At 39.8% G+C, this 281,602-nt stretch overlaps 2 protein-coding genes across 5 annotated transcripts; both read right to left on the bottom strand.

Moving 5' to 3' along the window:
- Window positions 1–7,224: 7,224 nt before the first annotated feature.
- Window positions 7,225–28,725, bottom strand: RAB32 (RAB32, member RAS oncogene family). The gene is made up of 3 exons (XM_074818700.1): window positions 28,295–28,725; window positions 11,237–11,514; window positions 7,225–8,809 (listed from the first exon to the last, which is right to left on the bottom strand). Exons 1-3 carry the CDS (start codon window positions 28,521–28,523, stop codon window positions 8,660–8,662), a joined length of 657 nt encoding a protein of 218 aa, XP_074674801.1. The 5' UTR covers window positions 28,524–28,725; the 3' UTR covers window positions 7,225–8,659.
- A 36,613-nt stretch (window positions 28,726–65,338) lies between these two features.
- On the bottom strand, window positions 65,339–263,749 carry GRM1 (glutamate metabotropic receptor 1). Of its 4 annotated transcripts, none has more exons than XM_074818698.1 (10): window positions 263,022–263,749; window positions 260,496–261,393; window positions 224,812–225,061; window positions 137,103–137,338; window positions 111,689–111,935; window positions 105,554–105,722; window positions 103,560–103,686; window positions 97,156–98,086; window positions 79,788–79,872; window positions 68,991–69,117 (listed from the first exon to the last, which is right to left on the bottom strand). In XM_074818698.1, exons 2-9 carry the CDS (start codon window positions 261,256–261,258, stop codon window positions 79,812–79,814), a joined length of 2,784 nt encoding a protein of 927 aa, XP_074674799.1. In that variant the 5' UTR covers window positions 261,259–261,393; window positions 263,022–263,749; the 3' UTR covers window positions 68,991–69,117; window positions 79,788–79,811. The 4 variants fall into 4 exon arrangements, with proteins under 4 accessions (XP_074674797.1, XP_074674798.1, XP_074674799.1 ...); XM_074818699.1 differs by lacking the exon at window positions 68,991–69,117 and adding an exon at window positions 79,264–79,455; XM_074818696.1 differs by lacking the exon at window positions 79,788–79,872 and having other exon boundaries at window positions 65,339–69,117.
- Window positions 263,750–281,602: the final 17,853 nt, after the last annotated feature.

The following is a 281,602-nucleotide window of genomic DNA, read 5'->3' as shown; positions in this document are numbered from 1 at the left end:
AAACTTCCTTCCTGATCCCACTGCAGATGACCAGTGAGGTTTTCAACTTCCCAGCAAATATAATTCTTGTAATACAAATTAGGTGAAAACAGAAAAGGAACTGAAATTTCAGGGCATCTGTCTGTAAACGTTTTTGGGTGGTGAAGGAGGAAGGACAGAAATAGAAGAGAAGGTATGTAAGCTACAGAGCCCTTCATTCTTTGCTCTGTTAAACGATAGCTGCTACATATGAAGTTCAAAATGCAACTTTTACCATAAAATTCTACAATACATTTGTGATGGCATTCAAAGCATGTATCTAGGTGCTTTGTGAAGAAAAAAAGGATCTCAAGCTTTTGCATCCATCAAGCTACATCTTTTTATTTATCCAATACCTTAATTTAGAATTCCATAACCTAACAGCAATGACAAGGGCAGCTTGTTTGGAAATAGAAGTTAATCTGAATTTTAAAAAAGCTAGTTTTCTAACTGGCAAGGAATCTGCAAGGTCAAATCAGCTGTTTCACTGGCCTAGTGTCTCCATCCATGAAGTACATATGACAGATACTCCCTGAAGGAAAAAGTTGTTTGGGTAGAAGCAGACTTACAGCTGGAAAATGTGAAATAAATATACGAGACAGTAACACAATAACAGTGTATGTTAGGGACCCACTGAGATGTAGCTAAACAAAAACTAAGATAACAGGTACTGGATAACGATGGATGGGTGGCATTCTGGTCACCATTCTTCTAAGGCACCATTCGAAAAAACTGCCTTTGTTTTTCCCTTAAACCATCACATTATCAACTGCTATAGCACACACAAGTCGCTATCAGGAAAACAGCCTTTTAGTCCTAAATATTTTGCACTTTTCTGTAGCTACAAAAACTAGTTGGAGAGAGGGAAAAAAAAGAATAACTATGAACAGGAACACTACCAAAGCCCCTCTCAGGGGTCTTGGAGCTCAGACCACTGAGACTTAACTCTCTCCTCTGATTTTCAACAAGGCACAAGGATTCCAAAACAAGACAGAAGAAAGCTTTTGCCTTAAGAGAAGGCCTGGGCATGAGGCAGGGGGCCAAATCTTAATGTGTAGAAATACCTCATGGGGAGACTAAAGACCCTCAAATTCTCAGAGGCGCCCAGTGATAGGATTGCAGACAATGTAAAATTTTGAATACAGGAAATTCCTCTTAAAAATAAGATATTTAATTTTATTTTTAATTGCAATGAGGGTGGTCAAACATGAGAACAGATTTTCCAGTGAGACTGTGGAGTCTGCATCAAACTGGACATGGCCATGAGCAACCTACTTAAGCTCTGAGCAAGGGTGTAACACTACATGGTCTCCCAAGGCCACTTCCAACCTTACCCATTCTGTGGTTCTGGGAAGTTTTCCATGAAAAAAGGGTTAAAGTTAGACAATGGGTTAAAGTTACTAAAGGATAGAAAAATTTAGGTTCTGAAATTAATTCATTTAGCAAATCAGAAAAAAAAAAAAAAAAGAGTACTCTGACTTCCACTACTCTCTTCTGCTTATTTACTAAGTGAAAGAGTAGGTGGGAGTGAGATAAGGAAGCTACAGGTCAGTGGGAAATTGTGAACGAGGGAGGACAGCGGTGGGTTGGCATTTCAGGAACAGCAGGCAGTGAAAGATCAGAGAAAGAGTGAACAGTGATCAGAAAAAGGGAGATTGTGAGTGGACATTGGCAACATCTGAGAAAAAGGAAACCCTGCAGTATGTGATAAGAGCTTGGGAGGAGCAGTCTGTGCAGAGTCAGGAATAGTCAGCTGCCAAGGTGTCATAGGGCAGGGAACTGAACTTGAGCAAAACCATCCTCGAACAGACAGACTGAAACTATTCACAAGCAGCTGTATTCTGTTAACTCTTAAGTCAGCCTGAGGCTAGGGAGCCAAGGGGGGAAATGGATTATATGAGTATCTTGGGTAAACTGATGGAGTAAAACAAGACAGGGGAAGAAAATTGCAACCAGCTGCGTAACAGAAAAAAGTCTTCTAAGCACAGGACCTTCTGCCCACTGCCATTTCAAAAATATCTTACGGTACTGTGTCTCATCTGATCTTGTCAGGGACATGCTTTTTTCTAGCACTCTAGCCTCCCCTGAATTTGACATGGTGCTAGAAAGGATTCTGATTAACCCAGCTGTGTTACTATTTCCATTTATCTTTTTGTTAAGTTGTCTATTTGCTAGAGCACCTCTTGATCACATTGTCATGTTATATAGTCTGTTTTGGGGGGAAGACAGCTCCAAAATAATCAGTAAAATATTCAGCAGCTGTCCAAGCCCAATTTAAATATAACAGTACCAACAGAGCACATGCCTAACTTCAAGTCAAAGTGTCTTCATGAACTGGGGAGCACCACAACTTTGATCCTCTCTCCACTCCTCTTTCCAGTTAAATATTGGGGGAACAGAGTGTAGGCAGCCAGAGCAGGCAGCAGAGGAAAATTAGTCATTCAGAGAACAGGGTAGTGCCATTGCTTTTCTTTTGTAAACTTACATCTGATGATTCATAACAAGGGTATCTTTCTATGTCAAAATGAAAGACTTCCTGGTACTGATACTGTGTGAAAACCCCTATCTGAAGTTTGGAGCTGAGGGCAACTGTGGTACTCTAGCTATTGCAATTGTTAAGAAATGGGGATACTGACAGAGGAAGTAGTATTACCTCTTAAAAAAAAAAAACCTGAATCTTTGGCTAAAAGATATGATGAATTTTGATGATAGCCAAAGGGATGGAGGGATATTTCTGTTTTTAAAATGAGAATACACAATGTTAATGCAGTGTTAACTACTGAACTGTAGAGGCTAATAATCTCTTAGTACACCATTTTACTTTAGTATTTTGTTATTTACAATTAAGGTTGTAACTTTTCTCCAGGAGATTAAAAAAGTTAGGTCTTGTTCTAAGTTAAGGCATGCTGCAGATCATAGCAAATCCTTTTTTATAGTGATTAACTTCAGTGCAGTTTTAAGTTGCAGTTGTGTATACAGGCTAAAAGCAAAAAGTTATACTATTTTAAAAATGCAAAATATAAGACTGCTAGATAAATATTTTGTAATATAAATGTGATTAACATTCTTCAAAGTGAGGAACAAGACCATAAATAGGTATACCTGTAAGATGTCTTCAAACTTGTTCTTCCAATCTACCCAGTAAAAATAAATCTTCTCTAAATAAAAAAAAAATACCACAACACAGTTTACATTCTCTAACTTCTGAAACATGTAAAAATGACATAAGTCATTATGACACTTGTGCCATCATACATATGACATATGGCACAAGTGCCATCATAACCATTTGAACTATAGTAAGTCTCATCTAATTGTGCTTAAAACAATAATCCAGTGAAAACAAATAGCATTCTGATAGACAATCTGACTGAAAGCCCCTGCTCCTTAAACTACTAAATACTAGAAGGCAGTGATTTTGGGTACCTTGAGGCAAAGCACAATTGAAATCATCAATTCTTTAAGTTTCAAGCAAAGTAGTTTGCCTGCATGGTAGGTTGACCCAGGCTGGCCTCCAGGTGCCCACCAGCTGCTCTATCACTCCCCTCCTCAGCTGGACAGGGGAGAGAAAATATAACGAAAGGCTCATGAGTTGAGATAAGGACAGGGAGAGATCACTCACCAGTTACCGTCATGGGCAAAACAGACTTTGACTTGGGAAAATAATTTATTACAAATCAAATCAAAGTAGGATAATGAGAAATAAACCCAAATCTTAGAAACACCTTACCTCCAACCGAGTTCAGCTTTGCTCTGGCTTTCTCTACCTCCTCCCCCACAGTGGCGCAGGGGGATGGGGAATGAGGGTTGCAGTCAGTTCATCACATGCTGTCTCTGCCACTCCTTCCTCCTCCAGTGGAGGACTCCTCACACTCTTCCCATGCTTCAGTGTGGGGTCTTTCCCACAGGAGACAGTCCTCTACAAAAATCTCCAATGTGAGTCTGTCCCACAGGCTGCAGTTCTTCACAAACTGCTCCAGTGTGGGTCCCTCTCACAGGCTGCAGTCCTTCAGGAACAGACTGCTCCAGCATGGGTCCCCTGCAGGGTCACAAGTTCTGCCAGCAAACCTGCTCCAGCGTGGGCTCCTCTCTTCCCATGGGTCCCAAGTCCTGCCAGGAACCTACTCCATTGTGAGCTTCCTATGGGGTCACAGCCTCCTTTGGAGGTATCCACCTGCTCCAGCATGGGGTCCTCCACAGGTGGGTATCTGCTCCACCGTTAACCTCCACGGGCTGCAGGGGCACAGCCTGCCTCACCATGGGCTTCACCACAGGCTGCACAGGAATCTCTGCTCTGGCACCTGGAGCACCTCCTCCCCCTCCTTCAGTGGCCTTGGTGTCTGCAGAGTTGTTTCACATATTCTCACTCCTCTCTCTGGCTGAAGTTGCTGTTCTTTGGTTTTGTTTCCCCTTCTTAAATGTTATGACAGAGACGCTACCACCATCGCTGATGGGCCAGCAGTGGGTCTGTCTTGGCGCTGGCTGGCATTAGCTCCATCAGACACAGGGGAAGCTTCTAGCAGCTTCTCACAGAAGCCACCTTTGTAGGCCCCTGCTACCAAAACCTTGCCATGCAAACCCAATACAGCCTGTACATATATCCATAGAAGCATTTGCACTTCAACCAGCCTGGTGCTGTCCAGGGAGAAAAGACTAGAAGTAATCTTTGTGCACAATACAACTACTTCAGTGTTGTACTGTACTGAATAAATACTGACCGAGGATAAAATCATGTCTGAGGCATAGTAACTGCAAGTTAATACTGAATGTATCTTGATGAGGCAGATGTTTTGCTACATCAATGCTGGGATAATACTGTCAATTAATATTCACTCATTATAACCAAAGATGCTTAGACATAATATGAACAATGAAAATGGACAATGCAGCCCAAGTGTTATATTACTTCAACACCACAGTCTACAGAACACTTTTGAAGTACAGAAGTTAAAAAACAAACCCATCTGAACATGTCTTGGACTAGATGATCTTCCAGGTCCTTTCCAGCCTAGATGATTCTGTGATTTCTCGTGGTTTAACCCCGGCTGGCAACTAAGCACCATGCAGCCCCTTGCTCACTCTTCCCCCCAGCCCCAGTGGGATGGGGAGGAGAATCAAAACCAAGATAAGAGATATGAGATAAGAACGGTTTAATAATTGAAATAAAATATAGTAATTGTAATGAAAAAGAAGATAACAAAAAGAGAGAGAAATAAAACCCAAGAAACACAAGTAATGCACAATGCAATTGCTCACCACCACCTGAACAATGCTCAGCCAGTCCCCGAGCAGTGATCCACACCTCCCAGCCAACTCCCCCCAGTTCATATACTGAACATGACATTATATGGAATGGGATATTTCTTTGGCCAGTTTGGGTCAGCTGCCCTGGCTGTGTCCCCTCCCAACTTCTTGTACACAGACTAAAACGATAAAATAACCATCTAGTAGAATTTATTCATTCAAGTACATAAGCCACTTACAATGTCTAAGTTAGAAATTTTCACTGAATGAACTGAACTATATTAGGTAGCGATAAGAGGCCATAATCATGTGTTTAAAAATACACTGAGTACTTTTATCTTTCCCCTGTTCAGACACAGATTGAAACAGAATTGAGCTTACAGACAGAGCTTTATGATGGTCATGTACAATACAGGCACACTTTCTTACAAGTTTTCTTCACTACATCATCAGATCTGAATCTAGTATATTCCTTATTTTCAATATTAGTCTGCTGCAGGACAAAGAACTCTGAAGTGACCTCTCACATACTGTCAAGTGAATGCTGTATTTCAATTCAGAATCATTTATCTCACTGGCATTTTGTTAATATATTTTTTACTCCTGGAAGTATACTGCTACGCTCATTTCTTAAATTCTTTAGCAACTCATTATATGAAGGACAAAGGCATACATGCACTTAAGAGAACCGTGTTTCTGTACCAAACAGGGTGTTTTGTAAAGGGAGAAAGAGGTAGTCAGTTCTCTGTTTTGGAACCAAGGTTTCTAGCAAGATGTTAAGACTAGAAAGATAAGGGAGCAACAGTTTAAGAGCAAAATGTTTCACCATTCAATACCATGGTTTTACTGCACATACTTCTTTTATAACTCTTTCCTCATATCACTATATACCAAATGGTTACTCCGGTACTGAGTCTGCAAGAATGACTCAAACTATTACCCAGGGATTAATCACTACAGATGAACAAGGATTTGTTCAATTTAAGGAGACTGAATGCTATTACAACTCAATGGGTCTGACAAAGTTTAAACAAACAAAACTCTGGAGCTTGGAATAGCTCATTTTTCTACCACTGCAGTTAAGATACACCTAGAAAATCCCATACTGAAAGATCACTAATTGCTCTAACTCCTTGTTTTCTCAGCAATTGTAATGCCTCATTAAGCTTTTTAAATGAGTAGAGGTTGACTTATGCATTAGCTTCACAGACGTACTGCACAACTACAAACCAGGAAGACTATATCCCATTTACAAAAATCAGTTGATGGAAACATGCCAGGAAAGACATTTTACTGAGGCACTGATTCAGATTTTTACTCAAGTTTTTAATCTCAAAACTGTCCCTTAAATATAGGGACTAGGAAGTCAGGTACTTGCTCATTTAAGATTGACATATTTCAGATTTCAAGACATAATGAAATAAAATAGCATGGGGCCTCTGTTCTGGTAACTGAGATGAATTATCACTTTACTATATATCCTGTATATATAAAACAAATGATGTTTGACACTTTTTACTCACTTATTAGCCTGAAGTTAAATTGGGTCTGTTTAAACTTCCACATATCTTTCCAAATCAAAGTTCTTGGGTTAATTAGGACAGGGCTCCATGACTAGTTTAATTGACCTAAAGACTTCTCCAGAAACTAGTCTCATTCTCATCTACCAGGGACATGCTCCCATTCCCCTCCTCAGGCTAAAATGCCAGTCTTGTAGTTTTCATCCTCTGGCTGGATCAGATTTCCTGACCAGCCCACCAGTCTCAAACACAGCAATGCTCCCTCCAAGGAACAGGAATGAAGTTTGTAGCACAAAGGAAGGCTAGCCATCTATTAAAGCTCTAACATAGCAGCTACCAGAAGATAAAGCTGTTTTCAAATGTCAGTGAGAGCATTTGTGTATAGAGTGGAACACATGATATGAAGATTCATTTGCTCAAAAGCATACACCAACAACATACATAAGATGCCCAAATACATTTATTTGCCTTTTAAAAAGTACATTACTCTTCAGAAAAAAAAGACAGCCTAGGAAATCTCAATACAGATTAAAGTATATCCAATCTGGCACATACTTCATATACTGATGTTTAAGTAGACATCAGCACCATCAAACCAAGCAAGATAAGACTTCTGAAGTCAGTAGCAATGAGGTACCAGGACAGAAGAAACCCTTAAAATAAAGAGGAGCTTCAAAGCCTTTCAGCCAAGCAGAGCCAGAGTTCCAGAACATATTCAAGAACCATGAAATCTCTAATCCTTTTGCTCTTCATTTGCTGCCAAAAATACATACAAGTTATAACAAGGAAACATAGGCATCTCAGCAAACAGAGTTACAAACTGGTAAACCAGTTCACCAGCTCCAAGTAATCAGAAGAGTGCAGCACTGTTCTAAAATTGAAGATAGAGCTGAGGAGGTGGGGGTGAGGGGGTGGGGTGTTTGATAGGCTAGCAAGAACCAGTTAAGCTATTTCCTTCAAGACCTCTCTCCTTCTTCATGGTATTCAGAACCATCTCAAGACAGAAGGAAAAAAACAGCAAGTTCATTATCACAGGACTAAGATATTTACTTTGCACTCTTGGTAAAGTTTTTAGTGTTAGTGCCTGAAGAAGTTACTAGATGTTTATTTCTGGATGTGCATATGGGTGAGGTTACCATAACTATGTGCCAGCAGTACAACTCTATTCATTAATGTGTTTCATATGTAAAGTATAAGCTGAAAATATTCTGCCTTAAGTGGCTAGAGGTGCATTTTTGTTAGTATTTCTATAACCATGTTAAGTACCATTTACCCATCTTGTTCTTACTCAGTGGTAAAAGCCATCTACTTCACCCAGTCCTAGTGAACATACTAAGAAAGATACCTCCCATCTGTCATTGACCCCTTCAAGATTTCTGGGATGTCTTGATCCAGGAGAACTAGCAATGAGACAGATCCTTATGGTGGGGGATAATAAATAGGGACAAAAATGTAGGTGAGAAGGCTGAAGTGGGACATTACTGGTGACAAAGGAAAAGTTTAAAGGTGCAAGTGTCTGTTCAGCTAAAACCATGATGACTGAGTCCTATTTGGAATATAGCATATGTCCTAGAAGCAAACTAGACACTGAATGTTATCTTTGTTCCTTTTTAGGAGTGTAAACACTACCTCCTTATGTTCTCAAGTAAGAAGACACTAATCAGACTTAGGTGTAGTCACTCAGGCAAGTGGAGCGGTAACTTACAAGATACTCAGTTTCATGCTAAACAAGAATATGTAAACACCCACAAGAATCACCTATTCAGATAATACCAGACACCCCATATGGATTGTCACAACGCAGCACCATAGCAGCAGTTTGATTTAAGGAACAGTCTTGCTGCTCATCCCATCACATTTACTGAACAGCGATAGCATTAGCAGCATTGTGATTTACTCTCTGCTTTCAATGGGTCTAGGTCCAGTTTTGGTTTCCCCACATCATTCTCTTCATTAGGAAAGGTTTTGTAGTTGGCAAGGATGTTTTCCACCAAGAATCGAGCAGCTTCATCTATGTTGATGTTGTCCTAAAAATGTTGAAAGCAAGGAAGTCAGTGATTTTGAAACAGTCACACATTCCTATTAGAAGCTGGCCAAATACAAAACTCTTCTACAGTCTCATCAGCCTGACACAAACAGCTTAGATGCATCAGGTCATTGCTCATACACTTGCTTTTTTCAAAAGTTACCAGAAAGGTTTGAGACAAATTTATTCACCCATATTACAAATAGCATACTTTGACTTCAATCTTGTAGGCAGTTGGTGTAAAAGTGTCACCTGCGTTTGGAATACTCAACAAAAGCCAAAATGCATTTCTGCATCAGGAAAGATAATAGGCAATTACAGTGTTCATAGTAGTGTTCTACCTTTTGGGGCCTTTTTCTGCTTCTGATGCACTTATGTAAAAGGACCTTTTCCATCAGCCTCAAAACCCCAGCTAAATCCAGGTGCCTCATCTAGCCACTCTACATTTGCTTGTGCATGCTTTGAAAAGTACCTCCACATACATACTTAAGGTGGTGTGTATGCAGGATACCCTGATGAAATACATCTCTAGGTATCTCAGCTACTGATAGGCCAAGCTGGCCAGTGCCAAGGGGCCTTTGGCCACAGCTTTGACCTGGTTGGTCCACCTATTGACTCACCACAGGGCTGCCACATTTGGAATTGCTCATCCTTGGTTCCAAAGGAAATACCACCCCAGAACGCTCTGCCTCTGTAACTGTAGATCTAAACTCTACACAAGAAAGGTTAGATCATGAGATCATTCGACCCATCACTACTGGATTTTACAAGCTTGTGACTGTTAGCCACAAACTGCTTTTGGCAGTTTGCAGATAGGAACTTTTCACTGCCCAGAGTGAAGGAGGATTCTCCTCATTTTAGTGTAAGGATGTTCATAAGATATTTCTATGAGTATTTATACTCTCTGCAGTTTTTGCCTTTAATATTCCCCCTAATCCACAGGGAGTGGGACCTATACTACTGATGAGTAGACTGAAGATTCAAGTATCAGTTCCAGCAGAAAAGCAAAACCAGATTATCAGGATATATAAGTGAGCAGGATTTAAAACCATAAACTGATTTGTTATGCTTAGAAAACAAAAAAGCTGTCCTGAATTTTTGCTAAGCTATTTTAACTACACCTCTTCAGAGTCCTGAACAAGTCAATAACTGAACTAGGACTAATACTGTCTGGACTTTTCTGCACCAAGAACCTTGTTTTACGTTGTCATGTCTTAAATGCCACCTAAAATGTAAGTCACTACACTTCCACGTTAGGTCATATTCCAGTGTTGCTTGCATTTATTTTTAACCCACATTGAAATTTATACATAACAGTGTTACAGGCAGGTAAAACTTCAGGGAAGACATAACCCAAAGCAGAATCTTGGCAGTTTTTGAGTATAGAGAGTCTTAAAATGTGAAGGGTTCAGTAACAGAAGGGTGGGTTTGGGAATTATTTGTTCAAATACAAATAATTAGCTAATGTAACTGATTCCTGTCTGTGTACCCTTCTTCCTTACTTTAAAGTGATCAGGCAGAAGCTTGTTACTTTATTTCTTACATTCCTCTTACAGACTTTTTTCTTTAAATGGTTGTTTTGTGCCAGTTCATCAGCAGCAGTTAAAGGAAGTAGACAAGCCAAGGGAAAAGAGGGACCTTGAGGTTTAGCTTACCGTATAAAGTAGTTGAGCCAGACCGGTAATTTGGTCTGTCAACCACATTGTCTTCATCTAGAGGAACCTTTCATTTTAAGAATCAATTGAGTTTTAAGGAACTGCTGAATTTCACTTCACTAAGCTACTACAAGCTTATCTGTACATTGACCAAGTCTGTAGACTAAAAGTACAACATACGAAGTTACTTAAAGTTATCTGTTTGAATAAAGCATCTGTCTGTCTTATCTTGTTACTATACAGAACAATTTGTTTTTCTTCAGTCTTGACACTGCCTGATAAAATAGAAAAGTGCTTTAGTGACATTATCATCTGGGCAGGTAGTAACAAGTAGGCAAATAGCTTGTTCACTTTTAGAGTCTTACCACGTCCTAGTTGCAACAGTGAAGACAGAAGGTGCAATTTAAAAACCTGCACCTAAAGATTACTTGTATCTTTTGGATAGTTTGATCAGCGTTTAGGAGTATTAACACCTAAAGAATGACTCTGATCCTGATGCATGCAAGATGAAAAAATACTTAAACTCAGTTAATCAAGGTTTCCAGTTAGTTTCAAGGTTCTCCAAATTTAAGCTGCAGTTCTAATCTAAACCAACTATGCTGCAAGTCTCATGGGAGTGAGCTAGCCTGCACCCCACTTCCCACTTTTGCTGTACACTGGAGACTTGACTATCATTTTCTCTACTTGATAATTTTATTCCCCACATGACTATATTCATCCATTCTTATGCCAATACTTAGAAGAGTTAAAACATGTTTTTTCTTTATGCTCACCTTGGCAGATGTTTCAAACCAGCCAACAAAGCCACCTTCTCTGCAGAACTGGTCCATTTGAGAGGGATTCTGGCTGCCATCTTTCTTTTGGTCACACTTGTTTGCAAGAAGAACAGCAGGGATGGGGCTGCCATTGGGAAGTAGTACTTTACTGTCCAAATCATGCTTCCATTTTGAAACAGCCTCAAAAGTGGAGCCTCTTGTGACATCGAAGACCACAAAAGCACCAACTGCCTCTTTGTAGTATACTCTGGTCATATTTCCAAAGCGCTCCTGGCCTGAAAGAGAGGACAGTGACAGAGTATATTATTTTAGTAGGCAATGTAAATGGACTTCTGTACCAGGTTAGTACATACGAGTTTGGCATTCAGGTCTAGTCACCTAGGTCATATGACATTGCCTCTTCTATCCTATATGGAAGTTCACTGTAACAGCCATTGTGTATATTATACATGACAATTAGGATGTTAAAAGCAGTTTACAATCCCAATTACCACTGATTTTTTTTTTTTTTACTTATTTGTTGAATAGTGTTCTTTGAGAAGTAATGCCTAAAAACACCACCAGCACAGCTATACACAAATCATTCTTTCATCAAAAGAGATTCTGCAAGATTTAGATATAAATCTAGTTACTTGAGCTAGAGACTTAAGCAAACTCAGCTTTTTTCTGAAGGGTGAGCAACAAGGGTTTCTACAAGCTCCAAGGCCAAGAGCCTTCAAAGCATCTGTCCTTGTTTCAGCTGGGATAGAGTTAATTTTCTTCCTAGTAGCTGGTACAGTGCTGTGTTTTGGATTTGAGAATAATGTTGATAACACAGTGATGTTTCAGTTGTCACTAAGCAGTGTTTACACTAGGTCAAGGACTTTTCAGCTTCTCACCCCACCAGTGAGTAGGCTGGGGGGGGGAGGGGTGGGCAGGCACAAGAAGCTGGGAGGAGGCACAGCCAGGACAGCTGACTGCAGCTGGCCAAAGGGATATTCCATACCATATGACATCATGCTTAGTATATAAACTAGTCGATGCTTAGCATATAAAATAGGAGGAAAGCTGGCTGGAGGCTGCTGCTCAGGAACTGGCTGGGCATCAGTCAGCAGGTGGTGAGCAATTGCATTGTGTATCACTTGTTTTTCATAATCTAATTCTTTTATCATTATTCATATTTCCCCTTCCTTCTCTGTCCTATTAAAGAGTCTTTATCTCAACTCATGAATTTTACTTTTTTTAAATTCTCTCCCCTGTCCCACTGCAGGGGCATGAGTGAGCGGTGTTTAGCTGCCTGCCAAGTTAAACCATGACAGCATCTTCTGAAGAAGTCTCCTGTATTACTGATTTTTCCTTAGGGACAAGCTCAAAAGGAGCTAGTTTAACACTTTGAGCTAAACCTGTTATGTTTGACTTTATCTTCTAGGGCTAAGACCTTCTCTGCAATAATTTCCAACTATAGGAATTCTACAGCAATCCCAGGATTTGAAACAAAATTATCAGAATAGTTAAAGTACAATTATTCACAACAAAATTCCCGGAGAAAAACCAATGGTCAGCAAGCATAGTAAACTAAAAAAGCCTTTTTTATTAAGCAGCTATTCTAGTCTGTATACTTGAAATGTAGAAGTGCCAGTTCAGCTCTTCTGTTTGGAAGGTCAGACCATCATGCTGTGTTTGTACTCAAGTGCACATACCAGTGTCATGTTGCTTGCTACTAAAATAGCTTTCTGCTTTGTTCAGAAGGCTTCACTGGGAAAAGTAGGCCTTGCACTTTATAGTTTAGTTTTACAGTGTGTCATCACTTCAGCTCTTAACATTTAATGCATATGCAGTTTTAGAATAGAGAAAGTAAGAATTTTAATTGGAAACAGTTGTCCTCTGTTTATAAACATTCAAGTCCACCTTGGATTAGCAAGGACAAACATTTACAAGTAGAACTGGGTATTATCTTCTCAAGAAGAGCCAGAAAGTCGTTAGGTAAAGGAACTTGACAGGGATCCTGTTCAACAGCATGCTTTTCTAGCTCAATTGCTTCATTTTAATGTCAGTACTTCAGTGTACCGATTAACTGATTCCCTATAGACATTTTCAGAAAAGCAGCTGTTAGAATTGCCCAAAAGCAGCAGCAGCTACAGTGAAGTTCCAGAGAACTATAAAGCTGACTTGATTTCTGGCTGTTCAACTTTAAAGTATGATGCTGCATAAAACAGCATCACTAGCCAGCATATTCTGAGAGGTGGAAATTAGACATTAATTTCTTCACTACCAGCTCATTATCCCCTGTGTGAGAACAATGACCATGCAAGAGAGAAGCTCTTCCCTCCATATTCAAAGCTCAAGTTTTGAAGCAGCATTTATGCCAGGGACTTTAAGGCCAACAAGGCAGGCACCAAGCCTGCATCTCAGTGACTACAAATTGTTGTACCACATGTCCACTGTCTTCATGAATCAAATACCATTAGGAAAAAGTTTGGCCAGAAGTCTTTTACTACTTCTATAGATCAATTGTGTCACATCTAAAGAAGGTTTATCTTTAGATTGTGAGGATTTGGGGGTTTTGTGGGGGTTTTTTGTTTGAGTTTTTGTTGTTTGGGTTTTTTGTGGGTTTTTTTTTAATTTAAAAATGGAGCTCCACAGGGTCAAATTCAGTTATATTACACCACCACACAAGCTGTAAGGAGCTTCTCAGCTTTGCCATTTGTTTAGCCAGTCTCGCCATCGATTCCTCTTACACAGAAATGCCTCTGACTGTGCTAAAGCACCAAGTCTTATCTCCAATTCAGGCAGTATACCCCTTCACATAGGGACAGACCCACAAACCAGTGTAATCTCAAGGTCTACAGTGCTCTGTACCAACCTCAGTCTTCTACAGAAAGATTTCTTCATCTTGGCCCCAAAACAGTCTAGAAGTAAATGCTACTTGCTGTTATTTACATGAGACTGCAAGTGATTCTGAAGTAGTGAGGGGAACAGTCCCATTAGTCCTCTCTATTCAATTGCTGGAGATCTGTGGGGATTTCAGTATTTTTTTAATTAAGGCTATAAGTTTTTTCCAAATACCCGATGGACATTTACATAATAAAATTAAGTTGTATTGATTAGTTGCAGAAAGGGTTGCTAGACTGTTACCAGCAAGGAGTAGAGACAACATAATCACTACATATGAAAACTAAGTTATTTGGGAATTGCAGAAAAGGTTATCAGGCAGTTATCATTTCTCAGATAGCTGTGCATGCTCTAGGTAAACATGGCTGTGATCAGTTACCACAGTGAAGGACATGACCATTGACTGAATTCCTTCCTGTCTACTGCCCTCCCACCCAAAAAGCTTTAAAGAATAGTTAGCAAGAAGGCCATACTAGCCTCCTATAGCAATAACCCTAGCTGAAACCTGTATAACACAGTGCATTTAAGGTGTACAAAAGAGACTGAATTAGTACAGCATCATATATAGCTTCTAAAGAAAATAAAGTTACAAAATATATATCATAACCAAACTTGAAGAGTTCTAACCACAATCAAATGCTTTTTCTTATAGAAATAACATGGGGCCTAGCCTTGGCCAGAAAGTCTGATCACTCAGATAAGTTTGTCAACTCCATTTCCAAGAGAATTCCCATCATCTTACTGTAGTCAGTCTTCTCTATCAACCTAGGCCCATGTCTTATATATAATGAGCTGGAGAGCTGCATTGACTGGTAATCAACCAAGATTGCCTGGCAGTTGGTTTCTTGACATTGGTGACTTCTCATGCCCCAATATCCCCCAGCCTACGTGAAGCTTCATACCATGCAGGCTCTTGCCAAATATACTATACCAGAAAGGCAACAATGGTCTTGTAGTGGAACAACAGACTAGCTGAATCCCCTCATGGGGTCCTGGCTAGGGGAGAAGCCACTGCAAGTGGGGTTGTGCTAACTGGAAGATTCAGGACCTCTGGAATAATGCAGAAGCCAATGTTAGCTTTGTACAGTAGCTTTTTTTGTGTGAGAAGACAGCAGTTCTGGTAGGAATGTAAGCCTGCACTGAACTGTACTTTACTTTGTACTCTATAGCAGTCACTTAGAAAGCATGGGCTTCAGCTGCCAGGAACAATCATTCAAGTATTTTTAGCTGGCTTTATTGATAGAAGTTGAAGTTTTTGCTCTTACAGTACAAATTTTAGATTAAAAAAACATTAATACATACTCTTTTTGTGATTTAAATTTGGGCAAAAGTAGACAAACCGATGCATATATCAACATAGAAGTTTCTATCTTATTAGATTTAAGCTTTACATTAGGAGGATTTGATACCCCTTACCCCTAAACACACACAAGCTCAACACCACTATAGTATTAGAGATTAATGCCTTTTCATAGGTCAAATACAGTCCAGTATGAGTGCTGCCCTTCTCTAAAGTAGCCCAAACTCCAAAACAGTTTGTTACACAGAGCTGCTTTTACCTCTAGAATTCATATATACTAACAATAAACCTGACCCGTGTATTAGCTTACAGCTGCTCTTCTGTCCTGTCTGGAGGCCTAACGAGAATGGTTATATCATTTTTATTCTATAGAAAGAAGACAGAAGCAACAACACATGGCCTGCCTAAGAGGTAAGAATTTTGTTGGGGTAAAAGGTATATGGCATGAGGCAGGAAGACAATTCAGTATAAACCGAGTAGACTTTCTTTATAATCCTGTTATTACTGACAATGCACATACTGAGCTTCTTGTAGGGAATTCAGAGCATTCTAGACAGCCTTTTGAAAATTTAACAGGACTTTCAGGCAAAGCTTTTTGCAAGTGCTTTTTCTGTTTGCAAAAAAACCTCACAGAAAAAGCAAACTGTAGAATATACTAGTCCTCCAAAGTCTGGAGTCTGAACATCATTCTCCATGTTATTAAAACTAAATTACTCAATTTTTGCCATGCTCAGTTCAGCCAGGGATTTGTCATTCCCTTTCCTAAGTCCAGCAGAATTTTTGCTGTAGTCATTTCACCATGTGCAAGACTAGTGTTGAGCAGTGCAGAAAGTGAATCATAACCCCAGAGGGGAAGAAGGCTAAAAGTGATCAGATGAAACTAGACTTAAAATCTCCAGTGTGTATAACCATGGAAGGAAGGGGACATGAAGATAAATACTTGCTTACTACAGCAGTAAGGAAAGGACATCATAGGATTAATTATTCTGATAGGTCTAGTGCCTTGACATAAACCTGATGGTACCACAAAGGTATACTTTCTCTGTGTTTTAGGGGTTCAGGTGTAGATGAGGAGCTAAGCTACAGGGCAGTCATGGGGATCAGAGGTTTTTGTTTGGGGATATGGAAGTGGCTGCATGCAATGCAAAGTTCTTGCATTCTCTAACCACAAAGTTTTCACATCTAAATGACTCAGTACACATTGGCACCATATTTTCCAGTAATTGCAACAACATTAAGTGAAATACTTGCATAATGTCATGCATCAGGAACTAATACAGTTGCCAACAGCAGCATCACAGTAATTAAGTTTAGGTTAAAACTGAATCAGGGCTTGGGAGCTACTCTTGCTTCCCAACCTACATTGTAATAGGGATAAACTGTAAGCTAAAAACTACATGAAAAAAGTTATAGCCCCGTCTGACATTAGAAGCTTTATCTTTGTCCTTCACTGCAAAAGATGTTATCATAAGCTGCAGACAGTGCCAACCTTGCCTTGAAGTACATTTTAAAGAGTTTCTACAGCAATCTTTACCAGTGTAAGGAATAAACAAGTGTCCTGCTTATCACAGCAGTGTGACTCATCATTGTGGCAGTTCTTGCTTTTATTTAGCGGTAGATACTCTACACTCCTACCATTATTTCTGCTCTTAACACCTATGTGATTGGAATTGAGGCTAGAAAAAATCAAACTAAATGTACAAATGACTGCTGGATATGCATGATACTGAGTTTGTCAGGGTTCCTTCTCCCAGACTACTTATCATACCTAGAAGTCTTAATATGTAGTTTGTATGAACTAACAACAACTTATTCAAGGAGAGTGAAATGGCCTATCCAGAAGAAGCAAAAAAGCATAGCTGAGGAAGGTATGAGGGCAAGTTTTGGTTTACTTCTGTCAATACCAACAAGTTCCCTTACCTTGTAAAAATCTAAGCTGAGTCTTACCTGAAGCCATACAACTCAGAAACCAGAGTTGTCTTAGTTTCATTTAAGCTCTTAACATCTCATCAGGAGTGCTGATGGACAACTGGGCAAAGTTCTTCAAAGTTCTTCTCTTTCAGATGAGACTAACAGTTCTGTCATCCTCCAAAAATTGCATCATTAATGAGGAAGAGAAAGATGACCAAGGGTTATAAAAGCCTGACAACTGGAAGAATGATGGAACAAATAGCTTCTTTCATTGAAGTAATGTGAGTTCAAGTCATCTTTGGCAGGCTAATCAGCTTAATGGGTGGCCAGAGCTCAAAGTTTGATTTTAACAAGTTTGGCAGTTCCACATCAAATAATCTTAAACTATACATATATAGTCTAGACTACAGTCACCCCAAAGTCAAAGCACAACTAGCTGAAGAGTTTTATTCCAAAGTTGTTTGCTTTTAACTGGAAGACCATTTCAATGAAGTTTTGCAGTTTTTTCCTGGACCCAATAATACAGAGTTGTCAAGAGTCTGAAAACCAGCAAATACTCCTCAGTATATGAATAAAGCCAAGCAGCTCTTGCCAACATTGTCCTTCAGAATACTGAAACTCAGAGTTCAGTTAGTTTAAAAGGCAGTTTAAGTTCAACAGAAGGAAGGAATATACCACACAGGAAAGTTTAATCTATAAAACCAAGCCAAAAAAAAGCTATCCAGCAATACTGCAGTAGTGAAGAAAATGATCAAGAGACCTAGTGTATCAAATTGAGTGGGTTCAAAATGCACAGAAGTAGCATCCTGCTAGTGTTTGAGTTCTTCCTCTACCAACAGGTACTAGACACTGCAGCGAACTCAGGCATCACATGATTTTTATTAAGCTATAGTGAATGGTTGTAATAAATCAGTTGTAGTCTGGGAATACTTAAACATTCCCCTTCAGTTGTGAAAAGTTCTCAGATCAACTATTTACCATGACCACTAATAGTCAATTAGTCATGCCAAAATTCAAGAAGGGTCATTAGTGACAGTCAGACTATCTCTAATTTGACTGCCAACACCATAGTTCTTAGGTCCTTGCTATCAACTACTCTGACTTTATTGGCCACAGCGAGCAAGCACAGTGCCACTATTTAGGCTTCAATGCCAAACTCTACAAGTTAATCATTTCAGACAATTTCCAGGACCATGAGACATTTGTGCTTTTATTCAACCTCGATGGAAAAAAACCACAATTCAAGAGTAAGTGAAAACCCTTTTTTCAGTCTTCCTTCTGCCAAGGGAAGGCCTAACCTAAAAGCACTCTCCTCTGTTCCAGTTGTGCTGCTTTACAAAAGATTTTTCCCCAACTCCCTGAATTTCTAGGGTCAAGCTTTCACATACTAACATCAAGGATCATCTGAGTAGCAGCTCCTTATTTGCCATTCCAACTCCTAGTAAAGTTCACATCATTCAGTACAGTAGATTTAAGCTAAAGCACCATCCAAAACAGCTGGGCATGCAGTCCAATCCTCTCACTGAGTTAGAACCACTGTCACTTTTGAAACTCACCTAAGCCCTTTAGGAGCTGCAGACAAGAAGAGACTACACTCTGAATGCCTGTTGGTCCTACAGCTGGATGTTTGGCACAATACAGCAAATATCCAGAACTGCCCTGAGGATGCATCTCCCAGTTCTCCAGATATCTAGTGTACCTTTTATCACTACCAGGCTCAGGGGTGACTTGACTGAGGTTCCCTTTTAGTCAGATATATCAATATGTTACTGGCAAGCTACCACTGCTGACAGCATTCCCCCCTCTCCCCAAACCAGTGCAGCTTGTCCCAGAACTGTCTTACCCAATTAGATTGAATCTATTATTCAACAAGAAGTAGGTTAACCAAGTCACTATCAACATTACAGGACATGCTCAAGTGTGTCTACCTGCCTTTTCACAGGGGTAACAGTAGATTGAGAGCAGACAGACTCTGAGATTGTCAGTACTAGATGGCTCTCCACTCCCCAGTTACCCATTTAAGCTATTAAAAGCAAAAGTTACCACATGTTTAAACCACAGAGGTGTAGAACTATACTAGCAGCTTTAGCAAATATTAGAAACCTGTAAGAGTTGCATAAAGGCACATTTAGCCTGACTTACTTTCTACCATTGTGGAAGTAATATTTGGTATTTGTGGTTCTGGTGACAAACACCAAGAAGTTAAAAAGCAAGAACTACAAGACTATTATATCTTCCTGTATTAGGCAGTACTAGGAACAGTTTCACTATCTGCAGTTCTTACAGTTTCTAACAGACAAAAGCAGCCTCAGATGGTTTTAAGTGAATTGCCAGTGTCCTACCTTACTAAGGGTGGTATGGGAAGGTTAACTGACCACTGGACAGACCTCTTCCTAACAGTTACTGTCCCAAGCCCTCCAGAAGAACCGCCTTCAGGGGAAAAGGTAATCAGCCAGTTAATCCCTGTTCAACTGACTCCCACTTTACCATAAGAGATAACCTTTGATCCTCTGGTTATGTCTACATTAGAAAGTTGCAGGGTGCAGTTGAATCAGTTCTGTTGAATGAAACAGTGTCAGAGACCTGACATTCATGATATATACAATATGTATTAGAAACTCTGTAGTCATTGAAAAGTCACTGAAGAATATCAGTTCAGGTGGAGGAGTATTTTGATTGTTTAGATCATAACGAAGTGTTTCCACATGTTCTTAGAAGTCACTATTCCATTCTGAAATATTAGGAAGTAGCTTGCTCTAAAGTTTCATTGCACAAAGCCAGTTTCTAACCTAATAATTTGTTGGCTACTTTCAAAATCAGCAACTTGTCCTTCCATTCTGTTTGCTATTGTTATACTTTATTCTGAAGCAGGACAATCCAGTTCACCACCAGTGAAACAGCAAGAGCACTGAGGTACAACTGCTCAAAGTTAGACATCCGATTTCCATCAGGAATGCTGACCACATCTACCATCCTAATAGATGGGAAAAGCACACCATTCTCTTTCACAAAGACAGAAAGCCTTCCTCAAACATTGCACAGCTCTCACAGGGAATTTTACAGCAAGACTGATACACTTTATCACTGCCCATAGCCTTGGGCTAATCTAGTGATTTATGATTGACGAAACTTACTTTACCAGTTTACTATCTTGTCTTTAAGAAGTTTAGAGGTAATATCTTACACTTACAGTTCAACAGGCTTTGTCCAGCATCAAATGTATTGTATGTAAAAGTATGACAGTCATGTTTGTCTAAGAAAGTTTAACCTGTTTTTCTTGCATCTTTGCTAAACAGAAAATTAACAAGAGAGGAAGCCCATGACTAAGCACTAGATTTCCATGCCCAGAAAAGTAGACTTCAACCAAGCTAAATGATTTATAACTAGCTGTCAAATGCAGTATGTATGGAAAAACTTCTTGCATTACTATTCAGAAAATATTGACATAGTCCAATAAGTGCCAGCAACAGCATGAACTGTTACTTCCTACCTTGCTTTAAACTAGATTTACCCAAACAAGTAATCTGTCAGAGCTAAGCTATTTCATGCCTGACACCCTCTAATCCACCTCTTTTGGAGTGCTGCCATGCAGCCAGAGCCATACAGTGTACTTAACAGTGATGCTGCATGGCACTACAGCATTTCACAGCACACAGAAGAACAAGTCTAAAGTCAGTTTGTCTCAAGAACAACTTTATCACGAGACTGAAAAAATGTTAATCTCCAAAATGGTCAATGTGTCATGGCACATGTGTGTCATTGGAATTTTGTATCAAATAGCTGCCACTTTGCTCTACCCAGCACTCCAGCCTGGAAGCATTTAAAGAACAAGTTCCCTTAAGCTGTTTGCAGTAACTCAGAGGCTTTTTCATCTATTATGTGAAAAGCTGCTAAAATCAATACAATAAGGAATACTGGTTTTCATTTGCTGCTAATCTAGAAGCCACTGCTACTGAAAGTTTACTATGCTTTCCCTAGACAGAGTCAAGGTACTTATCTCTCAGTAAACTCTATAAACCCCTGAAATACCATCATTTTTCAAAGTATAGTCTTACTACCCCATCTACCTTTGTTCTGTGTCTCCATAGCCAGAGGAGAACCTTGAGCATCTAATGTTCTACCACAGGTAACTTGAGAAGCATGCTATGCTTTGTAGTCACTGCTTACTGCTGGTCATGCTAGCTTTAACACTTGCAAGAATTTCACTAGAGTTATTCCTATGCTTTCATGTGAAAATATAAATAGAAATTCCCTTACTGCAAATCATTTCTTTCTGACATGGCATATCACACTTCAAAACTTCTGAAGTGAGTATTTGGAGGAAACAGACTGCAAAAGCAAGGCATTGGTTACCACTGGAGTTCAAGGGAGGTATTTCCAACAGCTGTGAGGCTGAATCCCAGTGGCCTTGCTCACTACTGAAGGGAAGAATCTTATTTTATACATCATGCTGAAGCCTTTTTTGGCACCAGGCAGCTAAGATTACCCATCTTATGAAACGCAGGAAAGAAAATAATCAGTTGAGAACAACCCCTTTACAGCACTTGCCAACTCAAATTGTATTTGTGTACGTGCACTTCAGTGACACCCTGTCCTAATGTTCATGTAAAGAAAACCAAACTGGTAAGAGGCAAAGTGGAGATGTAAATAAGGTGAAGACACCAAGACTAAAGCTGAAACACTGATGCAAGGAGAGTTGATAAAGGTCAATTTACATTCACGTACAGTCCATACATTAAGAGAAAAGTGTGTATTTAATATTGTTTACATGAGGTTGTCTCTGAAGGGTAATGCACTTGTCAAACCAGCTTAATTTCTGACTACTTGAGTCAGTATTACATGAAGGGCAAGAATTTAGCCAATACTTGCCTCAAAAAAATCTTATGATCAATGCAAGTTGATAATTTCTGCAGAGATTTCTAGTTTGTTTTATAAACTGATGCAAAAATTAGTTATGTTGTACAAGATATACTATTTTTTCCTCCTGTCCGCTGTACTGAACATAACTTAGGTATTGTTTCCCTTTAAGGTAGCTTCCCCCCTGTCCATCTGATGAACACTCACCCATCCACCCTTTATTATCTATATCAGAGTGCTAGGGGAACATTTTCCTTGTAAACTTGTAGAAAGCATAAAGCTCCTGAGCAACTGCTGTGTGATATGAACCTTACCAATTTGAAAATAAGGCCGAAGCACCATATTGTGGAACACCATTCCATAGTGATTAAAAACTCAAGCACTAAGTGCTTTTCCATTGTTGACAGAAGTTAAGAGTACCTGCAAGATCAATACAGCAAGCTTTCTTTAAAGCCTGTACTAGATCAGGTGGTCTTCCAAGAGCACATCTTTAACCCCACTTCTTGTAGAACACCTAGAAATGCCTATGGAGAAACTCTAAGCTTATTTCCAAGACACTCAAAGAACATCTGCTTCAATTCTACCATTTAACTGAAAATTAACTGAACAGTCCTGTCTTGCATAATCAAAATTAACCATACTAAACTGCCTTACAACACCAGCTTCAAGACAGTATTTCCAATATGCTTATGGAATTCCATCAGCACACAGGCTTTAAGTTTAATTCAAGATAACATATATAGTACTTCAAGTTGCTATATAATATAGTCCTAAGCACAAGAACCTTCACCAATATGAATGATTCAGTACTGATAGGGCAAAAGAATTGCTTCGTCAGTAAGACCGATAACCATACCTTACTTGATAGCATTTCATAAAAAATTAAACAGGAGAATTCCAAAAAAGAATGCATGTTGAAATCCAGAGTCTATTCAGAGATGTCTGAAGGCTGGAGACACACCAAAAAGAAACAAGTTTAACACATTCAGTACTTATTTGGATACTTTGCTGTAAAGCTCCAAGCACAGCAAATCATTCTCAACTGAAAGCTCATAACTCTAATTCAGCTGTTCCGAAAGAGTCACAAGAAAGGACACCCACGCAAGATTTCCCACAGAGGGATAGTTTCTAGAAGGAAATACAGTACACCTTCAGTTCTGTTTCCTGCCTCTACTGCTTCTAAGATAGTGTTCAAAACCTCTCAACATGAGCAGGCTTTCTACTTTCTCCTCCTCAAACTTTATTAGCCAGTCTTGCATGTTTCCAGCCAACATCATCCTTAAGTAATTTTTCCTCACATGAGATTTATACTTAAATGTGTGTGAGCAGGAAGCATTCAGAAATCAGTCACAGGTCTTCCAAATCTTTTTGATCAGTCTGGAGACAATCACATAAAAGATTCTCCAACCCTGACTAGAAGTTCTCTGACCTGCCTCAGCTTCCACCTCTACATGAAGACAGCTGCTGCTGGAACCTCCATCACCACATGAACTAGGAAATAGCCTCAGATAACTTACCAGTTTCTGAAAAAGCTCTGAGCTCCAGGTTCTGCATCCATTTCTGATGCAGTTATTTATGTGCATGTTTTTCACTCATTAAGTATCTTTATAACACTGAGGGGAAAAAAAAAAAATCACAGGGGGACAGGTTATGCCTAGATTGTCTTGCCACCACCCTATGCTCACATGCACTAGGCACACAGCTAAGCAGGTTTTTTTTCATGGTTTCTTTGCAGGAGTTGCTGTTTTAATCCCTACAATGAGCTTCAAGATGTGTTGTGGGTAAGGACAAGTTGTTACAAGACCTTGACTACTTTTAGAGACTACTACCTCCAAGCTCTCCACACTTAGAAGAAACTCCTCTGAAAAGCAATTGAAGTACGTTCCTCCATGGCACAGAGCTATGTATGTATAGGAAATGGAGGAATTTTTCTGGTTGGCCCTATAGACTTTCAGGGATGCATGAACATCGCTTAAGGCTTAGTTAAGACTTTATTTAAAAAGAATAAAATCAGTCCATAATGCAAGAAACAAGTTAATGACCTGGTACACAGATGCAACTTGACGGTCTTCTGACATGTCAGTAGCACAAATGCTGACTGAGGAAAAACTGAAACATACTGCTGCTTGACACTATAAGGTTTTTCACATGGAAGTATACCATCTCACACACCAAAACAGCCTGAATGCCTTTGAAACTCAGCCACCAAAATACACAACAGTAGACAGTTATGTTCCACATACATAAAAATTCTAACATACAAAGAAATTCTAACACAGTCCTGAAAGAAGGGTGCTATTACACCAAAGTTAATTCAGAATCACTCAGTCAAAGCTTTAAAACCAAATTTGTCTATCATTTGTCATTAGTGACATTCTTCAGGAGAAGCCAAGCTCAAGTGGTCATCTATGACTTTTACCACCCCTGCCCTTCAGGAAGTTGCATGTTCATACAGGCTGATGTGAGTGATAATCAATATGATCATAAAGCAGCAGCTAACACTACTCAGTTGCTGGTCGTATGAGATCAGATCAAAAGTTTTTATGATACAGAAAATCCTTGAAGTGTTCTTTCAATTATATTTGACTGAGTTTCATCAATATGCTATATTCATCTCCTACACTACGTTGTGGTCAGTGCAGTATACTCACTAAAACAGCATGCTTGTCAAGTAGGAATCTCTAGCATATTGAAATAGACTTTAGAAGCATTTCCATATCATTAAGATTCCTTTGTTTTGTATCTCTTTAAAAGAGTGACTCACACCTTTCTCCTATTTATTTTGCCAATTATTTATGTCCTTTGATCAAGGGGGTTAACCTGGGTCTAACACTTTCAGAATTTATCCAGAAAGAGGTATTTATCATAACTCCACATGTCAAGATAAAAAACAAGAGTAATGCCTAAGGGCAGCTAAGGTTTAGAAGTTTTGCTCCTGTATGAACATGCATGTAATCCATTCAGCTTCTTTCAGAATACTTCATGCTGCAACTGACATAATTTGACAGTGACTGATCAGTTTTACTACCAAGGTTTTTCCATTTCCATTATTCAAGAAGCTACAACCTGTGCCTAAAAACTAAAATGCCTGAGTATTTCTGGAATACACAAGTTTAGGCACAATAGTACCCTTCTTCCTTCCCCTTTGATTCTGCTGCAGGAATTTAATTACTTTGTACCTTATAACATGAATGTTATTTTCACCAGGAAAAAAAGTATAGGCAGTGTAATACTGTCATGCTCTATTCAATAGAATTATCTAGTCACTAAAAAAAACCCTCAACGAGTACAAGAAATTGAAGTTACTCAGGAACCTACTACATTGCAATACACAGCACAACATTCATCATTTTGGCTGCATCACACCAGAAGTCAGCACAGTATCTGCATCTTTAGCTGATGACTGAACTACATGATTAGTTCTTATGACTGACTCAGGTACAGAATCTTAGACTGCAGCACCCAGATCTTTGAGGAAAGCTTTTTATGATGAAGTGTTAAGTACAAGCTTTGATCTAGTGAAAAATAACACGCCTTACTATGCTTAAGGGTTAGACTTCAATTCAGAAGCCTTTTTAAATGCATCATAATCAATTCAGAATACCAGCAGGGAAGTCACATGTAACATTACTTTACCATAAGATTTAGAACTCTCCAAGAGATCTAAAGCTGTTTGTCTGCATACACCAGCAGACAAAATTATCTACATGAGCTGTTGAAAGCCAGAAGACAGTTGGGCTGATGAGTTAAAAGGGAATGACTATCACATGCTCAGATACTTTGTTACACACTTCAGTAAAATGCTTTAGGGAATATGTGCTATGATTATATAGAAGCCAGCTTCAACCTGGTTCTCTAATAGTCTCTACATAAACCTGTTAAGATCCTCAGGTATTTAGAAATATTTGTGAATATAGGCATAGACAGCTGCAGAACACATTCCCAGGTCAAGGACTTCAGCAGTTTTAAGACCATGACACCCTTATGGATACTAAAATCCCCTTTATTTTAATGATTAACGCTTAACTGAGATGTTAAGTTCTATAGCAGTCTGAACTGCTACTCCCACACTGGCTAAGCACAGCTCAATCAAAAAATCCCTCAGAATCAGATTACTTCTCTTCTTGGTGTTTTTTTCTATTGGGGAAGGACCCCCAGCCCCTTGGAAACAATATAGCCTAAACTACTGGATTAGACATTAGAGTTTGGAGTGCAAATTGCAAAACAGTTTATCTTCCTTTTTCATTTTTGCTAGGGAAAGGTTAGTCAGGAGTTTCATATGGAAGTACACCACATTGTAAAATAGGAAAAATATTTCAGTGACAGGAAAAATTTTAATTCTTCAATCTATCAGCAATATTAGCACAAGCCTCTAGGGATTTATCAGCAGCTCTTAATGCAGTCTTCGCCTAGCAGTGTCCTAGAAACTGTAAGAGTAATAATCAAGACTGAAAGATATTGTCTTCTAGATCTTGAAATTAATGCATTGGTATATTGCTAGGACTTCCCATAATGTAAATTGGTTCTGTCCAAACTTTGTTACTAGTTAAGTTCCTGCCTAGCCTCTCGAAACAGATTGCTTTGTCAAAGCACACAGCCTCAGAAACCAAGGGCTGAGGAGAAGTTAAACGCAAGCGTGGCAGCCTGCCAAACCCCATGATAACTGACAGTCTCCCCTCTTCAATCTTTGGAACCCCACGCTTGCTAAAATATATCCAGAGTATTGCAGCAGCTTGTACCAATACTGTTAATTGATTTACAGAACGTTAAAACTGATTCATAAAAGCAACACAACAGAAGAAAAACTTGCCAACTTTGCTTGCTTTCCAGAACAGAAATTAGAAAAAATTTTAGTTTGCCCTGCAGGCCAGCAGCAGAAAGATCTATAGTGTGTTTCAGCATATGGCAGTAAGAAGCAGGCTTTTTAGTTTGAGGAATCATATTTGTAGGGTTTAAGATAACCTTTAGAGCAGAAAGGCCAGAAGCTGATGTACAGCTGGTCTGTCACTGGGTTACAGCAGCCACATGTTATGCTTCCTCTTTCCTGAGCTTCTACTTGATAGAGTTCATGGAAACAGTAACTACCAGTTGTTACCCTGTTTCTTCCAGTAGCATAAGTTTAAACACCAGCATTTGAGATAATTCTTTTTCATAGCCAAGGAGACATTCTGAATGTGGTAGGGAGCTGCACGTTAATACCTGGGCTGCACACAAAACTAGAAATGCAATACCAACTTCAGTTGATTAAGGAGTTGATGGGACAGACTTCTTATGAGACCACAACAAACCAGAGTTTGTTCTGTGGCATTTAACACTGCAGCATAAGCATAGTCAGCCATGATAGGTATACAGTTGGGGTCTTTAAAACAGTTAAAGAACAGTTTTGAATAATATATAGGAAAGTGACATGCAGTTTGCACAAGTGAACTGGGCTTTTCTTCTGTGTGCTCAAAGTACCTTTTTGATACACAAACCCATGATTTGTGTATAGAACTAAGCATAACACAAGTCCCACTCCCTCACTCCACATTTCAGGGACACAAATTACTTTAAAATTAAGTAGGTGACTCCAAACAAGCAAAGCTTGAGCAGACTCCCTTTGAGGACTATTTTAGCTATCTGAGCTACCTTTAAGCTGTAACATGTGCTTACTAAACATAACCTACTTGGAAAATATATTTATTTCCTCTAGTAGTGTTACAGAGCCATAACCACGAATGAATTTACGCAGCAGTCAGAACCAAGGCCACAAGTGCCTGGGCAGGCGGGTCAGGAGCAGTACGAGCAGGAGCCTCCGGGAGCCGGCAAGAAGAGCAAAGCAGCTTTGGGGACCGCTGTAAAACCTGGGCCAAGCCAAAAGCCCCACAACATCAGCTAACAGGAGCACACACAGCCTGTAAAAAGTCAAAAACTTCACCCCCACATTGAGACCTCCCTCTACTTACGCCTCAAACGCGGACAAGAGGGGCTGCAGGTAACAGGGGCAAGGAGAAAAACCAAAAGACGGACTTCTCGGTGGAAATACGCTTCCTCCGCAGAGGCCGGAGAGCCGAGTTCACAGGCCTCTGCCCACTCGGGGCTCACCCTGCAGAGAGACGCCCGCCCCCGGCCCGTACCTGCAATATCCCAGAGCTGCAGCCGCACCAGGGTCTTGCTGTCCCAGTTGATGACTTTGAGCGCAAAATCCACCCCGATGGTGGCCCGGTAGTGCTGGGAGAAAAGCTGGTGCACGTACCGCTTGATAATGCTGGTTTTCCCCACGCCCAGCTCCCCGATCACCAGCACCTTGAAGAGATGCTCCCGGCACTCAGGCGGGCCAGAGCCCGCTCCTCCCCCGCCGGCCATCCTCGGCCCTCCCGCGGAGCGGAGCGCAGCGCTGCGGGACCCGGCGGGACGCCGCGGGGAGGCCGGACTGCCGCGGCTCTCCCGCCTCTAAACTTTCCTCCCAGCCGACAACTTTCCTCCAACTTTCCCCAGACGGTTCCCCGCTGGGCCGGCCCACGCCGGGCGGGGAAGGAAAAGGGAGCGGGATAGAGGGAGGGAGGCGGGGGGGGGGGGGGGAAACCCCGCAACCACCTGACTGCAGTCACAGGACGCGGAAACTCCGCGGCCTTATAAAAGCCCGGGGGAGGGCGGCGGGGAGGGGCAGGGGGAGGGACCCGGCCCGCCCCGCCGCTGCGGGATACCGGGAGCAGGAGGGGTGGGGGGGTGGCGGCGGCGGCGGGATGGGGTCCCTGGGTACCCCCGCAGCTCCCTCGGCTCCTCGCCCGGCCGGGATGGGCTGTTGTGGGGCAGCCGGCGGCGGCGGGAGGCCGGCGCCCCGTCCCGCTCCCCGTCCCGCTCCCCCCGGGCGTGACGGCCGTGCCCCGGGGAGCGCCCGGGGGGGAGCGGGACGGGGCGCCGGCCGTAGCGGGAGCTGAGCGTTAAAAGGGGGCTCCCGCGGGGAAGTGTCAGCTCCCTGCCGGTGGCATCCTCCGCCCCCTTTTACTGGTAGCGGCAGCAAAGTTTTCTCTCGGTAAAAGTCTCGGGAGCGCCCCTGCCCTGAAAACACTCAGGTTTTCTTCCCTGCTCGGCAAAGCCAAGAGGTTCGTGGGGCAAAGGGGGCTTTATCGGGGTGTCTGCTGGTAGGAGCGCTCCAGTAACCTGCACTCGCACCCCCAGTCACCTCTCCATTACTGGGCTTGCTGTCTTGCCCAACTGGAGCCAGTTTAGGGCCCTGGGAGAGCAGGGTATTTGCGCCCAGGGCCACCTCCCTGTACTTGCACACCCTGCAATAAGGCCTGGAACCACACACCAGGGAAAGGGGGTGCTGGGCTCCAGGGAAGGGTGGTGCTGAGCTCACCTGTGCAAACAGGCCGAGGGCGGAGGCAGCAGCAGTGACGTGGCACAGGCCGTCATGCATAAAAGGCTCAGGTAACAGAGGATGAAATCACCGCCTCATCTGCAGGATTCCCGTCAAACACTGACAACCACATTTGGTTCCCTTCTGTTCTTAAATTAATCCAGTAAAATGTTTTTTATCACTCTGTGGTTGTTTCGAAAAATTCATTGGACGAAGCAGTAAATGAACAGACACATTGTTAGAACCCAACATAAAATAAGTTTCCTGTCCCTAGGACCATATAGTACCATGTGTGCAGATTGTAAGTGTTGGGGAAGAAACTGTCCTTGCTAACACACTCTCCAAATCACTCAACCCCAGGCATCAGTCCTTGCAATGAGAGGATGGAGTTGTGCAGCTGAGTGGTACTGTCTTGGTGCTGTATTGTTGAGCTATCATGTAAATTCCTTAATGGAGCTGTTTTGTACTGGAGAGCAATGAGGAACGATCAGAAAGGGAAATGTTACCTGACTGTCTACAGAGCATGAGTGCACACAAGTTAGGAGCCCAAGTGATGATGTGTGAAGGGATGCCTCCAACGGGAAACAAAGTAACAGTTAAAACATCTGGTAACTGACCTGCAAACAACCATCAATTGCTCCTCATTTTATAATGGTTTATTATATATACTAATTCCTTTGCTATGCTTTTAATTAGTGACTTGAGTAAAACAATCCAGACTCTCTTGGTTGTCATGCTTACTTCCACGTCACACAAAGCTGATGCATGCAATGTAAATGGACGTGGGTGAAGAAAATAGCTGTTTGGCAAAACGAGGCAAAAAAGCTAGGCTTCTTGGAGAAAAATCATATTTAGCAATTTTGGGTTAAATTTATTAATTTAAGCTGTCATGCTATATTAACTTCAATGCAATTGTTCTAATTAGTATTTACTTTTCAGCAGAAGTAATAACATCAGAATACAAACTAAGAGAAAACTGTTACTCAAAAATTAGATTTTTTTTTTTTTTGATGGAGGGTGTCACAGGTTCTCTGTCAAGAGATGCGATAGATAAGAAACATTGTCATTATTTGGGAGGTTGAAGATGATTTCAAGTACATGTACTTTAAGCACTATGGATTCTGGTAAACCTCTTTAGCTGTGTATAGACTGATAGTCTACCTGCATGCACAGCTATGGTCTGTTCAGATTGGGGATTTGGCTGGCATGCACTGAAGATCTCTCCTCACATAGGTGCCCAAGTTTCTCTCCTTCCCCTTGGGATGAAAATGCTCACATAAAGGTGTGACTGGGCTCTAATATGGATGCAGAAGCCTAGTTCCTTGGGCTTAGATGTACTCTTTGTGTCTTCATTCCTTACCTGTCAGATGGCAATTATAGTACCTTCCTACCTTACAGGAGTGTTATGTTACTTGATTACCAGGCACATTCTGTCATTATGTGACAGAGTGTGGAATACTTGCTTGTTCTAATTGCAGGCTTCTCATAACATTAGATAAATTGTTTTTCCTTGCATAGTTGGGGTGGAAAGGCCTGCCTACTACCCTTTTTGTCTTACATGTCATAGAAATTTGTTACTCCCTTTCTTCATTCTTCCTCATTTTGTAGGGGAACATAGATCATATCAGACAACTAAGTGAGCAACTATACTATTGTTAGTAAACTGAATACGAGTACCTCAATATACTTGAAGTTTTGTAACAACAGTACAAAAGAAGCCTGTAGGTTAATTTTTTTCCTCACATACTGATTTTGAGCAATTAGAACTAACATGAAAAACAAAGAAGTCTGTAAAAGTCATGGTCTATTCACAGAAGTCACTAAGAGAAACAAGGGCAAAATGTGACTGATAATTTTCCACAATTAATAGTTTGATCAGTACTAGTTACATTACATCATGCCAAACATATAGCAGTGAGTCTTGCTTGAACTATTAATTTGCTTTAATTTCATTATTATTCATTTTATTCAAGTTGGCTGATATCTGTGTGGAACAGCTTGGCAAAATTCAGTCATCTGCAGTCCTGTTATTACTGTTCTGTCTCTCTGTGGTGCAGTATAATCAACCATGCATGAGGTTACAGAACAAAGTATAATCACCATCCTCCTAGTTCAGGGCTGATAATCTTTATACTGTGAACTAAATTTTAGTGTCACTTGGTCTTTTGCATGTAATTCTACTTTTTAACAGACTCCCCTTTATCACTGGAATGTCAGCAAAAATCTTCTATTGAACAAGGGTTGTTTGCATCATGGTACAGTAATTGGGATTATATGATTATATTTTACCTTCAGTTGCCTACACTGGGAGACCAGGAAAGGGTTATTATTGTGCCATTTTAACTAGCTTAACTGGTTGGTTGCCTTTAAAAAGATGCCTGCTTCATATTTCAAATAGCAGTTTTAAAAACTATTTGGTTTTTTCTTTCCCTGTGCTGGAAATATCAGGAATGAGGAAGAGAAAATGTAAATCTTACAGAACAGGCTTTTGATAGCCTCTCAACCTGAATGCTGGAGGCTGGTCTGAATTAAAACTAGCTATTATTTTACAGTTGCTGTTTGCTGGTGTTAGCCTTCCCATCCACAGGGGTCCTTTGCTGAACTATCAGTTTATCCACATGTTAGAATACTGGCTTCCTACAGCAGCTGGGTTCGGGGAACTGGCAGCTCACTGGAAATGTTTCAGAACTTTTAATAGCCTATTAATTAATAGATCATTACATGTTGAATATCAAAGGTCTGGTGAAATAACTTTGCTTGTAAGATGACATTGTCGCTTCGTTTTTTTTCTGATCCTTAATGTCTTTTTGTATCTCTTCCTTCAACACTGCTGCTTCTAATCTTTCCTATGTTAGTCTCTCCTCCACTTCCTCTACAACACCATTTTGCCTTATCTCCCTTCTATTGTCATATACCAACTGTAACTCTTTAATATCCTCCCTTTTTGTCTTTTGTTTTCTGTTTTTATTTCCTTTTCCCTTGAATGTTCTTCTTCACCTGACTTCAGTTTAGGCCTTTAGTTTTTAATTTATTTTTTTTTTATGATTTCTCCCTTTCATACTCACCTTCCCATTCTTCTGAGCTTTTCCTCTCTGAAGTGAATGAGGTATTCTTCATGTTTCTTCTTGTCAGCCTGCAGTGTGGAAGGGACAGCAGAAGGTTCAGTTGGTTAGTCAGGCCAGGAAAGCTAAAGCAGAGGGATGCATTTTGTTTACTCTCCCCTGTGCATTAGAATTGAAATTCATAGCTGAAGGAGCGGTGTGAGTAGCTGGAAACGTGGAAGAAGGACAGCACATGAAAGTTTCCTCTGTATCCGGGTGAGGAAGAACAGCTGCTTGGACGCTATGACTGGCAGATTTGCATACCATATTATCTATCTCCATGCACTTCTCTGATCAGGTAGAGGATTGACAGAACACTTCCGCTGCTCTGTGTAGCATTTCCCAACAGTCAAAGGGAAAAAAAAAATCTGCATTGTAAAACAGTATTGTTATAACAGACAGATTGTACTGCCTGGAGCAGTGTAGGTGACTGAATGCTTTCTTTTAACATTGGTTTTCTAGGGAAATGTTCCAAAGTACTGCTTTTAGTGATAGTAACAGAGAAACAGTAGAGATCAAGGCAAGCATGCAAGGCTGGGGGTCTGTTGGAAAAATACTGTAGTGGCCAAGTAAAACACTGGACAACAAAGCACACATACAAGAGGATTGAATTAAAGTTACATGAAACGTATATATGAATTTATGGTCTGCAAATGCATGCTTAGTTTTTACCCACTGAAAATATTCTCCTTCAGTTGTGTGGGAGCACCCATGAACGGAAAGCCTCTATTAGCCTGTCTGGGGCTTTACTTCCTACAAGGCAGTATGATATACTGTTGTCTCCTGACCACAAACTTAACTGTATTATGTGGACTAGAACCTGTAATATACACACAGCCTACATATAGGACAATTCTACTTATACTTGAAAGATATGGTTGCAGAAACACAGATACTGTCTTTGTGTCGGTTGTAAAATGTATCTTGGATGCCTGCAAGCAAAACTATTATTAAACAACCCTAAATATATATTGGAAAACTAGAAAAAGAAATATTAAGTTTTTATTAAAACCCATAAAATAACAGTCTATACGATGGAGTAATAGATGAATGCTTTTTTCTGGAAGAGGAAGAGAAACCAGCCATGAGGAATTCACGTCAAACAGTGACATCTGCCAGTCTTTGGCAAACATCTGGAGAGAGCTCTGATGATCACAGAGGCCTCTTTCATGAGGCCTGATGGTCTTGCACAGAGGATAGGATATTCTTTCTCAGACTAACTCATCTGTAATCTATGCAAACAAATGGTGCTGAGCTTGGAGTGACACCTTTACATGGCAATCAGGCTTACTTGTTCCTCATTTACAGGCTTCCTCTTAACAAAATTCTGGGCTATGTTTGTTTTATTGTTAATTCTTTTCTTTTGAAAAGTCCTTTATACCTTTGAGGTAGTCAGGAAGTGAATGGGTACAAGACTGCTGGGGCTGGAAGAGAGACTGAAAGACTGTCTTGTCCTCTGGCTGTGACTGCAACACAGGATGTGGGGGCAGGCGATAGTGAAAGTGCTAAAGATCTGCTGAACTCCTTGCCTTTTGGTAAATCTACCTCTAGGCAGACAACAGACTGAGAGAGACAGCTTTTGAATTCTCTCGACCACAAATATTTATTTTTTGCCTCTTTGCATTTGAGAATGGTAAAGTCTTTGCCTTCATTATCAGCACTCTGAAGAAGATAAGAGTTCAATACTCTAGTGTTGAACCAGTGCAGTGCTCCTGAGGAGTGCCGTTGGCAGGCAGATGTGTGGCAAAATGAGAGTACTTGTAGAGCACCATTGCAGATCTAGACTGAGGGCCAGGAGAAGGGACAGCAGTTGACTGGGGCTCAGGGAAGCAAGACAGAAGAGTCTGTGAAATACTGAGGGAAATATTACCATAAACTCTTTTTTCCCTTGTTAGCTGCTCACTCCAGTTTGTTAGGGGACCTTATTTCTCCAAATTCCCACAACACTTTTTCCAACATTCACTAAACATCCCCCCATTGTCCTCAGTACTCCCAAGCCATGTGCTAGGAAGGGAACAGAAGTTCTTCCATGCAAGGCCCTTACTTTCCATCCACAGTGCCTCCACCTGATCTCTTCCCCAAAGTCAGGGTCATTTTGATATCTCATCAACACAGACTAGGCAATGGCCTACCTGATGGTGATTAACTAATGGCACCTACAGCAAAATATTGAGGCAGAGAGCAGCTGAAGGTAGGAGTGAGGTGAGAGGATTTACTCTAGCAGCAACTGGTAGCATCTCCAGCTGGGCAGACGCTGCAGTAGGCACCAACCAGACAGCAGCCACCCTAGAAAAACACTTTTCATTTGTTTTAAAACAGTTCCAAAATGGAAGTACTGGAAAGCACTAGAAATTCCCGATTATGTTTGTGTTGATGAGTCAACATAATGTTTTGTGTCATTCTTATCTAAAATTCTTATCATTCTTCGCTTATCTTGGTTAACAAGTGTACTTTTCCTGTACCACGCTGCACAATATCTGCAGCTACAGAAGTATGACTAAAATAAAATGTGACTTGGAAACACAGATACCAAATTACGTAGATACTTAGAGTGACAAGAGTGAAAACCAGACACTACTGTAAAGAAATCCATGTTGATCAACATATTTCATTTTAATAAGTTAAAATTTATTTCATTTGTAACAACCCTTTAAAGCAGCAGCATTTGTTGTATCTTACACATGGAGCAAAGTAGAAAAATCGAAACAAAAAATGTTCTGTCACTTTCTTTAAAGTATGTAATACTAAGTCCCCATTCTGCTTACACATCTAAGCAAGTGTGGAACTTCAGCCACTGTGAGTCATCCCACCCACCGCACTTTCTAGAGGTTATTCACGTGCATGAGCTTTGTCACATGCAGGTAGTTTCTTAGTTTTTGTGGTGGGACAAAGAGTGAAAAAGATCAATATTACACCAGACCTGAAAATACAGCTAATATGCATGTAAACAGAAATATACATCGTACTTATTCACTCATCACAGGTTCAGCTGAAAATGTAGATGCTTTCCACTGCATTCTTTGCTGCAGACTTTCACAGCTGTGACAGGAGAGATGAAGATGCTCTTTCCCTTTTTTATTCCCATTCAAAAGTGCAAGCTTCTCTGACAAAGATTTTGAATGAAACTAACCATACTTACTGTATTTTGTGTTGGCCTCAGTGCTATTCTGTGCTTTAAACAGACTATGAGCTCATGCAATGGAGCAGGTCATATTATGACCAAATAATAGTTTCAGTGTGATTTGTGTGAAGATTATGATGGAATTTAGGCTGTAGCTATATGGCTTTCTTACAGCTGATTTTAATTTCCAGATCCTGAAATTAGTGTTTGAACTGAGGTGTCTAAGAGGCCCCTGACCAATTTTAAGAGTGTTTTACGGATATGTAAAGTTTGATATGTGCTACCCCTGTGTCAGTTTCCAAGGTCCTGCTGCCGAGCATGGAAGTTCAAACCTTTCCAGCCAAAAGAAAGCTTTTTTCCCTGACTTGGGACAATAATTTTTTCCCTCTAATTTATTACTGAGAAATAGCTGAACAGGTCGTGCTGACAAGTTTTAGAGGTTTTCAGCCTGAGGCAGACACCTGGCATGGATAAAGTTTGCTTAAATTTCAAGCAGGCTAAAGAAAAATAATGGAGATTCCCAGCCTTCATTACTGAGAAAGCAAGTATCTCCCACTGCAATAGTATATCATCTTATCACCACTGCTCCTGAGGTCTGTAGGTATTTGAATCATGGTTCTATAGGTGTAGCACCACTCCTCACCATAAAAAAAAGAAAAGAAGAAAATAATGTCCTGTCTGTTTCCATAGTGGTGTATTCTCTCCATCTAAATGTTCTATCTGGTAGTCATTCTTCTTTAAAGACCTTCAGGCTCAATGTATCTACACAAGCAAAATGTATTTTGCTAATCATATTAGCATTTTTTTTCAATTAGCATTTTTTAACGTAGTGTGTGACTACTGTGACTGTGTGAGAATGAAGCTGTTAATTCACCAATTCCTTTACCTGTATTTGCATATAAAAGAGTCTTCAGGTTCATCATTCACTGAGAAAAACTTTTTTTTTTTTTTTTTCTGTGTGTGTGCAGGATTAGGTGTCCTTTAAGCCATTTTCTTTCTTGAGTGTGTCCTCCATCATGGTGCTCCAGTTCTTGACCTGACCCTGGCTGTATGTACCTTGTTTGCCAGATCCTTCCTGAGGAGAAGCACCACTCTGTCCGTGGAGAGCTGGCAGCTGGGGAACGGGGGCTGAGTGCTTTTGCCAGCTGGCTGATCAGCTGAGGGACAAAGACAATAGCTTATCTATGCTCGCTCTGGTCGGCTCCCAAGACATTCTTGTCGTTCAGACTGGCATGGCTGCTCAGTGCCAATTTTCATCACTGTACCGCTGATCTATGTACATTTTTCTCCTTTTCGCTATAGATATTTATAATTTTTCCATAATTTTACTTTTATTTGTGGTGATCATCTAAAACACTGCTGCCTATTTTCTGCATTGTTAGCAACAGACAGTCAAACATAAGCTACTGTCAGTTTGGTCTACCTAAGCTGCATCATTATTCCCTCAACCTCTATTTATTCTATGGAGACCTCATCGCCTACACATCTCTAAACTGTCTGAACATAAAAGACAATAAAGAGCTCATTCTAGGCAGAAGTCCTGGCAACTGAATATCTGTGTTTAATGTTTATGATATACTGTTCTAAAAGGTAGCTGCAGGGTTTTTTTCAAAAAATAATTACACACTTATCCATACCTAATGTTTCAAAAGCTCAGGTTCATTGTTTTTGGGTTGTTTTTTTAATTCATTAAGTTCCATAGCTAGTGAGAGAGGTGAACTAATTAAACAAATCAATGAGCCCAACCCATATCAGATCAGGATCTTTGGAAATTTTTTGTAAGCTGAATAACAATCAAGCTGAACATTAGGACATAAATGTTGCTAATTCCATGAGCAGCAATGAGCAAGGAAAAGGGCATCTGGTTTATAGTCTGCTATCAAGTTTTACTAGAGATTATTAATGACTGATTATTATTTGCTAGTTTTCAAACTACTGCCAAGAGAGTATGTAAAACTGCCACTGGGTAACACATTTAGGTCTTAGGACTGTTCTTCCAACTGGGTGACTTGGAAAGCAACTATAATCTTTATCTTGCTTTCCATCTCACCACAGTAACATGAGTTATATAGCAAATCTCTCTACTTCCAAATATTTTGTTTTGTGAGCGCAGTCTGTTTATGTCAGAGATAACATTCTCAGGCTTTGCACTTTACATAATTCACCAGCAATTAATTCAGCACAGACATCTCACAGTCCAATCATGATGGTTCCCTGGCAGCCTATGAACAAGTTTTGATTTGCTATAGGATTTCCAACAGGCATTTGTCTCTAAGCTTACTAGAGGCGACTAATCACTCAATTAGGGGGCAGCAATTGCCTTCTAGCCTAGGAATCTGGAAGATGGCAAGTGTTTTCCTAGGATTCTTTGAATGAGGGAAGAAGCTTTCATCCCAGTGTACTTCAGCTCTGCATAATTTATTTCCCTAGGGCAGTTTAGAGATGGCAGTGAAATTTAAAAAGATGGCAAATATGGTGAATTCCTAAAATTGGACCAAGCAATACTGCAAGGAAATCTAGAAGAAACGGGATATATCTGATTACTGCCAGTTTTCAAGAAATTAAAGAGAAGACAGACAAAAGAAGAAGAAAGATAGAGAAAACAATGTGCACATTTGTGCCTAATTTCAGAACACTCAGTTTCCGAAAGTCATCATGTTGTGAAGAGAGGCCCAAAACACACAAATCTGACTAGCCAATACCACAAAAGAGACACTGACAATTGTAGCAGATTCACAAAGAAAGTAGGAAGGCAATGAGAATTTTCTGTCACTCAGTGGACTTCATCACACATTCCTGAAAAAAACTCACCATAATGTTTGCCTGGCTCTCAGACCTAAGTCAAGCCTCATTTCTAGGAAGGCACCATGGTGTGAAATGTCAAACCAACATCCCAGAATCTCAGTTTGTGTTTTATTTTCAGTTGCTACTAACATGCCACATAATGCTAGAAAAGTCATTTGGTCTTCCTGGTGAGGTTCCCCATCTACAAAATACAAATAATTATATTAACTTTGGAAGAAGTGAGATGAAAACCTATCAATTAAAAATACTTTTGTAATTATTTATCTGATGCATGGCTGATGACCTAGAGTCCTTGGGTTCACATCTCATTTTAATAAAAGACAAAAACAGTGTTGTAGCCTAAAATGAAGTATTTCTACTGATTTTCTATCAGTACCTACTTATCTTTCTTCAATTCCTCTTTTTATTCTTTTCTCTTATTTTCTCTTGGTGAGATATTCTACTAAAGAAATTTAACTCCTCTAAATATCTTTTTAAGATACTCTTTTAATTTTACAAATCAAGCACTATTAGTTAGTCTTTTCATTTAATTTGTAGGATCAAAAAGTTCCTGAGTACTTCAGAAATGCTTCAGTCTGTGGTTTGTTCCCTTATTTTTTTTAATCTAATCCTCTAACTACTGGTATCAATCTCAACAATTGTAAAGGTGTCTAACCACTTTTGTCATAGAGATAGTTCTTAAATGTTAACCTGGTCTCAAACATCGAGACAGCAAATTCAGTGGGATAAACTATTGCGGACCACAAAGCGCGAACACTCCTTTCCATGCTGTTGCAGCTCTGTGTCTGTGATTTGTCTGTGATGGAGATACTAAGTTATTCACACATAGCTTCCAGAGGATGGATATTTTCTTCTTAAGAACAATCTGTCTGGTTGTAGAGCTCTGGTATCAGCTCTTCTGAGCTAATTTTACAGTTTCTTTCTGTAATAGATGCAAACCACCAAAGAATCCAGTTCTTGGCAGAAGGAAGCTCACTTAAAGAACAGAGGGAGTTACAGATTGCATGTATAGAAGGTCCATTCAGAACTAAAGGTGTTTATTTAAAATGTCCCAAAGCTACAGCCAACATTACTTCCGTTTGCTGGACCTAGCAAACACTTTCTTTCTTACATGTGCTTGCATGTGTGCTGCAGATCAGAGAGCTTTTCTTACAAAATCGGTTCTTAGATGTGTATGAAGTTCTAACAACCATAAACAGTCTTTTCAAATAGCAGCTTGTCACATGACATGTCATAGATACTAACCAAGGTTTTTTTTCTTTTTCTTCTTTTTCTCCTAAATGAAAACATTTCTTCTGGCAGCCTCTTATAAACTACTTCAAAGAATTCAAGTCCTTTTTTTTTCCAGTTGACCTACTATTCTGATGCTTCCCTCCAGAAAATTGCCCGAGATGTTTGTAATTTAAGTAGTTTGACCTAATAGCAATTTTGATTTTTGAAAATAATAATGTATTTCAAGACTCCTGATTTTAGTTTCAATGATTCTTTAGTTTATATCTCTCAACTACAGCAAAGATCTATTTATAAAGGGGTGAGGGCTGAAGCAAATTTAGTAGTTTTTGAAAACTACAATACTGACAAAAAAACAGTCTCAGTCCAACACAGTACTTAGGATATGCTTAGTGTCAAACATATGAGTTGGTGTAGGAAAGCTGAGGTAGTACTTGAGACTCATGCCTCAAAGCTAATGTGCTTTATTAAATGACTGCTGAGAGAGCAAAGTCTACAGGTTACCTACACAGGTTGGCCCCCTGCAGCAATGGGACTTTCTCCCATGCCACTCATCTGCTGGATTGAAGAACCCATCATCCAGTGATCTCTTAACCTCTTTGTTTAATGTGCCACCAACTGCTGCCCATTCTACACAGTGCGAATTCTAACCACGTGGGTCACTATGGTGGATATTTTTCAGCGGACTTTTCTTGCACAGTACAGGTGACTGAAACTACATTTTTACTTAATTAAGAAATAATGTTCCACTTAAAAAGCCAAGCATTCAAAGTTATGAAATACCAGAAATTAGGCTGTCCATCCAACTTTAATTGACACCATATATGTGTGCCAGTCCTTAATAACACAACCATATTCTTCCCCCTTCCCAGTTTCATTCACTTTAGTGGAGTATGCTTAGAGAATCCAACATCTGTTCACTATTTTTATCCTTGTTACTTAACCAGTGGTTATGCTATGGAATAAATGCAGAATTATTCCTTTGCTGTGATCCTTTCTAGAGCATTCCTCACAACAGTGCCCAAATGAATCATAAACTTTAATGATTATATCCCTGCTATGAGATGAAATGTATCTTTTTACCTCCATTTACTGTCCATGGAAGTGGAACAAAATCTGTCTCTGGAGACCGTGCAGGGAATTGATGGCAGAACTGGAACTGGAATTTGGGGCCCAATCCAGTGCTCATTTTCCGGGATCAAACAACTTTCCTCTGAGAACTGCTGAGCAGCCTCGGCTCTCATTGACTGTGCAGTTTTGAGCATTCACAGTTCCTGTTCACACTCACAGCACTGTTAATCTTAAAAAGCTCAACCAGAAAATAAAAGCCCAAACAGGCACAAAAGTTCTGCCCCTGAAGCAACAAAACCAAACACCTAAATGAAACAAGCTGTTGAATGAAATGATGAAACAGAATGAAGTTGCATATTTTCATTGTCCTAATGCTTCCCCCTTCTCACTTCAAAAACTGCATTTCTTCCTTGTGACTCCTACGGCGTACCCACTAGGGAAGGCACCACTTGTGCTAGGGATGGCAGAGAGCTACGCTCGGGCCGACTGTTAGGCCAGAGCTGGTGTCACCACTGATGGACTGGCACACTGCTGCCCAACTGAATGTGTAATGGACAAAATTTCATCCGCTTTCCTGTGGTGGGATGTGGGCACATATCATAAATCCAGTTCCTGACTTTTTTGAAACTTGTCAGGACTTAAGCCTGTAAGCCTCTCTACGTATGACTGAAATGAACCAGCTTGTTCAACACCTAGTATGGGAGAGACTGATGGGCAAATGAACATGCAGACCATGTAAACACATAGGCCATCTTTCCTTGGCAAACCAGGAGCAATACCCATTTCCTACAAAAATTCCTTAACAAGAGAAGGGTTTCTAGCTCTAAGAGGGCAAAAATACCTGCAGTTATATAAAGAGGTTTTGCTCTTTCAGCCACCTTTACATGAAAGCTGCTCAGATACTTGCAGAAATAATGGATTTCAGACACACACAAAAAAAGTACATAAATTGTTTTTTAAAAAAAATCTAGAAACTAAAAGCTCTGCACTTTATTACCAGTGCCTGGTGTCATGTAGTTTCTTTAGATTTTCTGATAAAATATGCCTGTTCGTTAATATAATTTAGTTTAACTTGTTAAAGAATAAAAGTAGAATATCCTATAATAATCTCAGTATGATAAATGCATGGTGGTCATTCATTTTTTGCCAAAATGCCTTCCTCAGCATGTCCGGAGTGCGTATGTTTCAAAGCAATTTCAGAAAATGGACCCATTTCCTGGACTTGTCTAGAATGTACATGTTCATGGCATAACAGCTCAGACAGATAATTAGCAAACCCTTCATCTTTTTGGAAGTAGATAATTGGGTTTGATGTGGTATACGCCCCAGAGATTTTTCAGATGAGACTTTAAAACTTAACATTAGATCATACGAGCTTTGATTTGCAGGCATTTTGGATAACTATAATGATTGCACATGAGGAAACTCTAGCCTTTAGTGGAGATTGGCAACACACTAGAACGAGTCTGTGTGAAAAACATAACAAGCAGTGAAGACACCTGGACCTTCTCCCAGTTCATCATTGACTAGCAGGTCCATTTGCTGTCTATCTCGTGCTATGCTCACTGTTCTTCCAAACAGTTCACAATGATCAAAACATGCCACTGAATTATCATAGAATTTGGTCCTGAATTTAAGTGCTTCTTGTGCCATTAGATATTGCTCAGAGTTTGGATGCGAACTCCCCATCTCTGCCTGCCTTAAGCTAACACTATATTACACCTGTCTTTTCCATTTTGCATCCTCGCTCTGTGAGAACTTTGAACAGTTGTGAGAACAATCGTTTGGGGCTTCTGGTATTTGCTACAGTATTTTAAACATCCCCCAAATGAAATACTTAAATTATTGGGGTTTAAGTTCATGCAGCCTGTGTATAAAGACTGGAACTAGAGACTGTAGCATATATGTGGCATATAAATAAACCTCTTTAATGACACCCACAGAGCACTCAGTGGAGAAGCACCTCACAGCAGTGGAAATATTTGCAATTACAGGGGGAAATTACTGCCATTGTAACTGCCGAGAACTTCCAGCCTAGTTGCACATAGAGAAGACACCAAGAAGGGCACTTCTATGCTATGAACAATGCTAACAGGGCCAATGGATAAATTGAGCAGAATTATACAATGATTCTAACATAAAGAACATTGTTTATTAATCTATTTTGCTTTGTTTTTCATTTCACAAGTGAATAAAACCTCACTCCTTTAAACGAATTGGGCTCATGGATATAAGATTAAAAAGGGAGTTCTAAAGAGGAAATGTTCCCAAAGAATTTAAGGAGCATATTATTTGGAGAGAGATCGTACAATGTGCATGGAAGCATTTAAAAACATTTCTACACAGCATGACATGTTGCTAGGTTGTTAGTCTGTAACAGCTCTCCCTATTTGCAGTGAAACAAATCCATTCTACAACTAATGAACAAGGGGTGGTTGTCCTTTCTTTTCTCTTCTCCTTTCTGCTAGGAAGGACTAGCAGGACTAGGAATGACTTCTCCTGTTGAATTATGGACCTTGCTTGATTTATTCTTACTTACTTGACAATGAATTTCTTGAATTGTAGGGTTGCTGTGAAATGTAATGAGCAGACTGTGCAGATAGGAAACTTCATGCCAGAGGATGTAATTTCTTTACATAATCATTCATTTCTGCTCTGCAAGCTTTTGCTTGTACACCATGTTTTTCAGCTTTGTCACCCTTAAATTAAAACCAAGCCTGCAGGGACCTATTTCTATTTAATAATGATCTGAGTAAGATGAAACTCATAAGCTGTAAGAAGTCTATAGAGAGTGTAAGTCTTTCTCACATTCCAGTTCTTCTCTGTAAACTAATCACATTTCTTTATTTCACTTGTAAAAAGATGTAGTTATTTGAATGAATCAGTTACTTCCTCAGTTCTAAAGAACGATAATCCTTGTTCTTAATTTAAAACTGCTTACACTACAATTTCCACCAAACAGTGTGGAACAGTAAGCATATAATGTCTAATTGCAGAAGCACAAATCATTACTTACATGGCTCAAGGTCCCTGTTCTCAAAAGATTTTTTTCACCCTTTTTGAAGTTCACTGCAAGACCATGTTATGACAATTTTTAATTCACAGTATCTCAGTTTTTTCCAGTAATCTGACATCTTCTCACTATGACCTGACTTACAGAAGACTGAAGCGCCAATGGCATAACTAATTATCATGTAATATACCACATTGTCATTTAATTACCTGTGTTCAAAGTTTATGTGCATACATCCAACTGTTGAGTTGTAGTCAAGAGCCAGGGGAGAAGAGCCATAATATTGTTAATTATTTTCCATATTAGAACTGTCAGGCAATGATAATTTTTCAAATATCTAAAACAGGTGAAAGCAAGCTTGTGTCTAAGCATTATGAATGTAGGAAATTAGAACGTATTTTCATTCTCACAAGACTTATATACCTGTTTCTGTGATCTTTTTTCCCTAAAACCAAAACAGTGTACATGCAAAAAGCAATTGTAATAGTAATGACTCACCAGCTTTCTCCCATCTTTCCCATCTTTTCTCCTGAAAGTATTATGACATTTTTTATCTTTTTTAGACTATTTTACACAAAGGGGTATCCCCGCCCACATAAAAAACGGACACAAGATCTCCACATAGGAGAAAGGTTCTGCGAATATGATCAGCTGTAGCAAAACCAACACATTAGCAAAACCAACACATTTATAACTTCCTATTGTATATGTCAGACAAAAAGTGTTCCTTGTCCTTTGGTTTTTCACCATCACTTTTATGACTTTATTTGCATAGCGGTATATTGTTTTTGGAGAAAGGGAGGATCCCAGCGTTTCTGTTTGATTAATAATCTTTTCTCAACAATTATTCTGCCTCCCTGACCTTCCTACATTCCTTGTTATTGGGTAAAATGGGACAGGATCTTCTGCTGGTGCAAGGTCAGCCATTGCTCTGCTAAACAGCTCTCGATGTAGACATATTTGAACAGAGCATTTGAACAAAACATTTGACTTCTTAATGGGATAAGTTCTAGTTTCACAGCAGTCAGGTCAAATAACTTGAAAATTATTCTGAGAATGATGAATCAATTATGGTTGCTGGTTTTATAGGATGACTTAACTCTTTTACTGTGAACTACCAAGGTTAAAAATGGATCTGAATCCTGTGGATGTGTCCAGACTGTACGCTGTTCCTTTGGAGGGTAGGTCTAGCATGAGCTGCCCAGGGTAGCAGTGTCAGCTGGTGCTGCAAAGAGTTATGCCACCTTACTGGATGACAATATGCAGCCAAGCCCCCTTGGCAGATGTAACTGTGCAGAAGGAAGACAACTTTTGTCAGCTCCACTTATGTTGTCTGTGTAGCTGATGTAACCAGACCAGCAGGGAAGCTATTCATATACGCTGATTTTCCACTCAGGGGCTTTGCAGAAAAAGACTTGTTCACAATTCAAATTTTTTGGTATTGCTTCTCCCATCAAAATCTGGGTGGGTGAAACAATAAGGACTGTCATGTCTAATCACATATTCACAAAGTATTGTTTGTATATATCAAGCCATCTGTTCTGATAAGCTTTTTCCGCCTATATGTCAATTCAGAGCAAGACAAGGTTATGATTACCGTTATTTATAATATTACCCCAGTTCTCCCTAACATGCTGACATCCACTTGTTGTGATATGACTTCCCACAATGTAAATTAGTTTCAGCAGTAGAATCTCTGTAGAGCAAGCATGAGATTCTTGCTACACCACTCCCAAGTGATAAGGGGTGTGCAAGACCAGCTCAGCTGCCTCTGCCCTGCACATCTGGAGGGGAGCTTTGAGGAGCCAAGGCAGTAGCCCCTAGGTAGCCTGGGGGAATGAGACAGGAGCTGGACTCAGTGTAGTGAGGAACTCTGAGCCTCAGGAAGGCATTTCTCAAGTGGATCTGAGCCACACAAAGATGAGAATCAGTGATCTAGATCAGGTCATTGCCTTTGTTCTTGGCTTTATTATTACTGAAACTTTGTAATAAAATTGCATACTGCTTACTGTGACAATAAATATTTGAACTTTTTTATTTTTAAATGTCTCCTGGACTCAGGGAATACAACAGAAATATTCTGTGAAGAGAATAGGGAGACAACATGCCACAGGTACTTCAAAGCAAAAGGGGGAGCTAAGACACGACAAGAAACAAGTACCAGATAAATGAACCTGAGATTGTCTGAAAGAGAGGAGTGGTTAAAAAGATTCAATGGAGATGCAGAGTATAATCTAAAACCGATGTAGTCAGTCTTTACACCGAGCACTGAGCTAAATAAGCTTTGGATCATGCCCAGAGAGACAAATTGTGTACCAAGTCACCCTCATCAAAAGTTTTTACACAGGCATTTTGACCCACTTAGTGAATAAGGTCACCCAGCAACATCCTTTTCATTTCTGGAGTTTATGTTGCAACATACTGTGCATATCTTACTGAGAATTCACAAAATCCATTTTAGTGTACAGATGCTCAGGAAATTGCAATGGACACCTTGAAGAACTGGATCTCAGATACAGTCAAAAAAGCACTTCATAACCTAGATGTTATCAGTCTTACCCTTTCACATATGGATAGATTAGTGTTCAAAAAGCTATAGTGATGTAGCAAAGATTGCAGAGCAGGTCCAAGGAAAATTTAGGACCTGGACACAGTCCTGTACTGTAACCAGTGGATGATCACAAGAGTATTCCAAGCCAGGCAGCACTCATGTATCTTTAGGTGAGTATCATGTGTATATGCCTTCTGGTGCTTTTTAATATTGCTGCTCTTATTTTTGTAAGATGTCTACAGTTAAAGCTTGTAGGCATGAAGAAACTGGATTTCTTGTCACTGGAGAGAATCTTAAAATTATTAAATAATAAAATATTACTCTGAGCACAAAGAATGCAGTTTAACATGGAAATATTCACATGTCATTTTGATTCCTGTATCTCTTAACCTAAGGGAATCACAGTTTGATAAATTGAAGACTCCATACAGTTTAATGAAAACCAGTATGACAAAATCTTAACTGCATTATGAAAATAAGGTCAATATAAAGTAGTTGTAATCTGGAATGGTTGCCTCACAAGAGTAAAATGACTCACTTTTAAACATACTGAGAACCTCTCTGAAAATACTTGATCTGGGGATCAAGTTTTAGGTTCTCATCATTCATGTAATTATTAGACAAGAGAAAGGCTGTTTGGTTCCACTTCAGTGATATTAAATTTATTACTATATTAAGTCCAACAGCACTTGGAAGATGGGCATTCATTCTGCTGTGCCAAATGTGAGGGGAAGTCTCTCCACCAAAGAGACAAAGAGAGAAAAAGGATTACAAAGGGTTGTTGGTCTCATCTGAGAGAAGATAAACTAAACACCAGATGATGTCACTTGCAGAAAGTCAGCTATCAACAGAACAAACAGTGGTAAACTGGATTTTCAAATCACTTGCAGGTTGGACCATTGAAAAATGTTTTCCAGAAAAATAACAATATAAAGAAGGTTTAAAAACCCATGTTGAGTATTCTGAACATTTAGAAAAATGAGTAGAAGAAAATTTATGTGAAAGATCTCTACATCAGAAAGTCAAACCATTTAACTATCAGAATGTTAAGAAAAGTACTAACACTTGCAGAATTAAGACTTTCTTGAAAAAGATTATATAAAGTGCTTTGAGTTTGTGTTTTTTTCTAATTATTTCCACTTGTTTTTTTTTTTTTTTTTCTTGGAACAAATAGCAAAATAGTTAAACCTGTATATGTTTATAACATGGATATGTACCCAAATCAAATATTTTTGAAGAAAAGACATGTTTATTTGTGACCAGAAGGTGAGCTTCAGAGCTAGGAGATGAATGTGGCACCAGTGCCATACTGACCCTGGAGTCCAAGAGTCTTACAATCCTGGTCTTTCAGCAGATTCTAAGGCTTATATATGTATTATTTGGTACTTGATAATATTAATTTTTAGATGGCACTGACTGAGAAGGTATTTAAGAAAAGAATTATTTCACTGGAAACTAATCAGTTGAAACTGTAAGAAATCAATGAAATATGTCAGTTTTGATAAAACATTGATGAGAAAATAGTTAAGCCTACGTAGTTTTTCTGTTCAGAATCAGGATAATATCACTGATGTATAATTGCCAGGGAATGAGTATAGGCAATATAATAGAACGGAGAACCTCTTGATTTAGAACAGGGTCTTGAATGAAGGCTTCTTGCATTGTTTCTTATCGCAAGGTGAGTCATGGCCGAGGACTCATATGGAAACTGATACATTTTGTATAAAAAAAAAATCAAATATTCAGTTGCTAAGTGACTAAAGACAGGAAAGATGGAGGTTTCTCTTCCCATTGGTATTGGTCTTATATGTCTTGAATTTGTCCTGTACCAAGTCATATAGCCCATTGCATGATATGGCTCAGAAGAAAGCAAATGGCATACATTATGCAATGAATTTCAGTATGCTACTCCTGTATGCTGAGTTTCTCATCCAAATATCTTGTGGAGTTCACTTAACATGAGAAATATCCCTGCAGATACTTTTTATGAGCAGCTCCTAACACCCATTCAAGGTGAGAGTCTTGAACACACTACAGCATCTGTGTGTCTTTGGCCTCTACCTCTTGAAAAAGCAGGAGAAGCTAGAACTATGCTCTAAAAACTAAAAATACCACTGGCACTGCTCCTTCTAGCTGAAAATTCCCACCTACTTATGCAGAAGGGTATAAAAGGCTCCATGTCTTCCCTCTGGCCTTGCCTGCTCGTGTGCTCATGTGAAGAGGAGAGGGTGCAGATGCCTGTACTCCCCAGGAGGATAAAGCACAGCCCAGTCTGGCCACTTGTAAATAATGCCACTGTGTACCTGTCTCCAAGGGCAATCATATTTACTGGCTTAAATTCACACCTGGCACAGAATCTCACTGATTTAGTGTTCGGGTTGAAAATTACAACATGCTGAAAAGAACCATGCTGAGCTAAAAGGTAGGTTAAAAACAGATAAAGAGGAATCATTTTCTGCAAAATCTCTGATGAGGACTGTGGTGAGTGTTTCATCCAAGCACAATGGAAAGCAGGAGGATCTGAGACCCGTTTTTACTCAACAGCATGTTGATGTAGGCTGGCAACTGCAGTCACGCCAGGCCCATGCGTAGCCCATCCACTGGTGCTGGATGTTGCTGCTCTGTTAGCTGTGCCATCTCCTGTCCCTGCCACATGTTGATGGATAATCTGTCATGCCAGGCTTTGTTTCCTGCACCTGTCTTCCTCTTTTATCTACAATATCTCCCGAGTCCAGGAGCTTTGTATCAAGCTGGCCACAATTTTTTTCCAGGACTTCAACCTCTTGGCAAACGTTGGAATCCTGTAGTGTCAATAAAAATAAATTAAGGTAATAGTCTTCATAAATTAAAAGATCTATAGACTTTTAGGACAGTAGAGGGTATCTGGTCCGGTCCCTATATAGCATAGGTCATAGCACCCATTCAGTACTGAGTCCAGTAACCAATTTGACTGATTCAGAAAGTAAGCTGCTTTGCTCCTGATCTCAGCTGATTCAGAAGTGTAGAAGAGCACTGAAGTATATGCTAAGAAGAGAAGAAAGTTTTAAACCAGAGAGGACTGGAAAACTCAGATCTTGAGTAAATATAATCTATAACACTTCCATCTGTCTGTCTGTCTTTTTTCTCCAGATGTCTGCTACTATCTAGGTCATTCTGGCACCCTTGAGCTTGAAAATGTTGTGAAATTTAAAGACTATTATTCTGAATGAAAATGATGCAAATGAGACAAGGCATAGATAGTGCCTGAAACTAGGACCAGAGCCTGAAAAGAGCAGGCACTAAGCAAACCACCATCTGCACAGCCTGAAGAATAATAACACTGAAATGCTAATCTATGGATTGGTGTTGCTATCTGCTGTGGCTTCCAGCAAGCTTTCATTGAATTTTTCACTGCAGCTGATACCTATTGTCATATATCCTCTAAAAAAGGCCAATGACTGAGCAGAATTACATTTCAGTTTTGTGCATGGCACTAAAATATACAGCAAACTCGAGAGCATCATGTTCCCACCACCATACAGTCCTGTCCCCAGTCTAACATAGAAATCTTTGCATTTCTTTAGTTTGCCAATCTCAAACCAGCCATTTTAAAGGAATAAGGAACTCCATCAGCTGGTCTGGTCAGATTTTTTCTTATGAAAAAGAAATTAAGCAAGATGCCATTTCAAAAATGTCTAATATGAGAAATTTTGGGGATTTTATGAAAATAACATTTTTCAAACACTGGACCCTGTAAATGAAATATTTTCATTTATGTAAATGTGAAATATTTTCACATTGTTTTTCATTATCTTTTCAATATTTCATAAATTGAATATTTTCATTTATGTAAATGAAATATTTTCATATTGCTTTTCTTCTTTTCCTCTGCAAAGCAGTTTTCAGCCAGCTCAAAATTTTTGTTGTGTAGGACCTGGCAAAGATACAGTTTGTTCATTCTACTATGAGAGTTTTTGAAAGTAATCTGCAATGTATTTTACTCTGCACTTACCTTTAAATACTAATTGCTGTGTCTTGTGTGGCATTTTTAAAACAGAGTGACAACATTGTATGTCTGGAATTACTTTCTGAGATTACAGAGCAGCAGACCATCCTTCAGTAACTTTTTTGGTTTTAGCAGGACATTGATTTCAATAGGATGTGACTGTGGCTGAGTTTGTGCATCTTGTTAAGCTTCCTTCAGTGCTGCCTGTGCAGAGAGGCCTTAAGGAGAAAAACTGGTGAGACCCTCCTGCATAAGGGGAAAGGGAAGAGGGGGGCTAGAAAGTGAAAAGTTGGGAGCTCCCCAGATCAGAGCAGGTGAGGGAGCACCAGGTTGTGGCATATGAATGAGACCATCTGGGATGGCAGAGATCATGCTGCCCTCGTTCACTGCTTGAGCATGGATGATCTGCCCTAGAAAACTAAGCAGAGCTAATACAGCTAGTACCATTAACTGTTTGCACAGTCCTTTCTTGGCATGTTTTTTGATGCATGCCTATGAGGAGTCTCCCAAGCAATTCCTGGGTGTTGAGCAAGGGCCAGCATGGGCCAGGAGCCATCCCCAAAGGCAATCCAAGTATGACTACTCTGTCTTGGAGAGTAAGGGATTTTAGCTGTAGGGATTCAAGCTGTGCCATGCCAGTATGCTTCAGGGCCAGAGATGAGGTCTCATTTATTTTGTTTAGCTTCCTGTAGCCACTGGGGCTACAGCAAACAGCAGCAAACGTGGAGCTGGCATGTGCAGAAGCCTGCACCCCTTCCTGCTGTGCAGAAAGCGCTCATGAGCTGCATGCTGCTGCCTGACATTTGGGCCTAACAACTGCGCTTGTCATATATGCTGCCTGTTGCAGACAGTCTGACTGCAGCCACCATGCTCTGAACACTGCTGACCTGCTCCACACGATGGCTGTAGTGAATATGGACTGAATTTGAAAGGTCATATGGTACCGCATACTCTGAAAGCAAATTCCCTGGAACCGGTCAACCTTGTGCAATTGGGAAGAAGCAAGATCTAACCCACATCATCTCCTCAGCCTTCTCATTGGAGAGGCTTGTGAGTGAGGAGAGCTCCATAATGCTGAGCCGCCTTGTCACGTGCAACAGGCTTTATCCTCACCCAAACTCTGGTGCAAGTCTGAAAACTCAGCTTCCAAACTCAAGAATAAATTGTCCTTTAGGGTAATAGGTGAAGAAACATGATTAAGAACATCAGCATGGGCAAACTTAGACCGTGTTAGGCTTATGAAAGCAGTTTGTGTGCAAAAGCTAATGGCCTTTTTCTACAGAAATTTTTTTTGTGTTTTACCACTCTGTGCTCTTTAAATCATATTTTAAATTATTTCTGTGCCTATGTTTGGAATCAGCTTTCAAAGAATACTGATAACATTAATAAAAATGTTAGTTCAAATGTCACTGTTAATTGTGTACTTTGGTCTGTGACATTTGCATATTAATATTGCAATCTGTTGAACTGACACCAGAAGGACAAAAGCTTTTGACAGTTGATTTTGTTCAGCTTATATTCAAATGATACTGTGTTTTATTAACAATCCAATGAGATCTGTGTCTTTTTCAATCATCCTGTGAAATTAATTGTATTTTAGCTAACAGAAGCTGATTTCTGACTTCTTCCTTTTTTTCTTTTTTTTTTTTTTTACTATCTGAACACCAAAATGGAGTGGCTGAATTAAAAATTGAATGCTTGAATTGGTGTCCAACTTACAGCACACAACTAAATCATACTCACCTTTAGCGAGTTTAGCATTAAAATATAGAATGGTAATGATTTTTTTCTTTCACTATATGAGTTTTTTAATTATCTAATCTAAATGATATCAACGTTTTGAAAGTTCAATTTTTAGACTAAAAAGAGAACGTAAAATGTATTTCTTTCTATCATTATGCAGTCTGTAGACAGGTCATGTAATATAGGCCTCAGTATCTCACCATCAGGATCATGTGGCAATTTGGAAATACAACAAACAGTAGCTGGGGATTCCAGCAGTTCTAAGCTAATCTCTGAAAGCAGTAAGATCATCCATCATTTCTGTAATAGCCTCATGTCTAGTCTAGACTGCCCATTTATCTTATTCTCAACAGGTGTTCTAGCTAATACACTGTCAATTGTGTCATTATAAATCCCAATTTCCAAGTGTTTACACAAAGATCATAAACATCTTCCAGTTTCTTACGTCTCATAGATTTTATCTGAATTTTACCTTCTGCTAAATCCATACAGCCTCCCCGACCTTAGCACCAGTGGTGCAATAATGTATATTCCAGCCTGGGCTGCCATAAAATAGTGTACTGCTGCTGCAGATGGTGAAAGAGAGACCTCAGATGTCTCCTTTACTCTACAGAAAACATGGAGAATGGAAATCATGACGTAGCAGGAAGATGGAGGTTTAGCTATGAGGCTTTGCCTGCAGAGGGTAAACTCAAAGCATTCAAACTACAGCTTTCGTCGGGCAGAGACAGATGCAGATTAGTAGCTAAGCCACTTTAAACTGACACACTCCCATAGTTTCTTCATGGAAGGTGATGATAGCTCCTCAGTACTGAGGTATATTCCATGTGGGCAATTTTAATTGTGCTGAAAATTCATTTTATTCAAATTAATCAAGAATCACAGTTCTGAGCAGCTCTACTCAGAGATATACTCCCCTATGCACATTCAAATTCTGGATAAATTTATGAAGTTTTACAATTAAATATTTTAATGGAGCAGACAGTGGTCTACTTGGCCTGGAGGCATGGAGTATTCTCTGGCTTACTTATCCTCTTATTTAATTTTTTAAGTTATGAGGTGTCCTATGATCTAACAAAGTGGTAAGTATCATGGTAGTATTGCCAAGACTTATCATTTCACAAACTGCTCTTAAGCTTCCCTTGAATGTGTTCTTTCACCACTCTGAAGTTACAAAATCATCAAACCAGGAGGCTCCATTTTCTGTTTGTATATATTTAAATGACAGATCTTTATCCAACCTTCACCAAAAGAAACCCTGAGCTGTACTAAGCTCACATTTCATTTTTTGACTTCAGTCACTTGTCCAACCCTGACAGAATTCCTCCAATAATCTTCCTATTATGCTTCACATAGAAAATCTACACCACTTAAGCATTTGGAATAATTTTGAGTACTGGAAAAAATGCAGTTTAAAATCCCTAGAAGATCACCTCTTTCCTTCTATGTCATTCCACAAGCAGCTGTGGAATTGTCCATTGTGTTCTGACAAAATATGCCTGTCAATGCAATGATCTAGCTGGGCTAGTTTTACCAGCGACCTCTTTCACATTAGTGACTGTGCTTAACTGAATGCTGAATCGAGTATTTGTTGAATAGTCACTGGATAACCAGAATGTTGTTGGCTAATAATAAAGTTCACCTGCAGGAAGAATTATTCTTATATTAATCTTAAATAGCACGTGCTGAAATTAAACTCTCTTATTTCTTCTAGGTCATTCCATGCACAATATTTAGCTAGATAGCATGGACTTCCTCCCTGTCTCATCACAACTTACAAGTGACTGAATGGCATGAAGCTTTTAATGAAATATTTAATCAGGAGTAAAAGATATTGCCTTGTCAGTTCCAGGTCCCTCACTCCTTCATTAAACCCATGTTCTCTCTCCTAGGTGTAGAAGACAGACATTCAATAAATAGTAAGGTGGTGTGAAGTTAATGGGCATGACCACCTGGCCATTTGCCAAGCTACATGTTCTGGCCAAAGGCTGATTTTGATTAGTTACCACAATTACACTTACATTTGCTATTTAGCTCCATGTTTACCAAGAGAAGAACCATCTGTGCCTTTAGACAGTATCCCTTTGCCAGATATTTACAGTATTCATCCCCTTTTTGGGAAAACAGGATTTTCCAGGGGTGTCATAGTAAAATGGCACTGGAAGCTGGGTAGTGGCAAAAGCAACACTTGACTTCAGAACAAACTTAGCAAATAAATATCAATTAATAAATAAACTCAGAGCAAGTTTCCAGAATTATTAAAAACTAATAGTTGAAAAATAGCCTTACCTGTGTTTGCAGTCTCCCTATTAGTGTGGGAGATAAGGTGTTGCAGGGTACATGGTACCCTGACTCTGGAAAGCAGCTCTAAGTCTTGCTGGAGGAGATGCCTCCTGTGCTGTGACAGTAAGGCAGGAGATGTGTTTGAGCTTGGATTTTTACAGAGTCTCACTCTGGCAAAGTTTCTGTGGACTTCAGAAACAAGGGCAAAGCAACAGGTATTGAGGGATTGCCATCTTGTCTGTAGCCTTCATGGTTGTGCCAGTTTGAATCATTTAATATTATTTGAATAGATTTTTAGACATATATTGAATGTGTTTGTGTTTGTGTGTGTGTGTATACACAGATATTTTTATCTTACTGGAGACTTAATCCTTTGGCAGTCAACTCTGAAGTGCTTTGGAGTGCAGCCAAGACATGACTTTCTGAAATCTTTTTGAAGTTCTTTTTTGAACTGTGAAAATACTTCATTTTTTTCATCTCAGAGTATCTTTTCTTTTTTTTTTTTTGTTAAAAAAAAAAAAAAGGATACTGCCAGCTTTGTCAGCCTTGCATTATATATCACCAAGCATGCTTTGTGATATATAGTCACAACCCCAGATGGAAAGAGGTCTGGCATTCAACTGCACATGTGCATTGGCATCCTATGGAGAGAACATGCTCAAGGACTCCTTATGGATGACTGGGGTGTCTGTGCATCACTGTGGGATAATAAAAGACTAGCTACTTAGTGATGTTATGAGACCACAGCATCTGATGAATGACCTTTTTATGAAGACTACTGAATGTGCGTGATTTACCTGTATCTCCCACTGACCCTGTAGATCCAACGGTGATTAGACGCCCCAGTCGAAATGGATTCATACAAGAGACTGTTTTCTTTCTATCTTCCAATAACAGAAAGCTCACTTACTTATGCAGAAATAGTAAGTTCTATATTAATGGAATCCAAAAAAGTGCCAGGTGCCCTGTCTATAGGATAAAAATTTGTATTTCAGGGAGAAGAAAAGAAAGGAAGAAGCATCTAAGCAAAAGATACAAACATGCGTTCAGCTTCTTCGTGATTACCCCCAGTACTGCTTGATGTGCTCTTGCTAATTACATAAAATGCCCTTTTTTCTTCTTTTTTTTTGCTATTTATTTCTTTCCTATTTGTTGATATATACATTTTTTAAAAGTTCAGATTTGTAAAACAGGGGAGAATTGGAATATTTCTAAGCTGATGAAAAGTTTAATTAAAATATTTAAAAATCCTCACATTTTTGTCCCTTATTTCAAATAGTTTGCTAAAGCTATAAGGAAATGGCCTAAGATAACCAGATTTTACAGCATTTTCTCTTTTTTCTCCCTGTTTTGCTACAGTGAGATGCTTGGCTGTCTTTACAAACATGGGATATCTTTTATCGTATTTTTGAACCATAAGAATATTTGAATTTTCTTTCTTTTCAGATTGCAGATAGCAAGGGTGTTTGCTTGCCATGGAGAAGCTCACTGAATTTTATTTTGGATGTGAGAGAAGAACAAGTTGGCAATACCAATTATTTGTCATATGTAAATGAGTTGTAGGGACTATTATGTTACATCTATCTGCATTAGGTAAGTAGTACCTCCTCACAAATAATGTGAATTATGAGTTAAAATATTAGAGATTTCTGGTGTCCTCATAAATTTGTCCTTCATTTCACACAAACAGGGACACCAGAGCTCTGACAGCCCCTCTTGTGGCTTCTGACCCCCACCACCCACAGCAGCTTATGCTCCCTTCCACAGAAAGTGGCTTATGAAACACCGAGGCCCCACTGCACATGCACGTAGTTTAAACCAAAAAGTACAGGACATGCTGTCAGGTGGAGCAGGGCTGGAGGTGTGTGGCTGCCAGTGCGTGTATATGTAAGGAGCTATGACAAAGAAGGAACTTTCTCTGTCTTTGGTGCACAGTTTGCGTCCTTTGTTTTCTGTCTGGCATATTTTATCTGAGCATGTGACACTATTAAAAGCTACTGCAGAATCCTCTTTGCTAAATTGATGAAAACTGGCCTTATAATGGAACAGAGTATCAAAATTAGCACTGCCTAGCAAAGGAAGTTGCCAGATTTCTTAGATGAACTATAGCATTAGCAAAAAAATGTGATTGCCTCTCATTTGATTAATTGTAGTGGCAACAAAAGCCCAGAATAACACCATTTATATTGTCAAGTGATTCCCAGATGAATAACTTTTCTTTCATCTAAATAGCACACAGTCACAATAAATGTCAGGTGATAATGGATGCATCTAGATTTTCAACCAGACAGGCTGCTCAACAGTGGTTTAAAACTGCAAGACATATTCTACTGAACAGGAATAAGAACAGCAAAAATGCTTTCCTGTACTTCTGAATTTGGCTGACGGTCTACCCCAACATGTGTCACTAAGGACTGCTACCCTGGCATTGTTTTAAAGCTTTACAGCATCTCCTGCTGTAAGACTTTACTTGCAGCTGCTTGAAATTTTGTTAAATTGTTTGGGCTGTGATTTTCCAACAGTTCAACCAATCTCAAATTTTGAAAGGTAAAATAAAATATTTCCTTTTGTCAGTTAAAAAAATAAAAATCCAACAGCTTCTTTAACAAGCACTGAAATTCAGTCTGAATTTACTATGGGGATCAGGCTTGCAATGTGTCTGCCAAGGGGGTACAAGGTACTGGGCATCGAGACTGGGACCCTCTTCTCTGAGCAGGGAAGTTGTAGGAGGTCAGTGGAGAAGCAGCCACACCTGACACAGAGATCACTCCTCCCAGAGTGAGCCAGTGGCCCCAACACATGCTGTAAACTCACTGGCAAAGCATCCCACCACCCTGTAGCACCGGGCTATTGGGGGGCTGGTGCCCTCTCATTGCCACTCAGTTACAGCAAGGACTGTGCAATGACTCAACACAGCCCAAGACACAAGCAGCTGCCACAGTTCTGCTGCTGGCTGCAAACCCCAGGTTGTGTTGCAGCTTGAAAAAGATGGTAAATTCTGCCCCCAGGAACAGTATTAACATGCACCATTCGCAAACTTAAACTCTTAAAAAGCATAACTTTGTTTTGTTCCCTTTGTATAGACATGTGAAGACAGTTTTCAAAGACAGGAGTAAACACCATTTTCCCATTGGCTACTTTTCTATTCAATAACAGGATAAACTTGTTTTAGGAATGAATCAGGTTCATGTGGTAAATGAAAATCATGTAGTAAATGAAGACAAGATTTTGAGGGAAGGCAGCTTAAAATATTAGGCTTGATTTCCAGCTTTGGGCAGTCATATGTGGTACTGAAGTAACGAAGCTGTGATTTTATGTGTGACTTCTATATAATATTATACTGTTGTGTAAACTGAAGTAGCTTGGCCAAACTGAGGACCCACAGTTAATGGTTTGACCCTTCTCTCTGTCTCAGTTTTGCATATAGCTTTGTGGGACTAACAGTGTCCTCATGTCTCATAGGAGAGTTATAAAATAAAATTAATTAGATTAATTTGAATGATGCTTAGTAAAGAAAGCTTGCTCACCTTCTCATCAGTGAAGAACAACAAAATATTGAGAACCTACTCACTATCTGAGCACAGTCCATTCCCTGCACTGAAAAACAGGGAAACATCCTGTAAAAGGCAGATGGTTACGTGGTGACATAATTAAAGGCTATGTCCTAAGGAATGTCTAAAAAGAAATCAGAACTGCAGATGAATAAGCAGTCTTATGTTGGCCATGTCCTATTTCAGAATGCTAGATTTGGGGCTAGATGGTACCAAGCGTCATTAGTGTAGCTTTTAATGTTCAAGATGAGTATCGATAAATAATCCCTGTTCTTTCTGCTCAGTGCCACAGATACCCACTCATGCTACAAGATCTTCCCCTTGGAGCAATTGTTTGAAAAATTTCTTCAGAAAGGCACTTAAATCTGTTAGAAGATCAACAACTCAAATTTCATATATATGCTTAATATCTTTTTCTGCCATTAACTTCAGGAGAAGATGAGAACTGAAATAGGCTTCTTTTTTTTTTTTTTCTTTTCTTTAAATGTCAAAATAAGAACTTAGTGCTTAGCTTTAGGAAAATATTTGCAAATGTTGGTGTTAGTATACGATGTGTCAGCCTCCTCACCTGCCAAATGGGGAGGACAGTGCTACATCCCACACAAACATGCTGCATTACAGACAGACTGAATCCATGACTATTTATGCTCTGTAAAGATCTAGGAGAGGAGTGTTCATAGCCTTCCAGAAGCCAGCCTTTGAAGAGTCCAAGTGTCTTGTACCAGGCTGAATAATGACACAAATCTCAGAGGCAGAAAGGACTTGGGACTAAGCTGTTTAAGTGTGAACACAGTATTTTGTAAGATGGCATGTCATCATGCCATCTTACAGTTTAAAAAATCTTGGAGGTACTTGTGAGAGAGAATGCAGATATTCGTGATGCTTAAATCTGTCTTGAGTAACTTCAGTATTTCGGGAGGCATGAGAAGGTTAGTTTGTTTCTCCCTCTTATATTTTCCAATAATAAAGCTGCTTACTGACAATTAAAAGGTGGACTCATGTCTCTTAATTATTGGATTAAGACCGTGAACTACTTTTCCTGGATAGCTTGAGGTGTCTGTCAATGATGAAAACTGAACCACACAATCATTAGCTGCAGGATACTGTCCTAGAAATATCAGGCTTTCTGTCCAAGTGCAAAATCTCTCTTTTCCCCCAAGGAACCAACTTTACACCATTTATTTATTTAGGGCAAGCATGTTTCCATTTTTTATTGACAAACAGGCAACATATTTCTAGGAAAATATGCAGTAGAAAGTGTAACTGCTGTATGGGTTTATGTAGGGCTTTCCTCTCAAAATAAAGGAAATAGATTAACTCCAATTTTCTGTTAAGAATATTTTCCTTCATCTGAACCTGTTTAAATGCATATAAGCCACTCATGACACTTATGAGTTGCCCGTAAGAGAGCTACCTTTTGAAAAAGTTAGTAAAACTGGCGTGACTGGATGATTAGCATCAGGCATTAGCTCACTACATCAGTTATTCAGCCTTAGCCAGGCAACACAGAAAGCCTGCATACTGCATCTTTAAATGCAGCTGCTTTAGTACAGAAGGAAACATGACTAAGAGCCTTAGGAAAAATGCTCATAATTGGAGAATCCTTTCCCTTTTCTTCTTTAGGTCAAGTAGTACATAACATGTGCCCAACAGCTGATATGAGAGCTGTGATACAATTTATATATATACCTGATGGTCTGAAGGAGGCTCTTTTTTTGCGATAATAATAAATAAAACTAAAATACTAAATAATAAATATTTCAATACTTGAGTGGGCCTTTCCTTCTAGGGAGTGATACAAGTTTCTTTGGAAGTATTTTACAGATGCAGTGATACTTTCAAATCTGGGTTAAAGAAGAAAAATACTTTTTACCACTATATCCTATAACTTTTATATTAGAAGCTGGGCCCTGATTCCTCTGTCCTGGTCACTTCACATTAACCAACCTTGTGAAATTTGGGTCTTTGGACACCACTTAAAAATTCTTAAAAAGAGTTCATATTTCCTTGAAAAAGCAGAAGATGGAGAAATCCTTGGCACAGGATTGGCACACTACAAGGCTTCTTATCTCTTGATATCCTGCTAAGCATTACTCTCACCCTTTGGCTGGACTGAGCCTAAAGCATTAGGAGGAGAATCTTGACATAACCTGTAACATCTTGGCTATTAAGTTTGGTAGCAGATACATCTTTTAAGAATTAGCTCTTGTTGAGAGATGCCCTTGTTGCTTGATGTAGCTTCTCTTCTGTTTTGCTTCTGTTGTCTTTTTCAATGTGATCCACTGTGTCAGTGGAAACAAACTCAAAGAAAATCCTCAGCTGACAGGAACATCTGAGCTTGGCCCATGAGGGACCAAATGGAGGGAAAGACAGGCTGAGTTTTCAAAGGTGTCTAAAGGATTTTCGTGCCCGGTTTTTACTTGTGTTAACTGTAGAATGGCATCCAGCTCTCTTATGCAGCTTTGAAATACCCCTGGGTAGATGAATGTTCCAAAGTCATTAAATGAAACAGCTGAACTGGCGACAGAGCTTGGGGCCAGGCTGTGAGGCATTGGGTTCATCCCCAACAGTGTGACTCCTGCCAGACTGCCCTGTATGAGCACTGGATCCATGGGTCTGTGCAAATCCTGCTGCCAGGGACAACAGGAGGGCAAAACTTTCTTATGTTGTGTTTTTTAAAGTGAACAACCATATTGCCCAAGGGCAAAGAGCAGGATGGAGGGCAGGACAGGCAGCATAGCCACCTCTCAAAAAGAAAAATAGAGCTCAGAAGGACAATCTCTCAGCACTGCTGGGGAATTACAGCCTGACAGGCACTTCTACCCTGCAGTTGTCAAAGGGTGGTGCAAAGGCACTGCACAAAATGATAAGAATAGCAAGCAGCGACAGCAAAACCAGGGATATGCCCAAGATCCTCACAACTGCAAAATGGAGCTTGTGGTGGGAAAGTAATCTTTAGGAAGCTCAAAAGTTAATAGCACAGGTACTGGACCAGCTTCTTGAGGAAAATGACATAATTCAGGACTTAATGCTGATTCATACACATTGAGGATCTCAGCACTTTAAAGGCTTCAGTTTCTAAATTAGCATTGTACAGATGCACATGAAAATCCTGGCACAGTTAATAATATTGCTAGGTGTTCCAGGCATTATTTTTAAGCAGGATAAAGCACCTCAAAGCAAACCCCAAACCAAAAAAAAAAACCCCAAAATTGCCAAAGTACCTGCAAAATTGAAATACAGTTTAATTGTTTTGCTTAAGTGTTCAAGTAACATGTATATAATACATCCCAGGAAAACACATCAGTTCTTGCCTTCTTCCCCAAACAAAGACATCTATTTGACAGTGCATTTTTAAGTCTAAAAGGCACATTAAAATCTCCTATACTGTAAGTTTCTGAAAACATTGTTCAGATTTAGCTCCCATGAGAGACATCACTCCCAGAGGTGGTATTTAAGCATTTTGTTTTGACAATTTTGCAGTCTGTCTATGTTAGTGTTAACTAACAAGAGTAGCTAAGGAACTAAGGGCCAAATCTTCAGGTCTGTCCAAATGCAAGTCACAGGAGCTGATGGGGCTTTGTCAGAAGAGAGGCTCCAGCTGAAGTCTTTAGGGACACACTGCTGGCTCTGCAGAACAGTCCTGCCTGCTTTTCTTGTAAGAGAGATAAAAGCAAGTTGTTCTCTCTCTTTTGCTCTTTCTCTTTCCCTGTGTCATTAAGGACAGTGAAGACTACAGCAAACCCCCTCTGTGCCGCTCAGACCTCCCAGCGCTGGCAGCTCAGGGAGCAGCAGGTGAGATGTTTCCACCGAGCACATGTGCAGGGGCTGTGCTCACACCACAGACATTTGGCAGCATGTGCTGCTGGTCATTCAGGAAATCAGTGGTTCATCACCCTGCAGATTTGGGCCATAGGGTTGACAGGTCTGCTTAGCTGCAGTGGGGGAAACTGGTCTCACGTCAGCCTTCATGCAGTCTGTTGGAGGGGAGCTGGGGAAAAAGCTCTTGTTAAAAGATTTACTTCTTTCAAGGCCCTCCACAGCACTGAAATCTCACATCTCTAGGCAGTGCCTGCAAGGAGAATAAACTCCCAGTGCCTTGGAAAGACACCCTGTGTAAGGAAAACAGGGAGTCAGAGGGAGCTAACCAGAGACCCATCTACCCTCAGCCAGTCCCCCAGGCACACCACCCTTCCAGCGAGGAGGTCTCGCAGATCCCTCTTCCTGATACAGACTCAGAGTACAGAGAGGTAGGAGTCCCATACACCATACCGTGGTGTGGGTGGGGGGATGGATCTCATGCCACCTACATATTGCACGGTGTGCAATAAATAAGTGGGTGGATTGAATGTCATAGATACATACCACTCCTAAACTCTTATCTGTCTGCACTCGTATCTGTGCCAGCTGCTTCTCCACCTACCTAGAGGCCTTTTGGTTATGGAAACCCACAACTCACAATGATATTTTACTTCTGTAGACATATAGTGCTTACTCCCACCTTTGAATCGATGACAGATGCTCTTTCTTGGTACCAAACAGTGACCTGCTCTCTCAGGTAGGGAGCAGTCCTCTTTTGTGTGATTTATTGAGAACTGGAAGTTGAATTAGCAAAGGCAAAGGATACTCTGCTTGTTTTTTGAGTTGGATAGGTTTTACCTGTAGCACTGGAAATAGTAACCAGGCACTCCTGCTCTCATCTACCATCTCTGTTTGGGAGCTTGGAGTGTTCGCCAAAATGTGGGCCCAGGTCCAGATGTAGGGCCTGTGGTAGTACCATGTGCTTGGCTGCATGACATTCCTTATCTCTCTTTTTGCTAATATCCCTGCTGGAAATCATACACAGATAAAAATAGGCCTTGATATTTGCTACAGAGTCTGCTTCTCCTTCCCAGTGATTTGCAGATAGGTACTTGCCAAGTGTCTAGTGACTCATTTATTTGGGAAAAAAACCCACCACAACAATACAATCTGCAAAACCACACTTTTCCCACTCCCATGTGAGAAACATTTTTAACAGCCGCTCAGACCCTGTGTAGAACAGCTATTAGCAACCTGCTTCTCTGTTCTTCCCTGAAGAGTGATGAATACAACTCCAGAGGCCCAATTTCCATTGTGTTTTGCTTCTGGTAGCCACTTATTCCATACAAAGTGGATGTGACACGGTAGCCTGGGTCCAGAGACCCAGCTTACTGAGCAGAGCTCGGACGGATAGGCATGGACTGGGCTGGTGGAGTTGCCAACGCTCTGTCCTTGGCAGGAGGCTGAAGACTAAAGCTGAAGTATGCTAAGCTGCTTTGCTGCTCTGTGGTCCTGGACTAGTCATCCATTTACTCAATGTAAAGCTATTTTACATGGGCCTTTTTGGCAGTTTGTGAATATTATGATCATTTAATTTGACCCCCTCCATAGCAGAAGCATAACAATTCTATCCTGTGAATTCTTCACTGGTTTGAAGACTTAAAGAAAATTTGCTTATATCTCCCAACCATCTGCTACAGTACTCATGACAATTCAGATTTGCTTATTTCTAATTTAGAGCTTTCATACTTGTCTCTCAGCAGCCTTGGATTTTGTTATGCTTTTTCTTAGGTTAGATTAAGAGAAATGAAGATGAAGGCTTATAAGTTTGTTCCCTTTCCACCTGTCACATTATCTGCCCTTGACGCTGGGGCCAAAGGACTCTAAAAAGACTCTACAGCACCAGAGTAGTCTTTTCCTTTGTCACACTAAAGCACATTAAGAACTGCTCTGGAAATCTAGAGACTAATAAAGCAGCTTTAACAGGCTGGAGCATCTGGCCTTCTACATATTTTCCTTTAGCACTTCCACCAACTGTTGTTTGCTCATATCTACTGGAGTCTGTTTATATAGATTTTGCCCAATCTGCTCTTTCTGGTAATGTTCATATTGTTGTATGTTTATGTGGAGAAATTAAAAAAAAAAAAAAAGAAAAATATGAACTGAAATATTTATGTTGTCTAGAATGACTTAAACTGAAATGATCCTCATCCATGCTGGAAGCTTGCAGCACAGCAAAACAAAAATTGAAACTGCATCAAAAAGAAAGTAAGACTTGCTGGGCTTGTTATGCTAGTCAGACTGTTTGGAAATTCATGCATAAAACAATTAGTACTAACCTCCTATGCGAATACTGCAGTTTGAAAATTAATTCATTTGCACAACATATGCGTAGCTTGTTAGAGACCAGATAACAATTGCTATAATATTTTTTAGATGATTCTCAGATGTTACCATCATACTTATTCCCATGTTCATTCCACAGTGTATCCTGAAATGTCACATGTGACTCCTGGGATGTGCAGTGGGCTCAGGCTAAGATGCTGTGGGTGGGTCCCACAAACAGTAACTGGTTACAAGAATGGTGCTGGCAACAATGCTGCACTGGATGCTCTGGAGGGGAGTAACTGCTGTGTTACCCTGGGGATGCTTTTATAACTGAGTCCACTTGATCAGCAGAACCTTTACTAAGACATAGATTGCCTAGACTTTAACTAAAAAATAAAAAGAGAAGGAAAAAAAAAAAACCAAAACCAAAAACCTCTACAAGTAAAGACACTAAACTTTTGGCACTTACCACTGAATGAAGTGTCATTCTCTGTACCCCAGCAGTGCTGTAGTTGTAGGTGGACTGACTCCTCAGATGTGGGCTCTTGCAAGGTCAGATCCAAACCAAGGAGCCACTAGAAACAAGCCTATTCACAAGTGTAAAGAGAAAAAGAGCTAGATTTTCTATGTTTAGTGCCTTTTGGGTCTGAAAATCTCAGCAGTGCTCCAGAAAAAGCATTTATACTCCCATCTCACTGAGCCCCAAGCTAAGGCATGCAGCAGTTCCAAAAAGCCACAGTGTGTGTGAATTCCAGAGCAGGTGTCAAGAGCCCCAGTACTTTGCCCTCCACAGAGGCAGTAAAGGAAGAAGGCACAAGATGTCTGGAATGGATCAATGCCTATTGCTTATAGCTGTCAAGAAAACATATTTGAGCTTCCTTGATCCTTCACAAACACATGGAATACTTCCAGTGAAGGGCTGGTGTTTCCCCATGTCTTTGGGGACAAAAATTTCCTGTCATTTCCTATTGAATTCTCCTCTAGAAGATGTCAGCCCAAATGCATACTTATGATGCTCCTGATTTTTATTAGGAAGCCAAAAAGCTGTTCTTTGTTTTCTAAACAAAAATCTTCAGACCCTCCACTATCTCACCCACATGCCACAATCTAATCAATACCTACCTCCATTTGAGCATCCTACCATCTCTCTCACAGGACGCTGAAAAGCTCTGGAACAATTAATTACTAGACATGGCTATTTTTTACTTAGGAAGTAAAAATTAAAAATCTTGGCATTCTATTTTTAAATAATAAATAGAAAATATTTATTTTACAGCATTTTCAAGATCATTTTGACAAAAAGGCAGTTTTCATCAAGCATTTGACAGACCAAAGGAAAGAACTTTTACAGGAAGCTTCATAGCTCATACAACTACATACACAAGGTGAGATCTTGCTCTTTAGATATATTTACGTATGTGTATGTTTCCAGTTTTAACAATTACAAACTAAAAGCTAATATACTGAATTTCAAGAAAACTTCTACTCATGATATAATTACATTGCAGTAATAAAATCAGTGCTTAATATGTTCAAAACAGACAGATATGAAAACAATACAGTACCTTGCCACATTGCCATCTCCCCATCTATACAAATCTGTTATGCTTCTTTTTCTTATCTATCTCATTCCTTCAAAGTCCAGCTTCCCAGTACTAGCTCTGTGTTACTGACAACATATGTTTTTGGAAACAGCACAACAAATCTTATACTAAGATTATAAGAAGACATAATTCATTGCCAGTGCGGTGGTCAGTAAAGAAAATATGGCATTTTTCTCATTGCTTTAATGAGTAATCAACATTAAAAAAAAGAAACAACAACAAAAAATATCCCCCTAAAAGCCCCAAGCAGACAAAAATCAACCAACTGACCCTCAGGTGTCTTTAGTTTGTTTTAGACATCAATCTGCTGACAAAGATATAACCATGTCTTTGGGCAAAGTCATTTCATGCTTTTCACATCGGGACAATGATAGCAATTGGCCACTAGTCATATTGAAAGGAGAAAACGCTGTGAAAAGAGGATGAGGAAAAAAGGCTCTATCAGGTTTTGAGCACCAGCCAAACTTTCCAATACCACTACTGTATAATTAGAGTAAAACAATGAGATTTGGATCTTCAGAGAAGAATTGGTGACTGGCAGAAGGACTTCTTAAAATTCAAGTGAAAAGAAAGAAAAATAGTAGAAATATGCTGAAATCAGAAAAACCCTAATAGAATGTTCACAACAAACATGGTTAAAATCAGGTTTTGCAACTGTATTAACATGAAGAGATCTCTTAAAAATACCTTTGGAAATAAAGTGTAGAACTGTGGGACAGATCCTCAACTAAATTCAACAGCACAATAGAAGTTCATAACAGCTAAAATCCTGTTCTGTATATGTATAATACGCACATTTATAAATAGGGTGATAATAAGTATAATTAAGTTCAAGCCACAGCAATTAGACCTGGACTTTGAACATGCCAGCCATTAGGGAGCTTTGGATTAGGCCCATCTCTAGGAAACTGTTGAAGGATAAAGGAGGAGAAATGAATGACAGAACTACAGCTGCCTAGAAGATACAATATTTTATATTAAATAGAAGTGAAAGCGCATGAAAAGAACACACAACGAAACATCATAAAGAGATTAAAAGAACTGTTTGTAACAAACCCTGGGATTTTATGCACACATTAAGCACTGATGAAATTTCCTGTCTGGACATGATTTTATTTTAAATTATCTGAAGCAAAAAGGTAGTTTAATTACCTTTCCTGTCTCTCCTTTATACTGGCATGTGCAAGACTTCTAAACCAGACTTTTTTCTTTTTGCATTTTCTTTTTTTTTTGTTAACCACACTTGCTGCGAACATGTAAAATAACAAGTTTTCAATGCACTGGTTTATTAATATCATATGTCTACTTCATAAAATATCTGCAAAATAAAGCACCCTATTATAAGGGTAACAATTGTCTCAGCTTGTATATGAAAAAAATGTGTTAGCACAGCATACAAACCTCCAAAGATCTATTGAATATTTGTAACAATGTGATATAAAACATGATTTAAACATAAAAATATTCATAGTATATACGACAATCTTCCGGCGGTAGTTACTGGACATTACACTTCACACGTACCATACACACGCATACAGAAACACAAACGTACGCTCACGCTCTTAGTTCAAGACTGACTCTATAACCTGCAGTATGGAACTGCCTTTCTTTCAGAGTAATAGTTGTTGCTCTAAGTATACAGCTATTTTCCAATGTATTTGATTCCAAAGTAACACAAAGGAATGATGTAATCACATGGCAAATATGTTGTATTATGAAAAGTTAGTCAATAAATATTGTTCTGCTACAGGAAATGTTGTGTAACAGTTTAGCCACATGGTTTGCAATCTTATACAAAAGGGCAGTTTTTCTCAGTCCTTATCATATTACAAGTACTACAGCAAGGGCTTTCTTCAGAAACCTCTTGAGTCTTAACTTGATCATATTTCTTGCTCTGTTCACAATCAGTGTTAAAAAAAGCTCAGATCCCCCCAAAAAAGCAGCCTAGTATGAAGAACAAATTGTTCAGACAAAAGTCAGTAAGAGACATGTGCTTTCAGATTATCTCAGCTCCTCTCCCCCAAACACATTACGCAGTTATACCACCTATAGAAACCAGGAAAAAATATGTCTCATATACAAGTAGCTTCATTCCTCCTCACCACACTCCGCTCTTCCAACTCCTGGGTGTGTTGCTTCTGTAGCAGACAGACAGCAGTCATGAGATGTGTTAATGACTTCTCCAGGTCGCGCTTCCCAGAGTCCTTTTCAAGCATTGCCAAGAGAGGGTGTGACTAAGTGTGGTTATTATTTTTTTGTCCTGTGTGTTTATTCATTTTTTTGCTATAGAAGTTGTCTCTTGGGTTTGTGCTTTGTTATGGTTTCCTATCATTTTCTCAAAGTACGGTATTTTTATTTTTAACAGCTAGAGAATTTTAAGCCCTCAGAATGGATTTTTTTTTCTTTTTCTTTCCTTTTATTTACTGAAGTGCAGGATGAAGTTTTTGCCCTGTCATATGTGACTTTGTTCTCTGCTCTCTCTCCCTCCGGGCCTGGGAGACTTGTCTCCCCAGGACATCCCAGAAGGCAGCTGCCAAAGTCCTTCTCGTCTTGTCTCTTGCAGCCTCTACAGTGTGGACGAGCTTTGTTTATAATCCCTCAGGATGACAGAGGCATAGGTCACATCTGGGGGGGTGCAGAGCACCGACTCTGAGACAGGGGAGCTGGGCACTGAGCTGCCCGAAGCCACCGAATCCCGGAAAGGGGATGGGGGCGTCAGCGCCGGAGAGTCTTCCAGAGTCAGTTTGCTGGTCGCTGGCTCCTCATCCTCCTCCTCCTCTGGGTTCTTCTCGTAGACATATCCCTGAATGAGCTTCAGCTTCTCACTCTCCACTTCCTCGGCTGGGGGAGACACGGGCTCCTCGCTGAAGGCAGCCACCTGGAGAGGTGGCAGGGGCGGTTGCTCTGGCGGGGGGGGCTGGTAAGGGGGGCGCACACCGTTCCCCAAGCCGGGAGCAGGGAGGACAGCGTTGAAATCGGGGATGCCGGTGGAAAACTTGTTGACCACTCCTTGCAGCTGGTCCATGAGAGACCGCGGCTGCAGGGGCAGGGTCTTGGGGGGCTGCTCAGGCAAGAAGAGGTGAGTGTCCTCTGCTGTGGCCTGCAGTGGAGGGGTCGTCGTCACCCGCCTGTGCACCACCATGGAGGGGCTGCCAGGCTGGTTGAGGCGAATGGGCTCTCTATCTTCTTCCTCCACCACATTGTACAGAGTCTTACTGCTGATGTCAGTAAAAGTCAGGCTCTTGCTTTGGCCATGGTAGCTTTTAGTGAGGGGTTTGATCACCGCTGTCTGATTGCACCCTGTCTCCTGGCTCTTCACATGCACTGAGAGTCTGTGCCACATGTGTTCCCCCTTGGGAGCTTGTCTTCCACCTGGTTCAGACCATGACACAGACTTTCCATTAGAACTATGAATAAAATAAAGATGGGTTTATTTGCATTTACATTACACAGACATGGGCAGTATAACAAACAAGCCTACAAAAATACTGATTGCTTTTGCCTCATTAATAAGCCTCCCCCTTCCAGTTCTTCATGTCCTCCCAGAAATACTACAGAAGGAAACAACAGTGTCTTTTAACAGCAGCAATTACTGTGATTTCCATCCAAAGGCAATTACTCCCTGCTGGTTACCCACCCTACAGCCAGCCTGGAAAGCCTAGCCCGTGGGAAGGGCTCTGGGAGGGGTGGTTGTGTTTGGAGTACTCTAGCTATGTCATTTTGTATATAGGTTTGCTCACCCCACCTTGCAGGGGGGAAGAAAAAAAAGGGGGGAAAAAAGTCACAGGAAGAGCTGTAATTAAACCTGATTTGCAGTTTATAGAAAATATTTCCAAACCGCTGGAAGAAAAACAACTCACAGCCTTAACCTTTAGCACTCTGGGTAAAGAGAGAAATTGTTACTAATCTCTTCTTTCCTTTTTATTCCCTGCCTCCCCTTTGCATTTAGGAACAGATTAGCTATTACAGAAATGAAGGACTCCCAGGGCCTGCATCAGGTAGGAGGCAAACATACTTCTTCTCAGGTGACTATTATTTACAAACCAGGATAAAATGCTGGGAATGAAAACGGTTTGTGCAGGTGGAGGAACAAGTAGTGACATGATCATGGGGACTTGAACCCTCCAATTCTGCATGCAGGCTGGATCCCATCAAAACGCTGGGCTGTTTTGCTGGGTGAGGACCTGAGGGTCAGGTCTGTCCCTGAGGAACTGTAGGTTTTTTTGCATTTCCCTGTACCTTTGCAGGGAGCAGCACTCAAAGCAGAGTGGTATCTTATTAGCGGCTCATGGGACAGGGAGCTGAGCGGTACTTAAGAGGACCAAGCAACTGTTTAATTGCAGGTCAGGCAGTAGAGATCATTCACAAATTATAATATATATCACCTGGGTGGAAACCCGAGACGGAGAGAAATTCTGAGATGATTTATGCGAAGCAGCCTTATCTCAGGGTTTCATCCCTCAGGGGGCAGAAGTAAACAAAGGATTGAATTTCAGCCCCTGTGATTGCAGTGCAGGTGGGAGGCAATCTGGGTGGGAGGCTGGCACAGCAGTGTTGCCTCCTGCTACTGCACACACCGGGGGAGATCTCTTCCCTTACATACAGCCTGCAATATTGTTCTAAGCATTTTGCTTTTCCTTGCTCAGACTCATGTGCTTCTCTTTTTCGGGGAGTAAATAATTACCAGTTGAATTTTGTAAAAAAATATTGACTGTCACAGCTGGAAGAAACTGGTACAACACAGATAATGTTGTAAATCTGGCAAAGCGAAAAAGAAATGTACATGACAATGTGGCACTTTTCTGCTGAGCAGCAAACATTCCTGGAGAAAAAAAGAATTTGAGATGGATCCAAGCTAGGAAGTTCATCTCCAACTCCAGACTCCAAATGCTGGACCTGTGACTCACCACCTCGTGGGAACTGGCTCACAAGCAAGGGCCAATCTAAAAAATTCATAACTCCCTGGAGCATGTAGTTGGTAGGACCTGGAGCTGTTTGGATTTAGAGCTTTAACCTAGAGGGGAAAAAAGCCAAGTTCCCAGCTGAAGAATGAAACCTCTATATTATAGTGATCAATGAAAAGATAAGAATGGTTTAGAAGCATTCCTGTTTTGATCAAAATGAGCTGTGATACGACTTTTTTTTTGAAGTGCTATAGAGATAAGCAAATGAATGTAACTGTTGGGCGTGAAAGATTTTTAAAGTAATGTTTTAACATACCAACATCTACAAACTCTTCATACAGAAACACATTTTATCTGCTTTAACTTCAAAACAAGTCTCTTCTTGTAGAGAGGAAAACAAGTCAAGTGCTCTCTTTTGCTGATGGTATAGCTTACAAATACTGCAAAGGGCTTTTCTGAAAAAACCTGTGATGATTATCTGCTGTCTCTTATGCTAAGTCCACTTCTGCATCATTTACTTCTTCATATCTAGCTCTGGTGCATCATCTCACTTTTGAATCCCTCCTCATACCATCTGTTTAGTCTCTTATCTCATTTTGTTCTCAAGATTTTGTATTTTACATCAAAGGCAAGCACTGCTATTTTAAGGAACTCACTACCTCTGTCTTCAGATCTTCCTCCTATTCAGTTCATTTTCCTCCCCCTCACTCTCAAATTCTGCTCTTCTGACTTCTTTCTTCTGTAGCACTCTCCATAACGTACTTAATTGAGCCCAAAGTCAACAGACATACTTAAATCAAACTGTGCTGGGACTGCAATAGCCAAACGGAAACGAACCACTTAATCAGGATTTGTCTGTTACTGACTTGCTCTACAGGGAAAGCTGGTGGTGCCGAAGGGCCTTGCCTCTGCTTGCCAGACCTCACTGCTCACCGCTCCTATGGCCTTGTGACAAACAGCTTTAGAGCCACAGCAGGTCTCCGTGGGGTCAATCTATTGATTTCCACTGAGAATTCTCTCTGTTCTGTTACTGTTCTCCTCAGTCTCTTGTTCCAATTCTTTCCCTCAACTTGCTCTCCTTGCTGTGTCTGTGCATCATTAGCTTGTTAATGTCATGTGAATGATGGAGTCACAAGACTGTCATAGAAATACCTGGGCTCTGTCTTGCTGGACAGCTGGTAGGGAGTCACACCAAGATTGACACATTCAGGCAGAATTAACAATTAACATGCAAGAAAAATGCTTGTTATCCTGGAACAAAGACCAGCCATCTTGAATGGCATTTATCGAAATTTAGACAAAAAGTGGAGATGGGGCTGGAAAAGATCAGACCTGAACTGGGTCTCGGCGAGATAGGAGTCAACTCACTTGTGCAAAGCATTGATGACAATCCTGACTGCATGTGGTGACCATCCTGATGCATGGTCACCATTCACTAAGTGATTGTCACCTTCTTGTTTGAAGGAAGCATCCATGGGAGAAGGTGAAGATCAAAATAATCTGCCTGGTATAATGGGAGAAAGGATAATTTTTCCACACAAAGGCAGGAGAGGGCATCAAGCCAGATTACAGCTGGGGTATTGAAAACGTGATATTCAATTGCACAGTGACGAGGTGGGACTAACGGGTGTTTTCTTGCTTTTATCAATATGATGGTTAACCATTTAATGTCCATCATGTATTTGGCTTTTCTAACTTTCTCCTTTGTACAATTTCCCATAGGATTTAGACTTCACATTTACTGCCTACAAGTAAACTCCTTGAAGTCTCAAGGGATCTTAAGGGATCTTTGTAGTTGTGTGTACCCGCTGTAACAGTCCATGTACTATTTCTTCAAATCCTTGTATCTAGCCTGAATGTTCAGACAGGTTCTTGCATATCCCAACACATAAGATGGGTTTGGTTTTGCTTTATAGGCAAGAACATACATTGAATTTAGCTGTTCTTTCTCAATTTTCACCACAGCTTTGTCTAGGGTTTTTGTATTTTGGGGGAATAGACAAAAGTGTATTTCTTGTGTGAATTTTTATTACTTCCATGAACAGGTTTGTCACTATTTTTGGTAATTCAAAGTGTTGTTTTTAATACATACACTGATCCTTACAATGTACTCTCTGCATGACTCTGGGACAGTCATTTTCAGATACTTTCAGCTGATGATTATAGACACTAAAGAAGCCAGAAAACAACTTCAGACCTTAATAGTTACTTGTAGAAAGTCTTTAAAAGAATTGATATACCCAAATCTGAAACTGTGGTCCAAAATACCCCCGTCCAGCTGTAGGACATACCTACACCTTGTTATCTGGCTCACTGTTCATTGTGAAGTATCTCCACCTGCCCAAAATCCCACTCCTGCTTGTGACTAGGAGTGCCCCAGACTCAAGTCCAGCCACAGGCCAAGAAGAGAGTCCTGCTCTGCCAGCACCTGGAGTATCTGACCTTGTTGGCTTTCTTGAAGCAATGTCGAGTCTGAGGACCCCACAGCAGGTGTTCTTCCCCACACTGCAGGGTCCTGAAGATGTGTTGCTTTAGGCATTGGATTGCAAAGATTTCTTTACATCTTGGAGGCTGAATGCTCGTGAGGTGGAAGATGATTGCCCCGGTGGTCTAAGGTAAGCTAGTCTGTGCAACTCTCTGATCCTCTCACCAGTGAAGTTATAGCCTGAGATCCAGAGCCTGTCTTTTTTTGCTTTGAACATGAAAAGGTTAAACAGAGTGATATGTGCTCTGATGAGGTTAACTTTAGGAACACACTTGTTGGGAAATGGCTCCTCATCTGATGTAGTTCATGTCACTGCCAGAGTGAAACAGCTGGCGATGCAGTCAGGCAAAGTACGTAAGAGCCCTTCCAGTTAAAAAGGAAGGGACATTCCTTGATCTGTTAGAATTCGTCCAATTTCATCCCTTTAGGATGCCAGAGTTGTGGTCTGTTATCTTCTCCAAGTGGCCATGAGCTGAGGGAGCATCTTAAGCTTGCTGAGATGAGGAATACAGTCATTTGGGCCAGTCCTGGTGGTGTTTGTTAGACAAGATTTGGAGCACAGATTTATGATATAAGGCTGTTGTTTGTTTTGCGGGTTTTTTTGGGGTTTTTTTTGTTTGTTTGTTTATTTGTTTGTTTTAAGCAGTAATGACAATTAACCAGTGGAAGAGGTTATAGGAGAAGTGATATATGTTGTCTTTCTTTCATTGTCACACTGATGCTTTGGCCAAACCTACCTTCTTGTAGTCACTGTAGTAACTGAAATGCTACAGCTAGTAGGAGGCATTGGGAAAACCTAGCGGTCCCTTCTACAAAGATAAAATCTTAGGAATGATCACTAAATGCAACCTGAGAAGGGCCTATCAACTTTGTCAGCAAAAAATAGGTCCAAACCAAACACTGAACTATCTTATTAGCAACCAGATGAGGTCAGTGGTGGGTACAGTCAACAAATGATGTTTCCACCTTCACAGAGCAGGGCAGTGTTACTGGATGGCTGACAACTGTGGTCCAGAAAGCAGCAGGCACCGGGCCATGCCTGTGCCCTTACACAGAGATGGCCAGCCTTCAGAGACAGTGGGGAAGCAGAGCAAAGGAAAAGCCCCATCCAAAAGCTGTCTCAGCCCAAACAGCAGTTTCTGATGGATGTCCTTCTAGGGAAGCCAGCAGAGGAATTTCTGCCCTGCCCACAGAGAAACAGTTAACCATCCACAAGTTTTCTCCAACCCTGCAGTCACGTAAGAAGCAGTAATGAGCCTGAGCAAAGCTCTGTCCCGCTACGGCTTCACCATTCCCTGGACCCAAGCTAACAAGCTTAAAATTTAAGGCTAATACCTGCACTGCAGCACATTGCAGGTGCTTTGCTGGTATCCCCAAGGTCTCTTCCATTATTGTCTCCATTTCAGTAAGGCCACTGGGGCATGAAATTTGATTAGGGGAGTGAGCTGGTTTTAATCCAGGGTAGTGATATCTCCCTGTGCTAACCAGGACCTCCTCTTGGAGCTGCAGCAGTCAGCTCTGCCACTCATTAGCAGAGCAAGTCATGCTTGTTCCTGCAAGCCTAATTTTTGGAGCACTGCTTCTAGGGACTCATCTCTTTTACTAACCCAGGTTTAACTTCTCTATGGTTCACCCAAGAGTGAGGGAGCCATCATCGAACACAGTCCCTATCTGGAGTATGCTCAGGTTTTTTGCCTGATATTATCACCCAAAGGAAAAAAAAAATAAATCACAAACTAATTTCAGCCCTAGTCCATTTACAGTGTAATCTCTATTTTGGTGATAAGAGGATCTTACAACAGTTCTCACAGTGTGACTCCAGTGGTTTCTGTGGTGCTGTATAATTAAAGCAAAGTTTAACCTCCCACTTGTGTTTCTGAAAATTTAAATTACTGAACTAACTTTTCCTTGTTGCTCCCCTCCCTTTTTTTTTAGGACAAAATTGCCTTAGGCATGGGACACAATGTTCTATGTAAATTAGAGAGCTACTTTAAATGTATGATGGAAACTGCTACACAAAATACAGGAAAATATAATGTTGTCAGGCTGTCTCACAGGGGCAGAACCTGATGAGACCTGAAGTTGTTGTGAGTGAGCACAAGCCCAGAGTCACCTTTTCAACCCTCCATCTTGCCACTGGCTTATGTCAAGCAAATCCAACCTATTAATTTTCTTCATTAGTTACTCTGCTGCAAAAGTTAAATATTACTTGATCTGAGCTACACGTAGTCTTTCTAATGTACATTGACCCTACTGATAACTGTTTTGGTTTTTTTTTTTTAAATTGAAATGTTAATATTATACAGTCTGTAATGTGGATCCAGTAGCTATGTTTAGCCTGAGTACTCTGTGACGTGATCCTGTTTTCCACCCAGAGGGTCACCAGGTTGGGGTCAGACCCTCAGGGCAGGATCAGAGGGTGCCAGCCCCTACTCCCACCTCTATGCCCTCATCACCCAGGCAGGGAAAGCAGGAGCCAGGAGTGGGGTCACACGCTTTACGCTTGTGCCACTGTGGAACTGGGTTGCTGCTAGGCTCGCACCTGGTCCGAGAGGCAGGGAAATACTCCCAAATCCAACAGGTCAGATATATCCAAACATCCATAAATAAATAGATTTATTCACTTTACGACTGAATAATTATGTATATGTACATAGGCACTTTTATATAATTATAAATTGAAGGGGGACAAGCGAGATGCTCACTTCAGTGTTTCAATGCAGTTGAAGTCCTACGACTTTAGCATGTATCACAGATCTTACTTACCTAGCTCAATAAAGGTGAGAGAATATTACACTGATAAAGTGTATGAAGGGCTGACTACTAATTATAATTACTACTATAAATTTTTAGTCTCATCTGAGATATAGAAGCCATGTTGCATTTCAGCCATCCATCTAATCATTAGTGAAGAAACTTTGGTTCACCAGTGTGTTCATTAAGTATTTTGAAAAAGGTATCAAATAGATACTAATGTGTTGCTTGGAGAAAACAACTTATTCTAATAGAAAATATGAAGTGCAGGATAATAAAGAGTTTGTCGCAAATAGCAAGCAAATTCTCACAGTGTTCAGGAAATGAAGATCAGAAACCTGCAAATCAAAGTGAAATTAAAAAGTGCTCTTGCTAGTGAATAATTTTTGAATATGTTTATTTTGTTGTTATTAATAAGTAAACCCTACCAAATATTCAGAATGAATACATCCTACTGGATCACCTTAGTAATTTTTTTAAAGGATTTTAAAATTAGTGTACGGAAAAAGTATGGTGTACATCATCATAGATCCTCTGTTATCAATGGAGAAGTACATTTGTGTTATCTGAAGATGCGTCTTGTGCTCCACATTCTAATACATGTATATGACAATGCAGCCAATGACAATACTTGAACTGAAGCATTTATTCAGACAGGCTTGAAAAGGAGCACAACTAATAGAACCTGAAAACTGAAAATTATGATGTTTTGAGCAAAGGGACCTGGAAAGCTTAGGAACATGGAAAGAAAATGATAGAATGAGATTACTTTAGGAAAAGTGTACGTGGGTGCAACTAATACAAAATAGTCTGTAGGACTGGAAGGCTGTGAAGATCAACAACCTTTAAAAAACACTGCATCAAAGAAAATACCATGGAAAAAGATCAAGAGCTGCTGTTGAATAAGAAACACTAATTAATGAACTCTGAATATAATAAAATGACAAAAATAGCCCATGAATTCTGTGTTACCCACTCAAAAGCACCATACCATGGTACAGAGAGGTCTCTCCTGTGAATGCAGGTTAATAGTAATTAAGACATTTGGAGGTTTTTCCTTGCTTTCTGTAATCCTTTGTGGTTCTGATGGAAATGATTTGGGGCACCACATTTTTTACCAGAAAGATATTGACAAGCTGGAAGTTGTATACAGAACAGAAAAAAAAGCCCATCGGGGACAGAGAAGAGATTGTGTGAGAGAAAGCTAAAATAGCTGAATATGGTCTGTTTGATTTCAGACATCTGAAAGGCATTAACACCAAGGCTGGAAGGTATTTCACATAGCACGTAGCACAACCAAGAGCCCTAAAGGAAATTACAAAAGGGACAAATTATACTGAAAATCCAGAATATTTCCTAGCCAATAGCTGTATCAGAGCAGGAATGTATTCCTAATGAACTCATTAAAAGCCCACTGCTCTAGATACTTGCTGCCAAAAAGTGTGCAGCCCTTGCAGAGGTAGTTGTCAATGAGGTCTTTCTCTCACTGTAACTTGTCAGATTCTCTGGTATACTTGAGAATAAAATAAACTCCAAGCAGTTGAAACAGTTCTTGAAGAGCCATCAGACTTGGCTTAGCATGCCCGCATTTTGAATGCAAACTTAACCCAGCTGCCACAGGAAGCTTAGTCATGAGGTGCCTCATATGTAAAATACAGCTCTCCCTAATATGCTGCAGTAGATAAAGAAGCTAGTAAAGCCTGTGGGTTTTCTGGGTGTATCTGAAAGTTTCCATGGTAACGAATGTACAGCTTCAGAAGAAAAGAACCCTGAAACTCAAAGCTGATGTTTCTGATTTTTTTAATAGGACAATAAATTTTTATGATTCTATATTTTCATAATTCTGCATTTCTGACCATCTCCAGGGTCATACGGAGAACGGAGATCAACATCACCACAACAACTGATGCTAAGTATTGTGTACATCAAAACACAAGACAGTTTCAAGTCCCTACATGTAACCGCTTGTAACTGGAAGGTGAGGAAAACCATAGCACCCATGGTGATTTCTAGCATGTTGGGGTAGTGAAGCAAGGCTTCCTCAGGAAAATCCAGACTCACAAACCACTGCAGTTCTGGTGACTGACACTCAGGCATGAGGACAGGCAGTGGTGATGGGCATCCAGTGGTATGGCCTACTGCTCAGCCCGGGCTGCATGGCCACAGGGAGCTCAGACAGTCAGTTGCTGATGGAGAATGTGCCCTTCCCCTGGCCACAGTGAAGCACTGTGGGCCTCTGAAAGCATCAGTCCTGGCTGGAGGGAGAGGGAAACCTGAGGGGCAGGGACAGGCGGGTAAGCCAAAATAGCAAGCTTCATGCTCAGCAGGTCTGAAAAGCTCCGCTGTTTTTTAAAGCCTTTCTTATCAGTGCAGCTGCCATAAGCAGTTGAAGTCCTATTGACTGGTTGGAGTCCCAACAGAGATGTTTCTCAGGAGCTCATGTGGATGAGGATTTTTTTTTCCAAAATGAAAAAAAAAATCCCAAGCATTGTCATGCAAAAAGCAGTAGGTTCAGCCTTCTCTGTGCTCAGGAGTTTTACAGCCTGCTCCCATGCCTTTTGAATATAATCTGTTGTTGTGTTCGTGTTTGCCTCTTAATGGTACGCCTGTGTTGGGCTCCTATTTCATCGTCAGTCTTTCCAGACAGACAATTGGTGATCTGTGCCCTGGGAATCTGCAGCACTTGTTCCAGATCAGAAAAGAAGGGCATATTGTTGTAGGACTGGAAGCTAATAACAAAATGCTTGTACTGCTCTTTACGCTGGCTTTGTAAAGTTTGCTTTTCGGGGTGGCAAATCTGGTTGCTGCACAGGCCCTGTAAAACCATCACAACTGCTCCAAATGTATGACATATTTGATGTATTTCTTCTGATCTGCAAATCAGAGGGGCAGATCTGATTAATATCATTGTTACGTGTCCGCAACTAGCACAGACTGTCGGAGACTGTACAGAACTAGAATGCTTTGTCGCTGATTAGCAGAGCTGAACAGCACCTCTGGCTGTAGCAAGACGGTGCCGCTCAAAATGCTGTGTCAGTGGATCACAGGCAGCTTTTCACCTAGTCACTGCACAACCTTCCCTGGGGCAGGGAGCAGGACTGTTTCACATCTGTAGTTTATCAGATGGAAACGAGTATAAATCTGTCCTGGAAGAAATGAGGCGAGGCCTTTCTGTTTCTGCAACAGCTAGCATGTTTTCTCCAGCAGCTTTGTGTTTGCTCAGAGGGCAGTATTTGCACTTCTTGTTTCTGAAGAGCTGAACTTTGCTATTGTTCACTGAACAGAGAACATGCAGAATCTGAACATCATTCAGAAATTCTAACAGGAAAAATTTCTCTGCTATTGTTCAAAGACACTTTAGGGCGACTGTTTGTTCCTGGGCCAGATTCTGGTGGTTTTATACACATGTGCCTGTTCATGATTTCCCTGTTCTGCAAATCCCACCAAACCAGTGTTTTCTGTCTTCCCTCTGCTGGCTCTGCAGCAGCAGTTCACTAACAAGCACAGCTGGCAGGAGCTGTGCACAGCAAAGGTTTCTTGCCATGAGACAGCTACTAGATTGTTGTTTAAAGCACGCAGGATAATGTCATCTCCATGCAAAACTGTAAAAAAGAAAAAAAAGTTGGCTAAATGGAAAAAGAAGATAAAATTAGTACAAAAAAAAAAAAAAGGATGTATTTGCAAAGTTGTAGGCATTTACAAATAAAATCGAAGGCTTTGAAAAAAATACTAAAAGCTGCAAAAAAAAATTATTCAGTGTCCTCGTCATCACATCTGGACAATCAGATTAAGGCATTGTGTGAAACAGGGGACATAAGCAAATTTCCCATCTTTAATGGCATGCACCACATTTGTCCCATCATTAGACATGATAAACCAATGAGAAAGAGAAAGCAAGGGGTAAAACCACTCTTTGTCATGCAGCTTCTCTTACACATTCACTGCAGTGTGGGATTTTTCAAAGCTGCACGTGTGCCGACGGACACTGGCTGGTGGGCGAGAACTCTGGCTGCCTCTTCCTGAAGATTGAAAAGAAAAAGACACCCAGTGAGTGGTTATACACATGTGCACACATGGTGGCTATACCACTCAATAGGGTGCCTGTCCCTGACCTATGCCTAAGGGTCACTGTGGGCTTTCCCATCTTTTCTCCTCTTGTCACCTCGACTTCCACATGGATTTTTCCTTGGCTCCAGCATGGTACTGTTTAAAATAGGTTCTCACGGTGTTCATTCCTGCTTCTTCTGCTGAGCCCTGATGCGCTTTACATAGCAGATAGCAAGGGCTGCTGTGCATCTAGCTGTCAGAGGGAGTTCTCTCCTGGTATTCTCAACGCAGGGTGAAATGATGAAAAGGGAGCATCTGCCTTTCACATCTTATTTACAAAAGCATCACCAAAGGTTTTTGTTGATGGAGTTTTTAATATATTCTCAGCTCCTGCTTTTTCCTGTGTCTCTTATTCCCCTAATCTGCTTTTCTAAACATTTCTTTTCTTTTACTTTTGAGGTGTAGCTGAATAGTCACTAGCTTTCATTATATGTGATTTCACTGTATGTACTTCTATTTTTCAAGGAAATGTTGGCCTTATTGAGGTAGACACAAAATGAACGGTCTCCTAGATGCTCTATCTGCAATGGTAATTCAAAAAGGGATTGCAGATTGCAGTTTTGGCCATTAATATAAGACAATTTCCACTTCATTTTTCTCTTCTTCCTTACCCTACCAAGCGGATGTAAACTCTCATTTGTCTTCCCCAGTATCAATAAAAATATATATACACACACGCGTGCTTTGACAAAAATCTCAGGTATTTTTGCACATGGAATGTATCAATGAATTTCTGCAAAAAAAAAAAATTGTCATTGTATTGCAAATAAAATGCAAATCAAAATTCAGCAATTATCCCCATCAAACAATCATAGTGCATGCTTGCCAGACTTCTATTTACCTCAAAACAACAGATTCATGGATGGTATGTGCATGTACTACATACTCAGTACAGCTGCTCATGAGCTAAACAAGCCATTCTTCTCACCACATACTAAAGCACAGGAGCACAGCGTGATGTACACAGAATACATGCATACCCATTTTGGAGAGGTAGATGCCTTGAGATGACTTCTGAACTATTATGAATAAAACACAAATAAGACATACTGCTGAGCAATTTTGTAAACCTACTCACTTTGAAGTCTCTAGAATAATTAAATTCCTTACCAGGTGTAATGAGATCTCTGAGATTTGACAGTTTAAAGGCAATCATAATTAGGAACTTAGCTATCATGTTCTCTCCTACACCCTATTAAAGTTACAGAGATTATTAAGCTTCTGATTAAACAGAATATCCAACATTTCTACAGAACTCCAGTTTTCTTCATCTATTGGCAGAATAAGAGCTTTCGACTTTCTGTGCTTGCTTTGTTCAAACTCAGAAATTAGTAGTTTATTCAGTCACAGGAGCTAATTTTACAAAAGAAGTAGCAACATGCAGTTGATTATCTGAGAGAAAAATCCAGTTCTAAATGTATTTCACACACGTGCAGTGGTGTATGCACATAGATGGAACACAGACATGGAGAGCCTTGCTCAGGGACCTTGGAAAAGGTGGAAGATTTTTGTTTCAGAGCACTGCTTGGGACCTGCGTCTTTCTGAGTCAACAGGCTTTGTCAGTCACTGTCCCTCAGCTACTGCAGTTTGCAGTCACTTCTGGCTTACTTAGTTGCACCCCTTGCTCCCCCCAGATATATCCCTGGAGTGAGTTCAGAACATTTTGCTCTCCAAACTTTGGGCATCTGTAGGTCTTGTTATGAAATCCTGTTATGTGAAAGGAAGAAAGAAGCCTTCTTCCTCAAGCAGTCCAAAATGCTTCCTATCATATTCAAAATATAATGACCTATTTCCTTACTGTGGCTGCAGTTGTGCTCCTCAGCCAAGACCAAACACAGATATTACATGTAATAGAGTATGCAACCCCCAAATGCCTCACCAGGTTTGCATTCTGTGGGAGGCTGTTGTTAAAATGCTGCCAAGCTACATGAAAGCAGTGATCTGCCTTTTGGTCAAGGTCAAGGGGGATCCCCATATGCTGATACACAGCATATACATTACAGAAATCATCTCTAAATCTCAAGGTTCATGCTTCAATAGGATTTGAACTTGGAAATTTAGATTTATAGTGTTATGGGAAATGTAGTGCATATGTTGATTATACTTCAGTGAATTATTTTGCAATTATCAAATCATTGTCAACTGCATAAATAACAATAAATTGTTTTGAAGCATTCAATCTGAAGTATCCTTGTAGGCCTGCTTTGTCTTAGTAGTAGCATGTGCTAATACTGCAGATCCCTGATTCAGAATAACTTTCCAGATCTCTGTACCTCTCTTTTTCCCTTCTGTTTTTAATTATGATAGTGTATCCCCTCTTCTTCCTCCTAGCCTTGGAGTCAGTGATGGTACTTCACGTACATTTCTGTGATTACCAAAAAATTAGGTAGCCTGCCCATCTTTACAAGATGAGGATTAATGGGTCATTTTTGGGGCAGTCTTCTTATGGGTAATTCCTGCTGAGTGGTTATTTGTATCCTGAGCCCAGAGGCAGGATGGATCTTCTGTGCATTTGAACAAGAAGTTGGCATACTATCATGAAAATGTCTGAACTGCTTTCTAATGAACCCCTGGGTGCAGTAACAGGGAGTCTGGCAGAGGAAGCAGGGTGGAAGTGCAGAGGATTCCTGAAAGAAGTGCATTAATTTCTTTATGTTCTTTGAAGCAGAAAAATGTTTCTAGCCAGACATTCAGAACAGGGTAGGTAACAGTCCTGTTGAAATCGGCAGTGAGGAATATAGAGGATCTGAGGCAAGAGTCACTCTTGCCACTATTTTTTCTCTTAAGTGTAAATGAATCATCCCACAAGGCAAACAGCTGTGTCAGGATTGTAGGAAAGTGTAAATTGCTATCTGTAATGTTTTATATCTGAACAGCTATGGAACTAGAAACATTCAACTTCTGCTCTGGAATTATTCTCTCTACTCAACCAGACTCTCCAAACAGATGCAAATTGAATGAATCTGTCGGGTGTCAAAGACAACTGAAGCACAGGACACTGTGTTACCTATCATCTGAAGCCACAGTCAGAGATCCTCCACCCTAGGTGTTGTCCCAGCTGTAAGAAAAGCTTTCACATTCCTCACGGTCAAAAACATGCAGAAAAGCACAGCCCCAAATTTTATACAATCTAATCTGAAACAACTGACCATCAATAACATTAGGAAGAAAGCAAGGTGGGGAGGAAATTCAAGAGAAGTGATGATGGCGTCATCCTGAAACTTACAGTGATAGCCCTGAATCATCCCCTAGATTTTATGTGTAACCCCTAGCTTTAATACAGGAAAGGAGAAACCTTGTGCCATGTGCCCTGTGGTACACTGCCATCACATCCTAGAGTAGTTCCTGCTCCAGCATTCAGACTGACTGCCCTCCCCACTCCTAAGGGACAACTCAGCAACACCAGAAACATTCTAGCCTGCGTTTCACCTCCTCAACCCTCTAAGTCTGCAAGGTGACTGGGGAAGTAAGCACACTTCATATTTAGAACTGGATCAGTAAAGTGCTCAACTAAACTCATCCCAAATCCTCTTGTCTCTCTAAATCTAGCATCTTCCTAGGCAGAAGAATGTCCATCTTCTGACGTTTGTGTCCTTGAAAGGTCAGGTTTTGTATATGGTTGTCTTGGCTGGATCAAGATATAGCTACATAAAAAGAAGCAAGGCCATGTCGTTTTCCTGTAGGAAGAGGAGCTGCATTTTCAATGCCTTTTGTTTAAGCTGGGATCTGATAGAAGATTTCTGCCATATATTACATTAACCCAATAGATGAAGTTGGGAAGATGGTCAGGTTTTCAGTACAAATTCATTTTTAAAACATGAGTCCTGAATTCCAATCTAAGTGATGGTTGGCAATAATTTCTCTGAGTTTTAACTTAATTATGCTAATCAATGGTGCAGTGGCAGTTTTTGGAGAGAAAGAAATCATTAAGAATTGTGGAGCAAAAAGCACTGCAAGTAGGAGGGAGGTTATAGGGTCATTCACCCTTGCTAGGCAGAGTGAGACATACAGATAAATATCACCCATGCAGGACTGAGGAGCAGGGCGGATTTCACAGCACATCCCCTCTCTGTCAAGGTGTGCGCATCTGCCAAAGAGGACAGAACAGTCACAGTCACCAAGGAGAACATAGTCCCAGTAGGATGCCCAGAAAGACCCAGCGCTGAGCTGCACGGTGGAGACAGAACTAAGGCTGCACTTCAGGCCACCCGGGGCCAGCAGGAGCCAGCTGTGCGCCCAGGGGAGCACCCTGGCCCTCCCCGGCTGCTCCCTCCTGCTGCTCCACATGCCCCTCTGCCCCAGCACAATCCTTGGTGCAATTGCTCAATCAACTGACAGGGAATGACAGGGACACCTAATCTGGGTCACAGCTAAACCAGAAAAAGAAAGGAGAAAGAGATATTATCTGTTCCTTGCTCCAGTTCTCGACACGGCCATCCAGGCCCTCATCCCTACATAAGTGAGGGGACAGCATGGGGTAAAAGAAGGCTTCAGGTGTAATTTCTGGTTTAGGGCAGCTTGAAGCATATGTGGATTTACAGGCTCTCATAGCCCAAAGTAGCCACAGGCAAATCTCTTGGCTGTCCAGAATGGTGGCAGGAGAGATTTTTGAGATAACCTATATAACTCTAAGGACTAAGAAATGTATATAGCCTTATGTTTCAGAAGATATGAGAAAGTAAAGGAGGAAGGACTGCTCACTGACTGGAGAGCACAGAGATGCCTAGGGCCATACTTTGTACCCCACAGGAACCTGTACTGCTCAGACACACAAGCTCCTACTGCCCACACACACGAGCCCCTGCTACACCCCCATGTGAGCTCCCACTACACCCCCATGAGCCCACGCTATGCACACGTGAGCTCCCGAGGACCCCCAGGGAGCCGCTGGGGTGTCCCTGCATGCTCAGGGCATTAACCTGCTAGCTGAGGGACAGAGCCAGCGGCAGTGCTCGGTGGGGTTAATGCCACCCACATGCTTCGTCTGCTCACTGGGCGTTTTTTGCAGTCGTTTGTGCTGCTGTGGCTATGCTTTCAAGCATAGCCCCTTGTCAGTCCTTGTTGGTCTGCTCAAGGTAGATAATCCCTCCATGGGGGCTTACACAGACTCCTGGATTTGCTTGTTTTTTGTTTGTGTGGTTGTTTCTTGGGTATTTTGCTGCTGGCTGTCTGGTTGGTTGGCTGGTTTGGGGAGCTTTGGGGTGCAAAAAAATGAGTGCATGAAATAAGTCCCAATTTCCAGACAATCCTTGATCTGGGAATGCAAGACTTGCAAGCCAGACAAAACAGGTGGGACTGAACCATCTGAAATGATCTAGCTTGTGCCGTGAAAAGAAATGACCAGAAGAGAACGTAGAACGGAAGTAGATGGGAAGTCTAACAAGAGCTTTAAGTAAGAAAGCAACAAGAGCAGACATTCCTGGCTTTATCACACTAAGGTTGAGGAAAGATTAATAGCACTGGGTAAAGAGAAGGTGGATATACTAGCTAGAAGGTGGCTTGCAGATGGGCACTTAAACTGAGCCTGTGATTCTCTGGGGGTAGCTGGGACTGCTCAGACTGAAACTGCAAACACCAGCAAACCATCTACTGGTGAGGAGCTGCTAGAATCAGGTCAGGGGGCACTTGTTTTGCTAGAGTTTAAGATCAGCTTTGACATCTCTGGCTGTGGTCCTGCAACGCAGCTGAGCTAATCTAATGATTTGCTGCTGAAAGGGACAACTCTCGCCCTGTTCCCCAAACCGGGGGCAGCAGGGACACCTTCTCTGGTGCTGACATTAATGTTTATCTGACCTTTTGAGATCTAGCTCAAGGACAATCCAGCAGACAAAAATTCAGTTTTTTTCTTTTTTTTTCTCTCTGTAAGGTTAATTTTACAGTGTGGAAGAAAACCACATCCTGCATGTCACAAAAGAAGAACCACTGAGCAGAGAAGGGGAAACAGCTTAAGAGATAAGTGAAGCAGTAAACTAGAGATGGTAAATTGTTCATAATGTAGTAATAAGAAACCTGGGGCTTTTAGTTTTCAAGTGGGCTTTAAAGTGACAAATTGTGTGATTCCTTCTAGCCTGCACAACTGTTTGCTGTTTACAGTGATAATGCCTTTTAACCCATGCTTGTTAGGTATGGGAGGCTGAATGCCAGAGCACATACATGCTCGGAAGAATTAGCTGACTTGTTATTTCAAAATTAAATAGTCTGTAACAACTTTCATGTGGAGGCAGATGTTCTATTGATACAATATACTTTCCTTTTCAACCCACACTTAAAGTGGCTTCTTAGAGTCCTTTGGCATAGCCGAGAACATAACTTCTGTTGCTGGTCATGATTATTAGTGGCTCTTTGACAGTGGATGTCTCCTGTGTGGATATTAAATCAGTAACAGTCTGTTCTGCAGAATTCTGGACCTGGCAATGCTGATTTTGCCATTCAGAGTCCTTGTGGCACAGAGCTAAGAACTGGGAGAACAGAGGAGAATGTGGTCAGATCTCTGCTCTGGATGTGAGTGGTTCTCAGTGCATTTGGGACAGATGGAAAACAGTATCAGAAGACAGGTGAAAAAAGCATCAAACCATACTAGCTAAAAGAAAATCAAAGTCAAGCAGGAAGCAAAGATGGAGACTTTTAAATTCCTCTCTTCCCTTTACAAACTCTTAAATCACCATAGACTGACATAAAGAGAAGAAAGAAAGTTGCTCCATTACAAACATCAGTGGGACAGGCATTTAGCAAAAACTACATCCAGATTTTGGACTGAGTAGTGCAGCAGAAGTTAGCCTCTGCTTTGCCACACATTGTATCCAGCACTAGTCTCTGCATCTTCTCTGTGTTCTATGAAAGTGATGTGAAGAATGGAAAAATCAGGATGGCATTAAATGTTGTATGAGGTAGAACAGGTGTTTGTAAATTAATGCATCTGAATTTTGGATTATTTTAAGAAAAATAGTCTTCTGCAGGTGCCTGGCTAGTGTGCTGTGTCCTGTCCCTGTAATAACTGTAACTCAGCTCCTGATGATAGTAAGGCACAAAGGTGTGCAGGCTGTGGTCTCACAAAGGCTAGTGTGATCAGCAGTGGTTCATGCCGTTGAGGCATATGTAAGCTGAAACTGCTTGACTTTTGTTTCCAAAGCTTAGTAAAATTCCCATTGTCAAAAATACTCCCAGCTCTGGAAGCACAAATAGTGTGGGGGAGCTAACCTGAGCTACTGCTGGTGAGAATTTTTTTCAAATCCTTTCTCAGGATAGGGCAGAAGTGGGGAGAGCTTTCCCAAATTACAGTGTTGATGTAAGTCACCATAGTCAGGTGTTTGTGCCTAGGTGACAGCAGACATCATCCTGACAAATTTGTTTTGAAACACATTACTGATCAACTGACAGAGCAATGTGCAGACCTCTTCCCACAGCAAACAAAACGTATGTGCTAGTGACATCCACCAAGGACTTCAAAGATATTTCTCTAATGAAACAGAGCAGTACTGGACTGAGACTAACACTGTATAATCAGGATAACCCCTGCTCAGACAATTTAATTTCTAACAGGGTGGAAAACTGTACACGCCTACAGTCCCTTAACAGAGATGGACCGTCTTCTCTCTCTGGGGGTGTGATTTGCCTATGAATTAGAGTCTTGCTAAAAATCAGGTGCTCTGTTAGCACGTGTTTGCTGCATCTGTAGTTTGTCTTGCAGTGTTTTGTTTTGTGGGGCATCCCCAGGCAAAGAAATAAGCTCATTGCAGGCAGGGATAAACTCGGTGGACAAGCCAGAATGCGAGATGCCTTTCACGTCAGTGAAAGAGGTGACATCCAACAGTGCTGTCCTCTTCTTGGGCTCTTATGTACTTGTGTTCCCTAAGCATGAAAAAGGATTAAATAAATTAGCAGTACTTCTGCATTTCATGTTCGTAACTTTGCACTGAATTGCTGGGATGAATTAAGAATATTTTACAGACTACATCTTAATTTGAGGAACAAACCAAACCCGTGTATTAACTGTATATAGATGTGTATAGTGCTTGTGCTGTTTTATAGCCTTATCCTTATATAGAGCATATTGAAGATCCACATGATATCCTTCAGTACCCAAATTTTTGTTCACCTCTAAATTAGCTCAAAGATGTATGAAACCACAAGGTGGCTCAGAGATCCCTGCAGAATAAACACTTGCAGAATATCCTGTGTGTTTATTCTAGCAAGTATTTGTACATGAATTATCATGTGTTCATGAAATGTCACAGCTCTGTTTGCTTCTACTGAGGGGAGGTGAATACTGAGGCACAGGGCTGAAACATCACACCTTTGAGGATAAGAAGGAGGTAAAATGCATTCCTGACTTTAAAAATCTTAAAGTAGCCTCTAGGAGATTTGTATTTTAGTTCTTTTTTCAATTCCATGTTAAAATGCTGAATTAAATAAATAAATGGTTGTTATGCACTTTAGAATTATATTTCAGGTCACCCCCCCAAACATGGGTTGATGTTTTGGTTTTTTTCCTCAGTATGTGCTTATGAGAGTTGGAGTCTGACTTCTGTAATGTAATACAGGGAAATATCCAGGTTTTTAGGTGCTTATCTGGATGTAACCTTCAACATTTATTTATTTACTTGACACTCTTAAAAAGAGAACATTTCTTCCTCATTTTTCTCACATAGAGAATTTTCACCAAAAGCAATGTGAGATTATGGTGATAAGCAGATAAACATCACTTGCTTATATTTATGTTTGAGTCACTCACTGTTGAGTTGGTGTATTTTTGTAGCATCCCAACTGGATTGTTATGACTACATTTCAGAATAAAAATACAATAAATAATATATACAAATACAAAAATACAAGGAAATGTAATAAGTGATCCAGTCAAGCAAGAAATTAAATTACAAGTGGTGTCCTTATTCCCATGTTTTATGCCAAGAAAGATACTAGCCTTCCCTGGGATTTCTGTAGTACTGCCTTTGCTTCCCTTCAGTCAGGAAGGAGACATTGTGGTACATAACCGTAAAGCTCCCCTCTGATGTGATTGTGTATCTATGCGTCATTGTGTTGAAGTATTGAGATTCATTATACAAAGCTGCCTGGTGCTACAGCAGTGCCCGTAAGTAAAACAACATTTTGTGATTCAGCATCCTGAGAGCAACAAAATAAGAGAAGGAGCTGTAAAGTGAAGTTCTCTGGGAGTCCTTTGGTAAGAGCCAGGCTGCACTCAGAGACCATTCCTTGGAGTTATGCCCTGTCAGATCCCCTGGGAGAACATAGTTGTGAATATCCATGGAAGGAAAGAGGCAAAACTGTCCTGGACTGGGAACTTCTGAGAAAGGGAGGAAATTACATCAAACCTTACACAACAACCCTTTCATCTAAAAGGACCATCCAAATAAAATGTGGCTCTGACTGGTGACAAAGAAGCAGAAGTCTGGATGGGAGCGCAAGGGGCAGGTCCTGTGCCCTGTAAACTAATCAAATATAACCTGGGATTTGTGTGAGAGGGGGTTTACCCCCACTGGGATAAACTGGGAGGCCACTGCAGAACCTCATTGCTTTTCTAATTTATTTCCCTTAAATGTAGTCTTGAGCAGCCCCTGCTTGGTCACCGAAGGAAACCCAGAGGAATAAGCCTAAACTGACAGACCTCTTGGCTTGTACTTGATGACAACCATGACAATCATATTGTAGATCTGTCCCTGCTCCTGAACTTGCCTTCGGAGTGACATGTGATTGGTTATGCATGTGCTGGGACTCCCTTTAGCTGGGATATTTGCAAGGAAAACTTAGAGTGACTTATGCAGCCTTATGCAGCCTTGCCCCTTATTTCTCATTAAAAGGAAAAAATAAATTCTCTATCCCCAGACTAATTATCTTGCACATATATATACACAGACACACAATTTTGTATACACATTTGCCATGCCTGGTTTTTAAATAAATATGTTTTAGTATTCATTTAAATAACTATAAAGAATGTAAGTGTGAAAGTGACATCTCAGAGTTACTTATCACATATTCTGTGCTTTTTTGGTGCATGGGACAGAATTACATCATATCTATTAAAGCAAATGCAAACTCAAGGCTACAGAGAACAATATTACATATAATTACATAGCTCGAATTTAATGGACAACCCTGCAGCAGCCGTAGAAGAGATTGTTATCGGATTATTAAGTCTTAGTCTCCCTTATTTTGTGTTTCTTTCCAATTCTTTAACATCAATTGTAAGAGTCCCTTTGGAAACATGTAACTGTCTTCTGGGAGTTTTAAATATTCACTTAAATCAATATACTGACAAGGACTGAACAGCTTGACTGAGTTTGCTGAATTTTCTTATTTGAAATTCACATCACATACATGAGAGAACTGGGTAAGAGTCGTTACCTGCCACAGTGCTATGTGTTCAGAAAATCATTAATGGTTTAAATCCAGTAAATAGCCCAGCAAAACCAGCAAATGTACCAACTGCTGAGAGAGATGCTTGGCATTAAAACTTCCAACTATCCCTGTGAGCACACAAGCTGCTTTCCCCAAAATGCACTGCAACCTCAGAAAAGGGTGAAGGACTACACTGAATACAGAAGCTAGGCAAATGCCAGGGCGGGCTGTGATAGGGAGATGAGTCGAGCCAGACCAGGGTGCCACCTGCCTTCCCTGTGACAGCTGTGGCACCAGGGAGCCACGCCAGAGCTGCCACATCTTCATCTGCATTGTGAAGTAAGCAGAATCCTCCATGATAAGCCCTGGGTGGGATGCAAGGGTGAACAGAATGCCCCATGGTTGTGGAGCCCCGTGCCCTGACAGGGAGCCAGGAGCTGCACAGTCACAGACTGTGCCTTGCACCCCGTGGTCCTACTGCTCTACAGAGTCAGCACTGAAAACAGGGCCTGGATGTCAACATTTTATTGCTAGGTTAATGGAGAGATCAGATATAAAATGGCAAAGAAATGATTTAAATAAAAACCTAACCTGTACTGTATCATTTTTCCCACTATCTTTTGTTTTGTTTTTAATCCTTGTATTATTTTCCACTTGCAGGATCTTACAACCTTTCTGCTGTTCCAAAACTCTCTTCTGTAATATGCCTTTCCCCTTTGGGGTAAGCCTCAGCAGGATGGCTGTGCAGGCCCAGCAGGTTTAAGTGAAACTGCCTTGGATCTTGGTATTTTCCAAGGTCTGTAACGGTAAAAATAAAGGTCTGTCTTATTGTGTATGCAATACTACTACAGGACATGAGAAGTTTACCCACTGCATCAGTTTTCTAAATTACAAAGCAAGCTAGCCTACCATTTCCTATTAGATTCATCAATTGTCTCTATACTGTTTTGGTAATGCTGTAAGAAGATAAAACTACACTAGAGAGTAATCGGTACAACAAGCATTTAAAGATAATTCTTACATGCTGAAGGCAAGGTGACAAAATTTAAGACCAAAGAAAATACTTAAATATATTGTAGACTTCTCAGATTGGGCTCGTGTCCTGAAGCGCAGGAGTTTAACAATATATTCTCTTTTATAGGAGAAGGTACAATAGTGACGAGTTACTATTAATCCTCCTTACACTTTCCACTAAATCTTCTTGTTTCAGATCTTTTAATGCATTTCAACAAGAGCGAAATATTCCCTGGGAGGCTGTGCCAAGTTGAGATTGGTTTTGTTCAATTTCACACACTTTAGCCTGCAGAAGTCAGGACAAAAGCCATTGTTTTACTTACAGTAAAAGAGTTTTCATGTCCTGCTCACACTTCTCCCCCCTCCCCACTTGTCTCCATAACCCCCTGCTTAATGATAGCATATTGACTGCATGGAGTAGGAACCTGAGAGCGAGAAGAGGAAATACTCCTGAGCATCTCTTCCTATGACAAGGCACTCAGGTTGGATCAAGTGAGAGGCTACAAAAGATCTGCATTTGTATGACTGCAACTGAACATGCTGAACATTTACTCTCTGTTTCTGGAAGCTCCAACTCTTGACATGCTGCATTGTGCATTTGCCTCCTCCCACTACCACAAAAACACAGGGAAATTAAATGTCCTGCCTTCTGGACGTACTTATGCTAAGATTCCCCTCACTGTCTGTGGGAGGCTTTGAAAATGAAGGAGCTGAGGAGCCCAAAAACCTTTGTGGACTGTGAGTCTCCAAGAGAAATGAGTCCCAGAAAAATGCAGCATGTCAGCACAGCTTGCTCAAGATGAAATGGCAACTCAGCAAGTCAGTTTAAAGAGAAAGAGTAACTTAAGAATACTGAGAGATAATTTTATAACTGGCAAGACAAAAAAGCAGATGGTTCCCTAAGCCTTGGTAAGGGAACAGACATGTGTTACTAGGTGTAATTGAGAAACCTGATTGCCAGTTAAAAAACTGTATGTAGGGACCCAATACAGGGTTGAGAGGACAAAAAACAGGAGCAGGCTCCTGTAAAAGAAGCAAGGAGAAGGTACTAGGGGATGTTGGGTTGCCTGACGTTTTTTACTGGAATAAAATAAAGTCATTTTGAGAGATCCTTGGGCCAGGTGACTGCCTGGACACTGCTTAGAGTGGATGCCTGTGAGAGCAGCCTAGAGGCATGGACTGCCAAAACATGTTAAAAACATAAATAAAAATACATGTTTGGAAATATTTAAAATCAGCCATTCATTTCTGAGGGCAGACAGCTGGAGGAAAAATAACTGAATGCAAATATATTAAAATTACAAGCAGGGAAGCAGGTGGCTTATGCATTAATGTGGAGTTCTGGCCACTCAGTGAGTCTTTCTGGTTGGCCTTCCTGTCAACTCAGATTTTGCTACACAATTTATGTTGACAACTAAATCCTTATTTATTCTGATTCAAAATGCACTAAAATGGTGTCCAGACCTGAGGTCTCAACCATAAATTTAAAATCATTTATATGTGAAGACCAAGGCCAAACCTGAAGCTAATTACCCAAAGATGCCCAAAAAACTTATCCCCTGTGGTCCCCTCTGCCACACCGATCCTTCTCATGCCACTGCAGCCCACGAGAAGCATGGGTGAAGAGGTGAGCCTTACTGTGTGGCTCAAACTCTATTTGAAGTGTGTCTGTGGACTATAGAAAAGCAACACAAAAGACTTGCAGGCTGCAGGCCTGGCTTCAACCTCCTGCACACAGAGTGTGCCTCCTGCACATTTGAAGCAGTGACTGGAGAAGGTGTTTCCTGAACCCTCCTCAAGAGCAGTATCTTCAATGTCACTGGTTATTTTTTCTGCAAGTAGTACAGAAAGGAGCATTGCTTCCTCAGGGAAGCAATCGTACAGGCACTGTACAGGAGTGCTACTCTTCAAGCTGATTGACCCTCATAGGCCAAAGTAACATTTGTGGTCAAGAACAAGGCTAATGATCACAGCAAGATCTATATCTGAAAGTTACAATCTCACAGCTGGGGAAAAAAAAGAAAAGATTAAAAATCCTCTCCTAAAAAACACTCCTATGTCATCATCCTGTAACAGACAGGATCTCATAATGTCATCAAGCTGAAAACTCTAACAATAAATGTCCCCACAAGACTTCAATAAAAGCAGCAGATATCACTGTCTCTCTATCTCTCCTGATGGAATGATTACATTTTTTATACATATTTAAATATTCATTTGACAAGAGAGAGAGACTGACAATAGCTTGGTACTGAAGACACTTGCAAGGGATCTCTCAGACCCAAATTCAAGGTTTCTCACAAAATAATACAAAGTATTTTTCTAGGGTTTGCATCAGGATTTTTTCCTCTGTTCCAGGACACATTACTGGTCAAGAACAGAGAGAAAGGAGGAGACTTACCCTGGGACAGTGCATAGTCTGGTTATAGGGTGTTCACCTGGGAAGTTAAGGAGACACTCTTAACCTAAGTGAGTGCCTTAACTCATGTCTGTTGGGCTAAAGTTCCCTCACACTTTCCAAATGCCTTCATCTCTCCATGAGAAAAAACAACACGGAAAGGATCCCTACCATCAAAGCCTAATTCTATGAAACATTTTGAGAAGCCAGAGTTTTCTGATGAGAAAACATATTCCATTGGCAATTTCCCAGCCAGCTCTATTTAAAAGAGTGCTGGCTGTAATTGCTTATAGTTTAATTCAACCAAGTAAGATAGAGTGCAAACCCTCATGAGCGCAGATGGCATCTTTAGAGTGCAACAGATCAGTAAAAGCAGCGTGCTTTGTTATTTAAGTGAATACCAGTGTTACTAAACAAGTCATTTTCATTGAAACTCTGTGGGTAATGCAGCTGGGACAGACATTTTTCGAGAGGACTTTCTGACCTATGTATCAGCACCAGATGTAGCTGAAGGTTTTGAATTGACTAATAGATCCTGTGTTAATAGACTTCCCTGGTTAATTCTTTAGCTCTGCTTTAGGAAGGAGGAAGGAAGAGCGGCTTGGCTTTCTCTAGTCCCCAAGCTATATAGTTAAACTAACAGCGCAATGTTGTATGTGAATGTTTTATCAAGACTTATATAAGTCTGACTTGCCCTTGTAAATGTAAACTAGTTTCCATTTTTAAAACTCAATTTAACTCTGTGTCTGCACAGCAATTTAATTTAGATGAGTGCCACTTTTCTGTTTAGGAATTGGAGTTCACTGGATTAGCAGAGGAGAGGTTTGATAGAGGCAGGAAAAGAGATGAAAATTAAAAAAGTAGAAAAAAATACAAGCTAGGAAGAAAGAGAAAAGACAACAAGAAAATGGATGGAAAGTTGTGTAAGAAAGCTGGAAATCTTTTGAGTGAAGCACTGCTGGCCACTTACAGACAGAAAAGTGTGACCATAGGGACAATTACAGAATCAAGCAGCAGAGAAACATACTTAGGGATCTGAATTACTGAAAAACTGACAAATAAATCCCAGATTTTAATAGGAAATGAAAAAAACATTGAAAATCAGCCTGGAGGCCATTCCTGTGGGCATTAAGCATGTTCCAGTAGTTTCAAGCCCTGTTTCAGGACCTGACTACACATTAGAGTTATTTAGGTGCTTCAAAGGCTCCAGTAAAGTCTACTTTTTCCTTCTTGGTTTCCTCAGTGACTTACGCTTCTTTATCTGTGTCAGCACAATGTCCTCACAAGCTTTGCAATGGATTCTCCTAGGAGCTAAAATACCCTCCAAGTAATGAATTTTTGTGCTTTTGTGACTTTATTTCCAAAGCTGTATGTTTGAATACTATACTGCTTTCAGTTCTTCATGTCCATGTGCAGAGGTATGCTGTCCTTCTCCATCAGCAAGCCTAGCATGCCTCCTCATCTGTGCTGGTTTAGGTGAAGAACATAGCAGTAACTGCACAAGAGGTTTAGGTCAGAGGTTGGGATTTTGCTGTGCAAAAGATCTGGAGGCTTGACATGGGACAAAAAGGCATATTAACCAGGTGTTGAGCTTTTAGTTTAGAAGAGCATCTTAAAACTCTCTAGGGCTTTTTTGCTTCATACCACTCACAGGCTCAACAGAGAGGTCAAGAAAATCTTGCTAGAATTATGCAACAAACAAATTGCTAAAAAGCTCAGGTAAGCCCTGTTGGTTTTTTTTAATGACAGTGCTGAGGGAAAAGCTCGTTTTTTGAACAGGGTGAAATATTTTCTCATAGTATGAACTGTATTCTAAATATAATGCATTTGGATCTTTTAAAGTACAGGATTTTTAGTGAAAGTGGAAGAACAGTAAGCACAACATAGAATTAGTTACTAAGTTTCTCATGATCTAAAATACTTAATAGCCCTATTTTTGTCAGAGATCATCTTAAAGATACCAACAGCCTTAGCCAGAGACTACACTGCAGAGACACCACACTAGTTTCTTACAGACATGCAAGACCGCATCCAACTTCCATAGAGTCAGAGGAAGGTGGATCAGGCTCCATCTTTCTATTTGCATGGAATTCAAGCTCTTGAGCTACAGAGATTTTTGGCCATCTCCCTGCAAGTGGGGGCTCTCAGGGCTGCCTGCCACTCCCAGCTCCCTCTCTGTCTAGCTCAGGAGCTGGCAGTCTTATCACAGCCTCTGTGGCACACTGAGCTGTGTATTTGGGTTACTTATGTCTCCATTCCCATCTCTTCTGATCCCCTGTCTGGCAACAAAATAAAAAGTACTGAAGTAGCATAAAGGCGAAATTGATCACAGCATGGGTTTTCTACAGTATTACCTCCATCCTTATCCCTTCCATCTCCAGGACATACAAAAATGGTTCTTGTGCAAACTGAATCAAAACCAACTTGAGTGACTCAGAGAAACCTACAGATCCCAAAGAGCTGGAAATTAACTGAATTTTAATTCTATCAGGAAGCTCAGAAATTTAGACCTCACTGGTTCTTGATTATTTTGATAGTTTTTTCTAATTGGGGCAAAAATAATCTAAGCTCATATCTAGCCCTGTGGTGCTTCTTTAAAGTTTAAAAAGCAATAAGGTAATAAAGAATGCAAATGTTCAGACAGCTGCTCACAGGGAGATGCTGTTTGAAGTAACATTTCTCTCTCCCCCTCTCCTGCAGCTGGTTTGCCTTTAATTATGAGCAAGGAAAATAACAGGTTCAATAGATGTGGATGCAAGTTCATTTTCACCATCAGTTGACTTCTGCAACTTTCACACCAACACTGGGTTAGAGAACATGGACAAGTTTACACTAATGATGATTAAGAGTATGACTCATAATTCTGAATATTAAACAAAGCAGAGGGATAGTATGAAGGGTGCTTTTGGATCACAATCATGAGGACTGTCACAATACACTACCTTAAAAACTAATGTTCAGTCCCAAGCTTTCACACACGCATCCCAGAGGCCTTAGACAAGTACATGTGATATACAACCACACAGACATAGATTTCTGGTCCCTTTCCCAAAAAGCAACAATAGCACCTCAGTTTGAACATAATGCAGAGGAACTGCACATAGGGGTGTGAGATCCCCATCACATGCACAGAGAGATGGGCGAAGCTGCAGATGGAGCTTGGTTACTCTACCACTGCCTGCTCTGTCCCAGAGGTAGAGGGAGTTTTGTACAAGGCTGCCTTTAGAGCAGGAGAGGAAAATAAGAAGGAACATGTCAATAGCTATCTGAGGCTTAGATCTAAAGGATCATTTTTACCTTTTCTGCTGCACATGAGATGAAAAACTGTTACATACCTTACTATTCAGCAGACTACGGTCAACCAAGAGAGGATGGCAAAGAGAGGGACATATACAGATAGACGTGTACCTGCAGTCAATCACTTACTTTGGATTTCCAGCCCCTGGCTTCTTTCTCCGGAATATGTTGAGGAAAGTGTTGGACTTGCAAGGTGCCTTGCCGTCCCCGACATGCATACGCACCACATCTGAGGTGGTGAAGGCACTGCGGACGTTCCTCTCGGGCTTGGCTATGATGATGTACATCTTAGGAGTGAACATGCACCCCAGGGCCACTGTCACGCTCAGGCTCACTGCAAAACAGGTGGTGATGATCTTGTAGTTGCTCCCGAAATAGATAGGTACAAAGGCCAGCCAGATGATACAAGTGGTGTACATGGTGAATGCAATGTACTTGGCCTCATTGAAATTGGCAGGCACATTGCGAGTCTTGAAGGCATAGTATGTGCAGCTCATGATGAGGAGTCCATTGTAGCCCACAGGAGCCACGACACCTAGGTTGCTGGTGTTGCAGATAAGGTAAACTTCCTTAATGCTGGGGTAGGAGAGGATGGGCATCGGGGGCTCCAGGATGATCAGTGTGATCACCAGTGTCAGCTGCACACTGATCAAAATGGAGGCAATGACCACTTGGGCCCATGCGCTCATGAAACGTGGCTTGCGGGTACAGATCTTCTTTTTGCTGCCTGCCAGGATGCGTGCAATGCGGTTGGTTTTGGTGACAAGGGCAGAATAGCACATGGCAGAGGAGAGACCCACCAGAAGGCGCTGGAGGTAGCAGGATGTCGTGGTGGGTTTAGCTATAAGGGTGAAAGGGCAGACGTAACCCAGAAAGATGCCAGCAAGGATAATGTAGCAGAGCTCCCGGCTGGAGGATTTGACAACAGGGGTGTCCCTGTAGAGCACAAAGATAAGGGTGACAAACATGGTGACCAGGATCCCCAGGCAGGAAAAGACCACAGCCACAATAGACTCTATATTGCTCCACTGGAGATACTTTACAGGGATGGGTTCACAGCCTGCAGTGTACAGAAAAGAAAGAGAGTGTTAGAAAGGTAGTTGCTTGAAAAAAGAACTTTTTTTTTCTGGCTCCCAATATAATCCAAACATTAGCTTATGCCTGTGTGCCATGGATTATTAAAACCATTTTACAAAGGAATGAACTGCAGCATGGAAAAGTTTGGATGGAATATGTTAAAAAAAAAAAACAACAAACAGTCATCAGTTTTGTGTGTCCCAAACATTTGCTTGGTATGCTACAAAGGGAAATGAGATTTCGAAATTTTTTCATAATTTTTCTTGAGATATCTGCTGACAAGCCCAACATATCAAAGGCAGAGCTGGGAACAGAACCTAGACAAACTCAGCACCATCCTGAAACTTCATTTCAGCAGGGAAAGGGTTGTTACAAATCAGAACGGGTAGCTTTTTGACCTCCTCAGACTAATTTTAATCTTTATCAAAATCACTATAATTTGACCCACTATATTTTTGTGAGGGTGATTTTATAAATAATAGAAATTAATTTCAGATCTATGGGCAGGAAAGCAGCAGTAAATCCAAAGTTGTAATGGAACTACACCATAGATACTGTACCTTCTTAGTATATTTTTGCTTTTTTTTCTCTTAACATTACTTTAGTCTCATTTTGTCAAACCCTCTGCTCATTGTTTTTCCACTAAATAATGTAAGTTAATTCTTATGGAAAAGTCAAACCCACAAAATAGGTAAGCCTTCAAAAAATAACTCTAAAGGCTCTTCTTTACGACAGATGTGCCAAAATAGGTATCAGTTAAGATGGTACTTAGCTGCTCTCTCCCACACTCAAGTTAGAATGTCTGGCTAGATTCCTCACTGTGCTGAAGATATAATGCCAGCAATAAACATTACAGAGAAAATAAAATCTTCTGTGTTAATAGGATGTTATGGTTGTGAAGCTGAGTTACTGAAAACCTTCATTCTGGCATTTCCTAATTTCTCTTCTTGACTTAATAATGCCAAAATGCTTTTAACATGTTTCTATATCCCAAGGAAATTATCCATGGCCTCTTTTACTTCTTGTTTCTGTTCTCCTCCAGTTTCCTTTGGATCCAGCTCACCTTTTTCTCCTTTCCCCCACCTCTCAAGTATCTTTCCGCCCAGTCCCTCATTGTCTCTGTCTCAGTTTCCCTTCCAGTTCAGTGCTTTCCTAACCTCTCCACTCAGATGTCTCCATTACAAACACTGCTGGTCCAGCTTTTCACATCCTGGACCAGCTGTTCATCACCTCTGCCTGTCTGGGTTGTTGGATGCGGCTGAGAAGTGCAGGGAAAGGTGATAGTGTCAACAAGCTTGTGAGAGGCATTTTCTACCTCTCAATTTTGCTGCTAAATCTTAGAAAGGGCCCTGATACTGTGATGAGCAAAAGTCATGCTCAGCCCCTTCCTCCTCAGTATGGAGTACATCTGCAGAAACCGATGTCTATGAACTAAAAGATTATGAAGCCCACAGTTTTGCTCAATTTATATGCATCTTCCATAAGGTGACAAAATTACCAACTGATACCTCTACCAAAATGTAAAGTTCTTCCTTCCAAATATAGGAGAAGGAAGCAGAGGTATGGATCAGGGTTGAACAGTTTAACCTCATTTTGAGAAACAGAAGAAGAAAATATTTTTTTTGTTGAAATTAAAAAAAAATCAGCCTGGGGCACAGTCCTGACATGGAAAATTTCTGCTCGAACTTTTAATGTCTGCTAATGTCATATGAACTGAAAGAATGTCTTATTATTCTCTACTCTTCGTCTCTAAGAGTACCAGGCTGACTTAACTACAGGTAATGAGGTCTACTTAACTGTAGGTAATGATGTTACAGGTACCTGTAACATCAAAAACAATAGAAACGATAGTATGTGCAACGGAGGTCTCGTTTTATAAAGAAAAGGAATTCTGTTTTGCTCAAAGTGGTCTGTTCAAAACTCAGATAGGTGAGGAAACCTGTTCTTCCAACCAGCATATTTGTGGTGAAATATGAAGGAAAAACTTTTTATTAGAAGTGGGAACTTCTGGCCATTGGCCACAGCAGCCCTGAGTGGAAGTTGGCTCCTTTGATTTAATAAAAGACTAAGAATCAGAAGCTCCTGCTCGTTGGTTAATACATGCAAAGCTCTTCTTAAACAAGAAGCCAGTCTGTGGTTGCTGGAAGGGTTAAGTTTCAATGTGGGAGCCTTAGCCCTGATTCATCATGGTAGTTAAGCTTATCGACTGCTTTAAGCTTATCCTGTGTAAGATCTTAGAAATCTGTTTCATTAAATCAGTGTAATTCCTGTGCACCAGCAAGTCCCAAGAGCCACATATGCTACAGACATTGCCAAAAGCTGCCTGCACTGCTTATATCAGCAAACAGTCGTTAGTTGTCAGCACCTGTGAAGGTGGGTCATTTCCCAGTTAGGAGAAAGTGGTCTAGGGAACCTTGTTAAGACTGGGGGAGGATACTCAGGAAATGGTGTACTTACAGGTTGAAAAAAAAAACCACAACACAAAAATCCTGAAAATAACCCACAACTAACCCAAACCTCAAAGAGAATTAGTGGCAAAAGTTTCACAGTTAAAAGTTTCTAGTAAAAAGCTGCTTGGCAGCTTTCATCTGCTATTTTCCTTGCACTTTAACCATGGATCATTTCCTAGAGCAGAAGGTTAATTGATTTTTTAATTATTTTTTTTAAATTATGTTCATACTGTAAGGCCAGTAAGACAATCCAGGATGTTTTCTGAGGTCATTAACACATCCCAGGTAACCGATGGGCACAAGCCTTTATGATTCATTTCATAATAACTCTATAAAACTTCCTGTCCTATCTTGTTTTATTGCTTATTTAAGATGATTTATATAAACTAGGTTTACTAGCTTGACATTCATTTTTCTTATATTAGATTCTGATACTATAAAAGATATCTCTTCTTCTTGGCACAAGGCCTTAAGATACTGGTTTTAGTGACTATTTGTCAGGTCAGGTTTTTATCATCTGTGATGAGAAATCCTTTGTGCCTGCTGACTCCACTTCACTGAAAACACATTTAGGGGAAGCAATGTAAAAAAAATTTGTACATTTAAAAATAAAATTAAAATGTCAGGAAAGGATTGCTGAGCAACAGAGACTGATTTCAAATGAAGAGAATAAGCACCCTGAAAAGCATGTCCTAGGAATTGGGTTAGTATGTGCTTCACGCTTCTTAAAGGGACTAAGGATTTTAGAGCCTCTGTCTGTGATGGAAAATTGGACTAAAACTGCATACATGTTTAGCATTTAAGATTTAAGGTGAAGGGAAAAACAATCTGATGCTATGGTGACTGGCAGGGTATGAATACAACACACAAAAAGCAAGCTATAAAAACACATCTGATGGGAGAAATCCTGGCAAGAAAAGAGAATTCCAAATTAAATGGTACAAGTAGTGACTCCCACAAAGTACAAGCACCAGAGTTTATCTAGCTCAATCTCCCTTTTCTAAGGTTAGGATGACATCAGCTTCTCTTCACAACTTTGCACTTTGTACTGCGATTCAAGTAAATGGATTGCAGGGGTTAAAAAAAGTTTTTTCCTCAATAAGACAGAATGAAGAAGCTGTGCAGGAGCAGACTGCCATTTTGATGTTCTCTAGGAAATCAGTCAATGACTATGCTGTCATTTGGCTGATGCTACTGTGATTTCAGAACAGCAGCAGTCCAGTCTCCTTGCTGAGAAGAAACACAAATCAGCAGGTCATCTACTGATTTCATTAAAAGTTAATAGATTGCAACATGCCCCTGAGATTTTTTCCAGCACTGATGCTTTCCTCAACTCTTTTCAGCAGTGCCTGTCATTTTGACATGCCCCCTTTTAAGCTATTTTGGGCAGCTGGTAGCACTGAACCATATTCGCTCAAGTGCACATTGATCTCTCACTATGTTCTTGTTCTGCCTTATTGATTAAAGAGAAGTCCCACTTTTCTTCCCTGAACAGTAGATACAAACAATTCTGCGAACCTCCAAAACTAACAGAACCTCTTTGTCTATGGATATCTGCTTTAAAATTAGCAGACACTGGTGTCCTAGGAGGTGGGAGTTGAATAGGAGCTTTTCCAATGGTCAGGACATTTATGAAGGGTGCTGTGGATTTTCTGGTGTCTAGTAATACAAAACATTTTTCCACAGCTGGGGCCCTTACAGAAGGTATTTTTCAAGAACTCCTCTTCCTACAACCCACTTACATGAAACTTGAAGAACGGAATGATCACTGAGATTTCTGTATCATGACAAATCTGTTTGAAGTAGGTTCAGTTGCACACCAGAGAGAGAGAGAGAGAAGAGGGGTGGGTGGTGAGAAGTATGGGATATAGACAGATACACAGACATCTGGGGCATGACCATAGCTTATTTTCCATAGAAAACCAATATAGACAATGGATCAAATTTCCCAGTTTATTGCGAATGATAATATATTTTTAGGTGGAGTAGTGGCCAGCTTTCCCTCTCAAAATAAATCCTCTGAAAGCTCCTTGGCTTCAGTGGCTAGCTTAACCATTATCTCTCAGAACTATTTAATCAAGGTTTGAGTACTTTGTCTATATGTTAAATGCTGCAGCAACATCTAGTTGCCAACCAGTCATATTAAAGGACAAAGATGTGTTAAGTTGCACATTTGATCTTCAGCTAGGTAGTAAGATTGTTTTTCTAACTAGGAATTATGCCCTGCTGAATACTGGCAGCCAAGATTTGCAGATGCAGCATGGGGCAGAAGCGCCAGTAGTCTTTTACAGTGATACAAAGCAAACTCCAAGGTCAAGGTGGTGCTTCTCAGAGCATTAAATCTATTTTCTTGGGGTAATGGTTACTGCAAAGCCCAGAGCAGGTGTGGAGGTCGACCCTGATAAGTACAAAATAACAGAAAGATGCCATAGCATACAACTCATTCAAAGTATATACATAGGGGAGGGCAATTCTAGATGTTTCCCTTTCTTCTGTCAGACTTTCTTAAGATTTTGTTGACATTCCTCTTGCTGGCAGGTGCAGTGAAAATGATCTTTATGCCAAACAAATGTCTGGTAGTCAGTTACTGAATGGCCTGAAATCCCAGATAAAGTATTACTAATTGCATGGTAGAACGATCAGAAAGAGTATCAAGTCAATCTGACAAGGATGCAGTGAGCTCTTGTGATAATCACTGCTAAAATTGCAGCAAATGCTGCTAAGTTCATTAGTAGTCTTAAGAGGTTTATCAATGCTTATGCTAACTGAAGGGGAGGAACAGAGACTATGTCATTTCTTCTTGATATACATTTTCCTGTCTTTATTGTCACTGCTGTTGAACTGAGCCAAAAGATATAGCACTTTTCACTCACCCTAAACTGCATTGGGATGTGTGTTTAAGTATGTACTTTTAATATGTCTGCATGTTGCCACCTTACTTTCCACCACACACCATTCTCCTTGTGCCCTGTAAAATGGGAATGCATTTGGAGGACACATCCCTACCTGTCAGGTCAGAATTCGGCCACCAGCCAAGCTCACAGGCTTTACATGTGAATTCATCCTGAACAAATTCATTCTCCTTGCAAGCAGTGCAAATCCAGCAGCAACTCACTTCTCCTTTCCTGATCACCTGTAATGCAAAATGCATCCTCAGCTATGATCCTCTATAAGATAACACAGAAGACCCCCCAGCAAACAGGTACCACCTGCACTGTTTAAAATATGACAGAATTCCTGTGTATGGCACATTTCAAGCAACTAGAAAACATGAATCCTGATTCTGTATCTCCCCCTGTGTATTAAAATTTGTGCTTAGGAGTTCAAGGATAATATCTGGGGACAATTGTATTTTGTTTTGTGGCAAGCGGTTCTGAGTTGAAAGTACAAAACCATTTTCCCTCTGGTACAGAGGCATAGTGAGTGTTATATTTGCAATCAAACTTGAGAAGAGGCTTAATCTGGGAGATGGTTCAGGTCAGGACAAGTAGCTCAGCCCACACTTAATATCTATTGCATAGTAAAAAGCAGTAAACAAAGTCAAAGGGTAGAACAAAGAGTGATTCATGCATATACATAGATATAAACACACAAGCACATGCACACAGATATAAATTCCAATTTACATAGAAGTCTCTTTGGGGCTCATTACACTAGTGTAAATAGAAATTCAAATAAGAGCAAATTAAAAAACGTACTGCTAAAAGGATGTAATGGGTCCTAGTAGAAAATAAAACCAATACGCGGTGACCAAGAGCATGCTTCGGAACAGCTCTTTTGGAGACAAATGTCCCTGAAAGCTGTATCTTTCTCTGCTGTGAAGGCTGCTAAGTGTAATGATCCAGTGTTGAAAAGATGGTTTCCTTGTCTTGACTCCTAGTTCCATTATGCTGAGGCTGAAAGAAAGACTAAGGATATCTCCAGCTCATGGGGCTCCAACAAAGACTCTGGCTCTGTTTGCCAGAAAGGAGGAATCCAGACTTCTCTCCAGGATCTTCCTATGCATCTATATGCAGAGCTAAGTGCAGTAGTGAAATACGAAATGTTTGTTTTATTGAGTGCTGGCTTTGTGGGCTTTTTTTTGTTAACATTTCCTCCTGCAGTCTGTGGAGAGAGTCCAATAAACTTCAATGGGAGATGAAGCTGGCATTTTGTATGCATGGTGTTTACATATACACATATACACAAACTGCACAATCTCAAAAACAGGGAAAAGATGTTTTGGAGGGTAGTAAATACTGATAATGTTTCCCCTCCAAGACTGTTGCAGTATGTCACTATGCCTTTGCCAAATCATCAATCACTTACTGGTTAGAGTAGCAATATAGAATTAAAAAGCTGCAAATGTGCTTATTAAATGCAATTAGAAAGGAAGGTCTGCTCTAAGGTGATTTTCCTGAATGGGCTTCTTGCCATGTTAAACTTACTGCATCCATACCATTTTGATAGTGGTGGAACATGTCTTTATGTCATCCAGACATGGCAGGTGGCAAATTATTTCTAGCTTGATACAAGTGCTACTGTTTAGTAAACACAGAGTGATTTCATTTGTGTTTCCATACCTCCTGTTGTGAACATGAGACAAATAGGCTTTTTTTGTTTTTTCCCCTTTTTCTTGCAGGTGTTATTGCTGGAACAAAATACTGGATTCCCATGGGTCACATTATTTTCAGGATCAGCCCCTAAGTGAATCACAGCCACTGAATGCTGTAGGCAATGACTAAGTGAAAATCCTGCTCTTTCTCGCATAAGGTGAAATTCAAATCCTGTCACACTTGAAGATTCTGCATCACTACGACGGGTAATTTTAGAAAACATGGGCCTGTATAAGGGATTGTAAAAGTAAGATGTTAACCTTAGGAGTCTTTCTATATTTTTGGCTTTTCTGAAGAAAAGGGTGTCCTATCCCTTGGCTTGAAAGAAGCTTGCTTGTGTTTAGGGAAAAAACACTGACTGGTTATTCACATTTCTATATCAAAAAGTAAGTGTCTGAGGCACACCTTAATCTGGCCCTTCAGGCAAGGCTCGCTGCACACTGATCGGACCATTCCACTCTTATTCATCTGAATCCTGTAGTCGTCGATGTTCAGCACGCCCTCATGCCAAGTCCCAATGAGGACGTAGTCATAGCGGTTGGGCTCTATGTACTGCAAGTTCATGATGTCATACCTACAAGTGAAAAAAGAGAAAGTGAGTCACTGTCCTGCAACACGAAGGATAAAAATTTACCTTGCCCTTCTCCTTCTCTCTCTGTAAATATTCATGTCATCCCTTAACACCAGGGACTAGAGTTTCGCAGGAACACCAAATACTATAGGATTTGCAGCAGAATCATGGGAAATGACAGCTCTGATTGCCATGCAGTTACTGATTGCCTGCCCTGCTTACATAAAACTGTGGATAAAAAGTTGTGTGTCCAGGAAGAACTGCACACCAAAGACAGAAAGCTCTGCTAAAGATGCACATGTAGGCACTGTCTAGATGGTGTGTTTTTCAGCCATTTTTTAAGATGTCTTTAACATTCGCTTGGTGCCCACATACAGGTTGGTTGCAGTATAGCTGCTGCTGGGAGCTCTAGAGTAATCAATAGAAATGCTCAGATTAACTGAACTGGTATGCCGTAAGTTAACTGCAAGCACTAGTTCAGCTGTTTATATTACCTAGCCCAGTGAGACTGTCAGGAAAAGTTAGCAGCTCAGGCCCAAAATTTACTTCCTTGCCCTAGGCAAGCAGGAGAGAACTTCCCAAACCTCATGCAAAGGAAACATAAACCACTGCTACAATAAACATTCAGCTTCCCTGACTCAATCATTGCCTTACGTATGTTGGACCTGGTGTGTGCACATCCCTTACTGTTAATTATTCTGTTCCTTCTTTAACCCACAGAATGTGGCTTGTGCAAAGTAGTGATTAACTGTGGTGATTTCTTAGTAGGATATAAGCAAGAATGGGAGAATGAATATTGGAGAGTGCACACAGAGGAAGAACCACAAAAGAAGCTGGACCTACAGCCTGGCTTCTTAAGATGAGAAGAGGGAGGGCTTTGTTTAAAAGAGGACAAGAGAAAGAGGGCTGAGAACCAGAAATCAGCACTGCAGCTGAAAATCACAAAGCATCTTGTGTTTTCCAAGCCTGGGAGTTACTGCCTTGTTTTTCTCTACTGGATTGTCTCAGTCTCTGGGAAAAAAAAATCTTTTATTTCTAATGAGTTGCTAGCTTGTATGTGCTTTAGGAATGAAAGGTAAGCAAATTATGAGCCATAAATAAAACTGGGATGCTTGGTTGTGGGCAAAGAGAGAGACATATCCATTTTTTCTTTTCCCTTTTGAGGTTCAAACATGCAAAATTTCAACTCTCCCTGCACTTCACAGAGGAAAGAGGTGCTAGAATTACTCTCTAGGTGTCTGTTTTTCTTAATGGAGTCTTTGGAATCTCTCTAGTTAGAGGTGATTTAAAGAAGTGCATATTTACAGCTGTATTTAGACTGTATCAGTCTTGTAAATATGCATGCTCAACAGTGTCAGTGCCACTGCAGAGCTTCACTGAATCACATGGGGAAATGGACTCTTGCCACAGAGTTCAATGGAGCTCCAGGTAGGAAGTAGCTTCATTGGTTGGCAATCAGCTACTAATTGAGGAGTTGCTTTGAAAAGGGGTAAATTTCAAACTCACCAGGAAACAGTTCTTTCTCATATCCCAGTTCTTGCAAAGGAAGAACATAAAAAAAAATGGAATGCTGTTTCCAGGATTGTGAAGAATCAGTATAGCAAGAAGCAATAAGAGCCGGGGACTTTATAATGTATACTCAACAGACAGGAGTAAAATTGAGCAGGCATGTACATGCCTCTTCCTAGCAAGAAGAACCTGCTTGGATTTTAATGTGACCTTCTATGAGACTGACACAAAATCAGTTACTCTGGGCTTGAAAATGAATTCAGGAAGGGGAATAAAAGATTACTAAAACCTCCCATTCCCTTAATGGAATTTTTGAGCCTGCACAGATTGTTTTCATTTTTGCAAAAATATATTACAAGGCACAGAGTGGCATTAATGCAATATCAATCAAGAGTTGGCAATTTCAAGAATATGATTTTAGGCTGAAAGCCATTCTTATGTTTTCTTATAACACTGTTCCCTTTTCTATCAGTTATCTGTCAAAAAATAAAGTATGCAGATAAAAGCTCTTACGCAGTCTTGCATATGACAAGTAGTAGTACAGTGCTTGCAGCTTTTATATGCAGCTTGAGTTTTAAGTGGAAAAATGTGGTCTAAGAAATACACTTGGTACATGAAGATGTGCTTAAGTTCTTTATCCTTTCCTTCTTTCCCTTAATGAAAAATTTCTGCTTTGAGTAAGGACAAGTTCAGTGCTGGAATACCTACCCCATCCCCTTGCTCACATATGTACAACTTTAACAGTTTTGGGCTGTGTCCAAGCTAAAAATTATTATCCCAAAAGAAGTGGGTTTTGCAAGAGCTGTGAGGACCATGGAGGCAACTGGATTTCACACACATATGGCAGCATTTACAGAAGCCATGAAAACATTCTGCAGGTAAGAAAATGAACCCTTCTTTTAATATAAGAGCAAGCTCTCTGGTATACTGGGAAATGATGTGACCAAATAGGTGGTGTTATATGAGCAAGTTACTTGTGAGGTGAGCCAGACCATTTAGCCAGTTGGTCACTGGCACGCTCTTACTCAGGTTAGTCCGAGATAGATGAAGTTACCTTTTTCCATAGCCATAATACCAGACCGGCAGTGAGGTTTGCTATCCTGGAAGGCAGAATGGAAAATAGCAATGCTGAGCAATGCTGGGATGTAACTGGCCAAAACAACCACCCATGAAGCCAAACTCCAAAATAACCACGTATATTTGACAAAAAATTCCTTTATATACAAATTTGAAGTCTTTGCATTATGCATTTGATAATTTGCTCAAAGCATTGGAGTTGATAGAGTTGCCATGTCTGGAGCCAGAACAGGTACTGGAAATTTGGAACTAGATAGACTTATATGGGTCTATGTCCAAGTCTAGTTAAGGTTAAATGAAGGCTTGTGAACCTCAGCATTTCTCTACACATCAGAGGTCCATTGTAAGGGCTGAAAGTTCTCCTGCCTGTTATCACATAATGTTTTATAGTCAAAAGGCCTACGCAAATTTTCCTAGAGAGGCAAGTTTCTTCATACCAGTCATAAGCTAAAAGTAGGCAGTTACCCTAGAATAGGCAAGAGCTCGAAATGGATCTGTCCCCTGCCCCTTGCACAGGCCCAGAGAAGGATGTGGTGTTGACTACTGCATCCCTCACACCTTGTCCAGATATTTCTGGGAATTTGAATGATATGATTAATATTGAGAAAGGAAATGGAGGTACTCAATGAAAGTAAAAAGTTCAGCAATTTTACCAGCATGTTCTTAATGATAGTATAGCAAGCACATATTGTTGATTTTCCAGAGCTACATCCACATAATTTTTCCAGAGGCAGTGCAGTCAGTTAAGTGACTGCATTTGTGCCCTTCTGATAAAGGTCTGCTTCACATTTCTGCATAAAAGCTCTTCAAAGAAAAGATTCTGCACAGAGAAATAAACCTTTGAAAAAGTGCTTCATGTTTCCTAATCTCGTTTTGATAAAAGCTTGAAATCGTGAATTGAGCCTGAGATAGAAAAAAGAGTTATATCTGAACAAATGGTTAAGGTCTGATGAAGCTGTAACAGGTTCAAAACAGGAAATTGTGTGTCAGACAAACATAACTACAGGTATCTCTATCTGCTCTACCCATGATGATTGTCACTAGGAGCTTGTGAGAGTCAATTGTTCAAAGAACCTCACAGATTTTTTGAAAATAAAGTATGAGGAAGTTTGCTGCTTTCTAAGAAGGAGTATTGACTTATACCATCTTGTGAAGTAGATTTGTTCACATGATACGGTAACATAATATCAAAAAACTTTTGTGTGACATTCTTGCGCTGGCATAGGAAAGCTAAAAAAACTACGAAATTTCAGATCTGGTTGTCTTTGCTGTATTTAGGTGTTGTATGTGGTGTTTATCTTTTCATTTTGCTAAGGTACAAAAGCTCTTTTGGTATTGATATAGTGGTATGGTCCATTCACTCATCCACAAAGCTTTTTGATGTGGAACTATGGAACGAAATACAATTCTGCATGGGCATAAACTACCACTGGTATACAAAGATCTGACAGACTGTACAGATCACATTTAATATACACATCACCATTCTCTGATATGATATTGCCCATATCTGATCCAAGGACTACAGCATAAAAAACAAAAAGGTTAACTGAATTTTCTCGGCCAAACTTGCTAATTCCAGCTGTGAATATATAAATGAGGAATGGCAGAAAAAAACCCTACCTAAAATAACCCCTCATATTCTAAATAGGCCAGGGAATCAAGAGAAATGAACTTGCTATAGACCAAAATGATGGATGGAAAAAATTCCATCTTTCTCACCTACTAAGAGAAATATCATAATATAAATTCTCCTATATTTTCAATTCAGGAATTCTTCATTCTAATTCTATGCTTGGTACTGATATTTGTGGAAATGCTCTCAGATGACAAGATATTAAATAAGATTTGGGCAAAAATTGGAAAATTACACCTAAACATCAAACTACAGGCAGACAATGCAGCATATGCGAAGCTGGATTAATGCTTTTACAGAGATAAATAGTGTGTAATAAACTTAAAGCTACACTAAGCAGTAATTTTTCTTTGTTATCTCAATTATATGTGCAAAGACTTGATTTATGCATTTGTGTTAATAAGTATGTGTCTGACTGCAAGGGAATTGCTTGCCTCTATTTACAAAGTCTGACCTAACTCCTCTATATCTTTGACTAAAAAAATCTCAAGTATACAACGCTCAACAAGAAGACCAAACTGGCCAGCTTTTTTATTACTATTTAATTGTAACAAACTGTTTAAATTTATATACTGTTTAAATATAACAAGCAAGGCAAATAGCAAATGGAAAAAAGGGTGGTCAGTTTTGCTAATAAAGGCTAGTAATAGACATAAGAGTTGCTTTAAGGCCACTGTGTCTTACAAATACGCTTTGAAGGCATATGCCAGACTGCAAACTCCTGTGTGTTTCAGAGCACGCTGTGCAGTGTTGGCACTCAGATGCATTTATGCAGTAAGCCCAAAGATGGAGTGAGAGAGTCTTTTATAACACTTTAATAGCTCAGCAGGAAAACTAACTTCAGTGAAGTAACCCCTGAGTTGGTTTAAGTTAATAATGGATTGTGTACTTCAGCAGCTCAATTAAACTTATTTATAAAAAAAACCCAAAACTCAAAAATAAATTCATCTGGGAGGTGTCACATATAAAGTAGTTGGACAGAGTCCACAGAACTAAATGAAGAGGAAAAGATTTCTGTCAGCTGGCTCCTGTAAGAGAAACAAAGGTGACGTACAAGTCCACAAAGTTGCTGTCTCACCCATTGCTTGGGTACATACTGGGTCTGCTCGGGAGGGCTAGACAGTAGCAGCTACCACAGCTGGAATTTACCAGACCCCAAATGAGTAAAACACAGTACCTTCTGTAAAAAAAAAAAATTATTTGTCCTGCTCTACTCAGACCTATGTGTAAACTCTGGAACAGTCGATCTCAGTTGGAGTGAAACAAGTTAAGGCAAGCACACAGGAGTTCACCAAGCAGACCTAAATAGTCTTTGGCAAGGAGGCAGCAGAGCTCCAGTTGGAAAAGAAAGAGGTCTACAGCCTTACCTTCAAAACCTTAGCAAGCAATTGCTTCATTAAATTTCAATCACGTCTATTAGGCTTTATACATATTAAAACCCTGGTGCTGAACCCCAGTGGTACCTCAGACAACAAAAGTTTGTGAGCTACAAGGTCTGTCCTCTCCTGAAACACTAGAAATTTTACAGGCTGTACTGTAGTTCCTGTACCAATACAATCGACATATCATGTGTTACCAGTGTTATTCCTGGCTATTGGTAAAACTAATCCAGATAACGCCATTTATATCTCAGTATGCATGCTGTATGCTTCAGTGAAACATCCAAAGAAATCTCCATCACCAAACCCAGCAACATTCCCCCTTCCCAACATCTGGTTTAATTAGTTGAGATGAAACATCTCTTTACCTTCCAGGGGCATCTCCCTTTTCATCAAACCAAACTTCTTCTCCAGAAATACCGATGAACGAGGATTTAAGAAGGAAGTCCAAGAGCTTGCTGCCATCAATCGGCTTCATAGCATCACACAGCCCAACGTGTCCAGGGCAAAGGGAATGATGCATATTTTGTAGCCCATGAGCCATAGCATATATAGCATTGATGACAAATCCCATTTTACTGTCCTGCACATAATTTTCTTCTAGGCTCTCGTTGCCTACAATAGTAAGAGAAAAGTGTTATTATAAAAATGATGAAATAATATGAAAATATGAAAAAGCAATGAGATATAAAAAGGGATTTTCTTATTCCTCTTGTAAAGCTTTAGAAGCATAAACAAGGTGCCAGCCAGGGACTGTAATTAAATTAAAAAACCCAAACCAATTTGTTTTTCCCCAGAAATTTTTAATTCACTGAGAGTGAAATGCCTCATGAGAAAGCACCAGTTTAACCAAATTGCAAACTTTAATTTCTCCTTTTTTGGATTTTTTCCTCGTCACTCCACAAAGTTATTTATGCTAAGAAGGGTTAAACAGCCCAGCATCAGAATGATACATTCACAGAATTACAGAATCATCTAGGTTGGAAAAGACCTTGAAGATCATCCAGTCCAACCATCAACCCAACATTAACAGTTCCCAACTATACCATATCCCTCAGCGCTATGTCAACCCTACTCTTAAACACCTCCAGGGATGGGGACTCCACCACCTCCCTAGGCAGCCCATTCCAACTCCTAACAACCCATTCTGTAAAGAAATGCTTCTTAATATCCAGTCTAAACCTTCCCTGGCGCAACTTGAGGCCATTACCTCTTGTCCTATCGCTTGTTACTTGGTTCAAGAGACTCATGCCCAGCTCTCTGCAACCTCCTTTCAGGTAGTTGTAGAGGGTGATGAGGTCTCCCCTCAGCCTCCTCTTCTCCAGACTAAACAACCCCAGTTCCCTCAGCCGCTCCTCGTACGACATGTGCTCCAGACCCTTCACCAGCTTCGTTGCCCTTCTCTGGACACGCTCGAGTAATTCAATGTCCTTTTTGTAGTGAGGGGCCCAAAACTGGACACAGGAATAGAGGTGCGGCCTCACCAGTGCCGAGTACAGGGGTAAGATCACTTCCCTGTCCCTGCTGGTCACACTATTTCTGATACAAGCCAGGATGCCATTGGCCTTCTTGGCCACCTGGGCACACTGCTGGCTCATGTTCAGCCGGCTGTCAATCAACACCCCCAGGTCCCTCTCTGACTGGCAGCTCTCCAGCCACTCCTCCCCAAGCCTGTAGCGCTGCTGGGGGTTGTTGTGGCCCAAGTGCAGCACCCGGCATTTGGCCTTATTGAAGCTCATACAGTTGGCCTTAGCCCATCGCTCCAGCCTGTCCAGATCATTTTCGAACATTTCAGCTAGAATAATTTTTGAAAGCAATTTGCTTGTAAATTTGATTTTTTTGTCACATTTAAAGATTTTTTTTTTTAAATATCATGTTTTTGAGGGCCATGATATCAATATACCTTCAGTGTTAATAAGCAAACAACCTAAATCAGCATCACTTCTCATGTTATCAGAATAATCATTTTAGCTAAGTGTAGTAGTAGGTATGCCAGTTTGGGATTGCCACAAAATGTCAGACGAAGTTCAAAACACTAAAAGACTTTTTATGTGACTGCAGCATGAGCAGACACTGAATTCTCTGTCTGTTGATCAGAAAAAATGTGGCAGTGAGGGTTTTCCCCAAACATAGGTTTTAGCTCTGATCGGCTGATGTGCAGGCACTGTCAGAGGGTGCCATTTGTGGTTGTGTTTCACATCAGCTCCCCCTGAGTCCTGGGCTGTTCCTCTGCTTCCTGTCATGAGCTGCTGAACACTGTCAGTGCTGACCCCGAGTCATGGTGGACCTGTGCTGCAGGGGTCCCAAGGGAAGTAAGAAACCTCCCTGTTTTGTTTCCTTCCCCTGAGTCATTCTACCACAATATGCTCCAAACTGCAAGATGCTTTTATCTGTAGACCTCCCACGTTACTCGGTGTTTAACAGGCATTTGCAATCCAGTCTCCATTACTTTGTCTATGTAACACCTTGTCTACACTAGGGAAGTAGGATGTGTGAGAGACTAGGTGTTAACTGACACTTCTCAAATCCAGGTTGGAGAAGATGTCATTTTAATATGAAGACAAGAGGAAAATCTACAAGTTCACTGAAACTTTCAAGTTAAAATATAGTTCCTTCCCCCAATGTAGATATGATATGGCTTTCAAATAAAATCATGAAGACCAGCCTTACATTTATCCTTGGAAGTGGCTCTGGTTTGGTAGGTCTGCTCAGCTCATTTGCCCTACAACTCAGAAATGTCAACTGGGGATTCATTTAGATAACAGATATCCCAAAGCAGAAATTTCTAGCTTGCTTTCTCTGGGTCTCCTTCATACAGGACATTCATTGCAACTAGGCAAGAAAATCTTGCTTCAGTAACTATTTTCCAGATGAGCTGAACATAGCAAACAATTGTGATGGTGAATTCAAAGAGCCTTGTGAAAATAGCATAATTTGACTGAATGAGTTCATGTGCTCTTCTCACTGCCATACATTCACCGCCAGCACCACCAAGCAAGGAGCAGCTGGAGAAATACTTCCCAGAGGCAACATATCTGTCATTTTCTTTGCAGGAGAAGGTTCATAGCTCCCATTCAAATTGCATGAAACCAACACCATTCAGATCCATGTTCAGAAACACAGAAAAACTAGAAACCTTATATGTAAGCTGACAGAATATTTACCCAGGGAAGCAGCGAGTATGCCAGTGCATCTACCCTCACTTATGTACTGCATATAGTATGTACAGCATAGTCTAGACATCTGTTGCCTGAATATGTTAATGTGCAGTCTGAATATACTATTTCTAGGTATGTTTTATTTGCTGATCAGTCCTTTGGGATTAACACATTGTGAATTTATCACTGACTCTGCTTTCTTGTAGTGTGTTTTCCATCCCTATGTGAAAGGAGGTGGAAAGCCCCTGAGCTCAGTATGGCAGTCCTCTCCTTCTTGTGAAGTTTCTAGGCAGCAAGTCACAGAAGAGATCACAAAATGACTGATAATGCACAGCACTCGGTATCAACTGTTTTCTACCTGAAAGTTATCTCAGATACCTCTTTAATTTCTCAGTTAGTTAAAAAAAAGGAATATAAACATCAATGACACTTTCGGGATATAATGATAGCATCCATATGTGTTTCCTGAGGCAAGCATTCATGTGGCTGCTGGAGGCAGAAAACTAAATGTAACAGAACTTGCCAGTGTTTAAAAAGAGGCCATTTCCCTCAAGTATGTATTAACTCAGCAAAGCATGCATTTGGTTTCTCATATTTCAACACAATATGCATACCTCCAAAGAGAATAAATATTTGATGGTGGGAAGATTTGCTTTTGACTAATTAGGACTGAACATCCAGTTTACATTAAGGTTCCAAGCATACGGTCCACACTGCAGAGGTGACTGCCTTAACATCACCTATAGAAGTAGTTGTACTGCAGTAGAAAGCAATGTGTGAAACATCATATAGTAATGAATTATCTACAGGTCAGTAATATAAACATCCCTATGTGTAAATAAGATATTTTCCAGTAAAACCAGTGTGAGAAGCCATGCTTTACCTAAACTTAACTTCCTGCAGTCAAAATCCATTTTATTTAATTTTCATCATTGTAAGTTATTGATATACTTATGCATTGGAGCTTGTAAAAATTCACTTATAACAATCAGTAAGAAATGTGTGGATTTTTTAAAACAATGAAATCATGTAGTTATGTTCAGCCAGAGAAAAAACAAAGGCAATCAGTGTTCAATTGAGTTTTCACAGGACAGCTTTTCAATAAATGCAAGAACTATATTATGTTTGCTATGGGGCTTCTCTGTAAAGTTGTATTTTTCCTCAGTAGGTGTTTGAAATGTAATGAAGGGTGAAGCAGAACTCTGGACTGTGAAGCTTTTATTTTTCATTCCTCTCTCATCCTTTGGAAAAATTACCATTGATCTACAAAGGCTAATTTGAACACTAGGGTATTAAAAATAGAAAAGTATTATGTTAGCTTTGTTTTGTTTTGTTTTGTTTTAATTTTAGGGACCGTAGCTTTCACTAAGCAAAGAAATATTGTAAGACACGTGAGTACTGAATTAATTGAAGTCACTCAAATTAGGCCATCACTTTTTTGAATGACCTTGAAGAATTCAGGTGTCCTAAATTTCATACTTACTTATTTTTATATTGGATGCAATGCAAATCTTCCTTTAATAATTTCATTTTAACAGCTCCTCAATAGTCTGGGTAATTTTTTCTTATCACAGTTTTGATTTTAGTCTTTGTTTCTGTCAATCAATCTTAAAGCTGAAAAAGGAGGAGGGTAATAGACACATACACTACAAAAACAAAAAAAACCCCAAGCAACAAAAACCCCAAACACCACACCCTGGCTGCACACAACTGAAAAATGCTCCCAACACTGCTAAAGGCAGTATTTAAGTCGAGTGGGAAGGTAGAGAGGACAGACCAAAATTTCACGAGTTTTTCCTTTTACCATAACGTGCTTCATATCTAACTATTATTAGCTTCAGCTAGGTACTTAGAAGGACCTGAAGGTAAAGTAACCATGAATGTAGTCTAATGCCTTTGCCGTGAAGTCAGAGTGGGGCTAACAGTGTTCTCAAGAGTAGAGTGGGTACTTCTGCAAATCCCACTAGACAAACTGAAATTAAGAAAAACTATACTATCAGAATTATGGCTAGAAATGAGTTAACATTCATGTATACAGTAAGATAGGAAAAGTCTATGTTAATATTCAATAAGAAATAAAGCATAAAAATAATCCTTTGGATTACTCATTTGCAGTCCTCAGAAAGGCTAAGGCAGGAAGGAATTTGGGATAGAAAGAAATGTAAAAACATTTTGGTTGGAGAATCTGATCAATACTTAGCCAGTTGGTAAATTTTGAACAAACACACACATTTGGTAAAGAGCACAGTCTGTTCACAGATGACTCTTGATTAGAATAAAAAGCCAAAATCTGTTGAATAAAATTGTTATAAACGATAATGTTTCATCTGGAATAGGCGAATAGTTTTATGATTTGTTACTAACGGTCATCTGCTGAATATTCAAGATCACATAAAAAAGATTTTGTTGTCTTGGTCCAGTTAGCAACTATTATGAGAGCTATCATATTTTCTGATAGTCCTGACAGAGGCCTGAAGGTCTTAGGAACTGTATATACTGCCTTCTTGATTTGTAGTGGTCCTTCCCAAGATTAATATGTTTTGTAGGTAGGCCATATGAGGTTTTAGCTTTGTTGCAAGTTACAATATGGTGATGTTTACATTTAATATGAGTACTCATTTAAGCCAAAAACAAAAAAAAAATCTTCTGGAAGCACAATTGGGGCTAAATTTCACTGGGAAGGTGAAATAAAAGAAATTTCCCATACTTGGCCTGTGTGTGTGTCAACTTGACACAAAGCCATGCCAAAAAGAGGGCTCCCCCGACAAAATGCCAGGTGGCCGAGCAGGGGTTACACCATGAACTGGTAGAGCAGTAATCAGGCTCGCAGCAAATGTCCGTATGCTTTGGAGAAATCATGGGGGCAGATTTCTTATGCTCTCCCTCAGTCCCAACATATCCTGCCTTAACCAAAGGGTGGTCAAACACTGGAACAGGCTTCCTAGAGAGGTGGTTGATGCCCCAAGCCTGTCAGTGTTTAAGAGACATTTGGACAATGACCTTAATAACATGCTTTAACTTTTGGTCAGCCTTAAAGTGGCCAGGCAGTTGCACTAGATGGTCATTGTATGTCCCTTCCAACTGAAGTGAATTAAAAAAAAACAAAACACAACAAAACAAAAGACCCCCCAAATGACTGAGCAAACGTGCCCATCTGGCTCTGTATGAGTTTGTGTAGAGATGCGCTAGTGACATAGCATGTCCTTGGAAAACAATGGAAGTCACATATCTTGCAGTGTCTCATGTTAGAGAAGACCTGACAAACTTTGACTGCAACAAATTTGTGTCACAGGATCTTGCTAGGAGCAGGGCAGAAGGCCAACATGCTGAACTGATCAGTCATTTCAAATCTGGGTCCCTAAAGGTTACAGCTAAAGATTATTTTGGCAACTAAATGACACATGAAAGGTGATGAACAGTCTTAGCTTACTGTGATTTTAGTAAAATTTTAGTATACTTGGCTTCTTAGAAAAATTAGAGCATTTTTATTTGGATGTTTAACTAATTATACTTTTGTCTTTGGACACATGGGAGAGAAAATGCAATCAATTCTACATTTCTGTTTTGTCACCAATTCCTTGAAATAATTTTTTTTTCATTTTGTTTAGTAATGGCTAATCCTCTGAATAACTATGCCAAATTAAGATTCTATGAACTAATTTTTGCAAAGAGCTTCATTTGCTTAAACTCATTTGCCATTATGGGTTCAGATATTTTACAAATATTACCAGTTCACTCCCTCTTATATTCTGTTTATAACATCTTTTATATTATATAACAACAAAGATAACAAAATTATTTAACAAATTTCACTTTAAGGCACTGCAAAATGAGTAACAGATTATACTGTCTCTAAATGTAATTAGTATAACAATGGTGTGTTCAAACCCTGTGTACTAACTGGCTTTTTCTCTTCATATCACCTTTGATATTTGAAAACATCCAAACACCCATCTCTTTCAGCCCGCAATCAAATATACAGCTACAAGAATTTCTGAAGTTGTGTTTTCAGAAGCGCGTGCCTTTTTTCCAGGCAATTCCAGCTGTTGCTGACTGAAAGGCCAGGGAATACTACCTGATGACCAGAACAAGCAATTGTGGATAAGGGCTGCTGGCTTCACTTGCCATGGGCTGTCTCAGTGACCTTGCTTTCTCTATGTGCAAGCTAATGTGACCGCAAAAAAATTTGTGGAAAAATGATTTCATTTTTATGTGTTTTCTCAAGCCAAAAGAGGGTCAGAAAAATGAGGTTTTGTTTCAATCTCAGTTAAAAAAACGATTTGTAATTTTCATGAGACAGAATGATAGGCTGAATAATTTGTCACAGACCATAATAAATGCTTCAATCAACCTACAACAAATAATCCCATCATGGTAAACTATCGTTTCTTGTATGGCTTCTCCTCCCAGGAAACCAGTTATTATACTGTTTTCAAACAAAAGCAGACCATATATGTAATGATTACCCCTTCACTTCCTACTTAGATGTCTGCCTCTTTGCAGCAGGGAGGCAAGGTAAATACAGTGAAAGAGAGGAGAGATAGGACACACAGGGAGGATAGTAGAAGAGCTATCAAAAAGACACAAGATAAAACAGGTAACTCAATTCCCATTGTATGTGAATTATGTTTGAACAGATGAAGCTCCGCTACTTGTCAGGTAAGGGTGAGAAAGGATGTATTATTTAAGAAAAGGGATCTTTCCTTAACTGCCTCCTGAGCATCATGTCACCCGTCTATAAAAAATAATGCAACACTCTATAGAATTTCAAGTTGCTCTGGCCTTTGGCAAGAAGAGAGGAAGCAGAACATTTACTGGGACAGCTAAAAGGAAGAAATATCTTACAATATGTGGGTTCTACACCGGATTTCAAAACATGCTGATAAACATTTGACATCTTACAGTACTCATGAAGCAATAGATGGAGTTCACAGGGTTGTAGACTTCATTTTCAGGATGTCATTAAATCAGAAAGGTTTCGCTTCCATTCTCCAAATGGTTTTTATTTCCCCAAGCAAAGAGATTCAATTCCTGCAATTATATTTGATGTATTTTTCCCTGAAAAGCTAGGATACAATTACAGTTGCCAGTTGAGATACCCTGCTATTTTCTTTCTGAGCACAGAGAAATCTATGGGTCTCCCATATGCTACTGCTTTGTTACATCTGGTGGATGTTGCTTTTTAATCGGGATAAGTGTACTTCTATTCTTCTATAAAACTACAGAAAGAAGTGAAAGCCATTCAAAAGCTGGGCATTCAGCAAAAGCTCCTCAAAAATTTGCATTAGAATTCTCTAAGTCATTAACAGCAAGCTGATTGCAGCAATATTTGTATGCAATGGGTTATTTTTTTCACTAGCAAAGTTCGTCAAATAACTAATGAACCTTCTTCTCCTGGAATAAAGTTGGTATTGAATTTAAAAGTGTTTGGGGTTTTTTTACTTACTTTTATGAATATATCTTTCACAGAAGTCAACTCAATGGCTAAAAGAAACCAAAACACAAATTCAGCCATCAAGGCATGGGTTCTCCTTCATTTCAGATGTCTAACACCTAAACTTCAGAAGATTAGTCCCCTTTTTAGATATACTATACACTACCAGTCTATTCAATTTCCTTGTCTGTTTTGTGAGGATGCCACATTACTCTTCAGTATTCAAAAAGAAGTGTCTTCCTTTGTTTTTCCCTGTGTGTCAGAAGCAATGGGGGAAGATTTTAATTAAATTTACTTTCTTGGTTCTCCATATCATGTTATGTAAGCACATTAGGGCTTTAAGAGCTTAGTGTCAAAGCCTCTGGAATGAGGTTGGCATACACAAAATACAACAGTGCCACAGCAAACCTGAAATATTATGAGAAAAAATGACTGCACAAGCTGCTGACTCACTCATTAATCAGATGCAGGGGGAGTCTCAGAGTTGTTCAGCACTGGGCAGGAGAAAGGGGAGTGAGCAGTGCTGCCAGCCCTACGTAAAGTCTGAACTTGCACGTTCAGCCCATCCACCATGCAACTTGGGAGTGAGACAAAAGGAAACCAATCTCTAACTGCTCCTGTATTTCCCAGTCTGCAAACTTTGCTGAGCAGACACAAGAGTCTGAAGCTCTCTTCCCCTCCCTGCCTTTCTGCCCCTCCCCATGGACATTCAGACTCTCACACCAGAAAAGGCAGATTTAAGATGTAAATACCAAGTGACAATGCACATAACTCATGCTCACGCTGTGGGAGATGACAAAGCTGTGTTCGAATGTGCCTGTGACCAAGATTGCAGAGAGAGCTTTCCTCTTACGTCTCCTCTCTAGTGACCCAAAGGAGCTAAGCAGGGGATGAGAAGGCTGTCATTTTCCAAAGGCTGGCTGCAACTTCAAGTGAATACAAAGATTGGGCATGCCTGATGTCTGTACATGACAGTGCTGGGGCAAGCAGGCAGAGCACGTCTGGGTGAGATATTATATATTCACAAACACTCTCAGCTGATATGCAGTGCTGCAGGCCCTGTCTGCCTTTGGAAGAAGCTAGAGGGAAGCTGGAGACCTTTGCAGCAGCTGGCAGCATGGCTTTGCCAGCACCACATCACTGGGAGGCAGGTGAGTGCAAAACAGGCCTGTGGTGGAGAAAAAGTTCCTCTTCCCCTTCTCCATAAATCTGCATTGCCTGCTCTGTCCCTCGTGTTGGCTAGCAGTAAAAGAAAGGACTCAAAGGGAAATATAATGCACCACCTAAAGGCCATGCTAACTGCACAGCTCTTTGCATGCCAGCCACCCCAGGAGAGGGCTGTCTCTTCCTTCACTAGGCTGCCCCTGGCAAGGTGTAGCTCTGTACCATCACAGGTTGGCAACCTAAACATATTGTCCCCACGCATTCCTATCAGTGAGAGCTGAAGGAAACTGATCACAGAGTTGAAAGCTGCAAGAACAGGTGTCCACAGAAAGTATTTATAGCAACAGGAAAAAAGAACAGGAAACTGGATAATAAGCAGAGAACTTCCTCTACAAGTTAATGTATATGGCACATGCTGTCAAATGCAGGTCTGGAGAGATACACTTATAGCAGATGGCTTGACAGAAGCTCACCAGCCTAATAAAGCTTCTGTAGGGGATGATATTATGGCCTGAAGCCTCTGTGTTTCTTCCCACTGGGTTAAAATTCTTCATAAGGAATTTTACTTAAGAAAAAAACTAGGGTTTATGGCCCTATGAGGATGATTTGCTGAGATTCTTTCTCCTCTAAACAGACCTGCAAGCTGGTATTTGAAATCTCTTCTGTATATATCCACTGCTATAAGCTGTTAAAGTCTTGGCAGGAAATTTTAGCATCGCTTCTTTGTTCCTCACTTTTAGTGGAATGATCATGATGAAATAGCTCTGCAGCGAAGACTGTTTTTTAATGAAATAGAAACTGAAGAATATACAGAGTATATCCCAGTGCAGGGTAAAAAGATGGGCCCCCTTCATAACAGAAAGAAAGATCCACACCCATGATATTTGTATATGTTCTTTCAATGCAATCAGCTTGAGAAATACAATTCACAAAATCATAGAATCATAAAATGGTTTGGGTTGGAAGGGACCTTAAAGATCATCTAGTCCCAACCCCCCCTGCCATGGGCAGAGACATCTTCCACTAGACCAGGTTGCTCAAAGCCCCGTCCAGCCTGGCCTTGAACACTTCCAGGGAGGGGGCAGCCACAGCTTCTCTGGGCAACCTGTTCCAGTGTCTCACCACCCTCACAGTAAAGAATTTCTTCTATATATCTAATCTAAATCTACCCTCTTTCAGTTTAAAACCATTCCGCCTCATCCTATCACTACATTCCCTGATAAAGAGCCCCTCCTCAGCTTTCCTTTAGGTACTGGAAGGCTGCTATAAGGTCTCCCCAGAGCCTTCTCCAGGCTGAACAACCCCAAGTCTCTCAGCCTGTCCTCACGGGGGAGGTTCTCCAGCCTCTTGATCATATTCACTGCCCTCCTCTGGACCTGCTTGAGCAGGTCCATGTCCTTCTTATGTTGGGGCCCCCAGAACTGGACACAGGAGTCCAGGTGGAGTCTCACAAGAGCAGAGTGGAGGGGGAGAATCACCTCCCCCAACCTGCTGGTCACAGTCCTCTTGATGCAGCCCAGAATACGGTTGACTTTCTGGGTTATGAGCGCACATTACTGGCTCATAGTCAGTTTTCCATCCACTACTACCCCCAAGTCCTTCTCTGCAGGGCTGCTCTCAATCCACTCATCACCCAGCCTGTATTTGTGTTTGGGATTGCCCCAACCCATGTGCAGGACCTTGCACTTAGCCTTCTTGAACTTCATGAGGTTTGCATGGGCCCACCTCTCAAAACTGTCAAGGTCCCTCTGTATGGCATCCTGTCCCTTCAGTGTGTTGACCGCATCACACAGCTTGGTGTCATCGGTGAACTTGCTGAGGGCGCACTCAGTCCAATAGTGAAGTAACATAACAAAAATTGTCAGGAACGTTAAGTTTTAAGGTTATTGATTACCTCCTTTTGGCTATTATCTTAATTCCCGTCCTTTGGAATTAATAGACTGGAAAACAACAGAGGAAGATAACTGTCCCTATCTGAGATAAATCAATTTCTGTATCTTGGACTCCCAGGCAAACACAGTTCAGTATCAGTTCAAATGGTTTGAAAAGAAACATGACTTTGTATTTATGTGCCATCCTTTTCATGGTTGCATTCATGCACCAAACTGGGACTAACAACTGCCATAATGCATGAAATGATGAACATTCATTATTATGCACATTCTAATGAAGATGTTTGGAATTAACTCTGTCATGAAGTGAGTAAGCTGTAAAGATATTTAACCTACTTGAGGATCATTAAAAAAAAAATCAATATTTGGCTTTTCTAGCTTATGGAAATTCATCCCCGAATACAATACTGTGATCACTGATTGGAAGACTCATGGAACTGAGCAGGAATCTGGCACAGAATAACAAAGGCTTATTAGTACCTATGGTCAAATACCCAAATGTAATATTCAAGGCTTAAAACTAGAAACCAGTAAAATTCTGCTTATGATTCTGAACTAGAGGATTCCATCAAGACGGAAGCAGTTTAGGCTTAAAAAAAATCTACTCTAGTTTAGGTAGTTAGGACGTAACATTAAATGACACGTTCATTCTAAAAACAGGCAACATAGAAGATAATCTGAAGTGCTTCCAGTGCGCTTCTTAGACACAGAGAGTAATTATTATGAAAGCTTGACAAATAATTATTATGATTAATTTGTTTTTCTTAAAAGCTGGACTGTGTACAAACTGCTTGCAAAATGACCACAACATGTTCTATTATTTATCTGAAATTATTATTTAACTTCTGCAGCAAGACATTATTTTTCAGGTCCTATTTTAATTAGAAATGAATATTTCATCTTATAAACAGGAATAAAATATGCCAGCTGATTTATTTTTTTTGTTCCTTGATTGAATGGTTTGTACATGTAATCAGCAAAGACACTGATTTCAAATCCAGATACAGCATTTGAAATCCATCTTATTATTTCATTAGCTGAAATTTAATGCTGACAAAGGCATTTGAATGGTCAAGCTCAGGCTTTGCATTTAAAGGACATAGGCAATAACACAGTTATTTTAATGGAATATTCACAAACAGGGTCAACGGAAAGGAGGGTTTTGCCCTGTCTGATCCTGGTCAGAGGCCATACTCTGATCTGGCATCACAATCCCCCAATCCCAATTTATTCTTTGACTTTGATTCTTTCTTTTAAAAATTATTTTCTCTTCTTTTCTTCTGTCCCCTTGGGAATATGACAACAGGGAATTCAATTTGTTACTCTTACCATGTGTCCTATAGCTTCTTCTGTCACTCCCAATCCAACAATAAACTATCTTTGAGACTCTCTCTCGGACTCTACAGGGTCCCACAAGTGCCTACGCTCCCAAAGCCTCAGCCACTGTTTAAATGCAATTGGTTATTATTGCAGAGACCTTGGATGTGACTGATTCTCTTGCTTTCTTTACAGCCTTCCTCCTGGATCCTGACCCAGTCTCTCTAAGGACAGGACTCCACAGAGCCCATTTTTTACATGACCTGAACTCCTGTGGAGAAATGATTAAAAAGAAAAACTCAGCCTTCAGTCTTCCCCTCTCCCTCAGGTAACTATGTAACCTTGCTGCCTTATTCACACACTTCATTAAAGACATATTTAGAACTACTATTCTTAACATATCTGTTATTTGGAACAAGTCTAGCAGATAATGAATTGCTGCTACTCTTACCTGAGACAGGAACAAACACACTTAAAATCATATTCATTCACAAATTTAAAGAAATATTTGCAGATTTTTATGTTATTTGGCTAGCTTCAATCATGCTTTTCACTCTTAAAAAAAAAAAAAAAAAAAAAAGTTGAGTTAGATACCCTTACAAATATCCTATTATAACACACAATGATGGAAAAATTAAAAGCACAGGAAACAAGACTGATTAAATTTCAAGTGTCATGTTTTTCATATGAAGCCTGAGACTTTATCTGAAAGAAAGAGACAGAACTCAGTAATTGTGCTGCAGCTTTCAGAACATTAACCACCTTAGATACTTAAATTAGGAACCTGAATACATATTCAGGCACCTAATTAATTGACTTGATTAATACCTGAACTTCTCTAGCTGCTGTTGTCTTTCATGGGAATTATGGGAGATCAGTACCCTTAAAAATCAGGCCAATTTATCTAGGTCTCAGAGCATGCACTTCAGGAGCCTAATTTTCAGCATCTTCATCAGAAAATGCTGGTTCAGAGTTGAAAATTAGCAACCTTCATACTAACCATAGAATGTATTACCACTGAATGGGGCAAAGAAGTTAATAGAAATCTAGTCTTAGTATATGTTAAATATTCGGCACCAGAATAGCACCCAAAACTACTAGTCAGGGTCTTTATATCAGAGCGGAAAAATATGATAAAAATAATAAAATACACACATTCATTAACCTATCCTCTCTGGAGGTGTATGCTCCTATCTGGCATGGAGACAACAAATGGAACAAATCGCGTAATCTCTTTTCTGTCCATTGATCTAGACCTGTAAACATCTAAGTACTAGCTCATGGTTGTCAGTGTATGGGCATGACATCCTGAGGACTTCAAAGATATGAGTCAATAACTCACGTTAACATCAGACCAAATACTCCCCTCATGGTAGGATACCAGCCTGTGGCTGGCAGGCACAGACCAGCTGGCCTAACTGATCTTTTTCTATTTTAAATTCCAGTGGTTCTGTTTGAGTCTGAAGAATAGTCAGGAAAGATATCTAATATTTATCATGCTTTAAAACAGTATTGATTTAAGATAGGTTTCAAAATTCTTACATGACAGTGTACCACCCATCAGTCAGTACTATTGGTTTTCTTTTTCTTTTATTATTATTCTGAAATAATAAACCACTTCTTCCTCACTTCTCTTCTTAATGTTAAGGTGGTATTAAGAACACCAGCATTAGCTGCTCAGGTATAAATCAATATGAACACCAATGTGTCTCACTTCTGCAGAAATATAGCTCACTCCAAATTTCTCCTTTGCCAAGTTTACTGTTGGTTTTGCGTTGTTTGGTTGTTGGTTTTTTTTACATAGACCATATCTTCACACAAGAAACCTTCTGTCTGAAGGGCTAGCTCCTGCAACCACATGGCTGCATGCCGATGGGGTGGATTTCAGACGTGCCATGTGAGTAATTGCTGTGTGCCCAGACTAGGCAGCAGCCCTGCAGCCGTGCAGTTGCTCCCAGAGACTCCCCTTGCTCCCTGGGATCAAGGGCAGCTGCTGCAGCTGCTATGGAGCTGAGGAGCAAAGTGGCCACCCTAACTAGTGCCTAGTTGGACCATGTTATAATTTAACAGAGCACACTCTCAGTTTTTGGTTTAAATTAAGTGTAGTCATCAAATGATTGTTAGGAGGATCCAAATATTCCCTTGTAACCCTTTCAATATGCAATATGTTAATTGCAAATACACAGATCACAAAGATTCACTCTATTTTCCCCTTAACTGGGCATATGCCCAGAGCTGTGTCCAAGTACAGTATCACAGAAAAGATTCATTTTAAAGCTTAGCTAAGATTAGAAGCTTCTGAATGACATATGCATGAGGACAATGTATCACTGATTAGCAGCGAACTAGAGCTAAGCAAATCAGAAGATAAAATAACTGGCCCTAATCTTTATTCACACATTAAATCCAACAGAAAAACAGAAACAGGATTCTTTCAGATCTGAAAGAATTTTAAAAGCATTAATTTCAGCATACCTTCTTTTTTCCTGGGTGTAGCCAAATGTGACAATGCAGAAAAAAAGGGCTACCCAGTCCAGACAAACACAAATTACTGAAGTATTTGAGAACTCACAAGAAAATGAGCACTTGTGAATTTTTAGACAAAACAAACCTGGAAAAACAGGCAGAGTAAACTGGCCTTTGCAGAAAGCAAACAGTACGTTGCATAGCATGATGTGTAGAGTGCTATCGCTTTGAAGAGAACAGCCTTTATCTTCTATCCCTACAGAGCTGAGCCTGAATCCAGAGCTAAATTAAAGGTTTGAACTTGCAGGTTCCTCCAAAGCTGCTCTCTATTATATGAATCTAAAAAATATAAGCTGAAGGAAACCTTTGGAAACCATCTTGTCTCGCACCTTGCTGTGCTGCAGTGGCCCTCTCTGGCTCAGCCAGCAGCCCAGTTTAGCTGCAGTAGCTGCTTTCATTATTTTTCCCTAGTTTCCTCCACACTAGAAGATTTCCACGCTCCCCCAGACCTCCCAGTGTGAGTGGAAAAACAGAAGTTTATTCTGGCAGCACTACTCTTTGGGGCACATGCCTTCCATCAGACTATGCTCCCTATGAGTATCAATACAGCTTATTCTGACTAGGAAAGCTTGTGGTTTGTATGGTTTGAGTTTTACTACTCAGGCTCATCATCTATTGTTGTTTACACCACTGCTTGCCCAACATATATTAAGAGGAACCCATTTATTTTAAGAACCCTATTAGCTACTTTTCAGAAAATATGCTTGTGCACACAGGGTATCTCTGGGCTGCAGCTAGACATGTGTGTGTGTGGGTTTGCGCCTACACACATTGGCCTCTACTGTATCTCCTTTGCACCTGTATTTATGGGGTAATGCTGCCAGTAATGACAACCTGTAAAATTGTAAGCTGAGTTTAAAAACATTCCACCTACAGGGAAATGAGGAAAGGGACCAGGAAGGCTGACAGAAGGCAGTTGGCCTTGTTTTCAGATCAGTTACCTGTGTTATTTCATCTGGCTTACTTACTAATTCAGTGAAATACTTAGATCTAGGCTTGACCCAATTAGTTCTGATGCTTGACCTGCACAAACAATTGATTTCTAGGAACAAGTCGATTAATTTTAACTGTGTGCTTTTGTCTTCACCACACTTCTGACAGAAGTTCAAAGCACCTGTGACAGTCTGAGCAGTCAGGAGTGCCCCCGTTGCTCTCCAGGCACAGGAGACAGGAGCCCCAAAGAGGCACAAGGGAGCATGATTCATGTGTCCTGCTCCTTTGCAGCGCCATTAGTTTATTTGTGTAATGGAGAAGGCTGAATGTCAGAAGCCTGCCCAAGGATTGTTTTAATCCCAGAAGCAGAAACTTTGACTGTTAAAACCCACAATGGAAAATGTAGATGTAAATATTACATTCGGAAAACTTTTGTCATATCCTGCTGTAATATGTGTATGTTCTGCAAAGTGTCTTCTATGCGGTGTATAAAGGTATACGTATACTGCTTCTTTCCTTTATTTGACAATGCTCTAATTTTTTCATGGATCCCAAAAGAAGAAAAATATTTATTGTTATTGAATTTTGGTTGACAGCCTGGTTTAGAAGTATTTTTGGAAATACAAAATATTAGATAAAAGCAGCTGCTTTCTCTCAAACACAAAAATAAGAAGCTAGAAGCAAATGAACAAAAACCTGGCCATAGATAATGTCTTCTCTGAATAATTCATATGATTTGTCACAGATAAGCACATTATTAATCTTCCTCTTCTTTAAGCCTTAAAAGCTGTCTGTAACCTCGTCTGCAAAATAAAATGAGACTACAGCTCTCCTGTCTTACCTGCTGTTAAAAAGCCTTGACTAAAGAGTATAGCAACTAGAGTTCTTTCAGACAAGTTTTCCCTAACAGGCTTCATTCTAGGTGCCCATGAAATTGAGATCAGTTTTGATCACTAGTGTGGGATGAATCCTAGGATCTCCTGCCTCATACTGAGGACAAAGAGACTGACACAGGACTCAGCTCTTTCTCTACCACAGGGTTCTAAGTATATAATGGGAATCCAAACAGGGATTAGGGAGGGCGAGTCACAGGATACATAAGGCACAATACATCTCGAGGAAGCCATGACATGTCAATTGCTTGATTCCTTCTTCAAAACTTATGAATGTGTCTCCTATATACTGCACAGGTGATTTACAAGCAGTGACTGATCTGGTAGAGTGTGCGCTCAGGTTATTGTCTTATAATTAACTTTTCTGGTGTATTGTAGTGAAAGGAGGTCCTACTGTAGGTGCTTCTGCTGATGCAAAGCCTCATGGGACAGGTGCTCCATGGGGAAGCCTTGCAGATGTTGAGATTGAAGGAATGGTCTCAGAGAAGCACCTACGAGCACCTCTGACACAGCAGAATGAGCCCTAATAATGTCTGCTGGATCTAATTTGTCTAACTCACAATACAATCTGAAACACTCTGAAAACCACTGAGATCAGCTCTCACTAGAAATGCATTCACCCTTTCACTAAAGTGTAGAAAAAGACAAGTACACATCCTGGAGTGCTTTGTCCACTGACACGAGAAAATTAAGGCCCCGTGTTATCTCACATAAATTCATTAAATCTCAGATGGGTCTTTAGAAAAAAATCCTTCATTAAGAGAAGCTCTGAACTACATTACTGGTGGACCGGATGTAATCTGAAAGATTCATTAGCCAAGTACAAAACTGTCTAAGGATGGGAATAGGTCAGCCATCAGTCTTCTAGCTTCCTATCTGGTGCTGTAAGTGGTGCAATCAATGAGAACTTCACAGACAAATACAGGAAAACAAACATCACAACAGGCGTGAGTAGAGGCTCTGTAGATCTTCTAAAATGACATTATTATCCTATGTCAGAAAAAGCCCAACCTCACTAAAACTATATGGACTCTGTCTATATCTGGATGAGATAAAACCAGTTACATTTTAATGAGTGGGTGATAATGGTGGCGAACACTTAAGGGTGTTTTTCAGAGAAATCTTAACTAGAGGCAAAAAAGTCAAGCTGGCTCCAGAAGCACTTATTGAAATGATTTGATTTAGTAGCTTGGGTATAATGTCCAAAAGACATAACTACACTACTCCTGTACTTAAACTGATATGTTCATGTAACACTGCCCTGCTCTTTGTATGTGTTGTTGTGTGGGTCTCTGACATCTAAGACACCTCTGCACCACGCTCCACATCTCTTTCAAATTATGGCTATACCAAGCCAACTGAATGATTCAGGGTCTTTACAGTGAGAAAACAATCAATATTCACTGCAATTTTTGTCTCAAGAAGTATGACTCTGCATTATTCATACCGAAGCATAAAAGCCTTCTCTGGAATATTAGTCTTCCTCACAAGTTCTTTTCTGCTATCATTATATGTTTTGCCCATGATTTGACATGCTGTGAAGATTTATGTGGACATCCAGAGCTACTCAGGTGTGATGAAAGCTTATGTCCTCTTTCTGAGTGAGTCTGCTGATACAGAAAGAAGATGGGAAAAGATACAACTTATTAGGACCAAATTCGACACAAGAATATGGTGGCTGTACAGATCCTTGGCAGGAATGAAGGCAAGCAGTATCCTGGGTTGTATTGATAGCACAGCCAGTGACTGCAGCACGTGATTACCTCCCCACTACAACCACCCTTTACTTTGCACTCAGCAGGGTGCATCTAGAATACTGCATACAGTTTGTGAACCCCTAATACAGAAAGACATTGATAACCTGGAGCTCATTCAGCAGAGGGCCAACAAGGTGATCTGGAGCTGCAGTCCTTGCCCTTTGAGGACAGGCTGAAGGACTTGGGTTGTTCAGCCTGGAGAAGAAATGGCTGCAGGGGAACCTTACAACAGCCCCTCATATCTACGGGGTGGTTATTTAGAAGAGAGAGACAAGTTCTTCATGGGAGGATAAGCGACAATGGGCACAACTTGAAAGAAGAGAGGTTTAGACTGGATATGAGGCAAAACTTTCTCACATTCAAGCAGTGGAACAGGTTACCCAGAGATGCTGTGCCACCTTCATCCTTGGAGGTTTTCAAGGCCCCAGTGAATAAAGCCCTGAGCAACCTGGTCTGAACTCATAGCCTACACTGCTTTGAGCAGGAGTTGGAATACAGTCTCCCTGACCTACCTTCCAGACTGAGTGATTCTGTGATTCTGTGACTCTGGCTGCACTCAGACTGATTGTTTATAGTTCTCTTGGACCAAGACAGGAATTAGCAGATAAAGCAATCCTTATGGCATAACCAAGGTATGAGTAAGCATCCTACAAGTAACTTGGACTGTGACCTCCTTTGGAACAAAAAATCTACATTTCTTGTTCTTGTCCACCACAAATACGTTCACTGACAAATAATGCTTATCCTCAAAGATCAATTGAATCAATGAATGAATCACGAATTGCCCACTTTGTTCGACTTCACTCAGTTGAAAAATGTCTGTGCTGATTGCCTGCCAATGTATTTTGTTGTCCCAGCAGATGAACTGCTGTGAGCATAATATGATGTTTACATCAGTTCCATAATCAATTTTGTAACTGTCTCTTGTGGTGCAGAGGAGTACTCATCCCACCCGGTTTACATAAACTACAGCCGTTGTATTATTTGCCAGGAGGTGAATAAGACATTCTGTTAAAGAGCAGTTAGACCTCCGTACAAGTGTTTGCACTTCACTGAGTTCTACACCATTTCTGTGTGAGTGTGACTTGCATTTAATTCTGGCCTATGTGGGTTAACCAAGTTCAACAGAGAAATATTCGTAACTGTAGTTTTGTTGGGAGAAAAACACTTCCATTTGGGCTATTTCTATCAGATCAGAGAAGAGAAAAAATCCTACAGAACTGTTGGAAGGGTATATGAACTCTGTTGCCTGATATACACAGTCTATTACCTAATCTTGCTGTCAGCGTACAACCTCCGTACAATCTCCAAAAAGTGGAAAAGGCTTAGCTGTCTGATGAACTGAGACAAGTTGTGACTGTTGCTTGGGGCAGTGTCTGAGGTTGTGAGCTAAGGGAACTTAGTGTCAGGTCCATCCTGAGTTAGGTAGCTTCTTAGTATCTCAAATTCAGAAACAGCTTTTTTTCTGTTAGTGTTAAAACAGTCTGCTCTGTTCTGACTTTTCAGTTGAAGGGCATGAAGAATGGTGTGAAGTTCTGAACCACATGATGAGTCAGGGTCCATGCAGAGTTGCAGAACATGCTTTGTTTCCTAAAGGATGTGGCTACTATGTAGAAAACACTGAAAGTACCTTAGTGGCATAAACAGTGGTACAACTCTGTACTAGAAGTGGTTCTGGCCTGCTAGGTATCGAGAAAAAATACAGAAGAATGAACATAGACAAATATTTCTTTTCTATTGTGGTGAGTTGACCTTGGCTGGCTGGCAGGTGCCCACCAAGCCACTCTCTCATACCTCCTCCTCAGCAGGACAGGGGAGAGAAATTAAAATTAAAAACTCATGGGTCAAGATAAAGGCAGCTTAATAAAGAAAAGCAAAGGCCATGCATGGAAGTAAAGGATAAAAAAAAGATTTATTCTCTACCTCCATCAACAGGCGATGTCCAGCCACTTCTTGGGAAGTAGGGCCTCAGTATGTAGGAGCTGCTTTGGAAGACAAATGTCTTAAAAATGAATGCCCCCCCCCCCCCCCCCCCCCCCCCCGCCCCTTCTCAGCTTTTATTGCTGAGCATGACATCATATGGTAGGGAAACTTTGGTCGGTTTGGGTCAGCTGTCCTGGTTGTCTCCCCTCCCAGCCTCTTGCCCACTCCCAGAATACTGGCCTTTGAAGTGGGGGTTGGGAGGGGTAGAGAGACATACTCAGTGCTGTGCAAGCACCGCTCAGCACTGGCCAGAACACTGGTGTGTTATCAACACCTTTCTAGCTACAAATACAAAGCACAGCACTATGAGGGCTGCTATGGGGAAAGTTAAATCCATCCCAGCCAGATCAAATACATCCACGTATAAGAAAATTTCTAGACTTGAATCCTATTGTGTTGAAGAAGAATATCTCCTATAGCAGAGAGACAGAAAGAGGGAGACAAAGGAGGGGAGGGGGAGAAAGGTATTTCCTTATAAGAGGCATTTGGCTACAACATTAGCAAGGAATGAGTCAAAAATAGTTCCCACTCATTTGGCTGCCACTGAAGTGGGAAAAGTTGTTTCATTTTTGCAAGAAGGGATGATCTGAAAGAGCAGTCACTGCAAAATTCTCGATGATTGTCTTCTCTTCCCGAGAATATCTGCTACTTCCATATAGTCCTACTACATCCAGATAAGCTATTCTGAAAATATAGCCAGTTGTTAGGCATCCCACAGAGTAGAACGCACTTGGACTTGCTTTCTTCCAGCAGTACTTAGACCAGATAGACCTTTTGCCAAAAAACATGCATGTACATTCAGATCCCAGTGTAACATGAGAATTCCTGAAGGACATCAATCTTCTCAGGGACTGCTTAGTTTGAGGAGGAGAAGGCTAAGGGGAGACCTCATCACTCTCTACAACTACCTGAAAGGACACTGTAGAGAGGTTGGTGCTGGTCTGTTCTCACAAGTAATTAACAATAGAACAAGAGGGAATGGCTTTAAACTGCAACAGGGGAGGTTTAGACTGGACATTAGGAAAAAATTTTCCACAGAAAGAGTGGTCAGACAGTGGAATAGGCTGCCCAGGGAGGTGGTGGAGTCACCATCCCTGGATATGTTTAAGGGTCGTTTAGATGAGATGTTGGGGGATATGGTGTAGGGGAGAACTTTGTAGAGTAGGGCTGATGGTTGGACTCGATGATCCCAAGGGTCTTTTCCAACCTGAATGATTCTGTGATTCTGTGATTCTGTGACTGAATGAGGGAATTCAAGCAGCAATTTCTGTCATCAGAGAAGGGGGATTTCTAGGAACTGGCTTTCCCTTACTTCGTAGAGAGCCTGCAATCCCAAGATAGTGCTGACTCAACAGGGTGTGAGAAACTGCAAACGCAGCAGCTGTAATTGCTTGAGGAGAAGTCCTTGCGTATCCATGAATGCTAAAAATTGAACTTCACATTCCAGTGGCAATTCTGAATAAATCACTCAATAAAGTGTTTAGATTCTATATGAGCAAATTATACTGGGCAAACAGTAATTGAAGATTCTCAAGTACAAACTTTGTAATTAATCTCCTTTTCAAAATGGATAGGTCCAAGTATTCTGAATCTTTTTTAATAAGGTAGTCAAAGAACAACACTGCCTTTTCTTTTTTCGTTTCTGACTGCTCCTAGGCAACCCACTGCTGGGTAAATACAAATACACTATGCTCCCCTAAATATCACAAGTATTTTTGTCCTTGGTTTTCTTTTTCATTAGATAGCTTCCTGAGATGTTAATCCTCCAGACAAGGAAGATGAACTTGAGCAGTCTACTGCATTTGAATCAATTCTGTCTGTGAAAAAGTGTAGGTGTGCTTTGCTCTCAGTAAGTACTACTAGTGCACTTCTGAAATACAGAACAGATCAGGACCCAGAGATGGTCATAATACATGCTAATAATGTGCATGGATACCTGGGACCACAGAGGACTCAGCTTTTTCCATAATGCAGGACACTATGTACCTTGTTACAGGATTATTGATGGAATACTGTGAGGTAAGAGTGAAAGCTCTTAGATATAATGGAGTTAAGGCGTTTGATACCAGTATTGAATACTGATAATTTTCCTGGGGTGATGCAGTAGTAGCAGCAGTACTTGAATTTGTAGTACCACAAAGAAGTCAGAACTTCATCTAGTGGCACTTTTAATGGATTTCAAATATTAGCACTTATTATTTATTAAGCAGCATGGATTCTCTCCTTCAAATTTGTGCTTGAATATACTTTGTGAGGGAGGGAAGAGGCAATTCAGACTCCTTTTTCTACAGAGAGTTTGTGAAAAGACCTGTGTCCAAATCTGTGAGAGAAGTAAAGAAAGTTGGCACTGTCATACTAGATCTCCTTGGAGAGAAAGGCTCCATCAGCAAGCTTTGAAGCTGTTAGTGTTTGAAGTGACATTCTTAACCCTGCAGAAAGGTCAGATAAAGATATGTGTGCAGAAAACTCTGTTGATGCCAGACAATTACCAGTCAGATTTGTGAAGTTAAAGGAAAATAAATATGATATTTTACTGCCCCCAGACTCACTGGGGACATGTAGGTCTCTTGATTCTGTAGGTATGCCTTCATCAGGAATAGATACCTTGTGGTGCTTCCCTTTGGTGATTTATGAACTTCTTAGTTGTGTGTGATAAGCCTGAGGGTTATCAGTGGTTCACCACCAAATTTAAGAGCTGATTGCTTTTCAGCAAAGCCTGAAAAGTATCACACATTTTGAGACTTCATGCAAAAACTTAGAGATTTTTAGAGGAGGGAAAGGTGTTTGAGTGCCTGAATTGTGACTATTAACTGTCACACTCTACCAATGTAGACAAATGCTTTTGTGTTTCACTAGTATTGTCAGAACATAGCAGTTCCTGTCTCTGATACCTGACACCTTGAGAGGCACAAAAAACCAGGGTAGGCATGTAATGGTACCTCTGCAGCACCCTCTTCAATGTCCAGTGGCTTCAACCCTGGGATGTCCTGAGCCAGTTTGGGGTGGGGTTTTTTTTCCACAAAACAGCCCTTATTGGTTTTCTTCCATTAATTTGTTTAACTGCTTTTTGGGTCAAGTACAATTTCAGAATCTACAGCAGCTTCTGTCTGAAAACTCATCTACACATTCTGTGTAGACGTACCCATCTTGGCCCTTTTGAACTTGTCACCTGGTATTTTTGCCTTTGATGAAGCAGATGAAGACTGACTATACTGGTTCAGACTGAAGTTTTTAATTTCATAACCCAACAATGGCTGGATAACAAACTACCTGTGTTTACAACAGCTGCTGAGATTCCTCAGAAGCGAGACCTTTTTATAGAGTATCATCATGAAATTTATTTATGTGAATGGAATGAACAAAAAAAAAGCAATTTTAAGCTTCTTTTCTTAAGAAAAAAGTCGATGCATTTGCAGTGTGCATCCATCATTCAACCTCTCCTTTGTAATTTCTGCCCTTGTTGGCCTATATTAACTCCTTTGTCTGAGCTGAAGCAGTCTCAAAACCAATTAAATATATATACACCATAAATCAACGTTTTGGTAGAGTACAAAGTTAATGACTACTTTGAGGAAAAATATCAGTATAACCTCAACATTTATTTAGCCTGTCTGGTCTGCCATTAGCCCCTGAGCACCCAGACGGGCTAGTCTGTCTGCCAGTCAGCACATCAGGCCAATTTTGAGTCAGTGACAGTATTTCATGATATGTCTCAGCTGCTAATAAAAGAATTGGGGGAAACAAAAGGTAATGTGGAAGGTGCTGTTAAAAATTATTAGTGGTGGAGAAGGGAAGAACTAGGAACACTATGGGAATTCAGCTCAGGGAGCACATGAAGACCAACTGAGGTTACTGCTATGGGATAGAAGAGGTGGAGATGTAAAGAATAGGACAAAAATCCATGGGAAACCAGGCTTCATTAGTTTTGTTTCTAATGGAGGAACTTCCTTACTATCAGAGTATACTTTTTTGACTAGAAATTAAATATTTACAAACTACAAAGGAAATATTTGCAAAAATTATTCAACAAGTACTTTACAGAAAAGTGATAACCTCTCACTCCATTTACTAATAACTTTAATCTCACTGCAACATTTTAGTTTATTTTCTCAGATTATGCCATGGAAGAGAAAACTCTCTGTGCACAGATACACTTCTCTTGCTATGAGGTGAGAGTTACTTCTATCTGTAGGACAGCGTGTTTTTTATATGAGTGCTACATAATGGAAACAAACTATAAATGTTTTAATGGTTGAAGAAAAAAAAGAGTGAAGCAGATGAATGGCCAATTTTAAGACTCATCAATTTTCCTTAAAATTTGTTTTCTGCCATAATATTTTCTGCAAATTTCCTGATTCTTCAGCTGATCATAAAAGCTGACTTTGAGAAAAAAGGTTTAAATTTGTTCCTATTTTTGTTAAATTTAATGTTTACTTATTTTTTGCAAGCCATATTATAAATTTGGACACTCCTGTCAGCCTCAGTATAGCCCTAAAACTTGAAAAGGGAACAAGTCACTGTATAACAGAGCAGAATTAAATTGAGAGGAGGCTGTGCAACCAGCACCAGACATATATATATGTACAGATTTATATATATATACAGTTCGGGGTTGGCACTTTTTTCTGGTGATCTATACATTTTTTTAAAAAAAAAGAACAAAAAACCCAAAGACAAATTTTTGCCAGAGCACAGATTCAAACAGGAAAATAGTTGATAGGTTACCAGTGCAGTTCTTCTGGAAGTTGGGATTCTCTAGCGGGTGCCCTGGGATGCGGCATTGAAATCTGTGCTGCCAGAACTCAGGAAACCAGGGATTGCGGGTGTTGGTGTCCAGACGCAGCTTCAGATAGTAGTCATCAAATGACAAGACCTCTGGAGACTGCAGTTTGATAGTGATGCCTCCATTTGCTTCAGGTTCGTAACCTTCAATGACTTCATCTCTGTCTGCCCAACCATCACTGAAAAGAGGCAAAAACCCACTTATTACACAAAGACAGGAAGCTTGTTTTCAAAAAACAACCAGCCAAAGTCAGGCCAGCACCCTCAGAAGCAAGTGATTAAGGCAGGATATAAAGGTACGTCTAAAATTCGGGCAGAGAGGGAAAACAGAAAGCACAATGATGGAGCAGTCTGACTCATTTCATGCAGAATCCTCATTAACTCATCTGGAATTATGAGGATGTATTCTTGTTCCTCTGGAAAGGGTTTTTGGGCATAGCTTCTGGTGTGATGTCTTTATGACTGAAGAGATTTTGCCTTATTTAGGCTGTCCTGTAAGGGTTGGAAACTGAAAGAATTAGTATCTATGGAAAGGAAACTGAGCGAGGATCCTGGGTGTTTTGTGGAAGAGATCTCAGCATGCATGGATCTTACAGCTAGAAGAGTAACTAAAATCAAACATAAAATGAGAAATGCATTGTCTTGGAAGAGAATGGAATAAGAATACTTGATAAAGTAGACCAGACTAAAAAGAAAACCACATGCTATTCTTGCACCGCATGTGATTTGTGATAACATGCTTTATTTTCCTCATTATTTTTTTTTTTAACAAACAATGGCTTTCTATTTTACTTCTCTGTTTATTCATGTAAGGGATACTTTTAAGAACCTGAAGATAAAACTCTTTCTTGACATCATTCATGGAGAGTCTATTTTAACAGGTTTGAACAAAGTCCATTGGGCTTAACATCTAAATTTTAGTTTAGTTCTTTTAACAAGAAGTCCATTGATTTAGTGTCATTCTCCAGTTCTTATTAGGATTCCCCAAGAACAGTGCTATTACAGTCTAATTTAAGTGCAAATATAAGTGAGCCATTGCTCAATTTTAATATGCTGGGCATGTCATGAGAGAAATAGATTATTCTGACCTCTCAGATCTTGCTCTATCCACTCAGAATCAAATCAGTGGCACTGCTGCTGTGAAAAGCAGACAGATGAAGGAAAAAGGTGATTGACCACTGTAAGAGAAGTCTCTGTTTCACCCAGAAGAGGCTTGCATCCTGAACTCCAGACAGACTGAAAGAAGGTCCTGTTAGGAGCCTCTTACACACAGCCTTGAGAAGACCATTGAGGTGCAGCCCATACAAGCTGAGGGCACTTATGAGACACTCAGCATAGATGTACCTGGGACTCCACAATGGGAAATAGACAAGATTTGAAGTGGCAAGCTCTGTCATAGTCCTAGTCAAACAGTTGTAAAGTGACTATGCATTGGGCATGTGTGAGTCTTTGGTCCCCAGGCACCAGACTGAACAGCTGCATGGTTTAGCTGACATTCACATTAACTGCTGCATCTGTGATGTAGGCACCTGGAAAAAAAATGGCAGGTCTCCATGGAAATACAGGAAAACCCATGTACTGAAGGCTTTTCATACAGGACACACGACCTAAACCTCTATTACTGGAAGCTATTTAAGACATGGGATATCTGGCAGCCCCCTGACTGAGTGACAAACAGATTGCTTTCAACCTGGGCCCAGGGACTCACAAAGATATATTTTAAGATGACACTACATGGCACCTCCAAGCCAGGATTTCTTCATTTCCCCCTTTGCCAAGGCCTTGCAGTAGAACTGTCTAAAATTTCTGAGCTTACAAACCACCGACCAATATCTTCGTATAGCCAAGCAGCATGAGATACACATATATGCATGTTGCATCTCACATGTGACATAAGAGTGGAGAGCAGGGGAATGTGCAGGGAGCAGGTCACAGGAGGGAGACAGTGATGGCTGAAGAGTCCCGCTGTGGAGCATGGGTAGGCATGATGTGGTATTCCACAGTGACTCTCTCTGACAGGCTGAACCCGGCAGCATCTGCTGGGTCACTTCTTCCCACGGCCAGCCATGCAGGTTACCCAACTCCTGTCCTTGTGCCAATATATCCCAAATGATAACCACATGGCACAGCCTTGGCCTGACAGCTGCACTTGAATTGCCACAGGAGTGCACAGACTTCAAAAGCCTCAATAAGTCCCTGCCCCACCAGACAGCCTTGAGTTTTGGAGCGGGAAAGAAGCCACAGCTCATCCCCGCTGCATTCCCCAGTCCTTGCTTGTCCATATGCTGGGGGCAACTAGTAAAATGTACCATGCACCTGGACTGCCTCGCAACAGACCACGGTTTAGATAACCCTACAAAGTTAAAACCATGAGAACAAACTTTCTGGATTCCACATAATTCAAGCTGCAAATTAGCACCAGAGGAGAGAAACAGATAAAATATTTACTTCTTCTTATGTGGTGGAAAAAAAAAGGCAAGAGGTCACTCGTAAGCTTAAGTACTCGAGTCCTTAATTGCGTGATTACTTCATTATTTGTTACAATGTTTATGGCTTGCAAACTGTAGACTCAAGCAGAAACATTAGTGAGATGAAAAGATTAAGTAAAAGAGGCCTTTTTTTACAAGACTTTCTAGAAAGGAGGTAGTTTCTCTACTGCTTGGATTCCTACCAGGCAAACATTAGAGTGATTTATTTCCCCTCCCCTGTAAGTTTGGCTTGGAAAATTGTCACATTCACTCTGAAGGCAGAGCAATTCTGCAAAGGTAAGAGAAAGTGTATTTCAAGTTCTCTGAGGGCAGCTGATGGAAAAGTTTCCCTAAATTGGAACATAGATTGTCATCTAAAGTTTCTTTGTCTCTTTCTGGCCCCAAATGTTTTTTCTTCTCTCTTCAACTTCCTGAAATTGTTAGATCTGTCTCAAGTTTTGTGTGTGTAGTGAAATGTGAAGAAAAGGCGCTGGAATCAGAGAAAAAAGTTTATACGTGTTGAAGTTCATACGGGAGCTTTGCTCTACTTTCAGTGAAGTCAATGAAGCAAAGAGTCCTCTGGTCTCCTAGGGGACACCTGCCATCCTGGCAGCTGCAGGCTGGATGTGCTGAAGGTGCCCTAAGGGGGCCATGCAGCCCTATCAGCAGCAGTGGAAGGATTATCAGAAACCTAAAATCTGTTGTAATCTCTGCCTATATTCCTTTTTACTGTTTATATTAAAAAAAAAAAAAAAAAAGGAAAAGAAAAAAGAAAAAATAAAAGAAAAAAGGATTATCTGTGAACTGTGCATCCTTAGAGCCATATGAATAAATGGATAGTGTTCCAGAAGACAGTTAAAAGAATGGACATTTCTAATGCTGGGCAACAGCATGATACCAAAGTCCAGATGACAGTGTGCATATCAGTGACAGAATCACAAGACCAATAGCTGGTTCAACGGAAAAATGAAATCTCATTTTAAAAAGGCAGCATGTACTATTCTTTTGTTGTCAGAATCGAGTACTTTCCACCTACTTTCCTTCTTTTATCCTGCTGAGTAGCAAGTAGCACCACACATAGCACTTGTTGCAAAACCATCTTTCTGTGTGCCTCTACTGCAGATTTCAGGAGGTGGCCGAATATCCATCACCCAAAATGCCTTCCCTGATGACTGTCCATTGTAGGTTTTGTGTGACAGTCTGCCCTTGAAACATGCCAGGTATCTTGTGCAACGATTGATCTGAAGCTCTGAGAGGAGGTTTAAAGTGTGAAGACAGAAACAATGAGGGAGGGACAAGCATGTGGGTGTCAAACTAGCAACCACCCTGCTCTTAGGAGAGAAAGAACTGCTTTTGTTACGGTTTTGTGGTGTTTATCATAATCAAAATGGTCACTGATATTCTGCAAGCTACTCTTGGTCCAAGTCCCAGTCTGGTGACTGGCATTCATGATGCCAAATCCAAATTTCAGCATTCAGTCACAAACGAAAATCAGGAAGAAAGGGAAAAAGGCCAGAGCTACCCCATCTAGCTTCAGAAGTCCTATTTCCCATTATCACAGACTGAGTTTGAAGAAACAAAGCTATTTTTTTTCTTAACCAGTTTACTACTCTGTTAATGTGTGACAGTGAGCATCTCTGAATTGTGGCTTAAGTATCTTAGCCTCCCTATATTTTCTGAACTGCAGTCACATATATTCTTGTGACTGAAACACCAGGAGAAATGTAATGGATTTCCAATTTCCCCTCTTCTTCCAAACATGAACACTGTCAGCTGCTTTTCACAAGGGCTGATGAGACAACCAGCAATCAGGCTTTCTATTTTCATCTCCTCAGGACTTAACTCTTAAACTATGTAGCAGCAGCTCTGCTCTGCTTCCCAGCACAGCACTCAGAGAATTACTATTCCAGATGCTTTTTCCAAATAGTCAAAAACACACTAAAAGTAAACATGCTATTTTTTATGAGGACTACTTGCCCTGTGATTATTGTGGGAGGTAGCATCTTTTCACAGGTAAAGAAAATTAAACACATTTGTCAGTCATGGTAACTGACTGGCAGTTTGATCTCAGCACCCTTATAAGATTTGATCTGATGGACCAAAGCTGTAGAGGGCAACTGATTTAGACTCCTCTGTCTGGAGGGCTGCATCATTGGCAGCTTTGTCAACTCCCTTTGCATTAGCAAAGGTAATGTTTTCTTAAGAAGTTTGCATTCATGATAAGATATTTTTTTCTGCTGTATTGGCCAAGTCATAAAATATATAAAAGAAATTAAGAGCAAAAAGCCCTTTATAAATGCTAAATGAATTATTTTTGCAATAATCCTTCTGCCTACAGCAGATATTCTTGTCATTGTAAAACCAAATAAATCAATCATATTGAAATAATTTCCATCTTTTTTTTTTAGACAGGTTCTGTTCCTGTGCTAGCAGATATTTTTATCCACTTTGAAAACAATCTTACATGTAGCTATACCTATGTAAATTGGAAACATTAGTTCCAAAATTTCAACCTTCGCAGAGGTTCCCTGCAGTTGCTCCACTCAGGTAGCGTAGCAGGGCACCAGGTGACCATAACTGTCACACAAAAGGATCAGAGTCTATATTCTTGCCTTTCTCTCCTTTCCATAAAACTAAAGCCCATGTCAATATACCTTCCCTGTCACGTCGATATACATCCCCGCGGAGCATAGTTCTGAATGCCTTCTTACCATTGCTTTCAAGGCTGCCAGCTGGCCTGCTGTTATGTTAAACTTCTAATAGATTTAAATATGAGGACAGCACCACTCAAAGAATTCAACATTCAGTAAAGTGTCATGCCATTTTTTTATATATGGCAATATCTTTATTTTTAAGGACAATTATTATATGTTGGATCATATAAATAAATGGCTCGACATTTTATTTGGAAAGTGCTTTTTGCAAAACCATCTTTCTGTGTGGTGGGCAGACACTGCTTATTTAGAGCCTCAGACACTGCTTATTTAGAGGCATTTCAAAATTCTACAAACCCCTAAATAGTGATAACTGGAGTTTAAATAATTTGTTATTTGATTCTGGTAAATGCCAGTAATCTGGATTTCCAGAGATGGTCAGACCTGGAAGCCTGCAAATTTCATTTTCTTTTTATAAAAGTCTTTTCTGACAACATACCACTGGAAAATCCAGCATGGTTTCTCCTGCCTGAGTGCAGGAGCTGTACGACTGTGACGGCCTCCTGCCTGCCCTTCTGACGGAATGGACGGAAACTCAGAGCTCATCATAAAGCCAACCCAGAAAGTACCAGTGTGGCAGGTGGAATAATTTCATAGGCAGCTCCACCAAAAAAAAAAAGTGTTGCTACTTGATAGGAGAAAAGGTGGCAGAATCAGGCCCAGAGTAATTTGCACAGTACTGTAGCTGGCTGCTTAGCTGCCCTCTTCTGGGAGTAGACTTTTTAAAAAATCTCTACTTCGCCAGCCTGATGTACTGGAAAGAAACAACACAATTATCATATTGTGAAGGAGGATTGACCTATTCTCTGGCAATAGGGAACTCTACCAAAGATATTCAGTGTCTGTGTAATACATGCCTCAAGCAGAAGATGCCATGTAAAGAAAATTGAGACTGTCCCATATTCACAAGTCAGCAACTGGCAAAGTGACTTTCCTCCTTAGGTTTATGCATTATCAGTCAATGTCAGTAGTCACCAATGTCAGCTGAAAGGTGCTGATCATTATTGTTATTGAGCATTATTGAACATGAGAAACAAAAGGCCATTTTTGCATTTATTCATTCAGCTAATTCAACGGTACAGCATACTTGCATTGAAAGGTGGGAGAGCTTTCCTCAGTTGCCAAACCATAAATTCTTAAAAAGCATAGTTTTTACTCTTACACATGGGAAAATCCTGGCAATTTTAGGAGATTAGGAAATTAGTCCCGGGGCCACAGATAAGCCTGTATCTCACTGCTGGCAAGATCAAGCTGAAAGGCTGTATAACATCATGCTATAACCTGAGGCTTGCTGAGCACTGACCGACCTTAAAACCAGAAGAATCAAATTCACTAAATCTTGTCAGCTGAAAGAAAAGAAAAAGGAGTGATATAGGCCGGTAGTTCTGCTCCTGCAGGCATAGATGGAGGTAGGCAGGAGTCATCAGCTTCCCAAGCTGCCTTGTGCAGCAGGCATCACAAGGTACTGTGGGATTTGTACCTGTTCCCTTCCCCCACAAACTGTGCTGGGCTCAGATGTACCTTGAATTCCAGCCTTTAGATTTCTCCTAGTTGTTGACCTTCATAGGCCAGTCCTGACTCAAATCAGCTGAAAGCATCATGGAAATATCAGCTCTGCACACTGGAAGCAGGAGGAGAAAACCACTGAAGCTCCTTCTGGGAGGGAAACGGAAAGTAAAAGGGAGACAGAAGATTGCTGCTTTGACAATTTCACACACACACAAGAGAAGGTACAAGAGGAGCATCTGGTGCCAGACTGTGCAGTTACTGATTTTAAACTCGTAACTCACACAGCACTACTATGCCACTGTGGGTTGTAATTCTGCCATGGACTGTAAATTGAAGAGCATGTCAAACCTGGTCCGGACTTGGGCTGCACATCTCTAGAGAGCACTAGCATGACTCAGGAAGAGACCGGTATGATTTATCAGTTAACTCTGTTCCTTTTGAGACAGCTGCATGTACCCAACACAGTTTGAACTCTAATGCCCTACAGGAGGTGCTATTTTCTGAGATAAATTGAAAGATGAAGTTTAAAAATAATTCCCAAGGCCACTTTCTGCATGCTCTTTGTCATATTTCTTAACAAATTTTCTGTTCTTGCCCAGTTCTGATTCATAACATTTCATACACAATTTTTCATTTCCCATCCATGATTACTGAAGGCACGCAGTCGCAGTAGCACATTAGTTCTTACATTTTACACAAGTACAAATCGTTGGTATGGGCTTCCAATTTTTATTTAGTGAATCAGTGGATTTTTTTGAATGAGCGACACTCTGTGAAGAACCTAAGTTGATAAATTATAGGTCATTATGTTTCAAATTATTATCATTCACTTTTGTGTGAATTTTCGGAGTTTTTGTACCGTTCATTTAAAAAATGTAGATTATAACCTCATGGACCATGATGGATTGTATTTTGCAAATATGTATTTAGGAAGGTTTTAATTACCGTATGTGGTGCATATATTTGCATGCCATTTACATAATGTAATCTAACTGCCTATCATGCAGGAGTTATCTTGGGGAGTCTTTACTGTGAAGATTCTTGACACGTTTGGCATGTGCAGCTTTTTGTAAATGTAGTTGCTGTTTTTATGCAGGAAAGGTTTTACCATTCTCAAGGGTGCACAATGGTGCATATCTTGGAAAATCAGCAACCATACATATATTCTCTAAGGCAATAGCTGATTTTTCAAAAGGTGTACAAATGCTTTCACCCCAGACTGACAAGTAGATTGAATTCTTGCTCTGCATATTTGAAATTCACAACGTCAGGCATCGTGAAAGTGCAGTATCTTTTCCAAATGAAAGCACGTGTGTAGGGAGGAGTAGTATCCAATTTTAAACAAACACACACAAATAGGAAGCCTTAATCTTAGCATTGTGCCTCATATAAGGTGCTCCCAGGCTCCAATACATGCAGCCAAATCCAAGATTTTTAACATCTTCTTACTACACCTAAATCTGAAAGTAGAGGGGTTTATCTTTGCTTCTCTGTACCAATTCCTGGATATTTTTTTTATCCCCTTGCTGCTGCTGTGCTGCAAATTATGTTTAAGAAGACTCCACTGAAGAATGAATATGGATAGTAAGAGGTAGTTCCTGCCATGGAGAGCTCAACTGTAGTCCATTTTCAGGGAGGATAGTTAGAAAGAAATATTCTTGTTAAGATTTCCATCCTGTCTGAAAGTCTTAGAGACTGAAGTCTTTTCTGTGCAACCATGCAAAGGCATAAAGGGGAATAGAGTGCTTCCTAACCCTTCTCCAGCCAACTACAAACTACTCAAGTCTCGTGGCCAGATGTAAAGGACTGTAAAGAGAGATACCATATGGAGGGGACACAGGCTGGAAATACATGGAAAAGTACAGGTATACATACAGGAAAGAGAACAGGGCCTCTCTGCTCCATGCCACTCCAGCAGAGCTTGCTGGATGCTTGGATGTGAATTTATTGTGTCTCCTGAAAGATTAATTCACAGATGTCTTTCTTAACCACAAGCAGAAAAAGGAGCAGCACATTTCCTTTCTTCTCTCCTTGCTTTGGTTGTTGAGGTGCTGAGCAACAGGAAAATAGAGAAACATCTTAAAAACAATTTCCATCTCCATTTTCACACAAACTGTTCTGAGTTGAAAAATACCTTGAATTCCAGACTTTAGATTTCTCCAAGATGTTGACTTTCATAGGATAGTCCAGAATGTTCCTTCAGTGTTTTATATTCTTATGTGATTCCCTCTAGTCATCCCTTACAGTAACCATCTCGTGTGATAATGCTTAAGAGAAATATACACAGAGTTTATAGGCCTTTTTCCAACGGAAATCAAATTTCAAATATGCAGACCTAAAGAGGACATCCTACATCTTGCTATTACTGATTTGCATATATCCTATTTCTATACCTGTACAAGTTTTCTGGAATGCTGTTTCCACACTCATGCTTGAAAACTGACCCTTTACACACATATTTGTGCAGGAACTGCTTATTGCTTTGATAGCCCTTCAATGAAACCATGTCTGCAGAGGAACTGGTAGCCATAGATAAGAGTCCACAATCCATTCCATACCAAAGCATACTAACATGGGCTTCAAAACATCAGATCAAATAAAATGCAAAACAAAAGGTGAAATATGATTAAACCCATGATAAAATCACAAAATTTGTGAAGCTATTAGTCAAAGTTAACATATATTAGAAGAATATTTCCATAAACAGCTGGTTCTGTTGCTACCAAAGCTATTTTAAATTTGGCCATATCTGCCATTCTTTCTTTTTCACTTTCTGTGCATACTTGAACATTCAGATTACTATGAATGTTTATGAATAAGATAATTTCCACTCAAATATTCATAACTTGTTCATTTGAAATTATATATTGATATGGAAAATACCCAATTCATACCATGCTAGTGAGTTGCGTAAGCACCTAAACCTTTTCAGTGAGAGAATCAAGTAATACTTTAACACTTTCATAGAGTAAATCAGTGGTTCTCAACCTGTGGTCCACGGACCCCTGGGGGGCCACAATGTCGTCACAGGGGGCCTGCAAAGGCTTAAAGCAGGCGTGGGGAACGTCCAGCTCAGAAACATCTGGTCTGTCCCGCAGCAAGCACTGCACCTCCTTTTCCCACAGCCCCCTCCCCTCAATGCTCATCTCATACTCAAGCCCCTCCGCCCCACCCCATGCCTGCTGTGACACACTAGTATATTTGGTCCTAGTATGGTTGGTGGGACCCACTTTAACTAGGCGCTTTTTCTCTTAAAGATATTTTCTCGACCCAGCAGCCCTCTTTAGGGCCACAATGGGGTTGAAGTCTGTTCCTCCAAGTGGTGGCCCTGGACAAGTCAACAAAATATATGGTGACTGAACACAGACAAACAAGGGGGGAGGTGAGAAGAATTGTAAAAACTTTTCATCAAATTTTAATGTAATCAGCATCAAATTCAGACCATAAAATGGGCCATTTGAGTAAGAAGAGTGTTGATGCTATTGTTTTAAATTCATATGGAATCATTGCAATGAAGATATTATAAGTGTATGCATTAACAGATTAATTTATTTCCCCTTCTCTCCAAATTTGAAGACCCTTCATGACAAAATTGAAATAAATATTTGATACAGTCTAGTGCTTTAAATCTTGAATTAAGTCTTGGTGGTCTGCAGCCTCAAAAGGTATTTAAAGGGGGTCCATGATGAAAGAAAGCTTGAGAACCCCTGGAATAAATAAAGTAAAATCATTAGATTTCAGTAACCTGCTAACACAGCATTGCATTGTGTATGCAATGAACAGTTTGTGAACCACTTGCAAACCAAGAAACCGATGAATAATTTGAATAATTAATTCACCTAACATTAAGCAATCTTTTCACAAACAGTTACTGAACTTTAGGTCTAATGCCTTGAATATTTTTTTAATAATCCACTTTGTTCAGGCAATACTATTATATAGTATTATATTGACCCAAACCAACAGTGATAGAGCATTTTAAAAATATATAAAAGTATTATTGATTTACTCTTCTGCCCTTATTGCTGTATTAAAGTCATAAATGTTTATTCATGTAGCTACACAGATATGGAAAAGAAATCTAAGTACAATCATCCACCTGTCTAAACCAAACTTAGTTCAACATCACTTAGATAACCTCTATGCCTTAAGAGCATCTGCCTTGTCAAGCAGAGCTACAGTAGAACAGTAGCAGCCTTTTAGGCATTATTGTCTGGTATCCAATCCATATTAAATCAAAATATGTTCAAAATACAACTGGAAATGATCAGGTATCTTGCTCAGAGGAACCACTGCAATGTGCCATCTTGTTTAAATGTTACTTATTAAAGACTAGTTTATAAATTTTTCATTCAGATTGTTCAAGTGTTACCCCCTCTAGGTATCACGGTGGCATCACCGAGAGAGCTAGGATGGCAGATACTGATGTAAGGAAAATGTCCACACAGGCTCCTGCTAGCGTGCAGCAGCTGAATGGTATTACACTGCATCCCACAGTAACCTCATTTTGTGGCATCTGGGGTATGGAATAGCCATAGAGACATGCATACTTAAATACAGAGTTTGTATGCAGCAATACCTGTCTACCAGCCTGACTATCTAGGAATTATAAAAAGCACCCATTGAATCTTTTTTTGCCATTAAAAAATTGATTAATATTCAGACTTATCCAAGTGTCTGGAAGAACAATGTAGGTGAATATTTTCTAAAAGCAATAGGCTTCATTGTAAGTTATGCCAATCAGAAAGGTATATTGAAGATAGTACAAAAAAAGGATAAAACTCACTGATCTGTCATAAACAATAAAAAAAATTGTGAACAGATGTACATTTAGAAAAAGAGTGCTTTGCCAAAATCTTGTTCAGAGTACATGTGTTCTTACAGATACTTGAAACATGATTAAAATTGCAGGAGTAAAATAGTTCCATATACTTTTTACATGGTCAAGCCAACCTATGTTGTCAGCCTGACACTGAATAAACTACTGACATTTCATTAGACTAAATAAGAATATAAAAATCAGCAAAGTCACCACTGAGAAGGCCTCCATTCTAAAAAGTGTCTAAATTACAAAATCACCAAATTAATGCACAATATAATCAGATTAACTTCAAAATAGATGAAACAAACTTTGTTAATTCTGTACTGGAGATTGAAGGAGCAGCTGTTTTTCTTCTAGATCCCAAGCTGTACTTGAAACAGAAGACTTCTTCCAGGCAATAGGTATGGGTCTGATATACATTTTCCTGATGGAAACTTCTCTTAATGCTCATCTTTCCCAAGAAAGTATAGAGGCTTTGCTTCTGATGTAGAGGTTATGCTTTTGACCCTTAGTTATGCAGTCATAGAACAATTTAGGTTGGAAGGGACTCCTGGAGACCTTATAGCTCAGCAAGGTATATGGTCCATGCAATCTCCCTTCAAGTAATTGGGCTCATTCCTGTCATTATCTCTGGGTCATTAGAGAAAATACAAGTTGTGTAACTAAGGAGACAACAAATCTGCTACTATAAGATAAGCTTTACGCTTTTATTTAGGAAGCCAAAACTTCTTTTATATTTTATTAATCTATTGACCCCAGAACAATCAGAGTGTTCATAGGATCAAATTTTATTAATTAGTGAAGATGTCACAACTTACTAAAGGAAAAATGAAGTAAGCTTTTTAAAAACTGAACCTGATTTTGTCCAGCTTTTACACAAGGGCACAATCATGAGTAAGCTGCTTCTCCTCTTACACGACACAGTGAGAAAGAAATATTTTTCCTTTTCCATTCATGAATCCAGCCAGAGAAGAGGAACGGGTATGGACTCACATAAAATAGATAATTGTCACTTTGCTTCATGCACTCGTGGGAGATATGCAAAGAAAATCTGAAAAGTACTGTGCAGAAACTTCCCTTGAGTAAAACTGCTGTGTTTATGGGCAAGGAAAGGCAGAAGAGTAAAAGCCAAATACCATCAACTAAAGCCTGCTGTCAGGGTGCTGCATGGGTCAGCTGCTCCCTGAGGGCTGGGGAGCTGGGAGCTGAGGGGGGCCCCAGGGCAGGGCAGGACAGGACAGAACCTTGCCAGCCAGGGCTCTAGTATGACTTTGCCCAGAACAGATGAGCCGGGGAGACCCAGAGGTCATGGCCAGGTTCAGCCAAGAGCTGACATCACTGGGCAGAGCATCTGATGGCATTAATCAAAGAGCCGACTGATGCCACAGCAGAAGCATCCCTTCTGTTTTCAGCTTTTTTGAGTGATTTTTAAAATCTCTTAAATAGAGACAGGAATCATTGCTTTCTTAATGTTTCTGTTCTACAAATACAATCGCTATAGTCACCACAAACATGTAACACATGCAGACAGAAGAGAGAATGACTATCATGACAACAAATGGGACCGACTGCCATTTCCTGATGATCAGAAAGAAAAGGAAATTCAAAGCCATGGAGAAGTTGACAAGTCCCCAGTGTTGTTACTTCCTTTTACTCTATGGCTGAATGATATGTGAAAGGTTAAGAACCCATCTCAAAGAAACTAAAACTAGTCTACCTCTAGTAACAAAATCTGAAAGCAAAATTTTAAATCTATGTTTATACATGAGAACGATAAAAACCAGTTATTTCTGGAGAAGCATTCAAAATAAAAAATACTTTCTTGTATTTATCCATTGAAATACCAACAAAACCTACAGACCTCAAGGTAAGTCACATGCACATTTAAAAAACAAAAAAACCCAAACACCAAACAAAACAGAACAGTGGAAAAAGTAAAGGAAAACAGCTTTTCAATAAAAATACTGTTGTGAGACAAATGTAAGAACATCAGTCTGAATTTTTGAATAGCTTGGATCCAAGGACTGTTGCTCACAATAAGATAGAAGAGATGAAGGAAGAAAAATTGGTGGAGAGGACAGAGCTAGGTGAAGAGATCTGTAGATTTTGTGTATTACAACCTGTGAGCTGTAAGTAAAGGAAGACTGCACAGTTGGTACTACCTCAGGAGAAACCTGGGATGTGATTAAAAGCCAAACAGGCGCAGCATTTTCAGCTGCTTCCTGCTGTCTTAGAAAGGAAAATTGTTTGAGTTTTCCAGGGTGCCTTTTACCTTCCTCTGATGGCTACCTGTGCCTAGTCCTCTACTTTCCCCTCTACTTGATTTCTGGTGCATTAAAACTCCTTATTTCCCACCTCACTGAGAACTAAAGCATGGGTAGGCTTAATGTACCCAAGCAAAAGGAGTGGACACAGAGGACAGTCTTAGAGTAGCCTGAGCCTTGAGGAACCAGCTATTCTACATGGAGCAAATGACTTACCCTTAGTGAATACCATGGGATTCATTCTGAATCCTCTAAGTGTGGTCTAGTACCACTTACTTATCTGAGGGATACAACAGAAAATGAGATTGCTCAGCATTAGTAAATATTCATCAGTTAGAGAAAGGAAAGAATATAAGGGTAATATCAAGGTCACTTTCATTATGGGTCATCACCATTTTGGAAGGTCCATGGCAGGCAGAGCACACGATTGTTGAGAAAGAATGTGGATGTGAAGATATGAGAGTTTTTAAGTAAGAAGAGTATATAAATATATAAATACAGATATATAAATACATTGTCAATACCATAATTTTCCAAATGACATTGTAACTAATGGAGAAGGGGGATAAAGGAGGGAAAGTAGCAAATTACTACAGGACAGTAAATGCTGTTTGAAATATAAATAGTTCATAATCTATACAATAGGTATTAATCCTATTTCCAGTTGTAAAAAAGGAGAATTATTTAACCCAATGCCCTATCTGACAACACTGAGGAAACAATGTTGATGGAAAGAGGGAAAAAAAGTGGGTTTTTTACAGTATCTTTATGAAATGCAGCATTATGTTTTTACTTAAAATGGAATAAAAATATAGCTCTTCAGCAAATTAACCCTTATTTAAAATCAGACTTTGTTTACTAATTAATTGGAAATAGTCATTATCGGGGGGAGAGGGAGGAGATGGGAGAGCTGTGCAGACATGAAACTCATGTATCATCTAATGCAGTAACCACAGATATAAGTCAAAGGGGAATTCACATGAATGGGGATGAATTCTATTTGTCAATCAGTTTTCATCCTGTGACACTTGCCCACAAAGTCTCCCATGCTGTGCTATAGAGCCACTTAATGTCTCCTGTACACTGACTCTTGCTACAGCCAAGCAATCTCTTGTCACTCCATGCTTTTACTTTTCCCATCTGCTTCTCTGTTACCTTCCCAGTTATTCTTCCTTTCTACCCTGCATGACCTCCACCCTTTCACACTGTCTAGCTAACAGGACTTAATTTGATGAAATCCTCTAGATATTGCCATGATTTAAATGACAGAGAAAGATAAAACTCCTCACCAACTACATGAAGAAAAGGACATCTTTTATTAGCTACTATTCTTTCTGTGACAGACAGTTTCTCCATATGCACAGCCAGCAACTGCACACTGGAAACTACATTTTAATCCCTACTGAAATACAATAAAGTAGAAGGATGCCACATCAGTTAAAAAGAATTAGCTGTGAAAGACTGGCATTGTATTAATGGGAACTACATAGTTTTGGCGGAGGAAGAACAGAACTGTCCCTGGAAGACTGACCCAGTACAAAGAATGAGATCACTACAACAATGTTATTTATTTCCTTTGCTGCGTTAACATACAGTTTAACTGTGCTACAAGAAATGTGAACTCCAGCAAACATATTAATTTTACAATTCCCTATTGCTACTACTGGTCTTATAATAAATGCATGTTTGTGCTCTGAATAATAATTTTTTTAAAAGTAAATACATCTGTTTAATAAATTTGAACTTGATCCAGTAATGGTCAAGGAGATGCTTGAACTGTCTAAAATGTAACTGCTAGAATATCATAACATAATAACACTTTCACCGGGACTCAGTTAACTTTGAAACTATATTTTTGCAAAGAGAATAGAAGGGAAACTGGATGTCATCATGATGGAACTAAAATATCATTCCCAAAAAAGACAGCCTTCTGTCATATTGTAGTCATGTATAGATATTATATATGTGTGCCATGTAATTCTGCCAGCCAAGAAAACAGAAAGGTAAGAAAGCGCTTTGGGTAAAAAAAAACCTAAAAGAATTAGCAGACAATTAAAGTAATATTTGCTAGCTCAGTTTTTATTACCTTGATGAGGACATCTCTACCTCAGGACTCAAAATCCACAGGCATCAATGAATTCCAGTTTAGGACTATGTTTTCTAATAGCCAAAGAGAGGAGAGTCATGTCTTTGTTATGTGCCTGTCTAAATAATGGCCAGAAATAGCATGGATTATTTTGCAGGAATGGTTTGACAGGGAAGGATCTAATGGGAATTGGTTTAATAAGATAACCTTTTAAAATGGTATATTCAAGAAATCCTTAGAGAAGCACATACCAGTGTTAATTTGACAGCCTTCTCTGTAGAAATATTTTTTTTCTTAAAAGAAAATAAAAATAAAAATAATGAAGCTCAATAAGGACAGATTTGCTTTTCTTTTTTTTTTTCTTTATAAAATCCCAGAGTCTAATTAACCAGGCCTGGGTTTTTTGTTGTATTGAAATGTAAGCTCATTTAAAGACAATGAGCCCATTCAACAATAATGGAGATACTGCTGCTTCTTCTTTCTCCTCTCTGACACTACCTTTACCACTCACCATCTCATCAATATAAACCAACTGACATTAGCCCACATTGGTCATTAGCTGCTTTGAAAAGACCTTACTATTTTATCATTTATTAAAAGCAAAAACAAAATCAGGAAAAATTAGTCCTTTCCTCACTGAGGTGAGGAAATCTACCTATCATACAACAGTAACTTCTTCCATGTCTATGTTAATGCATAGTACTGAAAGACATGATGCTTCATCCTTAGAAGTGTTGAAGTGTTTATTGTTGGCTCTTCACACCTTATCTAAGTAGTTTGTCCCTGTGATTTTACGTTACCAATAACCCAAATATTTGATGAGCACAGACTATAAAATTGCAAGACATGTTTACAAACTAAGAAATTTTATAACACATAGTATTTTCAGAGACTTTTCAGAGTCTTCATGGCTTACATATTTCATTCTTTGAAATCATAAGAGTTAAACAATTATTTTATGTTAAATGCAAATGAAGATTCTTATACAGCTGCATGCCTTCAGGAACAAGAACTGAATAGAAATACAAAATAATCCACAAATCACTAAAAAAAAAAGGCTTCTCTGCTCCTCCCACCAATGACAGAGAAGCATACCTAATAAGCTAAGTACAGACACAACACTAGAGCTAGAGGAAACCATAGTGTTTCATACCACAGTTTGTTCAAGTTAATTTCCCAGAAAATCTATTCACAAATAGCAGAAACATTCATGAAAGATATACCTGCTGCTCTGTACTGCACTGACAATATAAAGTAATTTGAAATTGATCTTATCTTTCCATCTTCATAGTACAAAGTGGCTTAAATTCTTAGACTGGTCCTACAGACTCATCACAGTTTTGCAGACCAGAAAGACAGGACAGCAGCTTCCCTTCAATGTGTTACTAAAGTCCTAATTATTCAACTTTTTAATGGAAACTCCTTTGGGGCATGCATCTGAAGCAGCCACAGGTGTCCTGGCATCACAGAAAGACAACAGCTTCCAATACCCCAAGAATGTCTGGGGTAAAATGTAACCTTATTTATTTTCCCAAGTTGAAAAGAAAAAAAATATTTTCTTTTTCTTTGTTCAAAAAAATGTCTGGAACCAAGAGTGCATCTGAGATCTGGCATCTAAAAATTATGGAGAAAAATAAAAGGAGATGGAAATACTATTAGTGATTGTTTTTGTTCTTCAACACACTAGGACTCTCTCACTGCTGCATGATGAAAAATTTATGCTGAAAAATTGTTGTTAATTTCAAACCTCTCAACATTTACATAGAAATTCTTCTCATCCCCTCTTCTTTACATGGACTTATGATCTCCCTCAGTATATTTTTATATTGTAATTTATTTACATGCAAAACATAAACTTGAATCTTTCTTTTTCTGAGTAACAGTTTACATCCTTGACATTTTTTCCTTGTTCATTTCTATATTTGTTTCTTTCTCTTATATCAGCAGCTATATTTGCAATGTCCTTCAATACTTTTTAGATGCCTGCATACCTCACCTTCATTTCTCTTGAGACAGATTTAAGCAGCAGCTAGTTTAGTAATTTTAAACTCATTTTTCTCCATCTTTATTCATTAGTTTACTTACTTCCTGCTATTTTTTTTTCATTGTAATTGTAATTGTATAACCTTCTCCGATTTCTCTTAACACATCAGCTATCTCCTTCTATATGTGTTGTAATTTCCTTTCTTCACACATTGTTCTTGTTTGGCTTACTGTCATATCCTTCCTCTTGGCAGAAAACAAGAATGTTCAAATAGCCAGGCTGAACAAATCATATTCCTCATTATGCACAGCACCTTATTGATATGCATTTCTTATATACATTTTGAAATAATAGCTCTTGTAATTTATACTGCAACTTCCTAGGAGGAAAAATCCTCTCTTTGGAATTTCAGTATTTAATTTGAAATAATGCAAATCAGAAGCAGTGCTTCTAATACATATTTGATTTAATCTTCAGGCATATGTATATGACTTAGTACTTGAGAGAGTGGGAATCCTGAGCATACAACAGCTGTAGGAGCATTGCAAGCTTTAAGCAAATAATTTTGTAAACACATGAGAGGACCTTCAAATGAGAGGACCTAGTGATTTTTGTATTGATATTTCTGTATATGTTTTTTTATGTCTTTGAATATATATTTCTATGCACCTGTACTTAAAAAAAAATGAAAACTGGTTACCTACTTACTGTAGTACTTTCTTTCAGAATAGCCCCTACATTCCCCAGCTACACAGACAACTCACCACTCAGCTCAGCTCTGTTCCTGTTAGCCTTGGACTTGGCAGGAGAAGTCACCAAGCCTCAGTGAGTGCCAGCACATGTGCTGCCATGCTTCCCCTGTGTTCAAAAGGATTTGCTCTTGCATGGGAGATGGAAAGAAGAACTACAGGACATTACTTTTGGCAGCGTATCTCCAACACACAACATGCCCCAACCAAAGCTGCAGACTTTAACCCTGCTCCGTTCTCCTCCCTGTCAACTCAAAATGTACATTAAACTCTTACCATGCATGCAGAGAGGTCTGGTTTCATGGGGAAAGGGGTAGGGGAAGATGAAGAAGATCTGGAATGAACTTTCCTATTTGGCACTTTTGCATCCCTGGTTGAAGAGGTACAGCACATGGGAACTGGGAAATCACTGACTTCAATACTTGGGTTTTGTGATTCCAGCTCTTTGTTAGTGTTAAATGGCCTCGAAAAAATGAAGTGTCTGACTTTGAATATTTCGTTTTCAGAACTTTGGTCACAGAGCTGAAAAACAATCCATTAGGACAGTGCTGTGCTCAGGAGGAAGCCCAGGCCCTCTCAGTCACAGTCCATTTCTCTTTTCTGAGAAAGATAGAAAGCAAACTGTGGGGTTTTGTGGGGTTGTAGATTACCTGGCCTCTCTACAGCATTTAGGCAGTGAAATTCAGAGATGAAGAGAAAGGGAGGGAAGGTCAGTGGATAGTGGCAGGGGAGATAGTCTTGGGCGAAGGGATTACCCAAATAAAGTCCGTTCCTCTTTACCTTATCTCTAGCTAAGAGTTTGTGCCCTTGTGCATGTATGGCTGTGGACAGCACAGTTCCTTTATAAACAACAACAAAACCCGAGTACATCTGGCTGTTCTGCCCTCTGTTGTGAGGCTGGCAAGGCATGTTAGACCCAAGTAAGCAGCAGCCATGTCAGCTACTGAAACATTATTAGGATATGCAAGAGCAGGGCACTGGTTACATCAGCAGCCTGTGACTGACCAGTGACATCTCCAGCTCTGATGAGGTTGGCTGCTAGGCAGATGTGTGTGTTGCAGGAGGCTTAATCATTCGAACTCCAATATCACAGAATCACAGAATTGTCTAGATTGGAAAAGACCTTGAAGATCATCGAGTCCAACCATCAACCCAACATTAACAGTTCCCATCTATACCATATCCCTCAGCGCTAAGTCGACCCTACTCTTAAACACCTCCAGGGATGGGGACCCCACCACCTCCCTGGGCAGCCCATTCCAACGCCTAACAACCCGTTCTGTAAAGAAATGCTTCCTAATATCTAGTCTAAACCTTCCCTGGCGCAACTTGAGTCCATTCCCTCTTGATATATTATGGGCTTGGTCTACAGTGCATCTTTTGGCACATATGCCGGTTATCTGGTATGGCTTTTGTCTGGGTTATTCTTAAGTGTGTGTTCCCAACAATTCCCTGTGATATTCTCAGTCCTACTCCATCTCAAATTTGCACTTGCTCCCGAAGTAAGTAACCTTGAAGGTACTTGCAGGTCTTTGTAACAAGACAGCGTCTATGGGCCAGTTTGTAACAGCAGAACATAAAGGGGGCTCCAAACATCTGAATCAGAAACCAAAATACATAGTGGAAAGTCCAATAGAATTGAGAGCTTATGGTGGGAAGTTAAAGTAAGGGACTGTGTGGTCTTGAATTAAAAGTAAAAATAAAACTGATTCAATTATTAAAATCAGTGGGAACAAATATTTTGGCCCAAACTCAGTTTTTAATTTAAAACATGCTGTAGCCAGCTTGAGATGAACAGGCCATGAAAGACCCCAGAACAGGTGATGTAGAAGACCAGCTATATCTATGGTATGTGTACACTGGCCATAGATCTTGTTCATTTAGAAATCTCTAAGCCAGAAATAGAGTTAGAAACTCCAAGAGAAACTCAACCATTTAGTTAACATGCATTGAGACAGATTAGAAAAGGCCATTGAATATGTACTACTAACATTGAAAGAAATCTGCATTAGTGTTTGTGTTTAGATCTAAGAGAACTAAATAGATTGTGGGTTTTTTTCCATGAATTGACATGTTAATCTTTTAACTAATTTAAACGTATCATCTGTCTTGCTCTTACAAATCTCCCCAGATAAGAGGAGTTCAAGGCAAGCCACTTTCAATGCACTATGCAGGATGTAGTACTTTCACAGGCTTCCTTTGGCTTAAAATACATTCCTGAGAATTTTCACTAAGTGTTACATATTACTTGAAGGAACTGAATCTATTGAAATGTATATTGATGATCTGACTTGTGAGAAAACAGTGGCAGAAGATCACAAAAGACTAAAAAGTGCATTTTACAGGGCTATGAAACAGGATGCAAATTATACAACAAATGTGGAGCTTCAGGCTCCAGAAAATGTTTGAAAGAAAGGCTAAAGAAGATGATACAAAGAAGGCAGTAAACTCCAAGTTATTCCAGACTTCAAAGATCAAAAGGAGTGTGCAAAGTGGGAGGGATGGTACAATCTGTGGGAAAATTCATGTCAAACTTGACAGTCTTTATTAGTAGTTGTCAAGCACTTATAAAGAAGAGCACACAATATTACTCAAGCTTGGACAGAGAGTTTCAAATCTTACAGGGTTAGTAAAGTTCCTGTCTTCAAGTATTTTGATACCAGTACACAGACCTAAGCATTTTCAGATGTTTAGGAAAATAGCTGAAGTATGGGATACAGGATAGGCACTTATCAAATCAGAATGTCCCTGTGCACTAGCAGAGAGGAAGAGGGTAGGTAAAAAAACTTTTACATATTAACTTACAGAAAATTGGCAATAGCAGGAACTAGTCACATAACATTTGTGCTCACAGCAAAGGTGGCACTGGTTAAATATAACTGCCAAACAGGGCAAGTGTTTTTCAGTTGCAATTACAGTATTTGAAAATATAGCATGAACCAGGAAACGTACTGATAGAGGCACTCTCAAGATGACTTCTCAAAAATAATGGAGTATTATTGCACATAGAAATAGTAACAAAAAGTCCATCTCAGAAACTATACTGTTGAATTATTATTTGATTCTGAATGCAAAATAATACAGACATAATATGACAGGAGTTCTAGGGTATTAAAATTTTGGAAGCCTGGAGATGCAGACTGTATGCATAATGGCATTTGTGGATGCAAAGGGGCACTGACTCAGGAAACTACTTTGTTCATCTTATACAAACTTTTCATCTTATACAAACTTGGGAACGTACTTTTACAGGAAGCTTGGAATCATTACAGTGTTTTTCTAGGAAAAAAAAAAAAAAAAAAAGGTGTGGGGGAGAGGAGACAAACTGTTTTTCCCTGAAAGAAAACTGGAAGCAGGATAGTACGCAGAGCTGCTAGAGGATTGCAGAGTGGTGAAAAATGGGTAAAAGTCTAAAGTGCTCTTAGAAGACCAACAAGAACATGTAGAGCACTACTAAAATAGTTTAATGTTTTTCTTATGACCCCTGTAAAAAAAAATTTAGGGTGAGATCAGTTTTTGTCTCAAAAAAGAAAAAGGAAACATGAGGAATTTATGTAAAGTCCCTTTGAGAGTAAAATAACAAGGAACAAAGTGTATGACTTGAGACCATTGAATTGAAACAGTGAATTCTGAGCAGAAAGCGTGTTAGAGTCAGAAGAGAACAAATCTGGATCCCCTCTATTTATACTGTGGATAGTGAAATTTCACAGGCAAGAGTAACTCTGATAATGGAGAGATGACAGAGACAAGTTTCATCAATCATCAGCTGGCTTTTAGTTGCCAACTGCCAGGTGAGTGTGATTTGACCCTGTAAGTGCTTCTTTTCTTCTCTGGTCCAGCACAAAGAGACAGTTTAAACACTCCCATATGACTTTTCTTTGGGATGAAGCAGATGAGCTGTGTTCACACAACATTGAAAACAGGAGAGATGGTTTAAGAAACCGTTTCTTGCTGCTTCCCAGTGATTAGTCATTCCTTGCCTGCTAAGTAGTGTACTTGGCTTCTGTCTTATGAATATAGCACATCCAAACGACAACAGTCAAGATGCTTACCAGCATGGGCCAAATACGTAATATAATTTTGCATACAGCTCTAGCTGCAAAGCCACTTGGACCTTGGTTGCAAGCAGATGCCTTGCTCCCCAGCAGCTAGAAAATTGAATTGACATCAGTAATCTCTCCAACACCAGTGTACAGCAAAGATTCACTGGGTACTTCAACCAAGCTACACTGATGTGACATTATTGGCAGGGATCAGGCAGCTGTGGAAATGTAAAACTGGTTGGATTCAAACAATTCTGCAATAATTATATAGTTGGTCCTCATTCAAAAATGGTGGGAGATGAAAAATTCCCATGAACTGTGCAACCATTTTGACTGCATATCCAACATGCAAACTGAATTCTCACCTTGCCGAGACTAAAGTCACTGAGGAGCAGCTGAAACTAATGAAGTTACAGAACAATGTAGTAAAAGAAATTGTATCAAGACTTACATCTCCCTACAAAATTGGTTTTGTTTTAACTTTAGACTTCAAAAGCTCCCTGAGATGAAGGTGAAACAATATACCAGGATGGTATTAGTCCCCAGCATTCAGCTGCACTTGGAATTAACCTCCTGTCTAGTCTGTCTCTGCTCGGGACAGCCCAGAACCAAGGGATAGCACAATGCAGCAAATTGTATTCAAAGACACTAAACAGATGCAGGGCCGGATTATGATGGCTGCTGCTAGTGTGTTCTTTGGGCTTGATCAGGCATTTAAAACTCCTTTCTTTCCCATAAGCATGACATTTCCTTTGTGGAGAATATATGCTTAGGTTATCTAGGGGATAATGTGTTAATACAAATACATGTAGAAGAGCAGAGGTAGAATCATGCTATCTTGAGAAAATACCTATCCCCATGCTGAAGAACTACGTCAGCTCTTGAAACAGAAAAGAGAAATATTGAGATGATAAAACCAGCAAGACCTCAGAATATGGAAGTGTGTGTAATCTTAAAAAGCCAAGAGAAGAATCCAGGCTAGTGTCACTTGTGGCATCATGAAACATAGCAACCAGGCATACAAAAAGGGAGAGAGGGAGAAAAAGCTTTACTGGGCAGTGTCAGGATGATTAAATGTCAAAAAAACAACCGAGTCTTCATAAAAGATCAGTGATAAAAATACCATCTCATGAAGGTTGAAAATAGCAGAATAACCTTACAGGAATAAGTGTCCCACTTTTCTGAATGTGACCTGTAGGATGAATTACTAAAATCTTAGCATGGGAAGCTGAAGATTAGAAAGACAACATGTAACTATAAGTGAGTATGTACTGGACAAAGGATCATAAAATATATGACTGAGGAAAGTCACAGAATAAATCATAATTCATTTAATAAGCTTTAGATGTGAAAGGACAGCAGCAACAGGTAGAATATCTATAATGTGATGCTATATTTAAAGATAGATGACATATACAGCAAATTAAGAGAAAGTAACTCTCTTCCAGCATTTTTGTTCCCTTATGAAACAGAATTCAAAGATAGTTTGGCCAACTTTAAAAGTTCCAGTAAAGGTTGTAGCAGCATATAAAAGGGAGCATATAAAAGGGAGCAAATAAAAAAAGACAAGTCTAGTAGTGGATTAAAACCAAGTTGATTTAATTTCATGATTTCATAGAGTCATTCCATAGCCATAGTTCCAGATCTTTCATAGATATGAATATTTCTTCCACTCCTAGTTTTTTGTTTTCCTCTAGAGTGAGACAGCCTAGTCAGCTAATACTCAGTGCCATTCCCTCCTTCACCTGGATCTTCCAAAGCCTGTGCAGTTTGTACCCAAAAGAGTTTGCCTAATCCACTTCTGCTGCTTTTCAAGGGACAGTGCTGACTTCGCTGTCTCAGAGGTGTCTATGTTCCTATAAGAAAATCAAAACTGTTTCCTGGAGGCTGGCAGGAGTTTGAAAAGCCTCACTAAATTCCTAATTATTGTGTTAAGGAAGCAGAGCCTCGCACTTTTAACCTGAAGAAGACCACAGGTTATAACCAACTGATGACTAAATCTGGAATTAAGGAATTTAAACCACAGTTACATTATGTCTTCTCAGCAGAAATTCTAGGGGAAGGAAGATAAAGCACATCCTCTGAGAGGAGAGAAAATTATAATGGGTAATGATATACTGTGACCTGCCCAGTCCTAGGAAGCATTACATTAGGTTATGAAGTACTGCATATGTACTTGATCTAGGCACTGAAATGTGAAATTGAATAGAAAGCATGCTTGAGAAGAAGATCTTCCTGACAGAAACATTAAAACAGTCTGGAGTAAGTACTGAATGTGTGCATGTTACCAGTTATATATGTTTAGCTAAATGAATTTAAAACACATAGAACACCCACACAATTTTTTCCAAGATGCTGGGGCACCATATGATTATTCATTTATTCATCTTTAAATGGAACTAAATTCCCAGAAAGCAAATGTGTGAGATCGTGCTAGAGACAGATTTAATGTTCCTTCTACTCCCTCCATTTATACCAGGATACACTCTCACACCAGACCCTTTTCTGAAAAGCTGTAGTAACCATTTTGTTCAGTGAGGAAGGGAATCACTGAGTTTCAATGCTGCACTAATTTATAGTCAAGGATAAAGCTCTGTCTGACAGTCCCAAGGACCAAGCAGAACATAACTGATATACACAGCAGTTCACTAAAATCTCTGGTAGCTATACAATAAAAAACAACCACTGTGAAAGATAATAACAGCAGAGTTTAAAGGTTCAGTTATACAAGTATTTCCTTGGATTAAAGTCTACCAAAATAATGCAAACCTTGTAATCCATGTCTCAAAATCTTACGTGAGGAAACTGAGCTTTCCAGAACCTATTCCTTTACATTTGATTGCAAATATAGCAAAATGAGGCCTCTTTTCTGACATGTTCAGATTATAAGCAAAATTGCAGAAACATGCAAGCATCAATTAAATTTACTAACCATTTCCAACTTGAGAAGGACAAAGATGTGTAACATATTTAAACTGAACTACTTTATCAACACCTACTCAAAAAACAATAGCAAATTTGTCTTCTAAATCACTTTTTTAGAAAAAAATTCTTCAGATCTAAGATGCTAACACAGCACAGCTGAGAAACAGTTATTTCTGCAAAAAACAACATAGAGCAAGCATCCGCAGATCTAAGGTGATAAAATCCAGTCAGCTATTTGGAGCACTACTACTAGAGGCCTGTTTCTAGTATTAGTAAGCTTTTAAGGTCACTATGAGGTTTCATATAAAGCCAAGGTAAAGATTTTAAAACAGTGCTAATGTGTTAAGACAGTCAAGTGCCACTAAGATTTTCAGATACTGTCACTTTGTATAAACAGGGTTTTGTAAACAACATGAATCACAAAGACCCCTTAAAGACAAAATTGCCTGGATCTGACCTTTATAAAAACAGAGGTGTTAACTGACTCACAGTGTTATTTTTAACCACCAGAGATCTCGCTTTGCAACTCTTCATATCATAGAGAATAGTAAAACAGACCTGGTAGATTCAAGGTTAGCAAAACATGATTAGACTAGTAACATCTGAAGAAGAAATCATGCATAGAGAGAAATGCTACAGGAAAAGCCTCGCATGTATTTAGAGATGAGTAACATTATTTCTGTTTTAATGTTATAAAACTATGGGACACTCATAGCTTAACATAATGAAAGCTCACCATCCAAATCCATCATAATAAAACCTTGATGTGGCCCAGCTAGAGAAATTGTGACATTAATGATATTTTTAATGCTGCATAGCTGAATCTGATAGCATCATACAGAAGCAAAGGAGAAGGGCATGCCAAAGTACAAACTTCTTGGCAAGTTGCAAAGTAGAGCAAGGATCTCAGAACCTGAGATGCATCCAACCTATATCAAGCCCATGAAACACACAGGATGCAAGTAAATCATAATAACACTGGATTATAAAAATAATGGTCTACAGCCATATAAAAAAAATGCCACCTACAAGCATTGGAAAACAAGTACTTTTCCATCACATTGAGTACTGAGGGAAAGAAGAATCCAAAGAAAATCAATCTCATCATTTTTGTACCATAATGATGTATTTTCAAATTACAGAACAAAAATTCCACATCTTTTATACTTCAGTTCATTTGATTCTATTTTGTCTTTGGTCATTTCTATAATGGTTTATGAAAAAAGTCTTCCCTGTTCAGTATGCTTCCCTGGGCATGTGTACCGGGGGACTTTATGCAATGTGGTGTGTGTATAGATACGCACTAGCCAGTATGTATGAAGATAGCTAACAAGTGGAATATGAAAGTGTAACATTTGCTGAATTTATCAAGATGTAATCACAGCAAAGTTCTTGTGATTACACACTTGAAAGGGCTTCCTGTCTGCACCTCCTAACAGTTTCACCAGATCACATGTGCATCAGTATTAAGATTAGGAACAAATCTTTATTTAACTCTTTGCTCTCATTTCTGACACTTCTCTCCTGAAGGTCAAGTTCATTTTCTCTCTGAATCAGTCACAGGTAATCTTCCCCAGTCAACAAGGTCTCATTTTGAGCAGACTTCAACGAAAAATCGGGCAAACTGTCCAGATAAGAAAATTGAATAAAAATTAGTAAATAAACCAACCAACACATCCAGACTTAACATGAGAAAACCCTCCTAATTTGGTCACCATTGAAAAATACAGATTGCTTGAATTATCTCACACTTTTTAATCCCACTGGTAATAGCTTCCACCAAATCCTTTTCTCCAGCTAGCACATCCCAGACACTTACTAAAACTTGGGCTGATATCTCTGTTTATTACTAAAATTGCCCGTTACTTCTTAGAATAAGATTTTGTTTACAGTAATTTGTAACTTGGAAAAATACCTGTGTGAATGGAAATTCTCTTTGTCTGCTGTTTACCTCAGGGTTTCTTATTTATTTATTTATCTTTAAATGTCATTCAGAACAATTCTGTAATTTCTACTATAATGGCTTCAGAAAAAGATAGTTTCGCCTTTGCAAAAATTCTCTGATAACCTTCTTCTGAAAAGCTTTTGCAAACTCCACCTTGAAATTTGTGAGGGCGTACAACATTTTTGTTAGACAGTTGTCTCAAAATCCTTCTGCAGCTGATGCTCATAAAGTCTCTCAAGTGGGCAGAGGCCAGGGGAGGGGCCAGAACAGGGTCAGCTCTGAGGTCAGACCAGGCTGTGGCCCACACTAAGAAGTGCTGGAATCAGGGGCAGAGCGGGGAGTTCAAACAGGACACTTCTGTGGTAGCTCAAAATGCTCCTCAGTCCAAACAGTCACCTCCAAAAGTGTCACTGTTATTTATGTAGGTGGTATCTGCTTCTAGGGTTTGCTGGTATAGACACCTAAGAATTACATTCCCTTCTCCCAGAAAAAGAATTTGTAAAAGAACAGCAAAATCAGGGCATCAATTCGGTAATGAGTTACAAGTTCTTGAACACATCACTGCCCCTTTCAGGATGCACTACTAAATCCCACTCTGAAGACAGAATGGGGACTTTTCCAATGGTTAGGCGTAGGCAACAAAATGCATTTTTCAGTTGTGTCTAAATCTTAAAAAGAGATCATCCCCTGCTCCCAGTTCTCAGATTTTACAGGATACCAAAAAGACAGAAATTCTTATGTGATGTCAACTTAAAATGCTTTTCAAATCAAAATGTTTTGTTTCAGTTTTAGGTTAACATTTTTATTAATCATTTTTCCTTCTAGGATCAATTTTAAAACACTAATTCCTCTCAGATACAAAAGACAGAAGTTTAATTTAGAAGAATCTTGAATTAAAATAATTCAGTATTTCATAGAGAAAACATTTCAGTTAGAAAAGTCAAAAATATTTACTTTTATGTCTTCAAAGCAAACATTACCTAATGGTGTTCAACAAACCTTCAGAAATTTCTATATATTTTTGGTTCCCCCAAAATACCAGCTTCAGTATTAAAAATTTAAAAAAAACCCTTCCAACATTACTCATGCATTTTTCTCATTTGCATAGCTACAGGGTATGAAGAATTTCTTAACAGTGAATTTACCTTCACAACGCCCTTGGAAGATGAGGGGCATTTAGTTGTTTCTTCTTAATAGAAGCTGAACTGATACATAAGAGAGAATAAGACAGTAAATACAGATTAATTTAGATGTCCAATAGAGACACCTAGGACCCAATCTTTCAGACTACATAGAATTTTAAAAATTTTTTTTAATATGCTCTGTATGTGTTTTGCATTGATTTTTATTACAACGTAATGCATTCAGCATTTTTGCAAATCACAAGGCTTCAAAGCCTGGCCACCTGCTAAAATCTTATTCTGAATGACTTGGTCAGCATCACACAGAAATGTGATGGAAGTGTGATGTTGTGGCAGAGACAGAGATTTTTTAAAAAAACTTTATTATAAATGGTGGCATTGAACTGTCTTAAGCAACTGACTCTCCCTCCTTGTCCTATCGTCCTCTGTTTTGTTTACTATACCCATGTTATTTCAGTATTCCCCGTGGCAGAGTTATTCCAAACAGCAGTAGCCTTCTGACACAGCCTGGCCTGTACCCAGAGGAGGTCTGGAGCATGTACTGAGTAAGGCAGTGTCTTATGGAGAAAGAACCTTGTGGTTAAGTAATTAAATAGTGCTTGTTTGCATTCTTAACTTCCAAGTGATTTACTTCATAACTTAAGAAATAAATGTTTGAAGGAGTTCTCTGTGCGTGCATCTCTGTGTGTGTGAACCTGCGCATCATGGATATCCTCTTCTGCCATTCTTTTTAAGAAAATATTTCCCAGCGACCCCCTGTAATAGAATACAATAAGCTGTATGCTTTCTCCTCTTGTGAAACCATATCAGGCAAGAAATAAATTAAGGATTTGAACACAGCTTTGATGATTCATGCATCTTTCTATTCCTGCACAGTTACGTTCCAGATCCTTTTCGTGCTTTCATTATTTTTACACTGATAAGTAAGGATCCTCATAACAAGAAATCAGGCCAAGTATATGCAGGCCAGCATAAATAAGTATATGACATTGAATATGTAGATTTTGTCCCATATTCCATGGGGAATCCATTTGATCTGTAAATATAATCATTTGGTGAACAACATGAGTTTTGACAGTTCATAAAATTAAAATGGAAAGCCCATTTACTATGAAAACATCTATCAGGATAAAAAAATAATCTCTTATCTTTGCTCAAGTTTTTGCATGAATGAAATGTCTCCCAGGGTGCTGACAGGTAGTGATATGCTTGGGGGAAGGTGTAGGTGGTAGTTGATCCCTACCTTGATGGATAGCAACTGCCCACTGACCAGCAAGGAGCAGGTGTTGGGGTTGGGTTTGCTTTGGTTTTATTGTTCACTGGGCAGACAGATTGTTCCATGCTAGCATTATTAACTAAGTATTCTTATGTATAAGTGCATTAATTTGGTCTTATGTAACATGTTGTCATATGTTGTTTCCTAAGGATTCTTTCCAGCCTTGAATACACTGCCTGCCTACAGTTGTATGTTCCCTATAGGAAGACAAGTCCTACATAAACGCAGGTTCTCTTGGTGTTAGTAGTGCCCTCTATGCTTCACATCATTGAAATAAAGTCCCTTATCTGCCATTATGAGGTGATTGCTTATTGCTCCATGTTATCTAAGGGCATCTACTATTCTCAGATCTAATCATCTTTTTATTTCTTTGCTTGTACCATGAGACACCTTCAAAACTCACAACACTATAGTGTGGAAGAAAAGTTCAGTGCTGACTGCCATGGATGACAAGGATGAGCAAGCTTGGAAAATGTAAGTGAAATGAAATGGGAAAACCGTGCTATGCAGAAGTAAAATGCAGGTCTTAAGCTCAGGAGATTTAGTTTCATGTTCTGAGTTAGACATCAAAATTCTAAAGGAAGCATAATTTTTTTTTTCCCTGAAAATCTACTCAGTTTAGGAAAACGTTGTTTCTAATTATCCATGTGAGAAATACAGAGAAAATAAAGTATTGCTTAGGGTATAGCAATTAGGAAAAGGACGGTGTTGGGTTTTATTTGTTTTCTTCTTTTGAATTCCTTTTCATTGTTGAATTTTGATTCTCATTAAAAAATTAAACAACCATTTTCTTCAAAGTGCAGTAAGGGAGAAAAAAACCCCAGCATTTCAATCTTTTATGTAGGTTACAGTCTTTTTTATCAACTTAGAGTTGATAATGCGATAAGGCCCTATCTCATTCAGATCAAATCCGACTACCACAGATGGTAATGAGCAGATTCTTCTTTTTAATAGGACATATGCATTGGAACAGTCCATGACATTAGGAAGTTCACTTCAGATTTTTCTCTACAGCATCTACTGATGCCTTACTACCATTTTCTGCTGCTTTGTCTGTCCTTAATGAGTAAATTTTTTATATGAATGAGTAAAATGCTTGCTTTAGTAAATGACAGCAAAATAGATATTATGCTTAGGCTAATAAAGTTGCATGATAATTTCACAAACTCATACCAACTAATTAATAAATAGCAACGTCCAGAAATATTTTTCCATTTCCATTTTCCATATTGACTGCTACAGGCTGTTTGCATGACTTTGTTGCTATGTACTTCCACCTCCTCAGCACAAATTTAAAGCTGCTGGTCTTGACTCATACTAATATTGTGAGAAGAAAATCAAATTCCAGCTGCTTTCATCAATACAGGGATATTTAAGGAAGGGACTCAACAGGAAATTACAGCTGATAAATAAACACCTTTGACATATGGCTTATGGCTATGTTAAAGAAATTGATTCTCAGGTGAAATGTGTAAGTGAAATCGTTAAAAACTGCAAAATTTATTTATTTTTTCTGTTTGTTATTATTAACCAAAGTTAAAAAAAATCCAAGCACTTTCTGCATGCTAAATGGTGACTGTGTCAGCTTCCAGGCATGGTAATCAGCTTCAGAATGTGTTTAACTTTTTCCTAAGCAAAAATATTGACACTATCTGACAGTGCATATAATACCTAACAGTGACAATATGCATATTTTTTTTTTATTTTAGGAAACATTTGAAGCGGATACAAGTCAGGAAAGGATATGATTATCAGGCTGAAATGCTTATACACCACTCAGAAAAGAGTTTAAGATTTTTTTTCTCACACTGACCTTTTCTTTTTCTTACTACAAAGCAACTCTTGCTAACAAGAATAACAAAATCCAGCGATTTGAATAGCCTATTGTCTAGCAAATAGGGTTCTTCCTATGTTTATCATTCAGTTGTGGGGATGGATTTTCAAAATAACACATGGACAATAAAGAGAAATTAAGCTATTGTACTTATATTAAAATCAGCAGGAGTGAAAGATCTAATACCTTGGGCACTGCTTTGAAAATGTTGGGGTGAGAATCAATTGCCTGGGCAGTACTGGCATAGGATCTGGATTTCAAGGTTACTGAGACAGCATGAGTTCTCACAACACTAAATTACAGTGGGTAAAATCAAAGATCATCCAGTGCAACAGTCATCCCTCAAAATTAGCTTTTAGGACAATCCCCTGTGTATGAGCTCTTTTCTCTGTGAACTGCCTCGCCACTTGGCAATCAAATGGCTAAAATATGTAGCACCGTTATAGTGTCTGCAGTGGTCTTTGTGAGCCACAATCAATTTATCAAATGGAATAAGTGTACAGAATAGTTGATGAGAATGATTTCTGGATAATACCAGTACAGAGAGATATTTATTGCTAGCTGTTCCTTTCTTTATCCGGGGAAAGAACAAATTGAAAATGAAGTCCCAGGAAATATTACAGAGTGATTTCCAAGGAGGACTTACCCTTGCGAACTTTTGTTACATGAAAAACTGGAAATTGCTTTTTGTACGTGAGAGAGAAGCCTGCAGCATCTGCTTCTGGTTGAATTCGGACATGTTGAAAGCTGAGATGGTCCTATAGTTGTAAGGAGATTGCTTGTCCCTTGGAATGCTCTCATTGTACATGCTGGCAAACAATATAATGCATGAGGAATATACAGAAGTGAGCAATAATGAAGCTCTAGAGCACCTACAAACTATACCTTGTGCAAGGTTTGAAAGTGCCATATATCAATAAATAAATAATGCAGCTGGGTGAAGTTCTGCAATATAAGGAGAATAATTATGCCTGGTCTGCCTGTCTTACAAAGAAGTAAGGGAGAAGTAAGACTTTCTATTAGCTGTTTTAACACATTAATCATAGAAATGCTGGAATCTATGAAATCTGTGGCTTAAATAGACATTTTCTAGACTTTCCTCATAGAGAGAAAATTAGATATCTCTCTTGGACAGATGTTCTTCCCTAATTTATACAAGTAATGAATTTTTAAAACTGACTAGCAACAACCCATATTTGAGGCAATCTTAACTGGAAAGTAGCACCTAATCAGGAGAAAATACCTGCTTGACAGGATCGCTTGGGAGACGGTCCTGAAGGGTATAGGGGTCCAGGAAGGCTGAGCACTCTTTAAGAAGAAAGTCTTAATGGCACAGGAGCAGGCTGTCCCCAGGTGCTATAAGAGAAGCTGGTGACAGAGAAAACCACCCTGGCTGAAAAGGGAGCTTTGGTTGAAACACAGGGAGAAAAGGAGAGTTTACGGCTTTTGGAAGAGGGGGCTAGCCACTCACAGTGATTACAAAGAGACTGTGAGGCTGTACAGGGTGGAAATCAGGAGGTCTAAAGCCCAGCTGGAAATTACCCTGGCTTCAGCAATCAAGGACAACAAGAAATGTTTTTATTAAGTATGTGAGCCGCAAAAGAAAGACCAGAGAGAGCCTCCATCCCTTGCTAGATGCGGGAGGAAACATGGTAACAAGTGATGAGGAAAAGGCTGAGGTGCTTAATGCCTTCTTTGCCTCAGTCTTTAATAGCAAGACTAGTTGTACTGAGGGAATCCAGCCTCCTCAGCCAGAAGACAGAGACTGGGAGAACAACCCACCTGCATTCCAGGAGGAGATAGTCAGTGACCTACTGCATCACATAGACATACACAAGTCTATAGGACTGGATGGGATATGCCCAAGGGTGCTGAAGGAGCTGGCTGGGGTGCTCGCCAAGCCGCTTTCCATCATTTACCAGCAGTCCTGGCTGACCGGGGAGGTCCCAACAGATTGGAAATTGGCCAATGTGACGCCCATCTATAAGAAGGGTCGGAAGGATGATCCAGGAAATTACAGGCCTGTCAGCTTGACTTCGGTGCCTCGGAAGCTGATGGAGCAGCTCATCGTGAGTACCATCACACAACACATGTGGGACAACCAGATGATCAGGCCCAGTCAGCAAGGGTTTATGAAAGGCAGGTCCTGCTTGACAAACCTGATCTCCTTCTACGACAGGGCGACCTGCTTATTGGATGAGGGAAAGGCTGTGGATGTTGTTTACCTTGTCTTTAGTAAGGCCTTTGACACTGTTTCCCACAGCATTCTCCTGGCAAAACTGGCTGCTCGAGGCTTAGATGTTCGCACGCTTTGCTGGGTAAAAAACTGGCTGGATGGCCGGGCCCAAAGAGTTGTGGTGAACGGAGTTAAATCCGGTTGGTGGCCGGTCACGAGTGGTGTCCCCCAGGGCTCGGTTTTGGGGCCACTCCTGTTTAACATCTTTATTGATGATCTAGATGAGGGGATCGAGTGCACCCTCAGTAAGTTTGCAGATGACACCAAGTTGGGTGGGAGTGTTGATCTGCTCGAGGGTAGGGAGGCTCTGCAGAGAGATCTGGACAGGCTGGAGCGATGGGCTAAGGCCAACTGTAGGAGTTTCAATAAGGCCAAATGCCGGGTGCTGCACTTGGGCCACAACAACCCCCAGCAGCGCTACAGGCTTGGGGAGGAGTGGCTGGACACCTGCCAGTCAGAGAGGGACCTGGGGGTGTTGATTGACAGCCCGCTGAACATGAGCCAGCAGTGTGCCCAGGTGGCCAAGAAGGCCAATGGCATCCTGGCCTGTATCAGAAATAGCGTGGCCAGCAGGGACAGGGAAGTGATCTTACCCCTGTACTCGGCACTGGTGAGGCCGCACCTCGATTACTGTGTTCAGTTTTGGGCCCCTCACTACAAAAACGACATTGAATTACTCGAGCGTGTCCAGAGAAGGGCAACGAAGCTGGTGAAGGGTCTGGAGCACATGTCGTACGAGGAGCGGCTGAGGGAACTGGGGTTGTTTAGTCTGGAGAAGAGGAGGCTGAGGGGAGACCTCATCACCTTCTACAGCTGTCTGACAGGAGGTTGCAGAGAGCTGGGGACGAGTCTCTTTAACCAAGTAATAAGCGATAGAACAAGAGGTGATGGCCTCAAGTTGTGCCAGGGAACATTTAGACTGGATATTAGGAAGCATTTCTTTACAGAACGGGTTGTTAGGCATTGGAATGGGCTGCCCAGGGAGGTGGTGGAGTCCCCATCCCTGGAGGTGTTTAAGAGTGGGGTCGACATAGAGCTTAGGGACATGGTGTAGTTGGGAACTGTCAGTGTTAGGTTAATGGTTGGACTAGATGATCTTCAAGGTCTTTTCCAACCTAGACAATTCTGTGATTCTGTGAGTATGAAGATATGGGACTGGATTCAAAGCCCATGTGAGTTTTCCTATTGATTTGAGAGAGGTCTGGATCAGCCTGAGAAAGCAGAAACTACCTAGGACTAATGAATAGAAAGTGACATTCAGATTACACAGCTGCTGGTAAAGTGCATGGAATGAAGTAATAGAAATCAATACCAAGGAAAGTTGGAAAGGAAGGTAAAAAAATCATAATCTAAAAATTTTAAACTATAGTTATTATAGTTTAAAAAATAGATGTATTTATATCACATTCCTCTTTTAACAACTGTTGATTGTAAAAATAAAAGCTGGATACTAAACCCAAAAAGAGACCTCTGCTGAATCATGGAACGCCACAGCTGCAACTGGTATCCTACCCTACACCAAAAAATTTAAGAGTTGGAAAATATTAGCATATGTGTATAATTTTAAGGAATTCTGTTGCAGAATTTGCTCCAAGTATAGTTTTTTATTACTACAGGAAATTTTAAACACATTTCCAACTATGAATATTAAGACATCTTTGCATGTAATTGAGGAGTTTTGAAGATGAATACTTGTTACTTCTGATATTGGTCTAATTCTGCAAAAAACCTCCACATGGACAGACCTTTATGGCCTTGCAGAGACTCGCTGATTTCAGTGGTTTCTCTACAGGCATATTCAATAGATCACTATTACATTACAAGTTCAGGTCTGTGCTCAGCAGAATATATAAGAGCACACTTAAATCCATACTTACTCATCAGAGCACTCAACTCTAGGCATGTACTCAAGCCCCTCCAGAATCAATATGAGTTAAATGCTTTACTGACTATGGGTAGATATTTCAGTTGGGACATTGGCTGTATATGCCAGTACATCACATTTCTCTTCTGTAGCTAGGAATATGGAATATTCATTGTGACTCATACTACTGCTAAATTGTTGGATTTGGTTAAAAATTGTCAGATTATATTTGACCTAATACATTTATATTTTTACCTTCCAAAAAGTTTGTTGGAAACATAAGTCTAAAACAGCATTTCTGTGGCATTTTTCACAGGACTTCAGTATGACAAAGTTTGCTATTGCATTGCTGTTTCAGACAAATTTGCTAGAAACAAATGAAAAGATGACCCAGGATGACCCATCTATTTTCACTGTCCACTTTAAAAGAAACACCAGTTCTCAAAATTTATTCAGACAAATGTACATGGAAATAATTTAAAAATGGAATAAATTTGAAACAGGATATTTTAAGCTGATTCAATAGTGACTTACTCTGTCTTAGTAACTGTTCTGAGAACAATGGAATACCTGGGGCTGCAAATAGAGTACAATTAGAACTGTTAATTTGAAAGCCTTTCCAGGACTAGCTAAATACTGAATAAAAAAAGGTGAAATCTCTCATTTTAATTTTTCATATGAGCACTTTGGAAAAGGTTGCTATAAAAAAGTTACCCACAGAATGTCTTTAAAATAAGATATAGACATCATTATTTCTATTGGTAAGGGAAGTGGAAGATACACAAAATACCACAAAATTTATTTTGTGGTTTATATATTTTTAATGCAATTGGTTTGCAGCCAGAGGATAAGGATGCTGTATCAGTCTGCAAAATAGAAAGACCTTTGGGAAGACAGAGCAAAAAATACAAGAACTTGTCAAAACAAATAATCCACAAACTACTAAAAATGAAGGAGTCTTTGAGTTTAATATGACCATTACAAATTGAATAAAACTGCAGTGCAAAGTGAAACAACTGTCCTTTGTTCAAAATAAACGTCAAAAGCAGTTATGCTCCTTTATGTAATCAGCTGAAGTCTCTACAAAAATCAGTTGCATCAATCACAGCACAAATCAAAGGCCAGTTTCATCTCATCATACTAAAAATTTTCCAGTGAAATAGTTGCCAGACTCATAAAATCTGTCAGCATTTCAATGTCTCTTTTTAATTCTGTAACACTTCATTTAGAATTGTTAGCATTTTGATTGTTTTGATGGTATGTCAGTTGCAGTGGTAGTCGCAGTAGTAAATAATACACAGAACTACAAGTGCCTGGTACTGCTACAACACCCTAACATAGTATTTGGAACAGTTGAAATAGCTGGAAAAAAATAATTTTAAAACCGCTAAGGCCCATAACTAGTTAAAGCATCTTGAAGGTTCTCATCTTCTCATGTCTCCTGCTTGTGGTGTAACAAACTGGCATGATAGTTGCATCTGAGCAAGATACAAGGGGTCTGTACAATAAGCACTTACAAGCAGCCAGAAGGAAACCCCACCAGCATCTCATCATACATTGCTGTGTGGGTATCTGCAACTGCTGTTTCCCCTTCCACAGAACAGATATGTTAGTAGATTGCACTTATACATTAGGACAGTACACTTCAGTGTTTGCAAAACAATGAACAGTATGCAGACTTTGCAAAGAACACAGCCCTATGATTACCTTTTCACCCCTGCAAGCTTGAACAGAGTTAATTATCAGCTTTGCAGTCTGCAGGTACAGCTGAAATGTCATTAAGAGACCAGATTTTCTAGCCAATGTTATACTCACAGCAGAGGATAAACCCTTAGTTTATCTTAAATAATGTTAATAGCAAAAGCGAAGCAGTTCAAAGTTCAGGCTCTGTTCTCCAAAGCAGTATCTAGGTGTTTACAAGCACCACTGAGGACAACAGGATTCCTCCAGTGCTTATGGCAGCCTTACCAGAACTGAAGAAACCTAACTGAGATAAAAGTAGTCTCAGTGGCTGAAAAACTAGATAGTAACATTTGATTTAACCCTCAGAAGACAGACAAAGTTCCATATCCACTGATCATTTTTAACATAAAACTGGCATAAAAGTCTTTCAAAAAACCCCAAAACACTACTTAATTTATTTTGAGGTTTCTGTGAATGCATCATTATAGAATACTTAGTGTTACAGACACAGAAGAAATATGGTTTTTAAAAAGTAATAGTAAATGATCTGTCTTAACTATGTGACTTCCCAGAAGACCTTGGGGTTTTTTTGATTTTTTTGTAAGTGTTGTTATAACATATAGGAAGAAACCAAACAATTGATAGAAGAAATTCTAAGAGGCTGTCCATACTTCCAAACCTTTACATTAGCAAGACTGTGTAGTTGTTAAAAGTGCCATTCAACAGTTTTTAACAAATTCATCACTGAGTTGTCTCTTCAGCTGTGCTATATAAGTTTGAGCTGTGCTATATAAGTTTGACCGAGCACTGGCACAGGTTGCGCAGGGATGTTCTGGAGTCTCCATCCTTGGAGATACTCAAAAGTTGTCTGGATGCAGTCCTGGGCAACCTGTTCTTAGGTGGCCCTGCTTGAGCAGGAGCTTTGGACCAGATGATCTTCAGAGGTCCCTTCCAACCTCATCAACTCTGTGATTCTGTACTAACTCTGAATTTGACTTTCTTATTCCCCTCTTTAACTATTACTATTCCACTAGCCTTTTCTGAAATGTTCTTGGACAAAAACCTATTGATGCAATACAAATTCAGTCTTTGGTTACTATTTTATGACCTCCTCTGTCCACTGAGCAGAAAGCAGACTAAGCCTACAGATACCATGAGAATGTGGGACCCTGTCTCTTAAACTGCTTTTGCACTGCTGACACCAGGAGGCACACTAGCACAGCGCTTTCTGGGTGCTCCGAATTGCCATGTGAGCTCAAATATTTTATCAGGCTCACATCTAGATCCATCCCCATTGTTATTTGTCATGTGTAGAAATCATTTGGAGAAGGCATCAATGACAGGCTTGAGGGCTTTGTGCAAAATGTAGTTTACCTTGAAGTGACTGCAAAAACAACAGTCTTCATGCCCCTTGACAGAACCACAAGGAGGTAACATGACAGCGATGTGCTTCTGCTTCTTGTATTTTACAGACAAAAACCTGCCTCAAAAGAAAGAAAGGCAATGAGCTATGTCTATCTGGTCCCCCTGGCCTAAGGATTTGTTAGTCTTAAAATATGTCAAATAGAGGCCATGAGCCCCTCGGCTTCAATGTTGGCAAAAGCAATCCAACGAAGAACTAAAATCTGTGCAGTTTTGTGTGCCTTCCTCTTGTGGAAAAGAGAGCAGGGGGAACTGATAATAAAATGAAATTAAGAAAGGATATGTTCAACAAAGAACACTACTGACATCAATAGAGAGCACTCGGCAGCCAAAGGAAACAAGACCCTTTTAGTCTTCTACGATCTTTATATTTCATTGTCTTCTTTCTGGTAGTCTGAAGACTCAAGGCCTTGAAAACAATCATCTTTGAATAGCTCACTGCTTAGTCAGTCCAGAATGGCTAAGAACCTGCCAGGAACTGTAATAAACTCCCTCCTAACTGAAATGTACTTCTAGGATACAACAGACAGTTTTAGTCGTACACAGAAGGACTATACAGTAGTTTAAAAGAGAAAACAAAGGGAAATTACACTCCATGACAACATTTCAAAGGTATATGATATAGTTACACAAAACGTTGCAATTCATGTAGAGGGTTCAAAGGAGACTCTATGGACTCTGTACAGGCTTATATTACTCTGCAGAGAAATGGTAGATAAGAGTATAAATCTGGGACACTTATATCTCCACCTGAACTCCAAGATCCTGGAGTGCCTTCAAGCTCCAGAGCTCAGGTGAATGTTCTGCTTGTGTCCAGCTCTGTAGTGGGGACAAGGCCTAGGATGGACCTTAACAGCTATCTTTAGTCCTTCTGCTCTGCCCTTTGGAAAAGCAAAATGATGTATACTAACATTTGTTGCTCATATTCTGATGTCTCCGCGATGCACAGAGGTAAATCACCACAATTACACGACTGAATACAGGAATTTTGTGTGTACATGCACATCTACCTCAACAATTTCTGTGTTGGTTCTCTTGGCACTGCCATAGTCGGACACTTTTCTCACATTATTCACTTCTCATCTATTCATATTTCCATCTAGAGCTCTGCTAAAAGAATTCACATGCCAAAAAACATGCGAAAGAGTGGGAGAAGCAGTTCCCTATCCCAGGTGGCTCCCAGCCAGCACCCTCGTAGCGCCCTAGAGTGTGCAAGGTGCTCAGATTGGCTGTTGGGGAAAAATGTGTGACCCAGAGATACAGGCTGAAATGCTGAGAGCTGCTTGGAGTCTACAAGTACTTACACCTCCCAGGAGGAGTCGTGATTCACAGCGTTTCTTGGGGATTGGTATGCAATTTTTATCTTCTGTGTGTTTGACTGGCAAAATATCAACAGTTTTGCTGATTCCACTCTCAAACTTGTGGTAAACAAGTGAATTTAGGATGAAAAAATAACCCTCCTTCATTGACCTGAACGTGTTGTTCCACAACATTAACAGGTTGCTCCACTGCAAATATCACTGTAAAAGAGACACTCTGTGGTACCAAAAATGTGTTGAGCCCTAGAATGGCTGGTCTTCTGTATCTCTGTTATTTCAACTTTATTTTATTTGGGGGCTGGAAGGGGAGGGTTCATTGCTGTTCAGAGCTTAGTGCACATGCAGCAGCCCACCAAAACTGTAAACGTAGGTTGCTTGGCAACTGCTTTTAAAGAGTGTTATTTGCTCTCAAAGAGACAAGCTGTTATTTCTTTCCTTTTAAAACAAAAACATAAAAGAAGAAAAAAATGAGACAAAAAAAAAAAAGGAAAAACGTAATTACTTCACCAGCTAATAGTGTAAATGGCTCCATTATATGCACACAGCGGTGATGTGCAAGGTCTTCCTTGTTACCACCATATGATTTCCAACAGAGAACCTGCAGCAAAGAAGTTGTTTTCTACAAGAAGTGCAGTCAAGTGGAACTGACATCTCATACCAACTCAGAAAAATAAATTACATGCAAGACAATGTATCTCACAGGAAAAAAAAAAAGATCTGTTAGAGAGCAAGGTTAAACCAGCTCAAAATTTTCTTTTTTAACAGTGCTTGACAGCAGCTGCTGCAGGAAAAGCTGTAACTCTCCCCGTGTACCCCCACTCAGTTATTTAATCCCCAGTTTAGAAGAGACTGTGAAGAGGTGGCTCAGCACCACTCGAATGCCCAGCCTGCAGAGCTCACAGTGCAGCCTCAGAGCAGAATTAGCCCATCCCAATCCCAAATGCCCCCCCAGCCCCCCATGTGGCATTTGCAGCCCCAGCACGGGTGCTCTCTACAGCAGCATTACAAGTGACCGGATCACTGGGCTCCCTGAGGAGGACACCCCAATCTGGAAAGTTTTCACACCTTCTCAGACATTCTTTGTATCCACTCCTTATTTACACATCTGTTTCTACACAGTAAAAATATTCCAAGTGTAAGCAGAGTATAAAGCAGTTTTTCTCCTTCCCTCCTCCAAGCATTGCTGTGGAGATGGTCCCAACCCTGCCACAGCAGACACAAACAGTATGCAGGTAATGCATTTAAAGGAGCAGCAGCTACCAGTTGTATATCAAATCCCGGTATCCACCAATGTTGTCGGCCTCAAGCCAAAGTAGCAGTTCCTGGCTTCATTTAAAGTGTAGTAGATGGATAACTGTTTCCTGGCTTCTCGTTAAAATAACTCAAAGACTGTACTTGAGGTTTGGCACATGTGGTATTGTAGAAATAAAGGAAAGCTACTAAAATGTAAGCATACTTTAAAATGTTTCTATTAAAATGCTCTTTCATCTTTATTAATTTTTAGTCATCTTTGGCCCTTTCCTTGGAGGTCACGTAGCTTCTTACTTTAGTGAGGAATAACTGACAAGGATGTGTCCTAATTGTACTCAACATCAAGAAGAAAAATTTTAAAGCAGAAAAAGAAACTTTTCAGGAATATCATAAAACTTTAAATGATATTTTTGAGTGAAACATTACTTGGTTTTGGATCTTCTTACTAAACGCAAAATGTTGGATGCAGAAGAGGACTTATGTAACATTACAAAGATGCCTGTATATGATAACGGCACTTACTTGCCATAGGAAGACATATTCGGAACCTCACCCCTCCCAATTCAGAGCAGGAATCTGAAGTGGCGATTAGGATGCTGCCATGTACAGAAAGAAATTTAATTACTGTGCTAGTTTTTTTCTTTTTTTAACTCACACTGTTTATAATATGCAGCTAAACATTAAAAGTAAATGTTCACTGAGTAAATGAGATTTGCTTTAAAGCATGGTAATCATGACTGCACATCAGGCTCCGTACTAATGATTTTTTTAGGTGTTTATACAAAGTGAAACAATCTCAGCAGAAGATGATAGGCTGGGCCATTCCATTGCCTGTAGGACACAACATCCAGATTTTTACACTGACGAATTTCATCTCCAACAGGAGCAAAATGCCCCAGTACAAGAAGAGTGGAGAACTTCAGTTCACATCCTTCCTCTAACTCTAATGTGTGTAGAAGCAGTCTGGTTAACCCTAGATGAGTGATCTGATGTCTGGGTTATAAGCAGTCTTATCAGTTCATCCTAGCTAGCTTTGTGAATGATATCTAAGTCCCCAAACACTTTATTCAACCTGAAATTATCAATGAAATTTAGCTCACCAAACTTAAATCAAACCTAAATTAATTTTGGGTTGACTGAAACTGCTCTTTCCTGTGCATTATTCACTGCTTATAATTTGCTGAACACTAAAGGAGACTGGTAATGGCACATCTTTAACATTTATGGTTTGCACCAGGCCTAATACCATCACTATTTGGACAGCTGAAAAATGAATTATAAGTCACTGGTGTCAGTGTTGCTAGCACTAGTTTTGTAACTACACCTTTCTGACCATTTAGTAGGAATCCCAATGATTGTTTGTTTTATGGAGATTGAACGTCCTCCTTTGTGGCAGAAACCATTGTGGCACATTACTGGATTGGAAAAGACCCTGCTATTGCATCATACTTTCATCACTGCTGTGTTGCTGCTGGAGAATTTGTGAAACCTGAATCTTTGTCCTATTCCTTGTGTTCAGATTATGCCCAACAAAATATCACCTGAACTGAAGCCCAGAAAAATGAACTAGCAATGACTACTGAAGACAAAGATGTCCATAGGTTCCACCACTTCCGTCTGCCTCCCTCTTCCTCCTTAGCAAGTAAATGACATCTTAAAACTGCCTTAGCTGAATTCTGCATGGTTTAGTTTTGCTCAATGAGCATTCTATTGCATCATAGCAGCACTAATATTGGCTATTATTTTGCTGTGCAAAAAGAGAGATAGCTTGCAGAAAACAGGCATGCTGAAGGGACCATAAAGTGATTTAAATAACATATTTGAAGCTTTACATATATGTGCAGTTTGGGTTGCAACTTGGCATGACAGAATCTGCAGTTTATAAAACAAACAGCCTTATTTCTCTTGGAGGAAAATCTATGCAGAGCAAAGGTCCAATTCAGACTACAGAGGCTAATATTTCAAAAGAAAGCACCTAAGGTACACACATGTCTTCAACTGGCCTTCAACTCAAGGGTATATATGTATATATATTTTGTCTGCTCTGAGCAGGTAAGCGTCAGCTGAGTGTCTCTGCAGAACAAATAGAAAGGAGGAGAATTGCTAATAAAAATTAATTTGTATGTTTGAGTAAATACATTTAAAATTGCAGGCTACAGCTCTTAAATATATGAGAAGGAATATGCAGCAGCTTAATATTCTTCTAATACTAACAAATGACTATAGGTTAATAGTAATCATGTTTCTGTCAAGAATACCCTGCAGACAGTGAAAGTTCCCAAGTCAAAACACAATGACTAGCTCAGCTAGTCTTCTGAAAGATTAAGTTGCTTGAAACCACGGTACGGCTAGAGTTAGCAGATTTCATTTAATCTGCCTGGAAAGCTTTGTACACAGTGAATTTTAATAACTGCTATCTAGGAAAAAAAAAAAGTAATAGTGGTGACATAGGTATAAGTCAATATAGAGGCCTGTCTGAATACTTTGCTTCATCAAGTATACCAATTGAGTTGCACCATAGAAAATCTGTATTCAAATGATGGACGTCTATCTCTTTCAAGTCCAAAGCTGAGCCACTGCAGCACAGGTCACTTTGACTGCATGTGGATTTATGGTGGGGTTTTTTTAATTAATTTTCCTATGTAAGAATGCAATTCTAACTATAATGCCTTAAACATTTTGCAGTTTCTTTGATGGTCAACAAAACAGAGCTTGATTCCCACATATTCTCAAACCACATTGTGAGATGACATTTTAGGATAAAATTTTCTTCTGCAGAAGGGAACTAAGATGCACTCACCTCAGAAAATGGATTATGTGAAATGTCTTTTCTGATCTGGTTCCAACAGTAAAAGAAGAAACGTATTTTCTGATATACATTAAAAACAGTTCTTAAATGAATAGACCTAGAGATTTTTCTTCACATTTTATAAAAACTGTAAATGATAAAGATATTATATAAAGAATGCACAACAGCACTACCAAAGACAAAGTCATGTAAAACATGTAATTTTATTCCAGAAAGGTGGGGTTTTTTTTTTTTTTTTTTTTTGCTTGTCATTCAGAAATTATTTTCTATAACTCTCTCTACAGAAAAATGTTTCATGGGACTATGAGAGATAACACCAAATGTAGATGCGTGGAGTTATACAGCTGTGTTCCTATACAGTTTTGTCATTGCCCTGTCAGCGAGAGCCAGCAGTAGTATCACTAGAAAAGCTTTTTATAGCCACTGTTAATAGTGTAGAAACAGTAATCATTACAGCCAACTCTTAATTTGTTGGGGTGTTTTGTAAGAACTTAATGACTGTACAGACATTAGGAAAATTTAGTGGTGCATATGCATCAGATGGGCAACTGAGCAGCTGGCTGGCTGCCAGACCTCTAAACACAGCAGTAGTAAAGTTGCAAGGACATTTCAATTCAATTTTGTCTCAATCTAAAGCAATATGCAAGGGAGGTGCACGAGGGACTGTGGTGAGAAGTAATGAACTGCTTTTCCTTCTGTGCAAGTCATAACTGACTCCAATAAAGCCAGCAATGTTTCATCAGGTGGTCCTAGTGTCAGTCAATCAGGTATCAGGCACCTTAGTCTCCAACATGTTTTTTCTCCATAAAACTGTCAGTAACATTAAGAAAAGTGTAATATGTGCAGCAGCTACTTTTTCAGAAAGCAATTTATATTCCAGACTTCAATTATTGCCAGAATCAGCTTGAACAAGTTAGAGCTCTTTCCCAGAGCTGGAATTAGAGTAAATATGCATCTCTTTAGACTGCTCAGCCCTTTATAGCACATGTGTGTTATAATAAGGGCCAAATTCAGAGCACTGATAGTGGTCATTCAAATTCTGTACTGCAGAGGAAAAGAAGAAAGGAAAGAAAACATCATTAGAGTGGTTCTGAGTTCTGAAGTTTGTCTCTGTATGTAGTCAAGAGAGGTGTAAACATCTCCGCTGGGCAGTTGATGGCTCCTCAGTGCATCCTGAGTCAACCTGGTCTTCTCAGAGGATACCTGCTTCAGGCCTCTCTAGGCAGGCAGGAGGCACTTGGACAGCAGAATCTGATTAAGCAGGGGCATCATCCACCTTTGCACACTAACCTACTGGTAAAGCTGTTCATGCAGGCAGTGACAGAAGCATGGGTTCATGTTCTTTCTCAGTCTAAGAGATTTGAAAGGCCCACATTCCTTCTCAGATGTGTCTCAAGCCATGGGTGAAGCCAGTGGGCACTCTCAATTTTAGTAGCCTCCGCTAGACAGAAGTGTGGAAAAGAAAGTAAAAAGGAGAGCATGCAGTGGAGTCCATTTCTGTAGCCTGGAATCAGGCTACAAGGTGAGGGAAAAGACTTCTAGCTTTCACTCATTGTTTCCTGGATTGCTTATGCATTTTACATGACCTTTTTCTTTTTTTTTTTTTTTTTAAACAAAGAATGAAACAAGCCAGGAAATTCTTAATTGAAACTATTCAGCACTGAACTTTCCAGTTGCATATTCACTAAAGCAGAGCAAGAAAATCAGAAAAATTATGGAACTCTCTATACCATGAGATTTCAGGCACATTTTTAGAAGGTGGAAAATGTGTCTGGATGTAAGATTTTTTTCTAGTCTCAGAACAGATTAAATAAAAACATTACAAAGTGGTAGTCACTTGAGCTTCCATAAACTTTTTTTCATTCTCATTGGGCAGTGTTTTATGTCTGCTTAAAAACTCAATTACCTCTCAAGTGACATCATCAATCAACATTTGGGGCTTCCATAGTTCTAAGGATTGCAGCTAAGCTATAGCAGTAAAATTATAAAATACCATCTTTGACATTAAAATATGACCTCAATTTGTACTACATATCAGCTCCAAAACATTAATATTTATAAAAAATTATTAATTACCTCTGGCTAACTTAACCTTCCTACAATCGGAGGCATATCTATTAGCAAACACATTCTGTACTACTTCAGCAATTCTATCTGAGGCTTAAATAAAGAACTTGTGTTTTGATACTGTTTTGACTTTTGGATAATATTTGGACTTTAAATTAGAGATCTTTTAGTGATGTACCATCCCTGACTGTAAGCTGACAGTTGAATTTGTTATTTTTCCAGTAACAGACTATTCTGATTCATACTCCAGTTTAAGTAAAAGGTAGTAACTAGCATTATCTGTTGATAATGGAAAAACACATGTAAGGAAAAAAGATGCTTGAGTCAACACCATGCATGAGTTATGATCTAAAGTAAGTATGGTTTCAAAATACTGACAATCAGAGTTTCCCTCGCTGTCTCTTTTGTGGGTGCCTGTTCTTTTCTGCAGTCCTCCTTTCCAGATCAGAAATTTTCACTGGTTTTCTAGCATGAAACAAGCTATAGAAACTTTCTCCAGTATTCCCATTGTAAAGTAGACAACAGTATGATTGAGTGAAAGCACCTAGATTAGGAAAATATCTTTAAAGGAGTTTAAATCAAAATTAAATACTTCTCAAAGCACAGGCCTTTGATCAACATGAAGTAAAACAAAAAACAGTTGCTGCTCATTTTCTATTCCTGCCTGGAATAAAGGGTTACTGAAGTGCTCAGAGAAACAGAATTTCTCCTCTTTCAGATCCCCATTGTAAAGCTAATTGCTGGAAATGCTGTTAGGTGATACAGCAAAAGGACCCTACTAGCTTTTCTTAACTGTGTCTGTTGCCTTTTCAGGATGAGCCATTCAAGAGCATCCTGCTTCTGCTTCTCTTTTCAATGATTTCTCCTGTTGACAAGAGCATTTACATGAGAATATAGAACTGGCACTGACTGGCACTGTGTTGAGGCTCATATAACTATCAAATTATATTAGATTAGAATAAATGTCATTGACATACAGGAACTTAACACACTCACTAAAGCTTCTGCACTAACAAGTTTGGATATTTACAGAAAACTATTAAAAGATAGTATAACAGTCTGTTCAAAATTAGGGATTTTGTTTTGTTTTGTTTGTATATTCTAGAGAAAGGGAAACTATAATTTATTTAAACTATTATGACAGGTGACATCTGATTAGTTTTGTCCCATCTCACATTTCTGATGGAGACAGATTTGGGGATATGATGAAAAATGTAGTCCAGAGATGACAGAGATATTTCTTACTCTGTGTTATTATATCCTGTAAACAAATATACCTATGCATATGGACACTGTGATGCGAGTGAAACTTAAAAATAATGGATCAACTAATAAAAATCTCAATATTTTTTTAAATATTTTTTTTTTTTACTATTTATAGTCAAGATGTTGTATGGCTGAATCTCAAACCTGTAAAATATACAGGAATGATCTGCAAATCTCACAGCAACAGACAATTCCTATTTCTGGCCAAGCTGAGAACAGTATGTAAAATTCAGGAAGTGGTAAGAGGAAGACTTGTCCAATATTTTGCATCGATATAAAAGGAATTAGAACAATACACATATAGCCTACTGACTAGAAACCATTTGATCCAAAGGTGGTGGCTGAGACACTTATGGAGGGTGGAGACAGATACTGATAGTATTCTTTTCTTGGGAAGGTGGATGAAGTCACTCAACAAATGGCATTTTAAAGTTGTTTCCAGCTAATAATGAAGAATTGTTTGAGACTGCAGAGATATAAATTTGTGCCCAAGCATTCATGAATTGATACAAAGTACTATCATAACACAAAGGATGGAATGAGAGCTGCCGCTCTCATTGAATGAGCTTAAATCAACTCAGGGAACAGATAGGTATATTGATAGGATAATGTAATGTATAAAAGAGTGTGAAAAGTGCCATTTACTGAGAGAGACAGTGTTAAATGCAGAATGGCACAACCTTCTGGTGTTGTGGAAAATGGTAAAAATCTCACAACTCTCCAATAACAAGAAAAATTGAGCAGAAGTTGTAGATAAATGGCATGTGTCAAATATGGAAATATAAAGAGCAGTGCAGGTATGAAGGGATAAAACTCAAATTGAAAAAAACCATAAAGGAATCAAAAGATTATGCAGGTCCATTTGAATGAAGATTAAGACTATTATTTAAACAGGATAGGAGAACTAATAAATGATGTGTCACCTAATATTTTTCTGACCTCTGTCTTCAGCAAAGGATTAATCAGTGCTGACCACAATTTTAACAAAAGGAAATAAGAAAAGTTGGTGCCAAGGAAAGAGTAGCTTCTGGAACTGTAAATTAAACTATGGGTATTCCTGTTACAAAGTGTGATGAAATTCATGGATGGAGGCAGTCCCTGCACTGTTAACAGTTGTCTTGAAGACCCCATGAAAGAACACGGGAAGTCTCAGGGGACTGAAGAAGGATGAACACAGCGCCTATTTTGAAAAGGAGGGGAAAAAAAGGAGAATTAGGGAATTACAGAACTGTCAAACTGACCCCAAAAGACACTTGAACAAATTATTAAATGGCCCATTTATAAGCACAAAGAGATAACAAAGTAATCAGAACAGACTGCATATTTTTTAGGAGCAAAAGTTCTTTAATCAATTTCCTACTTTGTCAGGTTAGATATATCAGTGTGTTAGAATGAAGTACCACATGTGAGATATATTAACTTTAATTATGCTTTTGGCAGTCTCCTGTGTGAGATTCATGTATGCAAATTACAAAATATGGTCCAGTTGACATTATTGTACAGACTATATAAAATTAATTCAAACAGCACTTAGTGTGTCTGCTGTGGAGGGATCCAAATATGTTTGTTGATAATTCTGTGATACTCCTTTTTTTATTATTATTATCTATCTTAATTTAGACTGGCAAAGAGAAAATAGGTCTGTAATTTATGGCTACCTCAAACTGAGAAGGATTGCACACACACTGGAAAGCAGAATCAGAATCCACAGTAATCTTGAAAAAAAAAATCAGTTTACTAACAACAAACTGAAAGTAGCATCCCCAGAGAGAAATCAAAAGTCAGAGTAATAAACTGGGGGAAAAATGTATTGCAAAGGAACCTAGTGAATATTAAATGAAAGACTGAAAATGAGACAACAATATCAAGTGATAGGATAAAACTTTCTGGGACATATTAATTGACATGTTGTATGTAAGACACCACAAATAATTACTGCAGTCAACTTGCTACTCTGAAGCTCTAACCAACGTACTCATCCAGTCATGACCACAATGTTAGGAAGTGTCAAAAATTCTAGCATTCCAGGGCAGAGCAAGAGCAAAAATACAGATTATAACCTATGATCAGTGGTTAAAGGTAATGGTTTACTTAATCTCTTGAAGACTAAGGGTTAGAGAGACATGTTAGCAATGTCCCATATGTAAAATCTGCTAGTAAAAGCATAGCACAGAAATTTGTTCCATATGCAGAGGAGTAAGGAGAAGTAGTCAGCTTAATTTCTGCAACATAGATTAAGTACTAGGAAAATACTCTTAAATAATAAGTGTTGTAAAAAATAAAATGGAGCAAATCAACTCAGGAAGTCATGGAATTTCTTTCACTGGAGGTTTCTAAGTACCACCAGATAAAAATACGTCAGAGATCACAAAACTTATAAGTGCAAAAGAAATGGCTGGATGGTCCCTGTCACTCATTTCAACACCATATTTCAGTTGTTTCAAGGACAAGATTTCCTTTGTCATTTTGCTTTTCTGTTTCTGGCTTAGACTAGTGTGAGGAAATGCCTGAATAAATAATCCTATAATTGTTATGTTCACTTTTTTTGCAGACAAGGATTCATTCTTGGCTCAGTTATGATGAATGTAGCATTCATGACAGCAAGGAGTTTCTAACCTTTTCATTGTGAAAAGGCAACAAATATGACACAGTTTTTATAGTGACTCCTATCTCTTTAATTCAGAAACCTGTAATTCAGAAGCTCTTAAAAGTGGTAAGTCAAAAAATTGTTATGACCCTTTAATCTCTTCCCTTACGACTAATGAGACTGTAAGGTGAAAGAACATAATTGTGCAACAGGTTCAGCTGGTAATAGCAAAAGAGAAAAATCATTTAAATTTCGGTTTGTTTAATTTTGAAAAGAGTGAAGATTCACCACCTTGGTTATTCAGCATTTCCTAAAATTGCTCTGCCAGAGATTTGTGAATTGTATTTAAGTCCTTAAATAGTAAGCAACCTTATGGAATGCTAGGGATGACTTTTAGAACTATGCAATCAATTAACTTCAATAAGTCTATAAATGTATACTTACATATATATACAGAGGTCATTGCATTTTAATGTTTTTACACATTTTTAGAACAACATACAGTTGTGCTTAGCTTTCATTTTGCAGTATTTATATTCAGGATACTTGATATAACAGAAATCACACTTACTGCATAGTACAAAAACATTCAGGAAATGTTTACAGAACAACTGGAAATTCTAACATACTTCACCTTTCAAAACCTTTTTTCTTCAGGTAAAGAGAGCTGCAATGCTAGAAATACTCTTATGCGTTAAAATCCAATTAAATTATTTTAGAGGTTAGAGTTCTGAGAGCAAGGGAACTTACACAAGCATTGTAGATTTAAATGTAATAGACTTCAGAGCACAGACTTACAGAGCAACTTTGTTACTTTTATCTTCTCACCTGAAGTCAGCAAGTTTTTTTTTCTCTCTTTTCTGTGTGGGTTTTTTTTGGTTTTGTTTTTTTTTTTTTTAAATATCAGGGTGCTCCATGGCTCATTATTTGCTGTTCCTTTGATTAAAAGCTGAGGGATTGCCCAAAGAATAATGACAGTTTACCAAGCATGATGTAAGAGTTCTGCATAACTCAAAAACCAGTGTTAATCATCATATTCACTAACAACCCTGGAGATAAGGTCAAGAACTTGCTAATGAAAATTGAAAATGGTAACAAAGTAGGAGAAGTCATGCATACTAGTGAAGATAGAAAAATAATACAAACTGAACTAGAGTTATTAAAACATGAATAGAAAACAGCAGTGCAAAATGAAGTTGGTAATCTATTTAGAGAAGAAAAAAAGGATTTTAAAAGGATACAGCATTCCAAAACTTAACAGCAATTTCAAAACTAGAGAGATCAGGAAAGAAGAAATAGAGGTGAAAGTGGAAGCAGCACAAGTCCACCATTACCAGTGGGAATTTCACCACTGTAACAAGCTTTTGACAACAAACAAATCAGTGGATGTCACATTTTCAGAGCAGGCAGAAAATTGAAGAGTCTTCTGCTTCAGCTCTAATTAGATCTATCCCTTGATCTCTGGCATTTAACCTTATCAGCAGAAAGACCGAAGAACTGGAGGACAATTGGGATAACTGGAGGGCTGAAGGGAAACCAACAAGCCTATACTGGATTAATTACGAGGAAAGAATAAATAATTGCCTATGAACAGCTAGACTGAGATAGCTATAGTCATGTGGAAAGGCTCAAGAACAAACCAAATATATAAACAAAAAATATACTAAACAGAAATAATAGTTAAAAAATGTAGTGATATCAAGCAGTGGAAAGGAACTGGCAAAAAGAAAGTTTGAGATGTATACCATGGGCCTCTCTGACAGTTCAGTCCATCTGGCTGTGGAACAGCTCAAAGGAAATGGCAGAAACCAGCAATACCATTGCTTGCAATGCGTCAAGGTTTGGCAAATGCAGAAAATGTGCTGTAAGGAACATTTCCTTGCCCTAGCAGGAAGAGACACTGCATGATTTATGAAGGTTTTTCAGCTCTAAATTCTGTGATAAAACATACAGCCCTGAAAGTCCAACAAAGCTATACCATTGTTTGATGAAAATACCCTAACCTTTAAAAAGCCTTTTAAACTTATGGGGGACCTTATAAACTTTTCTTCTCTGAGGAAGACATTTAGCCAATTTAGAGGTGTAAAATTATTGAATTAATGAGAAGGAATGTCATATAAATAAATGTTGAGGAAGTATTTCATGACCTCCATTTCTTAGTCACCAGAAGGAAGGCAACTTCTTATAACTAATGGTAATATAAGCTTCTTTGAAAATATAGAGTGCTAGATGACATTAAAAGTATTATTATTGCCTGGTCTGTGTTGGTAACAAATATGAAGAGAACCCATAAATCTCAGCCTATTGGAAGGTATGAAAACAATATTGACTGGTATTTGACATGTCTGATATTTCCTAGGCCTGGTGAACACCTTAATTCTCCCTGAAGTGAATGACTGGAGGGAGAAATTATCTCAGCATCTTCAGGAGCTCCACAGTACTTCCCAGCAGAATCTGGCTGCTTTGAGAAATACAGATGTTTAGCATGTGAATAAGCAGAAATATCCAAAATTCAAATATTTTTCCTGAAAAAATGTTTCATAGCTATTATAATGTATCATATAGTTGTTATCATTCTTTGGATAACTTTTTGCATTATCAGTTTGGGGTTTTTCTGAAACATCCTTGATGTTTTACTTCTCTTGTCCAGTTGTAAACATGGCAGATGCATATTGCCTCTTCACACCTTTCTCTATAGTTTTTGATCAAACTAGCATTTGTCCTCATTTCTACTTTAAACTCTTCTGGAACATTGTAAGCTGTGACCTTTCACTTTGTATGTTTAATCATGCTAAGTCAAGAGAATTTCTGGAATAAGCAGGAATTAAAGGACCTCACTGGTGGTTATGAGTTACTAGAGGCATAATTAATAGCTTTTTTTGATTTAGGAACATATGGGAAATGTCACATGTTGTGGATATTTGATGTGTGTGTGGCTTTTCATTATTTTAATTTTTTACCAGAGAACAGAATAAGAAAGTGTACCTGAAAAAAAAAATTCAAGCAATACAGTCCACAACAATACAATAACATAGCAATATTGCTGCAAGTGCTTTAACCCCAAATACTGAAATACTCATTAGCTGAAGAAATTAACATAGGTAGAATCATTCCCAATTTACCAACTAGGTTAACTCTGCTCCAGGTTAGAACAACAACGTATCTGACTGCACACATAGAAAATTCTGGCACACGTCAACAAGTCCAATCTCTAGATGATCTATTTTTCTTCAGAGTGGGGCAGATTTGTGAGCTGTTCACTGTGTCAATGAAAATTTCCAAATAAGCACATAAAACTTTTCTCATTTGAATTTGTGCTCTGACTCATAAAACCTTTAACCTGGGATTTCTAGTATAATATGCCTCTCAAAGAGAGACAAAGGCTCATCCTGAGCAGATATCAGCAGTGAGGGAGAACATGTATCAGTATCTCCCATGATATCCCATGGAGAAAAATGCATAAAGCATCTGCTAAAAGACAGACAATAGCTTTAGCTGAAACTGTAATACCAATACAGACAATTTATGCTTTGGCTGTCTAATACTGAAGACTCTTCTAACAGCTGGCTCCGATGCTTAGCCAGAAAAATGTTTAACTTGCTGAAGCAATTATGAGGGTCGAATTAAAATGTCAATACTAGGAATAATAAGGTCTCTTACCTATTTTCAGCTTAAGGTAAGAGCAAGTGTAATGGATTTCATCTAGGGAAAACATCTGGTTTCAAATAAAAACTATGCAAAAGGAGGCAGAAGTCATGAGATGTACTGTAATGGATCAAACACTAATGACATTTGTTTCAGAGTTTTGGTCAGGGACATGCTGTAAGCAGCAGTTCTTGTGACTACAAAAGACTAAAGCAAGGTTACAATTTAGATTTTGAAGACACAAGGTGTCTAGTACTTCAACACTTCTTTGCTGCCCCAGTCCCCAGTCTATGTTCATTTTCAACTTTCCCCTGTATTTATTTCACTGCTCACACAACATTCCTAAGGATTCAGTTCATATCTGCCCACAGAGCTCAAATCCTGATCCAGCTGCTGCTTAACTTTTCCTTTGCCCTGCTCAATCAAAAATGTACAACACAACCTTACTAGTTGGTTGATTTAATCGTTTTAGACTCAGTTCCTCTACCAGTTCCTCTACACTGCAGCCATTTTTTTCTGACTGTCCTTTGTCATATTAGCTAGTTCTTTCCTCTTCAACAGACTCAGTACCCTGCTTTCCCACATCCTGTTCTCTGCTTTTCTCCCCAAGGCTCATCCTTCTGCAAGTATGTTATCTTTGCCACTCATGTGTGTTCACAAAAGCCCATCTACAGCTTGTCAAATGCACAGAGCAAATCACGGCATTCTTAGGATACAGGAAAAAAGACAGCTCTCTCGCTATGCTATGACTTTGATAAGCAAACTGTAATTTTACAGATATATCATCTTCTCTGTGTATCATCTCCATTCTTCTGGTTACCTTCTACATTATAGCATTTTTTTCTTTTTTAATAAGCCCTTTACATCAAAGATCACATCATTATACTTGCAGTTTGCCATTCTGCTTGTATTCTCTTCCCCAGACTAATGCAATAATGGGAATACTGAGGTAGCCATAAAGAAAAAGTTCTGAATCACAATGTTAGGGTGTAGAGGGCAGTAGTTGTTGCATTTGATATTAAGAGAAAGAAACCGAGGCAGGACTAGATCAGGCAGCTAGGAAGCCAAGGCAGGGCTAGAGAAAGACACTGAAAAGCCAAGGTGGAGAAAATTGCTGACTTATACCTAGGACTAGAACAGAAGCAAAGAGCTGTGGAGATGAGGCAAGTTCAAAGCAGAGATTGAAGGCAGGAATAAAGAAACAGCAAGATCAGGAAGTTAAGGACAAAAATGGAAGCAAGGAGGAAGGAATAGTGGGCAGACACCTTGCAGTGGTCAGAGGAAAGCCTATGTACCACCTTGCATTACAGCTTGTCCAAACCTCTTCTCTGGGAGAGTCAACAGAAATACAAAAAGACAACTGAGGAACTCACATTTCTCCTTCCCCACTGTGAAAGAAACCAGAGTTCTTTGAATGAGACAGAAAGTCTGTCCAAATAGGAGCCACATACCTCTTCAAATACTTACAGTCACCAAACAGGCTAATAGTACTACTGATTAACTAACAAATTAATTTTTCAGAAATGAATACACAAACAAAAGAGTCTGGAAGAGTCAAGCAGACTTTGATCATGAACACCAAGATTTTTCTTAGCAGATTTATGGAAAGAACTGAGAAAAAGATGGTAATTTTTCAGATACAGGAGAATTATAGGCATATGGCAGTGAACAATTCCTGCCAGAAGAACTAAAACTTTGTCTTAGTCTCTGCTTGAAAATGGAGGCCTGCAGATATTCAGCCCAGTGGAAATCATACCAGACAGCAAGATACAACTAACAATGAAGCCCATAATTTGGGGGTAGAATGAAGTATTCCTACCAGAAGTGTTATGCAGCTCTTCTATACAAACTCAGCAGAAAAATATTCAATCATCTTGATAATAAATTAAAAAAAGCATGATAAACATTGCTTCAAATTTTGATTGACTCTTTGCACTTGTCCATTGATTTATGGAAAATAATTAAAGAAAAATGATAGTTCCATCTCCCATAAGAAAACAGCTCCTTCCAAAATTTGGAGATAAAACAAGTCCTTTCTTTCAAGGGTAGCCGGCAGAGAATATCAAGCAGCAGCTGTTGTATCCAGTGTTGGGCTTACACATCATTCAGAGAGCTCCACTCTACAGAGCCAGCCAGGTGCTGGTGTGCCAATGACTCAGTCTGAGTGATTATTTTCAGCAAAAGTACAGATATGTCCCAGAATTTACATCTAGCACCACAGAAAGTTTTCCAAGTTGACTACAAACATCAAAAATATTTTCAGTAGTTATCTACATTATACATTCTTGAAAAGAACAGAGTTTGACAACAAAGACATTTCCCCCCTCTTTCAAATTACTGCGTGTGGTTACTATTTTGACCAGTCAGATATGAGTCCTTTTCTTCTTTGTAGTAACGGTGGGAACATTATTCATACTAGTAATTAGATGATTCAATGTTTATTTGGATCCAGTATTTGCAATAAGGTGATATGCATTTTAGCTGGTTGTTGATTGATGACATCATTACTGGCCCATTGCAGTTGCTATGGAAACACAACTGGATTTTTCATAGGCCAGGCAACTGAAAAGCTTTAGAGATCTGCTTGTTTCTAATTTTGATAAATAGCTTGTCAGCCAAAGTGTAAACTCCTAATACCTTTTACCTTCTGGAGTCTAGAAGTAGCAGAGAGTTAGTTATCTATATTCTAAGAAGAGTGGATTTCATAAGATCATTGTCATCTTTTCCTGTGGTTCAACACATATAAACAGATCATTACACCAACTAGTGAAGGACTTACTCTTATATCTGAAGTGAGCAGAGTGTTCTTACATGTGGGCACCTTCACAGTGGCTTAAATGAGAAAGTCCAAGTCATGGTTTTTATGCCTCTCCATTCCATTTGCGTTTAGATGTTATCGGCTGCACACATACTTTCCCATTTCTTACAAAACCCCAAGCCAGCAAGTGAGCATTCAGACAGACATACTCCTATTTAAATCTCACATGAAAGTGAAAATACCTAAGAGACCGTTGTGGATTTGACTCTGCCACTACACCCTGAATTTCTGTAAAGCTCACATTCTCTGGGGCTATACTCCCTGAGCATGCTACATTTTTTGAGTATGCAACATTTGATATTTGCAGTTCAGGAGAGGAGACACAGTAAAGAAACTGTAAGACCTGGGTTGGCCCCTTTTAAGATACGTTTATAAATGAAAGCACATTTTTATGCTTGCATGGTTCTGTATAGAAATTGTCATCACAGTTATGAGAGAAGGCAATTATAGAGGGGATTTCAGAATTTAGTTCTGAGCTATGCAGGTTTGAAACTTAAAAACACGAAAGTTCTCTGTGAAAAAACATTTTGAAACTTTCCTCTTTTGAGGAAAATGTTATACAAATTTTTTTTTTCATTTTTGTTTAGTATTTTGTAGTAAACTGTTATTTAAATTTTTTAAGTTGTTTTGAAAAGAGAAAGTAAGACTCCATTGTCTCATAGGTCTAAAAGTATAATTTCACTACTGTTAGTCTCTCCAAAAATCTTTCAGAAACACTTTCATTAAAACCAGTGCAACTTAAATTCCACACATTGTACTGGATGCTACACAACCTCAAAACAGATATAGTGGTTGTGATTCAGTCTCACAGTACAAAACCTTAATTTATGTGTGTACAAGGGGGCATGTTTACTTATATGCCTGTATGTGAACTAGGTGTCAAAGTTGCCGTTACAGTCAAAGAAAATTTAATCAGATGCAGGCAACAGAGACAAAACAGTGGTTCAGATGTCTGGGCAGCATGTTTCTGCTTTAGGGAGACCAGACTGCTTTTTAGGTTGTGTTGACTTGCTCTTCGGTAACTATAGTGGGATTTTGGTCATATGACATACATGTAGAGACCTAAACTGAGACACTTCAGTTTAGATGTCTTAATCTGTAGATACAGCTCAACCATATAGCTGAAAAGTAGCATTTAATCATTCCATATTAAAACAACATAATAAAGGGGGCAGTTGTAAAGGCAGTAGGAGCAAACACAGGTGTTATGCTTGGGTATTATTCCTCTCTTACACAATAATGCATTATGTTTTCATCTGGAAAGGCAAAACTTGGGTTTGAGTATATGAAAATTCAGCTGAGTGCTCACACACAGAAGTCTGTAAAAGAAGGGTCTTAGCGTGGCCTCCTACAAAGGAGTGAACTTAGGGGTGGCTTTACTGGGCAAAATGCCTAACTTGAGTGTGCTCTTAAAGAAATTTGTGTCATGCAATGAATGAGCTACTGAAGAGCCTTCCCATCCTTACATCCTCCTCTAACAGCTCTGACCAGCTTAGTTGAACGTCAAGTATATTCATTTACTCCCACAGCTCAATTTAGTTTAAAAAGGAACAGTAGAAAATCAAGCACTATATTTCACACTTTTACGTCATGACAATATTCAAACTCACTATTTTCCTAGAACTGTTAAACAGACTTTCCAAGTGCATATTTCTTTTCTGAGGAAGGAATACAGTTCCAGTGCAGATGCTGGCTTTTGTCTGTTCCAGAAATGGATCCTAAACCCACAGAAACCATTCAGTAATTACAAGCAACAACCAACCTAGCACATCTGCACTATCTTTATTTAGCTCAGAAATGTCAAAAGGAAAGACTACATTTCCTTTTATATTACCAGGTTTAAACACTTGAGTTTGAGACTGAACAAGCAGCATCACATTTCTTTAATCACCGAGCTACTAGAAAGCAGCTTATCAGTATTTTCAAATGAAAAAAACATTTTAAAGTATGATTTGCATACATGTGTAGTAGTCCTTAATGGTTTATTAAGGACTACCAAGTTTTAAGCCATTCTGCAAAATCAATCAGGTAATTATTTCCCTTGCTTAAGGAGATTATATATGACTTTTTATTCAAATAAATGCAAATAAAAATAACCTATATTCTCTTGGTTAGAATGTGCTATTCTTGCACTGGTGAACAATTACATGAATGTTTCTACTGAAGTCATCATGCCAACTTCAGTAATGAAGTGTTCAGCTAGATGAGTAAGAGAGAGACTGTGCAATTTAATTTAACAAGTAAAGGCTGTTGGTTAATATTCTATCAGACTTTGCTACAATGAAAATTAACAATATAAGCAGTTTTGGTTAGACACCAAAGGTAAGAAATTTTGTCAAACGAAAAACAAACATTTCTGGAAATTCTAAGTGTCTTCTAAAGAAGGATTTAGAGAAAATGCCAACTCATATGTGATTGCAGTGATGCCATCCTGGTGTATCCATGCATTTACTATGGCATTTAAAGCAATGCAACCTCCCAAAATGAATAGCACAGAATGGCTTAGCAGAACACAGTGAAAAATAATTAATTCTCCCTTCGAAATCCTTTTGCAAAATATGCTTCCTTTCTAGTTCAATTAAAACCATCCAAATCCCAATATTTCCTTTTTTTGATTTGTTCACATGATTTATTTAATGCTGAAATCTTTTATTTATACGGGGTTGTGCAGTAATTTATTTATGAAAGAGATTATTTAACTGAACCAGCAGTGAATTGTGCGTGAGATCACCTATGTCCATAGAGAGCTCAACTGAAGTCACCCAGATCCCACTCAAATGCAATGAATCTTTGAGCTGTGACCTTAATCATGGCACTTAGCTCTTCCTTTTAAAAGAGGGTTCAGATGCAGAGGGTGCTACCAGTTATACCATGTTCATCATAGATGTGTGTTGCCCACTTGTTGTTTCCAAGTTACAGATTTTTTTAATTCCCATCACTTACACTAAAAATTTTGTTATGGGCAAAAGGAACACCTTATATGCAAACCCAAGAATTTATTGTCAGTTTAATTAGTCTTAACAGCCTGATCAATTATTTTTAATCTAGTCACAATAATACTAAAATTATATTACATACATAATATAGCATAAAACATAGTATAATTTATTGTATATCTATAATTATATACAGCTTAAATTATTTATATCCAGACATTCATGCCTGCCTTTGATATTTTGCCCGCCTTCTAAAGGTCAAAAGCTTGGAAAGCAATGAGAGGATGCAGGGGAGGGGAGAAAAGAATGGGAGTCTTCAGTATCCAGAGAACTTTTCCAGGAGGAGAGTGATGATGATGGTTTCTTTCCCCTCACTCAGAGTAATTTTTATGTTTGTTAACATACTCTACACCTTGCTTTTTCTTCATTGGTCAGCAAGTCCACATTACAAGTAAACTCCCATTATATTTTTTTTCTTACTGTTCTTTGTTCTTTTTGTTATGCCTGTGTTGTGGTTTAACCCAGCAGGCAGCTAAACACCACACAGCCAGTGGATGGGGAGAGAATCAGAAAAAAAAGAAAAATTATTGGGTTAAAAAAGTAAAATTCATGAGTAAAATCATGAGATATAGTTTGATAGGACAGAAAAGGAAGGGAAAATAATAACTATAATAATGATAAAATAATTAGAATATACAAAACAGGAGATGCACAATGCAGTTGCTCACCACCCGCTAACAGATGCCAGTTCCTAAGCAGCAGCCCCTGGCCAGCTCTCCCCTAGTTTATATACTAAGCATGGTGTCATATTGTATGGAATATCCCTTTGGCCAGTTGGGGTCAGCTGTCCTGGCTGTGCCTTCTCCCAGCTGCTTGTGCCCTGCAGCCTACTCACTGGTGGAATGAGAAGCTGAAAAGTCCTTGACTTAGTGTAAGCACTGTTTAGCAATAACTAAGATATCACTGTGTTATCAACATTATTCTCATCTTAAATCCAAAACACAGCACTGTACCAGCTACTAGGAAGAAAATTAACTCTATCCCAGCTGAAACCAAGACAGCCTCAAGCAGGTTTTACCAAGCTCCCAAGGTTGCATTCCTGTGCTGGCCACTGGCGAGCTGCTTATAGCACTGGAGCCTCCAGTATCAATCTACACCTGTACTTTTAAGACCTCTGCCATCACCCCATGCCTTTACTGCTCTGTGCTGCAGTTTATTGTAGACTTACAAGTAGTTCATTCTACATACAATAAGCACTTTTTATTATCTACTAGTTGCAGAAATAATAATAAACACAACCACACAATTATAGAGAGCTAAACAAAAGCTAAACAAAGTAGGTAATAGTCACCTGGTCATTGGAAAATTGGTGCTGCAAGCTAAAACAAATCTCCAGGAAGGCCAAGACAAAGCCTAGCAGAAAGCCTGTGGCCTGTTACAAGCAATAACCACCAAATTTACTGGGCTACAGCATTACATATGTCATCTGAAAGGACAAAGATAATCTTAGCTGGTGGTTTCTAGGATAGAAAAAATTCAGTGACAGATTTCTGTAGCAAAAGTAGATCTGGAATCTACCTCTGAACACCATATGTGAGATAAAGCTGACAGAATATCATGCTTGAAGTTAAGTCTACTGAGGTTGAGTTATGTATCCGTGTAAGATCAAGGAAATGACATAGGAGTCATGCCTGTTTACTGATATACACCCAAGGATATATTTGTATGTCTAATTGTCTACCTTATACTTCAGAGTAATAAGGTGCACATGTATAATATTTACAAACACATACCAGTCTTTCCCTAACCCTTTCTGTCCTATCTGCTCAGCCGAACAAGCCAACAGACCAAATACCAAAGGAACTGTCTAAAAAAGATTTTGAACCCTTGTTTCAGAAATCTCAAAGACAACTTGCTCTTCTAATATTCTATTTGGTCCTATATAGTCACCACAAACCCAAAACAATTCATTTCACTGCAAGATGACACTTGAATGATGTAAATTTTTTCCTTTTACAGTGTGACAGGTAAGATCTACAATTTTTCATGCAAGATTTTTCTTATCTTGATTGCAGTATGTTGTTAACACCATCATGTGACTTCTTCCATATAGGAGTACTTCCTTCCTGCTGTTTGCATCCCCTTCCATCTATGTCCATTTCTAGTTTCATTGTTTACCTATGAAATTTTAAAACATGCCCATATTAGGCTAGGTCTGTGATTAAAATATTTATGAACATCACATAGGTGCCATGGGAACAAAAAAGGTAAGCTGTGATTTATATATCCAACAGGTTGCTAAGGAAAGAAGCATCTTTTCCATTATAGGCTGCATGACTGCAGGAAAGCTTTCACGAAGATGCAATCCTTGTAGAAAGGAAACTCATAGGTCATCAAGTAAGAATAATTTATTTTAAGTTACATGAAAGCTTTCTGTTTAAATTCAGGGGAAGCCTGGTTGTAAAAAAAAAAAAAAAAAAAAAGAGAAAGTGTCCACTGCCAAAGGCTCCAACTTACTGTATCAAATTGTCCCTTACTCTCTTTGTACTATATGAAAGAATCAGTTTATTTTCACATTGTGGTATTGTCCTTTATAATACAGGATTTCACAGAAGGTGATCTTATGAAAAGTGAATAGGAAGACAAAAATATTGAAAGGAAAAGCCCTTCACATCCAAGACAGCCATGTCTAGCACATTTGAACTTTCAAATAAACTGTTGGCATGGCAACAAAAACCATTCATAGTTCAGAGATAGAACTGTGGGATTTATTGTGTATTCACACAACTCTGTGTATTCATATTCAAAAATACATTTTGAAGCCTCTGTTATTTGATTAAAGACAGATGTTCCTTGGTATATATTTTCCAAGCCCAATAGATCCAATAAAATTCTTCCAATAAATGATTATAAATGACTACTGCTCCCCAAAAGCAGTTAGAAAAACAGTTTTCTGACCACTCCCACATAATTTAAGTTGCTCATGTTTGTGAACAGAATTTGTATATTGGTTTTGCTTCTGTATTTGGCACAGTTTCTGAAATGTCACTGCAGGGGATTCTGACATTGAAGTAACAAATTATCAGATGCAACACAAACACCAATACCTTGTAAGTGTAATTTTAAGTATCAAACAAGAATGGTATTTATGAAAACCAGCCCTCACCTTGAATTAGCATCAGTTATAGCCTGACATGCAAGATTCTTTTGATATGATAAAGCAAAAGGCTCATCTAGATGTTCCCTGAGATACATGACACATGAGGGAGTCATCTCCTTCGTATTCCATTCATCTATCTAGCTTACTCATTCATGTCTTGAACATGCTGAACTACAAGATGTCAGAAATGTCATCAAGGTATCATTTAGCCCTCTCACACTAAAGAATGCTGAGCATTTTATTGCTTATAGCTGTACCAAGAATACATACTGACAGATGCTTAGGAAGTTGTGTTCATTTTTGCCATACAAAATTAAAAGGCACATCTCTCTGATGCACTCTACATGATTATCTTGGCCAATAACACCCACCAGTCCTGAGCAGAGGGCATCCAGCATCCTGCTTGGCTGAAACTATACTGTGCCATTTTTAAGAATAGTCCAAAAGGCTGGTGCCATCTGGATCACTACCTTTTCTTAATGCATGAGAAGCAGTTGTAAGCATAAAATACAAAATCCAACATCTGAGTTCTACTGAGAGAGTATGGCCAAATGATTAAATCTGTGAGGTGCATCTTGTATGCTGGTAAAAGGAATCCCAAAACTGTCATCCATCCTCTTTACAGAAGCAAAAGCCCAGTGTTGCTCCTAACATATGCTAATCAAGCTACTCTTACTGAAAGCATTATCAGTGCCATGAAAGGTAACCTCATGTTCATCACACATCACCATTCACTGTCCAGCTCATTTTCATTCAATGTAAAGATGTCTTACTTCACTGATATGTTACTAAAGCACGGTAGATCAAGCAGTCAATGTGAATTTGCTTTGTAGCCTACTCTAGTAATGGAAATGCTCCAAGAAAACTGGCAAAAGATGTAGTTTGTGGTACTTGGCAAGATAACACAGTATGTGAAGGCAACGCATCTTCAGAGAAAACAAACAAATCAACAGGCATTTAATCACTTTCAGAATTCACTAGCTCAAGGGAATTTAATTCCAATTCCTGTATAGGTTCAGTATAGAAGTGTGTATGTATGTTTTCTGGTGAATTCTGCCTTAAGCATCAGTTGACACTACACTCTGCAATTTAGACAAATCCTTAACTAGAATTCTCTGACACAAGACCTCTTGCTTTATTAGATCCTGTTTTAACCCTGTTATGCCATAGTGGGTAGACACCATTTCTGGGCAGTCAGCAAATCTCATTTATTGTGGCCAAGGTCATATTTTCTATTTTGAACCAAAACATCCATCTGTCACCTCACTTTGGCCAAGGCTGTTACTGTATTTGACTTCTCTTTCTGTCAGTCTGCATGTCCAGCAATGAATCTCCTTCCAATTTAACAGGTCTTACCAAGGTCTTTAAATACTAACCGTAAAAAGAAAGAAATCGCCAACTTTTTTTAAGAGTTAAAAATATTTCCAACCAAGATCAGTATCCACTTTTTTTGAGTGCAAATACTATGCTGGAAAGCTGAAGAAATAATAAACTCCATTTGCAATGCTAATTGTCTTGCATTAAAGAACAATATCACTTTTATCTTTTCTTATATCCTCATTACACCTGAATTCACTACATTTTTCAGTTGTCACGCAGTAACGAACTCTTTTCCTAATGGGCATTCAGTACTAAGTCATTTACACAAATTTATTTCAGTAACAAATTAATTCCAGAAACACCACAACTAATAAGCACTGATTCCCTGTCTAGTTGGTTTCTGCATTTCTACATAGTCCCCCAGTGAATAACCACAGAGCCTCTGCTAGCCCCTTCTTTTCTTTGACCTCAGACTCAACAGAAGTACCTCTGGTCCCATCCCTGTTGATTGCCTGGCCAGGGAAGAGGTGCTGCTTGGTGAGCCAGGAGACAGAAGAGGTAACTTTAGCTTTCACGGAGCTGAAGAACACTGCTTTGGGGTTTCCCCTCTGCACAGATGCTGATTGTAAGACTGGTAGGAACTTTAATCCTGAAGAACTTTACTTGTCTGCCAAATCTTTTTGAAATTGGCCAAAAGGCTCAATACTTATTCTAGGCTGCCTGATTGGCAGGCAGATGGCCTGATCATATAGGGTGTTTTTTCCTGTAGACGTTAGGGTAGGAAAAAGAGTGAATTTCAGCTGAATTCACTCCCTCTCACATTCATTTTTAGAACTAAAATTTTAATAACCAAGTATTCAGATGCTCATCTCTTCCGGATCTAGCTTTGCCAGTAGAAAGTGTGAATGTCCATGAAGTAAAAGTTACACTATGTTATTAAAGAATGTACTCAGAATTTGGTTGTTTGGTTTTTTTTTTCCTTGTGAAGGGGAAATGTGTGTTACATGTAAGGGCATTCCATCAAGGCTGTGAAATAAGAACTTCAGCAAGCTTATAAATGCAATAGTTCTTACAAAGGAAATGTCCCAGATCCTTAAGCTTCCCAAGGACAGAGTCAACTGCTTTTTTATTATTATTACTTTTTATTTTTGACAAATGGATGCTAGATGTCTATTTTTCGATTTGCATCTCTTTCACCACTATCCATAACAGCCTTTTACAGAATTATTTTACACAGCATTTCTTATTACTGACTGATGGTACATTTCTTGCCAATACCAGGTACTTCAATTTGGAACCATGTTGTATATCCATATTTTGTCCTCTCTCCCCATTTTTTACTTTGATGACAGAGTTTTTTTAAGTAAAAACAAACATATAATGACTGGGAAATCCTTACAGGCTGATGTAAGAGACAAAGTAGTCTTAGTGTTTTCAAATAATCTTTTTTAAAAAAAATCAGTTTCTATAAGAACTGAAGTGTTTATATAATTGGTGATGAGATATGAAGACTTCTATCAGTATTCAGGTCCAGCCTTATTACTGAAAGTTGATACTTGTTGAGTAGATCACCACACCAAAGTATGTCTGTTATTGACTGTTTACTGATATGAATCCAGTTCCTTGTGAAAAAAAAAAAGCAGTGCCATTGGAACACAAATGTTGGCATATCATTTGGTATCACTATTCAGGAGGCCAGATATGGTTGTCTTCTTTTACTGGGAACATTATATTGTTGGGTGTTACAGTATATCTGTTCAGCCCATAAAGGACATAGATTTCTGCTATTTTCCCTCTAGTATGCTATGTGAAAACTAGCTTTAATTTTTTTCCAAAAATAATTTTAGAAATTATTAATACACTCCAGTTAGATAGCACACATTTGTTCCCTGTGATCTTCCTTATATAACCAAAGTATTGTTTGACTTTCAGCATGTTTTAGCTTCAGGACAACTGAGGGAAATATACAGATGCAATCAGTATAATAGATAACACCTGAAAGCACAGCTCTTCTATCTATAAATCAAGAGCAAAGCACTAAACACATCAATTCTCACAACACTCCTGCAGAGAAACAAAGACAAGAAAGCATTACTATGCCCATTTCACAGACTGCAAAAAGACCAGGCATTTGCAGGAGTGATTTGCTCAGGGCCACAAAGTAGAAATAATGATAAATCAGCATTTTCTTCCTATCAAGCTTCCTATCAGCTAAAGATGACCATCTTCCTTCTCTAAGCTGGAAACAACATACAGTCCCCAGCCTGCACTCAGAAAAATTAGTCAAAGAGATGTAGCAATACAATTGTAAAACCTCTGAGGAAAAATAGGTCAATAATGTAGCCCATAGCCTGATACAGCTAGAGTCATTGAAGGTTATTTCTCCAAAAGGTGCTGGAAAAAACAAAAAACAGGTGTTTGTGCTGATGGGAATAAGGATGAAATCCAACACTTGTTTCTGTTCTCTTAATAACCCTTAATCCATGATTTCTGGTGTCCAATCTTAATGACACTAAATCTTCTGAAAGTCAGCTGTGCTAGAAATGTCAAGCAGTGATTCAAAAAACATTCACTATTAATGCAGTAGCAGCTGACCACAAACACAAAATTCAGGATTCAGAAAGTTGGTCTCAGGACTCAGTCTTATCTGAAATAATAAAAACCATGTTTGCCACAGTTTTTTAACCTTTTAAGCAAGTAGAAGCCATGGAGTGTGAACACACCCCAAAAAACAATCTCTGAGGTATGTGTATTCTGATGTATTAAAAGCTGTAAAAAAAAAAAGTGGTTTGATTGCATATGTTCTCCTTTACATATGTAAGCACTCTACACTGCCATAAATGAAACAGATGCCAGATTGCAAGGCATAAAGATTCTTTCTTATGAAGCAAACATGCAAACAAGCCAGGCCTAATCATTGTCAGCAGTTGTTGCTGAATCATGGTCAGCAAAGCATGGTAAATAGTCCTTACCTTGCCATAACCTACCATGATAACAACTCTATGTCTGTATCCCCAGCACAGCACTGCAATCCCTCCCTCACCACAAACACTGACATGCCAAATGCATTCTCTGGGCTCAGCAAGCCTTGCATCAGGTCCTGCTTCTGCATGATGATCTGGTGAAAAAGGAAAGTTAGGGAACAACTGGTGTGGAATAATCACAACTGCAGAAGAAACTGATAGTTATCTAAACCTCTGTGCTTGAGACTGGCAGGCTCACTCCATTATTAGAACATGTTAATTAGTATATGCTCTCTGATTTTCTCTCTGGTACTGTTCTTGGCACATAGAAAAAAAAGTTGAAAGTGTTAATTCACCTTATAAATTAACACATACACAATGGGGAAGTGCTGTTTGATTATTTTCAGTTTGGCTAACTTCATAACACTTCAAAAACCAAACCCTAGCCTCATAGCTATGTGAAATTGTCATCCAGTAAGAATCTTGTATCAAATATCACAGTCATAATGTGTTGATGAACAGAGTTTTTCATTTTGATGCAACTATGGAGTGTCAACTGGTAATCAAGGAAATGCTTAGTAAGATTTTCTTACTTTCAGTGAATTCCAACAGAGACGGGAGGTGTCTGATAAGAGACAAACCAAGAAGGAAGAAGATGTAAGAAAGGAAATTCTTGCTGATCAGTAGATCAGAAGCCCTGAGCTAAGCACACAGAGAAAACCTATCGCTAGGGATGCCGAGCAGTTCTGAAATCTCTCCTACACAGCTAAAATCTGAACTGGTGTGACACTGGTTAAATGGAAAGAAAAGGAAGGAAAAGTTACGACTTTCCTTCTCAAGGTAGAAGAGAATTATTTAGAAGTATTTATGAGACAGCCACATGTACTTACCAAACGTATCTTTTGGCTCAAGCAGTGCATCAGAGGGGACTGTGCATTGTGCCCTGCAGAGAATCCCAGTGCAGGGGCAAGGAGACCTTGCCTAGAGGATGTGAGACTTGGGCAGGCTCTATCTGGCCAACACCACCTGAGCCATTGATATTTTAAATGGTATCGGCAGATTTTCTGCAAATGGTAGCCTGAAATATATGATTGTACACTAAGTCTTTCTATACCAAAAAACAAAAAAATTAAAGCAAAACTTCAGTGTTTTCCAGGTAAAATTGTAACATTGGGGTACCCTTCGGAAACAGTTGCTGCTAACTACAGAGAGATGATGACACTGATAATATGCTGTCTTTGCTGTAAATATCACCCTTTGTTCCTCAAAATACAGGGCTGCTATTTACATCTTTGTTGCAGCCAAGGTTCAGTTTCTCCTGTAGGTCAGAGCAGAAGATTACTTAATTACATACTTTTATGACAGAAAATCACTGATTCACATCTGCCTTTGTATCAAAATACATCCTCCTTTCATCTAGCTGTATTAATTGCATCAAGTATGCATAGTTTGTATGCTGCTGTAAAAGAAAAGTACATCATCTAATTTTCTAATACAAACAATAGATTCAGGAAATTAGTCATATTCTAAATTGAAAAGTTAGGACACTGTTCTGTGAAAATGTGTATTCATACCACAGCTGATTGTCGATGTGAAGCCAAATTACTTTTCTATTACCACAAATATGACACCAGTCATTAACTTCGATATAGATAAAAGCCTAATCAAAAATCTAGGTCATGTTGTCTCTCTAAAATAGCCCCAAGATTACTTCTGACATTTGTTCCCTTTGAGAAACTTCAAATACTAAATTTTAGAAGCTGGTATAAAATGCCTAACACTTTTCAAGTGAAAAAAAAATAAAGGAAAGTTTAACACACCACATCGGCGACAGGTTCTATCTCTGCAGGCTTGCAAGCTTCAGGAGCACTCTAGCTTTTAACATAAGAGAAGTCAGTTTTTCTGTGCCACTCAACAGAAACCAAAACCAAAAAGGAGTCCAGAGGTATCAAAACAGTTGCCCAAGGCCCCAGAGATACACCAAGCACTCAAGAGATCCCCTCTTGAGCTTCTGTGAGGTCAGCAAAGCCTCCAACACTTGTTGGCCCTAGCTATGAACCAGAGCTTCTTGAATCCCCACCCTTGGGCCAGTAGTTCCCACTCCAACAGTGTTGAGAAAGAAACTAACTGAAGACAACTTCAGGCTTTGCTTTCCCTGAGTCCCATCTTCAGATTTTTTCAGGGATTGTCAAGTACACCTTCATCTCCTAGAGGCTCTTGTGTCTTTGGAAAAAATATTCCCATCTCACAAGTAAATTTAAGCTTAGCCAGAACAAAAATGTCTCAACATCACAAACCTACCTTCTGCTTATGTACCAGTAAAGAGCTTGTGTGCCACTTCTAACAAAGAAGGTATGTCAATTATACAAGTACATCTTTTCCAACATTAAACTTATTTTCTGAAGGGGCATGAAAATGTAGATAATATGAAGTATAAGACTGGAGCAATGACAAGGAAGCACATGCTAAATGGCCACCTTCTCACTTCAGACGGTTTGGCTGGATATTCTATTGACATAAATTTAACTGCTGACTAACAAATATTTTGCTGTACAGACATGCCCTCTCCTCTCAAACCATCACTGGATTTTTTGGCCACAAGTTATACTCTGGAAATGATAAGAGAAACTGTGAAAGTGCAATTAATTTACCATTCAGAAAGATTAGTTCTTAAAGCATGAGGCGAAAAAGAATTTAAATAAAACCTTAAACATAGCAAAGAGTGAGTAGATAAAGAACAATGAAATACAACAGCCTCTTACAACAATGAGATCACATATGTCAGCAGTATGAAATATGTGATTATAAGACAATGTAAGAGAAAGAAAAAGATTAGACCAAAATCAAATTCTGTCTTGGCAATCACAAATTCAGACTCACTGCTCCAGCGTGAGTCCCCCATGGGGTCACAAGTCCTGCCAGCAAACCTGCTCCAGTGTGGGCTCCTCTCTTCCTTCAGGCCCACAGGTCCTGCCAGGAGCCTGCTCCAGTGTGGGCTTTCCACAGGGTCACAGCCTCCTTTGGGCATCCACCTGCTCTGGCATGGGACCCTCCATGGGCTGCAGATGGGTATCTGCTCCACCATTAACCTCCATGGGCTGCAGGGGCACAGCCTGCCTCACCATGGGCTTCACCATGGGCTGCAGGGGAATCTCTGCTCTGGTGCCTGGAGCACCTCCTCCCCCTCCTTCTTCACTGGCCTTGGTGTCGGCAGAGTTGTTGCTCTCATATATTCTCACTTGTCTCTTCAGCTGTAGTTGTTGTTCCCCCCTCTTAAATATGTTCTCATGGAGGTGCTACCACCATCACTGATGGGCTCAGCCTTGACCAGCAGTGGGTCCATCTTGGAGTCAGCTGGCATTGGCTCTATCAGACACAGGGAAAGCTTCTAGCAGCTTCTCACAGCAGCCATGCCTGTAGCCACTACCAAAATCTTGCCATGCAAACCCAATACAGACACCATGAAGTTCACAATAAGTGGCTTCTCTGAAAATGGTTGGTGTCAAAACAAACAGATTTTTTTAAACCTGGGACTAATCTGCTTCTTTTGCTTTCCAAACACTTATTTTGTGGCAGCTGTGGTAAGCAGCCAAGTGATCTCATCTGTTCCCAAAGGAGCTCCATTTCTATGAATGGTCACTACTTTTCTGTGTTATGCAGCTAGAGGATTGGAGTGTAAATTCACCATTAGATGTGAGGATAACAGTAAACAAAATAACCAGCCAGCCAGGTCAAAACTGAGGGACAGTATCAACTTAAATTCATTATTTACTATGAAGATCTGGTAATGGGAAAATCTTTACCTTTTCCTATCATACCTCAAGTATAACAGCTGTCAAGAGATAAATGTCAAATATTGGAATAATCATTAAAAACCAGAGCCTAATTCAAGTTCAGATTTAAGAATATTTTTTTTTTGTGATTCAACATTTTTGAAATAATATTTCCGATGTCACTGGTCCTTCCACTGCTCAGAACAGTGTCCCTCTGCATTTTATTCTAATCTAAAAAAAATGTTTAAAAAAATAACATCAAAAATAATTTATATGATGTACAAGCTGGTTTAAAATTACTAGAAATGGAATCCGGGTTTTTTTGAAGGAACTATGATTCAAAATTCAGTTAATGCCTTCAAAGGGCCAAAGACTATGCATGACTAGTTTCATAGTACCAGAGCCTCCAGGAAAGAAGTGCTCTATACCTTATTTCATGCCAGATACACTCTGACTTCATTTAAACATCACTAGGATAAGACTGCAAGAATTATACAAGAGGGACACTAGCTTTGCCTATCAATGGACTCCACAGGTGTTTGTACTGCAGTGGCTGTAATCATCTCACAACTGAACTGTGAATGAATGGGAAGGTTTCGGTGTGCAGGGTACACAATTCAGTAAGCTGGATTTTGTGAAGCAGAGAGAAGCTAGGGTGGAAAAAAGGCAGCTGTAACACAGAGGAGGCAAAATACAAGAATCTGAGGGAAAAAATAAGTTGGTGAAGGAGAACAAAGTGAGTAAGCATAACGTGAAAATGACCACGTCAACAAAGGAGATGCGCACACACACACACGCTCATAGCCAACAAAAGTAAGAAAAAGAGAGCATGAGAAGATTCAGCAGAATGAAAGACTGGATACAATGTTTAAGTGCGAAGGTGTGCAAGATCATTTACTGACATCCTAACATGACTTCTTACTCTTTGTTGTGCTTTTTAAACAAATCTGTGCAAACAAGAACATTGTCCCTGCTCCAGCCTGTATAACCCCAATAAGAAAAGCGAGGACAGAAGTGGGAAGCCCACATGGGAGGAACCACCACATTTCCCAGAAGACCAAAGTGATCCAAAATAAGCAAATCTACACCAAAAGGTGACCTCCAGCTCTCATCTACTTTACCAGGGACCCCTCTGTTACCAGGGGGTAGGAGAAATGAGGTTGTTCCCTCTTTACTGACAAAATTCCTTCCTTCCTCAGCAACAGACCTGATGCTGTCAGCACAGGATATTTTTCTGCCCTGAAAGGCAGAAGTGTTTCACAGAAAACCTGTTTCTTTCTCTCTATATAAATGTTTTCAAACCTCCATGTCTGATGCTGGAATTATAGGTCTGGATTTCTCTTGCATGACTTAGGATATGTGTTGTCCCTCTAGCCAGGGGAGCAGGGAGATGGAGGGATGGACAGACAGACAGGTGCCTTCAGAAGGTAACTCAGCCATCTGTAGAGAGTTCAGGGTGACTGCTCTCCTTTCTCAGGTACTGCAGGAAGAACCTAACCTCTAACGGGAGGACTGTGAGCCTGAACAACCTCCACTTTGGTTCTCTTGTCCTCTTGCTGATAGAACATTGTCTATATCATGGAGCTTTTCTGTTGTAATGCATGTTTGCAGCTGCTTGCTAAGGAGTTTTTTGTTTAGGGAGTGTTCACTCTGCGTTCCTCTCATGCATATATTTTTATGAGTATAGATAAGCCAGCACTTAAGTTGTATACCTGTCTCAGACTGCATACCAGTCTCAGACAGAAGCCTTGTATTTTGCACATTCCTTAAGGATAAAGGGAAAGCTGATCTTGAGTAAGGATTTTGAAGGCAAGTCACTGTTCTATGGGGAGCCAATGCAAACAGATGATGGATTTGAGGTACTCAGAGTATCCCATGTTGCTGAGAAAGCATGTTGCAGTGTCCCATGCTCCTAAGGATTTGAGTCTATATAATTATTATATTGTGTTTGTGTAGTTCACAGAGAAGAAAAAAAAAAAAAAGATTTGTATTGCTATCATTATCCATGAGAACGGGATGGAGTCTCAGACTACTGCAAATAGTGGGAGATTTTGATTTGTGGAGTCACTATCCGCAGGGATTTCAAAAGCATTACTAAAGCTACAAAGAAATGGATGAATAATACATCTTCTGGAAATTACACTTGTGGGGAGATCAAAATTATTCACCAATTTGGAAAGCATGAAGGATTAAATATTATGACAATTTATTTTGACATTCTTTAGAAGAAATAGTTTCAATATTTTCAAAATAGGAACATTCTGACTTTCTATTTTGAAATAGCATATTTGTTTTGAAATTGACACAACATTGCTCTGGATTTAACAAAAATGTTTCAGGTTGGCAAACAATAAAATTTTTCTTCCTGCTGAGAAAAGAAAACAAACTATTAAAGTCATTAAAAGTTGTTTTAGCTTGTTACAAGCATTGTCTCCAGAATGTTTAGTTCAGCCACTAAACTTTCAAAAAGATGACAAAATTTTCATTCCTACAGCTTTTTGAAAAAAGAGGGGAAAAAAGCAACCGGAGATGCATACCTTTCAAAGACCTTAGTTCTGAGGTTTGTTTTTCCTTGACTGCTACCCACTGAAGCATAAACTGACTTCCTATGTTGGAAACCCAAGATAAGCGGATACATATCACCTACAGCACTGTTTCTCCCTCTGTACATCTGTCCCTATCATTTAGCTCCCCATATACTCCATAATGGTCAATAGACCCTGGATCCTTCAAGAGGGATGTAAATCACTACCTACCTTATGGGGGAATTTCAGTTACACAGCAAGGCTCCTTCTGCTTCTCAATTTGAAAATTTGTGGCAGTTTCATTTAAATGAATCACAGAGCTTTATATTAAGTTACATACAACACGAAAAATGCAGTCAATACAACAGTTGATGTCTTATTTTTATGTTAAATTCAATTTATTCTTACAATGTCTCCACTATTTCAGCTTTCACTATGCTGAAGACTTAGGCATTAACAATGTGTGGAGTTTATTTTAGAGACTGCCGGGAGCAGAGAGAATCTGGACAGGTGAGGGGCAGGAACATGAAGCTCTGCTTGCCTGGAGACACAAAAAGTGATTTGGGGTTAACAGGAAAAGTAAATTTGAATCTGGTAAAATACCTGGCAATGAAACAGCAGCTCTTAGATTCTAAAGCCTAGTTCTGCAGTGGGAACTGCAATCTCAAAGTCATAGATTACATGGAACTCTGAATATTACAAATGGCTCACAAAAATAGTTTTCTCTAATCCAAGGACTCTGGCTTAAGGAAAACCTAAGCTTTTAAAAGGTGAAGGGCTAGATTCTGTATTACAACTTTCATTGGCTCAAGCCAGAAAAGATGGAGCACGACTTGAGATAGGTCTCCATCACTTTGCAGTATCTGTTTTTGGAATTTTCAGAGAAACTCAGTGTGCCCATACAATCTGAAAGAACTACAGGACTTCGATACAGACAGTTTCCCCTCCAGGCTCCCAGACAACCTCTTTCCATGGTCATTGGGACAACTGGCACAGCTGCTCCTGCTGATCCTGAACACCTCCACTTCAGCAGTGAGGTCATGGCTCCAATACAATGTCAAAACGGGGCATTAGTAAGTACATATATTTTATCCTAAACACCGCAGCAAGTCTCTTTTTAAAAAAAAGGGGAAAAAAAATCCCTCTCTTCTGCTTGGTGTTTGGTCTTTCCTGTACATTCTTTCCTAGATCATTTTTGCTCAGTTTTAAAATATTATTACTATTTGCATGAGTTGCAGTAGTAACCAGCAAACCCAGTTATGAGCCAAGGTCCCCTCTCTGTGTATGGTACTGCACAGACCTAAAAGATTGTCCCCTCCCCAAAGCATTTGTAGTCTGCAGAACCTTAAAAACAGTGGGTTTAGTTAGAAAGAGACATGAGGACAAACATAATGTTATGTCCAACATAAATGATGAAAATGAATCCAGGGAAAGTCCTGTTCGCTTTCCATTAGGAAGACTTGATTCAATTAAAAGCCAGAAAATGTACACAGAAGACATCCTCTTATATTCAGACTAATGTGTGGAACTCACAGACGCCACTGAGTTTTTGTGGAAGTAAATAGCTTAGGAAGCTTTAAACAAGAATCGGACATTAACAAACAAGCACAACATCTGTAATTTCCATACCAGGGATGAAAATTACAAGGAATGTCAATTATCTGGCTTGAAACAAATCAGCTAGTCAGCAGATACTCCCAGGAGATACATTTCTTCACAGAGGAGAAAAAAATTGAAGTAAAAGATCTTCATTTGAATTGCAGGCACTGGATGTTCACCACTGACAGAAACAGAAACACAATCCCAGAACACATGGACATTTTTCTGTTTTAACAGGCAAGCACTTTGTATTAGAAAGTTATTCTCATTTCACACTCACTTTAACAGCACTGTTGTCCAGAGGGTTATTCATGATTCACAGCACCAAGAAAACAGAATGCAGCCCTTGGTGTTTTACTGGAGAGCTTCAGTAACAACAGAAGCATTCTTGTATTGAATTCTGATGGGCTAGCAGTCCACCACTTTCTCCACTTTGGAGTAATGATTCTGCTTCCATTACATTTGTGCAATTTATAGAGACAGCTTGTTTCATGTATCTTAACACATCTCAATCTGAATCAGAAAAAATAATCATTGCCCGAAAGCAAATCTCTATCATTTACCATCTCTTTCTTACATACAGACCCTTATAATTCATGCTCTCCCACTTCCCCATTCTATCTGCCTTCTTCCTATAACTAATGTTTTAACTTGTCACAATTTAGCACCACCTCTTCTCCTTTCTTAACCTTTTACCTTTCCTACTTCTTAATTCTGCCTGCATCTCTCTACAATGGCAACTCTTACCCTGCTGGAGTAGCAGGTTGTGCAATTACTTGAGTCAAGTCTTCCCATCTAAGAAGTTTTCCCATAAATATAATGGCAAACAGAAAAAAGAAATCAGTCATACTTGGATAACAGAGCTCTCAAGAGACATTATTGTGCTCTATTACCCCCTATTTCTATTCTCATGTTTACCAGAGAGATGGTGGCAAGTTTCTTATGGAGACTTCAAACTCTCCATTCCCATTCTGGATTCATTTAACATACATTGTAATCACACTGCTGAGACAAATTAATTTGAAATGCATGCAGATTAACACATCTAATTTTGTACTCTAGGTGTTCCGCTGTAAATCAGTCTGGGCACTGGCCTTAGCAGTGGTACTTTCAATAGACTTCAGCGTCTGGTTCATTTGCTTACATTATGTTACTTCTTAGTGAGTCCTCACATTTACTCAGTTTGCAACTCTGAAAATGATCAACTGCCAGCCTTTAAAGTCAGAACACCTGCTTAGTTTTTCTCATTATACCGTTGCCTATCCTCATAATTTAGTTTTAAATTTTTGATGATAACATGTGAGACCAGATTCAAGTCAATTACCTTTACAGTATTTCAGGTCTGTAAAGGCAATAGTGACTAATACAACAAATGTTTCATATTGTATTTTTTAATGGCAATAGTGGTGCAAAGTCCCATCAAGAACAGTCGAAAACACTAAAAGAGCCAGTCTTACATAGCTGCATAGCTACTTTTGAGGTGGCTGGGGCATCCTCTTGTTTTTTGACTGCTATCATATATTCACAAACAAAAAGAGGATACATCATTCCTAAATTGCTAGCTTTATTTAATTATGGCTTTGGGTGAGATTTCCAAAAAAAGGGTGTGGAGCACCAATCTGCGTAACATAATAGGAGCAAACAGATAAGGCAGAAGAGTTGTGAAATTAACCTGTTCCTCAAATATCTCTGTAATAGGAGTAGGATTTTCAAGAGCATGTTTTGCTTATCTCCATTTCTGATTAAGAAAATGCTAAAACTCCTTCTGACTTCACAGAAAGGAAATTATGCCAACAGGAGGACTTTTTATTACAAAAAATAAAAGCACCATAATGGTAGTAGGTGCTGAAGAGTTCAGTATGTTAATTAGCAAGATCTTGAGACTCAGATAAATGGGAACAGGAAGACAAAGAAAGGATGGATGAAGATGCAAGGAATAAATAAAGAATGCAAACAATACATAACAATAACAAGGCAGATAAAAGTGTATATTCAGAGTTGTATTAGAGGAAGAGTAGAGACAATTTAGAGATTTCCCATTAGAAATAGCAACTTACAATGATTCAATTTGCTGTGAGAAATCAGCAAAAACCATAACTGGAGTCACATGCAGGTTGTCATTTCTACATACAGAAGTGCTTAATCTGACCTATTATGCAGCTTTCCTAATCCACATGTTAACATGCAAGAGCTGATATTCAGCCTCTTCTTAGCAATGGTTTCTTTGGATTGAAACCAAAGATTTCAGTTTTATTCTGTAAAGCAGAAAAATAACATATTCCATTTCTACTAAACTAAACAACAATAGTATATTTTTCCTTCTAACTCTGACTTGTATTTCATCCCTCCAGTCTTTGACAAAAAGAGGGCCAGGAGGAAAAAACTTAAACTTACTCCGCACAGAACGAATAAATACAGCCAAATCACCAGCATGGAAAATAACTATATGAGCCCTAGGTACCAAAGCTTACCCACAAATAGCTCATAGTGAATAATGCATAGGGTTTCAAGTAAGGTAAAATAAGTGCCAGGTCAGTTATCAGGCAGCAGTGAATTTGCAAGGCTTTGAAACAAAATTCTTTTTTTTTATTCTCCCTCTCTGAGGTACAAATAACTGAACTAAGATGCAGATAGTAATGACTGAAGTGAAAGGCGTGAAGAGCTGGCCAGCCTTTCAGTCCAACATCAGAACAGACTGGTGGTGCTGAAGAGGTGATAGTAACATGAAAGAGCTAGTTTTGACTTTGTGAAATGAGTTCTTGACATCATGTCAGGTCCTGAAGCACTACTGTGCCTCAGAAATGGAAAGGATTTGTCTTGGCTGAAAATTCCATCAGAAAAGCAACAGACTAAGGATCTACCACCATGGGCTAGTTGTCTTGATTCCAATTTAATTTCAACTTTAGAAACATTATGTATTTGTCTGTCAGATTGCAACCTTTGCATGACCTAAAACTTCCACAGTGTATGTTTATACAGATGCTTCAGGGCTAGCCTCCCTTCAGATGTATTCAGCTCCTCAGACTGCTGAATGCTGAGAGCATTTTCCAGCCTTGGAAAGGTACCTGGGGTTCTCCTGAAAGGCCATTAGGTTGAGGGCATTTATGAAAGGAAAGGGAAAAATGAATGAAAATCAGGTAGCATATGGAAATATATTGGCTTTCCCCACAACATTGTAGCCTGCTCTTGATTCTACCACCTCTGGTCAATGAGCCAAAGGCTTAAACAAGCAGTAAATTGATGTACTGAAATTGCAGCCAGCTGATTATTCACAGGAACTCTAAAACTTTTCAGTCGCTGCTTTCCAGGATTCAGTAGAAAGGTGTTTAAATTGCAACCTAAATTATTTTTTCCTTGATGTGATTGTTCCTGTCAAAACATATGTTGTTTGTATGAACACAGCTCAGGCACTTCTGATTACCTTCAGTCAATAACTTACCACTAATGGCAACATTTTCTGGTGATCCAAGGACTGGAACAGCTATTAGCAGTGATAACATATATTTCTATACTGGAGCAGGAAAACCTATTTTTATCCAAGACTTGGCAGGAAACGTTAAAATAATTATTCTTAAATAACAATAAAATTAGTGAAGTATTCCAGGAAAGGTTACTTTTTAATTTTTGTTTTTCTTGAAAAAATTAGGTGATTAATTTACCGTTTAGAATTAAAAAATTAAACCTGGAAAAAAATTATAGAGCTTTATATTTTGAGGGAGGCTTTTGCACATGGTTTTACTAGAATTGCATTAAGTTACATTTCTATTTGAGCACTGAAAAGCACCATAAGTAAACTGCAGAAATTCCACAGTTCACAGTAGTAGGGTCTTATTTTAACTGTTGTTAGTAAAAATAAAAAATGCTTTGTTTCCTAACCATTTATGAAGAATCCGAGGCTCACACAGACATGCTCAAAAAATTCTGGCCCTAAGTAAATTATGTAAAGACCCTTGAAGTAACATCATTCAGTATGATTCATTCACATAAAAGTACAGCATATTACTCCAGGTGAGCAGCAGCTGTCCAGCTACTGTTTTCTACAGAGGCATGATAAAACATATACTGCCTAATAAACAATCCATCAACAACACATAGCACTATGTAATAACTCAGTGATTCTAATGTCCATCTTAATTCATAGACAACAAGCAGACATTGAACTGTTGCACTTTTTCAGTGTTGGAAGACTTTGCAGAAAATTTAAAGATGAATTATTTCTGTAAAGGTTGTTCTTTCCTTGCATTCTGTTTTGGATATTACTAGCTTAGATAACTCTCCACACAGAATCCATGCCAAGACAATTTGAAAACACTGAACCAAGTCTTAGCTTTCCTTTGTTAAATAAGAACCATAAGCTGCCTTAGAATCATGGAAGTTTTTACCAGAAATCCAGAAACAAGAGGATTTTATCCCCACAAGTTTTACCATCACGAGGTTTAAGTGTCACATTTGGTATGGCACTTCAAGATACTTAGTTGTATGCTTTTGTCTCCTCTCCTATTCCAGTGACTTAAGCAAGTGAAAGATAACATTATTTTCCCTTGATAATCAATTGCACTACACATTCAGAAACTGGAAGATCGCAGTCCCTTTTCTCCTCTCATTGCAATCAACATTTATGAAAAAGGTACATTAATGACTACCATTAAAAAGTGTACCTTGCCTTCAAACACGTTTTCACATGTCCTGTTCGTTAAATTAGCAACTTTTCATATCACTTTAAAAAGCTGTGTAAGTATTTACTTTATTAAAATATTTTAACTTATACATTTGTATTTTAGTAGTCAATACTGCTTCCACTTTAATTAGTCTTACACATGTATTCAGGTTTTGGTAAAGTGTTGTATTTATTTTTTGTAATGTTTATATTAACAATCCATACAAAGATATCTAGTCTTCTTGTGAATAATACCCTGGATATTGTTTTTCTTTCAAACTCCTGTATAGAAATCAAAGACGTGATCTTTGACCATTGCTCAAGAACAAAAGACACTCAAAGCTGCATCTAATCTAAATATTATCTTCTGTGAATTATTTCTTATCACAGATAGTCTGCAAGTACTCAAGTACAGTTTAAACATACCATTTCACATCTGTGTGGCCTACAACCTTAAATCCCTATAAACTTGATCCTTTCAGGAAGTCTTTGGGTACCTAGGCACGTAAGGACTGACAATTCTAAAGATCATATGGGAAAATCAACCTGGAAATACTGATGAAGGGTATGGGCTTTTTCCTATGTCTTCCAGCTATTGGAGACCTAGTATTTCATGTCTGTCAATATGGGACTGCTCTTGGACAATCTGGGGCAGGAATTTACATGGACTGCTGGAACACAGTCTCATAATCATTGATGATGCGATCTGTTTCCTCTAAAGTGGATTCACTTTAGCAAGCATCATACTGGAAATTATGTGTTAAAGTCTTCTGTGAAGAACTAGGAATAGCACAAAGAGACTATGGCTGAGATTTACTATTTTGTACCTATTTTTATTGCATAAAGAAGAAACTATCTTATTTTGCATTACAAGAAAAAGGGAGGTTTAGTAAAATTGAGTAACATTTACAAAAGCACCAACATCTCACCTACAACTTTTGAAAATGTCACCCTCATTATAAACACTGAGTGTATCCACAGAAATATCTAAGGGTTAATACATGATTTTGAAACTAAGTCTGGATGCCCATATGAAAGAGAAAGATATTATATATAATATATTATACCCAAAACCTAGTTTAGCTCATGTCACATAGAAGGGAGAGGAAGTGAAAAGACAAAAAAAAAAAAAAAAAAACTTTAAAATTGCCCACTGTAATACTTAAATCCCATTTTACCATCAAAACCAGTAGGTACATTTCTTGTATTTTCTTGTCTCTTTCTCTAAATACATGAACATTGTTCCTGTTGTTAAGATCAGCACAGAAGTGCTCTCTAGAATCCCAGTTAAGTAAATGTTAATCTTATATCTAATTCATCATCACTATCAACAAGAAACAGACATGGAATGGCTACTGGTAAGCTCTAAATGCAAACTATAGATAAACTCAAATCAAATGCAGTTCTGCTCTAATATATGCCTATTTAATCCAATTTTAACACAAAGTGATGTTATTTTAGGTTAGAGGGTAAACAAAACATGCTTATTCATAGTCTTCTTGTATCATGTAATGCTGTTTTCATCCACACTGATTATAAATTCTCACCATAGTTAACAAGTGCTAGACTGCAACTACAAGTTGAATCATGAATGAATAAGTAATACAAATTTGTAGAGACTGACATGTGCTGAGGTTCGAATTTAAAATTAGCAATGGATCCTATTACCAACATTAATAATGTTCAGGAAATTGGCTGATGTTGGCAGGTCAGACTATCTTCATTGACAATATTTTGCTTAACTGCCAACTTCAGTTAGACTTTGAAAGTATTTGAACATTGATCATGAATTGTTTCAGCATTTCACAGAATTTACCTGAATTTTAATTCAGCAGTTTGAATCCAGACCCAGCTAAACCTCTGATTACATCTAAACACCTATTTAAATACAGAGTCTTCCACTAACGTGAAGTATCAACAGCACCAGACTCATTAGTAACAGTCATTTTGAGCATCTTTGGCCATGGAGGTACCAGACAGATGAAACAGTCCTCTTCCTGCTGTAAACAGCATGAAAAGTAAACCTTTTGCTGCTTAAATGACTATCTTCCTATTTGTCAGCATGCCACTTGTGTTGTCATCTTTATTTTAGGCTTTCAAATCACTGTGAGTTTTACCACTCAGACTACCCTCCCAACAAAACAGCACATGGTATCCTAGTGGATTGGGTTCTATCGCATCCATTTGGCAATGCTGGATTACTACCAGTTTTCTTAACACCACAATTCCACTCATAGAAAGCTGGCATAAAACACTATCACGAGCAACACTGTGTGATATCTACTATTTCTGCCTGATTTACAAAGACCAAACCCATCCTGGATAACCTAGGCTAGCACAAGGCAGCTTTTTTCCCCATTGATAACATGCTGTTGGCTCTTACTGATTTCTTTATAATCTCTTATGTACTTAAAAATAGCTAATTGTATTTTTTGGAGATGGATTTAAACACATTGGCCTTGCAAAGCACTTCAGCTCCTTTGGAGAATATGGATATTTCTCATTGATTTTTCATAAATGTGGGGCAGCCTCTGTGGTAAATAAGACACTGCATTGGAGGCAGAGTACAGCACCTTTCTTTCAGCTAGTCCAACTTAAAATAACAGTAACATCCTCTGATGGTCATCTTCTTTATGAAAAACATCCCAGTCTAGCAGCAGAATATCCTTAGCCAAATTGTAAGTAATGCATGAGCCACTGGTACCAGGGACTCATCTGGGAGGAAGAGGCAGGCAGTCTTCTTAGCCAGATATGGAGGTGGTGTTTGTGTTACTCTGTGTTATTTATGATATTTGTGATGTCAGAGCTGAATGAAAGAAAGAGAAGTACCTGTCATCGTGCTGTTGGCAGTGCAACCTATGTCATCTGTGCTGAGTTAGCCTTGATCAGCAGCCAAATGCCCACCCAGACACTTGCCAACTATCCCCACCCAGCAGAACAGGGGTAGAAAACAGGATGAAAAAGTCTCATGGGTCAAAACAAAGACAGGGAGATTGCTTAACAGTTACCATGACAGGTAAAAGAGACTCAACTTGGGGCAAATGAATTCAATTTCTTGTCAATTAAAATAGGTTTGGATAGTGAGAAAGACAGACAAATTAAAACACCATCTTTCTCTGTGGTGATCTGCTTCCCTCGGAAATTTACAAGGTCATCCCTGAGAAGATGCCTTCCCTTCACGCTCAACAAGAGCCACCTCCAGAGATTTTGGGTTGTTGCCTCCCTTCCAATTTCTTTGTCTATTTCCTGGTCCCTAGCAAGATATCCCAGCTTCTGGGCTTCCTTGCTTTCTAATTCCTGACTGTCAGTCTCAGTATCCCAGCATCTGAGCAATCAGGCAGCAATCCATTCATCTGGCTGGCAGACATGATCTTTCCACATATCTCAAAGTTCACTAAGGGACCAGGTTATTTCTGTCACCTCGTTCTTCTGTTTTCGTGCTGAAGGACCAGCTTCCTGATCAGACTCTTCTTCCTTTACTAATTGATGTTATGGACTTGACAATTTCTGCTTCCAGTTTTTATTTTTGACTACTGCGGTGATTAGTATAGGTAGGGCTTGGGTCCCTGTCTTAACCATGATGTCCACAGATTTAGAGGCCCTCCTTCCTCTGCTCTGATGGAGCTTAGTAGTCACAGTGCTAGGAACTGATGGGTCTCATTCAAGTAGGCAAGGCACTTCTGTCAAGTGATGTACCAAGTCAACAGGATTATGTGCCTGTTCAGGCATAAAATCTGAGGCTTTGGAAGGTGATAACTGTGCTAGGCACCTACCCAAATTGTCCAACACACCCTGCCATCCAGGGATTGACAGTGTCAAGGTACATTTCTCTGTCAACTCACCAACAAGTTGTTTACTCTTTCACCTGGATGAAATCAGGTTCCACATGTCCAACAATGTCAGATAACAAGACCAAACAGCTTATGTTGACAATGCCTTGTCAATATTTTAGAAAGTGTGAAATTAAATATCAAAACCACCATTATTAATATTGGCTTGTGAAGGGAGGGCATTCAGGAAAAAATTTCATCACACTATGCATACTGAAAGCTGTCACCCTATACTAAAAGGGTTTTATTAGATATAGAAAAAGAACTGACTTGCCGTCTGTCATGCACTTGGTTCACAGCAGAGAATCCAACTCTATCTTCACTGCCAAGTGTCCAAACCTTCAGAAGAGGTCACCCTACCAACACTTAAAATTCATACTTCTACAACAGCCCATAGAGCGTATTATTCGAGAGCATAAAACATTGGAAAGCCTACAGAAGTAAAGCAGTAAATAGTCCATTACCAAGTGTTATATTGAAAAACAGTGCACTAATATATCCCTTTCTTCTTAAATTTCTTCATATGTTTACACAAACCATTGTGTGTAGGAGTTTGAGAGATCGTCAAATTGCAAAAGAGCATTTTTATTTCCAACTATTTATCTAACATGTCTCTTCTCCAATGATCTCAGAGTAACTCTTAAAACTGGGAATTTTGTTTGTATCTTTAATTTGCTTTGCATTAGCCACACAGATGCTGGAAAGTCACTTACATGCCTTGTTTTGATGCATCATCCCAGGGGATATACAGGAGACTCATCCATCTTGCAAGATTCTCACAAAGCCTAACTGATGCTTATTAAATACTATAAAACCCAATGGCCTGCATAAATGTGATTAGACACATGATGTTGAGCATCTTTCTACATAATCTCTTCACATCAAAACTAATTTCTGCTAAAAGAGCTATCACCTGAATTCCCTTAAGAGTACAGTCTATTTTCTTAGCATAATTTTTGCCTTTGGTTACCCCAATACTATTCCAACCATTGTTTTTATTCAAAGTCATGATCAATTTTTGCCTTCTCCTTTTCTGTTGATTATCAGCCACTTTTTAAAGCTTTATCATCCTTAATCTCATTGCTTAATAAATTTTCTCACTGAACTCTCCACTATATTTGGATATTGTATTGATTTCAGAACATCTGCCATTATCCCTGAGGCAGGATTGTAACTTCTCCTGTCCTGGAGCTTCCCTCCAGTTTCAGAAATAGGAATTCTTTTTCTTCTCACTAATACAACAGACTCCCACATTCAGTAGCAAAGGAGACTGGACTTCTAGTTAGATCTCCAATTGGACTTTGGGAACACTTGTTTAGACACAGCATAAATAAGGTCCTAACTCCATGCCTGAGAAGAGTCAGCTCATCCCAGAAAAGTCCCCAGTATCTGATGACCCAGTCCTGGGTCAGTGTAACCCCCTATAATTCCCAATGTATCATTCCCAGATTAAACTGAAGTCAAATTAATTCCCAGCTCTCTTTCCGATACCTTGAATTTAGTTAAGCTAAGCTGTTCCTGTCTGCTTTGATCAATAGCAATATTGAAGATACAGCAGGAAGAGAGCTATTTAGCCAGGTGTTCCTTTGTAAAGGCTTCCTCTTTACAGTGAGTCAGAGCAGAGTACAGGGTTGATACAGTGCGACTGATAATAAACCTGTGGGTAAATTAAATGCTTTGTTTAGCTCATTATTGCAAAAATATCTTGATTTCACATTCACTCCCACTTCCCTCAATTAAAAGAATATTCTTAAAAGGCTTTTGGTTTTTTGCTTAGTTGGGTACTTGAATAAAAAAGACTAAACAGCATGTCAGAACGATGCTAATGCGTGCCTTGGTTCCTGTTTGTATATAGATGACCAAATTCATAGCACTGCAGTTTCTCTGCAACTTACTTGTGAATAAGTTTGCTAGATTTGCCATTTTTTAAAATCAATTAGGACAATTCAAAGAAAATGTCTTTTCTTTTAGTTCCACAAGCACATATAAAACATGTGCAAGCCCTATAGTACTTTTTATTTCAACCAGCTGTTGGGCATAATCCAGGCTATGCAAAGCACTAGCCAGTCTGTTTTACAATCAGAACAGACCACCCAGCCCTAAAAAGGGGTCTCCCATAGTCAATTACCAACATAAAAGAAGGATATGTGAAAACCTATCTCAAAAACATACTGTGATTTCCAAAGAAATTCCATTATTAGCATTTAATAGGTGAGAATTTCTGACAAAAAGCTCAGAGCAACGCTGTTGGGCAGATTCTGAGACAAACAACTGAACTAAATAGAGTAGCATAGCGCTTGGTAAAGGCTTGTAGTCAAAATTTCAAGCTGAAATGTTCCACACATCCATGGAGTAGGGGATCGAGTAAATGGCCTAATAGAAAACTAAGGTTTTTACCACCAAAGTACCTAGTTTTGGTGCTTAATGTAGGAGACTGATTTCCTTTGGCTCTCTACATGGACAGCATCAAGAGAGAGCACCAAAGTCAGGTGAACTATAAGACACCAGTACAGAATGGCAACAATACATGAAGAAAGCACAGCATTGCCTAAAGCTGCTGGGCATTTACAAAAAGACCAGGGATGCTATCACCCAGACTAATTTTATTATAGTCAGTTTCTTCTATTCACTAAAAAAACCTACATAAAATGTCAGTCCTGAAACGTTTCGTTACTCATTTAAAATTATGTGTATTGAATGATGCTGATGAAAAACACATGCATAAATTTAGCACATAATACCATTTTCAATACAGCCTTAGTCTTTGTTTCATTTTAGTGCTGATGGTTTTCCAAATGTGCTATATCTTATCTACACACCCTTCTATCTGTGTTATATCGTACCTATACACCCTTCTAGAGATACAGTCTCTGCTCCAAATAGATTGCAATCAAAGACTGCAACAAAAATTAATGGTGAAAGGAGAGCCATTGATTGCTTTCACATGATTACTTAGGCCAGATTAACTGACTTACAGAAAACATAATTGTGGGCTTTAAGGAACAATACAGTCAGGGAAAGACAAATATTATAGCACAGGGCAAAAGGAGAGCATCCCAGTCATGACACTGACAGACACAAAGACTTCAGGGAAAGAGGGACAAAAAGAAGTCTGATAGATCAGAATAAAAAGGCATCAGAAGCTAAATAGGTATGGAAACAACTATTAAAGGCCTTGAAGGAATGGTGTTTAAATAATAGATAAGAAAGAAACAAAAAGCAAATAGAAGGATTAAAAAAGACATTATCAATCTAACAGAGAAGACAGAAAATGTCAGTCCTCACCATTTGAACAAGATTCATCAAAACAGAAAAGCAGACATAAAGATACTGCAAAAATCAAGGTGAAAGACAAAGAAGCCTCAAAATAAGAACTATCACAAAAATGGAAATGTGCTTAGACTATATGTGATAGAACCAAAATGATCATATTTCAGTGAATATCTACAAAGATAAATTCTGGAAGAAAAAAGCAACTGTTCTCATTTTGATACAGACAGTCTTTGCCTGTCCAATATGCACATCTTCACTGTTACTCTGGTATTATAAAAACACACATACATACTGACTTGGCCATCAGCAAGTTTGATGTTTTCAAAAACAGACAAGTCTGTGTAATATCAGTGCTTGAACTTTCAACAGCAAAGATCAGAACAAAGTGTACAACTGAGAATGCCAGGTTGTAATCATAAAACTGGAAAAAAGTTCAAGTAACCAAAACCATTCAATAATTTGGGGTTTCAAATTATCAGGAGTCTTCTTTATTGAAACAGATGAAATTTTGTCACCTGTCACACTTCCAGATCACATTCTGAAACCAGAATTCTTCACTCCCTACTTTGGTTCTAAAATCTGCATATGAAACATTCCCTAGAGTGTGCAAAAGAGCAAAAGCACAAAAGCACTGATGTTATATATCCATATAAAGGAGTTAGTAGTTAACATTTACTTCAGCAATAGTTAACACCACCGATTAAGTTGACATACGTCTTCATATCCCCTTCCTGACATCTGCTCTACTATCTTGCCACTTCTTTTCATTCATTAGAAACGTAAATATGGAAATTACAGGTAGCCTGAGTTGCAGGGTTCTGAAATGAAAGGACTGCCTGCAGGACAAGAGGGAGAGGGCAGGCAGAGAAATCACACTCAGAGCCTTACCTTCCAATTAGCAGGAACTCCCCAAGCACTCCCAGGCGCCTCATGGCAATGAGGATCCCCCTCACTGTCATTCCCTCGCAGAAGCAAACCACCACTCTAGCCTTGGGTAACCTTTCTCGCAGCTTGCGGAGCAGGCGATCAAAGCTCTTTTCCCCAGCGTTGCTGTAGATCTTGTCAGAGTGAGCAATGCAGAGACCCTCTTGGGCAGCCAGCTCTTTGAAGGCTTCCATTCCACTTTCCCCATAATTTCCTGTTTAAAAAAAAGGTTTATATTATATCATGCATTTAAACAACTAAGTGGGGCTGTGATGAGAACGGGATAGTTTTCCTCCAAAAAATCAACTAGCATTAGCAGAAGAAAGAACAAAGGAGATCCACAAAAGTGAACATACTCAGAGTTCAGTGAAGCAACAAGATATCCACGTATCAGTAGGTCTTAACTGACCTGGAGACTGCAAGTTTCTTTTCTTACATGGATTTACTAGTGGATATTAAAGGCAAACAAGGGATGGATAAGTAGAAAAGGGGACAAAGACAGCTCAGACAGTAAGAATAAAGTTTGATTAACATTTCTATGGCAAAAATCACAGTTGTGCTAGTCCAGAAAAACAGTCACGGTGAAGAGAAAAAAGGACTTCATTCCAAGCTGTTCTGTACCACATGCAGTCCACACTCATAAAAGTGAATGAAGGAGGGGTGTAAATTTAAAACACACTGATGTGGTAGTATTTTAAAAGCCACTTACACTAATTTGGCTGACCAGTGTTCATGACAGCTAAAATTTAGGCTTTCTCTTGGAATAGGAGACTTTCTACCTGTAAGTACTTCAGAAATAACTCTTCCCAATATAGGAATATTTGAACTTTGTGGTTCAGACAATATCAAAACTGATTCTCAAATTCCCTTCACTTTTCTATTTATACATTTAGGAAACCAAATCAACAGCTTTACAAAACTCTTAACTGCCTTCAACTATGGAGACAGGTGAAATCTCAAGTTTTCTTTGAATATTTTATGCCTGCCATGAGCACAGGATTTATGATGAACATCAGTCAGAAAAGAGGAGCAGATGGATTACAAAAAAAACATCTATGAACAGTAACAAGAAATGGTTCAGAAGAGAAGCATTAATTTTATGCTATCTACATCCATAATGTTTGATTAACTTATTGAGGGAGTAACATCAGATATGCTGATCACTTCTAGACCCAGACCTTTTCAAGCAAAGGGTGACTGAAGAGGTCCATCTTCACCCTTTGCAGCAATAGTTTAAAATAGCAAATTGGAAAGAGGAAGACTTCTGAATCAGCCTAACCTCCTCCCCAAAAAAATCACAACTCAAAAGGTGTAACCACCAGAGGAAAAATTCAGCAAAAGACAGTTCAGGCATTCTTTATAAATCCAGTAGAAATAAGTTCATTTTTCCAGAAACATGGACTGTTTGCCACAGATCAGACACACTATGCAGACACACTATGACAGTCATAGTCATACTAGGATGCAGCCAAACCTGCCAGGTCTAGTGCCAAACACAAAACTCAAGTTCCCCAGCCTTTTGCACTAAACTGCCCTAGTTTCTCACAAATTTGCAGCGCAGCAGAATGGCCTCTTTTCCAGTCTGTGACTCGACGCCATATGTTGTCATATTGTCATATGCTGAGAAGGACACAGGTCGAGAAATTTCCATGTATTTATAGGCCATAACCTGCAGTCACCAAGGGATTTACCCCAGGACCTAAGCTGGGTGGTTTGAGCCGTACTACTTTTATGACTTGCCTCAGGTCCCACACTGAGGCAGGACACCCTCATTACTGATTTGCTATTAGCAAATACCTCATGCTTTGGAAGGAAATTAGGATATATTTCCCAATTTCATGTAGAACTTTGTCCAAAACAGACTCATTTGAAACCAGCAGGATTATTCTTAAAGTCTTATCTAAGGAGAGCCAGGGGACTAAACTGAATCCTCTTAGATGTTTAGGCTATGCATTTTAGAAAACAAATGTAGTAGGTTTCCTACCTAAATATTAAGGTAGGATAGGATTTTCTCATACATCAGTACAGCACTAACTCTGCTGTAATTCAAGTTAATGATTTCGAGAAATGAAAAATTAAATCCACTTGGAATTATTTTTCTCAGCTTTAATTTTGATGGAATAACAATTATCTCATAGTCACACCTGTACTAACAATACAACAGCCTACCAAAATATAGGCTAAGAGCAAGCAAGACTGTTGACTATAAATTCAGTAAGTGTGATAAAGAACTTAGAAGGAAAAAAGTTAATTAAGATCAAGAACAACATTGACCAAGATGAAACAAGCAAGAAACAGGCAGAAACAGTCTGAAGCTGAAAATGAAAGCTTTCTAGCCCATACAAAACTAGTGGAACAGCTTTCCAGCAGCAGCGCAAAGAAAGAAATCTGATGTTAGACCGGAGCTTGCTCAGCTCACAAGAGCATTATATAACATAGATGCCTCCAACAGCCAGAGACGAGACTTGATGACCCAGGAGGTCCTCTCAAAGTCTGTTTGCCATGCTCCCAAAGCAAGACAGCATGATGCACACCTTCCCTCTCCAGGGGAAAGGATCAGAGAGAAAATGAACATGTAACAGATGTTAGATACATTGTTCAATGCACTCAGCTACTGGGGTATGCACAAGGTAAGGGCATATATAGAACAGAAAACGCTAATTAATTCTGAGCAACAGCCAAGAACATATCCATCTGTACCAGCTTGGTGGGTACATCCATTTCAATCCATAAGCATGCAACAGCTGAGAGAGGAAACATGTAATGAAAGAAATCTCTGCAAGATGGTAGTCAGTGAAGAGTTACAACAGGGCCACAGGCTGAGGACCATTTTTCCTTTGAAAGACCCATTGAAGAAAAGATCCAATCTTATCTGCAACTGTTTTTTGTTACCAGGATCAGCTGTGAAAAGCATAAGCATTCATTATTGTGAGGCTACAAACATGATGATTTTTGTTCTGACCTGTACCCAAAACTAGGTGAACCAGTAACATACTTTGAGACCCACAATAGCTTGCTAATTTTTAAAAATTTTTTTCTTCTTTTTTTTAGCTGTGTTCAACTTGTACCCTATACAGAGAACCAGATCTTTTCCTTATATGCTTCAAGCAGAGTCTGTACAGCAGTATAAAGTTAAATTCTAACCCTGTCATGGCTGCAATTTTACTAAGAGGATTTTCATTACACTCTTCTCTCAGTGCCAAAGACAGCTTTGCTTCACCACTGTAAAAATCTTAGATGAGGCCGTTCCTGAAAGAGATCCATGTATTTGAAGATGCTGGCAAAAGCTACATGTAGTGGGAATTATTCTCACTCATTGCATTGCATGCATTAAATATCTTAACAAAAACATTAAGATGCTGTATTAAAAATGAAGGATATTATCCTGATCAACAGAAGGCAGACAAAAGAAGAAAGTACCAAAAATTTAGCCTCATAAATTGCTCCTGTGAGACAGTAAGTATTACATTTGTGCCACAGCTACATGGGAAGTAACACTATTTGCTTGTATTAACACTTGAGCAGTGTGGGGAGCAGAACCCATGAGCTCCATCTAAAAGGTTTATACTCTTCTTTTTATTATAGCTGTTTGGCAAATTTGGCCCCATTCTCTTTGTCAAGAGAACCATTTATTTTTCATTATGAAATGGAGCGGAAATGTAGCCTTAGCAATGAGATGCTTATGAGAACCCTGGAGATTGTCTTCTTAAGGGATGCACAGAGCTGCTGTGTGGGTCTTCCCAAGCCACATGACAGAAAGTGCTGTTTTTTCAGGGGGCTTATAACCAAAACAGTGTGTCCTGCATAAATCAACATCTGATTTCATTCAAGGATAGGGATTATTTGGGGGGCAGCATAAGGATATATGAACTGTTAATATTTGTGCTGCAGAGAACATCCCCTTGAAATACAGGTTAGCACTTGTTTAAAAAAAAAAATCTTAAAGAGAAAGAAAAGCATAATGCTGAAGAGGAAGACTAAGACTGTTCTCTCTCACTCTGCTTTCAGTGTCAATAGGAAATATCACCTATATATTTAGAGATGCCTTTATAGACACACATACAAAAACAACAACAAAAACCCACAGCAGAGGACTGTGCCTGGAACAATGTCCCGGTGGACTTAAATAACAAAAGGCAGGGAGCAAGAGATACTTCATCTACCTGGGCCATGAGCAATGGCAATATTCTTTGCCATTAGGGGCTTATTTGATGCATTTATTCCTCTAATCAGCAGCAGTAACCACAATCTAGATGAAAGGTGAACACAAAAAAACATATACCCTGCAAACACACAGTGAAGGAAGTGCACCAATAAGACAACCACAAAATCTAGCTTCACCGCAGAATACTGCAGAAGCAAGTCATATTGCAGGAAGGTTCCCCTCTTCACCAATAACAAGCAAGAAACTAATCCCTGTCCTCTTCTTTCCTCAATCTGTTTGTTCACCGCTCCTCAGCTTGTAGATACATTGCTGGAGGTATGAAGTTTGCTTCAGTGTTCAGTATTGATTCACTGTAAAACATCTCTTTTCCTCAGCTGCTTTTGGCAGAGAGAAAATAAGAGGAGAACAAGAGGACTGCATGACATAACAGCAAGGAATAACTTCTACTGCAAACACAGATTATTTGGGAAGAGCAGAGCAAGGATATGATCTGATTATCAAGATACTTGCTGGTATGTTGCAACAACTAATTTGTAAAAACTAGTGATAATATTAAATATTTCAGTAACTGTAGAGTTATCAAATACAAGTCTAGGAAGACTAGAAGGTTTTGGACCACTGTGCAGAAAAAAAGAAAAAGCAAAAAAGAGTGCCAGTTTTCTCTCCTGTAACATCCTATGTTTCCTTATGCCACAAGGGCATCTTTGAATAGGGTCAGTGAATAAGAAAATTACTGAGTTATCGAATTTTAATGTATTTCTTATCAGTTGAACCATATTAAATAATCATGTGCATACTCTTAGTCCATTGCAAACTAAAATTTAAAACTTCAACCATCAGATTTAAACTAGCATGTTAGTAACAGGTTAGCAACACATATATGATCAGCTAATGTGTCTCTCTGATGGCAAGCAGTCAGTTTCTAAACTGTAATAATTTAACCATTTACATCCATTTGTCCACACCTTTGACTAGGAGAGTTAAAAATAAAAGCCAAAGTCTACATTTATTCCCTGAAAGTAGCAGACTGACAAAAAATGAAAAGTTGTAGAAATGGATCTGCCCATGCATGTTATTTTGGTATATCCCAAGCATAAATACTACACTCATGGAAAGAAGCTCTGTTGGTACATGGCTTCCAGGACCATTGAACTGACACCATCCCTCCTTTGCCAGACTTTGACACTTTGGAACAGGCAAAGATCAAATACTTCCATGTTTCCTTAGAATACCTTTTTCAAGGCTAAAATCACACCGATGACAGGCAGGATTGCATTTTACTAGTCATCATCTATTCCAAATAGGATTTGTGTTTCCTTTTTCAGTGAACTCTCTTCACTTAATGTTGACTTTGCCATCTAAAGCCCTTTACAACACAGCTTCTTTTTAGAGTTCAGACAGCTTTCTCAATATAATTTTCCTTCTTCACTGAGTATCTCTCATCTCAGGTGTTTTTAAGGGACAACTTCAAAGCAGGTGATTTAGGCTATGAGAGTACTTCACAAACCCTAAAGCACTGGCCACTTTACAGTAAGAAGACTTCTGCATGGATGTGGGCTCCACTTCTGTTATCAGTCAGGACAAAACAGTGAAGAAAATACCAAAATAAAAAATTTCACTAGATCTAAAATCCCAGTCTAACTGCAAAGCTTAAAAGGAAGACTACCTCTTATATTATTCTAAGTAGTTCTCAGATAAATTATCAAAAAAACCCTGCTTTACAAAGAATTCTGAAGTAGCTATTTCAATTTCACTAAGTACAATGGCTTTAAAAAAGAGAGAAACAAGTCCTACCAACATTGACCCCTAAGAACATTTTAATAGAGGTTGAACACCACAGATACTGACTACAGGTGTTCCTCTCCTGGAGACCAGCTGGATCATCCACTGTTCCCTGTCGCTCGGATCAAGTTCAGCCACCCAAGTGCTTCAGTTCTAAAGTGGCTTTTAGCCTGCTACTGCCCATAGGTATCACAGACCTCCTTACCACCACCAGTCTGCCTCCCAGGCTAACTCATGGCTCTGTGGAAGTCAGCATTTCCTTTACATTTCCCTAGCTATTTTATTTTGACATTGCTGGGGAGACTTTGCATGGGGTAGAGGCTTCACTGTCCTTATTAGGGAGAGGACAACTCATTATTAGAAATTGAAATAGCACTGTAAACACTCTGTCTTCTTTTAAACTATCTTAGCAAAGTTTTCTGGGTTCACCAGAGATTTCCAAGCAACTGCACTCTAGCCTTACAAAACCAAGGAGGATGTGTTAAATGAATGAACTGAGTCATGTTTGGTACACTACAGATCTCTGCCATCTGTGCTCACAGCCTATTTTCTTCAGAACTTAAGGCCTTTCTAGAAATATAGAAAGTGAGTTGTTGAGACCAGACCAGTCTTTTTATTTTCTGAAGTCAAGTAAAACTGAGCACAAGGAAGAAAGTAAAAACAGGAAAGGAAAAGATGAACTTCAATGATCATTATAGCCATTGAACAATACACTACTCCTTCCATAACCCAACTTTTCAAAGAAATTAAACTATATTTCAAATAAGAAAATCCACATGATTTTATTAAATGCTAGGTTCCTTTTTGTCATTAATTACAAAGTATGCACATTTTGCCAACAGCTCACCATAGCAATGTATTATCTCAGTAAAGACCCAAACAAAAGTGAAACTCTGCTACTGAATAAAGTGGTTATATTTAAGCCTTCATCCTGAATAAGGCAGGTGAATCATCTTGCACAACTAATTGATATTCTTGTCAGAAATACAAGCACAGGTGAAGTCAGTCCTGAAGTAATGAGAGTATTAGTGCTAAATGACACTCCCCTAATAAGAGAAATGCCAAAACGTGGTCTTATTCCAGTATTTTTTTTTCCTAAATATATTCAAAGACTACACTCGCTGCTTATTTATTATGTGTCTAACAAGGAGCTCTAGAGTGTTATATTCTACTGGAACTATTTCAGCTCCAACCCTGGCTGATATACAGTACTTGTAACAAATTTACTTGCTGAACTTAGTCTTTCTGTTCATGACTTATCAGTAAGGAGCTTCCAGTTTTCTTCAGAATGTATTAAAAATAATCTAGTGATGCCTAACATTAACTGTTGGTTAGTTCTCTTGATTGGCATTGGTTGAACAAAGGGCCACAGATTTTTTTTAATGTTTCTTGATTGAGGCTGGAGAAAGTAAACATAAGAATTAAGTTTCAACACTCTCCTATGAATAATCCCTATTTTTTTTAAGCTTGCTGTGAATATTACAGTTAGTAAAGTCATTTACAAAAATAGTTATAGAAAGAATACCCAGAAGGGACATCAAAGTAAGAGAACAATATTCTTTTTTAATATGAGCAGACATTTCAAAAGGAAGGAATGAAGTATATGCTTAGTTCTGTTCACGCTTTGGCAATTATGCAATTAGGTTAGCTCACATTTCAAGCACAAGATGTAAAACATTGATGCCAACCTTGAGCAATCAAAACTCATGCACACAAGTACTACTATGAATCAAGGTTTGAAGATAATGGAATGAATGGAAATTTTAAAACATATTTCTACTGGTTATCTGGTTTCTGAAACTGAGGGCACAGGGGAGATCAGTTTCTGATCTTTCCCTACAGTTCTGAGAGACAAAAATGGCTATTTTATTTTTGTGAACCAAGATACTCACAAATCATGTTTTCATGGGCTGCAACTTAGAGGGCCAAACATCATGAGATGTTCCATAAAGAGTCAGGAAGATATGAACACTTCCTGATAACCTACATTATCAATGGCTTTAGGAGGTATCTGGAAAGTATGTTAGAAATGAGATTGCTTTTTGAACTGTATTTTCTACTCATTTTCTCATTAAAGAGAAGTTAGTGCTTGGACCTATTCCCACTGAGGTCCTTGATTTCAGTGGTTACACTATCAGTTATTCATTAATTTTTAAAAGTACCAAAGGAACTATTAAATTTTGTTCCTTACTGTCTGTTAACATGCATCATTGAAACAAATATTCAAAAAACTACTGACCTGAACTATAAACCCAGAGCTAAACGTTCATGGACTTTACGGCAATTTCTTTTATATATGATTTTTAGACACCAATATTTTCTGTTTATGTGAGCCACAGCTCCAGGTGTGAATTATATCAGGTTTAGAATAACATCTAAGTAATAAATCTTAGTCTTCTGTCTAAAAGACTATATATACCTCATCAGAGTTTATCCATCACCAGAGAAACCGTTCATCTAGATGAAGTAAACTTCTGGGTTTTGTTGCAAATGCTAAGATAGACTTTTTGATGTATGCTTTACCAAATCCCTGGATATTGTAATCTTACTATTCAGAAGAAAATTATGTGATTTTAGAACAAATTGTGCTTTAATTTAAATATGTTTAAGAAAGACAGTGACTGCTTTGCTTTACATATCTATTAAAGATTTTGATGAAAATAGATATAATTTCATAATATTATCTGAACTGTCTACCCTCACTCACAGCCTACTTTTGATTTTTACTATTATGACCAATCATCTTTAAGCAATTATATCATCACAGCTGGAAGAAAATGGAATAACATATTAAACAATTCTGCCTCTTGGGTTGATACAAGAAGAAAGAAAGAAAGCCAGAAATGTTTAGATGCTGAGTCTGAAAGCCAGGGGTAAGCAAAACCACATTTTTAACAATTTAAGAACAAGGTCTAGGAAAAGAGAACTGGAATCCATAAGCAAAAATAAAATGTATCTAAGTGTTTCATTTTCACAGAATCAACATTTTCAAAAAGATTGAATTTAACTTTATAAATATTTTTTCAGTAATATCCCTCCCCAAAGCATTTAGTCAAAATATTTCCATTCACCCCTAAGCTGAAGTCCCAGTTCTGCAAACACTGCAGAATACTCACAGTGATGCTTTAAGAGACTTACAGCAGAAAAGTTATATACACAGCACAAGCGTTTGTAGGATTTGAGACTGACAGAAATAAATTCAAAACAAACAAAAAAAAAACCCTAATTTTGAGTGGTTATCTCAACAATAAAGTTGAGGTGAGATATTCATGCCTGCATTTCCAAATGAGTTCATAACCTCAAGGATTAACACAATATAAATGTCTGAATTACACAATGTTAAAAAACATATCTGATGTTGGTTGGTGAAACATTTGAAATACCTTTCCCCACAGGCTACTGTAGTATCTGCAGATGAAAAGGTGACTTAATGCTGAGAATCCAGGCAGAGCTAGCACAGGAAATGAATGTAAAAGCTGGATTACCACAAGCAAAGAACATATTATTAGTTTACTTTGCATAGCTCCCACAGAGGTAATATAAAAGAGTGAACTTTAGAAGGGCACACTTGTGAGATAGAAAAAAATGGCCAAATGCAAGTAGGACAAAGTGATAAGCCTGAGAACATGAGATACTGTAGAGCGCTTAAAAATACTGCTTGTGAAGTAAGAGCAAAATTAAGAGTTCATCTTCTCTTCTTTGAATTGCAATTAAGCTACAGAAGCACAAACTGAGACTGAGCATAGGTATTGAGTTATCCAAGCCCAAAAAGAACAAAACTGTCGTCACAACTGTCACAAAACTATTTCACAAAACAGATAGCAACTGTTATCTGACCTCACAAGCCAGGAGTGACCAACTCCGTCCGCCAGCACGTTGCACACTGACCGAGAAGTGTGGCAGTTCTGCATCCACATAGCTTTGCAGGCTGCACCCCAGGGATGACGCCTCAGACAGCCTGAGTCCTCCTGCACCCGCCCCTGTGCCCACACCCACATCCACACCTGCATCTGCACCTGCACCGCGAGCGCTCCCAGATCACCTCCCACCCTTTCTGGACCGAATGTAGGAGGCCTCAGGGGCAAGATGCCCTTGCAGCACTCCTGATGCAGTTCTTCATGCACTGTGCATCCTTGGGGTGATCTATGCAACGCTGCTATGCAGACCTGTAAAATGGCTCATTGGAGGGAGAAAAGAAGGACCCTTTGCTATGTTAAGAAACAGAAGAAAAGACAGTTCTTGGAGGAAGAAAAAAAGACCAGTGTTTTTCTTTCCAGACATTGAAATTTTGCTTTCTCCACCCCCACAGCCTTGTGGCTTACAGATAGCTCCTGAGGAATGACATCTGGGTACTCACAAGTTGCATGGTCATCCAGAAGGTCCCAGCAGCCTCCTGTTCCCAGCTCAAAACCATCTGAGCCTGAGCATGTCATCCCAGCATGGATTCCGCAGATCAGTCCTCAGATAAATAAATACTCCTGGGAAGATGTGCTGGGGAAGGGAACAACCCTTCGCCAAAGGCCCACGAAATAACTACAGCCTCCTGCAAGCACCAGGGAAGACAGGTACAGCCCTGCTTGCTCCCACCACCTTGTCTTTTCCCAAATTGCAACTGTGAGGGCCAAAGCACTCAGAGAAACCAGGCACCAGTGAAGCAGGCAAGCAGAGAGGGCACAGGCAACAGGCCCTGGAGACAGGGCAGAGCAGGGGTGCAGGCCCCACAAGGCAGGAGCTGGTGCCCTGGCAGCTGGGCTGCCTGAGCTCCCAGAGGCAGCTGATGGCAGGGCAGGTATCTCTGCCAGGCCGTGTCCGGTTTATTGACATGGGAACTCAGGTAGAGAGGGAAAGGGGGGGAAAGGGAGAGGGAGAGTGAGAGGGAGAGCATGAGGAGGTGGGTGACCCTCAGTGGGTGCGGTGGCAGGTGGGAAATAGGAGGAGAGAGGCTGAGGCCATGCATATATTGAGCACATCCAAATGCAGCAGCCACTGAGGGCAAGACAGCTATGCTTATACACTTTGCCACGTACAAGCTCTCCAGGAACACTGTAATTAACCGTTGTCAAAACAGGCTGTGAGATGGCAGACTGTGAGGCAGATTTGGGTGGCCTACCAGCTGCAGCTTTGGCACTTTGCTGGCAGCATAAAAGCAAGGCTTTTGGCCTCGACAGCAGCCAAAGGGCAGCATCGGCGTGGCTGGCTCTGATCTCACAGCTGTGAGAGCCAGGAACAATCCATCTGCAGCTGTGCAGATGTGACCTTCTTGGCGAAAACATTACAAGGGACTCCTTGGCCATATGTGTTGTTGCTCCAGTGCTGTGAGACAGCATAGCCTCACCATGTGCCAGGGTTTTTGATGAGGGTCTCCATCAAGGGTTTAGAGGAGCAATGGGGCTTTTCAGGGTGTTCTATGTTTCTGCCTTGACTGAATCAATAAATGACTACGTGTATGCCTCTTAATCTTGTGCACTAAAATACTCCATGTATTTCTCTCCAGCAACAAGTAGCTCTATTTTTGACAGAGGAGTTTAGCAGTTCAACAAATACGCTTCTACAACTGGGAGTGTTAGAAAATCAGTCCCTGAAGTCCTGACCAAGCACCATGGGGTATGATCCAAAAGCACAAGACACTACAAATTCTATTTTGGCATTGTATAACCTAGCATCACTAACATGCCTCTGGTATGAAATAACATAATGTTCTATGACAAGATGTAAGCAACGTAAAGTGAGAAGATACTGAATCCTTCAGATGCATAGAATGCTTTCAGGCCACACATCATCTGTTTCTTGTATCTAATCCAATTACAATCAACTGAATTGGTGCTGATACCAAAACACATGTGAGATTCAAAAATAAACAAATTTTCAGCTTCTAATTATACTGGACAATTTTTTTTTTTTTCAGATGGGCTGAAAAGTTCATTTTCTCTTTTAATTAATTTAATTGCCATTAAGCTTCAGAAGCACAAATTGTTATTAAGCATAGGTGTTAAATTGGCCAAGTGTTAAAAGAACAAAATAAAACATTGAGGCTATTTATGACAGCAAGTTCATAAAAGGTTCATAAAAGCGTTAAATAGCTGGAGAGGAGAAATGGGTCTTGAGAAAAAAATCAGTAGTGCAAAGGTCACTGCAAATTCTGTATACCACTGAGGTCTCACATAAACTTCTCCAACAAAGTATTTCTGGCACTTAAGTGAAGACCGGGTGTCCTTTGTACAAGTCCCACATAATCTCCTCTCATCCATAGTAAGCAAGATATTTAAGTTAGATTTGATGATTGTTAGTACAGAACCAAGATTTTCCCAAGAGAACATAAAAAACCTTGACACTTACTGTTGTAGAAAGAAGCTAACGATTCTTCTTAAGACATAATTAAGAGATACACCAGTCACATACAGTCTGGATGGCACTGATATGTCCCTTTAATTAATTTTAAATGTTTTCTTTCCTAGCACTCTTTGTCATGCAACTGAATCATTTGTTTGTATGGTTTGCATTCACTTGCCTATTTGAGAAGTTGATCATGATGCAGTGATCCTACAGGGCATCTTTAAGTAAATAAGATTTATCTTAACCTATTTCTAAGAGCCCTCTCTATTAGATGCTATGATTAGATTGGATTAAACAAGTGATGTTTCTGTACGTGACTGCATACAGAAACAAACCCACATCTGCTAGGAAGAGGGAAGTTCAGGGCATCTGTGAGTCTGCACTACATGAGAGCAGAGGTGTTCAGGGACTGGGCAAATCCCACTTACATGCTAGGGGAATTAAATGGCGCAGAAGTGTTTAGTTGTTTCATTATCAGCAGGATTTCTCTGTTTCTAAAATGATGCAATATTTTTCCCCATCCATGTGTTCAATAAATAGTGAACAGTGGTCTTATTTAAAATATGATCTGAATGCAAAGTTTTCTCTATCTTCTTTGAAACTATTTGGAGCCTCAGAAGGTAATACCGAAATTAGCCACTGCTCATTTCCTTTGGTGCCATTGGGATCCAGCTCAAGACTTCCTGGTTGCACAGGCAAAATATCAATGGGGAAGGGAGGGAGAAAAGTCTGCTAGTGATAATTAAAATCATACACAAACTGTTGTCACAGATTTCAGCATATTTCCTTTATGGATTCAGCTCAAACCCCTCTAGGATGCTTACCCAGAGGAATAAGAAAATAAGAAGCTCCCTCATGTATGCAATATGAACAACTTCCATGAGCAATGCAAAACAACTCATTCCAAGCTGTTACTCTCCCATATGGACAGAGAGTGCAAGGTGCCCACCAAGGGCTGTCTGGCCTTTGCTCTATTGTGTTAATGCGATGGCTTCTCTTCCACTGCCACTGCAGCCCCACACAGAGGGGGTGGTTGCATTTTTGATGCATCTGGGAAGGTGAGTACAAATGCAGAAGGCTGCTCTTGAAATGTCAGCCTGATGACAGGAATTACTGGCACAACTGTGCACAAGCTCATTCCTGCAAAATCTTTGGCAACAAAGAACCTCAAAATCATAGACAGAATTTGTATGAACATATACTCCTTTGGACATTTGTTAGGCTTTTCTATGGTCCTCCCTCCTCCATAACAACAGTTAGGTTTTGTATTTTATGTGTATGAGATTTTGTGTCTAAGATTAGTTTTATCCTTAAAAACATATCCCACATTGCTATGGTATTTTCAAAAAACCTACAATCTTACCATGTACATCTGTCCAGGTTTTAATATAATCATAAAAGCATATGGTTATGCATATTAACATATTATGAGAAGAAGATGCTTTAGGCAGATCTCAATTTTCAACTTCAATAACTTGACTACTTATATGCTGTTGGAAAGCACATTAAATGACACCGTGAGGGCCAAAATCTACTGTTTTGAGGATGGGGATGTCACTGATTGAATCAGAAGTTACATGCACACATGAGTACAAAACCAGGCACTGAGGGCTTATATTTTTGACATTTTTAAAAATGCTGTTGCAACTCGATGCAGAGAAAGGCCAAGAGATGAAAGCTGTGTTTTAATAAATATTAGCAACACCTGTCTTCCAGATTTTGCCTTTCTTGGTTCCAACATTTCTCTATATATTCTTTTGGTGCTCACTGTCTATATAGAGGCAAGGAAACTGTTGCCAGGATAGTTACAGCAGTACAGAAGGGCCATGTTTAAAAGCAAAAATGCATAGTTGACAATGCATGCTTATAGGATTTTGGGAGCCTAGGAGATAAACTGATTACCTCTTCTGAGAGAAATAAATTTTAAAAAACCTCAGTGTACAGAATGGGAAAAGCTGAGAGCTGTATAAAAACCACAGAAATCGTTACTGAACTCTGGAGGACCATCGAGTACATCTTATTAGTGAGTGAAACAGCCAAGTCAAGATTACCAAGGAATTAGAAAAGACAAATGGTCCTGCAAGAAGCTTCTGAAGTTTGCTAAAGGTCAGTTGAAGTGAAAGGTATATAACTGTTTTATTTTTTCTGACCCCTGAAAAGACTTTATTTTGACTGATGACTATTGGTATAGTATTTTTGCATAAGGATTTCCATTTTTAGCTAAGTAGTTTGCCTGCCCTAATCTTAGGTCAGCGCTTTTTGAGACATTCCAAGCTCTTATTAACTTAAAACCAAACTTTTAAATGGTGCTCCTTTAAAAAAAAGTCAGAAATTATCTGGACTGAATTTCTATTGATTTTATTTCTAAAAATCAGAGGCTCAAGCAAATAATTGTTGAAAAAATTGAGGGTTGCAGACTTATACTATACCTCTGAGCATTCTTACAATATAGAATGGCAATATTTCCAAACTGTTTTATTGCATCTTCCTTAGCTTACAAAGAGGGCCTATCAAACCAATAAGACAGCCTAAAAACAAAATGAAGAGACAAACAACATCCTGGCAAACAAACCAGGATCTGATAAAAAATGTAAATGACTAGACTCTGCTGGAGGTAAATTTAACTTCTTATTTAAAGATAGCATTTTTAAGACATTGTCTGACACCTTACTGCAATTATTTAAAAAAGGAAAACCAGGTAAAGTGTTTATTTACTGAATTAATATACAGGAACCTTCTGAAGTAATTTATTGCATAGCAGCCTGCAGCCAAAGGAACTGTATCTGATAATTCTTTTTGTCCTCTCTGTTCTCTGCTCCCTAAGATTATTCATCATTCAATTGTGGGCAAAGAAACACACTCAGAAAGACAACTGAGCAGCTAGGTTCTCAGTGGCACTGAGACCTTGTTTGGTGGCATACTGCCATACACCTGCCCAGGGAGGATCACCTCTCCTCATGGAAGCACTCAACAGCCTCAACTAGTGCAGTGGCTTTAATGTTTTTTGCCCTGTACTGCTTGCTAAAAGTAGTTGTGGTTGATGCTTTCCTTGGAATCACTTTCACTAGGTGTTAGAGAAGACTCATGATAACATCTAAAGAAAAGCTCAGGAACAGCAGGACCTTTATCAAGACTTAAATCCTGTTGTGATGAGTTTCACTTGGCACCTCTCAGCCACAGATTAGAGTCTATCTCAATAACCAGCAAACAAATATCATGACTAATAATTATGTCTGAAATACATTGCCAAAATACCTCTGCAATATCTTGTTGGAACACAACTGCCAGCCTTGCTTTCAACCCTACATCCCAAAGACAGCCGCAACTGAAGTTTTACAAGAAAGTAACTTGCAAGAGTTCCCCTCATAGCACTCCATTTTCTGTTAAATCTCATCAACAGCTATAATAAATAATGTTTGCATTTCCAATGAAAAAAAATCCAACTTGAGACAGAAAAGACTGTTAACAAAGTCATGCTTTAAAATGTCACCTCACACATTGCCTGGGAAAAGAGGTTAGATGCTACAGTTTTCCTTGGCAATGTTAATCAGATTAGTTACTTCATTTTGCTTAGAATCTAAGAAGCTAATGGTTTTGCTATTTTTGTAGGTAGATATCTGCCTATAACAAAAGTATTGCTGGTCAAAGATAAATGGATTTAATTAAAAAATCCAAATCTGAATTATCTATTACACTGAAATCACAGTGCTAGGAAAAAAAAAAAAAAAAAAAAAAGAAGAAACATCACTTCCTGAATTTCATCCACTTTAGTCACATTTTGTTATAGATGTCAACTCTGTCAGAATATCATCTGTCAAAACGAATTAGTGGAAAATTCAGTACTTCACTTTTAATGAAGAATAAGATTGTAATAGCATTTCAATTTTCCTTCATGTTCTTGTTAGCACTTGATAAATGCTCTTTCACAAGCTCTGCTACTCTTCTGACATGATGCCTGCACTTCAATCTAACAAACCTAAAGAAAGTCAAAGGCACAAAGCTTTCTGGTGTTCTTAACAATTCTTGAGATCTCTGCAATCTATTTTCATCTTGATGACTTAATTTCAGTGGATTAGTTGGTTTTTTCCTCCCCTCCTAAATAATGTTTTATTTTGAGTGGATATCCGTATTAGCAGAGATTAATGAACACAAAACAGTACGTCAATGAAAAACATCCAAAGCACTTCTGTATGTTCATGTATGTATATACAAGAAGAGGGGAATGAATGATTTTGTATCTTACCTATGGGGTGCTGTAAAAAAATTTTTTTAATCACAAATGACTGTTTTTCTTTCATTTCTCATAGTTGAGATCCATCATAATGCTACACTGGGAATAGACACTTCCCCTAAAACATCTGCTGTACTTACTATCCTTGAGAAACAAAATATGGCTTTCTTCAATGCAAAACTCAACTGTAGGTACAACTGAAGGCACAACAATTGCTCAAGTGGCCCAAATGTTGACTGGGCAACCTTTCTGAGCAACACCATCAGAGATTTGCCATCTTCTGAACACACACAGCAACAGCCATCTGCTCCACAGGGAGCTGTGTCACTGGAGCTGACTCAAAGTTTGTCAAAAGCAGGAGCAGAAGGGAGGAGGGGCCCTGGGATGCAGGGCTGGGTGAAAGCTCTGGAGCAGTAGGTTGATCATTCCTGGCAGTTCCCAAGATGCAGAGACTGGGAGCCCTGACCGCTGCTCTTGGGAGCTGTCACTTCCACAGCAGCAGCAGCTACTGTCTCTTACATCATCTCTTGCCCTTAATGACACCAACCAGCCCCGCCTGCCCGACTAAGCACAGACAAACTGGGCAGCAGAGCTGTGCCTTCCTCTGCCTCTTCCAGTAAACCCTCCCAGACACGTTCTTTGCTTAGATGTGAACTGGCCTTCCTGTCTTGGAAAAAATGAAATTATGCCTTTTGGCTACAGTCAGTGGTATGGGAGTCCAAAAGGTAATAGAGAAACATTAGAAGCTGGAAACTTCAGAAAAGAAAAGGAAGAAAGGATACTGATAAAGGATAATGATGATGGGTCAGTGCTAGAAGGGATTCTGCAGAACAGGAAGAAGCATTTAATAAGTTTTTATGTTCTGTATTTTGGGAAACAGACACATAATGTATACATACCAGAAGACGATGACGGTGTTGATGGTGATGATGAATGGCAAATTCCCTTTCCAAATCAGAAGGAAATCAAGTGGCAGCTCCAAAAGGCAGGCATTTTAAAAAGGATGTGTTCAGATAACTTCCCACAGAAGTTGCTGACGAGCTCTCTGAACTACTAGAAATGATTTTCAATAGCTGTCGGAAGTTGTAAAGTGCCAGAGGACTGCAATAAAGGCAGGGTTGTGCAATACTTTACAAGGATAAGTGAGGTAACCTGAGTAATTACAGGTCTGTCAGCCTGACATCCATTTTAGACAAAATAACTCAGGAGCTGACATGGAACTTGAGTAGAAAAAAAATTAAGGGAGTGGGGCAATATAACAGGTGCCAATTGTTATGTGTATGTGGAAACTAGATCTTTCAAATTCAGTTACCCAAAATATCTTTTGTCAATGGATTTACAAGCTTACTTATTAAAAATAATACTGTCAACGCAATAGAGTGAGATTTCCACAAGACATCTACCTTCATCTTGCATGACATTTTGGCTATGAACCTGGAATGATAAGAATCAGTATTGCGTACATAAAATAGATTAAAATCTGGCTGGTAAGTTTCAACATATACTTGCAGTGAAAGAACACTCATTGAATGGGTGTCTCTTTATTGTGTCCCATAAGGATCTGTTCTTAGGTTTTACTAGTTAACATTAATCAGTGACCTGAAAAAACAAAAATAGAAAAGCATTACCAATAACATTTGCAAATGACAGAAAGGTTGGGAGACAAGTTATTAATCCAGTATGATCTAGGTAATTCAGTAAACTGGGCATAGACAAAGAAATACGCAGTTAAATAGACACATAAATTTAAACTCTCAGGAACTACAAATGCTGCACATACAGGATTTTGGACTCCATCACAGGATGCAATTACTGGCATGGGGATTATAACAGATAAGCACTGAGGGTAATGCTGTGGCTAAAAAAATAATAGAATGGGGGTTTAGTTATGTAAGTAAGTGTGATACTGTAGTAACAGAGAGATAATATTAATTTAATTCTATTTCACATCATTATGGCTGCTTCTGCAGCAATATCCAGTACTACAAGTTATTGGAAAACTGGTGAAGTTTCAAAGATCATGAAAGACAGGAAGATGTAACTTGAAGTGAGCTCTCCAAGGGCTCAATCTCCTTCTCGGATAAAAAACATACCTCCAAAGGAACAACCAAAAGCAAAGCATTAAGCAGCTTTTAATTGTAGAAGGAATTAAATTCTAGAACATTCCAAAAGAACTATTGGTATTAAGGAACTTACCGGGCTGGATTTTAAAATGGGTTAAGTGTACGCATACAATTATACAATGTGGGGAGTCCATGAAGAAGGTGCTTGAAGAATCGTGTGATTTTGAGTTGGACTGTATCTTGGGAAACTTCTGCTCAAACGGCACCAGAGCTGGACCTCTGCCTCTACTCTGCATTCCTAAAATATGTTTCCTATTTCAAACAGTTGAAGTTCTTGTAAAATCACAGCTTCTAGAACACTTGGGAATGTCTTAAAAATGTCATTAATCTGTAACATGTCCTTATAACTTGTCAGCACAGTTGGTCACACAGATATCCAGGCTACTTAAGCATGAAGCATCCAACCTGGGAACTGTCCCCTACAGTGCTCTAGGCTGTAAATCTAGATTAAATAATATTACACTTCTAAGCACTTGACTAGTTACAGCTTGAAATGCTAATGCCATTATCTCTAATGTGTTAGTTGTGAAAGCTTCAGTATGCCGACATTACAAACTCAACGAGGCCTCTGCAGTTCAAGTCAAGCGGTTCAACATTTAGAGCTCTCATCAGAGAAGTGGGCAATACAGCTTCAATTTCAACATGAGAGGATAAGAAACTACATCCTTCACACAGGACAGTGACTTAATCACTGAAATACAGTGTTTCTGGAGCTAGACCCTACTGGATCTGGCTGCAAGGGAGTTAACTTTCTTCATAGCAGCCTGTATGGGGCTGTGCTTTGGATTTGTGGCTAAAACTGGTGCAATAACCAGCTGATAACACACCAGTGTTTTGGTTACAGATGAACAGTGCTCACACACAGCACCAAGGCTTTCTCTTTTTCTCACTCCACCTCCTCCTTCCCCCACAGTGAGTAGGTGGGGATGGGCAAGAAACTGGAATGGGGACACAACCAGGACAGCTGACCCAAACTGGCCGGTGCGTTACTACGACAATGTGCTTAGCAATAAAAAATGAGGTAGAAGCAGGGTTTGGGCTTCCAAGGGGGTCATTGTTTGGAGACTGACTGGGCATATGTCTGCCTGTCAGATGGGGTGAGCAATTTCCTTTGTTTCACATGGGTTTTTTTTCCCCCCTTCCTGCATCTATTAAGCTGGCTTTACCTCAAGACACAAGTTTTGCCACTCTGGTTCTTCCTATTTTCTCTCCTTATCCCATTGGTACAGAGTAGGGAGGAGTGAGCGAGTCTCTGGGTGGGTGGTTGGCTGCTGGCCAGGGTCAACCCACCACTTGGAACAATGAACACATAAAAAGGTCTTGCAAAATACAGCAGTGTAACATTTGACAGTAATGCTTCACAAAATGGTATTCCTGTCTTCTCAGAGGAAAAGATGATCCAGAATCTCTTCCAGTTAGTGTGATCAGTGAGATAATACATAAAATAAGAACCACCATCATGTTTCCCTCCTTGGCTCTTATTAACAGTGCCACAGAATAAACCAATTTTTTAATCTTGAAATAATTTCTTTTCGGATATCCAAAGCACTTTTTCCATAATAAATACAGAAATGAATCACCTATCTCTACAGCTGAGCTGTAGCCAATCACCATTTCAAGGTGAGATAGGATTAAGGTAGAATGTCCCCATTTTTTTTGTTTACTTCATGTGACTGTGAAACATATTTGGATCCCTCTTGTCTACTGGATCTATTCCTAATTAGCAGTGAAGCAGAACTCCTTGATCCGTGCAGAACTTAAATGTTCTGAATAAAATCATAGTGGCAGAAATTAAGGGTAAAACATCTGTGCTTGCAGGTGTGCATCATCCCCACCCTCTTGTTCATTAAAATGTATGCCTTTGCCTATTGCTGCTCCTGATTACAGTATGGAGAACATCCTTTTCCCTTTATCCTAAATAACAATGGCCTTTGTCACCACAAAGATAATTAGTAGCAGCATAAAGCCTAGTTTCCCTGAGACTGAAATTCAAATGTACATTACCATGAAGCAATTCTTTTTAAAGATCTACATTTTTAGAATGTATCCCTGAAATCTTTCTAAATAAAAATACAGCAAACTGAAGAAATGTTGTTTCTATTAGTAAGATGTACAGGCTTTCCCTTAGCTCCCCTATTTTATAAGCCTCTTTCCTCATATAAATGTACATTTTCCTCATATGTATGTACTTTTTCACTGAAATTAGGTAATAATTATACCCAAAACTTCTTCCTACAGAAATCAGTGGCAAATTTTCCACTGACATCAGTGGAATCAGGCTGAAAGTCAATTCTATTTATAGATTAAAATAATTTACAATAATAAAAGGCTAATTATGATCTAATTGTAATGACTACAGAGCCTTTTTCAAATTCTTTGCCTGTCTAAAAACTAAGCTTGCAGGTCAGCCCAGACAGGTTATTTTTTTTTCAGCATAAAGAAAATGTACTTCCCAGTGACTGAGGGCATGATCATCAGTTCTGTATGGTCCACAGATGCTTACACCTGGTTGTCCAAATTACCAAAATGTGGTGACTTATAGTAAAAACATGAAAAGAACAGTACTGAAGAAGAGTGGTTTAGCAACGTGTAGTTTTCCAGAAGGCAATAAATAAATAAATAGTCAACTGAGCTTTTTAGAAACTGTTCTAGGTATTAATATAGATTCTGAGACAGAGGCCTGGGAGAGGGCGCTATAGGAAAGACTAGAAGAACTTGGTACAGAAAGGTACAGGCTGTGATTATTAGGTGATGGGGTGATGAGACCCAGAGTTAGAGGAAAAGCCAGTTAGAAGATTCCTATAGGATGTTTCCTCCTTTGGAAGGTGCTGATTCAGTGAAATTGAATGATTCTACAAGAATCCTTTCATTTCAACACATTTATCCCCAAAAGAAGGCAGCCCAGTGCTGTTTCATGGCAGCTCCCAGTCACCTTCTGTGTTCTGCTGTCTATCACACAATGAATGCCTACTAAGCAATGAAACATACATAGTGCTTATTCTGAATATGAGCTGTAATTTGTATTTTTATTTTAAATTTCTGTTTCACAAAATATTGTGTATTCTGAAATTTAAGTTAGTATCTGTTAGAGGCTAGACAACTTAAGATAGCTTCCTTGGAAGTTAAAGTTTGTACTACTATAAGGAGGCTGGCAACACCAAAAGCCAGTAGCCTTTTACATGAGAAGTCTTTGTGTGATGGAGACACAGAAGTAGTTCCTTTCTTCTTATGCTTTTTGTGTTATTTTCCTGCATGTGTTATGATAAAAGAACTGTCTGAGCTTGTGAATTTAAGCACATAAAAATCAGCACTCTAAAAGTATTCATTAAAAAAGAGAGAGGAAAAAAATCCAGGTGACATTTACCCTAGTGTAGTCCAGCTTCTAGCTAAGCTAATCAATTATTTCAGCATTCCACTTTAAGAAAGGCAGCAGCAACTAACTTTTACCTGTCTCTTCAAAGCAGCACATCCAAAATTCTCCCCTTTTTCTCCAGCCAGCTGCAGCCTTTCTTTAGTCAACTCACTCATCAGTTTTCATAATCCTCTGATATACACAGTTCTGAGGCTGTTTGGTTTCCCCCTAGCCTAACCCACTACACAGACCTTTACAAGGCTTATAAATGCTAGTTTTATCAGTAGAAAGTCTGTCTTTAATGTGAGATAAGCACATCATGCCTAATCTTGTAAGGCACTGGACACTGCTGTGATGTGGGCAATCCCCAGAAACTGTGTCCTGTAAGTGTGTGGTTAATTCTTGTCCTCCATAATTCTAGTGCTTAAAGTTAAGCTAGTGTTCACATGCCTTCTAGGAGCAAGCAAGAGTATTCTGCACCTCAAAGGATCTTTCCATAGAGTCAGATGTATGGCTAAATTTCAGTCAATAGCTCCCACTGACTTCATTAAAGCCAAATCATAGTTCTGAATGTAAACACAGATGTATTGCCAGAATTTTAAAGAGCATTTTATTATTCGTATGTCCTCAGGATATGAACTATAAAAAGCAGTGATGTGACTTTGGATATTTGTGGTACCAGCACATTTCTGCTTCACAATTCACAGGCAACACCACAGCTATGATAAAAGCGGAATACATTATTTCACATGGATTTGGACTCAGTAGAAAAGGCAGAAGTAGGTGTGACAAGGACAATGGCTTTTCAAACATGACTATACTCTAAATTGCCTTGTAAGAGGACATTAAGATGTTCATTGCATGAAGGGATAGCATCTATAACATGCTGTGTTCTGAAACAACCAGAAAATATCGATGCCCATATTTTCTGTTAAAACAAATATTCACAAAATTCATGACTGAATTCCCTTCTAGAAAAACTTCTAAGTAAAAATGTTAATTACCCTAGCCTCTAACTTCTTATTTTCTTCCATAGTGGGTTTTTTAAATTTATTTTGCATGGGCTGTCAGATGAACTATATCATTTTAGGGACAAAGGAGTATTCCAATTAATGAAACCATAGAAAAATGTCAACTGCATCCTTTTTGAAAACTTGCTGTTTCCTTTGGTCACAGGGGCCAACATTTATGTCACAAGTAAGGGAATAAGTGCAGTATAAAATCTGCATGAAACTGAAAATTGCCCCCAAGCAGACAAAAATAGTAGGAACTAAAGGGGTCTGTCATCTAACGGTAAAATGCATAACAAGCACCAACGGCTGGTAAGGGAACAAATACTGACTTAAATTAATGCATGTAAACTGCAACAGCAGACTGAATTTGACTGAGAGGATTTTTTCATCCTGAGTTTCTCTTCCTCTACAATCAGTATCAACAGCCCTGAATACTTTGAATTTTCCAAGGCAGCTGAGCAGATGAGTGAACACATGAATGTTAAGCTACTCTTTAAATTAAAATTTTTCCTGCCTGCTTACATAATCAAAACCATTCATAAATGAGTAAGATTTAATGCCAGAAAGAACCATCAGCTCTTCATATCTGACCACCTCTATAAGAGCCAGCCCATACATTCACTCCAGATCCCACTGCGCGGTGTCCAGTGACTTGCATTTCAAATAAAACTGTTCTGGAACATCTGCAGCAAATTTTGAATAGACAACATCAAAAGTCTGAAAACGTATCACTTTCCTCAGTCATTTGTCCCAGTGGTTAATCACTGTCACAAGTAAAAATGTTTGTCTTTTTTCTAATTGGAATTTGTTGGCTCACCAGTAAGAGGTACTTGTTACGCATCTAACCATTAGGATACAGAGCCCTGTAGTTCCTCCTGGTTTTGTTTGCCTGGAGGAAATGAAACATTTTTTTCATAAATCAAGCTGTATCTCTTTTTGACAAACCAGAGAGACTAAGCTGGTGTAGATTCCTGCTATAAGGTATTTTTTTCAGTCCTCAAATCATTTGGAGTTTTATCCCTCTCTCTTTTAAATAGTTTAACTTTATTTTTAAAATGTTGACAACAGAACTGAACAAAGAATAGCAAAATTAATACTAATAATCCTTAGACAGAGATAAAGTTTCCACTCTCTCAAGGATGACATTAGCTTTTTGTATCTTGGGTTAGAGTTTTTCTGATGCAGCTCCTCTACAACCATATAATATATTTAAGACTTCTTTCAGGGACACAATTCTCCTATGTAAGTTGCATAGGTGCTTTATTCCTGTATTTATAGTTGACATTCGACTGTATTAGCATGCGTTTTCTTAGACTGGGCCTATCTTACCAAGAGATCTGAATCTTCCCTTTTCTGCCCATTAATTGCCATTTCACAAATCTGCATATCTTGTCAGCAATTATGCTTTGTATATCATTGATGAAGACAGTGATGCATTAGACCCTTTGTCAGGCTCTGTGCAATGCAGTTGACATAATCTCATTTGATGTTCATTCTTTACTTGCTGAGGTCAGCGTGCTGAGTTTTAATTTATACAATGTCTGTTTTCCTGACATTGCACAGTGCATTTTAATAAAAATATCCTGTAATTCTAATTCAGTGCATTACAGAAATCCAAGATATTTTATCTGCACTATTATCTGTAGCTACCAAGTTTGCACTTTCATCAGGGAATAAAATCAGGTTGGTTTGAGAAGACCTATATTCTGTAGAGTCACACTGATTGGTTTTAATTTAATTACATTTTTTTTGTCAGCTGAATCCTGAATCATCATCTTATTATTTTTCTGGGGATTGCTGCCTTGGTAGCCAAAGCTATCTGGCATAGCTCATTTGTCTTTTGCGCTTGGATTTTTGACATAACTCAACACTGTCCAGTTTTGGCTGTTCCATAATATACTGAAACCAATATTTATCGCCTCACTCAACTTTATATAACATCAGTTTTTCACATTACTGTCCTCACGCTGCAGACTTTTACTACATCCTTATCTTACCCTTTTGTAGGATGCCAACACTGGAGGACACCATTGCAGGCATGGTTAGAGGCATGTGTTTAACAGAATATTGGCCATCTCTTTCTGAGGTCAGTGACAAATCCAGAAGGACCTCCTGGAAAACCTTCCTGTCACTCTTTGTAATTTCACCTGGAGGTTGGCACTGTGTGGGAGGGAGGAGGAATTCAGGCTCTGGGTGACTGGCACCGTGTCACTTAGTATGCACAGGCTGAGCTGTCAGATTTGACAGATTTGACAGAACTTGACAGTGGACAAAGAATGGTTTGAGGCGGCAGGTATCCACGTGAAAGAGGAAGTCTGAGCCTCTTTACGAGGGAATGCAGTGACACCTGAGGACCACAACTGTAGTGCCTAAAGGAGGAATGGAACAAGAAAGGACTGTGATACATACCCAGGGTACCAGGGCTGCTGCCCGGCTCATTCCCCCTTCTCAAAATCTTGAACACTTTTGTTCCAGCAGAACGACTGTCTCTGCTCAGCACTTTGCTTCATATAGCTGTAGAGTTTTTAATCTGATCCTGAATATAAGTTTACCCTTCCAGGGAAATATGGCCTTGCAAATAAGGGCATCCTCTGAGAGAGTGCTGTCAGCCCACTGCTGTAACCCATTCTGAACAGTTCAGTAGGAGTGGATTTTAACTTTCCAGTCTCTCAAATCATCCTACCAGTTTTAGCAATGCTTGATAATATAGCATTCCTTTACAGCACTGTCAATATTCAGCTTCACATATTTACTGGTCAGACAAGAGACTGAGATTTACGCATGTGGAGCCTGCAGTCAGAGCAATACATTCTCGCTAGGAGGATCACCATCTTTCAGTACCCAGCACAATGATCTACATGCCAAATTTCCATTTGCTAAAGCCTCTCTACAGCACCATGCGGGTAAGAAAGGCTTACATAAATAAGCATGAAAGGTTTTCTCACTTCCTGACAATTAATTACAAATTTATATTCTACTCCACATAGGAGGATACATTCAATGTTCAATGGAGCCTGGCCAGACATTTTAAGAAAGCATTTATGAACACTTATTCAGATTTCAAATAGCTGTCACTTCAGCAATATTCATGCCTGGTTCTTATTGCTGTTTGCCAGGATGAGTTTTGTTTGAATAAATGTTTGGGAAATTACTAGCTCGTACAAATACATCTGTATCCACAGATGAATAAGGATGAAAGTTGCTGGTCAAACAACTGCAAATTGTTTCTGCATTTAAGAAAATGAAAGTTTGCTCCTCAAACAATTTGCAAAGAGAAACAAGAGTTAAATTCACTGGGAAATTTGCATGGGAAGAGGTGAACTAGTTTCAGCCTTCTCCTAGTTGGAAGGAAAAAACTATGTATATGAATATCCTCTAATATCTATGCAAATCCAACAAACAACGTTTGCCTTCACACCAATTTTACACTATTTTCAATTACAAGATCCTTCTAGCTGTGGGATTCACAGGCCCTGTGGATTTTTAGTGCTTTCTGAGGAATGCCAGCTCCATAACCTGAAAAAATAACATGTGATGGCCATGCTGAGCCCCACTCAGGATCCACTGGACTCAACAGAGGACCACCAGCTAACTTCAATGAGCATTGGATCAAGAGCTTTACAGCTACACTTGCTCTCTGCACTGGCACGGGATATGACCTTCTCTGCTTTGTCAACCAGAACTGCCAAATGCCTATCTTTACAACATTTTTATCAAATTTCAAAGGGACTTATAAATCATTGCTGGCTGTTAATATAATCCAAATACACTTTAAGAAATTCATTTGTTTAAAAACATTCAAGAAAGAATACAAATGGAAATTGTTCAGACCATGGAACTGTATAACAAACTGTGACTTTTCAGTAAAATGAAATATCTGTCACACTGGTTTTTGATAGACACAAGCCATCTAGGCAGTGGCACATCACAAGAGGAAAGGACAGTTTGTGATGCACAGTACTTTTCATTAAAAATCACCCCACGTGTCACAAAACACTATTAACACACCTTGGCTCTGTAGGTACTACTGCCAGACTGTAGGTTAGATAATGGAAGATGAAAGCAAATCTTACATAATGTGTATTGATTTATTTTTCATGTGTGTTATTCATCTGGTCACTGAACTCACAAAAGAAGAAACAGCTCTTGATTTAGTCTTGAGCAGTATACAAGGCTTATTAAGCCCTAACTATCCAAAAAATAGTCTGCAATTGTGAGTGTACTTTAGTCATATTTGGACAGAAAAAGCTGTATGTGAAACAAAAAATCAGTAACAGTAATATTTAATTTAAAGCAAAATAAATTATATAAAAATGAGAAAGTTCATTTCAAGGACATTAAAAGTCGCAGGCAAAAGAGTGAAATACTAACAAATTACATGGAGACTACTCAGAAATATATGAGAGGCTGAAAACCAAACCTCCAAAAGGATCAAAAAAACCAGCATGATAAAGCAGAAAAGTAAATTTCCTAAAGCTATTAAAACAAAACACAATAAAACAAAAAAAAACTTTAAAAACTCTAAGTTGTGACCTAATGAGGGAAAGAGAACCGTATATACCTTGACAAATGAAATACAAAACCACAATAAAACAAGAAGAAACAATGTTGAGACATAAAGGCATAGAATCTAATACCCACCATTCTTCAAAAATTCCAGAAATGAGAAACTTGCCTGATATTCGGTGATAACCAGTTATATAAAAAGAGCACTCAGGAAAGATAAAACCATAACAGAAACATTAAATTAATTCTCTCAGTCTACACTGCCAATGAAGGCGGATAGGATGGTTCTCATACAAAGGTCATTCCTTATGTAGAATAAGACTGAACCGTTGTCTCAGAGTGTCAATATTTTAGAACAAATCCATAAGATGGACTTTAACAAATTGCCAATACCAGCTAATTTTCTGTTATGGTACGTTACCACCAGTTAAACTGGCCTTAGTACCAAAACAGATGGAAGCAGTGAAGTGGAAAAAGTAATTTTATATTTTCATATATCAGTTTTCATTTTTTAACAGAATTTATAGACAGTACAGAGGCATAGAGGGTAATCCAATGAACAACAGACATGATATTTCAGCAAACAAGATATTTCTGCACAAAGCTAATTGGTAGGAACCATAACAAAAACAGTATTAACGCATAAATTAAAAAATATGCCATATTAGTGAAGAACCAACACAGCTTTTGCAGATAAAATATGTACCTCAGGAGTTTATTAGCCTTTTTTGTTAGAGCAGGTAACCATATGAATGATACAATCACTACAAAGTACTTGGAATTTAAGAAAGCTTTTCATGTGGTCCCTTATTAAAGGCTCTCAGAGAAATAAAGGTAATATGGGATAAGACAGAAGGTCCTGGATTAATAATTGCCTAACAAATAGGAACTAAATCTAGGAAATAAATTTTGTGTCAATCAATGAAGAGTAACACACATGTATAATGGCCTCTGAAGTAGGCTTTACCATTTATGAAAAAGGTTTTGTAGTAATTTAAAAGTATTTTCTGACAACATCCATTCAGTGCATGGTGGTAACTAAAAAGGTAATGGACTACTGGAAGCTTATTAGGAAAAGTCTGAGAGCAATACTGAGACTGTTACTTCACGAGTAAGTTTAACTGTGGCGTACCCCCATCCTCAATACTGAATATAGCTCTGTTTCCCCACATTTCATGCTGAAATTAGAAGTACAGTATAATGATCAGGATTAACAAACAATGAGAGTTTTGCATGAATGTATGAAGGTAATGCAGTCATCAAGGAATAGTTTTAAGTAAATAACAGGAAACACTTGTTCACACAACATGCAATTAAATTATAGAATTCATTGTTAGGGTACTATGGAGACTGAAGTATAAATAGATACGAAAAAAGATTAGACAAATTTATAAAGCAAAGGTCCATTGGTGGCTGATAGCCCTAGTATTTGGGAAGTTGCTACATACTGGAGCTGTGACGGTATGCTCTGTACATGCCCAGTTCTTGCTTCTTTTAATATTCAGCCGGCTGTTGAAGGATCAGTAGGGCAGTTTTAATATCTCTTTAATTTTTATTTCCTTTCCTCAGCCAAAGGCAGTTTATTTTTCACATAAAACAATTGCTAAGAAGAGCCTTTATATACATACCATTCTTAGGCATACTTCTTGCACGCCATTTGCCTACAGTGAGAGGTATCCTAATCAGGACAGGGTTTTAAAAAATGGCCTTCATCCTGTAAGTGTTTGTCCACTGGTAAAGAACTAAGACTGATGTAAACTCAGTTGATTCAGTGACTTTATGATGCTCTGGGGTCCACGAACAGCCATTTGTGAGCACTCTTTTGTACTGGACAGGAACTGGGGCCGCAGCCCAACAGGCAGCAATGGCTACATTGGCTTCAAAGATCACAAGATTCCAGCCACCTCCCTCAACAGCCAATTTTGTGCTGTGTTGATAGGCAAACAAGATCTAGAAGTTGTTCTTTAAGCTGTACATTAATAGTAATAATAATAATAGCAGTATTAGTGTTTGGGAAAAGATCCAGTCTGAAAAATTAAGCCAGCAAACCCGAGCTGCTTACCCACTGCGTGGCACTCATTTGTTGCACACCTCTCTCCACCCATGTCTGGTGCTATCCCTTAGCATCCCTTAAATACCCATAGGTGAAGGAATGGTCTCTTTAGGTGAAACGCTATTGTAGTTCATGTTCAGTCAGTTTCTGGCCCTCCCATTCGGACTGCCAGCACAGGTGTTAATTACGGCCATCTGTGATGGTGGCTTATGCGGCAAACACCTGCCACCCAGAAAATATACTGAAATCCCTGCTTCATTTCACATGGGTCAGTGAGCACCAGTTAGTAATGACTTTGATCAGTACTTTTCTGGGTTGTGTGTGGCAGGTGCAATGCTTCTGGTCTCACATTGCAGTTACCAGCTAACTAATTCATCAGACCCCTGAAGAATCTTTCTCAATGGGTGACACTACTTCTAGTTATATGATCTCACTTCACATAGCTTTTGGTTTTCTGTCTGAGAAACCTAAGCACAAGCACCTTCATGCTATGAACCATATGTTCAAAGGAATATTTTAGAGGCATTTTCACACAGATTTTTGAGAAAGCCAAGATCATTTAAATTTTTAAAACAGTCTCAGTGAGACAAGAATCCTGCAGGAGTTTACAAGGATCGTGGGACATACAAATCTGAAAGCAAGGGCATGGTGCAGAAAAAATAGAAGCAAAGCACAAATGAATCCATGGTATTGACTGATAAATATGAACTCTAGCAATATTGCTGAGAAGGCAGGCACAGAGGTTAGATGAGTCTTTTGAGTTGATTTAACTCATGTAGCTGCCAGTTTTGTAGTTGAAAAGCTAGACTATTTGTGAATTTAGGAGTACTGCAGAACAATATATTTTCAAGAAATAATTTCTCTTGCTCTCCATGGTGTTTGTCACCCAGAATAATTTTGTCAACTTCAATCAATGTAAATGACTCTTCCACCACCTTCTAATAAATGTAATTCATGCGTCCAATGCAGGGAATATTCTAGTCCCAACTTGTTTTCAAATTAATTTCTGCCTTCCTTGGGACATATCTCTCTAGAGAAACTATAAAAATAATAGATTGGAATATGCATTTGTGAACACACATCTCAGGCACAATTCACAACACTTCATGAGATTAACCTTTAAGAGCATCTTTGTAACTGTTGTTACCTATAGAAATATTTGTAAACTCTGAAATTTCAAACATCTGAATTGGAGCTGCTTTTCTCTATTTCCTGGTCATAATTTTATCAGAAAGTATCAGTCATCGAGTGACACCATAGAATTAATAATACAACATTCTTAGAAACAGCTGTAGGAACACCTTATGAGAAATTAAACACAATTGTATGAAAATTATTCCTTTGAGCTATTTGATGGATATTGCCCTGCTTATCTTTAAACAGAAGCATTATTTTTTAGCACCTCTAAAGCTACTTTAGTGAGTTCTACTGAAAGAACTTATTTCCTGTGAAATTTGCAATAAAGTGTAAGCTTCACTCCCTTCCATCCTCTTTCCAACATGTATAGCCATGCTTGTGAGTTTCCTGTACATTACTATAATGGAGAGCATGTGGCAGTCAAGTTATCAAAAATCATTGTGAAGGTAATCTACCTACCACCAACTTTGATTTAAAGTCTTTACAGTTGTGCCATCTGCTTCATCATAGTTCATTTTAAGCTTTATACTCAAGCAAAAGGAACAGCCTGGCAATACAAATCTGACAAAACTGATCAAGACCAGAAACATCTCAGCGCTCTTAGTAAAACTAATCTATAAACTACCAAATTAACTTATTCATTCCAATTAACTTAATCATTCCATTTACAAAGTTGTTTCCACAAAGTCTGCACGTTAATCTGTTGGAATGGAAATTGTATTTATAAAGGGGTATTTGTACTCTAAAGTGTAAGAGTGGTCCATAAATCACAAACGGCACTCAAGTGGTTCTGTTCTGCATGTTCAGATTTTGTTTTCACAGAATGAAAAATCTCACATACATTTTATAAGGCTAACACATAGCAACAATTTAAAAGAAAAGCCAGGCACAGCCACTAAGTATTTCTATTCACTTATTTGGAAGTGATATATTTGGAAGATGAGGGGATAACAAGGCTTCTTACACCATCATCTCTCCTGCTTCGTGTATAAGATGAACAGCTAAAAGTGAGGGATTTGGTGAAGACTCCGTGCTGATCACTAGCCAGGGTGCAGGTGTCCTGTGGGTTCTGGAAGTTGGTATAGCAGACAGCAATCTCACAACCGCTCTGCATTTTCTGGAGACAAGCCTATTAACTTCTATCCCTTCAGCATCACACCAGTGCAGAGGTGGTGCCCACCACCTCCGCTCAGCATTTCTTGCCTCATCCCAGAGGCAGCCCAGGGTCTGTTCTCCAGGCAAGGAAGAAAGTGCCCCCTTGTAGTTCTTCACAGTTTTACCAAATAACCAGTGGCTGCTTAGTAAGTGGAGAATAATACCTTCAGTGAAGTTATCTCACTGAAGATCAGAATATCTCACTTGGAAAGTAACCCTTAGCAAGTGTAGCTCCTTCTGCTCTTATCACACTTGGGATTGTGCCCAATTTCACAAACGTGCTTTTCGTGCCTTTGATTTCCATGGGAAGCCTTGGCATCCACTTATGTGCATTTCCAGATAAGAATGACTTCCAAGCCTAAGAGCCGAGATGTACACGTGCGAAGAACTCCAACACTGAATTACCGTTGAGGAATCCTTAAAAAAATAATAGCCTTGAAAATGCCTTGAAATACAGTCACACAGCCTTCCGCCAGCAGATGCACAGATTTCGCACATCATCTAATGATTGCTGCCCACTCGGGGAAAAATGCACTCTCATGATGTGCAACTATGCTCAACTGAGATACATAATAAAATCACCAAACATAGTAACTCATCTTTCTTTGTTCTTTAATGTGAAGCTTTATGTGTCAATTTTAATCTAAAAGAAGCAATGTGCTACATGGCCTCTGAAAACATATTTTATTCACTAGCTAAGAAGTTTCTACCCAATGTTTATACTTCTTAATAAACAACTGTGCAAAAAAAACCCAACGGGGATGGCATACCTCCATGTAACTTCATGTACTAGTGTGTAGAGACTGTATATAGTTAAATGTCATCACCACTAATTAACACTAATTATCACATTAAGACATGAATAATAAACTTTCATGTCAAATGCAAAGTAGGATATCGAGGACTACGTAAAGACATCGTGCTTCATGGGTGACGTCGTGGATCTTCATTCTCACGACATGTGTAGGCTTCATGTTAAGAAACGTGGGCACTGAATTGTGTGGTATTTATTTCCAATTTTCATTAAAGGTATAACTGTGCAGACTGGTATTGTTTGGGACCTTTAAATAACTCCAGCTAGAGTACAGGAGTAGAAGAAGGGTAAACAGAGGACTTGGATGGTTCAGACTGTCTGAGAAAGGGCTCATCACCCCTGGGCTTTTTCTGTGACCCTGCCCTTGGCCAGTGTAGGCTGAGGAGCATGGCTAGCTGACACAAGTAGTCAGTCAGTCGGCTCAGTGGTCTCATTGCATCCCCTTGTGGTTGGGTGGCTCCAAGAGCTGAGGATTGTCCATCCCCATGAGAACAAGGGGTTGGGTAGGACCTGCGCAGCTTTTCTGCTCTCAAGAGGTGACCAGACTGGATCTGGAATACTCGGAAGGTGAAAGAAACAGTTAATGTCTTCACAGTGTCAACATGTGCATTTCCTAGAAACATGCCCATTTCTCACAGTCCCTGCTGAAATAATTCTCCAACCCATGATACCCTAGAATTCCTCCCAGCACATTTTGCAGCCCACCGTAAAGACAGCGTAGAGGCCTATGAGTAAGCGTGGAGGAGGAATGTTTCTAACTACACTTTATCCCTGTATTTCCAAACATAGCACGGATGGAGCAGCTCCTGTTCACAGAGACTATTATTCAGAGTGGCTTTGTGTTGTCTGCGAAGAATGATCCCACCTTTAACAAACCAGAAAGCAGATCTCTCACAGTGAATGCATGGGGTTTGAAACAACACAAATGTAACAGTTTACACCAGTTTTCATGAGTATGAATAGAATAGGAAAAAAAAGGTCTCTGGAATCCACCCAACAGCAGTTGGGATGGGGTTAATAACTTGTCTTTCTGGAAAGAAAAACAGAAGTTGAAGCTTGCTATGTATTTCCAGTGGAATTTGTAGCTTGAATCTAACAAAAAAGGTACGGCAGATACAGATTAATAACAATTTCAGAAAGCAAATACGAATCTCGAGCTGCATAATCTATAAAATCCGTGGGGTGTTTCCTAAGAGGAGACCATTGCCTTGTGGGGTAGAACTGATCTACTGTTTTCAAAAGTATCACTTCAAAGTCTATAAAAATACCTTGCAACAAGCATATTTCATCAGTCAGTAACATATTCATAAAAATAGATATTTAATTAAAATTTCCCACAAGCAATAACTGAAATTACTCCTTATAATGATCTTTTAAAAATGAATGAACAAATAACCTTCATAAGCTGTTGTCTTTTCCAGGAGAGGTAAATCCCGCTAACGTTAACGCGAGTTACATCTACAGCGAGAGGGAGCGAGAGCAGGTCCCTTGAGGCAGCTCCTCGGACACTGTGCGTTAGCGCAGCTGCCCGAAGTGCCTTGAAGGGCGAGGTGGTGATTTACACCAACAAAGAATTTACCCCTTTCATGTTCATTTTTCGGCCTTCCACAAGATCTAATCGTATCTGTCAGCAGTAGAGAATCTTAATAGCTCATGTCCAACTCTTGTTAGCAGTTCGTTTGCTCATCTGAACAGGGCACAAATGAACTGCAAATGTCAGGTCATTGCTTCCTGCTCTTATTTTCTCCCCCCCACCCCCCCACCCCCCCCCAATTGCAGCACTTTCATGTTTCAGGTGTCCAGTTTAATCCAATCCACCTTTCAATGTTGTATATGCAATTCTTCCTGGAGATTCTTTTATTTATTCATCATAATATATGTCCTTAACTCTTTTTACTTAGTCATCTCTGTGAGAATGAAAGGTGTGGAGTCAGCTCAGTAACCAGAGGGAATCATAAATCAAATCCATCCAAGAGATACAGTCACGTAAACAGAACAGCTGCAAAACTATAGCAATAATGCGGTCGGGTTTGCAATTTTGTACTGAAAAATCCCGTTTGGAGGACCATACCTGGGCTATAGGAGCGTCACAATAATACATCACAAGAGTTTGCTTTCTGTCAAATGCAGTCATTTCTGTAATTTATGTTGGTCCACCTCGCCTGCCTGTAAACCTTACTCTGGACATTTTTCGTTTGATATTTAAAATTAATAAAACCTGTTGACTACGAAGAGAGTGTACAGAGCAATGTGTTTTACTATTGCTCAAGCTGCATGAAAACGCGCTTGCCCAGACCTGCGGACAAACTAGCCGCGGCCCTTTCTTTCCCACGGGACGTGGCTTTGCAGGGGCTACCGAGGGATTTTCAGGTTTCTTTGCTCTGCGTTCGCAGCCCCCCGAAAATTACTTCCCACGCAGCGGAGCCAGCAGCTGACCCAGGCGCCCCCTCCGCGGCGGGACGCGGCGTGGCTGGGGCAGAACACACCAACTTGCCGCGGCGGCGGCGGCCGCGCCCGCGAGTGGGACCCGCTCCCCAGCGCCACGGGCAACCCCCCCCACTCCACCGCGGCGCAGCCGGGACCGCTGTCAGCTCCAGATCCCCTTCACTTTTTGCTCGGAAATCCACGACCCGCCCTGTTCGTGCGTGTGCGTGAGGACGGGGGACGGCACCGCCGGGGAGACGCCGGATTCCCGCGCTGCTGAAGACCCTCCCGTTGCCCGCAGCCGCGGCGCCCGCGGCCGGGACGGGGGGGGGGGGGCTCCTCCGCGCCGCGGGAAACCGCACACACATTCCCCCGATCACCTCAGAGCCTCCTCGGTGGCGGCGGCCGGCGGTCCCTGGGGAGAAGGCGGCCCGGCCCCCCGCGGTCCCGACGGGTAACCCGGCGCCGGCGCGTCCTTGCGGAGCCCCCGCCGAGGGCGCAGCGCGCCGGGGGCGGCCGGGGGCTCCCGGGGGAGGCTGTGGGCTTCCCCCCATACCTACCTTCCGTGTGGACGGCGGAGACGTAGGTCCAGTTGTAGCGCTTGACGATGTCGAGCATGGCCCTGGCTTGCAGCGTGTCGGAGGGGACCACCCGGAGGAAGTATTTGTACAGCGTTTTGTCGCTCAGGTCGATGCTGGTGGCGGAGTAAGCGATCTGGGGGATGTCGAAGAGCTGGAGCAGATTTTGGACTTGGATAGCAACCGAGCTGGAGCCGGGGCCGATGACCCCCGCGATGGGCTTTTTCACCCTGGTCTGGGGCTGGGGCTGCGCGTCGGAAACGCAGCGGGTGCCTCCGTCCCTGTCGTCCCTGATGGAGATGAGGGAGTCCCGGATGAACTCGATGCTCTGCTCCAGGGCCACCGAGGAGTGCCAGCAGGAGTCTCGGATCTCGCTGCCCAGGGTGATGTTGGGTAGCAGGACCGGGTCGGCGTTGATTTTATCCAAAGTGTGAAACATGGCTTCGACCCTCTGGATGCCGTATTGCTCCCGGATTTCCCCGCACTTCCTCTCGGGCACTTTCTCAGCCGGCGGCTGGTGATGGACAGAGAAGAGGGCCCCGATGATGACATCCCCGTCCATCCGAGCCACCGACCGCTGCGAGGAGGCGGCGGAGAGGAGCACCCTCCGCCCGGCGCTCCTGGGCAGCACGTCCATCTCCAGGAGCAGAGCAGGAAAAAAGACAAGCAGGACGCCAATCATTTTGTTGCACGATGTCATCCAGACCCAGGTTACGAATTTCATGGGCTCCTCTTGCCTGCACATGGTTTAAGGACATGTAGGAAATGGCATCCGCTTCCCCCCGCCAGCGCCCAAGTTGCTCCAAATACCATCACAGCGAAGCCTCACAGCATCGCTCTCGAGGGTGCCAGGGCAGCCGTCATCCTAGTGACTTTTAACCTGGTGGCATAGAAATAAGGGATAAAACAGGCTAATCGGGAAATCGATGTCAAACCAGAGCTCGAGAAAGCAACCCTCCCCCGCACAGTTCGAGCTGACCGCTTTCGCAAACGCCCAGGGCAATTTGCTTCCGTGAGCCTCTCGAGAGGAAGTTTCAAGACGGATTAAAAGATGCGTTTATTTGGCTTGACGTACGATCATGCATGCTCACATACGTTAGTTCATATGCTCCTCTCTGCAGCCGCTCTCCTAGCCGAGGCGGCTGCCTCCCGCACCCCCCGGCGCACACACCCTCCCCTCCGCCCCCGGGAAGTTCGCAAAGTTTCACGAGGTCGGTAGCTCACGGGAGACGCGCCCTAGCCTGGCCCCAGCGGCCCCAGCCCTGAAAGCGGGGTGACAAGTGCTTCTCTTCTCGCGTTCTGGCTACCTGAAGGCATCCTTCGCAGCTCAGGAATTTCCTTTCCCAATACAGAAAGGCGGCGAAAAGAGAGCGAGCAATCTGCCCTGCCAGCCACGGGAAATGTCATTTAAAGGTCACCGAAGGGAGGAAGAAAGGAGCCACTTGACAGTTTAGATTAACTTTTCCGTGTGTAGGGGGCAAAACCGTAATTCAGCCAGGGACACACACATGCAAGCGGGGGAAAATACATATTAGTTACTAAGGCAACGGCGGGCAAAGTCCTGACGTGCCTTACCGGCACGCCTGCCTTGCATGCAGGCTTCGGGCGGGGAGAGGCGGCCAGCCCGGCGGCTGGGCTTGCAGCCTTGAAACGCCGTGGTGGGAAGGGGGTGGGCGGCGCGGCTGCCACCGCCACCGCCACCGCCGCCGCCGCCGCCACCGCCCGGGGAGGCGGGAGCGCGGCCGGGCCGGGCCGGGCCCCTGTTGCACGGCGGCGGCGTCAGCACCCGGGACAGCGCCCGGCAGCCGCCGGCGGCCCTCGGGCCCCCTCTCCCCTGTCCCCTGTCCGCCGGCCCCTGCCCCGCTGCTCCCCTCCCCGGTGCCCCATCGCCCCCGGTGCCCCGTCGCCCCCCTGCCCCGCTGTCCCGCTGTCCTGGCCCCGCCACCGCCGGCTCGGCAGCCCGCCAGCACCCCTGGGCGCTTTCCCCCAAACTTCTGGCCTCCGCCCGGCGCTGCTGCCGCGGTTTCCCCGCCCGCACACACGCACACGCACACGCACACGCACACACACACAGACACAGACACACACAGACACAGACACACACACACACACAGACACACACACACACAGACACACGCACACCCCTCCGCAGGCGCGGAGACCGGCCGCGGCACGCACCGCCCCAGACTGGCCGCCGCTCCCCCGTGCCTCCCCGGCGGCGGGCAGGGGGCCGGGGCCGGGGCCGGGGCCGCGGCGGGGCCGCCGGCGGGCGGCGCGGAGGGCTGGGGGCGGTCCCGGGAAAGGCGAAGCTCCGCGGGGAGCCGCTGTCCCGGCGGCACGACCGCGGGGGCAGGCGGGCACAACCGCCTGAAGTAGCCTCCCCCGGGCAGCCCCGGAGCCCGACCACCCCCCCCCCCCGCCCCGTGCCTTTCGCCGGCACCGCCTGCCCCTCGGGCAGCCCCACGGCCGAGCCCCGCGGTCCGTTCGGAGGCCACCCCCGGGACGTACCTGGCCGGGTGAGGCAGTGGCTCCCTGCCTGCGCGGAGCCGGCACCGGCGGCTTCTCCGGCCGCCCCGAGCTGGCGCGCTGGCGGCGGGGCGACGGCGCTGGGCTGGGCGCGGGTGCCCTCTGTCTTCAGCACCGCTCCAGCGCAAGGAAAAAAACAGGTCATCCCGGGCTCATCCATTATCTCATACAGAAGGATCAGTCATTTTCTCCCCCTCCTTAATTTCTTCGGCTATTGTCTTGTAAGCCGGCAAGGAAGCATCGCCCGGAGCACGCTGCGGCCGCAGGGGAGGTGTCTGGTCTCACCTCCCGCGGCTCTTAATTCATTATCTTCTTGCCACAATTAGCAAGAGCGAGAGCAAAGGCAAGAGGCTGCTGCTCGAAGGGGACCCAGACCACGCTTGGGAGACCCGAGATAGTGAAATGTGCCGGTCTGCCTCACGGGCAGGATTTCGCTATTACAATAAATATCTATATATTAAAAAAAAAAAAAAAAGAAAAAAGAAAAAAAAAGATACTGCAACAAGAGAAATCACCTGTAAGGATAAAGGCATCGAGATTACAGTTTTCAGGTCAAGATGAATCTAAATGAAGCACGTGAGAGGCATGTCAGATTAAAATAATACCAGATTGAATAATCATAATTCAGACGACCTGCTTGCATCCCTAACACAAGGTCTCGGGTGTTTTACTTGACTGTATGAAAGTTAAAGTTAGATTACCTCCCCACTGGGAACTCTATAGATATTTGCCCTACTTTTGAAAGAAAGAGGCAAGGACAAACATTTAACTATTGCTCATTCAGAGAAGGGTTTGCAGTGAATTCTGCCTCAGGGGTGTCTTCTCCCTGTGTCAATATTTGTGGTTTTTTCACTGTCACGCAGCTAGTTGTTTGCCTGCATTGTGTGTTTATCCATGAGGCATGTTCATTATGGAAGACTCAGCCCAGGGGTTTGCCGGTGCCCACTTTCCTCGCAGGTCGTGTTTCCCAAAGAGGGAGCCAGGGTCGGAGGGGCTCTGCCTGTCCTCTGCCTCCGGGCATGAAGCTCCCCCAGGGCGCCGCAGACCCAGGTCGGGGCAGCAGATCTGGAGGGGCATCCCTATGTGCACATAAAGGGGGAACAAATTCCCCTTCATCCACGCTTTAATAATGAAACTTTAGTCTCTGCCCTTGACACAACGAACCTGCAACATGCCAGCAAATTATTCCAACGGTTAAGTGAAAAGTTTGCTCCGCTGGCTCTGGCGGACAAAGTGTTTGCAAAAGCTCCCATTGGTTCCTCCCAACATTTAACGCCCTGTAGCCTTCATCCCCTCCACCCTGGCACTCACAAAGACAGCAGGTCTTTCTGCTGAGGCTCATGCACGGCTGCCACACAGAGCTGTTCTCCCTCCTGTGATCGCCTGAGTTTGCTGAGACTGGAGAGCAGGTCACCAGGTCCTGATGCCCAGCCATAGGTTCAACTGCTGCCCCTCCAATCCCTGCAGCAGCAGAGGTCTGGGAGAGGTCTGGGACCCATTAGAAGATATCTGGGATGTCAGGAGGCTCTTGGAAGGGCTAGGGAAAGAGGGCACTGGGACTGCAGGGGCTTCAATCTTCCCCAGTGGTCACGGGAGAAACAAAGGCTTCCCCCATGGGGAAAGAGCAGCATGTGATCCTGCTGTCCTTGTCCCCCCAAAGAGGCCAGAGTCACCCCACTGCCTTCTGCCCCTGTCTCCTACACATCCTGATCCTGCCCCTGACCACGGATCTAACGCTTCTCCCCTCAGAAACATCCCTACAGCCTTCCCAAAATTCTTATCACATGGGGTACCTTCGTCATCTGGTAACCGTCCTTGGGGCGCTGCACAGGACTGCATTTCTGCACAGGTATGAGCTGCCATCAGACAAACAGAGGATCAGGGCAAGAACAGAGAAGGAGCTGGAGCTGGCTTGTAAGCAATGTTTGTTTTCTGTGAGAAATTACCTGATGTTGAATACTTTTCTTTCCTGAAATGAAGGAAAAGTGAACAATTTTCAGTCTCCCATGAAACACAATTTAAAAATCCCTTGGAGGTTGATTGAAATATTCTATTTTGATGGCATCAAAAATGTTTTGTTCTGTTTTCCATTTAAACATTTTATACAGTGTAGCACAGTGTATCATTATTTTTACTTCAGATGAAATCAATCATCATCTTAAAATGGAAATTCTGTTCCAGTATTTCTTCAAAAGATTTTTTTTCTTCTTTTTGCTACAACAGGCATACTCCAGTTAAATATTTCTACTTCATCAAAGTGACCTCTTTCAACAGAAAATCTTCCATTGGAAAACTTCTGGTCAGCTGTAATGAGAGAAGCCAGTGCATTGTAGAAAACAGTTTGAAGGGTGGTGGGGTGGTGGGGTGTGGTTTGGAGTAGCAAAGACTGCAGCTTGGAAACCTGGTTTACTGAGACCCCACTTTTTGTTTCCCAAACATGCTCCTTCCTCCTCTACTTCCTATGAAGAGAGAAAAGTCAGGTGGACTATCTAGTCATGCAGACTTTTTGGATAAATTATTGGGGAGATTGAAAGCTATTCTGCAAGGATCAATGACACTAAAATTATACATTTTTTTTCCACCTTGGAAACAAGTAGAAAGCTCATGTGTTCCTTTCTGAAATCAGTTAAAACATATACCAGCTATTTTATAAATTGGCAAGAGTCCTTCCTATTCTGCTCACTCAGATGCTTTCCTCATGATTTACAAAAGCCACTTACTATATATAAACTGTGCATGCAAAACATGCATAGGTAGCTCTCTGTAGTAGATACTGAAATGTTTGCTCATGAACAAGGATTTAGAGTCATCTCATCATCTGGCAGGCTCGGTCAGGTAAAACAGGGATTTTAATCTTCCTAATATATTCAATATATTTTCTCCTTTTCTCTTAGCAAAGCAAATGTTCCTCATAGGTTTTCATTTAAAACATGTGCCAGCTACATCATTCTCACCCCCTTTCTTCTATCTAAGCTCTTAAGTCACCCTGTCTGTTAAGAAAGAAAGAAACATCATTTTTAACAGTTTTGATTACTTACACTTACTTGCTGCATCTGCTAGGAAATCAACATTAATGGATCGATGTCAGTATATATGGAGCTTCATAAAGGTCTGATTGCTCAGCTGTTCCTTGTACTAGTAGACCCATTAAAATTAAATAGGATTAATGCATGAAATTTAGGCCTCACTTCTGCGATACTTAGAAACTAGCAATTAGCTTCTACACAAACCTGGGATTATATGGGGTTACTCTCCTCTGCTCTTCTTTTTTGACAGGCACCTCTTGACCACAAGGATCCCCAGAAATTTGAAGGCTTCCATTGCTAGTCATCGAAAAGTCTCTTGTCCGCTGTCTCAAGTCACAGTATCTTAAGCATATTTTACAGGCTTAGGAGATTTCACATCCTTTTAAAATAATGAAAATCCCTCCTCAGAGATTTAGTCAGGAGGAAACTGCCTGCTCGGTTATGATTTCAAATGTCTTTCAAATAAGTGTGAGATCCAAATCAATGCAAAATTCAGCATTCGGGGATGTCTTGTAAATTTTTTACACTCTCTAAGGATTACAGACTCCACGAAGTGATGAATAGACTAGATTTATTCAGACGTTCAGCAGTTTCCATCTCTGGCTAGCAGAGCTGTTGATAAGGTAAGATTAATTCTTTCTACATTTTAAAATAAGTAAGTGATTGCTTTTGTAACACCATATTAAAAAACTCTCAGCAGAAGTGCTTCATGCTGACTGTTAAGGAGAGAGCCCGGAAGAGCATGCTCCAGAACAGAAAGGGTCTGGCCTCTCCTCAAGGGAAACTCATCTCACAAATGGTTTCTTTGCCACAAACCCGTGCCATCTAAGCAATGACACGCGATAGCCAAAAGCACCTGGTTTCCTTTCGTTACAGAAAGGGCACGTCTCAAAGTGGAGATTTCCCTGGCACCCACTCTTGTGAAACTCAGTAACGAATTTTGGTGCTCTGATGGCCATGGAGATGCTCCCAAAGAGCAAACGAGAAGTCAGCTGAATGTCTCCTTTGCTAAACAACATGACTGTTCAGTCCTGTATAATGTTTCAAATCATTCCTGTATTTATTTATTTCTTAACTGCAAAAATGTACTTAGGGTGCCCTCTAGGCCAAAATGCTATACAATATTTACAACATGCTCTTACACACACCAATTCTATCCAGCTCGATTAATTTTGATAAAACTCTCTTGCCCTGAAATCCCCTGATTTCCCTGAAATCATCCCCTAAGAAACAACCTGAATAAATAGATAAATCTGTGCTGGGACTTGCATACCAACAAGCTTACGCTACATCAGGCCAAAGAGAAAAGTGCATTCCAAAGTCAAAATTCCACAGTTTCTGAGCTTCAGACTCTCAATTTAAAGTCCTCAGACTTCTAATTTAATTCAGAAATGTCAGTCTGAATCACTCTGGCTGAACTCGACAGACAGGGACTTATGTAAGTGTGAGGAGACGGTATCTTGGATATATGTGATTTAATACAGATCAACTAGATAAGTCTACTTAATAGATTGTAACTAACAAACAGGACAAGAAATTTAACTAGAAGTCACTGCACCCTATGGAGAAAGATTTGGTAGTCTGTTTGTGGAAAATATGGCAGCTAAAGCACCCTCTAGTTGGAATTTCCTAGTGATTTTCAAGGACAGCTCTGTGTAAATCCACGACCTCCAGGAATCCAGTCTGGTATGATAGAAAACTGGTAACACCTACATATGGAAAGGAAGTCCTTGCTGTGTAGATGAGGGAAAGGTGTTCCTGCTCCCTCCTGCCATCTCAGCTTTCAGGCTGGAGCTGTGGGTCAGTAACCCCTTACGCTGCACATTTCAGTTACAAAAGGAACAAGTAACTTGGGAAGAAAGAAAGTTTACTCTCAGACTGTACTATGAAACAACACATCTCTGTACCGCTCAGAGGGAAACCTGAAAGTACCTAGTAATTTCTGAAATTTCCCCAATGACTACAGTTAGCACTGAAAAAAACAGCTCTGTATTTACTGGCCATTATTTGTAACATTCATTTCACCGCATATTCCCCTTCTAGATATTTTGTAAAACAAAACAAAGCAAAAAAAATCATATTAAAAATCACAAATGTCAGATATGGAAAAGGCTAGCAGTCTTTCCAAAATGGGAATGCTTTACACATGACTAAAGAATCAATGGAGGTTTTACGAATATCACTTTAGCAATCAAACCATGTGTAACAAATATCCAACACATTTTAAAGAACCTTTCCGATGCTCAAAAAAAAGACCAAATTAATGGATCAAAAGTGTAACTTATGTTGAATACCCCGGAATATTACTTTTCCCATTTACAGTCTATTGCTGTTTATGTAACACTGTATACCAGATACTTTATCAGCTTCCATATATACCTATTTTTGAAGTCTGCATAGCAAATAAAGACCAGGAGAAGGGAATACCTTAAGGATTAGTAGGACTTTGTGGTGACCTTTAACTGAAATGATCTCATTTTCTACCCTGCACCTTCTTTATGCATTTCCATTTGTTCAGGATGGATGGAAAGGATGCCTTAAAATCACTGCCATCAGCCTGGTTGGGTTTTATCCACTTTGCTCTCACTGTACATGGGTGTAAATGAACTCAGAGGTGTCAAGCAGGGGAACTTCAGGCCTATTGTTCTAGCTTCACAATCATTATTTTGATTGTATTTCTAAATGTAGGTAACGTGACAGAATAGCACATCATTGCATAGTTAATAAAATAATGGAAGACACATGGTTTAAAGGGGTTTAGAAGAAAAGATACATCTCAAAATGGAGCTGTGGTTTGAGATACATCGAGCTGCAGAGCTGTGCATGAGTGATTTCAAAGGGACTGAGGTGCCATGGCTTTGCCCCCTTTCAGATTTTATTGGTCTTGCCTGGATTATATAGTGTATAAGCACTATGGGCTGAGCAAAGTGAACCAATGGGTGCACAGACCGAAGGAAACCTGTCTAGATTCATACCATGCTGAATGAGAGATAAAGAGGTATTGGCAATGCCCTGCATCCTGTAAACAGCCGTAGAAAAATATTCCACACTGAAAAAGGAAAAGGGAGCAGATACGTATTTTTATAACACTGCTTACATATTTATACCTCTGCAGTTTACACACTTCTCATGCTTTGGTCTGAATCCAATGGTTCAGTCCAGCAAACATGACATAAAATACTAGTTAATACTGTATTTATTTTTAATACATAGGTATTACTTAAAGCAAGACATACAGAATAAAAATCTGATACTCGGAAATGGCATGAAGATATGGCATACAAACTTCGCTCCTCCAACTATTTGCAAATGGCTTGATGTATTTGTTCAAAACCTTGATGCACAAAAGCACCACAACTACAAAATGAGAGGCTAGTTCAGAGCATGTAAAAACATAGGTTGCACTAAGTGTTTACACGTTCTGACATCTTCTGTATTATAATAAATCCAAGAACAGTACGGGAGTACATATGTTTCTTTAAAGTACTTCTTTTATTTATACTCCTCATGAGGAATTGCCTTGATAACAGAATTTGCACACAGACTTTATCATTTTGACTTTTTATCCAGTCAAAGCATTTCTGGAAGCATTTCATTACTTCAGGATCTATTAGAATCATTGTTATAACTCTCTTGCCTCTCAATTCCCTGACAGTATGCTGCTGTGGTTTTGGTGACACATTAATTGCTTTTCCTCTGTGATTTCCTTCTGGTGAAGCGGCTGCACTGTCTCACTGGCCCACTGCCATTTCAGGGATACCAAGACCTTGATCCTCACCTGGGGTGTCTGGCTCCTCAACCACTCACTATAACTGGCTGGTCCTTAGGGTATTGCAAACTCCATCCAGAATCAGACTTTCTTACTCTTGTCCAGCTACGCAACTCTACTTGACTTAACACTGGATTTATCATAAACATTTGACTTTGTTAAGGCACGAAAACAAACATCAAGCAGAACACCACCCTTGGTGATGAAATGGCTGAGGTCCAGCTGATACAGCAGCTTGAATTAATTGACTGTGAATGCTGGTCCTCAGTAAGTCTATTCAGATGCTTTCTGTCTCGCATTTCCATCAGCTATTTGACTTTTGCAGTCATTCGCTAACTAGGCAGTACTTCATTTATATCTCCAGACCACTTAGGATTAATGGCTCACGTTTGGTTCATGCATTAGATAACAGAGCTTCAAACATAATACTTGGATGTTTGCTCTCCCATATATCTTCCTTAAATGCTGTTACAAATTTTTTGGCTCTTGCTGAGCAAAACATAGTTACAAGATACTAACAGATCCTGATGTTCTACAAACATTGGAGTAACAATGTTCTGAAATACCAGACCCTCTCATATGCTTTGAACTGGACATTAAGAAAAAGGATGCACCTAAAACCGTTAGTTTCTTTGAAAAATCTTACTTACTCTCTGTAGCCATGGGGTTGAACTGAAAATGATCAAAAAGGAAGGCCAGAAGCAGTGAACAAAACCCAAAGAGAACAACCTCACATAGTCTTAATTAAAGAACGCTTTTATCTTGGTTGCCTAAGGAAATAAAGCCACTGTGTTTATTGCGCCTACTGCCTCCACAGCCCCCCTGACAAAATACCAAAAACTATTCAGTCTGCAGCTGGGGAAAAAAAATCACTGAAATCTGAAAAAAGTCTTGAAGAGAAATATATTTGTTCAAGTTCTTGAAGGTCAGCAGTTGACTAGAAGAAGTAGGCCTACATAAATACCCACCCAGGAAGAGAGGCAGGTGAAATAACCTGCAGTGGCAACCAGGTGCCCAGCCAGCGCAGGTCTGGGCCAGCCGCAGAGCAGTGTGCCTCTGCCCTGGGGAGGTACAACTGGGTACTAGAGCGGGATGATTTTCAGAGGTGGAGGATGGAGTGATCATTAGGCAGAATGATTGTATGTGCATATTACCAGGATTGGGTAGGAAAGTGGGCTGCTCATGGAACCACTAATCCCCTCGTATGTAAATCGCGTGTATAGATTATTAATTGGAACTCACAAGGTGATTCTTGAAACTTTATTAGCAATGAATGGATGAAGGGACAGGAATAACACATGTCTGAGGTGCTGTGTCACCATACTGTGAATAAAGCGCATAGGCAATCAACACTTGCTTTGCTAAATTAAGAGAACTCACTTACAGGAAAATTTCTAAATAGCAGTTAGTTGTATTGTTTAGAGAATATCCGAATACTCACTTTGATGAGTTTAAAACAAAGTGTCCTTTTGGTTTTCAAATTATCTGTACAAGCCTGGTGCATAAACACATATTAATTTAATGGCATAGCCTTTTATTTTTGTTCTAGAGGATATTTTCTTGATAACTATAGCATGTGCTTGTTTTTATAGCATATGCTTGGTTTTGTTTTTGTTTTCCCTTTTCTTGGCAATAGATTCTAAAAAGACTCTTTTTCATCATCATTGCACTTTTTCTTTAGCTGCAAACCGTAAGTCCCCAATAAATTACCCCAAACCAGCTCAACTGATTTGACAGCTGCTGTCACTACTGTAATAGGCAGCTATTGATTTCCATGTCTTTATTTAAATTCAACAGACACTTGCTAGTGCTGCATATAAACACCTTAGTTCCTATTGTGTTTCTGATTTCTAAATGGTACCTGCACTTAGTTTGTCTTCTTTGCCTTTTGTTCAAATCTCAGGAAACTGTTTTTTTCAAATCTATTGTTAGATCTCTCAGCCTAATTGAACATATGATGTCCTAGCTGGCTTTTATTTTTCTCTAAATTCCGACCACTGTCAACAGAGGAAGCAAATCTGCACATCGTTCTTTCTTCTTAGTCTCCTTTACCAGACAATGTAGTAAGTGTCACTCAAGTCATTTATACAACATTTTCAGCCTACTTTCTAAATTATCTAAAAATTTGCATGTTCAGCCTAGATCTGTGTGAAAAGTCTTCCCCATTTGCTTTCATTTTGTGGCTACATGAAAATAGACTGGTGACATACGTATAGAACATAATCCCAAAGAGTATTTGGACATATACTTAACTCCACCCTCATTTAATGCAGCTTTTAAGTTTGTACCCTCACAATTTTCTTTTTAGAAATTGAGGAGGGTAAGGAGAGGAATTCAGGGATATGTGGTGAGAAGACCGCCTTCAGCTTCAGTTGTCTAGTTCATTTTTAATTTTGTTTATTCATTTCTAATGCAGTAAAAGCCTCATGAATAAATAAATAAGAAAGGTCTGCCCAGTAAACAATCAGAGGAACTACTATTCTATGAAGGGAGCACCACATGTTTCCCATGCATCACAGCTATGATTTCCACCCGTGTATATATTTTGTGGTTCAAGACCCCCACAGCTGAGGAGAGAGATATCCTGGACTATTTGTTGCTGCAAGAAAGACCTGATGCTGCAAGACTAGAGTTCACACTGGCTCCTTGAGGTTGCAGGGTACATATGAAAGCGTGGAAGAGCTCTAAGTGATGTTAGAAAAGAGTCTTTTAACATTTTATGGTTGTAAATTGTACTTTTTCGGATGCTGAGATTAAACTGTCTTATCTCTTTGCCCATTTTAACTGTCTTGATTGGAGATATGAGAAGTTGGTGAGAGGAAGCTGTTATTCAGTTTGATGCTATTTTTAATTTTACAGTGTAGATAATGCATTCAGAAACCTTTTCTTTGAAGGCAATCTGCATTCAATGCTGTTAAAGAGTATCACATCTTTATATAATTTATGGGATAATTTTGATTAGTTGCAGTTCTTACTCTGTGGACACAAGCATATAATACCTATAATAATTATGGTAATTGTATATCCGAAGTTGGCTATTCAGGAGAAAGCTATTTGTTTAGCATATAATACTTTAGGGCTTTGAGACAGGGAAGTGTCTGCATTTGAAGAATAAAGAATAAAGACCACTTTAGAGCAGATTGTCTTTTATGTTACTTTACATTACACACACCTTAATGATCACTCCAATTGAAGATACCTTGCACCAAACAATGTTAACTTCACCAGAATCCCTCAGAAATGCAGGGCATGAAAGGCGAAGAATCAGCTTGGCTCATCAGGGAACTACCTTGCTTGTGCAGAAGCATATGTGGAAGGTGTGTATTGCCTGGGAAAGGTGGCACCGAAAAGTCAAACCACACCAAACTTTCATCTGGTGAACCAAACTCAAACCTGAACAATTTCAGCTGGGCCTATTCATGCAGAACTGGAAAATGTAACTGCCTGGGCAGGACCCTCCTAGGAAGGCTCTGAAGTTGCAAGAAGCTGGGACAAAAAATCCCTGAGAGTTTGCTTTGTGTAGACGCTACCTGTTTTCCCATCTCAGATGATGGTGTTTATTTGGCGTAAGAACAAGGAGCAGAGTTTTGAAACAAGACTAGCAGCTGCAGATAATTCTTCCAGAGTTAGCGGAGTATCAAAGCAAAACAAAACTTGGCATCCAGGGTCAAATTACTTTCAGTGGATAATTTACAAATAATAGTACATGGCTGGTTTTCTGGAAATAATCTCACCTTTCTTGTGTTACCAGCAATGCCTTCAGGTCACCTGACACCATGCTCATTAACAACACACTGACCTGTAGGGCAGCAGCAAATGCAGGAATTTTGCCTGACCCTCTTCTCTTTGTTGAACCCCACCAACAACTGTGCACAGCGCTGCCACATTTCTAAGCATCTGGATTAAAACTGGATATCGTGGGTATTTCCCACTGGGCTAATCTTTTCTGGAAGACTTCCTGACAAATGCTGTTTCCAAATACAGGAGAAAGGAAAAATCATCCTTGGCCTGTGGTACAAGCATCATTGTTGCTCTCCCTGTGGAGCAGGTGTCATAGGGCTTCCTGGGGGCCGGTGGCAGTGAGAAGTCCCCAGAGGGGTCCGCTGGGGCAGGGCCTGGCAGCCAGGACTGGTCCCACCGCCCCAGCCAGGAGTGGGGCAGCCAGGGGCAGAGCCCTGGGGTGTGGCTGGGCAGGGACAGTCAGGGCTGGTGGTGCCCCCAGGGCCCTGACAGAAATACACTGACTTATGCTTTGGGCAGGAGCCAGAACTGTTGCAATTTGTGATAAGCCATAAAGAAGACGTTTATCAAGCCAGAAGATAAGCATTCCTTGTTTTGCTGATATCTCTACACACAACATCATAGTATTGTTATTTATATGCTACAACATCTTAATCATTTATCACATCCCATCTGTGCTGCAGACCTAGGACTTCATCTATTAGGAACATCTGCAAGTCCATAAGCATCCTAGGAGAATATTTTTTGCAACGGTTTTGTATTCTGTTCCTATTGCCTAGAGAAACAAGCTGAAGTTAATGAAAAGTAATACTTGGTTGGAAAAAGAGGAAAGGATTTATTTTGCTCTGACCTCATTACTTTCTCTCACAATCATATTTCAAATAAAAGCTTGTTCTCTCATCTCTTTTCACTTCCCAATTACCTCCTCAATTAAAAAAGTTTATTTTTGCTCAAGCAGGGTTGTGTAATATTTCATTGTTTTATTGTGTGACAAGGTGTTTTTTATCCCTGAGACTGTGTTCAGTGATGCAGTCATTTCTGCTGACTCACCTCCCCAGTCAGAGAAGGTGGATGCTACCAACCCCAGTTAAGCAGCATCACCAGTCCTGTGGCACACGGATGGGACACTGTGTAGAAAAATGCCTTAGAACAAAACAAGTGGAAAAAAACCCTCAGAGAACTGAGAGCAGTAAGGAGATCAGGTTGAAGCATGGTTTATTGTTGAAATTTGTGTGCAAACTTGGTAACTGTAGTGCTACAGAACAGATTATGCATCTACCCTGGTGAGAGTACAGTAGACATGGAATTATTTTTTGTTACTTACAGCTAGGACACAATCCATGCAGCTGGGTTTGGTTGGATGGGGAAAGACAAAGTAGAGACTAATGAAAAGAGAATATCTACAGATACTGTAGATTAAAGAAAAACATTAAATTTCTGTAATTGGAAAAAGGCGACTAGGTATGGAAGTACCAAAATAAAGTACTTAAATTGCTTGCACCACTTGTGTTGGTTATGAACCACGAACTAGAGCTGCTCATTTACTTGGGCTGTTCCATCAGTCCCCACTAGGCTGGGCTCCCTGTGGTACCATGTAGAAAAACAAAACCAAACACACATTTGGGGCCCCAAACCAACTTCTCGTTGCTCATGGCATTCCTAAGATTTAGGCCAAAGACATGCAAACCCATAGTTTGATTAATAAAAGTGTAGGTGTAATTATTATTGGAAGTACAATGACATTTATATTCAGAGAAAATATTCTTTCTCATTAGTTAACGTTGCTGCCTTAGTGAGTTAATGCTCCAGGCCAAAGTAAAAGGACAGCTCAGAGATGCTTCAGGCTCCTCTCTACCAGAAGCTTGCTCCAGGGATTCACAATGCCCCAGATGGCTGGGGGTCTAGAGGCTTCTGGTCTCTTAACATTTCTCCCTGAACAGCAGCATCAGCCTCGTACTACCACACCGGGGCCTCTCCTGTTCCAGATTTACTGTGCCTTTCAGAGAAAAGAAGTTATCAGGGACCAGACCCCATTGCATCAGCAGCACAAAGCAGCCAGTTCTGCTGCCCAGCTGAGCACTGCCTCGCAAAAATTCCCTTGTGGTGTAGTATCTAACCACCTCATATACTGCACATAGATACATCCCTGTCTTCTACCAGAAATGCTATCTGGCTCTAGCAGCAACCAGGTAAGTTTTAACTACCCTGAAGCACCGGGTAGTTGCCTGACAGCTTCATGATGTCTCCCTGGCTGTTTCATGCCCTGTGCAGTCTGTGATTCAGCACTGCCTGTTCCCTCAGCTCAGCATCAGAACAAAGGCTGGGCGGTGCGGAGTACACATCCTACCCCCGTGTAAAACCAGGTGCTTTCTCTGAGTCAGTGTAATAACCCAGGTGGGCTTGAAGGTGAATTTTGGACAGATAATTAAATTGACACTCCTCTAAAGAAAACAATTATTAATCTGCCATGAAGCTACATCAATCTTTATGAACTAATTTTAACATCAAAGCCTGTTAAACTTGAAGAAAACATCTTTGGAGGCAGATTTTCATCTGTGTTAAATAAATACATTGGTTTGTGGCTTGAGTACTGCAGATCCTTCTGTACTTCTGATTTTATAAATCAAAGAAATAACATCCTTGATGAAGTTCATATTTTCTTTGACAGAAAATACAAAGACTGCTTCTCACTTCTTTATGAGGAAAGTGGCCAGAAGAAAATTGTCCCAGAAGACTGCACATTTTTGTTTCAATTTCAGTTCAAATTGCCTTTTTATCCATAGTGCAAACCACATATAATAATTCTGCATGAAGATTTGCTTTGCTTAATTTTTATATTAGAGAGGCAGCTATGAATTCAAATCTTCTCTTGCCAGAATGTGAAAATAGATTTTTCACCACCAAGAAAGGTATCTCTAATAGATCATGTCTGAAATATCTGAAATATGTCTGAAATATCTTTTGTGACTGTCCTTCAGTTCTCCTCCAAACCACTGTGCCATGCATTATGTTATAAACATCTATATTTTGAGCCTAAATTTCCAAAAGCTTTTACTGATTTTATAAGAAACATTTTATTTACTTAATTCCAGGTTTATTAGAGGGCCTGCTTTTTCTCAGAAACTTATCCTTTACACATTTTTGCTCTAAAAAAAAAAAAAAAAAAAAGAGTCTCATAAAAACAATATTAAAGCAATGAAAACACCTTATTTTATTAAATAACTCCAAGAACTGGATTCCAAATCCTACATAGTAACTCTAGACGATGTCCTAGATGCAATGACATGGTTATTTTTTTTTCTGCTCTATATTTAGGTAGTCTTTTTAACTGTCCTTTTCTCTTGGAAAAAGGGAGATGGGCTTAACTCCCACCAGTGACTGATCAGCTGCTATTGTCAGTCCTGAGGTCAGGTGTATCACCTGGTTTTCACAAAACCAGCACGTAGCTCAGCTGAGTGGCAGATGGACAAGGGTGTATAAGAATTGTGCATACACGTGAGCTGAGACAGATGGCCTGAAGAGTGGGGTGTAGATAGCTTCCTTCAGGAGATGCTGTGTTAAGAGGCAGAAAGGCACAAGTCATATATTGAACTTCCCTATTTTGAAGAAACAGAACTGAAGCCCTGAAGAAGTGAAAAAAGAGAGGCTTGCCATCCCGTGGCTCCATGGTATTGTTCCCTGTGTGCCGAAGAGTTAGCCTACTGGCTTACATGATTGCTTTTGGCACACAAAAATGCTCTTTGTAGCTCTCTGAAAAATATTTAAATCTTCTACTCTTTTGTCTGAAGCAGTATTATGCACTGTGAATGGTAGCAATTATATGGTAACAGTTTAAAAGTCCCACTATGATAGCTAAATTATTTTAAAACACCAAACGCTAAGGAAGTTGGGTAGAACTGAACCTACAAACATAATTTCCTACCAGGGCTCAGGAGACTGACCATGAGTTTATTCATCTGAAGTAGACTGGAGCCATATTATGCCTCTGCCGGAGTCTATCTTTTCATGTCTATCCCATGGTGATTTTTATCTACAGAACTCAAAAGATTTTTCCTACTAGTTAACTAACTGATTAACACAGTGAGTGGTTTTCTACCTAGTTTGCTGAGGTACACAGATGCTCAGCTCTTCAGCACAATGTATAATCATTGCAGTGCCGGGAATATAATCTATCTGCCCTCAGTTCTATTCTGTTGCTGCAACCGTTCACATTTCCTGCCACAAGAACCAATCTGGAGACAAATACAATTTTCATTTTCTTTAGAAAACTTCTGCTTACCTTTGCAGCTAAAATATTGGTGGAAAGGACTCTAAAATACCAGTCTACTAACATGCTGTTTTCTCTTCTCCATCCTCCCTCAAAAAAAGAAACCTTTTGCAAAGTAGCATATCTCCTGCTTTTATTTGCTTACTCTTTCTGGTATTTAAGAGTTGCTACTGAGAGCAAAGGGGAATTTTTATCCATAGGCAAGTGAGGATATGTTCTCAAGTGTGGTCAAAAAAACCACATGGTCTCATTTTATGTCATATTCTCTTCTCTTTATACTGTTGCTTTCTATTTTGTTAAATTAAATTGCAATTATCTTCTTTCATGCATTCAAGTTCTTTAGAATGGGAGGGAAATTACTAGGTACTAATCACTAGGATCCTTAGTCATTAGCTGCTGAATAGAAATGGGCATTCTTCCACCTGCTCTTGACCCTTATTTCAAAATACAGCTCATTTATCCTGAGAACTAAGGAAGATTTTTCCTACAGAATGGGGGTGAGAGAAAAAGAGAGGCTCAGACAGAAATCATTATGCAGAACAGGCATCCTCCTGGTGCCATTTTATTCTCCCCTCTTCTGAAAGCAGAAAGGTTCCTATCTTGCTTATTTATTTTTATGACATCCAGATGAGAAAATAAAATTCATTTTCACAAGTCCTTTACATTAAAAGTCTTAAAAAAACACCATCACTCCCAAAGAAAGCACAAATTACAACCCTGAAGAAGAAATGGTTAAATAGAAGGCATGTGCAATACAGAAATACGAAAGTTAACTAAAAGACAAGGATTTATTAAGAGATTCACCATCCTTAGCCTGTGAACAGAGCTCGCTGAAGCATGGATTGCTGTCTGCTATTTCTATATGGATTCTTGAAGTGTATGCTGTTGGAGCAGTTTCTAATGGGTGAGTGATTTGATTACCATCTGTCATGTGTTTTTCTTTCATTCTTTTCCCGCAGGAGGATATGCGAAGTAATGTTTTGGTTCAGTCACTTTTGTCTGTTCTTTTTTGTGCTGCCATGTATTTGTATTGGAGAAGCCTGAGTCAAAAAAGTGTTCTTCAGGCTTTTAGTGGGAAAGGGCTAATGTTTTGATGGTCACCAGTTCCTGGGGAAGCTAGGGTACGGGCTAGATAAGATAGTTCCTGATAGAATATGACATCTGTAATGTGTTTTTCAGTTTGAAGGAGATCGGGAAAATTTCTCTCGATGATTCATCAGCTACTAGATTCAGAAGTGGGTGGAGCCTGTGCCAAAAGTTTAGCGCTCCTTCAGAAATTCAGAATAGTCACTCTCACAAAGAGCTTTTGGGGGGCTCACAGTTCTGAACTGGAAAACTGTAAGTTGTTGTCGGGGTAGATCCATCACATTTAAGCAGGATTTACAGATTTATAATGAGGTAGTAGACCACAGTGTTCCTTGCTAGCTTTGTTGCTAGTTGTAGATCCCAGGACATTAATAAAGCTGTTTTCTATTACTAACCTTAGGATCAGATTTGACAGCAATTATGGGTCCTTAGAGGGAGCCTTTCAGGCTACACCTGTGTAGCCTCTATCAGTCATGCCGCTGGATACAGGCTAGTTCCTGGGCAAGGGGCACAGCCTGTATTGTATCTAAGGCCTTTTGGAAGGAGCTGTGCCCGATCTGCATTTAAGCAGGACTGACCTTCAGCATGACAAGAATCTAGAAACCTTTTGTGTTTCGCCCCATTTCACGCATGTCTGTGATGAGTGCTCCATACCCTTTATAAAGTCACTGGCCTGACATACCTCTTGAGTATCTCATCACAATAACTGGACAGTCATGCAATGCATTGCCATGGGTGCTAGTATTCCTGGGGAAACTTTACAGCAGAGACCTGTCTTCAGAGCCATCCAAAGCCAAAATAAAAAGGCAAGCAATCCACAATGGACTAGGTGAAGTCTATATTCCCCAGTACCCGTGGTTAGACACTGCAGGCAAGGGGGATCGTTCCTCCTGGCAGACTTCCCTTTTCTTTCCTGTTTCCCATTGCTGGTAGAGCCCAGGCTTCAAGTGGAGAAGGATGAGCAGCAGTCGCTGGTGGGCCTTTCTCACAGCATCAGGTCAACAGCAGGTGCAGGACACTTGCATGAAGAGCCCCACATTTGAGGCCCCACATGGGGGGAAACGATGCTGCTTCAGACTGACAGCATACCACTTTTATGACCCCCTCTCCTCAGTAACCATGACAGGAGTTGTAGTCCTCTGTCTGCACTGACTCCTGTCATTGAGAAAGCCAGTTCAGGATGGTAAAATCTGATGTTCACATCTTGCAACATGAACCTGGGTGTCATCCCTTTAAAGGGAGCTGCCTACCCAGGCATATGGCTGCATGCCAGGAGGTGGGAGTGAAACATGGTAGCTTCATAAATTCCTAGAGATGTACATAATTTCAGCTGCTCACTATCTTACTGAGTCAACAGCTAAATCCCAAAAGGCACATCCAGAAATAAAAGGCCTCCATTAAAAAAAGGATGAGGATCTTTTAATAAGACCTTCTCATTAGGAGGAAGACAGAAAGCTTCCCAAGGCAACCCCAAGCCACCAGCTTGGCAGAGCAGGCTGTAACGTGCAGACCTGGTGTGCCAGGACACAGCACACCCAGAGGCGTGGACCACCGGGGTGGGATCATAGCACGGGGACCTGTGGTGAGATGCCCCAGGGTGATCTGGGTCTGGCCTTAAGCTTTTTGAACTAATAGGACCTTCTTCCTACTTCGAGCAAAACTGGCTCTTTTGCCACCTCCCCAACAATTTCTTCATACAGTCACCAGAAAACTTGCTAGCAGTAAAGCTGTGCTTGCAGCACCAGCAAATACTCACCAGCATCAGCATCCTCAGGGCACCACCAGCCCTGACTGTCCCTGCCAGGCCCCCTGGTGCTCCCCCACGGCCCAGCACCCCGCATCAGCCCCTGGAGCTGTCAGCTGCTGTCCCAGCAATGCCACAGCAGGGACGGTCTCCAGCTCCCCACAGCCCTGCCAGCCACAGGCCCCACCGAGCCGCAGGCCCAGGAGCCTCCCCATGAAAAAGTTTGCTCACTCTTCATCCCTTTGGTCGCTATTATTCCCATTACCAATGTACACTAGAGTGCCTTCCCTTTTGTCTCTGTTCTGCAGTAATTTACTGTTGTAACATAGGACTGAGTGATGATTTTTGAGTGATTTTTCATATAGGAATGCCAAATGCTCACGTAGCAAACTAAACACTGTAAGTTAAACCAGGCAAACCACCACGGCATAAGGGCCAAGACTCTGAAGGCTCCTTTCTCTAATGTACACCACAGTTTTGAGTGGCTCCACTGAACCCACAGGAGCCTTACACTTCCAAAAGGGCTGAAAATGGTGGAAAATTAGACACGGACAAGTAATTAATTTATTTGTAAAGACTAACAAATGGTTGAAAGGATTGCTGTATGAAAAAACTACCACCTTCTTATTGTAAATGGCCTTCCAATTTCTGTATTTACAGCTCTTTTAAGTCCCCAGTGTGGATCTGCATATTTCACAAGAAGATAAATGTTTTCATAGTTTTAACTGACACGGTATTTATCATTAAAAATTCATTGGACTAATTTTGCCTTTTTGCACTGTTAATTGCCCAGAAATCCACTTTTAAATCACTCTTGTCACATGACTTAACAGACCTTTGGGTGTCTCTCTTTTCTCTCAGTGCTTCACCTCATGGATTGCATCAAGGTTTCCACCATCACCACTATTTTGAGAAATCATTTCTCAGAGT

The sequence above is a fragment of the Strix aluco genome, chromosome 3 (assembly GCF_031877795.1).
Source record: "Strix aluco isolate bStrAlu1 chromosome 3, bStrAlu1.hap1, whole genome shotgun sequence".
In the NCBI taxonomy this organism is placed as follows: Eukaryota; Metazoa; Chordata; class Aves; order Strigiformes; family Strigidae; genus Strix; species Strix aluco.
The sequence above is the reverse complement of the archived record's forward strand: the minus strand, read 5'-3'. Positions and strand labels throughout refer to the sequence as shown.

Excerpts from the sequence above, each read along its gene's own strand:
- RAB32 (XM_074818700.1), bottom strand. The coding sequence starts at position 28,523 with ATGGCCGGCGGGGGAGGAGCGGGCTCTGGCCCGCCTGAGTGCCGGGAG. Across the intron at positions 11,515-28,294 it reads GCAGCTCTGGGATATTGCAG|GCCAGGAGCGCTTTGGAAAT; the intron begins GTACGGGCCGGG and ends CCTCTCTTTCAG. Across the intron at positions 8,810-11,236 it reads GGTTTGAAACATCTGCCAAG|GACAACATCAACATAGATGA; the intron begins GTGAGCATAAAG and ends CAACATTTTTAG.
- GRM1 (XM_074818696.1), bottom strand. The coding sequence starts at position 261,258 with ATGTGCAGGCAAGAGGAGCCCATGAAATTCGTAACCTGGGTCTGGATG. Across the intron at positions 111,936-137,102 it reads CTTCCAGAAGAACTGCACTG|GCAACGAGAGCCTAGAAGAA; the intron begins GTAACCTATCAA and ends TTACTATTGTAG. Across the intron at positions 69,118-97,155 it reads CCAGGGGCTGGAAATCCAAA|TTCTAATGGAAAGTCTGTGT; the intron begins GTAAGTGATTGA and ends TTTTATTCATAG.